At 36.9% G+C, this 233,772-nt stretch overlaps 13 protein-coding genes, 1 non-coding gene and 1 pseudogene across 20 annotated transcripts; 7 read left to right on the top strand and 8 right to left on the bottom strand.

Annotated features, from left to right (window-relative positions):
• The first annotated feature begins 16,377 nt into the window (after positions 1-16,377).
• On the top strand, positions 16,378-26,125 carry LOC137396781 (3-ketoacyl-CoA thiolase, mitochondrial-like). Its single transcript, XM_068083093.1, has 9 exons — positions 16,378-16,429; positions 16,575-16,741; positions 19,234-19,479; positions 19,906-20,042; positions 20,774-20,957; positions 22,525-22,627; positions 22,744-22,841; positions 23,236-23,390; positions 25,869-26,125. The coding sequence occupies exons 1-9, from the start codon at positions 16,414-16,416 to the stop codon at positions 25,948-25,950; spliced, it is 1,188 nt and encodes a 395-aa protein (XP_067939194.1). The 5' UTR covers positions 16,378-16,413; the 3' UTR covers positions 25,951-26,125.
• A 127-nt stretch (positions 26,126-26,252) lies between these two features.
• Positions 26,253-37,258, bottom strand: LOC137396791 (uncharacterized). Of its 2 annotated transcripts, none has more exons than XM_068083103.1 (8): positions 35,848-37,258; positions 35,647-35,750; positions 33,405-33,669; positions 31,941-32,049; positions 30,903-31,065; positions 29,803-29,900; positions 26,618-26,720; positions 26,253-26,393 (listed from the first exon to the last, which is right to left on the bottom strand). In XM_068083103.1, exons 1-5 carry the CDS (start codon positions 36,224-36,226, stop codon positions 31,056-31,058), a joined length of 867 nt encoding a protein of 288 aa, XP_067939204.1. In that variant the 5' UTR covers positions 36,227-37,258; the 3' UTR covers positions 26,253-26,393; positions 26,618-26,720; positions 29,803-29,900; positions 30,903-31,055. The 2 variants fall into 2 exon arrangements, with proteins under 2 accessions (XP_067939204.1, XP_067939210.1); XM_068083109.1 differs by having other exon boundaries at positions 33,405-33,666.
• A 3,239-nt stretch (positions 37,259-40,497) lies between these two features.
• Positions 40,498-41,459, bottom strand: LOC137404254 (uncharacterized; annotated as a pseudogene).
• A 7,760-nt stretch (positions 41,460-49,219) lies between these two features.
• On the bottom strand, positions 49,220-61,527 carry LOC137404282 (MOB kinase activator 2-like). Of its 3 annotated transcripts, none has more exons than XM_068090475.1 (6): positions 61,387-61,527; positions 56,480-56,670; positions 55,982-56,078; positions 53,667-53,791; positions 51,263-51,375; positions 49,220-49,988 (listed from the first exon to the last, which is right to left on the bottom strand). In XM_068090475.1, the coding sequence occupies exons 1-6, from the start codon at positions 61,401-61,403 to the stop codon at positions 49,833-49,835; spliced, it is 699 nt and encodes a 232-aa protein (XP_067946576.1). In that variant the 5' UTR covers positions 61,404-61,527; the 3' UTR covers positions 49,220-49,832. The 3 variants fall into 3 exon arrangements, with proteins under 3 accessions (XP_067946576.1, XP_067946569.1, XP_067946585.1); XM_068090468.1 differs by lacking the exon at positions 61,387-61,527 and adding an exon at positions 57,904-58,002; XM_068090484.1 differs by lacking the exon at positions 61,387-61,527 and adding an exon at positions 57,512-57,566.
• Positions 61,528-61,896: 369 nt separating this feature from the next.
• Positions 61,897-69,857, bottom strand: LOC137404498 (cyclin-dependent kinases regulatory subunit 1-like). Of its 2 annotated transcripts, none has more exons than XM_068090733.1 (4): positions 69,810-69,857; positions 68,692-68,813; positions 68,063-68,190; positions 61,897-62,147 (listed from the first exon to the last, which is right to left on the bottom strand). In XM_068090733.1, the coding sequence occupies exons 2-4, from the start codon at positions 68,754-68,756 to the stop codon at positions 62,104-62,106; spliced, it is 237 nt and encodes a 78-aa protein (XP_067946834.1). In that variant the 5' UTR covers positions 68,757-68,813; positions 69,810-69,857; the 3' UTR covers positions 61,897-62,103. The 2 variants fall into 2 exon arrangements, with proteins under 2 accessions (XP_067946834.1, XP_067946826.1); XM_068090725.1 differs by lacking the exon at positions 69,810-69,857 and adding an exon at positions 69,648-69,729.
• A 304-nt stretch (positions 69,858-70,161) lies between these two features.
• On the top strand, positions 70,162-102,841 carry LOC137395851 (myosin-IIIb-like). The gene is given in 29 exon segments (XM_068082260.1): positions 70,162-70,203; positions 70,777-70,899; positions 72,124-72,189; positions 73,436-73,574; positions 74,241-74,456; positions 75,992-76,139; positions 77,995-78,112; positions 78,580-78,697; positions 79,979-80,050; positions 82,455-82,593; positions 86,289-86,520; positions 87,155-87,319; positions 88,354-88,505; positions 89,898-90,002; positions 90,497-90,569; positions 93,123-93,328; positions 95,184-95,295; positions 95,531-95,785; positions 96,050-96,252; positions 97,357-97,594; positions 97,724-97,782; positions 99,616-99,724; positions 99,976-100,061; positions 100,177-100,324; positions 100,504-100,662; positions 100,949-101,153; positions 102,063-102,136; positions 102,258-102,354; positions 102,712-102,841. Coding segments are annotated over 28 exon segments (3,912 nt in total). The 5' UTR covers positions 70,162-70,203; positions 70,777-70,791; the 3' UTR covers positions 102,822-102,841.
• Trnal-caa (transfer RNA leucine (anticodon CAA)) lies at positions 73,902-74,016 on the top strand. Its single transcript has 2 exons — positions 73,902-73,939; positions 73,971-74,016. It is a non-coding gene; the product is annotated as a tRNA-Leu (tRNA).
• Positions 102,842-102,844: 3 nt separating the features above from the next.
• LOC137395867 (RCC1 and BTB domain-containing protein 1-like) lies at positions 102,845-119,323 on the bottom strand. Of its 2 annotated transcripts, XM_068082261.1 has the most exons (6): positions 119,282-119,323; positions 111,876-112,332; positions 111,632-111,782; positions 110,527-110,648; positions 109,913-110,116; positions 102,845-103,589 (listed from the first exon to the last, which is right to left on the bottom strand). In XM_068082261.1, the coding sequence occupies exons 2-6, from the start codon at positions 112,303-112,305 to the stop codon at positions 103,330-103,332; spliced, it is 1,167 nt and encodes a 388-aa protein (XP_067938362.1). In that variant the 5' UTR covers positions 112,306-112,332; positions 119,282-119,323; the 3' UTR covers positions 102,845-103,329. The 2 variants fall into 2 exon arrangements, with proteins under 2 accessions (XP_067938362.1, XP_067938363.1); XM_068082262.1 differs by lacking the exon at positions 119,282-119,323 and having other exon boundaries at positions 111,876-112,492.
• An 880-nt stretch (positions 119,324-120,203) lies between these two features.
• Positions 120,204-122,767, bottom strand: LOC137404637 (glycerol-3-phosphate phosphatase-like). Of its 2 annotated transcripts, XR_010979726.1 has the most exons (8): positions 122,680-122,767; positions 122,500-122,570; positions 122,272-122,364; positions 121,726-121,866; positions 121,297-121,510; positions 121,057-121,201; positions 120,802-120,937; positions 120,574-120,687 (listed from the first exon to the last, which is right to left on the bottom strand). XR_010979726.1 is itself a non-coding variant. In XM_068090868.1 (7 exons), exons 1-7 carry the CDS (start codon positions 122,747-122,749, stop codon positions 120,528-120,530), a joined length of 894 nt encoding a protein of 297 aa, XP_067946969.1. In that variant the 5' UTR covers positions 122,750-122,767; the 3' UTR covers positions 120,204-120,527. The 2 variants fall into 2 exon arrangements, 1 of the variants encoding a protein (XP_067946969.1); XM_068090868.1 differs by lacking the exon at positions 120,802-120,937 and having other exon boundaries at positions 120,204-120,687.
• Positions 122,768-131,422: 8,655 nt separating this feature from the next.
• On the top strand, positions 131,423-150,925 carry LOC137395894 (kinesin-like protein KIF19). The gene is made up of 21 exons (XM_068082263.1): positions 131,423-131,516; positions 131,661-131,805; positions 131,957-132,037; positions 132,160-132,270; positions 132,949-133,036; positions 133,366-133,502; positions 134,672-134,797; positions 134,893-135,030; positions 136,713-136,854; positions 138,135-138,328; positions 139,389-139,535; positions 140,956-141,147; positions 141,579-141,686; positions 141,835-141,930; positions 143,450-143,663; positions 144,688-144,812; positions 147,016-147,137; positions 147,571-148,195; positions 149,197-149,314; positions 149,517-149,582; positions 150,312-150,925. Exons 2-21 carry the CDS (start codon positions 131,773-131,775, stop codon positions 150,410-150,412), a joined length of 2,964 nt encoding a protein of 987 aa, XP_067938364.1. The 5' UTR covers positions 131,423-131,516; positions 131,661-131,772; the 3' UTR covers positions 150,413-150,925.
• An 11,086-nt stretch (positions 150,926-162,011) lies between these two features.
• LOC137386039 (uncharacterized) lies at positions 162,012-163,217 on the top strand. The gene has a single exon (XM_068072691.1). It carries the CDS (start codon positions 162,161-162,163, stop codon positions 163,049-163,051), a length of 891 nt encoding a protein of 296 aa, XP_067928792.1. The 5' UTR covers positions 162,012-162,160; the 3' UTR covers positions 163,052-163,217.
• A 151-nt stretch (positions 163,218-163,368) lies between these two features.
• LOC137386038 (AH receptor-interacting protein-like) lies at positions 163,369-173,404 on the bottom strand. Its single transcript, XM_068072689.1, has 6 exons — positions 173,300-173,404; positions 170,256-170,435; positions 169,890-170,058; positions 167,578-167,764; positions 167,250-167,392; positions 163,369-163,941 (listed from the first exon to the last, which is right to left on the bottom strand). The coding sequence occupies exons 1-6, from the start codon at positions 173,336-173,338 to the stop codon at positions 163,736-163,738; spliced, it is 924 nt and encodes a 307-aa protein (XP_067928790.1). The 5' UTR covers positions 173,339-173,404; the 3' UTR covers positions 163,369-163,735.
• A 14,459-nt stretch (positions 173,405-187,863) lies between these two features.
• LOC137403913 (protein BTG1-like) lies at positions 187,864-188,370 on the top strand. Its single transcript, XM_068090064.1, has one exon. It carries the CDS (start codon positions 187,864-187,866, stop codon positions 188,368-188,370), a length of 507 nt encoding a protein of 168 aa, XP_067946165.1.
• A 7,341-nt stretch (positions 188,371-195,711) lies between these two features.
• LOC137409846 (FERRY endosomal RAB5 effector complex subunit 3-like) lies at positions 195,712-212,346 on the top strand. The gene is made up of 11 exons (XM_068095595.1): positions 195,712-195,859; positions 195,975-196,120; positions 196,644-196,822; positions 197,109-197,214; positions 199,625-199,731; positions 204,158-204,352; positions 206,924-207,045; positions 208,010-208,182; positions 209,629-209,856; positions 210,067-210,192; positions 212,208-212,346. The coding sequence occupies exons 1-11, from the start codon at positions 195,715-195,717 to the stop codon at positions 212,289-212,291; spliced, it is 1,611 nt and encodes a 536-aa protein (XP_067951696.1). The 5' UTR covers positions 195,712-195,714; the 3' UTR covers positions 212,292-212,346.
• On the bottom strand, positions 212,341-219,895 carry LOC137409862 (protein disulfide-isomerase 2-like). The gene is made up of 9 exons (XM_068095596.1): positions 219,700-219,895; positions 217,851-218,179; positions 217,440-217,682; positions 216,757-216,993; positions 216,304-216,514; positions 215,236-215,414; positions 214,502-214,585; positions 212,717-212,783; positions 212,341-212,612 (listed from the first exon to the last, which is right to left on the bottom strand). Exons 1-8 carry the CDS (start codon positions 219,839-219,841, stop codon positions 212,754-212,756), a joined length of 1,455 nt encoding a protein of 484 aa, XP_067951697.1. The 5' UTR covers positions 219,842-219,895; the 3' UTR covers positions 212,341-212,612; positions 212,717-212,753.
• Between the last annotated feature and the right edge of the window lie 13,877 nt (positions 219,896-233,772).

The following is a 233,772-nucleotide window of genomic DNA, read 5'->3' as shown; positions in this document are numbered from 1 at the left end:
ATGTGTCTGTTTCAATGGGACTCCGGAAACTTACCTCACCAAAATATAAATATAACTTGTATGTAATTGGTGATCTTCCTTGACTGAATATTGTTTCTTATGTTTCAGCTCAAAGTATTTCTGAATATCACCTGATGAAATGTTTTTACATAAGTTTTTAGTTTTAATGATTAAAAAATATTTTGCTCCATATTCTGTTGACTAAAAAAAGGTTAAAGGTCATCTTTGCAAAAAATTTCATTTAGGGGCAACAAAAAATCAATCACAACTGAAAGATCTTTAGGACAATCTTGTCTGAAAACATAGAAATATCAATTACAAGTGATTTCTGTTGTAGGACAGAAGTCTTATTAACATGTCTCGCATAGTTTCTCACACGGAATACTTCCAAGTTTTTTTATCCTTTTCGTAAAGACAAAGCACTTGTTACCTGATGTCATTGTCTAGTGATGCTGTTAAGGATACATAATTGCCTCAGTAATTGTTACTTTTTAGACTTTGATATTATTTGACCCAATTATGACTGGCCAATATATTTCAGTGATTGGGAGGTCAAGCTCGCCACTGATTCGTCATTTCTAGTATGTAATTTATTTTTTTGTTTGCCTTTTTGACAATGTGTATATTCTTGTGGTAGGTCAATTTATATTAACAAATCCTACTTTGTCAGTGTGTGTGTGCGTATGTGTGTGTGCGTGCGCATATGTGTGTATGCGCATATGTGTGTGTGCGCATATGTGTGTGTGCGTGCCTGCGTGCGTATGTGTGTGTGTGTACGTGTGCGCGTATGTGTGTGTGCGCATATGTGTGTGTGCGTGCGTGCATGGGTGTGTTTGCGTGTGTGTGTGCGCGTGTGTGTGCGCGTGTGTGTGCGCGTGTGTGTGCGCGCGTGTGCTGGGTGCATATGTGTGCGTGTGCGTTAGACCGCGTGAACGTGATACATTTCTACATTTCTTTTCCAATTTTATCTAAACTTCTCCATGCCTTCTGCCAGAACCTTTTCCTTTCATCCAAACTTCCCACACATATGTTCCATGCTTTTCACCAGGTTGCCAAAAATAGTTGGTTTCAAAACTCTATCTGGTTGCTGAGAACCCGCTTCTTAAACACCCGCCTGATGGCTGTCTTATTGACAATGAAATAAATCATGGTCATCACCTTACTGCTAGTCATATAAATAAGCATATATGCGTTGTTATGCTCAATTTTCACCGAAGAAGTAATTGCATCAATTAGAACATTTATCTGGACTTAATAAAATCATAATATCAGTCAAATCTGGAAAATCGCAAAATAAGTTTTTGAACAGCTTCAGTCCGATTAACTCTAATGGCAGGTGATCCAGCAGCATGGAAACTAACTAATTACTGACCTAACTATTTCAAGATAGCGCAGGTAGGAAAGACAAGTCTAGGTGATAAGTGAATACTGCAAGGGTCAACTGACCAACATAATGTTTCATAACAAGGTTTTCTTCAATAAAAATATTTTTACACAAATAGTAAAATTTTGGTAAAATATCTTTATTGTTATTATTAAAGAATTTTATAAAAAGTATTTACCTGCATGAAGGTACTTGGTTGCGTTTCCGAATTAATTTTATTACAGTCTTTTATAATGCCAAGATCGGCGATTTAAGTACCACCAACAAATTTCTAACCACCGATTCAAGTAAAGCAGAACTCTTCTATGACAACATCTTCAAAAGCAAACACCTTAACATCAACTCTACATCAGACTCAGTCATCAGGGACTCGTTAGGGGCGCATGTGAACAAAAGAGTTGCAGAAAATTTGCAAAACGAACCTAGATTTCCACACTTGACCACACCAGTCACAATAGAAGAAATAATCAAGTCCACACAAAAAATTAAAACCAAAGGAAAAGGACCCGACTACGACGGCGTACACCCTTCAATGATAAAAAATGGAAGTTTCCAGTTTCAAATTACACTCAAAATCCTGTTTGATAGTATTCTTACCTCAAGCAAGTGGCCATTTTCCAACAATGTAGTAATTTTCTCGAGAAAGCCTGGGAAGAAAGATTACACCACAACAAACAACTATCGCCCAATCACAATAACATCTATATGTGGCAAAATTCTAGAAAGAATAATTGAGCACAGACTTAGAATTCTAACAGAGTCAGAAGGCTGGATACCAGAATACCAACACGGATTTCGTAAAAACAGACCTACCTCTACTTACCTATGTCCAATGTTGATAGAAATTCAACACAATCAAGCATCTAAACAAAAAGTTGCAAGCCTTTTTATCGACCTACAAAAAGCTTTTGACAGTGTATGGCACCAAGGAATGCTGTTCAGACTCGCTGAATTAGGAATAAATGGGTCCTTCCTTCAATTAATATCTAATTTCCTCACACGACGAACAATCAGAATTAAAGTTAACAACCATATATCACAGCCAAAACAATGCGAAATAGGACTGCTGCAAGGAAGCATCTTATCCCCTATACTTTTTATACTTTACACAAGAGACATGCTGAACTTATGGAATGGAACCCCGCTTCAATATGCGGATGATTGTTCAGTTATCTGCTCAAGACCAAATGAAGAACTACTATATGAAACAATGGAAAGCAACTGCATGAAGCTCACACACTGGCTAGAACAATGGCGGATGAAAGCAAACTGTTCCAAGTCAGATACTATTTGGTTCAACTGCAACCCAAGACAACTCCAAACCAGCGAAGAAAACATAACCATTACCAATTCTACTAAAGTTTTAGGTTTAAACCTAGACTCTAATTTAACATTCAACACACAAAGAGAAGAATCAAAAGCGATATTGGCCAAAAATGGAGACTGCTTCTCCCGTTCATCAACGCAGGATTAAAGCCATACTATTTTAAAAGAATACTAGAATCTACCATAATGCCGAAAGTGTTTTACAATAGTTTTATATGGGATCAAAAAGCTGATATCTCTCTCCATAGTTGTTTAAAAAACATACTAGGAGCAAAGACTAATCCCTCAACGGAAGCACTCCACCATATCACAAACATACCTACAGCTGAGTCTTTAAGCTCCAGAGACATATACACATACTGTAGAATGGCAATAGGACAAAGATATTTCGCAAAAACTTTGTTATCTACAAAAAGCAAACTTCAGAAAAAAATACATTTCCACATTGTAAGTTTAAATGGTAGAAACACAACTATAGCAGATATGTCAGCAAGTCATTTTAAAAGATCTACTATTCAAAACTCAACTCATAACAGGACAATGTTCCACTGGTTTATTAAAGGACCTAGAATCAGATCATCTGGAGAAAAACCCTATTCCACTTATATTACCAAGGAGACAAATATCAATTTTAACTGGGCTCTTCACAGGTCACACAATCTTACAATATCACTTATACAAACTCAATTTAACAAATACACCAACATGCACATGCCTGGATGAGGACGAAACAGTAGACCATTACCTATACAGATGCAGCAATTACACCAACCTAAGAAAGAAAATATTCCCTAACAATCACAACTATCAACACCTGCTAGAATTTGTACATGAAAGCGGCCGATTCAATTGAAAGCATAATTAACCCACTGCAGATAAACCATAGAAGTAAACATCGATGATACTTACCCAGACAGATGGTACAGACCATATTATAGTCATTCAATTATTAATAACAATCAATCTTGCCACAATCAATACTCATAGAGGATCTATTCTTCAGACCTAAACCCTTGTATATAGTACATATCAATCAATTTATCTTTGTATAAGTTATCCTGCATTACTTATTTGAAGTCATCCTCTCATGTAAATTTTCTTTTAACTTTTACACAAATAATCTCAAACTAAATATGAATTGTTCACTACTATCTTGCATTCAGGATTCTTTTACAGTTTCCGTTTTATTGAATAATATGCCTGCAAATAAAGGCTTTTTGTTATTTTGTTATCAGCAAAATAAAAGATTACTAACTAACTAACTTTATTACAGTCGATCTTCATATCAAGTGCCTATTTGTTTCAGTTTATGTATAAAATATTTGCATCTTGGTTTCATTTCATTGTCATTTTGTCAGCATAATTTGCATCGATGAATTTGTATCTCATGAAGATTGTGATGCAAAAAACTTTGGAACCTGCCTAAACAAATGACAGTATGTAAAAGAAGACAACTCTGAAAAGCTACTCACTGAATAAGAATAGTAAAAAAGGTAGAAGCATTGAACGATTTTTCATTACAAAATTAATGAGTGATAGCATAAAGGTGCTACAATCGGAAGACACCATTCACAAAAAAAAAACATAATGCTAAACAAATTGGGAGGGTCTAACATTACATTTGCAAAAATAGGCAAGAGCAAAGATGACAGATAGGAGTTTATGAACTGCAGCGAGTGAGTGAGCGAGCGAGTGATTGAGATAGTGAGAGAGTGAGTGAAGTGAAAGCAGCAGAAGGTAAGGACACAGCCTACATGTAAGTTGGCTGTGAGACTTGAAGTCTTAATAAAAATAACCTCACCTTAACCTGCTTTACAGATTAATGATATTACTTCTTGCAATTGGGATAGTAAGCTTCAAATTGAGACGAGTTATTTTCTATTTTGGCATAGAAGTTGACAGCAATGAAGCTCATGGAGAGGATGCAACGACAACCAACTCATCAAATGAGGTTTATGAGCAATTAATTGAAAATTTTTTGTTATAATGGTAATTGTGCACTCTTTGCAATTTTCTATAAGCCACGAAAATACAACTCTTCTTTTTTCCAATGATAAACCTTGACCTTGCAATATTAGCGCATCTGACGCCCCTGTTTGATTTTCTAATCAACTTTAAGGAACCACGTTTGCAATTGTGACCTTCAGTTAGTTCTAATACAACTTTTTTTCAAACATTTGCGAAGACCTTTTGTTTACAAACGTTGGAAAATATATGTGGTTCTCAGTTTAAGTATCAAAGTTACAAAGTCCGACTGAGCGGCTAGATAAGCTGTGCGGTTGCCGTCGCTTTAAACATACCTACGTGTATCTGCATATTTTTGCAAGTGTTTAGTTAGCTAGTTAGTATTAGTTGCATATTTTTGCAACGTACGACATTTGCCTGTTATAACAAGATGCTATATTTGAGAATAATGAACAAAAAATTATTCTGCATTAATTGAAACGTACAACCATTTAATTTAAATATGTCTTTGTACGCTAGTTTTTAAGCTACATGTATTGCTTTACCAAATTGAAGAAAAAATTCGCTTTAGTTGTATACATTCATATTATATGCAGTGCTTGCACTTACAATGACGATTTAAGCTGTAGCATACTTAATCGTCTGTTCAATTGCATGGTTATTAAGCTTAAAGCATGTAGAACCAGTTTCACTTAAATACATGAAAAAGCAAAGACGAATCGCTTATTAAAAATTTGACAATACGTGCAATTAGGACGTTCTCAAATACAAAACAAATGAGAAGTGGATGCTTATCATTAATCGTTAGGCTGTATTACTGAGTGTTATGTATGCTAAATGTGATTGAAATCTTCTGGTATTTCAGCATTTTATGGAAGCCTGGGAGATGTGCCGCATAACCGTAAATGAACACTGCAAGTGTGGGATATTATGTAAATATTCGAGGCTTCCTAGTGATTAGCCAATAACGCGGGAGCTGGCTTTCATGGAAAGCCAGGGCTTTAAAAAGCTAGCTTTTCACAGGAAAGCCAAGGGACTAACAGGTCTCGCTATATAAACTGGCATGAGTCAGATGCATGGCAGAAGCCTCAGTGGGAGAGCAAGTGAGCTGATTGTGTATAGTGCCGTGCTTCTACTGACAAGCAATCTGCGCTGTGTAGATCGTACTTGAGAGTTCATCGAGTAGCAGCGAGGCTGCTGATTTGGTTTGCCTACAGGTTGGCCGTAGGAACTGCTGTGAGATTTGTGACAGCATTCTGCTGTAGGTGTGTATTGCTGTGGTGGTGAAGGCAGTTGGCAAAGGGGAGGTTGGTGTGCCATCGTAGCAGTTTGGTGCTGCATGGCAACATCCTTTTTGTATTGCTGACAGCAAGCTTATACGTGTATGTTACGCTTGTTCTGCAGAAACTAAATAACTGTTGATAAACAAGCTGAGAATTAAATGACATTCATTTAATAAAGTACATTGTCATGAGCGCAGGTGTCCCTTAGCAGGATATTGCCGGGCCGTAGTCTACACACACAAAAAAACAACAAAGGTCCACGTAGTTTTGAGCAAAAACAAAAGTATCTACCCAAATATCTTACCAATCCAATGAGCAGCACACACAACCTAAACCAATTGACAGAGCCACTCATCATGTCAAAATGTTCCAAGTTTCAAGTCATGTCTTGCACAACTCACCTTATGGTTTCTCAAAACTTGTCCCAAAGTCCTTATCAATTTGAAACTGTCCAATTGCTGTTTTAGAAATGGTTGCCGCTAGCCTAGTCTAATGTCCTGATTCAACATCTCAGTAACTATCAGGGCATTGCGAAAAAAGCGAATCAAAAAGTTTGGAAGCACTCAGCAGTGTCCCGATAGTTACTGAGATGTTGAATCAGGACGTTAGGCTAGGCTAGCGGCGACCATTTCTAAAACAGAAATCGGACAGTCTCAAATTAATAAGGACTTGGGACAAGTTTTGAGAAACCATAAGGCGAGTTGTGCAAGACAAGACTTGAAACTTAGAATATTTTGACATGATGGGTGGCTCTGTCGATTGGTTTAGTTTGTGTGTGTGCTGCTCATCGGATTGGTGAGATATTTGGGTAGATACTTTTGTTTTTGCTCATAACTAGGTGGACCTTTGTTGTTTTTGTGTGTGTAGACTATGGCCCGGCTTCGGCAATATCCCGCTAAAGGACACCTGTGGTCATAAAAATCTGCCTCATTGCTCCATGTCAAGTTTCAAGTTGTCATGAACTGTCAACTTTTTTTGTGCAGCATCACCTTGTAGGCGAATTGTTCGTGCACATTAGTCTGTTCAATCTTTTGAATGTGATCATTTAGCCACCGCATGTTCATCAACCTACTGGGCTACAACAATTTTACCGTAGGTTTTCTTTAGACACTCAAAAACTCTCTCATATCTACTTTGCATCAAATGGAACAATTTGTATGCAGACCAACAAAATAATGCAAAATACATCTCAAAGGCTTTTGTAACATGAAGTTAACTACTTACTCACCAGATTTTTAAGTCTACTACTAGAATATGCAGCCTATTCTCATCAAGGTTTGACTTAATTCCGAGATGCGTCTCTAATGCTGTGGCTAATTCTTTTTGAGAAACGGAGAGAGGCTCAGTGTATATCATTTGCTTTTAACTTAAATATAAAATGTTCGCCATTTTCATTTATTTTCTAATCTGTGGGTTTCAGCACTGAATGAAATATTTTGAGTATAAAAAAATCTCAGCAGCCTCTCTGCATTCACATTGCTGATGAGTTTAAAAACCGCTCAACAACATTGGATTAATCAGCTCTTAGCAGCATAGGTTATGGAAAAAAACCTGAAAATGCATAGTTCATTAGGCTTTTCAATTTGGTAACATTAGCTTCTGTACAGGGCTACAACCTGAACTCTAAACGCTCTGTCAAGATTTTGTGTTTTGACGTAGTTGCTTAATTGCTTGTTAGTTTTGTTCAATATTTTTGGCTCTTGCGCTACTGTTTAACTTGAAGTAGTGTGTTATTGTTGCAAGTATTGTTGAACCATTTTCAGATGAAACAATGTTAACATCATGTTGTTAACAGGGTCTATGTAGAATCACCAGATTTCAGGCCATTTGAAGTACCAGTTTTTTATAACTGGCCAATGTATATGTATATTTGTCCCTGGCTCCAAACAACCACTATCTTGACCAGTCATTTAAAGGTTGACTTGCAACAAAATTCACATTAAAGTTATTTGGTATCAAAAGATTCACCATGTTTTACTCTGTTGTGTTGTAGGTGCCAAATATGTGGAAATGCGATTACAATCTCTTAAAAGCTCAAAAACAAAAAGCCACCGTAGATTGGAATCTCTTTATTTATCTGACATATTCATTACAGTTTGGTTATTGTCTTGTCAAGAGATGTTCTCACGTGAATTAAAAGGCCAATAAAAAGCTCAATATGAAACTTATCGTAGCACTAGCTTGTGACAAACACTTCGGGTTTTACCAAAGACCCCGTATCAAATATAGATGCTCGATACTTTACAGTTTTGTTTCGGCTTGGTCTAATTGTCTAGCCGTAATCTGATCATGTGACCCAATACTTCGCTTATAATTTTTGCAGCACTTTTCGATTATCACAGGTGACCAACAGGCTCGTCATGATTATCAGACAATGATATGTACTCCTTCGAGGTAAGGTTAAAAATTAAATGAATTTTTATGGTAAGTTATAAGATATGGCTGCTAAAAGTGACAGCATTACAACGACGATAGAATAGACGCGTAAGAACAATAGACATGGTTTTATTGAATGTGTGAAGTATATTTGTGAAAATATTTCGACGAATAAGGTTGCATGAAAGTGTATACAGAAACCATCTATCACAACTACGTCACATTTTAGCCATTTTGGAAAGAGAATCCAAACTATGGCGGTCTCGTGTGGCTGCGATTAACTGTTCGTTTTTGAGCTTTTAAGAGCTTGTAATCACATTCCCACATATGTTGCACCTACAACACAACAGAGTAAGACATGGTGAATCTTTTGATATCAAATAACTGTAATGTGAGTTTTGTTGCAAGTCAACCTTTAATGATATGAAAAAAGAGTTGTGCATTGTTGTCTGGAACAGCTGATCATTGAATTGACATGGCTTGAACATTACATGTAGAACGGTCGCGCAAAATTTTTCAGGTGTTCTATTGAATAAAGCTAAATCATTGTCATGGCAGAAAAAGAGCTACTTTCAATCTCATCTCTATTAATTATTTCTCACAACAAGCTTTCAAAGAGCATGTAGGCTTCAAAAAATTAATTTGCATGTATTTTAGGGATGCTTGGGTAGATTTGTCATTAAAGGTCAAATCTCGTGTTAGTTCGGCTAAACGCTGTCCCTACCTGCATGAATGTACCAATGAAATGTTTTGCGCAGCAAAGTAATATTACTCTGGAGATAGATTGTGATTTGTTGAAGCATTTAAAAAACTCAGACTAGCATTTTAGTCGAAACCTTGATAGTTTTTTTTAGCGTTGGCTAGATAAGCATGTACATTTTATCAGCAATAGCCATGGTTTCTCTCTAATAGCTCAAATGTCTGAAAAGGGTAGGTCTTAGAGCCACACAAGATATGGTAGAGTTTAGAGCTATGGATTATAGTGGCTAGTAATAAGTTACAGCATGTGTAGCTTTGGATGCATGGATGATCTTATAGGTATAGAGCAATTAGATTTGTATGAGTCTAAACTTTTACTAATGATCATTTATTCTAGCTTCAATTCATTTTTTCTCAAAAGCGTTAGATTAAGATATATCATTCATAAAAAGCTAAGGAAATATGCAACAATTGGTTTTTAATGGTATCATTTTTAATAGTCTGATTTTATATGTTACACACCCAAGTAATACTACGTCAGATGATTTAGCATGCCAAGCATAAACTCTGTTGATAAACTCTGTTGATAAACTCTGTTCAAGTCCATTTTAAAAGAAAGCACAAATAAGCGCAAAAAGATAACAGAATTGCTGTGAAACCTTATATTATTGTAAAACCTTTTATTTGTGAGAACCCTCATGGATGTAAATACTGTGTACCTGCTCTTTTGCAATATACTGTATATATGTACTAGTGTTCAGTTTAATAATTTTGTTATACGTGTATCTTGTTGAAAATGTTTGCAAAAGCGCTTGATGCTTGTTAGCTTTTCCTTATGCTTTTGCTGAATCTTTGTTTTTCTGACAGCTTTTTCTATTCACTATTTCTGTGATGAAATAGAATCAGTTGCTATTTTGCCATCTAAACCGAACACACATCGAAACCTAAACTTATAAGATGGCGTCGTAGTCAGTTGTACATTGACACATTTTTGCGGATCACAACTATTTCTGAGGACAAAGCAGCTGTTTTGATTGTTTTGCCGTATATTCAGCTACAAAATTGTGCTGTTCATTGGTCTAGCCTGGCTTTGCAACTTTAACCATGAGGGACTTCAAAGTTCCTGCTCCGAAATAAATGAACTTTTTTACACAACTCACCTGGCCGGAGTGGAGGCGAAGGTTCTTACGTTGTCGCAACACCTCTGGGCTGAATGAACGTAATGCACAACATCAGGTCGACATACTGTTATATTGCACGGTTGAGGAGGCCGAAAGTATCTTTGGTCAACTCACCATACGTCTCCCCTATGCAGCAGATGAAGCCAATAATATCAAGGCTGAGGATGCTAACAACACATTATTTGACTGGACAATTGAAGCTTTGGATAACTACTTCACACCTCAGTGTAATCGTCAGCACTATGTCTAACTGCTAGGTTCTAAAATCCAATTCTCTGATGAGAGTAATGAAGAGTTCATTTGACATGTACATGAACTGATTTCCAAGTGCAGTAACTGGGATGACAGACACAGACCGGACATGAACCCCACACGATTACTGACAGGCATGAAAGACAAGGAATTGAGCAGGGAATTTCAGTTGCTTGCAGACATGACAATTGAATATATAAAACAACAGATGCGTACAAAAGAAGTTTTTGCAAGAAACCAGCAGGCTGAACTTGAGGGTGTGCAATCAGTTTAACCAGTTCGCTCATACTCGCATAGCACAGAAGCAATCGAAGTTCCACAATGGCTAGTTCCGTGGTTACCGGTTGTTCATTCTGTGGTTATAATGACGCAAAGGGCAGTTGTCTAGCCTACAACAAGACTTGTAACCAATGTCGTGAAAAAAAGACATTTTAAATGGAAGTGGCCTAAACAGTACCAGGATGATACTCAGAAAGTGACACATATACATGCCAGTGAGAACACAAGCTCGTAGAATAACATGACTTTCTGTGTGAACACACTGGATAAAGCCAAGGTGACAGTTAACGATATTTTTCATGGGAATAAATGCCTTGCATCAGTGAACATTTTGATCAAGATGTGAAAGCAAAAGTGGATACCGGCTCTCAAGTTAGTACCATGTCCATTTTTCAGTTCACAAAACTTGATGGTAAGAAAGGTACGAGAGCTAAGACTAGATTGACTGTTTATGGTAACAAAGTAATCACTGTTATAGGCAAGGTCACGCTAGATGTTTCATTGTCAGATGGTAAGGTAGCAACAGTGACATTCTATGGTACCGATGATGAAAATCCAACGCTGCTTGGTATACCAGCCATAAAGGATTTAAGGGTTGTTGCTTGATGTGAGAGTTGTTGACCAGGTAAGTGAGGTTCTAGGAGGCAAGTTTTCTGACATATTTACAGGCCTTGGTAAGGTTGGTGACCCAGTAGCGTTAGAACTAAAACATGATGCAAAACTAAGAGCTGCTCTTCCATGAATTGTGCCAAATAGACTCAAAGAGAAGCTCAAGAGGGAGCTAGATAACTTACTCTAGTAAGGCGTGATTGTAAAAGATACAACACCATCACAGTGGTTGTCACCCTTGATGTAAGTGAACAAACCAACCAGTAAGTTGAGGTTAGTTTTGGTTCCACAATATTTAAATACCCAGCTAGGGAGAGCACAGTGTGTATACCTACTACAACTGAAACATTTTCGGACATGAGTGATTTAAAGTGTTTTACAACTAATGCCAAATTAAAGCTTCAAGTCATCAAAACTTGAGTTTTGTCAGCAATGCCACAGAGATATTTCATCAGCAGACCACATATCTTTTATCAAAGTCTGTGAATGATATAATCAGCCATGCTCCAAACAAAACCTTGCATGATCAGCATCCGAGACACTTTCTGGAAAGATGTAGGAAAATTGGTTTCACATTGAATCCAGAGAAAACAGTGATTTGTAAGGAGTGTATCATACCTTGGTCATGAGTTGTCAACAGAGGGTATTAAGCCGAGTCATTCTAAAGTAGAGGCAGTAAAAGAAATTATTGCTCCAGTTGACAAACAAGGTGTTCAAAGGTTTCTTGGTTTTGGGAACTATTTGGCAAATCTATTTCAAACCTGTGTAAGCAAGTGAAACCACTCCGAGATCTGCGTAAATAGAACGTACAGTTTGTTTGGGAGGACAGTCGCATTCAAAATTTAGGCCCTTATCGTACAGTATCGCTCAGTACAGATGCACCATCACATAGCCTGGGATCAGTCGTGCTTGAGGGTCGTAGACCTCTAGAATTTGCTGCCAAGTCCCTGACAAATTGTCAGTCAAGTAGTCAAATTGAAAAGGAATTGTTGGCAGCAGTATTTACATGGGAAATGTTCAAATATTAGTGCTGGTCAAAACAGTGTTGTAGAAACTGATCACCTTCCACTGATTGGTTTGATGTCAAAGGATATCAATCAGCTGTTCCCTCGGTTGGCCGCTGTGTGCATCAAGTTGTTGGCATACTCTATCAAACTAGTATACAAGCCTGGTGGTATATGTTGCTAGCAGACACTTTGAGTCGGTCTTGTCCAGGTGATGCAAGCAAGTTCGGTGATCATGGTGTGGACCCACTGATCTCTGTGTGGAATGTGGGTCATTTGCAGTGATGCGGTCATAAACAAGTACCAATGTGCTACTTCACAAGTTGAGGAATACCGGGTTTTCGTGAGGTACGTAAAACAGGATTAGCCGTCATAGAAAATGTGCGATGGCTAGGCCATACCGTATTAGAATCCGCGTAATCATCTGACTGTATTTGAGGGTGTTGTTTTGTGGTGATTGATTGATTATTCCTACACAGTTGAGAAATGAGGTGTTAAACCAGCTACGCATTAAGTGGTAACCAAAACCTTACAAAAAGCCACCCAATTGGTATTCTGGTCTGGAATTAGATGGCATATTGAGGACAGACAAATATCAGTTTTGCCAAACATGTCTCAAATCTGATCGCTTAGAAGTGAAGGAACCATTGATATCGCTTCTGGTTCCTAGGACACCTTTTAAGATGGTGGGCGTGGATCTCTTTCATCGAAATGGAAACTGTTACTTGTTGTTTGATTACTTAGCAAAGTGGCCTGTTGTAAAAATCTACCGAAGAACACCAGCAGCCATGTGATCATTAACTGCTTGTGAGAGATTTTTGCAGATTTACGTCATAGTTCGTCATATTTACGTCACTATGACTTGCGTCATAGTGTCAGATAATGGTCAACAATGTATCATTTGAGTATTTAAAAGGTTTTGTTCTGAGTTAAATATTTTACACCAGACAAGCTCACCTCTTCATCCGTTAGGTAGTGGTCAAACTGAGAGAACTATTGGCACGGTCAAATCAACGATGAAGAAATGCGTAGAAGTGAGCTCACATTGGTTGAGTGGTTTAGTAATACTGTGCAATACTTCAGTATTAAATGGTTAACCTTCGCCTGCAGAGCTACTACTGGGTAGGTTACTAAGGGATTCAATGTCTGTCTCAACTGAGATGTACAAGGTTAGCGGTTATGACTGGAACAGATAATGACCAAGTTGGGCTGTATTAAAAGCTCTGATAAGTATTATCATGGCCAACATGCAGGCGATAAAAAACCCCATCTTGAACAAGGCCAGTCAGTGTATTTCAGAGCTGGATCAGGTAGGTGAAATCCAGAAAAGGTAGTTGACTTGGCAGGAGACCGCAGTTATCTTTTATCGACTGGTTACTGCTTTGTAGGACACAACCGTAGAGACATTCGAGTTTCACAACTTCCGCCTATGTAGTTTCATAGTTCATTATTGGCTGAACAGTTCCCAAGCTCAGTTAATTAATAGTCACATAACTCTGTAGATTAAGACACGCACACTGGTCCACAGCAAGCTGAAACAAAACCTTTCATCGTTGAAAACACCCCGTCATCTGGTAAATCTGACAATGTAGTACACCCTGCATCCCCAACTCAGACTGTCTCTGATAGTACTAGGCCTATATATAGCCCTGATCCAGTCAAAATCACTAGCAGAGTTTTACCTTGTTGTAACAGAAAACCTCCATAACGATTTGATGAACATTTGATCTACAACTGAACAAAAAGCTTGGTAGCCAATGCTGGTAAAAAAGCTTTGTTTTTCACATCACAAGGCTGTTTTATTTTTCATCCCCTGAAAAGTGAGATGCTATAGTTTTTTAAATTTCATCTGGTTGAATTATTGTAAATTTGTCACATAGTTCGATGTTTGCTGTTCATTTTTATCTGATTAAAGTATTGTAGTTTTGTCACATGATTTTGTGTTTGTTAGTTGCTGTTTTTCTTTCACCCTTGGAAAATGAAATGTTATAGTCTTTATTATATCTAGTTGAAAATGTTAGCGAAAGCGCTGTGATGCTTCTTAGCTTTCCTTTATGCTTTTGCTGAATCGTTGGCTTTTCTGACAGCTTTTTTATTCACTATTTCTCTGTTAAAATAGAAGCATTTGTCATTCTGCCACACATCGAAACTTAAACTTATAACAATAGGTATATGAAAATTGTTATTATCACCCATATTGAAACCAGTTTGATTGTGGTGACTTCACATATAAAGTGAAGTAGAGTGACTAATTTAATTGCACTGCAACAAGGTTTTGTATGGTTTATAATAAAGTTAAAACCACAACTTCAAATCTGATCCAATCATATTCATCAGGTGCTAAATCCATACTAAATCTATGCAGTTGTACTGTAAATATCAGCTGATAGCTCACAGAAGAAAAGCTCAATATTTAAATGTGCTAACCTAATGCTATAAGTGTTTTCTTCTGTATCTGCATGCACTGATACCAACGCAATACCAAATATAACTACAAACTTATATAGGAGTGATGGACTATCCATGTCGTGGAACACTAAAGCAAATCGATTTAGTAAAGAAGGCAACATATAGAGTATTGTTAGAGAATAAGTTACGATCAAAGCAAACAAAAAACTCAATTTTTTAGATCTCACGCTAGACATAAGCACCAGGCAGTTTGAGCCTTTCATGAAGCGTAACAACAAAATAATGAAAATCAACAGAAACAGTAACCACACATTGGCGATCATTAAAAATATACTCGAAAGCATCATCAAAAAATTATCAAGTATTTTCTCAAATAAGATGATATTTGACAGTGTCGCTACTATACCTAAGCGGCACTAAAACAAAGTGGATATTAGTTTGTGCTAGATTATAAACCACAAAAGGAGAAGAAAACAGGCAAACACTTTGCAGAAACATTACTTGGCTTAACCCGCTGTACATGAGGATGAGGGTGAAAGAAGCTGTAACTGTGGAGCAGTGTGTGTGCCCCGTCGAAGGAGAATGTCTAGTTGAATCAGTCATATATCAGGATACCGTAAATACATAGCATAGCACACAAAAAACATATATAAATTTAACAGCATTCAAAAATAGATACAACAACCATATGAGCTTTTTCAGAAATGAAAATAAAAGGACTATTATGTTGTTAAGCCAATTCATGTAAAGCCTGAGAGATGAAGGAGAGACGTTCAATGTAACCTGGAAAGTTATTAAAAAGGCAAGACCATACTCCACAACTAATAAGTGATGCAAACTTTGCCTGGTTGAAAAGCATCTCATAATTTACAATAACTATTTTGGCACCCTCAACACTGGAAATGAGCCAATCAGTGCTTGCAAATACAGAAGAAAACACTTTTAGCACATTTAGTGTTCCACGACATATAGATAGTTCATCACTCCTACATTATATAAGTTTGTATTTATATTTGGTATTGCGTTGGTATCAGTGCATGCAAATACAGAAGAAAACACTTATTGCATTAGGTTAGCACATTTAAATATTGAGCTTTTCTTCTGGTAGCTATCAGCTGATATTTACAGTAAAACTGCATAGATTTAGTATGGTTTTAGCACCTGATGAGTAGGGTTAGATCAAATTTAAAGCTGATTTTAATTTTATTGTAGACGATACAAACAATGTTTTAGTGCAATAAAATCTAGCCACTCTATAACTTGTTTTATCACCCATGATATGTGTAAGCTCTTTTTGATTTATTACGGTAAATATATCTTGGCCCAAAAATGTACACTCATCATATCAGCAATGACCTGTAGCCATGACTTTATGGCCTGAGTTTACTCCACTTATCAAGTTTTAACTTATTGACAATCGATGCGCATTCTTTATTTTTTGCTCTAGAATAAACAATTTTTGATCATTTTAATTCAGTTTCCGCTGTCCTTGCTTTCTAGTGACAGCTTACAATAGTTACTTGGCAAATCACCCTAACCAATGTGGTTTGAAAAAGCCACATTCCGCAATATCTGTGTAATTTACCGTACATTTAGTGTGTCTGCTGTAGGAAAAGTGTACAGATACAGAACGACAACTCAACAGGATGTCTATGGCTAGAGGTACTTACTTTTTCATGTGATACTTTGCACTGAGAACAACTAATTGTGGATATATCGATTGTTGTTTTAGAGTTTTTAATAACAGTTGTGGTTGTATTGCTTTATTTGATGATATGCTCAATCCGATGCTATGTGCTTTGTGTAGGTATTTTCATTGTTGGTGCAAAACGAACCCCATTTGGAACCTTTGGTGGCAAGCTGAAGGATCATACAGCTACAGATCTTGCTGCCGCAGCCACTGCTGCTGCATTGAAGAGTGCAGGCATAGCTGCGGAGCAGGTTGACACAGCTGTCTGTGGCAATGTTTGCTCGGTGGGCTCCCTATCCTGCTCCCTAGTTCATCCTTGTCTCCAACTCCCATTTTCTCTCTGTTTCACCGCTCTCCGATTCTTTTGTTATTCTCTGTCTCATCTCTCTCTCCTACTCCCTGGTTCCTTCTGTATCATATTTCCTTCCAACTCCTTGGTTCCCCTCTGCATCATCTCTCTCTCTCCAACTTCTTGGTTCCTCTATGTATCATCTCTCTCCAACTCCTTGGTTTCCCCTCTGTATCATCTCTCTCTCTCCAACTTCTTGGTTCCCCTCTGTATTATCACTCTCTCCAACTCCCCAGTTCTTCCCTGTCTTATCTTTCTCTTCCAAATCATCCAATCATCTCTGTCTCTCAGTTTCTCAGATTATTTGTTTATTTGCTATGAAGAATAGCATCTGTGTTAGTCAGCCTGCTTTAGCATCAGGTTCCTTCAATACTGAACTTTCACAATGAATTTATTTACCGTACTTTTCGGACTATCAACCGCACCCCTATATAAGCCGTTTTTGCTTTATTTTCCAAAAAACGATAATAAAACAATACATAGGTCGTACCTTTGTATAGACCGCAGAACTAAGGGCGGTCCTTTTTAACACAGCAGCAACTGTGCTGTTTAAAACGGAACAGTGTCTAACGGCACTGTTTCGTATTAACTGACGCTTTTTAACCTAGTGTCTAACGGAACGGTATCGTTAGGCATTGTTTCGTATTTTCTTTCATCGCTCAAGGCGCATTAACCGTAGATTATGGTTAATGTGCCCTCGCGGTCAAAGAAAAAGCCGCAGAATAGCCGCACCGTTATATAAGCCGCATGGCTCAAATCATCAGAAAAAAGTAGCGGCTAGTAGTCCGAAAAGTACGGTACATAAACTGCTCTATCTCACTGTAAGCAACTTGGCTGTGTGTATTAGATGCTCTAGCTCAAAGTAAGAGGGTCCTACCATGTTTTATGACGATTTTGATGACCTGATGAGAGGAATAATTGAAAAGTGACAGACGAGACGACCATTTATCACTGTAGGTGGTGATGATTTTGTAATTAGGATTAATAACTGCCTTATAAGTTGTCCATAAATCAACACGATCAAACGAAACTTCACTAGTTTCGGTTTAAAGCATCTGGCTCAGCATTTATAGGCTAACAGGTAATTTATGTAAACAGCTATGAAATGCCACTATACACTGACAGCAAATCAGTTTCCAAGTCTGTGACTGACAGTGATTATTGAAGACAATCTCGGTCTATTTTCAGTACAGAAAGTGTAGCCCTAAAAAACCTAAGACGCTTGTCACTCTTCGCGGAGTAATCAGCAATGCTCCCAAACATCACTCATAAGTTTGTGAAGGTCGCTGGTTGAATCATGCTTTTGACCCGAGCCGTATAGCTTCAAACCGGAAACAAAAATGCTTGTTTCCAAACAAACCCGATCGACATACTGATCTCGAATAGACTTTTCTTACCTCGTGCTCAATATCTCACTTTTTTGCATCTACTTTACACTTGAAAAAAAAATTATTTGTAGTTTCTTGTAGAGAATTTTGTCTTCTTTCAAATGGTGTATATTGCAGCAATCAATTTCAGAGCGACTGCCAATAAGAGTAATTTTTGTTGGTTAATGTTGCGGCCTCTCCATTATAACTTACATAAAAAATAGTGAGCGTGGCCTGTTTGTTTGGAATAGAGCGAGCTCCCATATAGAGCTATACGGCTCTGCTTTTGACTAGCAGAAGTTCAAGCTGAGCAGGTTTCAGGTTTTCAACGCAACCCAGTGCCACCAGATTTAATATTTGTATCAAAATAACGAATGTGAAAAAAGAGGTTGTTTTGGTTATCTAAGGAAAACGGTGATGATTGTGACGGCAGTGATTTTAAAAGTGACGACTGTGATTTTAAAAGTGACTATTCTGACGACGACTTTGTATGGTAGGACCCCCAATAAGTATAGTTTGATCAAGCTATAAACCATACCTATTTTGAACCATGCTTGAAACTTCATAACAAGAGTTACTCATCAGAGGCCTGAATGTATGTTTCCAACAAGTGGTTTTGTATGCTTCTGTTAACCTTTTGCTTGCCAATAACTTGCTCGCTGTTATAAAACAGTGAACTGCAAGCTAACTTTTCTTACGCTGCTTTCAAAGATTTGACGGCAAAAATTGCTTCTCGGAATCATTGCATGTAGGTAACCACACCCTAACTATGCTGTTACGTGATGAGATGCAGTTGTTCATGCAGTTGTACCAACAGTAGTCATTGCAGATTATGGATATTGAGTGCTCAGATTAACATAATTTGTTGGTTAATTTAAAAGTGTGTATGTAGATTGGCATTCTGAAGGGAGACATCTTTCTTTCCCAATCCTAATCGTACGGCTTCCTACTTATAATAAATAAAATCTTCAGGTCATTATATCCTGTTCTATAGGTAGGAAGAGAAGGAAATAGAGATCGGATGTTATTATTAGTTGTCTTACTATTGGTTGCTTTGTAGACATCTGTGCATGGCCCGTACATTGCTCGACACATGGCACTCCAAGCTGGGGTGAAAATAGAAACACCCTGTTTGACTGTTAACAGACTTTGTGGCTCGGGTTTCCAGTCTATAGTGAACGGAGCACAGGAACTGCAGCTCAGCGAAAGTGAGATTGCTGTATGCGCTGGTGCAGAAAACATGAGCATGGCACCATATGCTCTCAGAGGTGCTAGATTTGGCACCAAATTAGGTGTTGATCTCAAAGTAAGTTGTATCATTGTTTCTCCGTGCATTGCACAACTTGCATTCTCAAAGTTTTACAACCTGTATACCCGCGTAATGCGTTATTGTAAACAGATGATTTTGGAGAAAATCTCAAAATGAAGCCTTACTAGGCGTTATGAGTTTAAGGTAGGTATTGTGACCACGTCTGAGAATGGAATGCTGGCGACTGAAATAATGATGGATGGAGAGAATATGAGAGTTCTTGATTCTTTTGAGTCGGAGTTGAAAAACTTGACTCATCAAAGACTAATATAAAAGATCTATGTAAATTTTATGTATTTTAATCGCCTCCCTGAGTGCAGTTTCTATTTTTATCACTGCTTAGCATGTACATGCACAATGTCAGATTTGTTTTCTCTTGACTATGTTGTAACCATGGAAACTGTTAGTTCACTTTACTTATAGCTTGAGGATTCACTGTGGGCTACACTTACAGACCATGGAATCAAAACTCCCATGGGAATGACTGCTGAAAACCTTGCAGAGAAATATAACATCAGTAGAGAGGAATGTGATAAATATGCATTGGCTTCTCAAGAGAGGTGATTCTGTGTTACGTGACTTTACTAGCTAGCTAGCTTTGTAATTTCGTAGCTAATAAATTGTATAACTTTTGTTATACAATTTATGTATCGGCCTGGTCTTTTCTTTTACAACTTTATAGGCCGTTATGTGCTGACTGATGAAAGGAGATTAGAGTATCCTAAGAACTCTCCTACCTCGATTCACTTAGAATTCACAAACCTCCTTTGTTACTAAGTTGGGTGAGCAATTCGCTGGAGCGATGTGGGTGGTAGTGTGCAGTTGCAGTTGGCCATCAACTATATGTGCAGTTGGTGCATAGAGCTTCCTGTGATGTATCACCTACAGTATACATGTATGTCCCATGGAAATAATACATCATTTTAACAGCAATGCTTAAGATGTCTCAGCAAATCTAAACATATATTCTTGAGTTAACATATCTCTGCACGTGGGAGAATATTTCTTCATATGTCAACATATCCTTTTGTGTGTCAACATATCCTTTCATGTGTCAACGTATCTCTTCATATGTCAATGTATCTCTTCATATGTCAATATATCTCTTCATACGTCAACCTATCTCTTCATATGTCAACATATCCTTTCATGTGTCAACATATCCTTTTATGTGTCAATATATCCTTTCATATGTCAATGTATCCTTTCATATGTCAACGTATCCCTTCATATGTCAACATATCTCTTTGTGTGTCAACATATAGCACAATTTCCATTTCCCATTTAATAGATGGAAACTAGCGAATGGTGAAGGGAGATTTGAACAGGAAATGGCTCCCATTATTCTCAAATCCAGAAAAGGCGAGGAGGAGTTTAAGGTTGACGAGCATCCAAAGACGACAACATTAGAAAGGATGAGCAAGCTTCCACCTGTCTTTAAAAAGGATGGCACTGTCAATGCAGGCAATGCATCTGTAAGTAGTTTAGAAGACACCTGCTTAGCTTGTCTATCAGGCAGTTGACAGGTGCTAGGAATCATCGTTCAGTCCGGTCATCAGAAGAGTACTTTGCATACGGAACATGTTTAGATAAATGTATATTTAACTTTCAGTAAAAAAGGTTGAACTTGAAATCTAGAGCGATATTAAAAAGGCCAAGAACATGTTAAATGCTATGAGAATACAGTCAAACATGGATAACTCGCCCACGGATAGCTCAAACACATGGTTAATTCGAACGGTTTCTTTGGTCCGTTCCCACGTAATGATAAATTGCTATAGATAACTCGAACTCAACACTGTTAACTCGAACTGTTTTTTGCCCAACGGCTACCGAAACGGTTGTTATCGCTTTAGAAAATCACTTTATTCCAAGCCATAGAGGTAAACCTCAACTTTTTGTAATTCATAAGCGTCGTTATTACCACCATCGGCAAAATATTTTTGTCAATGACTTTTCTAAAGGTTTGGTGAAATTTGATTTATACAAAACATCCGCTTAGCGATCACCCTTCGGAAGCGAGGTAAAGTGAGGTATTCTTTGCATAAACTTCAAGAAAAATCGACAAAATTGATCGTGAGTAAAACGCTCAAAAGAAAAAGATGTCTTTTCTTTTGAGCATTTCAACAACGATCAAGTTTTGCCAATGTCAATCTAAAAAACGTCCTGGCAATAACATCACCTCAAACAACGAACCAATCTCAAGTGATAGAAAAATCTCTATACTTCTTGGTAAAAACGTTTTAAACTTTACATTAGAAGCATTTAATTTGAAACAAGCTATTTGTGCTTTTGGTTTATATTATAGTTTGTATATGTACATGTATCTACTAATAAATAAGTAAATACATGGACTTGTGACAGTGCTCTGATAACTTGGACGCTCTGATAATTTGAACACTTTCGCTCGGTCCCGTGAAGTTCGAGTTATCCATGTTTGACTGTAGTTTTGTACTTGTTAAGATAACTGGGAGTTATCTTAAACTGTCATTTTAAATTAGCACACTAAGATTTTGTAATCTATACCATGTTATATGTATAGTTTTCATAATTAATAACAATCAACTGCACAGATATTTAATGGTTGACTTTGTACAGCATGGCTGATTATCATCTGTACAACACACTGTAACGATTGTATCTGTACAACACCCTAATGATTGTATCTGTGCAACACACTGTAATGATTGTCTTTGTATCGCTGTTTGTAGTAGTAACAGTGCCACATATACACACACTGTCATAGTGTATAGGTAGATACCAGGTGATCCTCTTCTTGTCATACCTGGTTCATGTATATTTGTTTTATTTATTCACCCCCTTTGTTCAACCTAGTCAAAAACAATAGCAAGCTCACATTGCTGTCGACTCTTTTCCAGTACCAGTGCTGCTGCCAACAAATGTATTAACAGAGATTTGATTTTTAAAACCCAATAAGGTATCTCCTAGCAAGCTCAGATTATGTCTCTACTAGACGTAGCAACGCATCCACTCGGCTGTCACTATATAGGCGGCAATAATGCGCTGTTTTTTCTACTACAGGGAATCTGTGATGGTGCGGGTTCTATTGTTCTGGCCAGTGAAGATGCTGTTAAAGCCCACAATCTCAAACCACTTGCAAGGCTTGTCAACTACCATGTGTCTGGTAACCTTTCAGTTTCATGAGTTGTTCTTTGCATGGTCAATTGGCTTGTCTGGTTTATTGCTCCGAAAAGAAGCGTTGACTGAGGGTTTCATATTTTTAATTGATACACTATACAGGATGTGATCCACACATTATGGGGATTGGCCCTGTTCCAGCAATTCGTCAGCTTCTCTCTAAGACAGGCTACCAGTTGAGCGATGTTGACATGGTAGAGGTGTGTGCTGCTACTTTCTTTTTGCCTGTTATCTAGATCTGTTTTTGTATGTATTTGCCAAAATGTTGCAGGCACATGTGCTAAATTTTTAGTATTCTCTTCTGTAAAAACATGCAATCCTGCTTGTTTTATGTAGTTTGTGGTTTATCCTTATTATGTCGGTTGAGACAAGTCATTAATACTTAGGTTTTTCTATTCTGAATACTTTGGAGTCGTTTCCTTGTTGTATCTTTGACCTCAATACATATACATATAAGATCATTAACATGATAACAAAACCTATGATTGGTTCATAACAGTATAGTTTTACATTCTAAGGAGGCAAGGTAATTATTGTTCTTAGATGTTACTGACACCATTGCATGCCTGGCTTTATTTCAGTATATCTGTTTAGATTAATGAAGCATTCGCCCCTCAGACTCTTGCCTGTATGAAAGAGCTTGGGCTAGAGCATGAGAAAACAAATGTGAACGGTGGAGCCATAGCCATGGGTCATCCAGTCGGTGCCTCCGGGAGTAGAATCACTGCTCACCTCTGCTATGAGCTGCAGTAAGTCTAAGTTTACAATCATAGTTTGTTTACAATCATTCAGTAAGACTCAAGTCGTTGCCCTTTGCGCAACATTATATTATATTTTAAAATCTTTTAAATCAAGTAGTTTTCTTCGCAACTATCTTACCTGTGCATCATACTAGTTCATAGCCATAGTTAATAGGTAATTTCTAGAATTACTGTTACTGTCGCCTGTTAGTATGCGGATAGTGTATGGTAGTGCTGGGAACAAGTAATAATACTCGTTGAACTCGCGGGTTTATCTTCTCTTGAGTCTCGGGTAATAGAAATTTTGAGCATTTCGATCTGGCGGGTTCGGGTTTTGGCACACGGATCCATCGAGTAGAGTGGACAAAAACTCGGTCTATTGCGCTCTAAGCACTGTCCTGTTAATGCTGCGAGCACGAATATCGGTTGATAAAAAATAGTAAAAATAATAAATGAACTGAATAAAAGTACAATTGCATTGAAAATTCTTAGATATGTCTGATGTTTGAAAATTTCAGACATAGGTAAAACCTGTACCAACAAACCCGATACCCGAAAAACCCGTTGGCCAAGAAGTACTCGTGCCAAGCACTTCCAGCTACCTGATAATCAAAAAACTCAAACGGAAGAGGGCGAGTCTAAACTCGTTGGCCAAGAAGTACTTGGCCAACTAGGGTTGTAATCTATGGTGTTAGCTAGTTATATACAAGATGTGCTTTTTTATACTAATGAAGCCATGCACCCTGATTGGTTCCCACACTGCAGCTGAACCGGCTAACACCAGAAGCTTCATTTGAGAAAAGCAAAAGAAGTAACTGAAGTCAAAAAGAATGCGATTAGAATTTCAGCCATGATCGATTTGGTTTGGCCACATGCTGCCAAAGCTGTATTTTGATTTGACAACTTATTATTTGTGAATATCATATTAGCTTTACTTTGCTACAAATAGGTGATTTTATTGTGATTCAGACTGCAACAAGTTGGAATACTCAGACAATAAGAGTGGAATAGCTAAAATGATGCCAATTTACTTAGTTCAGACCTGTGTGGCACCTTGCAAAATGGATTGCTTTCGTTGAGAAATGTGCGCTTTGAAAATTTTGGTTTGGGCAGCCACCACTGAGCCATCTTACACAGTAAATTAATAACATACCTGGTACCGTGGTATAAGGTTTGAAAGGTTTAACAGAGGCTGAGACTGACTTTTTATGACAATGTTTGAGAGACCGCAGCTTTAATGATAGGTAATTTACATGTAAAAGAGTTTTTTATAATCATTTTGTAAGCTTTAGGATTCCCTCAGAATGTGAGGCGTTTTGATTCCAATTGTGCATTCCTCACAATTTGAAGAAAATGCTTGTGGTTTTATATTGATCGGGGTATATAAGAGTACATAACAATTTGGTCACTTAGAGCGGATAAGCGCATGCGTCGAGATGCATCATTAAAATCTATGACACGAGATATAACAAATGCTTGCTATAGCAAATGCATTTTATGTACGTGAAGTGTTTAATTGGATTTGATCAATGATAGAGTAATTACTCTTTCAGTCACATCGCTGAAAGTGACATGCAGAGGACAACTCCATTCTGTAAACCTGCTTAGGATTAAATGAATGCTCATCGTATAACCCATTCCAAGACAATATTTTTTCAATTTTGCGTGTGCTCTTTTAGGGTAAATGCAGAGAATCTGCAAGTACCATTAGAGTGACCTACCTACTGACCACTTAGCTATATGCTTTACTAAAACTTCCACTTCAATAAGTGTAGATTTTTATTAAAGTGACTACAGCTCACAATGTTTTCAAACCCTCCATAACGAAAAGGCTAGGTCTCGTCTATTACCTGGTTACCATCTTTGAAAATGAAGACAATCATGTTTTTTTCAGAATGAGTTTTAAAATGTTGATATCTATCAAAAAGCAATTAGTGTATTATAAGAGTGTATATTTATTATTAGTAGTTGTGTGATGATGCAGTTTCTTTTAAAGTTATGGTATAAAGTTGATCAATCTTGTTACGTAATCTTGAAGAAATCTATTTTTTTATTTCTCAGTATATCCGCAATTGCTGGGAGGAATGGATGAATGAACATACTCATTGCCATGTTTTATTACTGAGGAAAGTTTACATTGCACCGTTCTGTTTTTATATGTTGATTTTTAGACAAAATATCACTCAATTTTACAATTCAAATCTATGCGTCATATATGATTTGCTGTATATTTTTCCATTTGGAGGTACCGTCCCAGATTTTCCATATTTTGTAGAATTTATCAGTAGATGTATGTAACAGGAAAGACTAAACCTTAGAAACAATGCGCAAAATAGTTTATTTTTAAATAATAAATTGGAAAAATATCTGGTTACACTAGTGATAATAAATTAAAATCAAAGACATATTGGTCATTGGTGGTCATATGCAGGCAGAAATTGCATATGTTGCTATGGTGACTGACACATGTACAACACCTACTTGCAGGCGCACGCAGAAACGATTAGCCATTGGCTCAGCTTGCATCGGTGGAGGACAAGGAATCGCCCTTCTCTTGGAAAGATGCTGAAGAGACAAGTGTTTTCACAATAACCTATTTTTCAGATTTACACTATGATTCCTTTCTTGATCAGATTAAATAAAATTTATCACAGTAAAATTCATAACTAGTAGAACAGTTTTAATCATAAAAGGCATTTCCGATCAGCCAACATGATCATCCATCACACTAATCTAAACATGATTAGAACTACATAAATAAAAAGGTAGTCTCAAGATGCTTTAGATAAGTCCCAGCTAGGATTAACTAACATGCATTAGGGTTACAGCTAAATGGTAGCTCCTGAGACCTTGCCATATTAGGCAATGGAGGCCACGGTGGCATAGGTTGCAGCGGAAATGGTCTCCTTTGGTAGTAGGAACTCGTGTATGGGAAAGGGTTTGGCGTAAGAGACAGAGGGCTGTAAGTATAAGGTCTCAGACGCCCGACATTTCGTCTGAACCTACTTTGGGCTACAATAGAGAACATGCAATTTCTAGAACGGATTCAATATAAAGAACAAATGTAAGCAAATGTTTACTGGATACACTAGAGATCTAATGATTTTACATGTACTCCAACTAGAGAATAGAAGATGGTTTGCGGACCCCATCAAACTGTCAAGGTGAGCTGCATGTTTGCGATAAATTTTAGCGAGAGAACAAAACTCCCTGATGAAGCTGTAATATGAGCTTACCAGACTGTGGTTGCCACATGGTTGACAGAGTTGGCTTAGGTAAAGATGGGTAGTCATCTTTAACAGATTTTTCCACTTCGTTCTTTGGCGCTACACTCACACCCTGCAGCATAATTTGTTAGCCAAGAAAACACAGTATCTCATCTGCTACTAGTTAAAATTATTAACTAGTTCTGGAAGCGAGAGCTACTAAGCTTGTACAATACACGCTCCTATAACACGACGTAAAAACTTCCATATACGTTTAACATGGTGTCAAGTCGATGGAAGTTCTCAAATTCAATTGGAATAATGAGTCTTGTAGTTAGCCTTAAAATATCGCTTTCTCACTTGCTGCACTTGGAGAGAAAATGACATATATCTCTATCATATATACATGCACTCTGGCAGTCCAGTTCACGGTGGGAAGGTGTTAAGTGTGTCGATAAGGCACAGAAAATCAGTAGCCACCCAATTGCCATTCAGAATTGGGGTGTTACAGTGTTGGTGGACCAATTTGAGTGTGGCAAGTTGGAGTATCGTCAAAAGCTATATTTTATCCTAACTTTGAACCCTGGAGATGAATAGAAGGGACAACTCTCTTATTATAGTCAAATTTGTTTTACTTCATTGTAGGTGTATAAAATATTTTTATTATTTTTCCTTTGCAGAATAAATTTTGCTGTCTAGAAAAAAATGAAATAATTGTAAATAGATCTTGGAGGTGTCCGCTCCCCTCAACTTATTGCACAATTACTGCAATCAAAGATCATATACCGAGTAAAAGCGATAAAAAGAAGAAAAGTTGTCGATACAAACCAATACTGCAGTAACATTACAGCTAATCTACAGTATATATATATTTCCCAAAGTATATCTGTCATTCTGCTATAGATATAGATAGAGCTATAGCGTACGCTGATTATTTTATCGATGCGGCCATGCGTTACGATGCCCCTGTTAGGAAATATTTTTTGTAAGGTTCAATCACTATATCTGGGGTCAAGGCCAATTCTTCTCACGCAAACAATTGTATTATCTTGATCAAGAATGGCCTCTACATTATCTCACCGTTTGGTCAGACAAAGACAGTCCGATATCTCACATTTACATTTGTACCAGTGTCGAGAGGTACCAGTATCGTCATATCATTAAAGTTTTGATGGATGGCTTCTGGTGGAACAGTAACCTTTTTTATACACACGCACTTCTATGCAAGAATTATCATCAATTCAACATGTTCAGGATTTTTATTTTGTTTCCTCAGTTCGTATTAATTGTATCATTACAGAATCATCTTCTATTGTAATCGTAGCAAAACAGGCTTAATTTAGCTATTACTTGCTAATTATTGGGGGTCCTCCCATGTTTTGTGACGATTCTGACGACCGGACGATAGGGATATTTAAAAAGTGACAGAGGAGACGACCATTTATCAATGTAGGAGACGAGGTGACGATGATTATGTAAGTAGGATTACTAAAGGTACAGCTACAAAATCACAAAAAACGCAGAATTAATCGGTCGAAATTCACAGAATTATTTGAGCTGTGCATTCCCACCAAGTTCGTTGACGAAACGCTTTTAACAGATTAAACAAATTATTAGCGAGCACGATTCTAGCAGCTTTAGCAATTAGTATAGTCCAAGACATGTATCGCGACACACAATAAAAGTACGAAAGCAATTCAACATAGAACACACGATGTAACTGTTTAAGTTGCACTATTGTTGGTGAGCGAGCACGACTTTAGCAAATTTTAAGATATATGTAGTCCGAGAACATAATGCGACACGCAAGAAAAATATTACAGAAATTCACCATAGTAAATACGATGCAACCGACTTGATTGCGCTAAAGATGGCAACATTTCCTACCACAAAACTTTTGCTGCTAAAAAGGAAATACAATTAAAAAATAAACAATTTGTAGCTATAGCGTCCAAACAATAAATGCATACAATAACGCAATCTAAGCAGTTGCATTGTGTGTACTATGTTGAATTGCACTTATACTTTTATTGTGTGTCATTATACGTCTCTTGGACTATACTAATTGCAAAAGCTGCTGGAATCGTGCTCGCTAGCATGATTCTAGCAGCGCAGAATAATTCTGTGTGTTTCAATCATTTCGTGATTTTGGTTAGAACCAACGAAAAATTTGTTACGTGTACCTTTACTAACTTATTAGTTGTCCATAAATCAACACGTTCAACCGAAACTTCACTAATTTTGGTTTGAAGCATCTGGCCCAGCATTTATAGACTGCCAAATAATTAAAGTAAACAGCAATGAAATGCCAGGACATTGACAGCAAATCCGTTTCCAAGTCTGTGACTGACAGTGATTATTAAAGACAATCTCGGTCTATTTTCAGTACAAGAAATGTAGCCCTAAAACCTAAGACGGCTGTCACTCTTCGTGGAGTAATCAGCAACGCTCCCAAACATCACTAATAAGTTTGTGAAGGTCGATGGTTGAGCCATGCTTGTGGTTAGCAGAAGTTCAAACTGAGCAAGTTTCAGGTTTTTAACGCAACCCAGCACCACCAGAATGGATATTTGTATTAAAATAACGAATGTGAAGAAAGAGGTTGTTTTGGTTACCAACTTGAAAAAGGTGACAGTGATTTTAAAAGTGACGACAGTGATTTTAAAAGTGACTATTCTGACGACAATTTTGTGTGGTAGGACCCCCATTATTTCACATTTACATATAAACCTTTTAAGTCTTTTTATTTCTTTTAATTTAGTTGTCCTGCACGAAACATTTTTCTCATGATATGAAGTTTAAAAGTTGTTTGACAAAGTTTGAAAACCTTTACAGTTGTTTTTATTTCCTCTCTTAATTTTTTTCAATTACACAAAACACGTTTCTCATGATATGTAGTTTGAAAGTTAGAATGGCAAATGTTGTTTATGTTAAATACAAACCAATTTTCTGATCAAAAACTTTTTTATTACTCGGGCAACGCCGGGTAGCACAGCTAGTAAATTATAGGTTGGGTCTAATTTTTACCTTTTTCAAGATCCAAATAGGTAAGCTTTGAAAGATATTGGAATGAATTAGACAATTTACATGTATTTTACGGTTTTTATAATGTAAAATCCCTACAACGAATACGCTCCCGGAACGGATTATTTATGTCGGAGAGTTTACTGTATTAGCAAAACACTAAAGAGTATAGTAAGCCTGAGAAGACAAACCTGGCTCAACATATTCGTGCTAACAGAAGCTGGATTTAGACTTGTAGAGGAAGGAAGACAACTGGAGTGGTCTCTAGTGCTCGGCAATCGGTGAAGACCTAAAACCATATGGCATGTCATATACAAATCTGTTCTATCTATATCAACACTGTTTAAAAAAAATTGACAATCTTTACAGTTGTTTTATTTTTTCTCTCAAATCATTTGAACTGCACAAAAAACGCTTTCTCATGATATGAAGTTTAAAAGTTAGAATGGTAAATGTTGTGTATGTTAAATAAAAGTAAATTTTCTATCCAAAGACTTTTTTATTACCTGGGCAATGCCATGCATTCAGTAGTAATAATATAAATTTGTATAATTTTCAAGAAACGAAAAAACAAATGTTAATATTTTATAACAAATGTTAGTTATTATCGCTGTGGCAATGCAGCTGATGATCAACGACGGCTAACTAAAAGATCTTATTACCAAATGTTTTTCTTTAATGCAAAACTTTTGTAGAACTTTGACTAAGATAGCCTAATATTAGTTACCAAAACCAATCTTATGACTAATGTAAGTATAGATGATTTGTTATTGGTACAAATATTTCAATTACGCGATGCTAAGGAATTCAAGTATATAAGTTCTGCTGTCTATCATTACGAGCATTGTCCAATGGACAGTAAGTTTATTACTACTAAATTTTGAATTTTTTCTCACCAATCTTTCTTAAATATCACAAAACAGCACATGCAGAATTTCCAACTTATAGTTGACAAAACTATCCATTAAAACATATCAAATAGGTTTTTCAGCAACTACACATCATATCTGCAGTGAAGTTATAGTATGACCAATTTAACTTGTGAGTCTAATGTACAATAGATAAACTGTTTATTAATTCTAAACTGTGTATCGACTGGCACATCCTGAGGCACATCAAATCGATTGCGTACTAAAACATGCTTGTGTAAACAGGTGCTTTGTACACCAACATTAGGTCAAACCAGATCATCTAGAAAACTAAAAGCACAAAACTCAAAACTTTTATTACAGAATAACTAAAAAAAGAACCATGACAAGAGTGTGTGAAGATATCAGAATGAATCACATACTTGAAACTCTGTCTTGCTGAGACCTGGCTTGAGAGGGCAAGGTCCACTCCCTCGGACTGCTACGCCTGTTTATTGTCCAGAAGCAGCCTTTGTTGCCGATTTTCTCATCACCAACCGCAATCTTTCTAAACCATTTCTGGTAGAGAGCATGCCTCACAGAACTCTAACGGTCAATAAAAACAACCGATAACCATTGATCAATGCTCCAACACCAAGAAAATAAATAAAAACGGTTGTCACTCCCTAATGAAGCCAACTTCTGATACCACAAAGTTCTGTAAAATTATGAACTTCAACAACAACTGAGTACGCAACGAGCAGATAAATTGTGTGCTAACATGTAACAGGTGACATCTCATATGAATCCAACAAAACAAACATCCTTTCACGTACCCTCCAGCTATTAGTGGACAGTTTATCCATAAATGCAAAGTATGGATATCGCAACCTGCGATGGGAACGCAAAATAGAAGATACAGTATGAAAAACAGTCTGTATCTACCAGCTGATGACCACTAGCAGGTGCTCATCCCAAAACAAAACTCATTACCTTTTAATAACAGTTGCCGATGCAGACATAAACAGAGAAACTATAAATCAAATCAAATAGTCTTACATTGTCCCACCATCAAAAACCATATAATCAAATAATTTAAATTAGGAGATTCCACAGAAGATTCTTGTGCAGAGCTGAAGGCTGTTAAATACATTTTATGTGTGTGGAAATTGACCTGCCTAAGGAACAAATATGAGATGGCCTATATACATGTACCATGTTGGTAAATGTGAAACAAAACGCACAATCCTAAACTTTCTAGTATGAAAAATGGATGAAACGAGCGAAACATCACACGAATTTTAGTAAGACAAATCATCTTTACTTGAAATGTACGTTGCAGATCTGGCAGTTTAAAATGTAGTATATCTGCAAAGAGTGCCATTCAGTATTATAGCAGTCAAAGGTGAGGCAAATTAAATTACTGGTTCTCTCTCTACGTCAACGTGTGTCTCACCAAGTTTTTGTAGAGACAAACTCACATAATATCAGTGTAAACTTGCTGAACCTGAAGTAGCTCATCTGGGCTTTCGTCTATAGCTCTGGCAACCAGCTCGACCAATTTTTCTTCAGGTTTTAAGAGTTGAGTGCCTGCAACATATGACATATTGCTTGCTGCAACATACAACATATCACTTGCCGCAACATGTGACATATTGCTTAGTGCAGCATACGACATATCATTTGCTGCAACATATGACATACCGCTTGCGACAACATTCGACGTATTGACTACTGCAGCATATGACATATGTCAGATATCATGATATCACATCATTTCTTGCTACAACACACAATATATACCATGATAGTGATATATCACATATCGCTTGCTGCAACATGTGGCATATCGCTTACTGCAGCATATAACATATCACTTGCCACAAAATACAACATATCACTTAGTGCAACATACGACATATCGCTTGCTGTAACATATAACATATCACTTATTGCAACATACAGCATATTGCTTGCTGCATCATACAACATATCGCTTATTGCAACATACGAAATATTGCTTGCAGCATCATACGACATATCACCTATTGCAACATGTGACATATTGCTTGCTGCATCATACGACATATCGCTTATTGCAACATACGACATGGTGCTTGCTGCATCATACGACATATCACTTATTGCAACATACGACATATTGCTTGCTGCAACATACGACATATCACTTATTGCAACATGTGACATATTGCTTGCTGCACCCTGCATGAAGATCATACACTATGAATTAGAAAGACATCCGAGTGTTGGTGAATCCACTCTATTATTTAGCAATTACACGAGATTATTGCTTTGATAATATAGAAACTCTCGCTAACTGATATTAGCGATGAGTATGGTGCTGACCCATTGACCATGCAGCCCCTGTACTAGCGACTAGCAAATACAAATGTACAGTCAGCCAAACCTTGTTTTTTAAAAGAGAAGTATGTCATGCAGACTATAAAACGGAAGTATGTCATGCAGACTATAATACAAAAGAATTCAGGAACCAGTAAAATACAGCTGGTATTCAAAATCAATTTAGATATCTATGCGTTAATTGAAACGGAACACCTCTGTTATGTTTCTCAATAACTTGAAGTTTATAGTGTGGTTATTTTAAGGTTTGAAAAACTGAGTCCTTCCAGTGTTTGAATGACAGTAGTAGTTTATTCATAACTTGAGATTAAACTGATGAGTACAGAATATGATTTCATTTATATAGTAATTTGTTAGCTTTATAGCTAGAAAAAACATAAGTATCAAAAAGCTTTATTGAATGATGAAAATATAGCCTCTAGCTTTTCAATAATAGAATAATCGATTTCTTTGCTTTCAAGTATCTCAACAACATTACAGTTAGTACTAACCAAGCCAATCTATCAAGAAACAGAAAATATCTTTATAAGCATGTACCACGAATATAATTGTATTTTATTTACCTATTGGTAGTTCTGTGCCTGGTTTATGGTCCCTGAGAAGTGGGTAACTGTGTGCATGCACTACATAGACAGGTTGCGGATTGACTGTACGAAGAGATGGCGAAATATCATTAGAAAACTCAAAGCCTTCCAGTTTATCCACTATTGGCGCATCATTAGGGGTAGACAACTCCTGTGTTGTTCCAGGTGCAAAACAATACTTAGGATCCGGTTTAACTTTACTAAGGAAGACGTTCGCCTTTCGTAAGATATCACATTCCTCCTGCTACAGTACACAGTATATATCATGATAGTAAGATGTCATATTCCTCCTGCTACAGTACACAGTATATACCATGATAGTAAGATATCACATTCCTCCTGCTACAGTACACAATATATACCATGATAGTAAGATATCACATTCTTCCTACTACAGTACACATTATTAACCATGATAGTAAGATATCATATTCCTCCTGCTACAGTACACAGTATATACCGTGATAGTAAGATATCACATTCCTCCTGGTACAGCACACAGTATATACCATAAGTATATCCCATATGTAAGGAGTTGCTACTGTAGGAATAAACATATCAGGTAATCTACACTTATTTATTTTATACAAAAGTATGAGGAAACATGCTCTATGTAAGGAGTTGTTACAGATACCACATGCGGTATGTAAGGAGTTGCTACAGATACCACATGCGGTATGTAAGGAGTTGCTACAGATACCACATGCGGTATGTAAGGAGTTGTTACAGATACCACATGCGGTATGTAAGGAGTTGCTACAGATACCACATGCGGTATGTAAGGAGTTGCTACAGATACCACATGCGGTATGTAAGGAGTTGTTACAGATACCACAACATATTCTTCAGTCTAGTCCTTATTATTAAGAGAGTATTTATGAGAAATTCAGTGTACTTAATATATCACTAGGTTTTTTTACATACAGTTTATGGTGTGAAGTAGTTTGAAATGTATAAAAATTAATCTTTTAATTTTGGAATGTAATATAAATATTATTCGCATTATATGCAATGAAAAAACAATTCGGAATTCGAACAACTCCCCTTTCAAGCAGCCTTCTGTACAAGACAGAGGTTCAAAGCTGAGGTTTAACTGTATTACTGATAGCAGCATCTGGAGAAGTTAATGACATACTTGAAGGGGACTTTACTCTATTTTAAGAGTTCAGTGGTTAATTAAAGAATGCTACAGCTTGCAGTGATATATAAAGTTAATACAGTGAAACACGGATAACTCAAACTTCAAGGGACCGAGCAAAAGTGTTCGAGTTATTAGAGCGTTCAAGTTATCAGGACAGTCATAAGTGCACGTATTTATCAGTAGATACATGTACATATACAAACTATATATCAATCAAAAGCATAGATTACTTGTTGCAAGTTAAAGGGTCTCTCGTGTGAAGTTTTAAATATTTTTAATCAAAAAGTATAGATATTTTTCTATTACTTGAGATTTGTTTGTTGCTTTAGGTGATGTGACTGCCAGGACGTTCTCAGATTAAAATTGGCAAAACTTGATCGCGGTTAAAACGTTAAGAAAAAATACATACGTATTTTTTTACCGAGCGTTTTAACCAAGATCAATTTTGCAGTAAATCAGTTATTACAAAACTGCTTTACTATTAAAAACCCATTATCAATTTTGCCGATATTACTTTAAAGTTATCCAAATTTCACCTCGCTTTTCTTGCTTTCGGAAGGCTTATCGCTAAGCAGATGTTTGGTAAAATTTGATTTTTGCAAACCTTTAGAAAAGTCGTTAATGAAAATATTTGCCGATGTTGGTAATAACAAGGCCTAAGAACTACTAAAAGTCGATGTTTATCTCTATGGCTTGGAATAAAGTGATATTCTAAAGCGATAGTAACAACCGTCTCGGTAACCGTTTGGAAAAAACTGTTCGAGTTAACGGAGTTTCGGTCGAGTTATCTAAAGCCATTTATCATTGCGTGGGAACGGACCAAGCAAATCCATTCGAGTTAACCATGTGTTCGATATATCCGAGGACGATTTATCCGAGTTTCACTGTATATCTCTATGTGTGCTATAAGGATAGAAGGAAAATCAATCTACTAATAGGAATTACCCTGCTAGAGCTGAATTACTGCTAGAGCTACTACATAATGATTACATATCGATTTGTGAAAACTATCAACTCCCTTGTAAATTCGAATTCTCAACACATTGCACCCTTTTTCTGTCTATCATTATAAACTTCTACCTCAGTAAATAGAATATACTCTGACAGTGCAGAATTCTCCAGCTTCCTTTTGATCGATATTCTTCTCTCTTTTATCAAGTCGATGCTGGCTGGTGTATTGGCAGCTACATGCAATACAATTAATAGCAAAATCGGAGTATACATATCATGACAATAATAAATTTCATGATATTAATTTAATTATTCTGGTATGACACTTACCCGAGCTTGAGCTAGCGGGTTGATGAACTATTGTATTGCTGATATCACCTAAAGGTGAAGGTTGTGATTTTTCTTCTGCGCAAACTGTACTGCCTACAAATTCAATATCATCATGCTGTCGAACAATCATGTCCTGCTTTCGTCTATGCTTTTTAGGCTTGGTGCTACAGCAGGATATTCCAGTACCATCAATGCTCTGATGAGGCATTTGAAACCTGCTGCTGTCATCAGATGTTTCCTGACTTGTTGGGTTTCCCAGCCAAGACATATACCCCATCGCTGCGGCAATGTCAGAGTCATCAAAAAGGTCCAATGGAATGACAGTGATGTTATCTATGGCAGAATCATCAGAATCTATTGGAGTAGCTGTTGTTTGCATGGTCACCTTGAGAAGACAGGCTTATCTGTTGCTGATCATATACATATCAGTCAAACTGCAAGATAAGCAATAGGTGGAAGGAAAATTATAGTGCAACGAGATAATCCCACGACTAAACGAGCGGAAGCGAAGTTTGAGAGTTTTTATGATAAATGCATGTGCACACAACTTACGAAAATTATTCATCAACATTGAGACGTACCCTTGAATCAAAATTTCATCAACAAATTTAACCAATCGTTTTGTAGATTAGTTAAAGTATAATAACGATACAAAATACATACAAACCTATTTAAATATGTTACCAAGTCTTTGTAAACCGTTGGTATTATCTTAAAACTTACCCATCTGATCGGATCATACACAAATAGACAGATTCATTTGGCCGAAAATCGTTATTAAAACTTGCTAAGCCTCACTTTTATCAAAGTTAAGACCCGAAATTGAAACGCCGAGCGACAGGGATAGAACGATTAAGTCGTGCGCAGTTCACGAAAAAAACGTGCACATTTTACCAGTCTATAGCATTGTCGAATTGCCGAAGGTTTCCGTCACTAACGTAGGAGTACTGAAATCGTTTCATCTTTGCCGATTTCAATGTATCTGACTTTTTAGAAACATTCGAGTACTTTGGTATTCTAACTGATGTCCAACGCAGTGTAAGTAAAGGAAATGACGATGAAATTTTTTCCAACGATTCTTATGAGATTACGATATTTAATTATAAGTTTGAATATTATTCTTGATACTTCTTGATATTGTTAGCAATGACGTTTAGAAATGTAAACAAAATTGTGCATTGGTTTTCTATTATTACTGTATTACTATTACTAAGTTTGGATATTCTTTTTGATGCTTCTTGATATTGTTAGCTATGACGTTTTTAAATGTAAACAAAATTGTTCATTGGTTTTCTATTATTACTGTATTACTACATTAACAATATTGGTTATTCTAATAATATCAGTGCATTTTACTTCTAATATTGCATTTCTCTATTGCAGGGCAGATATATAAACATATAATCTTTTCCTTTCATTATTGCTGTTTGTCATGACCAAAACTTTTTTAAATAGATTTTCTAAAAATCTATATAAATATCACTTCTTGATATTGTTAGCTATGACGTTTTGAAATGTAAACAAAATTGTGCATTGGTTTTATACTATTACTATATTAATATTATTGGTTATTCTAATAATATCAGTGCATTTTACTTCTAATATTGGCCAATAATGCATTTCTCCTATTGCTGGGGGAGAGATATAAACATATAATCTTTTCCTTTCATTATTGCTGTTTGTTGTATATAATAACACCCACACCCAGTACATCACAGCTACCATTGCAGTTATCCTATTGCACTGCAGTGCCATTTGACTGCTAATATTGCATTTCTCAACCATCAGTACCCTTTCTTTTTTCCAATATCACTTTGGTCGTGGGGTGTATGACAGTGGAATTTCTAGTAGATGTATTCTCATAGAGTATTCTCATAGAGTATTATCATAGAGTATTATCATAGAGTATTATCATAGAGTATTCTCATAGAGTATCTTCATACTCTCCTTAAAAACATTGTTTGCGTAACAATAAGTAACAATTGCTGCTTTATTATTTACAAATAATAAAGCAGCAATTATTTACAAATATTTATTACAAATATTTATTACAAATATTTCACTGTCAAACATTCATGAATTGATTTGTGTTATTTTAAGTGTGTCAGGGGAGGAGTGGTCATAGTACGGCTATTGAGACCAAAGAACTGTCAAGGAACAGACATCTACAAGGGACAAACGATAAAAAATATCCAAAACAGCCAATCAACAAACAACAGTAAAACAATCACTCGACAGAACAGAGCTGTTGCAACCACTTTAAAGTCAAAGACCAACTGCATGCTTAATCAACGCTAACAAACTAGCACATTGTGACAGCAACAGCCAACACAAAGAGTACAAAAACAGCAAAATAATCTCATTGTGTCAGAGTAACTGGCTTGAAACAAAAACTGGTGGGCATAGCTCTACCGACTGCGCATAGCTAGAAAATTTCACAACTATTTGTACTTTTCAACAGGTTACATAGTGTACACATTAATAATCGTAAGAAACAATTGTAAAGTATCCATTCATACACACATGTAGTATAAAAACCATGAAAGTTGAATAACTTAACTGAGTAGTACTAACTCTGTATGATCCAATTGAGACACATGAGTCTTTATGTATAATGCTAAACCTTTAGTGCTTTACATGTACAAGCTATCTCTATCAAGAAATCCCACTTTGTGATTGCATGTGTGTTGTGTCTGGTAGTTTCTGGTAGTCTGCGGAAACACTGCGTTTCCTCATGTTTTGACCGATTTTGTCCAAGCTTCAAACGCATATGCTCTGGTTGTAACTCTGATGGCACTCTGTTGTAACTCTGTTGACACTCTGTTGGCACTCTGTTGTAACTCTGTTGGCACTCTGTTGTAACTCTGTTGGCACTCTGTTCGATCCGCCAGGTTGTCAAAAATATTTAGTTTAAAAACTCTACCCGGTTACCAAGAACCAGCCACTTCAACATCCATCTGATTAAGTGGCTGGCGGTTTTTTGGCCAGCCATTTACTATGTATGATTTGATCATACTCCCTACTGACTAAGTTTGCACTGTATGGGCAGTAGTCACCGAGGTAAGCACTACTCAAAGCATCAGCAATAAACATCATGCTGCCAGGTTTGTGAATCATGTCATAATCATACAGTAGAGTTTGAAGACTCATTCTTTGGGACCTAGGTGTGAGGTCGTTCAACTCTTTCTTCTTGATGCCAAGCAATGATAAATGATCAGTTTCCACCATTATTTTCTGACCATAAATGTATTGGTGAAACCTAATTAACTTATATTGTATGGCTAGAATATCCTTTTTTATTTGTGCGTAAGCCTTTTGGGCACTAGTTAAGCTACAACCTGCAAACTCTACTGGTTGACCATTTTGCAGAATAGTTGCTCCTATACCATTTCATGAGCAACCAACACTTAGTGTTATTGGTTGATTAGGATCAAACATTTTGAGTAACTGGCCACTACTAAGTAATGATTTTAACTGTTCAAGTGACTTTTCTTGTTCAGTTCTCCAAGACCACTGAACATCTTTTTTTGTAAGATTCCTAAGGGTAGCTGTAACCTCAGCCAAATGGGGACAAAACTGTGGCCATGCCTAGCAACCTACGCAAATCCTCTCGGCACTTTGGCGTGGGCATATCAATAATAGCTTTGATTTTTGCTGGGTCAGGCCGTATTACCCCTTGTCCTATTATGTGCCCCACGTATTTGAGTTGTGACTGTTCAAATCTACAGTCTGTTAGATTGAGTTTGAGATTGACTTCTTTACATTTGGTCAACATTTTTCGAAGTATAGCATCATGCTTCGTTTTTGTAGGTGCATGAACTAGCAAATCATCCACAAACGTTTCTACCCCATCAATATCGGAAAATATTTCGCTGACAGTTCTATGGAAAACTTCCGGAGCTGAACTTATTACAAATGGTAGCCTAAAAAATCTGCACCTCTCAAAAGGAGTTGCAAATGTTGTAAGAAAACTGCTCTCACTGTCAAGTTCAAGTGGCAAAACCCCTGAGTTGCAACTAATGAAGAGAAAACCCTCGACTGTGATAATTTTGAAAATATCTCAGTAGCGGTTGGCAAAGCCAAGTGTTCTCGTCTAATACACCTATTTAGCTCGGTGGGGTAAGAAAACCGCGTAGTGATCCGTCAGGCTTCAACACATTCACAATGGGATAAACCCACTCAGTAAGCGTTTTAACCTTGGTTATTTTTACCTTTAGATTCCATTAAGTCAAAGGTGCTTTTTAATGAGTCTCTCAACCTAAATGGAACACTCTTGGGGCTCAGTGCTACTGGCTTGCTACCCTCTTTGATTGTCAAGGTATGCATGCTGGGTAATTTGCCCAATCCTTTAAAAATGCCGAATTGCCCAATCCTTTAAAATCAGATACAACAGAATTATTGGCTACAGCAAATGCGGTTTCTACTAAATTGATAGTGATACAAATACGGAGGCCTAAAAGGGTTGTCTCTCCTTGCTCAATAACTATACAATCATGTGAGGTAAAAGTGTGCCTGTATTCAAGTATGAGTGCTACTTTTCCTATTACCGTGAGTGCGTGTCCACTGAATGAAGTTTATGTTTGGCTATGTTTCTCTATTTCAGTGTTGCTAAGAATCAGGCTATCGTAAATTGCTTTGGGCATTACGTTGCTACAAAGTGTCTACTTTAATTCTGAGTTTGTTGCCCTCACAGTTAGCTGTTAAATACCATTCTTTAGTGTTTGACTGACCTTTTACTTTATGTAGCTTGCCTGAGTTAGTCAGAGTTGTCTCTCCTGTAGTACTTGCATACTTTGCTAAAATGTCCCTTATAGTGGCAACTTTTGCAGAATTTGTGTATGCTGAACATCTTCTAGCCGGGTGTGAATCATCACAATTTTTGCAGTTAGTTACCATCTTCTGTTGCTGACCACCATATGCTTGTTGACCATTCTGTTGAAGTGAGTTGCATGTCTGTTGCACATCTATGGTGTGTACCTGAACAACCGGTTGTATCTGTTGAGCATCTATGACGTGCGCCTTAGTAATTGACTCTGTATTTGACATCTTAAAGCCATTCATGTACTGCTTTGTTGCCTCATACCTTTGATAAACTTTGATGCACTTAGCTAAAGTAAGCTGCTCTGGTACGTTAAACAACTCACCTCTTACTGACTCTGATCTAATACCAAATAAAATTCTGTCTTTTAAAGCTTTATCGTTCTCTGCCTCATGAATGTTGCATGTTGTGATTAGGCTTCCGAGTGATGATAAAAACCTATCAAACGATTCATTTGTCTGTTGTACCCGGCTATAATACTTGTACTGTTCAAATTTCTCCTTGACTTTGGAAGCGAGGTCACTAGTAAATACATTTGTGACAGGTCTTATCTTTTTTTTTGTTGGTCGCTGATAAGTCAAATGTCCTAAACAGCTCCTGACCTTCGATTCCAAGGATTGTGAGTGGAGTAGCCACCTGTACACTCTCTTCTTTATTATTCTTTTTTGTTGCTGTCATATAAAAGTCAGTGCTCCAACTACGCTGTCCAAATCCTGCTAGCGTCACTTAGATTTTGAGCAGAGTTCCCTGCCAGGAAATTTAGAGGCGGTCTAAAAAAACCGCTATCAGCCATGTTCGCAAAGTTGCGCCCTCACTGTATGGTAGGTGTAGTTCTAACGTCCTGACACCATGTTAAATTGCTTGTAGTATGTATTATATATGAGATAAGTGAGAGTTCAGGATGTGTATGTGTGTATGTTTGACTGACTAAACAACTGACCACAAAATAGTAATATACAGAATAATAAATTAGCTATACAGAATAATACGGGATAATAAACTAGCTATACAGGAATATGACTTTAGCAGTATTAGTCACACAAATATAACAGATCTGTAGCAATTTGCATTGAAACTCTAAGTGTGCTGCGGGCTCTTTGATTGAAAAGGAAAAAAATGCTGGGCGACGTCAGGTTTGATGCTACTCAACGCTAGACTAAAGTTGCTTAGCCTCTTTTTACCCCTTTTACTGAACTTTAACTATTTACATTCATCCTGTAATTGTGGGTTATTTAAACACATTAGTCAGCAGCAAGGGCCAAACTTATACCACCAAACTAAAACGCATGGCCTTGAAACAACAAACAGTTGAGCGATTTGCAAATAGAAAAAAAGATGGGATATACAATGTACACCGTATCTTACCATTGATAGAGGAGAGCGCATCTATTGAAAACAGAGCTGCTGCAAATGTCTACAATCTTTCCAAACATTAAATCATCAAGTATACAACAGATCTGAAATGTTCCAGTAGGTGCAAATGTAACTTAACATTTTGAATACCAAAGGCAATAGCAAGTAGATCGTTGAGGGTTGAGAAAAACCTCATCAGCGACTTCCAGTGTTGGTTGGCTCAAAATTAGATTTTCTATAAAATGAAAAAGTAATTGGTACATGAAATTATGAACTGCTTTTACAGAGTTTATATTGCTGGTGATCAATTAGTGTACTAATACCCATGAATGCACAGAAAACCTAAAATATAACATATCTCGGATGTCTATACATTCTTTAACTTTCCGACAGAAGTTTTAGGTTGTTGGTCAATCAAGTGTCCATTCAATAGTCAAGGTTAAGTCTCAGCTATTATTTTGCGCGAGTGTTACCGGGAAATACCAACACTAACCCCGTAAGACCTTCATCTGCAAAGCCCATTTTAGTACTGTTAGTTTTACACTACAATTGTTGGTAGCACAAGTATAGCAAAGATGAGATGTTATGATAGTTTTATAATATAGAATAGGCTTGTTTCTTGCTTATCTGCTTACTTGTGAGTGAAAGAATAGGAATAGATTTCTTCATTCATTAGACTTTGTTTTAGTTCAACATTTTTTGCTGTTAATCTTTATAATAATAGGAGCAGTGTTCGTCTTTTCTTCCATTCGTCTGTCCAAAGCGACGTTTAAAGGTTGAGATGAATGATTGCTATCATGGGATTTAAACTCGTGATTTTCAGTTCAATAGAATATCACTCCAACACCTGCACTAACAAACCACCTTCTGCCCTTTCCGAATAATTATGCAGATAGTTAGTACCTGTGTTTATAGGCACATCTGACAACCCCTCACGGCATATCAGACTGCGAAGGTACTAGTATCATTAAAAAAGAAGGAACTGACAATTTGAAAATGCCTTTGTAATTTGACATAATTCAAATGAATATAGTCAAGAAATATTACACTTGATCCTGTACATAATAATTGCTTTTGGAACCTGGCGGTTTGTTCAGCTTGAATATCCCAATAAAACTAGCAAATAAAAAATAAAGAGCTATCAACACAAACAAAATCGTTATATCCATCGTTCAAAAAAACGGATTAAGTAGGTAATTAGTCATAGCATAGCCGTAACATCCAGAGCACCCTGTAAATTAACACTTTTGGAATTGATGTGGTCAGGCGGATTGTATCAAATATCTTTCATATTTCTTTCTACTGACATGTTTTAAAGTCTCAAAATTATTAAAAAGTGTGTAGCTAATATTTTTATGTCTAGCCAATCAAGAACTATCTAACAAATTGTAGAGTTCTGTTAACCAATGACGAAAAAAATTTACAAATAAGTATAACAGAATAAAAGCGTAATTTTAATGTGTAGCGCAAGGTATTTAAATTATTTTTGATAAATTCATTTACATACTCTCAAAGTTATGAATTGAGTAACATAAAGATTTGTTCAATAACTAACCTAGGAAACTAACATTTCCTCACATGGGTGACAGACTAAAATAGATTTACTAGTTTCATTACAACTCAGTCATGCAAAGTTAAGAACTAAAATATAACTCTTATTATTGGGCTAGTTTATCACGAATTACTTAAAATCTAACTGGCAATATTACTGCTGCTGCCTGTAACTGATATAACTTCAAGTATCAAATAATAATAAATATATATAGTATGGAATAACACCTTTATTTCATATTATGAATGCTCATTATACAAGTTTTAGTTTGTCGTAAAGATTTTTATAGATATATTCAAGGAGCTGGTAACAAGATGTTTCGAAGTGCTCATGGAACAGAATAGATTGTTTACCCTCACACAATAAGGTTTGTAACCATTAGCAGTAATAAAGCCTAGCAGTAATAAAATGAATGCATTTCGTTAAAATGAAGAGATGAGCAAAACCATATTTTTTCATGGAAACAGGAATGCAGTCAAGTAGGGGGTTACGGCAATTGTCAGTAATTATGTAAAAAAAGAAGCAGGAAAACAATTTCAGCTAAAATAGACTTGTTATAACTCATAAAGTGAAGAGGATTGCTAAAATCAAATTCTTTTGGTGTAAAGGATGGAGAAGGAAAGGCGCTAGAGAATGTCATATTTAGAGATCTTACTGGTTGCAAGCATGAAAACAGCAGAAGAACTATGCACAAGAAGCAAGATTACCAGAGTCATGGTACTAATGTTTTTAATGCGACATGTTTGTTCATCAAATTAGCATAGTTAAACATCACTTCTACTTCTACGCTAGACACAACACAAATAACAAAAGGCCTTGCTTTACATTTGTCAACTTTTAATAAATATACTGCTGCGTAAAGTAGTCAGGCATGGTACAAAGGCAGATATTCTAATGACAGCAATTTGAGTATGGGCTTTTGTAATCAAGAAAGTTTGGCAAGTTAGTAACAATAGCTGGCCGGAGATTAATATAGTTCAAACCTTAAGATTGATGTAAAGCCATTACTGATACTTGTGCAAGAGTTTACATGTACTACATGTATACCTGTCTAAATTTTATTTAAGTAGTTGAAAGTGTATGTGGCCAGTCCTTTCAAAATGTGTATTGAAAGCACTTTCACGCATTTCTTTATGTTACATGGATTTGAGAACTACAATGCGCGTCGGGTTGCGATAACCCTGTTATTTTTTTTTTGCCTTACGATGTAGAACACGATTTTTGCCCTTTACATAGGAAGCATTTTTTGCTTTACGAAGTCAACAAAATTTTAATTTGAAATTCCAATTTGGCAGTTAGTGTGCTGATTACATCGGAATAACAAATATGCTGACATGCTATTCGCGGAAATCCCTGTAACAACGAACAAAAGAGATATGAAGCTCGTGCTCTGATAGATAGAGAGCGGGATAGCTGCGTTCTGATTGTTGTTTTCAAAGGAACAAACATCTAGCTGTCCAATACTTTCAACAATGTCTTCTCACCTCAACTCTTCTTCCGCACTGCTGAACTAGTCGATAGTAGCGTTCAAACAATTTTTTGGCAGCGCAAAACTTTTACGTGCTGCATTCAGCACAAATGCAACGTAAAAGTTTTGCTTGCTAAACGTAGCCTTAGGCCCAAAACTTGTTAACCATCTTTCATATATATATATACAATGAAGTATTAAGACCACAATAAACAAGACCACAACTACTATTAGCCTGAGACAGTAATTATCTTTATGGTGTTGCTTTGAAATTTCATTTACTATTAAGAATTTAAACCGTTTGTATATATTTTCTTGGAAGTATCAAGACCGCGTTAAAAAGGAATTACTATTAGCCTGAGACCGTTATTGATTATTTTTATGGTTTTGCTTTCTAAATTTTAACGAAAAAAAGCAAAAAGCTTTGGAGTTAGGTAACGAGAGAATTGATTGTTATTAATGTAAGTGATTCATTATTAATACGCTTTTGTGGACACTTTTCTACTATTCACTTGTTATTATGGGTTTATAAGATCAAATATAGTCAAAGTGGCGGTCATATAGAGGTGGCGTTCAAATAAAGGTGGCATTTAAATAGAGGTTTTACGGTAATTTCTTTAGTTTATTTAATGGCAAACCCATTATAAGTAAATAATTAAAATTCTGAAGATGGAAACACTATTTTAGCAGCTTGGAGTCCTAGGGATTTAAGTCTTAATGGGTTAGCAGACAAAGCTTTTCAAATCATTGCCAGATTATGGAGTAAAACTAGAGATACAAATGCCAACTACCTGTATTTAAGTAAGAATTTTTTATCGCAATGATCTTTATTTAGCAATGTCTTGCGTTGCAAATAAATTCAATTAAACTTGGACCGACCATAAAATTACGGAAAAAGCTATAGTATATGACTCTGAGAATTTAGGGACTTGAGCTTGATGTTACACAAAAATACGTAAGATATAGATGCGATGTGCCACATCGCATGACTTTAAATAGCAAGCCACTTCATGTGATGTAAAATGTAGAGTAAAAGAAGATTGCCATACAAAACTAAGATCATTTTAGTTATGAAGTTAAAGCATGCTTAATGTGAGTGATTTGAAGCAAAAAATTACTTCTGCCACCAGAAAGTGTAGCTTATGTTACCAACAAATAACAACCGAAGAATCATACAATATTTGGTAGACCTTGAATTAAACTGTTAAATGAAGGCCTAACATCGTCAATGAGAATCAAAATGTATGGGTTGTTGATAGTGGGCAGAAGATTTGAAGTAGGTATTATTTGTTAGGTAATTACAGGCAGCTTTCACATCAATAAACAGTTATTTCTATACCACAGTTTGGGTTATGTAGTTGCATAGATGTATTGAATAGATAAAAATTTTATAGAAAGTTTATTGCAATGACTGCATACCCTCAGTGTGAATAGTCAGGCTAACAAATTATTACAATGGGTTTTTTATATTTGATATGTTAGAAAAAAACAGCAATAGAAAACAATTAATTATATCATCTGTAAACTGCCATTATCAACCAAACTTATACATATTTGCATTAAAGAAAGTGACTGCTCTCAACAAACACTGTGGTGCACATATTTATGCCTAAACATTTTATCCAAAAAAAATTGTTTTACTCTTTTTATATAAAAGTTGTATTTTCAATGGTTAATATTTTTTCTGCTTCAGTTTCAGGTAATGATTCATGCCTCAATCTAGGTTAGTATTTGGCTATTCTTTTCGACTCACTAAATTATTATTTAAAATATATAATACATTAAAAATATTAATTAAGATCACATTATTTGCTCGAGGTAAGTCCAAAATAAAACATTTTGGCGTGAACAGGTAAATCTGATGCGTCTTTATCTGTTTAAAATAACGGCGCCTACAGAGGTGTGTAAGCTGGAACAATGATATACAGACCCCCCCCCCGACATGGGGGAGGCTGTATATCATTGGTTGAAACAACATTAGTATTCATTTCCTGATTCACATCTACTTGAATCATATTGAAAACTGCAATAACAAGTCAGACCAGATCAGTATCACGTAGCTCCGTTGGCTGAACCAGCCAGTTATAAAAAAAAAACAGTTATAAGAAGTCATACGGATTTTAGGGAAATAATTACCAATCTAATTGAATCAGCAATCACGATAAAGACTACCACAAAGTTGCTACGATGCAAATTATTAGAGCTGATTTGTTTTTTTAAATCGATTTTTTGTGGAATTAGGTACTGGGTTTTACATGAAACAGTCAACTTGATTTTGTACCTAACAAGACCGCCACGTTAAATAACTGCAAGACACCTCATTAATACATAACACAACATCGGTTTCAAATTATAGCTGGAGTTGTACGTCGAACAGCTGACGCGTCCAGCGGTGCAGACAATGGCTCGTTACACTACACATTAAGCTGCGATTTTATTATCAAAATAAACGGGCGGGTGGTTGCGTGCAGTAGTAAGCACTCAGAACAAGGTTTAATTGGACACCCTCAAACCTCTCTAGTATGAAAAGACAACTTCTAGCATTCACATTGTCGTCGGCGAGCTGGTGTAAAGGGAATATAACTCTTTAAATATTATACACTGGTCTCATCACCAGACATACGTTGACAGAAAATGTAAGTAGTTGCTTCTATGTGAATACTGGCATAGTTCAAATACTTCAAAAACATTGCCAGTCGGGTTTTATTTTTATACTTTAATTTAGTTGCCAACTCCAACTGTTCGTAGTTTGTCAATGTAGAAGTGAACAAGTTGAATTCGTCTTGTGACATCTCTCTTTTGGTCTTTAACAAATCCCAGCGGCGAGCGGACGTCTCAGGTTTAACTTCAGATGTAAACCAATCGACTGTGAGTTTTTGTGAATCAGCGTGCAAAGCAATATCGTGACAATGTGCCCAGCACTGAGTCATCAAGAATTGTATTCGTTGGTGATAGGTCTCTGTAAGTTTCCGCAAACTTTGCAGAAGGTCATTAATGAACAGATGTTTGAAACAATGAGCATCAGAAAATATTTTTAAATATCCATTTTTGTTATCAATTCTGTTTCCATGTCCCCAAAATATAATAGTTAAGATGTTAAGTTCTTTGGCATCCAGCAGCAACTTTGCTCTGTCCATAAATTCCTTGCACTTGACTAACTTTTCTACTGTATGTGCTTTTTTTAAGCCGTGTTCAAATATAAATACTTCAATCTCAGCTGCAAAAGTAAAACCTAAAATCATCTACTTCAATCAACGGTACCACATTGAACAAAATTGGGTACTAAATTATTACAGGTGATGCAATGCTGAAATAACCTCACCCAATAATTGACTATCTTCAACCTCATTTTCTGATGAATACATATGAAGTATTTCATTGCGACCATTCCTTGTGAAATCCAGTTTCATTCCATAGGAAATAGGTTCTTTTTCCGCATTCATGTCTAAACAAATTAGTTTGGAAAGCTTACAAGAAACTGGTGAAGCTGCCAGAAAAAGTGACATATTTGGGCAACTCTTTTCTTTGTTATAGTCCTAAAAAGCTTTGAATTAGGCAAGATCGATGTGAGGTCAAGTCCTATAAAAACACATTTGTTACTAACAAAGAATATTGACTTTTAAAATTTATCTTTTAAAATCAAATGGTTTTGAAAGTACAACCCAGTACATCAGAAAGGATTTAGCAAAAATGCATCTTACGAACAACTATGCGATTCGACTCTTATGGTTAAAAGAACCTCCTTAACTAACTGTAGTCTTGTTCGTGTTCATTTGATAGTTTACTAACCATATTGGTCAAATGCGAATAAGATATAAATAGCAAATAATCCTGCACAGACCAACGTAACTAAATATCACTAGCAAGCGGTATGTTGTGAGGTGATAAGCCCTGCTATAGCATTATCAACTAGAAAATACCTGGAAGGTGTAATGCTTACCGATATACAGTGGCAGTGGCGGCCAGCTTATTCACTTGCTATACCTACACACAATGGCAGCATATCAAGTCAAACTAGCTTGCTAATAAGGAATATCGTAGGACTATTGAGAACTCCTGCATCCCATAATACTATTGGCAAACAGCTTTAAGCTCTGTTACATCACTATCGGTAACTTGTTCAAGGATACAGACTTGCCAAAGTGGCATGCAATTAGCTCTATGAAAAAGCCCATGAAGCATTGATCAAAAATAACAATATTTATTGCGCACAGAGAAATTATATAGAACTACAGAAAGATAGCAACCATTTTCAAAACCGTCGCACATAGACCATAGCACCACATAGCTCAGCTTCCAAGCAGTTGAATAATTTGAGAAAAAGAAAATTAGATGGCGGATGAATTAATTGAATTCCTAAGCATTTTATGCACAAAAATTAGATATGGGATTCGAGATTAATAATTAGAATTGATACTAAAAGGGATTGACAGTCCATCAAATAGGAAGGAACTTGATAACAAGACAGAAAAGATGGCAGGCATGGCGACAGACTACGAGTGCAGGGCGTTTTGATAAGAGGATTGATAAAGCGAGATTACACCAGACAGTGAGATTATGGAGAAGTGTCAAACACCCATGATATGTAGAAAGTGCTGCCAATGCTCAATATCAAGGAACTAAAATATCATAAACGAAAAAGTGTTGCCTTAGACTATTAAAACAGGCAAACATTTCAATGTCATAGCGCAGAACCAAGGATCACGAACGAGTATAACAATTAATTACAATCTTAACAAGCACCATATAGAAAAGACAGGTGTTATTGCCAACAATCAATGTATGATGTAATGCTACTCTTGCAGGTGATTCTCTTTGTTAGCCTCGGGTATCGCTTTTAAAGCGTGTACCAAGTCTGTCATTATTTCTGTCTCCTTCTCTTCTATGAGTTTGAAAGTCCAGTTAAACAGCATGAAATGTGCAAAGAAGGTGTTTAAATGTCCATGCAGCTGCAAAAGAGAATGTGGAATAGATAAATTTTGCTATGACACAGTTTAATTTGCAAAATTTAAGGGTGCTACAACTAGAGTTATCCTACTACAACCGTAGTTTTCTATCAGTATCTGAGACATTGGAAAACAGCAAAATGGTCAGTGCATCTGCAAACCCAAATCAAGACATGTTTATCGCTTTGATACCGGTATTTTATCAAATGTGTAGCAATAGTTTAATCAAAGCATACAGCATTATCACTTTGAACTTAGCCACACCAATAGCAGTCATCACTTGATAATAACAGATCTCGTGATTTTGTCAATCATTTAAAATAATGCAATCAAACTCAAAACTAATCGAGCACAAGGGCTTTGAGGATAAACAGCAAGTGTTGCAATAATAAACACTTGAATGATTTATCATTGTATAAGTAACGGAAAGTTTACAGATGGAGATTTTACAGCCTCAAATAGTTTATTATAAAAAGCACAGGCGATGATTGCCAGCAATTCGTATAACTGTGATTTCTACCAGCCATATAACATATAGCTCTTTCTTATCAATGATTACCAGTGATATTTATAAGCACTGCCACATGAGTATATCCAACTGAGAAGTATATCGACCCATATATTAGCAGTACCACATGACCATTTTCCACTGACAAATATATAGATTTGCGTATAATTAATTTAAGAAATATTGTTTGAGATTAGGGATTTTTTTTACTCTAATATAATATTATAGTGGCCAACAGCCAGAGTGTACAAATATCTCTCACAAACACTTGAATGGCATGTCAGCTTCCGTAGCAGCATGTTAACTGTATGCTATGGCTTCAAATGGTCGAGTGTGACTGGGTCTCACAACGAGTATTGTTTATATGTATATACTAGCTGTGCCTCTCGGCATTGCCCGTTATTAAAAATCAGCTTATTAACAATGAGAAGTGATGAGATTTGCTTACCACTTGCTGGCAGGCAACTCTCCAGCAAGTGGCAGGCCATTGCCAAGTGGCCTGGCACATTGCCAATGGAAAATTCAACTAACCTAGTTAGTAAGCTTCTGCTGACGCAATGTCATTGCCGGTAGGCAATGACATTGCGTCAGCATTGTTGCCCAACTAGGCTATTCTAATAATAGCTATAGCCGGAATGCAGACAGACATATGACACACGGACATACTTTGAGAAATATATATATATAGAAAAATATTTACATATAATATATTACATACATACACATATGTACATGCATATATTATGTGCGTATCTGGGCCTGAGCTCACCTGCAGACTGAGCATGCGAGGGTAGTGTGCGTAATATATATGTGCTAGGACTTGAAACATGTATTTGTGTATCTTCTGAACTATTGATATAAAGTTGGATGGAAACTCTTCTCCTAAAACAAATATCAACAACCATTTTTTATGTAATATTAGCCTATAAAAAGCATAGCAGAATAACCTGACACTCTCAAGATGTATTCATGTATCATTCATGAGTGAGATCATTACAACCTTGAAGACAAAAAGTACAGAGACAATCGTATCACAGTCTACGGCCAATGTTCAGATCAACTTATGGTCTACGAGTGGTTCACACGGAGACCGTGGCTAAACTAACTGGATAGGAGGCTACTGAATCGCTAAGTAAAAATGACGCCAGAATAAATACTGACTGCAGCTTGGGTAGTAAATACTTGCCACAACACGAAGCAATTTTTAGTGTCTTACTTTTAAAAATAACTTAAAAAAATATAGCAGTTTTGTACATCAGCCCATAAGAACACAGTTTCTTATTCATGTGGTTTTGTTTCATGTTATTTGAATGCTATGAAACAGGCTTCACGCCTTTCTTTTTATTTTTAAAATCAAGACGACTAACGCGAGAGGCAGCGACGAAGAAAAAAGGGCACCGACTAACTAGAACCAGCCATACCCGAATTACCTTCGGGCATGGCTGATTCTAACAAATGAGCTACTCATAAATTTCCCATGACCTGCATGAAGCATTGAGCTACCTTTTGGCAAATGTTGGGCGTCATGGGTGACATGCCTTACCATATTTCCTCTGACCATAAAGCAGTATTGATATTTTCAATATTTATTTTATCGACGGAAAATCCAACGCATCAAACGTGATTAATCAAACACTAAACTGTCACACATGACATGGCAAACCACCTGTGGTCGTCCATGTCTGGAATGAGCTGATGTCGGGCACATAACTATCAAGTGATAATTGCGCCTAGTTAGTAGTAGTTAGCTTACACAAAGTACGTTTAATAAAAAACGCACAAGAAAAGCAAAAAAGGTATTGTGACGAAACAATGCCTTCTATAGTCCTAAAAACTTGGATACCTTAGTCAGGTGACAAAAGGCCTGACCATGTAACAGCAATATTTAATCCTGATACAAGCTTGTTGTGGTAAAACATCACTTGGTAGGCTACACTGAATGACTTGTAACGGTATTTTCTACACAGCAGCGATGTTATGGTGTGAATATGCTAAGATAATTGGGGATGGTCCATTTTTCTTAACATAGCGATAAAATCTCAATTCACACGTTTCTATTCTAGCAGATTTCTGTGAGATCCTTGATGTTGTTGATAATATCAATATAATAATCAAAAGAAATAAAATATATCATAATAAAGAAGTTGCATAAACTAATTCTAGAATAGACTAGATCAAGGTTGCCTCATATCACGCCGAGTAATTTTTAATATAGGACGCTCAGTTTTTAGCAATATTATGACTTTGTAAACAAAAGGATTGAAGATTAAAACTAAACCAAAAATATGAAAAACTATGAAATAAAAGATATATATATATATATATATAAGCCAAGGTAGTTCAGACTTCACCTAGTCCAAGTTAGAGTAAGTTACAGCTTCTCTCTATCAACAGCTTTATTTCTAAACATAGACAACTCCAAACTTCCATTTCCGTGTCTCTATAGCAAAGTAACCATAAAGTCTTTTTATTGAAAACTTTTTTATAAAATCTTTAAAAAAACTGACAAAAAAATTTTCTTTACATTTTTCTCCAATGCTTTTATTTTATTTCCGTATGTAATTAATCGTATCCAATTGTTAATGTATACATTAGTACACATACATTAATACATGGATACATTAACACATTAATGTAGTTGGATACATTAATACATTAATGTATCCAACTACATGATGGATTACAAAAACTTGCAGTAACTTTTCAATGAATTCTGAAAGTTGTAATTGGATACATTAATGTATTCAATTTTAACTTTCAGAATTCATTGAAAAGTTACTGCAAGTTTTTGATCTACAGAACGAATTACATAAATTGCAATGTACTCTTATGAAAATACTCCATTTGCTCGGTTTAACGGCGACTAATCCATCCTATGTTATATTGATTGGTAGGTTAAAGGTCCTACAAGCAGCTTCAAAGAAAGATTTTTGCTTCTATTATTTCATATCATATTTCAGTCTCTAACTTTTCTAAATATAACTATGTATGCATTTAAGCTATTTCTCAACAAACATAAGAATAACTGTAAAATAAGACACACAATCCTCTACTGCGCACACATAAAGCTTCCGTGTCGGCTGGTCTTTGTGTCACAAACCCCACGGAACAGCCACTGAACGAAGCGGTTGTTTCATTACGGATATATAAAATGACTGGTAGATTTTACTCACCGTGTTTAGTAGGAAACACCGAATGATCGCTGACTGTTTTGTGTATGTATGTAGTCACGTAGTCGATATACTGTGCAGCTGAACATTTACATTTCTTCCCTTTATCGTCGATCCACATGTAGTTGCTGCAGAAGATAGATGAGTCAGTAGATAGGATAATACGAACGAGTAGTATACATTTGCACAGTCACCGTGCCACTCAGGCAAGTTCCTTTACACCATGCGTGACAGACACCGATTTCCCACATAAATTATGCCTAAACTGCCAGTCCTTCCTTTCTACATGGTGACTCGCGCCAATAGTTTCAAGTATTTATGGAAACGTATCTCACACTGTCCTTCCTGTAGAGGATGCAGAAACTATGGGTCAACAGTAAAATCAATATGCCCTCTATAACCTAAAATCCTATAACCGAAATCAGTCATTTAGTCTCCAACACATTTTCCACACCAGGGTATGGTGTTTTAAGTTCTAGAGGCTAATAACTATCCAGCTAGCAGCCTATCAAGGAATATATAGTTCATGGTTAATTCTATTATTAATAGACTATAAGAAAATAGAGTGTAAGGTGGTGGTATGACCGTGAGAGCGCAAGGTGGTATCAGGCTATAATAAATGGCCAAAGTAGATAACCTCCAAAGGACTTTAATCCAATGATTCACAAACCAACCTTCCTAGATGCTAAACTAAGATAAGATATATAATAATCGTGAAAATTCAAAAAACTCTATTTTAGAAAACACTTGTATAGAATACATGTACTCGTACAGTGTATTCTATACAAGCATAGTCTAAAATAATGAGGTTATTATACATGTATATATCAGGTGTAAGAGAGTTCACATGTGTTTAAAATGCATGTTTCCACGAGACGATGCAATGTCAAAGTGTCATTCCTCAATGAACCCTGCGAGTAAGAAGAATGATCTGTCAATGCTCTTTAGTTGTTCAACGCCTGAGGTACAACAAAGAACAGCGTTTATTCGTGTCTTTTCACAGATCTCTATGCAATCCCATCACCCTAATATACCGATGAACTCTTCCTGATCAAAGACACCAAAATTACACCGAGCAACAAATCAGTTTTCAGATATATACCACTTCTCCAACGAGTCATTGACACCATAAACATTACGCCTATGAACATTCACAAAGCTTAGCTTGTCGATGCACCATTGAACAATTGCTTCAATGACACAATAGAATGACTCCGAAAGATTGTTGACATCCAGAGAAGTTGCTCAAAATATCCTCAAGGCCACCTGCATGTAATTGGTAAAATATATTGCACGAAGCAATACAAAAAATAGGGCTATCATCGAAGAAAAGGTAAAATCAAAGAGCAGTAGCACGAGAACAAGATAATCATTTCAATCAATGTAAGTCCACGCTTAAAGATAACCTTTCTAGGAATTGTTAATCTTTTGAAGGGTTACTTAAAAGCACATTTCTAACTTTCAAACTTCAATATGGTTGCGTGCCAAACGTACGGACAATTGCAAAACTAAATAATTGCCAAACATTGCACTGTCGTTAGCGAATCAGGTGATTTATAGATTTTTCCTTACAGTGATTCTTCATTGAGTAGTGAGCAGCCAAGGGAAATCAAATTGAAATTTCGTGACATTAAGGTTGATTATATTAACTATACGAATGGATTGTCATAATCAAATCAGATATTAGTTACAACCTTCTAAAGTCAGAAGGAAAATATGAAGAGCATATACTTTTGTAACAAAAGCCACTTTGGAAGATCAAAAAGAGGGAGGTAAAGAACGAACCATCAAAGCATAGCAGGGCAGATTGATATGTTTAGGGTATGGACAAAACTGCACTACTAACACTTTTGAGGCACATCCGTCAGGCCGCTCTCGAAAAATTTTAACCTATCATAACAAACTCTCAAATGAGATAAAACTCAGGTCAATATGGCTGAGCGCCGACATTTGACAAAGAGTGTTCTGCAAAAGCTTCATAGGCTGCACAGCTCAAAAGTGCAACCTCACTATTTCCCCATGATACTTTGCATGTGCTCATCATTTTTAATAGTACTCAAGATGGCTGCCTATTGAGCAGTATTAAGCAGGTTGGAGATTACACGGAATTTCAATAAGCCTCATCTATTTTTAATTTTACTAGTTGTGCGCAAGTGTGCCGAACAAATACATTTTGTTTTGTGCGCACATTACCCCTGATAAAAGCAAAGTTGTCTGTCCATCAACAACTTTTCGAATGATTTATAGGCATTGCCGCTGTCGCACCTCCTTGAAACAGCTTCCTACAACCTAGAAGAAATATAACAATGAGTACTTACACATTTCCTGGGGCAGTCATGGTAGGGCAGGTGCTAAAACTGCAGTCTGGGCAGATGATACCGACTAACGAGTTGAGCTGCTCAAAGAAGGATATAGCTACAAAAAATAACAACAAGAGGTGTATATATGTTTTATCTCTAGTCGATCTTCTCGTGCGATGAGCAACCTTTATGGTACCATAACACTAGACATGCGCCTTATTAAAAGATAAAAACTTAAATTTAAGTGGTAAGTTTGTTCATAATGGCACGCGTGCACTCGAGAGTCTAGCATGTGAATAACCATGCAGGTTCTTTGAGTGTCAATTCCTTTGAGTACCATGAAGAACTGAATAGCCCTTGATAAAACAGTGAGTAATTGACAGCTGGTTGCAGAAGAGCGACCCATCCCCCATCCAACTGTCAGGTATAGCACTCAATCAACTGATCTGATGGATTCAAAATTGTAATTTGAGGAAAAATCTGAGAGCAGGCCTTTTGACAGTTATCACTACTCACTGTGCCAAGCAAACCACTCCTCCCGGGGGAAGCCATAGGGTAAGGAAACCAACTCATCGAGGCTCGTTGGTAAATCTAAGTTGGGGATATGATGATGTATTGTTTCTCTGGTGAAATGTTCTTCCAGATAAAGTTTGGATGGTCCAGTAGGTGATGGACTAGCGATATCCTTATCTTTCCGCTTTGTACGCCTTTTAAATAGTTAAGAAATATGGTCAAGGATTGTATACCGACAAATTGTATACTCTAGAATATACTATTAAAACAATTTTAATTAATATAATTAATATTTAACCCAGGTACGGTCGTTCTCAAGTCAAATGTGATGTCTAGTAGGCAATCAGAATGGGGACTCTCACCAGAGTCCTTCCATGTACGCATCAGCACTTTTGCGGTAACTATTATGACATGTAAAGACAAATGGATAGTTTTTAGGAGCCTCTGCATTTGAATGAACGGAGCAGAATAAAGCATAGGCTGAACGGAGCAGAATAAAGCATAGGCAATGAATAGCCACTTCAAACTTAAGCCGCTGCATCCGTTACGTAGCACAAACTGACACTTGTAGTAACACCATCGAACAGGTGCTCTTTGCTATCTTTTTTTATATAACCTTACATGCAAGACTACAAGCTTCATCCCTATGTGCGTCGCAGTAGCAAGACTCTATTACATTACATATATGTACCGCATGAATTTAACCTGTAACTTGTTATGTAATAAAAGAGAGACATACAAGAACAATAAATGTGCATCGGCCGAACCTATGTCTTGGTGTGGAGTGATATGAGCCACTGCTTATGACAATGGAATTACTCAGCATGGTTCATGGTTTACCTATGATCATAAAAATGAAGACAGCAAGCGATACTTGCAAGAAAGTAACTTTATAACATGAAATACAGCAGCAAAAGACATCCGATTTCTCCCGCAAAACTTGAATAAGAATTGGTGAATGGACCCACGATTTCTGCAGCTTGACTGCAGGTATGTTCGAATACTGAGAGCTAGTCAGAGTGTCTACTAACTTACCTCAACTTCATCTTAGCGGGTTAATGACAGCTTTGCTAAAGACGTGCGAGGCGGAGACGCGCTGTATTCTCACTAACACATATTATAAGACAATTACCTCAGGTGTATTCTATGAATCTATTTATTCACACCAATAAAAACGCACTACCTTGAGAAATGATCCAATCAGGTGCATCTTAATAGGACACGGTTGAGAACTATTACAGACTTTTAATAAATTCAAGCAGTGTTTAAAATTGATAGAGAGAGAGAGATCTGTCAATGACCAGTGAGAAATTAAAGACTTGCCTAAATCGCACGGTTAATAGTAAGTCTATAGTAATCTCCACATTATAATGACTTATAGACAGCATGGGGTTAGAATAGTGAGATATTTTGAGATGATGGCCTACCTTGGTTTCCAATAGTCTACCCAATCCCACATATCTGTATTCCACAAAAGTTCGATCGAGACCTTCCTAGTTTACCTCACATTTAGACAATGATTATCAGTTCTATGTTTTGTTATTAGAATCAATAGCTCATTGCAACCAATCAGGCGATATGGTCTGACCACGCGGGATTGAATCGTGTTAACGTTAGTCATGTAACTCGCTGGCTGGGACTGGTTAAAGCATACAGTGGGCTGGCCTTATCACTGAATGGGATAGCTTAGCCAAATGTTGATGGGCTATTGGTTGACAATGGCTCGCTCGACCCTGGATGTGAATGAGCAAGATTATGCATTCGCCTATTCTTAGGCTACTCTGAACTTTAGCCAAAAATAATATGGAGAGTTCCGGTGGTTGAAGTAGTGAGAGCCCCCGGAACATAATAATAATGCATACTATACATAGAATATTCTAAGCTAATTTAGACAGCCAAGTGTACAGAGACTAGTGAGAACTGTTACAGTAGCCTTCTACTTAATATCCTGTCTTTTGCAATAACACATTATTATGCTAGAAGATATTTAAAGGCAAATTTTGCTGTCAACTCTCTTGAGAAAATAACAATACATGTTTTCTTACCACTAACAGTTTTCACTCTAACTTGTAAAGTATGGGTTGTTTCCTTTTTATAAGGAACAGCCAACAGTGATACACTCATTTCTTTTCAAGAACTATCTATTAGTCAGCAAGATTATGGGCGGACATTAGTAATAAGAAATCAATTGACCACTGCTACCGAAGAGATTTCAGAAATTCTGTACTGCTTGTTCAACAATCCTAGATAAAACTGAGCTTAAATAGCATTTCAAAAGGTGCAAGAATGATGTAAGATATTTTGAAATGATAGTGAAAACAGAAGGAGCCGAATTCTTTAGCAATAGGCAGATAAAGAAACTCGGTGGTTAACAAAGAGCTAGCAATAATACATCCATTACTTTACTATATCTTTACTAAAGGCAAAGTTCTATAGAAATGATGTGTAAGTAAATTAGTGCAGCTGTTCTTGGAAGCACACGCAGACCAACGCAAAAATGGCTCCAAGAGCAAATCGCAGTGAACAAAAATGAAGTCATCAGCCATGATCGTTTTCACAAATGCACGTGCTGCTGTTACACATATTTTAATGTTAAAATAAGCAAAATTAATAGCAACCACTCTATTGAACAACAATCTCTTTCCGAACTGATTAAAAATTGTTTAAAAAGACGTAGATGAATAGTATATCAGGGTAATAACGGTACATTTCCATCTAATGTTGAGCTATTTATCATGTATCAGACGTGATGAGTAACATTTGCATATTAGCTGACTCTAGACAAAGGGTTTGATTTCATTGTTTGAGTTAATGACTATCACTCAATTTGCAGCCAACCATTATCTCGCTATCATACTGTGGGATGTGCATGTTGTTGGAAATATTTAATAGTAAAATCAATTGCGTAGATGAGCTTTTTTAATGACTACTAAACAACTCATCATATATATCCAGCTGCCAAGTTTTTTGGTGATTCTTGCAATATTCATACAACAAAACAACCAATTTCAGTTTAACCAGAACACTTGATAGCGATCTACTGTGTAGATCGTACTAAAAGTAGATTTGTAAATCAAGAGCTTACTAGGGTTTATAAATCATGCCAGGGTTGCTTCAGCTAGACCTGCTAGACAGTGTCAGGTCATCAGACATTCAAACTTGCAGACATGAGATACAACAATAGTTGATAATTTGGTGCCAGCTGATTTCTATCTCTCACTAGGCTGCTTTATATAATATCGCTTAACATTCCTGTTGTGAGCAATTATAGGCCAATGATGCAACTATGGCCATTGTGTGAGAGGAAATGGAAGACAGCGTAGGTTAATAATACGCAGTGGCGGCTTATTGATTGTTTTAATACTGATTGCATGTCGGTTAGTGCCAGTCAAGCAAATAAGCTACTAGCAGAATCCCTTTAGGTCTTATCACTAGCAGGAAGAGGAAAATGTAAATATGAGTCATTTGAAACAAAGGATAAGTACTGTAATTCAATGCACAAACCTCATAATTCCTGACATCTTAATTTATAAATGTTTAGCTAAGCAGAAAAGCATTGAAATGTCATAATATACAAGCTCATCTTATTCTGGCAACTTGAGAGTTGCAAATGTTTCAGAAAAAAGCTCTGGCTGTGTTGCAGAACCTTTACACCGTTGTCTATGTAGATATACCGTACCCAGAAACCTGATAGATGAATATGTAATATAGTACGAAAATAATTGATTTCTGAAATTGGGAGCAATACAATATACACCATAAGAAACTTAATTACCATCTTTACAGCCATTAGATTAAATTGCTAAAAAGGAAAATAAGTTATAAAAAAGGTATAATGACAAGACTTACGGTTACCGATATATCCATAAACACATAATATAGTTATGCTGAAAAAACATTTAAATAGCGATTTAGCAAATGCTTAGTATGAGAAAATAGTATCAGTAAATACTTACGGAAATGGTAGACAAACATGGTTCTCCATACAATTAAAAAATAAAGTGACTAACTGCGGACAACTATAGCACACAAATTGTGCATTCACTGCACTTATGTTAGCTGTGATGCAAGTTTCTTTCCAGTAACAAAACTTCTTGTTGTTACCGACTGACAGTAGCAAATCCAAATAGTTGGCGGATTATTTTACGTGCAAAACAGTATGATTGAGAAGTTGGTTTGTTGTTCAGCATAGTATTAGATATATGCAATTTTCGGTTTATAGACTAGAACTTTTTAAAAATTTATATTCCTAATAAAACTACAATAAAAGCAGCTCAAATACCTTTTATGTTTGATAGCTGGTCTAAATATTAGCAATTAAAAAGTCCTCTTTGTCTAAACTCCAAAGATATAAGCGTTCATTATCTATATAATATAAACAACAAAGCTAGTAAAGGTACTGAAATTCCCCTGCGCTAGCAATGGAGTTGTGTCGTCTTGTTGAACGTCTTTCAATGAGATTGGTTTTGGCCAAGTTGAAATAGATTGCAGCATTCAAATATTCGCATACGTTGTATTTTTCTACCACAATAGTTCATATTGCAACATAAAATTAAAATATGAATCTTTGCTGCAACTAAAATGCATAAAGTTACTGGGTTTTTCAATGCCTTTTACGACAATTGTAATCTTTTTATGCGACCATCCGCATTCATTCTTATTCAGCACCATGCAAATGCGATTTGATTTCATCATAGAACCTGTTGAGTGCGAACAATCGCGTTTCATTCGGCAAGGCATTGCAAGAACTTACTAAAATAGTAAACAGACTTAATTTGTCTAAGAGGAAAACCTAAATCGTTCAATTTTAATATCGTAACGCAGCAAATTTGAGGCTTCGTTGAGATTACTTGATAAATGTAAATTCACTCGATGCAAGTAATTTTAGATACTAACTACAATGGCCATACCCCATAAGCCAATCCATACTGTCACGAAAGTATTCTTCAAGCTTCTCCAGGTTGCAAAGTGTAATAAAGTTCCTAGTGGGACATACTCGTTCTATAGATCCTTTTTCTACAACAGCAAATAATCACGCAGTTTTTCTTTAGCCATAATTCGTAGACTGAGCTTCTTCGACATTCGCAAGAAAAACCGTTGTACAATATTGCTTGTCGTCAATAATTACGCGTGCCAAGTAATTATCTCGCGTACTTCAACTTAGGGATTATCTGTTCTCGCAAATGGATATCATGAGAAAATAACCCCCAAATATATATATATATACATGTACTTTCAACCCGCTGGATTATGCTAACCAAACTAGTCGGAATCACTTGTGGGACAGACCGATAATGGCAAGTGGCGATGTCACAGCACAATTCTTTTTTATTTCAATGATCTATCTAATACACATAATCTATTGTCTACAAAAACTGCTTAAAAGTTTTTCAATCATTGTGGTGTGATTTTTTTGGTTCTGTTGAATAATTTAGTTTATTCTGAACTACTATACGTATACTATGTACTCATAACATGTCAACAAGAGTGAAAATAATGATAACAAATAAATAATGAACAAACTTAACAAAAACCATACAAACATTAACAAAATGTTATAAAATAATGTCAGGTTCGGAAGTGTTATAGAAATGGCTTGTCCAGCTTACATCTATTTTATGTGAAATTCACTTTTGGGTCTTTGGACGTCTAAACAGCAACACAGATGGTTCTGAAATAGAAAAACAATTGCTGATTAATAATAATGCAAAACTAATAAAGATGCAGGTTTACTGTTCATTGCATAACATTATCTTTTCTACATGTACAACAGAGATACAAAAATCAGATAGTATTGGTATTAACTCGATGCATTGTACCTACACTATATTTCCCTTCATTTGCAAGGCGGCTAAATTTTGCAGTACGTTAACAGTTACGGCAATATCAAACACCATTACATATATACATGCACTTGAAAATCCTCATAGAACAACAACGACATAATATGTTTTGCAAACATATTTTGATTAATGGCTTACATAACCAGTTGAATGTACTTTATAAAACTTTTAGTTAAATTCCTAAATCGCTTTCGTTTTGAATGCAATATTTTTCAAGGAAAAAATGTAAAAAATTTCAGTAAACGTAGATGAGTTAATTTAGATTTCTCTCAGTACTATTCGTATATTCCTGAATTTTATTCTCCTATTTATTCCAATTATTCTGGTTTCATGCTGATTTTGACAGTGAACATTACACTGTTAAGGCGGAGCGCCATGGCCAAAGCCAGCGGGGCCAGTTCTATGAGCACTGGCATAGCCAGGCAAAGCCTCTGTCAGAAGACTCGGTCATTGGTGAGCCGAGAAGACAAAGAACGACCGCAAAAACAAAAAAATAACAGGGGCAGAGCTTATCGAGAGAAGAAATTTATATAAAGGACTGACGGATTGTTCATGTTGTGACATTCATGTACTATTATATATTCACTATTCTATATATTCTTTTGAATAAACACTTGGTGTGTTTGCCTTATTGGTCTTGTGAAAAGTAAAGGGCCGAGCAGAGTCGCTTACATTGGTGGCAGCGGTAAGATTGAGGATCTCAGCTCCATAAGACCAAACTTAAGGATGAGAGTCATCCCTGACCCCTGGTGGGTCGTGTTGCTAGAGCCAGCATCACCGTTCCCTGGCAGTTGGCAAGTACTTGCTCGAGTGACCTGTGAGGAGGAGCTTCCCTGATCTTGGTGAGCCATATGATGTCGAAGCAACACCACCCCCAACCTGGCGAGATTTTTCACAGAAGGAATGGATGGTCGACACTCGAGGAGTGTGGACAGAGGTACAGACCGGCTGGCGGAGGTCCTTGAGTGACTGATGAAAGTACCCTGGGCCCAGACCCCCAGTTGAAGGCACTTTAGTGCTCGAGATCCAGAGATGTCGAGTACTTTATCAGCCGGTTTCAAGAAGTGGCCAAGGCGAACGCTTGGACGGAAGGCACTAAGCTATTGCATCCTCGAGAGGCCTTGAAAGAGGAGGTAGAGGATTGTAGACAAGCCGACCGCGTAGAAGCTATCTGTGACACACTTCGAGCCCAGTTCGGCCTCTTCCTTAGGCAGGCTTGGGGCAAGCTGAGCACTTTTAGACGATACCTAGATACTTCCTTTCAAAAAGGCGCCTGTCAGGTGGAACGGCTAGTTCGAGTGACATACGATGACCTGCCAGCCGCGTACACAGCCGACATGGCCAGAGAGTTATTCTGTGTCTTGGTGAACCATGCCAGCTTACAGAGGCACCTCTTGACCGCACCGGCAGCTACACTGACAGACATCATACATGCAGGGACCAAGTTCCTACAAATCAAGCTGGAGGGCAGAGGGACAGCCAACATCGAGACAGTGGAGAAGGCTCCTGAGGAATGGACCGCTGTGGTTTAGGATCACATGGTCGGTCAATTGGCCCGGCTCATCCAACAGCTGAAACAGCAAGTGCAGCAACTGGAATAGGAGTCGACCTCGGGAGGAACAGGAAAGGAAACCCCTTCAGTGTTGGAGCTGTGGGGCCCTTGAGCATGTGTGATTGCAGTGATCCAAAAAGATGCCACACTAGGGAAACGGCAATAGTAGTGCCGACCACTAGTTGCACCAAGGCCCACAGACCATACCTCCCCTCCCCAACTGCTAAAAGAAATCAACTGGCCTTGTGTCGGAAGCCCGTCGCAATTGCCGGCCAGACCAAGCACCGCATGAGAAAGTTTTGCCAGGAAGAACTCCAACTGGTAACAAGATGGAGAGCCAAGACAGCGGAGGAGATTCCGGCCATGGCTTTCTAGAACTATTACCGGGCTTGACAGGACTGGGGCCCAGACCTCGGAAAAAGAGATGCGACATGCCAACATGCTTCTGAGATACGAACCACGCCAGATGACGCTGCCAAGAGTGCAGCCGAGGTCAGCTGAATGGACTCCTGCAGAAACAATGTCGAAAGCTAGTCTCCAAGGCCGGATTACCCCCTATCACTCTTTCAGCCAGGTCAAGTACTTCGAGAACCGGCCCCGAAATGTGGACACCCAAGGCTAGCCTGGGATCAAATAGGAGAACAACCGACCTGTACGCCATCGGAAGTCTGCCTTAACGGTGGTAGGACCGACCCGCTGTACACCTACCGGCTACACTTTGCAGGCCCATAAGAGCACTACCTTGACAGCGTCAGGAGTGCCTGGCCGCTGTAGTAGTACCGAGCCAGTCCGGACTAAGCCGCTGGGCCCGCCCCACTACTCGACCAGTCACTTCCTCCTCAAAAAGTTGAGGGGAATCCGAACAGTTTTGGATCAACACCGGCTGCACTACAAAATTTCTGAGCAAGCAGATGTTTGATAAGCTCCCTCAGGTCACCAGAGACCTGCTAAAAAAGTGACAGCCACGGGCTTATGGTACTCTGTTGCCTTTTTATGGAGTTGTACGGTTACCCATACTGCTTCAGGATAAAAAGACCAAGTTTTCTGTGGTGAGCTACATCAGCGAGGATGCCACTCCTATTGGCCCACCAGTGGGCCATGAAGTTCCAGCAGCCCGTGGTTTCCGTGAACTGCTGTCCTTTGATCTGAACGAATAGACATGGCCGGCTGCTGCTCAGTAAGGTCCAAGTGGTGCGCGACATGGTGGTGCCAGTCAGGGCCGAGTGGCTGTTCCATGTCGAGTGACTACCAAGAATTACTGCCCATTGGGAGTAATCGAGAGCTGTCCGGGCGGGCCGTCGCTGGCTACAAGCTTGAACCGGCCTAGGCCGAAAAAAAGCATAATGGTGCAACGCCTCAACCTCATGGACCAACCCCTCCAACTCCGAGCCAGCAGTACTGTAGACACATACACGAGAGCAGATGACCGACACATGGATGTCGAATCACTCCTCTCAGACTTGAGAGCCAAAACCTGCGGATACGTTGGATAGAAGGGTGCCAGCCCATCTGGAGGATCTTTATGCAATGGCCAGACACAAATGCACGGAGTCGGGACAGGCTGAGCGGCTGGCACGTTACCAGAGTACGTTCAGCACCAGTGACGGAGATGTAGGCTATCTCCGTGATTAAATCAATAACAATTAATTCGTTTGTTGTTTTTGCTCATATCAAAGTCTGTTTTCCAACTCTTACACACTATAAAGATAATTAGTAACTGTATCAGACTAATAGTAGTGAAAAAGGTTTTCGCAGTTACGATAGAATCTGTGCTACTACGTATTTGGGGGCTAAAATTTGAGACTAGTTTGAGTACACACAGTTTCTCTTTATTCGGGCAGCAGGTATATACAGAAGTGCACGGCGTAAAGGTTTTGCTCTGCTAAACATAGTTTGAACCTAATATCAACTAGCTCAGTTGTGCAGAAGAGGAGTTGGGGTCAGAAGACATCGTAGAAGGTATTGAACAGTTAGAAGAATACGAAATGGTTCCAAATGAAAACAACAATCAGAACGCAACTGGCCGAGCAAATTATATTAGTTTTTTAAAAATTACCTTTTATTTTTAAAAATTTGTTTGAATGTTTTATAAATAATTATGGTTTGTTTATGTCACTTATTCTTGAATATATATTTGTAGCATTTGATAGATTATTATTACTAATATATAACTTACAAATTTGCAGATTTATAGCATATTATTTGATAGCATCCTTGCGGTAATATGAACTCAGCTTACAATGGATCAACGCTCGTAGTTTCTGTTCTATTGCACATAAAAAGCCAGTTTTGGCTGCAAACTGTAGCAAACATATCAATGAGTGCAATGAGCTTTTATGCAACCTTGTTAAATACAGTTATAAAATGAAAATATGCCTTAAAATTTAAAATCAAATAAAAAATTTCAAGGTTCCAACAAAGTGTAATGCAGGCTTTAAGTTCCTCAGAGGTTAATTGCAAGCAATAGATACCAACTGGTAGAGACATGTATCAGTTTCCCAATGCATATTTATTTACAGATCTATGACAAGTTGGAAGTAAGTTAGCAGATTTCTTCCACCCAAAGGCTTAATGACACTCTGCTTAAAGGAGAGTGCAAACTATAGGCAACATTCGATTCGCCCATGAAAAAGCTGAACTTGTCTTTAAAAAATACAATGCTATCTTTTATTGTAATGCCACCTCCAATAAAGCGACACTCTGAGAGAAGGGTTGACATATAGAGCTCCACTCTGAGAGAAGGGTTGAAAATTAGAGTGCCATGGCATACAAAAGAAGGTTTTATGGTGTGTATAATAATGTGTAGAGAAAGCAATGTCATCAAGGGAGCACTAATGGGCCCATTACCTGCTCCATAGCTACAGCTCTGTGAAACTGATGTAAACTGTATCAATGAAAATACATTTGCCTTTAGCAAAGTAGGGAACAAAATATGAAAAAAAATTAGTTATTAAGTTGCCTAATTACAGAAAGTTGCTTCTTCAGCAGCAAATTCACCGGCATGTTTCCTGTACACTTGTAGTTCGTATCAGGGCAAAATTCCATATGAAGTAACGTCAACGAAAGTGCAATGGCACCAAATTAGACCTATTTACAATATGTTCCTCCTCTTCCCGTTGACATTAGTCACTCTATCTTTACACAGATAGTGCTGTACAACATACAGTATCAGCTAGCTTGTTGAAACCGCATAGTTACAGTAATAGTTACAATGAACTTGTTACACAATTTTTTGCCCTACGATGTAGAAAACAATGGTTTTTGGCCTATCCATACAAAATGTTTTTCGGCATACAATATCAACAGAATATTTTCTCAAAATTTAAATTTGGCAGTCAATGCGCTGATTACGTCGGAATAGCAAATATGCCAATACCAAAATTCCTTTAACAACGAATGAAAGAGATATGATGCTCGATCTCGCTCAGTTCGGCGTTATTAGTTACTGTGAAAACGAAACTGGAAACAGATAGTTGATAAATTTTAGCGATGAAAAAGTTGAAATCCGAAAAAATAGTTAAAAATGCATATTAAAACTTAGCTTCAAGTATGTGTTTAGTAAGCTAAATTCCTTCAAATTAAATTCAACGTTTATGTTATACGTCTGCCATATCGCACATAGTAACGTTACATTTTATTGCTAGATCATAACAATAATTACACTAAAGTTACTGTATGTAACTGTAGTTACTAAAGTTGACATATTAATTTGTTATTAACTTTTAATATGTCCAGTACGTATATAAAATTTTGATGACTTTTACCAAGGGGTGTCGGCATTAGATGATTACTATGAGTTTCTATATATCTCAATAAAAAAATTTGCCTTACGATGCCAACACTGGAATGAAGTAAAATCATATGGCAAGGGTCTACTGTGCTTGTAGTTGGAAAAAATTAAGGCTTTTGGTTGTGCAGTTCAGCTGCGATGGGAGAGCCATTAGCAAAACAAATAGATACTGTTATTGCAGAAGCAATGGACAGAAAGAAAATTATTCAAGTTCAGCAGTTCAAGAGCAGAAAATATCTCCAGTGCTGTAAAAATGATGGCGCAGTAGCTAAAAAATATTATCTTTTAAATTTTGCGAGAAGCAACATGTGTCTAGTCTTTTCTGCTCACTGACTGTACAGCGTAATGAGAATGAGGAAAAACACACACAGATGGTTCATGCTTACACAATAAAGCATTACCAGGTTTGTGATGCATGTAATGCATCCATCCAGGAGATTGCTGGACACCAAGGTTTCTCCATTCAGACTCATTCATGAGGTGGGTCTTTGGAACCAGTCGAGCTACATTCTTAGGCAACAGCACATGCCTGAAACATATAGCCTAAATATCCAGTATTCTCAATAGCCATAACAGTATGATCTGCTATATAGCTTAGTAAGCCTGAAGTTACCAGCATCTCTCATGCTACATGACGAAGTAAGCAGCAATATACATATACAAGGAATAATTTTAAGTTAACCAATAGTAAATTAACTATGAGAAAACAGAAAATAGAGTAGAACTTTTAGCAATACGAAGTTAAAGTTGTGATTTTATAGCAAAATAAGGCAGTAGTTAGGTGCCAATACTGACTAATATCATAATACCATCAGTTCTCTCTACGCAATCAAAATTAGTTATCTTTTACAATGTACACTTAATATATATGGCAAATAATCTTTTTTTGCAGTACAGACAATGCGCAACAAATACCTTCCACGTACATTCGACTTGACCCGGCAAAACTGATCAATTTTAATTGAAGACACGAATAAAAGAACACATGCAATAGAAGTAGAGAATATTATACATTTCCTTAACATCAGACCTATATTCATAGGTGTTGTCACTGTATCTTTCTGAGTAGGTGATCTGTGTAACATGGGTTGGCATGACTTTGCTTCAGATCTTTATCTTATCCAACGATGCACTTACAAAGATGGTATATATCTATAACGATAAAGCAAATTGCTAGTTCGTTTTTGTTCAAATGGAAGCAAAAGTTTGAACTACAAATACACTAAAGGACATATACTGCAAACAGAAGCTCCGATGGCGTGTTTGGATAGCGCACTGCACTTAGGCACAAACTGGATCAAAGCCTGTAGGTTGAACCCACTTATTTTTACAATATTATTATATGTACATTGTTAATTTTCAGATGCCATTTTTAGCACTTATGGCATGGAAAGGTAGCGAATGTGAGACTCACCTGGAGCAACTTGAAGTTTACAGATTTACATATTTTTATTAATGTATATTTGCAATGTAAAATTATGTCAAAATATCACCATCAGAGAATCTAGTACCACAGTTTTTTAAATTATATTGATACACATAATTTAAAAATACAAACCAATATTTATTTGAATTACGAGAAATTTATTGACAAAAAATAACATGCAGTATTTTAAAACTACACGATTTATTTTTAATTCCTGAGTAACATCAGGTATTTTGCTAGTAGAGCCCTATAATTATAACTAAAATATATTATTCAATTGTATTACGCATAGACAATGTAAATAACTGTTTTTTAAATATTTTTAAATATAAATTTTTATACCATACTGATATTATTTATGTTGTAGTCTCTCTAACAATTTATATTTTGTGAAAACAAAATTCATCATTCTCATTTATTATCAATTTGCTTGCTATGCCTCACTCAAAACTATTTCATCAAAAAAACCTGCGATTATTAACACACATGTATTTATGAAGCGCCGGTCAGTCTAGTCAAATTTCAATGAGACGCATCTCAAACGTATAGTATCAATTTACCTTAAACTTTGCAATTAAAATCAACAGCATCACGTTGACACATTTTAAAATCAAATAATTAATACATCAAAAACCTATACCGGTTATATACAAAGTATCTAAATAATCCGGTAGCTTTTAATTGCAAGGATAACAAAGGTGAAAGCGTTACCAGTGACTCACTGAAGCAAAAGACAGACGTTCCTCTAGCGTGGTACAAAAAGTAGTTAGATGGGTAATTTTATACACCCCATCAAAAAGTTTATCAAAACCTAGTTGTTAAGTCTATGAAAGCTAAAATAGACAGGTTTTATTGGTTAAAATTGTTTAATTACATCCTACATTGTAATCGTACGAAATAATAAAACTCAGCAGGCGTAAATGTTGCATTAAGATACTGTTTGAATCAACATTGCGGCATCGTTATAGTTTGAGGTTCTAAACATCAAACATCCATCAAACTGGCAACCGAAAAATCAACACATCCTAAACACTCCAAGGCTAGTGTAAAATTTCCCCGAGAACGGGCATGTGCCGATGGTAAATAGATGCTTATTCTGTCGGACGCGTTTGCAAGGTATTAGCATCTCAGCTACGATATTATTTTCAATTTGTTTTCGTTTTTTCAACAGTGACGCATATAAAGTGTGTGATATTTTAAAAACACTCATTTGTATTCACAATTTGATAACTACCGCTCACTTATCGTCGCCCTTACTGCTAGATGATTGTTCGTGTTAATTTGCATATACCGTGTATAAGGAATGTTCTGATAGATTGTGCCAGAAAGTAGTTTTTGGTGTTGTGTATCATTAAAAGTGTTTCTGTAATTAAACTAAATATTCATTTTGTTGCAGTACTGTTATGCCGTATTTATATACACTTTGCATATAACATCTGATACAAGTACATGTATAACTATTACACGACTATGTGGTGCATCGTTATTGTTGTTTAAAGTTATAATGTTAATATCAAGCGTTATATGCGTTGTGCATATTTGTATAGCTGTTGGAAAATTTGTTATTGGACAGTGGTTTTTGAAGTAGTACACTCAAAACATTTGACTCCAAGGCTGTGGTTATAAAAAGCTGCTATGAATTTACTGAAGATATAGAAGACTATTGAATTGCATTTATAACTTTGCTAGTTTAATGAGGAAAGTATGGAGGCTGGAATTGGAAGTGCAGATGATCTGGCAGCTTTAGCTAGACTTAATGAACAGACATTATTGATTGAACTGGAGATAAGATACAGAAATGGTCAGATATATGTAAGTTAATCTATTTGAAAATTTTTGCATGCTTTGCAACTCTTTTATTCTAATTACATATATATATAAACTAAACAGCTATTGGAGCTTTATGTAGCTTGTAGGCAATACATGTAGCTTAAAGGTTTTACATATAAAAAAGTTTTAACTATTCAAAGTCCAACTTCAAACCTCTTTGTAGCAAACTTTCTAAGATTACTTTATTAAGGGAAGACGTTTGTTGCATAACTGCTTTTTCAAGTTTGTAAGCGTTGGTTGGTTTTTCTTAGTCTGCAATAACTAAGAATTAATCCTATGCAAAAATGCTTTGAGCTCACAACACATACGCCTACTTATGCCTAGCAGCGTAAAAAGTTAATTTTCATCAGTGTCTGAAAGCTGCCTTTTGCAGCATTCCATTGGCCACAGTAGATTGCTGGAGGTTGTTGGGATGAAGATACGTAATTTTAAATGTGATTGATTTAATAAAGAGTTGCAAAATAAGTTTGCAATATAAACCATCCATTTTTCTTTTTGCAAAAATTTGAACCATACTGTTACTTACAATAATCTTTTTACTTGAATATCCAAATTTCTTATTTTAGTTAAGCTTGATTTTGTGGACTCTATTGTATTGATGATGCTTTACGCCTAGCAGTGCTTCATAAAAAACATGTCGTGCAATGAATAAGGTAAATGCAGAATTGGTGTAATGTGAGTTATCACTAAGAATAGCACGGATCAGATCGGATAAGTTTTATTTGAACAGATAAAATCATTACAGGATTGTTGACAATTGCTATAACATCTTGAGATCAGGTTACAGCAGTGTGGTTTTTAGAAAATAGCCATGCCACTGTTTGGTTACGCAGGTCCTCATTGTTTCATAACAGTATCAGTCGATATTACCAGTCTACTATATTATCAATACTAGTATGTGTAATAAGTATGTGTACATCTATTCTTTAATGTGGCAAGATGGCAGCATGCTCGGCTGGGAGGCTAAATATCTAGGTTTGACTCTTGTGTGGTACAATCTTTTTACATAACGCTGTTAGTGTAGTTCTAGACGGACATACACAACTTTTATTATAATAAAGATTTTGCTGCTGTTCTTAGAGAAAAAGATGAGCTGTAAATTTTCACTGAGGGCCGGCGGATTATAGTGTCACTATTCAACACTGACCTTTCAAGTCCTATTTCTGATTGCCCTGATCTTATAAGCAGTCATTATTCATATTGCAGACTTACATCGGGGACATTCTCATTGCGCTGAACCCCTTTGAGCATCTTCCTATATATGACAACAAGGTGAGAACTGAGTGATAAACATGTCGTTTTACTAGTTGTAGCTCGGGCGTTTTTTACCCGTGTATGTTACTCACTCTTCTAGCCCATATATCGCTGGTGCATACTACACACAATTTGTTAGACACTATTCAGTGTTCATCTCTCTTAATCTAAGCAAGTTTCAGACTATTCGCCACAAAATATTTTAAAGATTATAAATATTCAAAAGTGAAAGATTTGGAGGCTATCGAAATTTCCTATCACACCCGGCGTAGTCAGTAACCTAATCTATTTTAGAGGTTGTCTGCGTTTATTCTTGATCAGCCGTGCTCTGCTATGCTATTGTTTTCTTGTACAATGCGTGCAATATCAACACAATCATGTAATTGATACAATCTGTACACATATTCTCTAGTTATAGTATTTTTACCTAATACTATATCAAAGCCTTCCTAAGAAAAAGGGGCAGACCAGCTCGGGTGCCTTTTGTAAGTTCCCAATTTACCCTTATGAATTTGAAGGTGTTTAAAACTCGACGATTAGCGCGTAATGTGGATTTGTTGATAAACAGTTGATTTACCCATTGCCTCACAATATGTGTGTATTATGAGGCTATATTCTAAAGTGTAATAATCCTGGTTTCTATTGAGTGCGTTTATTGGATGCTTCTAGCTCCCCGTTTGTTGTATAGACGGTAAGGCTATAATAGACGCGCTGAGACTAAGAAACAAGGCAATGTCTGACTCTTCGCATGGTGATGACAGGAAGTAGATGAATTCCTGTCTTCACCAGTTTCCGACCGAGTTTCTGCTTTTTGACTTTTGTAAAAACGAGAAGGTGACATTTGTTCGATGTTTATAACCGTTTGAACTCATCTTAGGAATTACCCGCTTCTGTCTCTAGGACAATCTGAAAGCAGTTAATGTTAGTGAGGTATATATTGCTATGAGGCAGCCTATGGCAGCACTTTCGTCATACACTGTACAACAATGCGCTTATTTTACATAGAAGATGGCCTTATGTTCGAATTCTATTTCTGCTTCGGTTGCACCTTGTTTCAAGAGTCCATCTGGCCTTCCTCCAACTCATGGGATGGGTTGATCACTAGTAGCGATGTCGATACCATATGCATGCTGCCCCTAAGCACAATCACTCAGTCCTTCTATTCAGGCACCATGTGCTCCTAAAATAATATCTGCTTCCATCCTGCCTTCAATGCCAATTAGGTGTGTTCCAGTTTCATGTGCCCACTATATTCTCCGTGTAGCATTCAAGGCAGTACAGGGACATCAAGATACAGTCAAAGTTAAAGCCCCATGTGTTTGCCATAGCTGACCGAATGTACCACAACCTACTGGGTAACGGAGATCCTCAGTGCTGTATCGTCAGCGGAGAGTCAGGTTCAGGTGTGTTTTTTAGCTCTCGGGTTTTCCTCATAAATTTTCTGTAGCAACAAAACTTCAGCTCATAGCTGCTTTTTATTTATAATAGCATTTCAAATTTATTCTGTGCCACATGGATGCTTGTATTGAGCGATTCAACATGCATAGAAGCAACTTTATCTTTCAGCTAAATGCAAGGAGCCACCTCAACAGGATTACACACAACGCGATGTTGTGCTTTGGGCAAATCTATCTCCATAGACTAGAATTGCATATCTCGTATACGTGCGCGCGATATCAACTATCAACATATTGAATCATATAGGATGTATTTGCAAGCGTTATCATCGTGTCAGGATGGCCGAGTGGTCTAAGGCGCCAGACTCAAGACTCTGTCTTGCATTGTTTCAATGCTAAGCGTTCTGGTCCACGAATGTGGGCGTGGGTTCAAATCCCACTTCTGACAAAAGTTTTTTTTATTTTTGCGAGTTAGATTATATGCGCGCAATCATTATTTTTTAAGGCTTGATGGCTTTTAAACTTCATCATTCTTTTTCTATACGCTACACTGCCGTAGGTTAACCGATACAACTTAAAGACCAGTCTCTTGACCAAAATGACATTGCATTCTAAATCTTTGATATCTAAGCCCTGCATGTAAGTAATGCCAAAGATTTTGCTACATTGCAGGTAAAACAGAAACCACAAAGTTGCTGATTCGGCAACTTGTTCAGCAGTGCTCTCAGGTTACAGACGCACCAGGAACCAGCCTTCATGATGCTCTTATCGAGATTAATCCTTTGATGGAAGCATTTGGAAATGCTAAAACTACCATGAATGAAAACTCCAGTCGATTTGGAAAATATATTGAAATCTTTTTCACGGATGATGGTCAGATATCTGGAGGTGTGTTAAGATGTTATTTACTTTTACAGTTTTATATTCATTAACTCTTAGCCAGGTCATTATTGTACGCGCTCAAAATATTACTTCTTACTTGTTTTGAAGTGTCGCGAGATAATAGTAGTTAGTGTCCTAGCTAAGATACAAAAACAGTCTGTATGTTTGCGAGGACAAACCTGCTGTGATTTATAACCTAACGCTGTTCACTTGTGCTGCAATAATTAATAATGATCACAAGTTGATCACAACAACTAGGCATCCGATTTCTCTATTGTGACAAACCTAGTTGAACACTATAGGTTTATACGGAGTGATTGAACAAGTTGCGTCGCTGTTATAAGAGCAACTCAATAAAGCGCATGCTATCTAAACACAACTAGCCTATTTAAAGATATCCGTATTATTGATGTTATTTTTACTTTAGCAGAGAAAAACAATACAAATAGAGCAGCCGTAGCGAAAGTATAAGTTAGTGCTCTAGTAGCTCTCAGCTGTTCTAGTTAAAGTTTCATGAGGTGCTTACTGGTATTAGTATACAAAACACAGTGAGACTCCAGCTGTCGCATCATGACTCCATTTCCTGATCACTATGAAATGGCATCAACCCTCGACTTGGTTGTCAAGTTGTTCGCTGATTTGGATTATAATCATAGTTGGCATGACAAAATCAAATGATTTAAATCAATTTTTTTCGGAGAAAAAAATCATAATTTTTTTACATAATTTCACACGAGTTGGTATTTTTTGACAAACAATCTAGTTTTGGTGTGTGTAACAGACCTTTAAACACTCCTCTATCATGAATTAGCAAGTGCGATGGAGATACTTGACTGTATGTCTAGTACAATTCTATAGAAGGACTTTTGGAGTTCGGACCAATGAGTTTATTTAGTGAATCTCAATTTACGATCAATGGTGAGGTAACAATTGTAACTGGTACAGTTTTCCCTCACTACTCTGTTCAACAAATAGCATATGTACAGCATAATTTAGCTTGCAGATGCCTCATGCTAACATGGTTTTGGTTAGATTTTACCTGTTATAATTGATGTGTAAAAATGAACTTACCCAAAATGTTTGTATATTTTATCAGTAAGTGTCATTATTATTCTATCATTTGCGATTGTTTTTTATGTTTTTGGTGATCTTACTGCCAGGTTGTTTCAAAATTAAAATCGGCAAAGCTTGATCGCTGTTTAAACGCTAAACAAACAGTATGAGCGAAATGATGTCATTAGTTGTTATCATTGCGATAGTTTGTATCGACTAATGCATTCAAGTTACAGCAGTACACGCCTTATTAGTCTCTTTGCGACTATAGACGTCATAATCACACTTTCGCTTGATCTGGACGTTTCAACCACGATCGAGTTTTGTCAACTGTAATCTTGAAACATCCGAACCATCAGATCACCTTAAACATTAAAAACAATCGTAAATGATAAAAAAATACCGATCTTTTAATAATTTTTATTAAAAATTTGAGCAAGTTTGTCTTTTAACACGTATCAAGAGATCGCAACTCTCTATCACCTCAGGTCGAGTTAGCATCTTCCTCCTTGAGAAGACAAGGGTCACCTCCTACGGCAAGAATGAGCATAACTTTCACATCTTCCATCATCTGTTCGCTGGTCTCACAGACAAGCAGAAGAATCAGGTTCTGTTGGGCAGGCCTGACGAGTACAGGTAGCCGAGCCGTCTCCATGGTGATAGTGTAATGGGATAGGAATAGCGTGCGGTTGATGGTTCCCTTCATGTGTATTAAGTGGCTGTTGGATTGTAGCATATGTAAGGCGTATCGGTCAAGAGTACGGCTATGGTTTATGCTCTGTAACACATGATTATAGAACCTGACTTTGGTGTCTAGAGTTTTGTATATGGATATAGAGCATAGAGTATGTCTATGGTGTCTACAGTATTGTATATGGATATACAGTTTAGAGCATGTCTATGGTGTCTACAGTATTGTATATGGATATAGAGTATAGAGCATGTGTATGGTGTCTACAGTATTGTATCTGGATATAGAGCATAGAGCATGTCTATGGTGTCTACAGTATTGTATATGGATATAGAGTATAGAGCATGTCTATGGTGTCTAGAAGGTTGTATATAAACATACAGTGTGTTCATATACAATCCACATGACTTCATGACTACGGTGTCTAGAGTATTCTACAATAATGTCGAGCATTTGCGTTGCTATATATTTTGAGAAGTCAAAGCTGTCTTAAATACCTCCTAGTTACTGGTTTTGTCAGCTAATCACGAGCGAATGCCACAGCTGATCACTAGCGATTGTCACAACTGCGAAACAATATCTGAGCTTGTTCTGGAAGAAAGGAAGACAAAGATGTGTTCTCAACTGTCTCTATTATTACTTAATCTGACGCAGAAGCGATTGCATAGTCAGCAAAATCCTTTCATGAAGCGCATATTTTACTCTTGGGGCTAAGGTTTTCTTTCTCATGCAAGGGGAAGGGCTTAGTTCCTTGTCTATGAATTGTTACACTTTAGTTTGCCTAGCTAGACACTGTCAAACGTAAGCTCATGGCTTTCCCGACTAGTGCATTCCTGGCCATGCCACTAGTCAGGGAAACATTGCAAGGCACGAGACACTTATAAACTTTTAGAGAACTAACCGAAAGTCATAGAGCTACTCTGATTGTAAATCCATGTTTGATATCGGGATACATACAAAGTGTTGTAGGGTGTTACAATTGCATAAATTATGCCCAGAATATTAGTATTTGTTCTTCCACACATATGACAAACATTGTTTTTTTTTCCGTAACACTAACATACTACATAGAGTACGTCCCCTATCGTATGTTTCAGTCTGTGAGATTTATGTTACTTTAAATCACTATCCCAACTCCTTTCCAAGACTATTAGATTACCAATTTACCGATTACCATTTTCGTTCAACTCACTCAATAATTCCTGATTTCTGTCTTCTCATTTTTGTTCTTGCATTTTACAAAAAACATCATTTTTGTTGATTTATTATTTACAATACAAAGATGTACATACGTACATGTTATTTTTTAAAAATAACAATTTATTTTCGCTAACTTTTGGCCATCATTTTTTGTGATTTTTTAAACTGATTATGAATACAAATAGCGCATGGTCTTCAACAAAGTTACTTTATAAACAGCAACTGCGATACGCACCATTTTTCTTTTTTCACATTTAGCGGCCCGCCACTTTAGCCGTGTACTCAACAAGAGCTAGTTAGATGGCAGCTCACTTTAGAAGCACCCCAAAAATATTCATATAATTTGGTACATTCAGACGCTTGTTTCAATTTTACACGACAACCCTCCGTTGATTGCGTCATGTAACAACGGTCACTAAATAACAGGACTAAGGCAGTTTGGTGCTAATTGGTAAAAATGTCTCTTGGTATGACACATATTCAGCCACCATTTCCTGTGGTTTTCCTTCTCATAAAACCATCAGGTCTGCTTGTTTTGTTTTGATGGTGTCCATAGAGAGAGTGGTGCGCAAGTAAGGCTTTCTATTAAATCTTTGTTAGGGTGCTGAGATCCCAGGAGGGTGCTCCCATGTTTGAGAGCAAAGCTAATCATTTACACCATAAAGCCTCATTTATTCAGCTGCAGAAAATATTCACAGACATAGGCTTTACTCAAGAGGTGAGTGTCTGCTCTTAACCAATCACCAAGAGATGAGTGTCTGGTCTCAACCAATCACCAAGAGATGAGTGTCTGCTCTCAACCAATCACTAGCCTAATGAATATTGCAGCAACTAGTGATGCCCTGTGATGTGCGTATCAACACAATTATGCTCTCAAACTTTACACACAGTGCTTTTCATTTTCGTCTTATCATCAGTTCTAGCAAACTCTTTTTGAGTTCTGAAAAATTGATATCCTTTTAGTTCATCATGGACCATAAATGTGTGTAATTTACTGTTTACAATTAGTTTAAGCAGTTCGAAATGACATAAGTGGTTATCGTCCTCTATGGCAGCACAAATTATATATAGTATTAAAATGGCTTATATATAGTGCCACAAAAACAAAAAAAGTCAATAAATGAAAAATATATTCCCATGTGGTGCCATAAACTCACATACACAAATGGTTTGTATTGTTAACAGGACTCTCACACGATATTTGCATACTTGTCAGCCATCCTTCACCTTACCAACATACGGTTTGAACTTGACTCCGAGACTGATGGTGTCTTTATAGCGGATGAATATCCGTTGCTTGTCGGTAGGTTTTTTGTGATTCATTCTTGCGTTATGTGACATTATATATTTGTACCTCGTGGTCATATATGTGTATATACAGGTATTACTGAATGCCCGGCGGTGCATTGGAGTTAAAAAAACTTTTTGCACAGAAAATTTATTTTTAATTAACACTTACAACATTTACCATTCTAACTTTTAAATGAAAATGTTTGTTTATTTCTCTGTGTGCTATAATTTAATAAATTTATGCTATATATACGTAGCTTTATAGCATTTTGGGTAAGTCTGAGCACGTATTTCTTTTAAGTACACTGGCAGTCCCGAGCACCATTAACGATCGGAAGGTGTAATAAGTATGGTCACAATTATTCCATAGTATGGAAAAGTGGCCATGTGGTGTAGTGATTAGTGCATCTATCTACCAAAAAGGTGAATCAGAGTTCAATTCCAGTGCAAAGCGGTCTTTTCTTATGCTAGCAAGCGCTGAAAGTGTGGGTATTTTATGGCTATAACTGGACATACGACGAACAAACTATATACACATGTAGATAATCTTATAATGTGTGCTATCTTTATAGAAATAGGCTGGATGTACTAGCCGTAACTAGTAAGTAATAATGGTGGAAGTAACTAGTAAGCAATAATGGTGGAAGTCCACTATATAGTGTCAACCTGCTGACTTTTTGACTTATATTTTGGTATTATCTATGCGTTTCCATAAAACAGCGTCAACTTTCAGCTAAAATGATTTTCAGTTTTAAATTGTCAATAATAAAAAGTATACAAAATTGTGAAAATCTTTAGAGCGATAATCTAAAACTTGGGCTTAAAACTGAAAGGATGATGCAATGCTAACATATTTGAAAAATAAAATCTGCAAATTGGATCTGAAAGATTTTTTGGGTTTTCTAATTTTTAGCTAAGATCTACGTATTTCAAAACAAATCGTCGATTTTTACCGAAAGCGACTAACAGTTTTAAATGGAGCTGAGTAAAATGTATACAGAGCTGTGATAAATTTTAGGGGTAATAGATTGAAACTCGGGCTAAAAACTAAAAGGATATAATAACGCTAAGAGCATTGTTGAAAAATTAAAATCTACAAATTAAAGTTGAGAGATTCACAAAACAATTTGAAAAGATCCGCAGTTTGATTGAAAATCCACCATTTGACTGGTAAGGAGTGTTAGATATGAGTGGCTCAATCCCTGTTGATATAAGTAAACTAAAATATAACAGGCTGTTTAAAACTAGCCTGATAGAGGGCAGACGACCACTTTAGCCTTAGCATGTCTTGTAGCCACTGAGCTGCTGAGTATAGGAGCGGAGGAACTTGCAACTTCTCTCATCTCAAACATCAACTCTATTAGAGGTATGTATCATACCTGTCATACAGAGCCATGTTATGATATGGTCAGCAGTTTTCACCTGCAGATTAGTGTCTTGTGCTTTGCATTCACCTTAGAGTGGCTCTAGATGAAGTGAGACTGATTCTTTGCACGAAAAAGGCCTTAAACTGCCTAGCCCATGCAATGAAAGTATTGATTTCTCATCATCACACAGTAGTTAGTAACTGTACTGTGGGAGATCCTAATGTAAATTTGGAGACAAAAGAATTGAACACTCTTTTGTGGGTCATCTCGACCTCATGGTCATGCCTCACTGTGATTAGGTTTGCTAATTACCATCTTGATTATCAGACAGGAAACACAGGCTGCGTATAGGTATGCGTTACCTTTTTGCCGCTTGATTACATATCCTGCTGTTTGTTTCCGGATCATTCTAATTCTTTGCTTCTCAAAGTGTTATTGACTACAAAGTGTCTCTAAAAGTTTTCTATTCAGGCCAAGTGCATGTGCACTTTGGCTATGGAACCCCCAAATTTATGGTTTTGCCATGCTACTATCTAAATTTTTAGAAAATCGCTTATGATCTCAAGCTATCAGAACAGAAAAGGTTGAGAAAAGAACCTGTGCGAAAAGTGATTCTGTAGCTTGTAGTAGTTCAGGCCTGTGTAGTGTTTTTTGTTTGAATCTTATAAAGGTCCCAACATTCATATATTATTATGATCTTGATAACCACAGGCTAGCTTCTCTTTTTGTTAGGAAATTTGACTTTTACCTTTCTTTTTAGCCTACTTGGCTAAAAAAAGGCCATTTTTCTTTAACTTTGTTCATTGAGTTTTGATTTAGCTATTATACAAACAGAGACCTGCAGTTATAACTTTCCCCTAAGCAAAATTATCTTCCATTATCTGAGCAAATCTACGGTATTTATAAACTCTGTACAGCAGAGGAGCCTTTAATGTGTTTTTTTTTAAAGATTCTGGAAAATCACAGCTTTTTGTGAACTATATGCCAAATCAAGATCCAACTGTTTGAGGATAAGCTTGCAATGACCTAAATGCATTATATTATCTTTTAAAGTTTTGTTTTAGTAAACGTATAAATCTTTTGATATTTTTAAGCTCTTACCTAAAACATTTTAGTGAAAATGTCGACTGTGCTCTACCAGAAATCAATAATAGAGCTGTCTGTGACATCATAAAATGTTCTAATAAACATCGTATATCTTATGGTCAGCGAAAATGTTATGTAATATTTTATAGTGCAAAATTTTGTTTTGGTCAAATTAATTTGACAGTTTTCTAGTGGATTCACCGAGACTTTATTCTAGTGAGTTAATGGAACAATAAAGTAGTTCCCATTACAAGTGCCTGACAGCTACTAGAATGGCCTGAAGAACATAAAAATAATTGTAGGTCTATAAAATTGGCATAAACTAAGTTAAGAGCATTTGCCATGATCTACCCTCTCCCCTTCTTAACAATTTGTTATGAGCTTTTTAATGCTCTTCCAAATTAAAATATTCATCCAAGTACGGAACACATGATTCTACTTGTCTTGACTCGCCAGGCACTATCAACTGTCCTACAAACCTGTACCAACCTGTTTGAATATGCCTCACATGTTTTATATGATTAATGTTATTAATTGCTGTTGTGTTGTAGCGTATCGATAAACCAAAACTCAGAAACTGTAATAAATCGAGTTACTTTCAATTATCGGTTATTTAGTTTCGTAGCAATGCTCTTGGTCACTATCAAGGAAACGAGCTAGGTGCATACAAACATGTTGAGAGAGAGAGAGAGCAGCCTGAGGAATAGGGCTCACAGGGATATGCTTGAACCCTTGATTAGGCAATGTGCACTACACTTATTCTAAGGAGAAATGCTGATTCTATCAGTTGCAAAAAAGCCTTGTCAGTGACCCGTCTAGGATAATTGATACTATATAACAATATGGTTTTTTTGCGAGTGAGGACAATACGCCTTTGTATCTCACTCATAGGTCCTTTTGTTCAGGCTTCTCACAATTATGCAATGACAGGAATCAAATTGTGCATTTCGAGTTTGCTTCTTAGCAAATGGTTAAAACGCGTCAGCAATCCTTACGTAGCACTTTTTATTTTTATAGTGAGTGTGAGTCATTTATTTATATATAGATATCTAGTTTCTTGTTACAACTGGAATATATTTAATACACATAAATAATACATGTCTCAGGTTATTCAAGGCATCACACAGGATTGTTTGCGTAAATCTAATGAGATGGCTTGATTATAGGTTAAGGCTTGCTCATTATTCCCAAACCACACCCAGACATTTTTTAACTCGGAGATCTCCTGTTTTATTCCTTGCAGTCCCAAAACCGTTATAACCAGCCAAAAGTGGCTGTAGCATCTCAGGCTTGTCCAGCTTTTCATGTTTCCTGTAGGGGAAGAGATAGTGAGTCTCAAGAACTTGTCTCAGGCGGATGCCGGCAGAGATGCCCTCGCCAGATCTCTCTATTCTAGGCTATTCACTTGGATCGTCAACAAAATCAATGCAAGGCTCAAGCCCAGCAGTGAATCCGCGTGAGTTGAACGAGGAAGTTGATTGTTTTTCAAGCAATTGCAACTCTGCTTGCTTGTTACTTCAAATGTGAAGCTAATTTGATGTCTAGGCTATGGTGGGAGGTCAACTTATTTTTATAGTTTTGCAAAAGTGCTACGACAGTGTGCATAATGAAATGCAATAGTTGGCTAGCATTCACAGTTCAAATGCTGCTGTAGTTGATAATGCAGATGAAAGTGATGACAGTAGACAACTAGGCCAGATGAGCCTGCTGTAGCTAATTTATGTAATCTGGTACCACCTGTATATGGGCCAGGCTGATGGCGACTAAACAGTCAACTTCCATACAAATGGGGAAGGTGAACTGAACACCCTTACAGAACCAAATACAACATCTGTAAAGTACTGCGCTGTACCAGTGATGCACCGAGGCAGCATCTGGAGTGCGGGGATAAACAAACCTAACCATCGGCCAACTGCTGCAACCGGATAGAAATGCTTGCTTGTCTCGACCTGTTCTTGTCCGTTGAACACCATATCCTTCTTGTCATACTTGCCAAGTGGTTGAGAAAAAAGCGTGAGATTGACAGTAAATGTAGTAGTTGAATCTGAAGCCTAGATTTCTTTGTGAAGTTTCTTTTTTTCATTGATACCTACATTGGAGGCCCTTCCACGATTTTATTCAATGTTCAGGTACTCTACTATCAATGTGAGGTCATGGTCGTTTGCTAACGACATGTCACAGCTCTACGTATAATCTTTGTTTATTGATGAAAAACTGCAGAGTAAATCGTTAGCCATCAATGTTGCTAAATCTAAATAGCCCAGGTTTTATTGCAAACATGGTTTAATAGCGATCTGTTTCATTGTCGCTAACTTTGTATGATGATGCAAGCTCACAACTAGTAAACAAAGGGATAAGGACAAGTAAAAAAATTAAACCACTACTTTTATTGAAAAAGCTGGAGGAAAACGAGAGATTTGGTGCAAAAGGGAGACTGACTTAAAAAACTGGAGGGTCCTGGCCAAACCGGAAGACTTAGCAAGTATGCTTCTTGTCGAGAGAGGGAATCTAGTCTAGCGAAAGCCAGAACTTCAACATTCACATGCAGCTCTAGAACGCAACCGTAGATAGTTTTAGTCACCTTGACTGACAGCAAGAGATAGAGACAACTAGGAAACTGTTATTAGCTAAAGATATTATTGGAAAATTGCCCACCATTTTCCTGCCGCAAAAAAAACAAAAAAATGTATTCTATGTAATGGCAGCAAACCTAGATGGCAACTCGGATAGGCTTCGCCGCAATGCTCATGTAGTTCCGATTTTTTTCGTATTTATCTGCAGTAACAGAGGTGTTAAGTTAGCCTGAGGTCTTAAGTGTATATTATGATTGGGGGCGTTGACATTTCGTTAAGGGTTATGCCATGTTGCTAGTATTAGAACTAATGAATGCTCAAATTATACGATTCTACCTCAACTCTATTGCTCTGGTAGCAGCTGGCCTTTTGTCCAGTTTAAATAAGAGCGATAGTTACACAATTAGTGGTCAATATCAAAACTTTGCTTATAAAGACCCAAGGATCAGCTGCAGACGGAACTCCTGAGAGATATATCCTCGGCCTAGCCTTGCATGTCTTACAATCACGTTCATGTATTGCTCATCACCTCCTAAACGGCGTAATTAGAAAGAGTGAGATAATAGATAGTTTATGGAAAGCAAAGCATACGGAAAGGTTGCTAGGGGCTCCTTTGTTTATGACCTGCTGACTCACCCGGCTCATTGGAATTTGTATTTTCCTGCCACTTTACTGGTTCTGTGACTATACAGCTGGCTGGTTGAATCGAACCGCTTGGTTGGCATTATGGTTAGATAAAGGCATTAATCTGCCTACTTGATTCAGCAGACAAGTTCAGCAAGTCCTTCTGAAATAAACTACTTTGGTGATTGTGTGAGCTTCAGTAACAAAGAAATTGTTTTGAATAAAAAAACATCAACATAAACTGTCAAAAGTGACATGCCGAAAGATGTCTTTCATGGCTGCTACTTACTGTCTATTACTGAGTTATCATACAGCGATAGTGTAGCGACACACCCCCGCATGGCACTGCCATGTCATCATGGAAACAGTCGTGTCGCTCTCATTCTGTCGTGATTCAGTGTTGCTGTTTGGAAGCGAAACACCCGTGCGCTGCGCCATGTCTGTGCCACAAAAACAGCCTGAGCGACCAACAGCGTCAAACTTGTGCATGCGCATAGCCTTTGCTGTCCTGCTGTTTCATGTACAGACAAATGCATTGATATAAGGCATCGCGCAACCATTAGTCAACTATAGCGCACTTTGAAAACATGATCTGCTTGTCGACCCAGCGTAGCTCTTCGGTACTGGCACACCTAGGTGTCGGTACACTATCGCTGTATGGAGACTTAGTATATGTTACCTACAGCGGGTCAGATTTAGTCTTCAGTTTAGTCTCGGCTATGGCTAACTCGGGCTAAAAAGACAATCACATCTTTCTCTTTGCACCTATTCAGCCTCTACTCTAGTTCTACTCTCATTTTTCCTTTCATCTACTCAATTTTAAACTGGGTACACACTAGCTATTTTTGGAACAACTCGTATCAGTGTTTACTCATGTATACTCGCCATGTCTATACCTTGGAACGTCTACTCGTGACTACCCTAACTTATGAAATTTTCAGCTTACTATGTACAATTTAGGCAAATTTTCGAATATACACTCAAGGTAATTCCCAGCGCACGATGTTTATAGTTTCTCAAAACAACCCAAGCTGTCAGTACAGGACTGAATGCATAAATTAAAACGGAAAAGTATAAAAATGGTTTAAACACAAATAAGCTAATAACTTTAAACTTTACTTAAAGTAAGTTAGAGTAAGTTACTATCATAACCTCTGCCTTCACCTCGTCTGTTCCCTCCTCGCTACATTTACCTGTTTTACCTGTTATCTTGTATCGAATACTTTTTCATTAATTCATTGTCTAAATCTCTTTTATATAATGAATTCTTCTTCTTGTTATGTTTAACTAGTACGCTGGCAGTCTAGGTTGCCATGGAAGATAATCAGGTGTGCCAATAAAGCGCAGAGAATATGTATTTGTACAAATGTTCTGATATGGTAGAAGGTGGACAATTAGCTCAGGAATAAGAGTATCAGCTGCCAAGCCTGACATGATTATTATGACACAATATTATAAATGTTTTTGATGCAGTATATAAGGGTTTTAACGAAAGAAGCAGGTCCCGGAGCGAGTAAAATGTCCTTATGGTTTCAGTGTATATTTATTATCAGATAGAAGTTTGTCATGGTTAATTTCTATCTGATTGCTGTGCACATTTACAGTATATACGTTGTACCGATGAATTTCTAGCCAAGGTAAGTACATATATATATATATATATATATATATATATATATATATATATAGCATGATATATATATATAGCATATATATATATAGCATATATGCTATATATATATAGCATATATATGTCTGTAGCATGAGTATATATATATATATATATATATATATATATATATACATGTACATCAATTTGCTGCAGACCTAAGAGTTCTTCTACTCCCATGCATATATATATATAGCATATATGCTATATATATATAGCATATATATGTCTGTAGCATGAGTATATATATATATATATATATACATGTACATCAATTTGCTGCAGACCTAAGAGTTCTTCTACTCCCATCATTGGGTTGCTCGATATCGCTGGCTTTGAGAACTTTGCGAGCAACAGTCTGGAGCAGCTCTGCATAAATGTATCAAATGAACAGATGCAGCATTTCTTCAACCAGCACGTGTTTGCCTGGGAGAAGAGAGACCTTGAGGCTGAGGGAGTTAAGACCAGTCACATTTCCTTCACCAACAACTCTGAAATTCTATCGATGTTCATCGAGGTAGGTCTTTTCAATTACCGACATACAGTAGATGGACCTACAACGTAAATACTGCGTTCCGAAAACATTTATGTTATAGGGATTTTATGTTATATGAATGGTAGGATACATGTTAATTGCCTGATTGTAAATTGTCCCTTTGATCCTTGAAACAGAAAATACTAAAACTTAACTTTTTAATTTAATAAGTGTACAGCAATTGTGGTATTACTGGTTTGTATTGACAACTTTTCCTTGTTTTCTCATTACTTACTTTGCTTTAAGGTTCATGGTTACGGTAATTCTACGTTAAATTGAGGGGAGCACACACCTTCGATGCCAATTAAAATCAATTTTTCAAATGTCGCCATATCATATTTCGCCATATAATGTGACATTGCAAGTGCTAATTTGCAATGTTTTGGCACCTTGTGTCTATAGTTGTGCACTGTTTCCAATAACGTATTCTTCAGTGTCTATTTCCTCCTCTGCATACTGGACACATGCCAGAGCTCACAACACTCACCTCACCGCATGACTACTTCCTCCGCATACAGAACACATTATATATCAAAACTCGCCACACATCTACCGTAACACTGTGAGAAGAGCTGACACGCTTGCGCTCGCTATGATATGGTGTGATCTTTTATAGAAACCGATAGGATTATATGCTCTGGTGGATGAAGAGAGCAAATTTCCTCGGGCTACTTCTCACAGCTTGCTCGAGAAGATCAAAAAGCACTTAAACAAATATCCATATATTAAAAAGGAGAAGGGCAAGGAGCCAATGTTTAGCATACAGCATTACGCTGGTTGGGTACGTATGCCAGTGAGTCGCCAGGGTTGTGCAAGAATCATGCGATGCTATCAGAGCTTTGCCTTCCCCCTTCTACCACTATGTTTCTATGACTCATTTAATCAGCTAGTTTGTGTCATGCGCAACATGACATGACATGACAACATGGAAACAACAAAAATCTGCAAGTCACTCGAGTTTTGTTACTCGCAATCTTTTACCGAATGTTTCATGCTTGCGAAAGATGAAAGCAGCACTTGCGGATGATGCGCAAGGACATACCGTGCAAATTATTTCATTTTGAGCATTTTACACATTTCAATTGTTTTTTTTATTTGAGCAGTCCAGAATGCGCCGCTTTAATTTCTGGCATAAAAATCTTCATCTTTTTAACTATGTGCTGATATTAGTCCACAACATAGGAATGTCCATCGAAACGCTTATGACGTGGTAACTCAACGTGCACACAACTCCAAATCTGCATCGTACTCATCTGGGAAACATGATGTATGGTAATTTACGGAGTAGAGTTTCCCATCTTCATGACATCTCTTGTGCAATATAATAACATCACATGTCAGTACAAGAGCATGTGAATGTGAATCAAGCCTTCATGCACAGGGATCAATCATTATACGCTTAAATAGTGGAAAGTGAGGGGAGTTGCTCTTTGTAGGTGCATTTACAAAGAGCAACTCTTCCCTTATTTTCCACTAATTCACCTTCACATACCCTTGTACTGACATGTGATGTTATTGTATTGCACAAGAAATTTCATGAAGATGGGAAACTCTACTCCGTAAATTACCATACATCATGTTTCCCTGATGAGGACGATGCAGATTTGGAGTTGTGTGCACGTTGAGTTGCCATGCGATAAGTGTTTAAATGGATATTTCTATGTTGCAGATCAACATCGGTGCTTTGTTAAAAAAGGTAAAGATTTTTATGCCAGAGGTCATAGCGGTGCATTTGGAACTGCTCAAATCAAAATAAAGATGACTGAAGTGTGTAAAATGTCTATTGGTTGCTTATTAGTGCTGGTTGGTTTGCAGGTCAAGTACAGCGTAGTAGGAATGTTGGAGAAAAATCGTGACACTCTCAGTCAGAACATTGTTGATTGCTTCCAGAAGAGCGAGTCTGGTATGATCTATGAACTCTTCTCTTCACAGTTCTCACAGAACACAGACCTAGCAGTACAGTAAGTGTTTATAGCGAGTCGTCTAGTCTAATAATACAGTAGCTTATGCATTTATATATCAGTGCTACTTGGTTAGAGTCATGTGAGAAAGGAATTGTTTCTGAAACATTCTTGGAGTGAGCTGCCATTTAGGTGTACCACTATTGGGTTAGTCAGGTTACTCTATCTGAGAAAAGAAGTCTTTCCTTTTTGGTCTTTAAGGCAGTTTTGGTGATGACTGTCTGCCATTTTCGTTCGTACTCACGGTTGAAAGACTTAATTTCTGGCAGCTGTAAGAATTAGTAAAAATAGCGTTGCCACATTATCAAAATAACGTACAAGCTAATGGGTATCAAGCGCCTAGCTTACATTTGCAATCAGAATAACCCCGCCGCCATTTCTACGATTCAGCGAAAATTTATTAGTGGGCTTTCTCTTGTAGACATCTTTTATCTAGTGGCTCCGAGTGTTTCGTCTAACAACAGTAATAGTGGCCTCTTGCGCTACCATATCTTTCCACAGCGGGATCTTGCAATCTCATGGTTAACAAAAAATTAAGCTTGACAGTGTTTTAAGCCGGCATATTGGAGCCTATTACTAGTGGTGTATCAACAGGGGGACATAACTCCATACTTACCTATTTTACAATATGGTAGTGTTCATAAGTACGTATAGTTAGGTTTTGCTGCAGTGTATTATGCATAGAGTGCCTGCGGTAGGTGAATTTAGCATTAAACCTGGAGATGATTTTTGTATGTATAACACCGATGGTACAGGTAGTTCTAGCTTTTTAATAACAACTCAGACCTCTCTAGAGTATGCACATCATTATGAACATCATCAGTTGTGTTTATGTGATTCCAGACCTGCAGTTGATATACTCCTTGGCTATGTGACATGCATGGGATGTAAGCGTTAATATAGGCTCTATCTCTCCTTTCCTGCACCATGCGGCAGCCATTTCAAATAAAATTTAATTGTTTTTCATGAATTTAGTTCTTACACTTTAATTCAGTGGTTTTTAACCTGGATTGAACCCTAGAGGTTTGGATAGTCAGTCACGGGTTTCTCAAAGGCAACAGCAGAAGTCACACTGATTTGTAAGGTCATATCTTTATAGAAAAAGTATGTAGTTTGTTGTGACTTCATGCGTTGTATTGATCTTGTTCTTTGAACCCAGCGAGGTTACTGCACAGTTCATCTTGTCCAGGTTAATGTAAAACATATACTAATGTCTTGTATGTGAAAAAAATCATATTTTAATCTTTAATGAAGAAGGGTTCAGTGGAAGCGCATATGAAACTGGTGGAGTACAGTACGTCCAACATGGTTAAGAATCACTACTCTTATTGCTTTGATAAACTAATTAATTGCTTTGATAAACTTTCCGCCATTTTATTCCCCATTTGTTGATCGTAGGACTGTCCACCGAACTAAACGATCGATTCTGATGTGCAAGCAACCTCTCAGCATGGACAGAAGTAAAAGCTTGTCAAAATCAGCTGGAAGGAAACTGAAACAGCAGTAAGTAATAACATAATCGGCATGAAATATAATTCATGAACTTCCTGCTAGCCTTGTCAGGAGATTAAAATGAGCAACTCTGGTCGACCAGTGCCACAAGCTGTAAACTAAAAAATTGTTGCATAGAGAATGCAACTCTATTATACATTAAAGACCACACCATATAGGCTATGGTTTTTAAAGGTGAAAAACTATATATACCATTTGACTGGGTGATAGATTGCCTTGCTACGCAGTCTTATGCTGACATTAGTTAGGTTTTTTGCCATTATGAAATTGTGGGGTATTGATGCCTTAAGCGTAATGCATGATAATGTCATATGAGTAATGCATGGATGCATGGTGATATCATAAGAGTAATGCATAGTGATGTCATACATGTGATGCATGGTGATGTCAAAGTGTAATGCATAGTGATATCAAACATGTAATGCATGATGATGTCATACATGTAATGCATGGTGATGTCATCTGTGATGTTGCCATGTTTGCAGCATGAAGGGAGCGCTCAGAGAAGCTCAAGAAGATTTTCTAATCAAGCATCGTACTGCCGGATCTCAGTTTCAGGTTAGTATCTTTTACGAATTGGTACCTTGTGTCTATAGTTGTGCTAATAGGTGGTTACTAATCAGTGCACACTGAAGATTTAGCTGTAATTTTTATTAACTTATTACTCGTAGCATATATACTTGGACTTTAAAACTTGTCTCAAGTTGCCACTCAGTTGCGGAGCAAATTAAATATCTAGTTCTTCCATGTACATCTGTATGATCGTGCAAGCATTGTTCGACAACCGTATGCAGGTGGTTTGCAATTTTACAAGGTTAGTGCATGAACCATTCAGTTAAGACGGGTATTTGTTCACCTGTTTCTGATAAATCTATGTAACTGTGCTATCTATGATTTTCATGTGTAACAGCATATAAAAATATGTACCTTTAGCTTAGCAACCATCTCAGTGATCATTGCTATATGGTTTGTAGCAGATGCGTTAGACTTGTTACCTTGTTATTTGTCACAAATCTTACATATTTTAAACTATGAATGTTTTCTATTTCACTCTACGTTATATCTACTTCTTCCACTATTTTATTCCTTATCAACTACAATGTCGTAATGTTTACTTATCGCTGTAAACACATTCAGGTAAACGTCTTTTTTCTTCACCATCATGACAATAGAGCTATCTTTAGCTTAGTGAGACTCATGGAGTGATCATTTGCTTGCTAAAACTCTCATAGAGTTATCATTAGCTTAGTAGGACTCTCATAGAGTTATCATTGGCTCGATAAAAGTTTCATAGAGTTATCATTAGCTTAGTGAGACTCTCATAGAGTTATCTATGGCTTTATCAAACTTTCAGAGTTATCATCGGCTTGATAAGACTTCCATAGAGTTATGATTAGCTTGGTAAGACTCTCAGTAGCTGTCTACATACAAATATGTTTACATACTAGCGCCACTCTAGATGTATGTGCTTACATGAGATACACATGTCTGTGCAACTTGCATAGTGCTCAAAAAACAATCCGTTTACTTTGACAATTATGTGTTTTATTACTTCAGTTGATTTGAGAAAAGGCTGTGACTGAGCATTCTTCGTATATACACTTGAGTGCCCCTAGCTACAGTAGTTACATCAGGGGTACGTTGTGCTGGTATTTGTAGCCAACCAAGCATGCGAGCCAAGTTACTATATCATATTTCTGAATGGGTATTTATCGAAATTAATCTGCTAGTATGTCAAAGAGTGTTAAGGATATGTTGGCATGTAACACTTGTTGGCATACAAGTAGATAGCAAGTGGACGCTAGCTACATAGCAGTATGATAGAGATCTTCAAATGAGGCTACTATAATAGCCTAACTATTAATATAAAAGACTACTTGTACACACACCACCTTCTGTGATGCTTGTGTCAGCTCCAGCTAAGCATCTGGCAATATGTCCTCATGTTGACATGACCCAAAGTTTTATTTGCTTCATTATTCTGAGTTTGTTACTACCGCTTACAAAGATGAGTTAAATAAATTCCATATAAATATAAATGTTGAAACCAATGTTGAAACAACAAGAATACAAACACATAGCAAGTACAGTGTCCAATAGAAGATAACTCCAAAGAAACACACTATGCAGCTCAACATGCCAAACTTGAAAAAATTCGGCTCAAGTAGGTTGATAAGCTGAATGAAAAACAAACTAATGTTTGTTGTAGATATTCGTCAACACTGCAAGCTATTGGCTCATTCAACCTGCCAGCCAGTTTCATGATTACCATTTTTTTACTTGGATTCGGTCGAATCTGCGATTCATGACCTCAACTACTTGGTTTATGGATGCTTAAAGACATCATTCCATTCTCGGGCTAACTTGTGTTTCGTTAAGATATGCTTGTTTACATTATGTTGAAGCTCTGGAGAATATCTTAAACTGTGGTTCATACTTCTAGTACTCATATGTGGCCATGACTTTTCTCAATAATTAGCAAAATAAGTAGAAAGCATTAAATATCTGCTGACGGGGCCAGCTGACTAAAGAAATACAGTCATGATCACAAGTGTTCGCACCCCGAGAAAGTTAGCCTGTCCATTATAAGTTTATATATAGAAGCTTCGCATCAACTAAAATTCGTAAAGTATTTGAGTAAAATACACATTCTTCAATTCATCTGTGAAAGCTGAGATGGTGGCCTACGTTGCTAGCTACATACAAAGAAGACAATAAAACTTTAGGTAGACTTGTAATCTATACAAAATAATGTGATACATCGAGTGAATCTCTAAATTTGTTCAGTTTGGCACTGCTAACCCTTGTGAGTCTATGACAAGGGGTGACAATAATGGAATGATGCCGGTATGTAAGGTGCTCACTACGAAAAAAGGTTTTTATAATCAGACAAGTTTTCTCATTTTATTATTGTGCTTTTCGGACTTATTTTTCTTGTTTTTCATAAACTCTATTATATACTCTCCAGTTTCCTTTAGCCACCCGTTACATTGAACCATTAGTTTATCTGCCTTCTCCATGGTTGTGCGGATTGTTTTGTAATATTTGAGAGAAAACACACTATTATCTGAATGCTGCCGTCTAGTCCTGAGCGCTGTTGTTCTCTTGCAGGACTCATTAGCAGCTCTTACCAAGAGACTCATGGCGTGTCAGCCTCACTTCATCCGCTGCATCAAACCAAACAGTCTGCAGACAAGTAAGAGGTTTGAGCAAAAGTTGGTAGCGCAGCAGCTGAAGTACACGGGCATTCTCGAAACAGTACGCATCCGTCATGAAGGATTTCCTGTCCGACTTCCTTTTCACGTCTTCCTCGAAAGGTTTGGTGTATTGCAAGCATATTACACTGCACTTGCTTTAGTCGCTGTGTATAATGTTGTACAATTATTCTGCTATGAATAACATGTATAAAAGCTGATTTCATATACAGAAGACCACGAGCGCTGGCTACAGGCTCACTCCACTGTTGATATGGGAAGCAAGCTTAATAGCATAGCAAACAATCTAGATGCTAGGTCAAAAGCCAAAAGCTATGCTAGCGATGTTGGACAGGGAAAACCACCTTGCTAAATTGGCACCCATTACAACCAAGTTTTGACGTATGAGGCTAATTCGTTCCTTTATTTCCTTCTATGTCAAATACATCGTTCATTGGGTTATATATTCTTATAGAAATACATCGTATTCCGTTTGATTTGCACGAGAGCAAGAAATAATGATAAGTATATCAAGTAAATATTATACATTAAAGTGAATAAACTGTGAAACTTAAAAAACTTAAAATATATGTAAAAACTAATTCAATAAAGTAACAATAGTTAAAGATTATTTTTATTACCTTAGAGACAAGTGAAGGAAAGTGTAGGTTTGGCAATGTTTGGTCCAGTGGAAGAATGAATGATAGAAATCTGCCCTTTGATTTACTCTCACTACATATACTGTTAATTAAAGACAAACTCACACAAAATTTTGTAAATTTTTTCAAAAAGTATCGATATTTTTCTATCATTTGCGAATGTTTTGATGTTTGAGGTGATCTGATTGCCAGGATGTTTCTAGATTAAAATCGATAAACTTGATGGCGATTAAAACGCTCAGATAACAAAAAGATCGATTATGTCGTATATAATTGCAAATAGACCGACGGAATAGAGACGCATAATGCTTCAACTTGAATACAATCACCAGTATTAACTAGTGCAACGATAACGACTAGTGATGTCATTTCAGCTGTATTTTTATTGTGAGTGTTTTAATAACGATCAAGTTTTGTTGATTTTAATCTTAAAACATCCTGGCAATCAGATCACCTCAAACATCAAAAACAATCGCAAATGATAGAGAAAGACCGATACTTTCTGAAAAAATCTACAAAATTTTGTGTGAGCTTGTCTTTAATATACCATACTCAGTCGAGTATAAATCACACCCCATATATCGCATGAAAAATAATAGAAAACTTTTTGGCATCTTTTATTCATTATAATCACACCCTTACACCAATCTTGAACAAGTCTTTCTGAGATGGTATATTTGTGCTCTGCAGCGCAGTCTCCATGTTCTTTCGCGAATTCTACAATCTTGTGTTTAGAAATATGTTAAAGAAGCTGTAACGCCCAGCAAAAGTAGCAAAGGAAATGTTTGTTGACAGGTTTTAAATACTTGTAATGTAACATTATAGTCTCGTGCAAAGACAAGTTTTGACTAGATACATGTCGTATGTGTAATGGGAGGTAGGAAGCGATAGCAAGGAAATCATCAGAAATATTTATTCATGTATGGGTCGCACTTGATTTATTGGGCAGGATTCTGTTCCAAAAATTCTGCTCTTTGTACTTGAATAAATGCGGTAATTTATATATTCTTTATTATTTTTATGCTATATTTGTATTTTTTACCATCTTTTGGCTTTTAATTTACAGATTGTAATATTTCGAGAAAATTTTGGCGTTGAATGGTTCAAGTTATTTTAAAAGTTCAAACCAAAATTTGCTCTAATTCTAGGTCTCATTTCAAAAATTGGTATGTAGAGCTAATCAATCGGAAGTGGAGGTTTGACTGTGTTCGTTAGGTATGCCAACATGCACAATGCAATTTAACATTTGATCAGCTTGTAATGGCGATTGGTTTTTATAATTATTGTTATCATGAACTTGTTATGATTTTGCATTATAGATACCGCTTCATTAGCTTTCCACTAACTTCCATATTGTCTGCTGACTCTACCCAATGTTACACCATCTTGAGACAAGCTGGTCTCCATGAGTGGGAGCTTGGCACAAAGAAGGTTAGTGCCTTGTCTCCTATAACGTAACAGACACAGCTGTGACAAGCAAGGCTTTCAATGCTGAGTTGTTATGTATTATTTTTGATTAGCATCTTTTGCAATGATCTATATTATCTTTATAGCCTGAAGAAGTTTAATATAACGACATACAGAGTGCGTGTTAACCTTTATAAAGTTAATAAACTGCTTATTGCAGCTGCCAAAGTGTTACCAAGATGCTGCTGTGGTTTTGCAGGTCTTCCTTAAATACTGGCATCCTGAGCAGCTAAACCTGGTGCTGGACCAACAGGTGCGACAAGTTCTTATTGTTCAGAAGGTGGTAAGGGGCTTCCTAGGCAGACGCAGAGCGAAAAAGCTCAAGGAGATATTGCTAGTGAGGAAGCAGGCCCAGGCCAAATCTTTTCTCATGTCTATTTTTGAAAAGGGTCAGCTTATGTTTCATAGCCTGAGGGATCTGAACAATAATGACTTGAGACAACGCAAGCTGCGGGTAAGTTACACCTGCCCTTAGAAGCACTTAGTTTGCATCTGATGTTTTCAGCAGCCAAATTATGTTGAATTACTAATTGACTCGCATTGTGATGCAACCTTAGTATGGATCATTGCTCTCAAGTTAGGTAGTTTTGTAACTGTGAGGCTCTGCTATAGATTATTGATAAGCTTGTAAACCTCTAATGCGCATTAGCCTTAGATCAAATTCTTGAAGCATTAGCCTTAGATCAAATTCTTGAACAATGACTTTATACACCAACAGTTGGAAGAGGAGGCGAGGACAGCCCACGAGCACCAGTTGAGGGAACAGATGCTGGAGGAAAAGAAACGCAAACTTAAGTTAATAGAAGCTGAGAAGGAAAGGAAGGCTGCTGAACTTCGTCTCTACGAGGCCGCTCAGGAAGTGGAAAGACTAGCAAGAGCTAAAACTCTAATAACCACAGACAAAACACGCGACTCAACAAGGTGGGAGGAGCTCACACTACACTGGAATATGTAGAACATAATTTCACTTCATGCTTCTTTAGACAACTGGGAAAAAGGGATGCTAGTAATTTTTTAGCTAAAGATACTCCCTTTGTTAAAATAATGTTCGGTGATTGTTTGCAACTCTGCCCCCCCATCTTTCACGGCCTCAGTGGATTGCAGTTTTTTCATTAGCCACAGTTCTAACATGGATGGAGGGTATGAAGTCAACTTAGATTTGACAGTGCTTCAAATCGATAAAATAACAAGCTACTAGCCTTCTAGCCTCTTACATTAAAACTAGATTGGTGCAACTTAGATTGCTGGACTAGCTTGTTGTTTATTAAAGGCTACATAAGTGGAAGTTTTCATCAGAATCGCTTTGATCTCTTTGCTGCATGTTCCAATGAAAAAAATGAAATAACAAGCCAGTCTAGACTGTTGTTTTTAGGTAAGGTAAAAACAACCTGTTTTAGGTATGTTTTTGTTTTTAGGTATGTTTTTGTTTCTAGACTCTATCATGCATAACGATGAACCAACTATTCTAATTATAAGCTACATTTGTTGTTACACAAACTGATTCGCTGAACCACCTTGAACTAGCACATGTGAAAAATTGAGGGTTAGCGCTACTTCACGGTTTTTCACTTTTTTCGATCAGTTCGGGTCGGCATTAGCTATAACGCAAGGCATCACTGTATTTACTTACATAAAACATGTTTTTGGTGAGCAGTATGCATTCCAATAACTTTTAATTGCTTTATGAAATTGATTTATAAATAAAACTTGTGACTCTGTTGGAAAAACTTTTTTGTGGTCACATAACCATTTCAATACATAGCCTCAGCTACCCAACTGTGAGATAGAGAGCTTTTTCATGTGAAAACTATGATGAATGTTTGTCATTCGCTGACAAGCCTAAGGAATGAAGGTAAGTCCGTGTACAGAAGGCTACACAGATTGGTCTACAATGACAACTATTTCTACACCACTTACCCGCTGCAATAAAAACTTATACTCTATATAATACTGTTTTTAAAAGGGATTTGGAGTTTTCATCTCATGAACATAATTTGCGTTTTACTAGTTAGTTCATCTTTGCAGTGTTATCCAGCAAGAGCAGGCAATTCTTCATGCTCGTGATGATAAAAACACTTGGCGAAAGGCTCATGTGAACCATAAGGAGCATGTAAGAGATTTGAGACTGCGGCTCGAAGGCAAGGCAGCAGAGCAGCAGTCGCCACTAATGGGTCGGCGGCCCCGCGGTGTAAATGGAAAGGCCCCTAGTGACGTGAGAAACCAGTCAACACCTATCACACATAGTGCAGTCAAGTCTCCTGTGGTAAGACAGAACGCATGACTATACCTTGTTCAACCATTTTCCTTCAGCGTATTTTTGTCTATTAAACTTCAGCATAAAATTTGCTTGGTGCTATACGTGAAAGCTAGCTCACGAATGGATATGTTGTAGTTATCTCCCTTTGACCTGGGCAAACAACTTCTCACCAAGTCACCATACCAGGATACAAGGTAAATGCTTATTACTGAGGATAGGGTAGTTAGTTGTACGGGGCTGTTGTTATAGGCTTATGGTGAGTGTTTCAGTCTCTATTAACAAAGAACAGAGTATTACACCAGAATTTTAAAATATGATTCATTTCCATGTCTTCTCACAGCTAGTTGGTTTGGGATTTATTCTTGAAACTGCTATCAGTTGCTAAACTTCACTACTGTTTGACATGGAATCTTTTCATAGCTACTTATTTTTTAATATTGAGCAAGATTAGTGATACTCAATACATGGTATGCGTTTCAATAATCTAGTATCTCAGAAATGCAGTGTGATTGCTGAGATGAAGGCGTGTAATTTTTGTCTGTGAGCACTACTTGGGCACATCGTTGGTACATAAACCTTTTAGAAGTTTTCATTGCATTTAATTTAATCTTTGAGATTTCATTATACCATTATCCTACTAGATATATATACATGCTACGTTTACCACCTGGCATTCATTCATCATTCTACTTACCACCCTGTCATCAGGTACCATTCTATTTACCACCCTGTCATCAGGTACCATTATATTTACCACCCTGTCATCAGGTATCATTCTATTTACCACTCTGCCTTCAGGTACCAACCATTCTATTTACTACCTTGTCATCACACACCATTCTATTTACCAACCTGTCATCAAGTACCAACCATTCTATTTACCACCCTGTCATCACACACCATTTTATTTACCACTCTATCATCAGCACCATTCTATTTACCACTTTGCCATCAGGCACCATTCTATTTACCACCTTGTCATCAGGTACCATTCTATTTACCACTTCGCCATCAGGCACCATTCTATTTACCGCCTGTTCATCAGGTACCATTCTATTTACTACCTTGTCATCAGGTACCATTCTATTTACCACCCTGTCATCAGGCACCATTCTATTTACCACCCTGTCATCAAGCACCCCTTCTTACCTGCTCCTATGCTCTATATCATATAGATATTAAACATTTTCACCGCAGCCTCATCTTGTCATAATCTATATGCATCTTTCTCATAGGCTGCTTTTCCTTGACAGCTTTTCAACCAGCAAATTTATTAGAGACACTGTTTGTAGGATTCAGTACTTTGATACACACTAAAACATGTATACAAATACATGTGTATATACTGCACATTTATGTCTCCAAAACTCGGTTTTGTCAAATGTTTAATAATACACACACAGATACACATATACTGTAGGTATGCAATACAAATACAGGTATGCATATACTGTAGGTATGCCATACACATACAGATATACATATACTGTAGGTATGCCATACACACACAGATACACATACTCTGTAGATATACAATTTGCAGACACTTGTTATAAACTTCATCTCCCGTTTCCTAGTGTACTAAACCTCTGATCATCAGTCTATAAATGGGTCTAAGAGACTACTATTGTTATAGCGCTGACGCTGTGTCTCTGCACCTCATCATCAGTTACAGCAGGGTTTGTTTCATGGCTCCTTTTTTGCTACCTATTTCAACCAGTTGGTAGTGTTGGTCCTTCAATGTGTTAACCATCTCACAGCTTCATCTTGCAATAAAGAGTGAAAATCATGCTCAAACGGTTGAGCAATGCAGTAGGTAGTCGCATTAATTGTCCATCCTAAAAAAGGATCAAACACTTTGATAGTATTTTTGCCAATGAAGCCATAGCCTACAAGAATTGCGAAGCTGTTCACTACACCGGTTTCCCAACTGACAGGTGTGTTATATATTTATATACCGTAATAGAAGGCTGCGAAGCACACTTCTGTGTAAAATTACTTGTTATGGCATACTTTGCTATTTACAGCACTCCTAATGGTCACTCGCATCATGCTTATGAAAAAGGGAACAGCTCTCATTATGCCAGACAATACAGTTCCGGAAACCTTCGGATATCTAAAAGTGATCATTATGATGTGAGTTCTGCTTTTATAGAAACAGGTTTAGTCAGATCAGCTAGTTCTACTGGTAACCAGTAACCAGGGTAACTAGGGTTACTCTAACCAGGGTAAATGTATTTTAGCATTTAGCTTTTTATTTAATACTTTACTGTCTGTTATTTTATTTTGAACAGAAATGTTTTTGAAATTATGCAATACAAGAACCATAAAAAAGGCAACGGTTAGTCAATTTAGTTATTAGTAAATTATTTATCTTGTCTCAACAGGGACTGATTCAGGAGGCCTTACTAAATGGCATGGCAGGTCTAGACAAGTACTGGGCTAAGGTTGTCTATATGGAGAAGAGACAACGGTATGTCAGCATTCAAAATAAATCATTGTTTTCATAATTTGCTTTGAACAGTCACTCGCTGGTCTAGAACTTTCAAGAGTTTTTATGCGTCTGTTAACAAAATGACACCTTGCAGATGCGCCACATTTCTCCTCAGTGAGTCATGTGTTAGAATTGATGGTGCGTCTTCAACACAAAGCCCTCACTCACACATAGCCTTAAATTCTGTGGAGAACCCACTCAGAGATGAACGAGTAGCAAGAATGCGAGAACATGTGGGAAAGGTAATTAAGGCTGTAGTTATAGTGCACCAAGCCAAATACTATAAATTAATTGTACTGTTTTTTAGTTGTAAAAGAATTTTTAGTAATTGGAGACAATCAAACACGAAAAGATGTTTAAGTGATATAGGAGTGAAGACATATATTTCTGGAGTCACTTGCTTATGTTCACTATATTTCAGGGTGTCATACTTGAAGGGGATGGAGAAGGCAATGTGTTTGTTACAAGATGTGGAGTGAATGATGTAATAGTTCATGACCATCGGAGTCCTAGCCTTAGTTGCATTTCAGCAGATATAATCAAACAAAAAGGTGTCCTTCAACGAGATCACAGAGTCAAGGTTAGTGACCCCTTCAGTTTTAATATTATTTTTATTTTTTGTTTGATTTTCTTTTATGTGTTTGTATAAAGTGTTTTTACTGTTTTTTTAAATGGAATATAAATTATATTAAATATAGTTAGCTATCCTTTTGTCTAGCACATCAGTGTAATAGAGTTGCTACTATTACATGCTCAGCATATAACAACAAACATCGTCATTCCATACATTCTAGCCTGTGAACTAGTTTTCTGCTTGCGTTCTGTGACTTATTTTTATCTCCATCTTTTTAATCTTTTGCTTTCAGCTCTTCGATATGAAGGAATTCCGCAGTCACATTATACTCGAGCTCCACAGACAGGGCAGCAAAAAGCTTGATCTCAAAACATTGTATTCTCGCTGTTGTATAGTTTCACTGACATTTGTAAAATGCGCTGCCGAAGAAATGCAGGATCCTTGCTGGATTAACATAATTCACCTTGATGCCCTTCGCATGCTGCAGGACAGATCAGGTTAGTTACATATGGTTTGTAATGGTTTGTAGTTTGTTTTGCCGTTCACTCATGATTTCCATAAAGATTATATTTGTGTAGTAAGTTGTGAGAAGTTTGAGTTTCCCATCATTCATAAGTAGCCCTTGCTAAGGAAATTGATAATTTTGTTCATGTTCAGACAACTCCAAACCATGTAGAGTCACACTTGCAAACACTGTGCATTCGGATTGAAATGACAAGTTATATGAAACTGTAAATAGGATTGCCTTCCAATGTACCAAGGCTATAATTTGAATTTAATCAAAGTCTAAATATTTCAGTGATATTTCTTACTCCTTTCTTATTAAGCAACTCGTTGACACGAAGAAGTAGTGATGAGATGTTCAGTAAAGAACATACTTGATATATGGCATTTGTATAACTATTTTTGCTTCAAAACTTCTTTGCTTTATATTGTCCATGAGTGAGACTGTTTGAATCGGGCTATCGCAATGGGAATCCTTTTCAGCAGTTAATGTTTTCACTTCAACTTGGTGGAGGCATGGAACAGCAGCAATTCATTCCACGCTCTCAGAACAACTTTGATATAGTTACTGTGAGTGTGTAAAAACTGCATGTCAGAATACTAACACTGAAAAACAAACAATTGTAAATATTCAAAGAATCATGAGCTCCAAAGATATCCATTAAACGGATCCAAACAATTAAAATAATTAACTCCCATCATAAGTTAATCCACCGCATGTGTTTACTAGCCTTGTTTTAATTCAGCTTTCCATAATTCTAGTACATGTGTATCTTACTATATATATATGTCTTACGTATATCTAGTATATCTTACTATATATAGAGTATATATATATCATACGTAAATCTAGTATATCTTACTCAAGACAGTTTGATGCATATCTTAAAATCTTCTTGTAGTTCACGAGCGTTTGGAGAAAGAGTTACGTAAAATCATGAGCTCAAACATTGACCTATCTCAGATAAGCCAGCTGGTAAGTGACTCACCTACATGTATATCGCACTATCTTATTTCCTAAAACTCAACATATTCATTAGAATAAACAGTAAATTGAAACTACCCACACATAGAACAAAAAATATCCATTCTTGTAGCCCTCCTTTATCAAAATTCAGCCCAGAAGTGTTGATAAGAGCAGTAAAAGTCCAACAGGAAAGGAGTCAGCCTATACAGCAACGGAAAAAATATATGGTACGTTATTATCTTTTAGGAAGGTTCCGTTTGCCCACATACATTCCACACTGCATGGACTATACAGTGTACCTTATTACTTCTGGTACAAGCAGACATTAAGCTAGTGAATTGTGATGTATTTCTAGTCAGCCGCAGAGTAGTTTTAACAATGGTTCAACTTGTATCATCAACTACTATTATCAACTCTTAGCTCTCAACTTACAGTTGATGTTGATATCGCTTTAGTTTAGCCACTGCTATGATTTGCAACCTGTAACGGGACCAAGGCAAAGAAGTTTTCCGATATAAAATGTGGCATTCACCTGATTTTTCTTGTAGTAGCTCTTTATGACATGGATATGGCTACAATTTTAGCAACACCTGACGTCGTTTTGGATCGAGGGGCAAAGCTAGCAAAAGATATAACATTTCAAAAACATACACCAAGAGGATGGGTGAAACAGAAATATAGTCGGCCTGGATAGTTCTTCCTACAGAGAGGAGACAACACCTAAAGCTACTAGCACCACATCTCAGAGCTACAAGGAACCAAACTGTGATATCATATTTTTTTGTAATAATATACTGTTTCTACACCTTTTTAACCAACATACACTATATTCAGGCAAATTAACATGCAGGTGCTGGGCCAAAGTCATTATTGATTTAATTAATGTATGCATAATACTGTGAATTACTACTTGAATGCGGTAACAAATCCTATTTTTCCTGATAAGCTCTGCCATATTCCACCTACTCAAGTTTTATAACTAACAACCAAATCTTGTCATACCTCCCCTTACTCATCCATCAAAATGAAGCTTTTGTATATTTTTATTTTATTTTGGATATAACAACAAAAATAATATTTATTACTACAGTCAAATTAGAGCATGAAACAGATACATAAAACATGCAAATGTAATGTAAAATGAACCGGTCTATGCAAGATTTGCATAATTCAGACATGTAAGGAGCTCACTGAACACAACATTATATTCTGTCACTTTGCATGGCCAACAAGTGATCTGTTGGCAGTTTATGCTTGCATGAATCATCTACAGCCTCTTTAGAATCATCTGCGTTCGGGAGAGGTTGGGATACATACGCCAATGTGCACCATCCAGCACAAATTACATGTTTAAAGCATTTGTCCTCGTGTACAAGTCCTGGTGAGTCTTGAAGAGTCATGTTGCTGTCTGTTAGAAGTTGTCCATAACCATTCCAGCCCCAAGTGTATAATTTACCATCATCTAATAATAATAATAACAAGTAGTCATGGTAAGAAGCCGGCAGCACCCCAGTCAGACTTCTACATACATGTATTACCGCGTACATACATGTAATCCTGGAATTCAATTCATTCCAGGATTTGCGTGGTGTGTTAAAATCTTATATGTTGGATCAAGTATTTCTATAAAGATATACAGTACTATAATTCATTTATCATCGGTTTTAGGGCTGTAAAACGAATTAACTCCTTAATAAATACATACAGCAGTAATTACACACAGCGATGAAACAAATACATTACATGAACAAAATATAAATATATCACAATAAAATATAAAAATAAATTAATAAAACAGTAATAAATTATTAGAGGCTTGTATTTTTACTTTACCTTGGAGACTGGCGTACAAACGTGATGGAAGAAACAGGTTTGGAGTTGATGACTTGACATGTACTAACTAATGTTGATGGTGACTTAACATACACAAACTAATGTTGATGATGACTTAACATACACTAACTAATGTTGATGGTGACTTAACATACACTAACTAATGTTGATGGTGACTTAACATACACTAACTAATGTTGATAGTGACTTAACATACACTAACTAATGTTGATGATGACTTAACATACACTAACTAATGTTGATGGTGACTTAACATACACTAACTAATTTTGATGGTGACTTAACATACACTAACTAATGTTGATAGTGACTTAACATACACTAACTAATGTTGATGATGACTTAACATACACTAACTAATGTTGATGGTGACTTAAGATACACTAACTAATGTTGATGGTGACTTAACATACACTAATGTTGATGGTGACTTAACATACACTAACTAATGTTGATGATGACTTAACATACACTAACTAATGTTAATGGTAACTAACATACACATCTTAAAGGTTGACTTGCAACAAAATTCACATTACAGTTATTTTTTATCAAAAGGTTCACCATGTCTCACTCTGCTGTGCTGTATGTGCAAAATATGTGGAAATGTGATTACAAGCTCAAAAACAAACAGTTAATCGCAGCCACCACGAAAACGCCGTAGGTTGGAATCCCTTAATTTCGATGACGTACTCAAACATTGTGGTTATTGTTTTGACACGTGATGTTATCACGTGAATTGAAAGGCCAATAAAAGGCTTAATATAGAGCATCTCGTAGCACTAGTTCATGACAAACACTTCGGGTTTTACTGGAAAGCCCGTTTTAAATATAGATAGTCGCTACTTTACAGTTTCGTTTCAGCTTGGTCTAATCATCTAGTCGTAATCTGATCATGTGACCCATACTTCCAGCTAAACAGTGTGAACAATTTTTGCAGCATTTTTCGACTATCACAAGTGACCAACAGGCTCATGTTTATCAGAGGATGATATGCACTCCTTCGAGCTAAGGTTAAAAAATTGAATGAATTTTTACGGTTGGTTTTGATACATCAGTGCTCAAAGTAACAGCATTACAATGATGATGATGAAATATACGCGTGAGAACAATAGACATGGTTTTATTGAATGCGAGAAGTATATTTGTGAAAAATTTTCGACGAATGAGGTTGCATGAAAATGTAAACAAAAGCCATCTTGTTTAGCTACGCCCCATTTGAGCCGTTTTGGAAAGGAATTCCAATCTACGGCGTTTTTGTGATGACTGCAATTAACTGTTGGTTTTTGAGCTTGTAAGAGCTTGTAATCACATTTCCACATATTTTGCACCTACAACACAACAGAGTAAGACATGGTGAACCTTTTGATATCAAATAACTGTAATGTGAATTTTGTTGCAAGTCAACCTTTAACTGATTCATTTTAATATTATTTTGTTCTATTATAAAATTTTTCATCTCAAACCTCATCACTTCCTTTTATGTAACTGTGTGATGCTTTAAGAAACTTTCAATATCGTAGCTTGAAAATTACTTGAGGGCCCGAGTCAAATATTGGCTAGAATTTCACGTGATATGTTCAAAAATCAAAGAGTAAAGTGTGGTTCCCATATCGGCTGCAAGACACCGGTGGCAATCTTGCACAGCAAAACAATTGTGGCACTAGGCTCGGCGGTTTATGTTCATACAAAGCTGTGTCGCTGTGATCGTGTAAAAATGGCGCCTCGCCATGCTGTTTCGCAAGTGCCAAACTTTATCTGTACAGTGCATTTCGGGAAAATTATGCCTGCGGCTCCTTGCGAAACTTGAATTCTTGCGTTGACCGCCGCCAACTGCCAGCAGTCATTGAACTTAAAACCCCTGGAATGGCAATCATGTGACTTTTACGTTGATAGTGATACGTAACGTATACGCCATATTGGAGAGCTAATCGAATGCTAGTTCCGTTTGTAAACAAACGGTGAAAAATGACAGAAATGTACATAATGAATAGTTATTTTCCTGTTGGGTGTTAATGAAAACTCCTCCTACACATCGTTTAGAGTGCTCTGATAGAAGAAAACCTATTTATAACATATGGAGTGGGATATATCAAATGATGAGTAGATGTAAAATAGATTTTCGTGGACCATGTTATTCATACAAGCTGTTGTATTACAGATGCATAAACCCAGCAAATGATATATTCAGGCAAATAACAACTGTTCCATTATATTAAAATTTATGTTACATATGCATAAATGCATATGGAAAAACTTAGCACATGAAGTATTTCGATAAAAACAACACATAGGTATGCTGCCAAAACAGAAACTGTTTTCAAGGTTTAAGTGATAATAGCTTATGAATGTACGATATGTATAATACAGTATCTGTAAAAGATGGTATGAACTACTGCAACAACTAAACGGAAATTAAAAACAGTTGTAATAGAGGATAATCAAAATAATGCAAACAAGGAAATGCAGGAATTAGTGGATCAGATGATTAAACTTATACATACACGCAGGGTTGGCTCGGTTTAAACCAGCCTGAAAAAACCGGTTTTTATGTTTTTTCCATTATTTTTTGTCAAAAACATAATATTTTAAGCTCCTAGTGGTTCATGTGCGATAGAAATGCAATTATATGTAATTATCAGCTGTGGAAGTTTATTTAGGACACAGTAGTAAATTGATGGCAGAGCTCAAGTTGAAACTACATGAAATCCTAGCACAACAATGAATTAGTGAATTTCATTGTCAATTGGTTTTATCAAGTGATATGATGATCTCTTTACTGATGAAATATAAAAACCATGTGAAATCTAATCCAATCATCGTCTCTAATAATGAATGAATGCTTTCCCAAGTCTGGCCAGCGAGAAAGGATTACTTACAATTAGAAATTAAAACAATAAAATCCTTTTGGGCAAATGCTTTAAGTTTGCAAACTAATATTTCATTTATTGGGCACAAGCCAAAGTAGTTGGATTGTTAGAATTCAGTTTATTAAGTTTTTTGTGCTTTGAAAAGTTAAAGTTGTGCCTCAAATTTCCGAGGTGCCTGGCAAACAGGATCCCGCTTGGCAGTTTTTCACTCGAACTGCAAAAGGCAAAGGTTTGAAGGCAAAACGTAATAGGTGTGCTGTCGTAACGCAAGGTCACGCAGATAGGCTTAAAGCTCACGTAGCAAGATGTCAAACTGACAACACCAATTTAGACAGTGATGCTAATATTCAGGTGATAGAAGTTGAGTCATCTGCCACTGCTCCAAACAGTAGCAATGCATCTGCTATATGCTCTGCTCTATACTACCAAACGACTAATCACTTGGATTAAAGTCCCTACTTATACATAGAGCTGAATGTAAAATATTCACTTTATGTGATAAGATTTCTGCTCTGTATTTCATCGATCATGTTTGATTTAAGACTCATTCTAAAATTTCCATATGTTTTCTCTCTTTTTTCCCATAACAACTCCCACAGTACCATCTTTAACAAATGATTCCACATATGTATGTTCAATACTCAATCTTGCAGCTATAGTAGGTGATGTTAATTAAACTTAAAATTGCAAAAACCTTGGTGAAACTATAAATACCATAAAAACCGGTTTAAACCATAAAAACCGGTTTAAACCATAAAAACCGGTATAAACCAAAAAACCTGGTTTTTCCAACCCTGCATACACGTTACGGGAATTGAGTAAAAGGAGATTTGTATACTACTGAATATTGAGCCAAGGTGCATCAGAGTTTCTTAGAACTAAATCAGATTAGAAATAACAGCACAACAACAGCTACAGATGAATATATTACAGTGATTACATTGTTACTAGCCTTTAAAAAGTACTACTTTAGTATTGTATGCCACAAAGATGCACCTTGCAGTTTGAGTGTAGGATTTTAGCATAATGATGCTGTCAGAGATCATAAAACGACTGAATAAGGTTTTTCATCGATGCAGTGGTTGGATACGCCATCTGCTGTATCCGTAAGGTATTTCCCAAGGCATAACACATCACTAGATCTTACACTACTGATAAAATACACCACACAATGGAGTGGATCTGGTTTTGTATTAATACGAAAGTATTGATCTGCAACTAGCAGGATCCTGATGACACCGTCTGATGGACGCACCAATCCTCCATTGTTTTGTAGCTCGAGTAAAGTATAGAGATGTCGGTACTGGATACTTGACTTAGTGGTAACAAGCGACTGACGGCCAATGTCACAACAGCACTTTAGTTAGCTTTTGCACAATGTAGCCAGCTATATAGACTATACTGTTACCTATAACAGAAATTTGACATCTGAAATCATTGAGTTTCACAAACTGATCAACTTCTGGAGTAGCCTGTATGATGAGAATCTCGTTTTGAGCAGTAACATTACCTGTCTTACCAGCATCTGATTTTGCACCACATTTGCTGATAAATTTGCGAAAGGTAGCCTTAAACTGAGTATCAGTAGGATTATTATTCCAACCACCTAAACAAAAACATCAATTATAACAATTACATTAATCAACAAAAATGAATGTCTTATTCACATAAACATAGTACCCTTAATATACAACAATACAACTAATAAAATAAGCGAAAATAAAAGTGATTACAAGCTCTTGAAAGCTCAAAAACAAAAAGCCGCCATAGATTGGAATCTGTTTATTTATCTGACGTAGTCATTACAGTTTGATTGAACTACTTTAAGTTGAACAACCTTGCAGCACTGTGCTTGACAATATGGTTTTAAATTCAATCATTGAAAAGCATCATTCAACATTGAAAAATATTACCTTTAAATGACTTCAGTCGAACGTTTTAACCTGTTGTCAAAACATGGATCATTGAAATGTTCGTTGCAGATAAGTGCCCAAGGATCAGGCTTAAATTCACTCTTCTACGGTTGCGATACCATTGTAAATCGCGAGAGTTCTCAGTTGCTTTGTTTGGAAATCTAAAAATTAAAATGAAACTGTAGTAGTTAGTTAGCAACAGTAGTAATAACAATAGTATTATTACTCTTATCTCCTTACTGCTAGCTATATCCAGATACAACAATAAATAATATTATAGGCACTACAAATATTTTTTTCAAATATAAATATTTAGAAATAACCTAACGGTTTGTAGTTCCAAAATATTAATATAAAAAATTCCAAGTTTAAATAATAAAAAACCTTCGTTTTGAAGGAAGAACATTTCATTCACTAGCTTATAAATTTATCTAATCACCGACAAAATACAGTCAAACTCGTACACTCAGTAGTGACACTGATCAACTCTTACTCACCCAGTGACTAGTGTAGTAGAACTAACTAGTGGCAGTACTAACTAGTAGTAGCACAACTAGTAGTAGTCGTAGACTTTAGCAATAGTAATATAACTAGTAGTAGAAGTGACTCACTTGTGAAATGTCATGCCCTTTCCTTTGAATGTCCATTCTTGCGGTTTTTGCAGTTCATCGAATAGCAATAGCAGTGTGTTCCTACACCCTTTTCTCTCTTAGATAAATTATTACGTGTAATCTCAGTAGTCTGTTCCTTTGATTTAGCGGCGTATTCGTGATCTTCCATAGCTGTTAAATCTGAAATTAGATTTCTTTCTCACATTGAACACAATGAAATTAACTCAAACGGTAACTGAAAATGGCGTCGGCCGGATTTCCGTACTCGCGAATGACCTCTGCCATTCCAGGGGTTTTGAGTTCAATGCCAGCAGTACTTGGCGCGTAGGCTCTCATTTCACCACAGATAATTTTGCGATGCTTCAAACGGTGCTTGTGGCGTATTTGGAAACCAGGCTTAAGAAAGCAATCGTAAGTAAATGTCTGACTATATGTCCTTAATAATGCTGCAAATAAATAATTTGGTTTGTAAAAAGTGATTTAAGCACTTCAGTGTTATAAATATATAGACCTTGCCTCCTGCTATACCTTACCCACCTGTTAGTGCTGCAGAATGCCTTGAACCGCAACTCACATCGGTTAGTGTAATAGAGTCATCTTTTTCAAAGAGAAGTGAAGGATATGGCACTATACTTCGACCTTCATACGCACTTGACCTATTTAAACCGTGTTTGTCTTTGAGACAAGGTAAACCCACCTGCCCGCTTTCGTTCCATCCCCAGCTGTACAAGTCTCCGATATCTAAAACAATCGAATACTTATCCTACAACAAACATAAAAGATGCAGGCTTTTCTAAAGTGATCTAAATTAGTTACTAAAAAGATATTATTCTGTCAGCAAAAGCAGATGTTTATGAGACCTCAAGATACACTTTACTATAATAAGAGTTGTCTGTCCACCGCCACGTTTGGGGGTTGGGAAAACGATTGCATCATATGGGATTCAACTCTCAACTTTCAGCATGGCAGACTGACACTCCAACAACTGCGCCAATCAGCCACGTTCGTTACTTCCAGAATAATTGTACCTATAGTTATTACACCTGGAAATCTCTCACGACATACTAGACTTTCAGGTTACTAGTTTACATGATATGGAACATAAAATAATAATGAAATCACCATGACAGCATTGGAGCAAGTCCACCTACCGCTTATGACTATAGAATGCCAGCCTCCTGCTCTGACGCCTGTGGCATATATTCCTGATAATGCATCTACTAGTTTCGGGTCTTTCAGAGAGTCCAGAGAACCATGGCCCAACTGTCCTCGACTGAATAACACGAGACAGTAGACATGCGTAAAAATAGTTAATTAGTTCAAAATGCACAAAAAAATACTAACTGAATAGCTAAACAATGTGTTATCAGGCATTCTTACACTCATTATAGCTAATAGTCTGACTTTGGTCCTGGCTACAATGCATTTGAGCAGGCAATTCGAAATGAGAATTGTTTGAAATCTGAAATAATTTGTCCGTTGCAAATAATGTAAATATTCCTAATACTTGTTCCAGAAAAAACGTGAAATTTTAAGCATTGTTACATGCTCTGACATCATAAACGGTATTAGAAAGAGCGGGTAATATATATAGAGTACATCGAATTTCTCATAAACATTTAATCAATGGAAAGAGCTAGGCTGGAGAAAGTATTGCCGCATCTATAGCAGCTCACACTCCAGCCTTGTTTTTGCAGAATTTGTGAAACAGAAAAAGATATAAAATAGCTTATTTGTTTTATTCTAATAAAAAGAAAATCTTACATTAATACAGAATGCAGAAGACAAAATACCGTCAGCATTTTGTGAATCATAATGAAACCATCCGCATACAATGTTTGTTTGTTTTATTTCATCAAAAGATATGAAAACAGAAAAAACAACAAAAGAAATGAGGCCCAAACTGGGCAGTAGCATTGCTAGTCAAGGCGCTGGGCCACAAGTTAACAGCGAGCAGCCAGAAACTATTTAGTCACCGCTCAACAGGTACAGCTTGAGGGCACGTCTAAAAGTGGGCCCACTCACAACCCTACGCAGTTCATCAGGCAGAGCGTTCAGCAATGAAGGGTTATTTCAGCTTATCGCCAAAGGGTGGGGGTGTTCAATCTGAAATTTTGCATCCAAAGCAAACAAGTCTAGAATTTTTCGTTCAAACCAGTTTATTCAAGTTTTGAGACGTTCGAAGACCAAGGTTTAATTGTAGATTACAACGTAAAATGCGGACTAACCAAGTACAATAAAACTCAGTGAACAAACCTTCCACCACCAAATGTATAAACCTGGCCAAGGTTAGTCACTAATGCGATATGCTCCTTTCCACACGCCACCTGTCGAACCTTTCTGTTAGAAAATAAAACCTTCTCAGGTGAGTTACCAATGCTTGAGAGAGACCACAAAGAACCATCTTCTGCAATGTTATAGAAGGTACTGGTAAATACATCACAAGTCATAGGGTTTGCATATTAATACAAACAAGATTGACACATGAATGTGCTATTACCCGTGTGGAATATAAGGAGAGCATCAGTCGCTGACAATCCCATTATTGCTGACACACTTTGCACAGTCTCATGCTTGCTCTGACAATTTGGATGCAAGCAACGATGCTGAATAGTGCACCCTGATTGACCGCCAATGCAAACTAGGCAAACATGCTCTTTATAATATATGGCTGTCCATTTTCCAGACTCTTCTTTTGATTTGTTCTTTTGCAGAAGCAAACGATCACCGATGAAGCAGATATCTCCGGATGTAATGTCACCTTCCTTAACTTTCTGTATTAAAACTTGATCAGGACTGCTGGTAGATGTATCAGTATCAATGCTATGCAAATCTTGTAACAGTCCTTGCGATGCTCTTTCACATTCTGACAGATCAACGGTATAAAGTGCATCAGCCGGAAGACCACCATATAAGCAGGTCAAAGTCATTGTGAATAGTACTGCTAACTAGCATTCCTGCAAAGATTTATAAGCAAAAACAAGATAATTAAACTACGTTAACTCATGCTAAATATATAATTTTGTTAGTTTAACAGTTTAACATGTTACCAAAGCTCTGGTTAATTACAATACACAGAAAACTAGGGGTCACCAAAATCATTGTAATAATCAACGAATCAAGATTACAACTAGACAAAAGACTACAAGAGCTGCAACTCACAGCAAAGAAAGTGGTACGTTTGGCATAGCTCAGTTACAAAATTGATGCTATGTTACAAGAAAAAAAGGTACCAAATGGTCTCAGTCGTATGCATTCGAACTGTTACAATATGTAGAGCTGTGATCTAAGACCACATGCAATGACACTATTAAGTTGCCCCATCATCAAGATATACACATATAACGACTCTAACATAAGACAATTTCTCATGTGCAAAAAGCTATTAATCCACATCACAAATTGTTTAGTGAACAGTGGTTTGAATGTGTTCATTAGTGTACACAACAACATCAACTTCTCCGCGACTAAACTCACAAAATACTACATGTACTGTGCTAATACAAGAAAACATATGCAACATCACTAACCACAAATACTTATATCCATGACTTCAGAGATATATTTAGAAATCCATTGCTCAGTTATAGACATATCATGATAGATTATCAGGACAAGTTCTTATAAATAACTGGTAAGACTAGCGCGTATCTGTGCCATGTCTGATATGTATAACCACCTCACAAGACTCTCATAAAAGCGATCACTACCTTCACTCAACAGAGTATAGCTACCTAGTTCCAGCAAGCAAACTAACAGCGGCTAATCAATAATCAATGCTAGCAAAGATTCATTAAAAATATAAACACAAGTAAAACAACTCAATTTGAATCAACATGCTAAGCTACAATACCTTGACTTTCATCGCTACAAGATATTTTGAAATGAAATTACTAAAATATTTACAAAAAACTGGTTAATAAAAATGACATAGTCATAATCAATAGACCAAAAACTCATGATTTGACTTGGAACAAAAAATACCAAAATTCAAGAAGAAAATGTTAAAATTTTATCATTAATCAAAACTATGAAAAACATAAGTGCAGAAAGAGATCTCTTTTAACAAATTAGAAAATATTTTCAATTGTAACTTCTACAAGCAGTTTCCTATTTGTGATGAAGGCAGTGAGATAAAACAACATTGGGATCTCTTCTGAAGGTCCCACTAATGCGCTCTATCTAAAGTTCTAAAATTTTAAGCTCCAATACAATCGGAAACCAGCTTATTCAGCTATTATTTTCTACATATTTATCAGATTGTTGTGCGATATCTCTCATCAGTATCATTGAAAAGCGCAACAGGGCAAAACTTGTATTGAATGATGAAATACGCCATATGCAACACGAAAGCATAAAATTCTTATCATGTGACATTCAGTTAGGCGTAACTGAGTAAAGCATATCGGAACTATAAAAACTGAAGAGTTTAATTGGTGCCAGATTTTAAATTTTTATGCATTTGCTTTGCATAAAAGATACGTATGACATATCTTTATATGTCATACATAAAACGCAACAGATTTAATCTAAACACTCAACTCAAACATTGAATAAAGAAGCTTGCTACAAAATGAAAAGCAAAAGATGGTTGTTTGATGACTGGAGTCCTTGTAGCCAGAATTTGTCTCAACTTCACTCCTCATCTCACATAATAGTTTGTTCAGTGTTACCATTTATACAAATGACATTTCATCGTACCAAGATGCAAATACTAACTTTGATGTGGCTGATTTCTGAACTCCTACCGAAGCAGGGTACAAATGTTTATCACACTAAATACATTGCATTAGCAGTCAGGCATATCAGCATTTCTACAGCCTGAGATTTTTTTATGACACTTTGTTATATTTTATAATATAAATTTATGTTTTTATACAATCTATCCTATATGCTATAGTTATTTTTTGTGGTGTTTTATAATAATTAAGGTTTTGTGTCACTTTGACAATAAAAAAAGGCACTATTTTCTGGCACTTTTGACACCAAAACAATTAGAATACCATATTTCTACATTTACAATGTCCTGCAAGCAAATATGCTAAAATATTTTATTTTCTTCAATTGTTTGATTCAGATGTCCTGAGTAACAGAATATCACCGAATAGGATTGTTGTGTATTTGTCAACATCTCCCCACCCTCTCAAATCGCAAACAGTTCAAAGTACAATGTTTCTGTGGTATACTTTTTATTTTCAGGTAAATAGATCAGTTCTCATCTAGCAGTTACTCTGGTTCCCATCATGATATGTTTTGGTCTTGGGTAATCCCATTATATGATATAGAGGGAGTAATAGAGATACTTTTTTCCTGAATGATCTTTGTGAGGAAATGTCTTAGTTTTCCTTTTTTAAATGACCTCAGATTCATGACCTCTAGCTGTGGTAATGAAGATGAAATTTTCATTGATATAGTATAGTACAATATGCTCCATCATCTTACTGTAGTACTCATGTTTCTATTGCTTACGTAGTTTAATTGATTTCGAAAATCCATTCAAGATTTAGAAAACAAACAGCGGTCACAAGGTATATCAACTAGCATGTCTAAATTATTATGTATTTCCTATTATATCATTTTATGGTGAGTTTCACTATTATGCCTATGGTGATTTCTAAACACATAGATACAGCCTTGACACCCTAAAACCCTTAAAAAGTAGATCATCTTGATAATGACCACTTATAAAATACTATGTACTTTTCTGCGCATTATCCAGAGTTATTAATCCATTCCCCATGGTTGTCCCTTAAAGAGATTTTACCAAAATTTTTGCTTTTGTCTGCCCTAACGAATGTGTAAAAGGCTTGGGTGGTTGCCTTTTTACAGTTAATGATAGATGTAGGTAATGCCGTACATTTAAAGCATGTCTAATAGTTTTATTATTCTGCTTATATCTACATTGCTTGTTTTGGAGTTTCAGTTTGTATGTTGAACTATTAAGGTTCTAAAAGGTGTTGGAGGTTTATCTCTCTGTTAGGTACATGTTGGCTTTTGTTTGCAGGAGAATATTCTACAGAGAGACTTTACATTGTTCCTGAACCATTTATTTTGTGAACTCCAATTTCAAGTATTGCATTTCTATTTTAATGGCTTCCTCGTCAGCCTTTTTGTAAAATTTTAATTGTTTTCGGTTTCGGGAGAAACAACTTTACTGGTTATTTATGTTATATGAACACAAGGTAGTGGTCACCAAAGCGATGTTCTAATTCATTCATCAAGACTCGTTTGTTGCTACCAGGTCCAATGTGTTACTCTAAATGTTGGATATGATTGTGAAAAATGCTGAGATGAATGAATGTTGATGTTGAAAGATTAATGTTCCTGTAGTGTAGTGATGTTTTAATAATCTCTTTAGTTCAATTTATATCTGGGAAATAAATGCCACCCACAAAAAATATTGCACCTTTGAAAAACTTGCAAAATACAGTTATGTCATCTATGACAGACATGTGCTCAATATGAAAATGCAGCTTACAATAACAGCACTGACTGGCCACTTGCAAGTAGGTTCTGTGTTCAAGATGTTTTATATTGAATAAGTAATAGTTCTCCTGCACAACTATAATTGTTGCAAGCAATGAGACTGGTTGATCAATATGGCTTTTATCACGGGCTAGCCGGGTCACGCTTTAAGAAGGGGGCTATTTTTGCAAAGCTAGATATGTCGAAAGAGGAAAGAGAGGAGGATTTTCAGTTATACCAGACGTTAAAGAAAATCAGAGCAGAAAATTCTACAAATCGTTACAAAATAATCAAAAAAAAAATAGTGAAAGTAGACCAATAAGCCTTCTTTTAGCAAACGCAAGGTCAGTGAAGGGTAAACTGAATGAAATAGAAGTTTTAGCATCGGAATATGATATACTATGCATTACAGAGACACATATTGATTCGTCTTTCAATAATGAAATGATTTTGAGCTCATCGCAAAAGTGTATTTATAGATGTGATCGAGATTGCCATGGCGGAGGAGTTATGATTGCCCTTTCACCATGTATTAATCACCACCAGATCCACTTAGAGGGTACATATTTTCCAATAGAAGTAGTTTGTGTAAAAATAGAATGCGTTGATAGTGGCCTAGATTTGATAATTTTGTGCCTTTACATCCCACCGTCTTTTATCAGACAAACAATTGATCCACTTGACGATCTACTGGGACAAGTAGTGTCAAGATTTCCTAAATCTACTATATTTGTTTCAGGTGATTTTAACTTGCCTGACATAGACTGGATTATAGGTCAAGTTCGTTCTGGATCTCACAACAAAACACTTCACAAATCTTTTTTGAGCAGTCTGCTATCCCATCACCTGACCCAACTCGTGACTGAGCCTACACACCAACTTGGCAATACACTCGACCTAATCCTTACTAATAATGACAGCCTTTTTACAGATTTGAATGTGATCAATCCTGGACTAAGTGACCATTACATGGTAGGCATAAATATAAAAATCAGGGAATTTAGGCCAAATAGTAAGCATAATGATTCTTTTAAAATATACGCTAAGGCAAATTTTGAAGCTATCACTCTGGCTCTAGAGAAAACACTTTCTAAAGTGTCAAACGCTATTCAAAATGAAGAAAACATAAACACAACATGGCAAATCTTTGAAACGGACTTGAAAGAAGCAGTCAGTAACTATGTACCTAAATGCACAAAAAAGATCAGAAACAAAGACGAGCCCGTATGGTTTAATGATTCTGCCAGGAAATGTGTAAGATCGCAAAGAAAATTGTATGATAAATTCAAGAAAAGTGGCCTGGACACAGACCTACAACAGTACAAACAGGCTAGGCGCCAAAACAAAAAGCTCTTTAGGAAAATGGAATATGACCACTATGATAGAATATTATTCAAACCACTGAGTTTGGGAGATAGCAAGCCTTTCTATTCATTTTATAGAAGGAAAAGTGGGAAGAGCTGCCATGGCTCTGTTATTTTTAAGGGTAAATCAGCTTTTGAGACTTCAGAGATTTTTAACAAGTATTTTCAGAGTGTTTTTTCTGGGAGCAGTTCATACTCAGAGCCGCTTTGGGCTGAAGGGAACTGTCCGATTACAATTACTAGTGAGGGGGTGAGGAAATTGTTAATTGGTCTGAAGACCGGAAAGGCCCCAGGCCCTGACCAGCTGAGGAAAGAGGACCTCAGTCTTGATGTGGTGGTCACTAGTCAGATTTTAGCTCTTATCTTTCAACATTCTCTTAATACTGGCCAGCTGCCTGATATCTGGAAGGCGGCAAACGTAGTACCAATTTTTAAAAAAGGCTCGAGAGACAGCCCCAGTAATTTTAGACCAGTTTCACTTACATGTATTGCATGCAAACTTTTAGAACATATAGTACTAAGCAATATTAATCAGCATCTTAATGTAACGCTCAACCCAAACCAACATGGATTTAGACAGGGTCTCTCATGCACTACCCAACTTGTCACAACAGTAGATGACATTATGAAAATGGTGGATGGAAATGACTCGGTACACGCTGCAGTGTTGGATTTTTCGAAAGCTTTCGATCGAGTACCTCACGGTCTCTTAATTGAAAAGCTGTTATTTATTGGTATTGACTCAGCAGTAGTTAGATGGATAGCACATTTTTTAGCAGACCGAATGCAGAGAGTGGTTGTAGAGGGAGCAGCGTCTGGTTCTCTTGCAGTAACTTCTGGTGTTCCTCAGGGTTCCGTGCTGGGGCCCTCTCTTTTTCTAGTTTACATTAATGACATTTGTAGCATTATAAAGACATCGACAATAAGACTTTTTGCGGACGATGCCCTTCTTTATTGCCCGGTTAACAGCTTAGATAGTTCCCAAAAATTCCAGGAAGATTTGTTTTTGTTGGAAAGGTGGGCTGAGCATTGGGGTATGGTGTTTAACACTGATAAGTGTCAAATAGTCAGGTTTGGTAAGAACGGTCTTGATAGTTCTGTGGATTATTTTTTAGGAGGAATAGCGTTAGAGAATGTATCAGCTTTTAAATATCTTGGAGTTGAAATTACTAGTGATTTTAGTTGGGACTTGCAGATTGATTCGGTGACGGCAAAGGCTTCTCAGAGGTTGGGTATGATGAGGCATGTGCTTTTTAAGGCCCCCAGAAAGGTGAAGAGGGTTGCATACCTCACCTTGTGTAGACCTATAATGGAATATGCAGGTGAGGTATGGGACCCTCATTTAGTTAGGCAGATAACATCGTTGGAGAATGTGCAGCGAAGGGCTGTGCGTTTTATTTCAGATTTGAGGGGAAAACAGAGTGTTACGGAAGCAAGGCAGTTTTTAGATCTAGAGCTGTTGGAGGCAAGGCGTAAGAATGCTCGCATGACATTGATGCTAGAAATTTTAACAAATAGCAAGCACAGTTCTTTTGTTGATAGTTTTAAGCATTTACAAGATACAATTCATGATCATAATACAAGGTCAACAACTAACGGGGAACCCCCGCCATTGAGTCAAATTCGAGTTTTTATCAATATAGTTTTATGCCCAGGACTTCCCGCAACCTGCGAGGAAAGCCATGAAATTTTATCGAATTTTTGACAGACATTTTGAAGGCCTTCTTTTACCCGCGAGCGGGGTCTAAAGGCTCGAGTTTTACCTAGACCTAGACCTAGACGCACTCAAGAATTTTCGCCACGCACATACAAAACAAAAACAACTTTTTGTTTTTGTTTTGTATATGCGTTGTGAAAATCTTGCGTGACCCGGCTAGCCCGTGGCTTTTATTTTTCAAGCTCCACAAGCATGATAAGGCAGAGAATATTCTGATCAACCAGTCACATTGCTAGCAACAATTACAGTTGTGCATCAGTTCTATTACTTATTCAGTATAAGACAACTTACGACACTTGCAAGTGGCTCGTTAACGCTGACTGCCACAAAATTATATACAGTATTCGAAGTATAACATACTTAATCCGCCAAATTTATAACTCCTATTAAAACCGAACTACATAAATGCTATAAGGGCCTATAAGCATGTTCCAATCAATAGCCTTTAAACTGGAGCTACCGCACACCGAGGATAGGTGCGGCGGTTTTATCAAGTCACGTACCTAAATAAAGCTACCGCCTCACGTGGTGTTGCGCTTCAAAACGTAACGAACATTCGTGTTTTCCAAATGCAAGAATAATTTTTTGTGTGCGTCTTTATACTATACGGCTTGATCTACGTAACATATTAGAAGAACAACTCCGTAACAAAATAAAAGTGCCTTTGGAGCAGCAGTTAATTAAGCTAGTACACGTACGTATAGTTTAGAAGTTTTTTGTATATATTTTATATAGCTGTAAATAATGAGCACAAATTACGTATTCTTCAGCACAACCCACATTGCTAACCAGACCTGCCAACCCGAGAGCGGGGCAATGCGTGAGATTTGGTTTTGGGGCAATTGATATATCAATGATAGTATATATAAAATTGTGGAAATTGGGGCAAAAATCTCACGCATTTTCATTTTTCCTTTGGGGTGATTGCGTGAGTCTCACGCCCAATGCGTGAGAGTTGGCAGGTATGTTGCTAACATCAATGTACAATACGTAACACCAATGATATACAGCCCCCACATGATTGCTGTATAGCCCGGGCATGGCTCGCGTGGGGGATTGAGAGAGAGAGCCATGCCCAATCCCATCTCTCTCCCAATCCCCCACGAGAGCCATGCCCAGGCTAGGGGCTGTATATCATTGGTAATACTAACATATAATAGTACAGTGCAACATGCTAACCTAAAATCATCTGGGCCAATCTAGTTATAATGGCATTCCTGAACAATCTAAACTGTATAATGGCTCTTACTACTTAATAGCTCTGAAACTACAAAATGGTTAGTGAGACTAATAAAATCTGGGTTTATTTCTTTTGATTCTAATATGCATCAAGAATGAATAATTTGGCAACGCACATTGGCTGTAAGAAATAAAACGGCATGGAAATTTTTCAAAAATTCTTCAGCACAATTTGAGCTAAACAGATATATAACGCAAAGTTCTATGAAAGTGTTAATAGCAGGGCATTACACTTGAAACAGTGTTAAAATCATGCCAAACACTTGTAAAATAAAAAGACAGGAACTTAAAAACCACATACAAGCACCTGAAAAACCATATACAAAGGCTTGCAGAAAATATTCAAACACCTATGCAACTGTTTAATTCACCAAAGCTCCATCAAGTTCATCAGAGAGCTAGTATAATATGTAGGCTCTTCAGCACTGCCTTTGGCAGCTGATATATCATCAAGGGTAGCGACGCCTGTTAGTACAGCCATGGTCTTAAAGCCACAATGATTGCCAAATGCAATGTCTGTGTTCAGCCTATAAACACAAACACATCCATATATGAATTACAAATAAACCAAAAGGGAATACAAACTGCAATACCAATGATAATAGAGTGATCATAAAATACAACACGGCCAAAAGATTTACCTATCTTCAGTCAGAGGCTAAGAATGGGGCAACTCCTTATCTTGGTTAGTCTAGCAGTTAATTGACTGTTTAGCATTTTATTGTTAGCTCGAGTTCCACTTTTATTATGATCCAAGTTCCACAGGCAGTTTTAAACCTAGTAATGACAAGAGTGAATGAATATTTAGCCATATTCATGAATTAAAGGGAGTCAACCCGTTGTTTCTAGAATCTAGATGTTTTTAGTTTGCCTACAGAAATGCTAAGCATACACACCTGTCACCAACCATCATGGTTCTCTCATCATCAAACTTGCCGTGAGCTGCTTCCAGAATATTTTTTGCTAATATGTTAGGTTTTCCCACCACCACGGGTTCTCTGCCAGCACCAGTGCTGACAAAGTTTACTATCGAGCCGGTGCCTACAAATATATGAATTGATATAAATTTTTGATATTTACACACATATTAAAATGAACAATTATAAACTAATATAGGCTGAATTCCTTTTGGTTACCTGGCAACTTTATTTCCCCGAGGGTTGGAAAGCAACTGTCCATATTGCTAGCCACAAATACACATCCTGTTTTGTGCAAATAAGAGACTGCTTTAACGACCTTGACATAGTTTATGTATGGGTCAAACGCGACTGCCACCGCATTGACATCAGGATCCAACTCCATAGACAAATACGTTGAATAGCCCATTTCTGTAGCTCCGTATGTTTCTTCCTAAATTATGCAGAATGGAATGTAGAATTAGCCAGAGCAGCCATCATCCAGCAGATGAATGCTGAGCGGTTCTACTTATCTGAATACTAGTGAAATATATTTAAGCAGAGTATTGTTGAAATGACATTGCACTGTCAGAATAGATGATGACGTCCTATATGTTTGTTAAATTAGTTAATATGTGCGTTGCAGTTGAGTTTTATGCTGTAACTTACACCTGGTCCTATGAAGTCAATAGCTTTGGCAGTGAACTCACTGGCCACAGCCGCTCCACCAATCACATATACTTTTCCTTGAAAGTTAAGGAGCTCTTTGAAATATGCTGCTAAAAGCCAAGCTGTACAGACAATCTCATCCTACAACAGACAGGCTGGCTGTGCTAGTAAATTCGTAATTTTGTCTTCCAGTACATATACAGCCAGATAAAGATTTATGATCACCTCAACATACAAACTTTTCGATATATGATGTAAAATTTGAGCAGGCATTTGTCTTAACATTCAAACTAATTTCCAAAGTATGACGTTCTGAGTTTCTTGAAACATTGCACCCTTATAAATCAGTACATAAGTATACAGTTCTGTTTCACAAAATATGGCTCAATATGACAATGTTTATGGTTGCATGCGTAAAAGATTTCACTCAAATCAAATGCACATTACCACCTTTGGTTAGAAAAAAGATTTAAGCAAAATATCTTATGAGAGTAGGATCCGCTGACCTGTGCTGTTATGAGAGAAAATTATCAGTAGTTCACTTACTTCTGTGGCCTGAAAGCCAAGAGCTTTGCATCTTTCCGCGTACTGTTGTCTAGTCTTGGAGCTGTTGTTAGTGACAAAAAACACTCTTTTACCCTGTAATAGAGCTGTTAAGCGACAATAAAAATTATTATGAATACATATGTGCAGTCGTTTAACACAACATGTCATGGTAATACATCGCAATAACTCGCAGCAATCGGCTGCACGCATCCTCTTAGACAAACTTACCATTTGCCTCAGCAATGATAAAGTTTCAACGGCTCCAGTAATGGCCTTGCCATTAGCATCCCATAAGACTCCTAAAAATAATGTTATGACATGGCTGAAACGTGCAATGTTCAATACCTCTATTGCTCAAAGGCATAAGGCAATTATGTGAAACATGGAATAAAAGATAGCATAACATACCGTCGCAGTCAAAGAGAACTGTGTTAATATTTTTCAAGACTTGCAAGTCCTTCCCAGCACCGATATCCATTTGTCAAACTGAACTACTATAATAAACAATTGATAAGAACAGCTGTAAGACACACGTATATTCTCTCTGTATAAGCATACTCGCACATTCTTGATTATATGCTGTTTTTATGCCAATTCAGTTATGTACTGGAAAAAGGATTAGTTGAAATATTGATTAAAGATAAATCATGGATACTTTGTCTCTACAAATGACAATAGCCAGCCTGCATATCTGAACTAATTGAATTTTACGTACAGTCATATTTATAAAATTACTGAGGGCTGATGAATGTGTTATAAATGACTATCAGTTAAGTCTAGTGATGACCACAATTTCTTTCTTAAATAAGATAACCCGCAGGTGGGTGTTTGAAAAGGTGGATCTCAGAAACCAGACGGTTTTTTGAAACCAAGTAAAACGGGTGGAAGGCACTGAGGGCATGCATGTAAAATTTGGATGAACAGTTGGATGAACAGACAGTTGTTTTCTGATTTATTGACAATGCTAAAAATTGTTGCTAGGTATGCGGGATTTATTACTATAGATTTTTAACGCGTTTATCGTTTTGTTCTGTAGATTATTTTTATGTATCTTGTCAGCTGGTATTAACAATGAAAAATAAAAAGCTTTGTAAATGTTGATTAAATCATAATCTGTGCACATTACAAATTCCTAAACTACATGTATCCACATCTCTCAAAAACCTACAGTACATAGTTGCAACTAGTATTTCTAGTATTACTTTCTTATTACTTATTACTTTCTAGTATTACTAGTAAAAAAGTGATTTATCTTTAGTCAAACATAACGACTTCGTTTACTCATTACTAAAAATTGCTTTAGAATTTCCAAAGCATGATCATACTATTGCACGTCTACTGACATGAATTCATAGGTTGCCGTATTAATATAAACGTAACACCTTCAGAGCTGTTGTCTAACACAACAATTTAGAGTTAACAATGTGCAACATTGTTGACTATGGTTTAATCAATGTCATATTTTAATAAAATAACTATTATCGGAAATGTTTATTAATATAGTGTGAGCAGTTAACACGACATATAGTACAGCATAGACATTGAGTTGTCTCACTTCATTCAAAGAGAAAACAACTTCCATATTAACATAGAAGCAACAAATTAACTTTTGTTGAAAAAATGAGCCTGATAGCAATAATATTTTGTTTTATTCATTTTCATATTTAATGCTTCAATTGCATTGAAATCTCCATTTTGTTATATTAGCTTTTGTGCTTGTGTACTCACGTATTGCAGCTTACCACACTTCCACCCATCACCTCACATATCTTGGAACATTTTGCCTTATCCCAAACTCGCTCATTTTTGCATTTGCTTACAAGTTTCAAAATTCTGCAATCCCAGAATATTGGTATTTATTCTTCCACACATGACAAACATCGTTTTCTCTTTCGTGACATATACTACATCCACCATTGCATGTTTCAGTTTATGAACATCCTGTTATTACAACCTTCAATTCACTATCCTGATTGTTCCGCAATACTAATAGATTACCAACTTTCAAAATACATTTTTTCAACTAACTTGATATTTCTTGATTTCTGTGTGTTCATTTTTTTGGCATGCAATGAAAAGAACATCGTTTTATTGATGTTCAATGTTACAAATGTCAATAAAAGGTTATACATGCTTTGATAATTCCAAGTCTTTATTAGAACCTTATTGCAGTTGCGTGTAATGATATCGACTTGAAATGCTCATTTTTCAAATAAGGTTTAATCTTTATCACAGCTTTTCATAGATTATGAAGCTAAACAGATTTTTAGTGTAAAAGTTCATTTGCGAAAGAGTTGGAGCAGCCAGCCACAATGTTTGGAGTTTATTATATTTGTTTTGTAGTGGAAACGTATGCTGCTTTTAAGGATTTAACAAATTGTCAATGGTTTGTAAGCTTTTAGTGACATACTGGTGGCTTACAACTCTGCTTGTTTAGCAATTATCAGTCCCGTGCTGGACTTATAACGACTTGTTCCTTATTAAAGTCAAATTGGACATCTCATCCTACACAATGGGATTTGTAAAGAAATAAAAAAGGAGACCTACGTCTGAGTAATATAATCTACATCGACAGCTTACCGACACCCTTCCACACCAACAACCGACCAACACTCCACTGCCGGCGGACCTAGACAATAAGATAACATGACACACAGTAACTACTTGCACTTAAAACAACCATGCCTCCCCTGCAAATTACCTACACCCATACTATCACCCAGCACGCATGGAGCCCTGGACATGTCCAACAACTGACGCTGCTTCTATCTTTACTAAATTAAGAATGAAATGAACTAAAATTTAAAAACTTTCAGAAAACCTTACTGTTTTAGTTAAAGGTTGACTTGCAACAAAATTCACATTACAGTTATTTGGTATCAAAAGATTAGCCGTGTCTTACTCTGCTGTGATGTAGGTGCAAAATATGTACAAATGTGATTATAAGCTCTTAAAAGCTCAAAAACGAAAAGCCGCCGTAGATTGGAATTCGTTTATTTCTCTGACGTAACCATGACAGTTTGGATATTGTCTTGTCACGGGATGTTCTCACGTGAATTTAAAGGCCAATAAAAAGCTCTATATAAACTTATCGTAGCACTAGTTTATGACAAACACTTCGGGTTTTACCGAAGACCCCATATCAAATATAGATGCTCGCTACTTTACAGTTATTTGGCATCAAAAGATTCACCATGTCTTACTCTGTTGTGTTGTAGGTGCAAAATATGTATAAATGTGATTACAAGCTCTTAAAAGCTCAAAAACCATTACTAAAGCGCCGCAGGCTAGAATCCTTTTATTTTGCTGACGCACTCAAGCCAACTTGGTTATTGTTTTGACGCATTATGTTATCACGTGAATTGAAAGGCCAATAAAAGGCTCAATGTAAAACTTCTTGTAGCACTAGTTTATGACAAACACTTCGGGTTTCACTGAAGAGCCTTTACCAAATATAGATGCTCGCTAGTTTACAGTTTCGTTTCAGCTTGGTCTAATCGACTAGTCGTAATCTGATCATGTGACCCATACTTCCTGCTAAACAGCGCGAATAATTTCTGCAGCATTTTTCGATTTTCACAAGTGACCACCAGGCTCGTTATGTTCATCAGAGGATGATATGCAATCCTTCAAGCTAAGGTTAAAATATTAAAAAAAAGTTTACAATAGGTTTTGATATATCAGTGCTCAAAGTGACAGCATTACAATGATGATGAAATAGACGCGTACAGACAATAGACATGGTTTTATTGAACGCATGAAGTATATTTGTGAAAATATTCCGACGAATGAGGTTGTATGAAAGTGTAAACAGAAGCCGTCTTGTTCAGCTACGTCCCATTTGAGCCGCTTTAGAAAGGGATTCTAATCTACATCGTTTTCGTGACGGCTGCAATTAACTGTTCGTTTTTTTAGCTTTTAAGAGCTTGTAATCACAGTTCCACATATTTTGCACCTACAACACAGCAGAGTAAGACTTGGTGAATCTTTTGATACCAAGCAACTGTAACGTGAATTTTGTTGCAAGTAAACCTTTAAGCTTTACAAAAATATACTTATTTTTGCATGCATGCCTGCCCATCGTTGCAACATCTACACAGGAACATCTAGTTCAGCAAAGCCCCAAATGTTGCAACTAGAATCAACAAAAAGTCATTGTTTGAGACAATTATACACATACACTTGCAGAACCGCAGCAGATGTGACCGTCACCATTTTATAACCCTACATAGATAGAGATCTGAAGTGACAGCAAACAAGGATCCCATATAGACCTCCATGCCTCATCTACATAGCCACATCCCACATTGTACATAGCCGGAGATCCCATAAACAAGATGAGTATAACCTCATGAATCAAGACGTAGGAATCCTTAGCTCAGACACTCCTGTAACCTACTAGTTACCACTGCAACTATAAAAAAAGACAGACTAAACATAGATATATAAGATCACTAACTTTCGGCTATCACTCACTCCCTTTTGTCATGATATCAAGAATTATCACCTATTGTAAATTCATGCCACAAGTCACTCAACTGTTTATTTTGTGAAGGCATTCTGACCTATTAGTAAGTTTAATTATATTGTTATACATATACATCAGTATCATATTGTTTACTTGCTATTGCGCATTAATGCTTTTGGCTTAAAAGAGCTAGACAACGTACACTTAGACATGATAGAGAAGCTTTGATCTTGTTCGGTTTTGATATGCGAAATGCCGATTCAATTTTTGATGATAGTAGAAACACTGTATATGTAAAAGCAATGAAATTTGTAAAACTGAAGAATAAATGAAATTTAGTGCTGGTTGAAAGTTGGAGAACGCAGAAGTAAAGTGATTTTCTTTGCAAAGAATGATTTTGAATAATGAAAAGAATTTTCTTTGGCAGTTGCTGTTAATGGGTTGAGATTTAGTTTTAAGAATGGAACTGATACAAAAGATAAACATGGATTGGTAAAGATTAGGAGTAACTCTTTAAGCACTAAAACTCGCATGAGAATTGAAAAGTTTGGTACAGAGAGCAAAAGCTGATTTTATCAATAGAAAGGGGACTTTATATGATAATGAAATATTTAATAGCAATTTGTTGGGTTACACAAAACTTAGAAGCGATAAATGGTCCAGCACAGTCTAGAAACTTTAGCAAGCGTTGGCTAGAACCTGAAAGACAAATCAAATATGAAGATAAATTATTGCCTTCCACGTTTGAAAGCACCAGAAGCTATTGTTATGGCTGTGGTAACAAGTTCCACAAAGGTTGTTTGACCACAGGTGCACCACTATTACTCTACTTTTAAGAGTTACATGGTCTTTATTGCATAAAATACAGAAAGGTGTATCTCAATAACACCTTTATTATTGCCAAATTGATATGCCCTTTATTCAGATGAGATTTGTGCAATCAATGAGCTTGAAGATGCAGAGTTTGCTAAGATTTAAATGTAAGAGAAAAAAAACATTTACCTTTGATGTAAGATCTGGCATTTTTACAATTTATGAAAAAATTACTGAGCAAAGACTATGTTTAAAGCTGTGCCAACTAAATCAAGTCATACCGGAAGCTGACGGCAGAAAGTTTGAAGTATTTCGTGGTGTCAAAGTAGCTATGGAAAAGGCATGCAGGTCATTTAGTTATACTGGGTGTGTGCCTAATTCGTTTGGCCCACACACAGTAGTGAGATTTTTGCAGTCAAAAAGTTTGAAGATGCTGAGTTTACTTAGGTTTGTAAAAACTCACCACTGAAATGACTGGTTCTGACCAAAAAGGGGTAGAACGAATTTATTGCGTACCACAAAATAGAAGAATAAGATGCGCTGGCAGTGATTGGAAACACAATGTAAGGTTAAAACCAGCTTAAGTTTTATGAGAAGATAATCGAAGTATGAGAATTGGTAATACCTCCAGCGAGTTCAAACACTGGTTACAATAAGATGAATATGAGTTGTAAATTCTAATTTGCAGTGTGAAGCAGGGCACTCAGATGCTAAAGGAGTGGGTTGATTTTTAAGCATGACTGCTAAGGATGTCAAGGGATTCACCTTTACATTTCCTGTTTGCACAAAAGGAAAGTCATATGATAGTGGTGCTGGGTGATTAGAGTGTGGTGGTCATACATGCGGATCGAGCCTTAAATTGGTTGATTGTACTATTGCAAAAGGGAATGATGACCAGCTATGAGTTGAAATGAAAGTAGCTGCGGAGAAAACGAACAGAAAAGAATAATTGTCAATCATTCCATGTTTTGGAATCAGTGCAGCTGGTTTTATGTAAAAAAATTGGATGCTATCTGATTTATTTACGAAGTTTTTCAATGAAAGGAAAATAAAGTTTGTGTATAAAGAAGACACGTGTTGGTGTGAATTAAGATTGGCATCTTATGGTGATGAAGTAGAGTGAAATTTAAATTTAAGCTATCGAAGAGCTGTCCTCCTTTTTTTTCAAACTTGTGGAGGTTTGAAAATCGCTTTGAGCATTTCGTAAGTCGACTGGGAAAGTATAATCAAACAATTCAAAGTAGCTATGATCAGTCGCTAGATTATTTGGCTATGTGCAATTGCGTTTGAAAACATGTTGCTGCTGTTATTAATGCTATAATTACATGACTAATTTAGGCATGGCCATGCAAAGTGAAGTTTTGATGAGATGGGTAGATACCTGAGGACGAGATGTACTGGTCATTATAGCAATTGGTTGCGGTCATTATTGCAATTGGCTGGTGGTAACACCAGCAGTGCTGAAGTGTACTCGCTAGCACTTAATTGGGTAACGATGCCCACAGTGGTGTAAAGGCTGGTGACAACACCGGCGACGGCAGTGGTGTATTTGCTAGCGCAAGAATGAGAAGCGACATCAGCAGCAATGCCGATAAAGCCAAGGTTGTCCATGATTTAAGGGGTTTGAGGAGATTAAGGTCAAGAATTTTGAGGAGATCCCTTGGTAATGGACCGAATCCAATAATAGTTTAGTCACTTTTCGCACAGGTAGCAAATGTGGACTTTCATTGTAGAGAGATATGGTAAAGATACTTGCTATGCCTACAGTGTCAACCTTTGATGAGGCTAGTGTTTCAGGTGAGGATGGTCTCATGCATTTGAGTAAAACCTGGGCAGATAGCCTTTTTTAGTAGGTCACCGAGTTTGAGAAAGACGCTTAATTAGCAGAACTTTTCGCAGTTTCTGGTCAATAGTGAGTTTCAAAGAACATCAACCAAGATACATGTATGTTTAGTCATCTTTGTTCAACCTTGATAATTTGCAGACCTTTATGGCTTTATAAGGGTGCTAATGCGTTCAAGTATTGGTCGGTGTTTATTTGTTGGCTTGTGAAGCCTCGGTGTGGCATCAAATCAGTCAAACCGGCTTGAAAAAAACAGGCACATTACCAATTCTTAAAGCCAGATTGTGCGCGCAGTTCTACTGGATGATAGGAAGTACTAGGACTCTTGAGGTGAGGGATTGGTTACAGTTTAAGTAATGCTTGAAGCAAAATCCTATAAAAGGAATTAAAGAGGTTTGCAAAAGACATCGTTGTCAGTTTGCTCAAGTAGTAAGATACATGCACTTAATGATATACAGCCCCCCCACTTTGGGGGGCTGTATATCATCGACTTAATTAACAAGTATTGCAGAAATAATCTTGAGCACTGTACTGTAGCAAGTGACAGAAACGTTAGTTAATGTGAAGAGAGTCTGTTCATCGTTGCAAAAATTATTGCCATCGAATAGAGCAAGCTGCAACTTGAATGCAGATCTAGTTTATTGTAGATATGTTAAAGGGAAAGTAAACACAATTTACTGATGAAGGCCAAATTTTACCTATTTGTTTTGTGTAATTTACTGCGTTTAGCAAAATATAAATTATTTTTTACAGCAGATAAATACTCAATAAAATATTTCAAAAACAAAAAATGCCCGTGAATTCACATATAACTGAGTACAGAGTCTTTTTTCAATTGAATATTTTGCAAAAATCGGATAGATAACGCCATTGCGAAAATGAGTGTGAAACGGACTCGCCACTGGGAACACTGATTTGATAGACGCTACCGTGATAAGTGTTGATGTTGTTTACGTGCAAAAGATCTTGCTTCGTCGACAATAAAATGATTCGTTTTTCTATTCTTTTGAACTAAGGCTGCAGTAGTGCGTGTGCCTGATGATGTACAGCTAGCCTGGGCATGGCTCTCGTGGGGGATTGGGTCTCTCTCTCAATCTCCACGAGAGCCATGCCCAGGCTAATGTACAGCGGAGAAAAAATAACATACATGTAGCAGGAGTTGTCTACCTTTGTTGAAAGTTTTAGAAGCATACCTGCCAACTCTCACGCATTGGGGGTGAGACTCACGCAATGACCCCGAAGAAAAAATGGAAATGCGTGAGATTTTTGCCCCAATTTCCACAATTTTATATACCGGGTATACGATCATTGATACATCGATTGCCCCAAAACTAAATCTCACGCATTGCCCCACTCTTGGGTTGGCAGGCCTGTTTAGAAGTTGCCGGTATATGTAGCTGACTGGCATTTTCCCACACACATCTTGTGCATGGTCCACGCTCGCAAAGTATAAAACAATGCGTTATTGGTGTATTGTGTGAATCCAAGCACACAATAAAAACTGTATATTTCTTCAATTTGTTCTAATAACTCCATCAATGTCACTCTGTTTTATTAAATGTAGAGTTAAGCCGAGTTTTCAATGAACTGACAAATTGTAACAGGTAATCTGACACAATATCTCATTCGTTCAGTGTAAAACCAACGAAGGCGTACTGCTCGCGCAGAACGGGTACGACAAGGAGTCGCCATTCCTAAATACCTACAATATACACGTACATGTTCGAGTACGCGTTCGATAAATTTGTAAACATGGTTCACGACGTCAAGTTTACGCGGATTAACCCACGTGGGGAAGTTTTATTTCAGACGTTTACTTGTTGCCGCGTAACCGATATTTTTCCGCGAGAATGCAGATGTGTTGTTTAGATAACACATAAATTTTATTTGATAAAACTAGTTAAAAATAATTTAAAAAATACTATTCAAATAATACAAATTGCAAAATATGCACGCATACATTAAAAGTATTATAGTATTTAACATGCGCGTGAATATTGCGAAAACCGGGTTTCCTGTTGGTTAAATCTGATCTTAACCACATTCCATAAACTGAATATAAGCTGTTGGGAGATACTGTTTGAACAGCGTGCTCTCGCGTGAGGTTACGTACATATAGAGGTGAGTATTAGTGAAGATTATGTGTCACTCTGCTTGAATATGCGACTATTATGCTTGAATATTCTTGATTCTGAATACAACAATATTTTTTGTTAATATGTGTTTTCTATTTATAACCGGAGTACATTTTTTTTTCATTTGCAGAAATTTTGAAGAGTGATAGTGTTTCGCATGTATTCTCTTGCTTAGCTATATGGATGTGTGGAGGTAGACATGGTCAAAATATTCTTAATGTAACTACACTGATAAGTGGAAGATGAAGCCGCGGGGAGGAGAGCACCCACTTACCGTAAGCATTATTATTAAAATTTGGTTACAGATGTTTGCTAATTCTAGCAATAGACATAACGCATATTGCAGATTGAATCATTAGCTAAACATTGTTATAGAAGTAGGCAGTTTTACGTTCGTGATGTAAACTTCGCCCTTTAAATATTTAGGTGGCTGTTAGGGTACGGCCGATAACAGATCAGGAGAGAGCAGCTGGAGGAAATGAGGTTGCATTTCCTGTAGATAAACAGGTGAGAAATGAAAATAGAAAAATCAAACATTCTTGTAGATTTTGTCCGGTTAGAATAAAAATCGATAGTAGCTAATATATTTACTAGCATTTTATTTACACCTGTTTAATTCTCGATTTTAGATGGTGGTGCTGATGGATCCAACTGAAGACCCTGATGATATTCTTAGAGCGAATCGATCGCGAGAAAGAACCTATGTATTTGATCACACCTTTGGTGGCAATGATGACCAGGTATATATATATGATAAACATCTAATAATTGTCTAGACAAGCCGTTTCTAGTGTATGTTGTCAATTTGTCCGTTTGATCTTCAGTAGCACAGATAATAGTTTTGTTAGAATTTTCAAGCTCGGAAAGATATAGTGCATTACTATTAGAATCAGTTTGCCAACATTTGGAAGTAAGAAGCTGCAAAAAAAAACACTTGAAACTGTCACTTGAAATTGTATCTTGAAACTCTACAATTTGCCATTCTATTAATTAAATGGCCTAGTGAGTTGGAGTGAGCAGGTGAATATGGGTATAGAGTAATATGGTTGCTATACAGGCATTCTATTAGTGTTGGCAAATGTGAATACAAACAAAGACCTGTGTCATCATTCTCTTTCAACTAATTCAAGCGTCAATGTTCATTTATTCCGCATTCGAAGTGAATTATTGATAATCTATTGCAATAATAATTGCATGATTGTTGGAGTGTGCTACGGAGAAGAGGATGGTGAAACAGTTTATGCGAGACGATGTCAGCCTTTTCATCGCCAAAGCCTTAATTTATTTTGTGATTATGGTTATCATAGCGATCTATGCAGTAACTTATCTCTATGTTAACTTTAAGTAAACAAGCATAAAATTTATATTGTAAGACAGGAGAGGTGAGCAGCTGCTGTACCGGAAATATTTGTTTACAGGAAGTTGTCTACCAAGTCACAACTCGGTTTCTTATAGATCAGATCATAAATGGATACAATGGAACTGTATTTGCGTATGGCGCAACTGGTATGTTCTGCCTTAAGATTTTAATCCTGTAGTTGTGTCTTGTTGCAACAAATAGGTAGTGAAGACATGCTGCAAATGCTGATACGCTCAATCTATTGCTAACATAACCGTGGCTGCCACAATAAATCTGTTTAAAGTTTGTATTTGATGATTTTCTTTTATGGAATTGCGAATGGTTGTAGATGCTAACTTTTAACCTTTTGCTATCATGGCTGCCATGTTGTGCGCAGCCGTTAGTACCTGCACTCGATGAAGAACTTGTGTCAACTAATAGGATCTTCCAACCAATCTGTGCACAAAATCATTTAAATGTTTCATTGTTTTGGAAGGTGCTGGAAAAACTTACACAATGCTCGGAACTCCAGATAATCCTGGCATATATGCAAGAGCCCTCAATGATCTCTTTCTGTTAGTTGCTAAATACGAAGAGGAGAATGTCTACAATGTATCAATGTCTTATTTAGAGGTCAGTGTTGAATACAACTATCGCAACTTTTCCTGCTAAAACCATTATCAATGGGTGTTAACGATATAAACTGTATTGTTTGCAATCAACAATACATTAATTGCTGAGTTAATTATTTTTTGCAAACTTGCAAATTTTATCTACAGAGTGTGAGTCTCGGCGGAGAAACTAATTATCGATTTGAATGATAAGCTAAGTTGAGTTTTGCCAGCGTATCTGTCACTTGGTTACTAATGACCGCCGCGAATTCTGGTCTACTTCTGCTCAGCTCTTGTGTTATTTAGCAAGCATGTCAATCTCCCAGTTCCAGAGTTCAATAAGTTTGCTTTGTATTTTCGAGATGCACGTGAAGCCGATGTCATGTTTCTGATGTGGCTCAAGCTTGTCCGATGCTGTAGCAATTGCTCGAGTTTGTTTGGTCACTGAGCTCTTCAAAGTACCTCTTTGAGGTGCTCGGCTTTCCTATACTTTGTATCGTTGGGCTCGAGTTACGTTATTAATATGCTAAACAAATAACACTGGGCAAACAGTGGCCTCGCTTTGTACTGATAAATACATTGACACGGCCTGTTCTAAGATCATTTGAGATTCCCAGAGAATTTCTTCTGCAGCTCGCTAAAATCTTGAAAGTCTTGACTAATGAATACGCGAGCATGAGTAAGCCTCTTATTCTATTCGCTCAAAACAATGTGACTTAACAATAGTGTGTCTAGGTTTTATTATTTATTATTGTATTCATCCCGTCCTTCCTTGTTTTATTAATCTTTCGCCTGTCATTTTAATGACAATAACTTTGACATGTCAGCAACGGTGCATTGGCCATGTCAGCAGTGATAGACTGGCCGCTTTGGCAGCAAGGTGCTTGTCTTAATCATATTTGCGTCTACTTGAGTACTTTTATTCTTACACGGCTTTTATTATTAGAATTATCTTTAGATGCACTCTAGTTGCTGCTTGTTTTGAAGTAGTCGTTTCTGCTTATAAAGGTCTGCTCTTGATCATATGAATACATCGGTAATCTAAAGGAAACATTAAGCTGGGGTGGCATCTAATTCTGGTAGACTTTCGTAGGTGAAACTAACTTGAGTATTCGTGCAAGTGATGTTTTTTACACAGAAATAGAATTATGAAAATTGTTTGTCTAGACAATAAATGAGCCTTGATTTCAGATCTACAATGAGATGGTCCGAGACCTTTTGAATCCATCAGCCGGATATTTAGACATGAGAGAGGATGCAAAGGGTGGTGTACAAGTAGCCAACCTCTCGGAGACTACAACCACTTCTACTGAAGAGGTTAGTCATGTACTGCGCCGGTTGGAATCATGCTGCTAGACCTCTACACTCAGAGATATGGTCAAGTCGTTTATCATGGAGTATTTATCTTGTAGATTATGGAGCTGCTTCAGCGGGGAAACATGGAGAGAACTCAGGAGCCAACTAAGGCAAACCAGACGTCCTCTAGGTCACACGCAGTTCTTCAAGTCACAGTTAAGCAGAGGAGTCGCGCACGCGACATCCACTCACAGGTGAGAGCCTGGTTATCTTGGTACCGATATGTCACATATTGTCTCGTGCTTCTTTTGTTTATCGTGTATCTATGTACACTGTGTAAACAATTGCCTGGGATGTCTATGTAGATGTTTACTGTAGAATGTAAGGTTTGGCCTGTATATCACAACAATGTAGGTGCATGTGGGGTGTTAAGATTTTATGTATGTGTATATATATTATATATGTGTATATAATATATATGTATACTGCTCACGTAAATAATTATCAAAGGGATAATTACTTAAGTAAAGCTAATAAAGAGTACTCAACATAAAGTATGGAGCTAAGTCTATAAATAGTATAAAGAATAGTTTGCACTTAGCTTTTAGCTACCTTTTAGGATGCAGTCTTCTCTCTCATCAACATGAGGTTACGCAATACAGATTTGTAGTGAGCTTTAGCTGAGTATGTTTTCCTTTTATCTATATTATTATGTACATTATATATTTTAAAGGTCGACTTGCAACAAAATTCACATTACAGTTATTTGGTATCAAAAGATTAGCCGTGTCTTACTCTGCTGTGATGTAGGCGCAAAATATGTACAAATGTGATTACAAGCTCTTAAAAGCTCAAAAACCATTACTAAAGCGCCGCAGGCTAGAATCTTTTTATTTTGCTGACGTACTCAAGCCAACTTGGTTATACAACACGAAACCGCCTAAGATTGGAATCAATTTATTTCTCAGACGTAGTCAAACGATCTGGTTATTTTTTTGACAGGTGATGTTCTCACGTGAATTGAAAGGCCAATAAAAGGTTCAATATAAAACTTCCCCTAACACTAGTTGATGACAAACACTTCGGATTTTATCGAGGAGCCCGTATCAAATATAGATGCTCGCTACTTTACAGTTTTGTTTCGGCTTGGTCTAATCGTCTAGTTGTAATCTGATCATGTGACCACTTCCTGCCAAACGGCGCGAACAATTTCTGCAGATTTTTTCGACTATCACAGGTGACCAACAGGCTCATCATGTTTATCAGACAATGATGTGTACTCCTTCGAGCTAAGGTTAAAAAAGTAAACGATTTTTCACGATACGTTGTAAGATATCAGTGCTGAAAGTGACAGTATTACAATAATAATGAAATAGACGCTTAAGGACAATAGACATGGTTTTATTGAATGCGTGAAGTATATTTGTGAAAGCATTTCGACGAATGAGGTTGTATGAACGTGTAAACAGAAGCCATCTCGTTCAATTACGTCCCATTTGAGCCGTTTTGGAAAGAGGTTCTATTCTACGGCAGTTTTGTGATGACGGCGATTAAATGTTCGTTTTTGAGCTTTTAGGAGCTTGTAATCACATTTCCACATACTTTGCCCCTACAACACAGCAGAGTAAAACATGGTGAATCTTTTGATACCAAATAACTGTAACGTGAGTTTTGTTGCAAGTCAACCTTCAACAATAAAGTTTTGGCTAAAAGTCGGCAGAAAGTGCTCGATACTGAAGTAGAGCTTACTGTAAATTGTATATATGTTTATGTATACATGGATATGTATGCCTATATATGTGTATAAATGTACATATATATAAGGTAAGGAGCTTTATACTGTAATGTATTTCATATAATGGGTTGTCATAGTAGTATGTCGGCATACAGTGAATCTGTAGCTGAGTATTTGATAATAGAAATGAGATTGTTGTAGGTTAAGATAGGCCGTCTCTTTCTGGTTGACTTGGCTGGATCAGAGAGGGCAGCAAATACACAAAACCGGGGCAAAAGGATGGTGGAAGGTGCACACATAAACCGGTCACTGTTGGCCCTCGGCAACTGTATCACAGCCCTCAGTAAGTTTGAGCTTTGTGGTGTGCGAGTATTTCCTGAGGCAACTGCTCACTGTGAACTTTTTTGTGGTTCAATCTCATATGCAGCAGAGTTCGGTGGTCTTCTCTCCTGTATTTTATAAGATTGTTTGACTTGGTGTGCTAAACACTGTTGTACTGGCTGTGTGTTTGGCCCAAGTATGCTGACATGTGTTTGGCCCAAGTGCTGACATGTGTTCGGCCCAAGTATGTTGATTGTGTTTGGCTGTTGTGAATGTGTGACAAAGGTTGGCTGATAAGCGCTCTAAATGCAGCTCCTTTCCTCTCTGTTCCCTGCAGACATTCGCTCTTCTCTTGACCTATTATTTATAGCTCCAATAGGTTATTTATGATGTTGTGAGAATCTCCTGAGTGTTGGTGCTGCTAAAGTTTCTATGAATTATTGAACAGTTAATAATGGTCAGACCAAAGTCATATATTTGTACAGCTCTCAGAGGTTGAGCTACTCAATGTTATTAGTTCTAAGTATTTGGGAATGTGGTATGCCAGGGTTGCTCAGAATAGTGAGTGTTGTAGGTGAAAGCAATGATAAAGGTGCTAGGGTTGCTCAGAGGAATGAGTGTTGTAGGTGAAAGCAATGATAAAGGTGCTAGGGTTGCTCAGAGGAATGAGTGTTGTAGGTGAAAGCAATGATAAAGGTGCTAGGGTTGCCCAGAGGAATGAGTGTTGTAGGTGAAAGCAATGATAAAGGTGCTAGGGTTGCTCAGAGGAATGAGTGTTGTAGGTGAAAGCAATGATAAAGGTGCTAGGGTTGCTCAGAGGAATGAGTGTTGTAGGTGAAAGCAATGATAAAGGTGCTAGGGTTGCTCAGAGGAATGAGTGTTGTAGGTGAAAGCAATGATAAAGGTGCTAGGGTTGCTCAGAGGAATGAGTGTTGTAGGTGAAAGCAATGATAAAGGTGCTAGGGTTGCCCAGAGGAATGAGTGTTGTAGGTGAAAGCAATGATAAAGGTGCTAGGGTTGCTCAGAGGAATGAGTGTTGTAGGTGAAAGCAATGATAAAGGTGCTAGGGTTGCTCAGAATAGTGAGTGTTGTAGGTGAAAGCAATGATAAAGGTGCTAGGGTTGCTCAGAGGAATGAGTGTTGTAGGTGAAAGCAATGATAAAGGTGCTAGGGTTGCTCAGAGGAATGAGTGTTGTAGGTGAAAGCAATGATAAAGGTGCTAGGGTTGCTCAGAGGAATGAGTGTTGTAGGTGAAAGCAATGATAAAGGTGCTAGGGTTGTTCAGAGGAATGAGTGTTGTAGGTGAAAGCAATGATAAAGGTGCTAGGACCTACGTGAACTTTCGTGACAGCAAGCTGACTCGCCTGCTCAAGGAGGCTCTCGGAGGCAACTGTAAGACAGTGATGATAGCCCATATCGCACCTGCAAGTCTTCACTTTGAAGAGTCAAGGAATACTCTGCTTTATGCTGACCGAGCCAAGCGAATAAAAAATAAAGTTAGTTATGCCTTATTCAGTACGCGTCCTTGTGTTGATACGCAATTTCAGACCTATCATGGCCTGTGATGCGATTCCTTGTGTTGATACGTAATATCAGACCTATCATGGCCTGTGATGTGATTAACACCAGTATTAACATGAGATGCCTAGAATTCCTTTCATTTTTAATAAGATAGCCAGTAGGTGGGTGTTTAAGAGGCGGGTTTTCAGAAACTGGATAGATTTTTAAGACCAATTAATTTTAGTGACCTGGTAGAAGGCACAGAGCTTGTACGCGTATCAACTTTAGACGAAATCGGCCAAAATTGTGGAAACACATAGAGTTTATGGGAACGAGTCATCACACACAATGACAAAGTGTGATTTATTATTAGCAATTAGTGCAGTCTTTGGCTTGCTTAAAAACATGCTATACTCGCTTTAGATTATGTTCATGGTTACTTCATGTTTGACAATAATTAGTTTTTGACCATATTAGGCTACAAGCAACGACGGTGAGCACTTGATCTACACATGTAATTGGTAAAGCAGGACTGACTTCGAAATTTTGTCAAAGGCGCTTCGTGTTTCATTTAGATGCTTCTCTTGGTATTGACTAGCCACGTGAACACGTGAAAAGAAAATGGATAAAATCCAGCTGATGCCAAAGGTATTGGGAGCTAAGTCAAAAAGTCTGTCTTCCCAAATCTAGCTAATTGGGGTGACACAACATTCACCTCACATTTCTACTTGGTGTTTGAGCTAATGGACTCGGTTGCTCTTTTGTTTTTTATTGATTTTCTATTGGTTCTTTTGGTGCATAGCGATTGTCAAGTCCAGGGTTGTCTCGAATTCGCTCTGTACGTCTCTTTATTGTTCACGTGCATATTTCTCACCTGCAGTGGTTGCTACTCGATGTTATTTGCTGCGTGGTAAATAAGAGATTGTAACTGAATATATCACTTATCATTGACACTTGTCATCAACACTCGTCCTTGCTCTACGATTACAAGTATATTAGTTAGAAATTGTCATAGCTTTGTACAAGGGTTAAACTAAACTTTCAAGTTTCTTGCAGGTGCGTCGCAACGTAGAGGATGTCTCGTATCACATCGCTCAGTACACTCAGATAATATCAGAGTTGCGAGGAGAGATTGAGCGGCTGCGAGCCAAAGTATCCCAGTCGATAACACAACCCGCTAGCATACAGGCTGTACAAAACGAGGTGAGGCTCGTCACTTGATAAGGTTCCTCCAAAATTGCAACAACTTTTGTCCAGTGCACTATTTGTATGTGAGTGAAGTTGGGATCATGGCTTTTGTTTATCTACCTCAGTCTGTAGCCTAAAGTAATTAACTAAACTTCGACACACCTTAGAACTTTTGACAGTTTAATAGGGAGCATTACTTGATGATTGTAAGTATTTGTCTGGCAACTCGGCAACTCGAGAAATATTATTAACTACATGGCCTGCCAACTGTGTCTTGATTTTGATTTGATGAATTTAATGTTTTTAATTGAGCCTTATCTTAGTATTCTGAAATATGATGACTATCGTTGATCTGGCAATTCTTTAGTTACCAAACTGATTTTAATAGACATTTAACCTTGGCAGTAGATAATACGGCAAAAAGACATGCCAAGCATTCGTGGAAATACAAAATTGTTTTTTTCTCACATCAACTAGTCGGACTATTCAGTAGAGTTTACTAATAGTTTGTTAATATTATAGTATAGTAGGTAGAGTAGTTGTCAGCTGTAGTTAGTTGACTCAAGTAAGGTTATGTCTATATGAGGAGTAATCTATGTGAGTAGCAGATTGAAGTCTAATGAGGTATTAGAACAGCTGTAGATGCATTTGTAAGGAAAAAATCTGAATTATTGCTCAAACTTGTTGAACATAGCAATATAGTATGAATTCAATTCAACTATCTATATGTATATTTCTCAATGTTTGACTGTCTGTTTGTCCATGTATAGTGATAAAGTTTTAGGAATGAAAATATACAGCGCATTGGATTTATATTCAGAAGCTCCAGTTCTGCAGACAGGCATTTATCCAATACACCATGCTGGCCAACTGGCTATACTATGCAATAAATTGGACACATACAAGTACTTATTACACATGCCAATCTTTCATGGCTTCACACTCAATGCTGCAGCTAGTGTTATGCATGAAGCCATACCAGAAGAAAAATGTATGTTCTTACGTGAAGAAAGTTGCTTAAAGTCATATAGCCAACAAAACTATTACAATCAGTATAGAGCTGTAGTAGGCACTGCAGCTGATACGGTATGAATTACACAGAAATAAACACAGTACACAGAAATAAACAAAGCACTTTCATTTAAAAAATTAGAATGGTAAATTTTGTATATGTTAATTAAAAATAAATTTTCTGTGCAAAAACCTTTTTATTACCCGTGCAACGTCGGGCATTCAACTAGTAGAGCATAAGTCTAGCTTACACTGTCCACTTCAACTCCAAGTTAACTAGGATGTGGCGGATGGTTCTGTGCAAAAATGAGTTAGTTGCTCTCTTTGTATCCTATCTATCTTTGTTTTGCGTCCACTCATATTTGACCACTGGTTGGTTAGAGATGTCTTTGGTAGCAATGTTGATAAGTTACAATATTTATAGGTGCTAAGAACTGCCAATGATCAGGAGTTTTTCAAGTTGAAGGAGCAGCTCATGTTGACGTTCAAAGACCAAATCGTATTGCGTCGTAGTTTGATGGAGTTCAATAATGCTAGCGTAGATGCTTCCTTGGAGTGCAATCGTCTCACTCGTATTATATCTGCGTGGGAGAGCGAACAACTTAGAGCTAAAGAGGTATTTGTAGTCTTCTGCTCCCCAGTTTGAGTTTGAATCAGTTGTTTCGATGTCGATCAACAATGAGCACTCATTCAGTCTGACTTTACCCTAATATTTATTTCTTACTTGCTGTCGGGCACATTCTTGCATAACATTCAAGTTTTCCTTTTATTTGCTATTAGATGAACCCTGAAGTTTTTATCATCTCGCTATACAGTTCTCTAGTAACTAAATACCTTACTGATGCAATCTTTTGTTGATTTTCAAACCTTTGCAGAAAGTAATTTTCTAGGCAATATTGTCTAAAGTTCATTGGGCAAGCTCTGTACATGGACTTGACTATACATCATGCTGTGATTGTTGTAATCTTTGCCTAGTAAATAGTTCGTGTAGGTATTACCTGCTCATGTATGTTAACTGTATAAAATGCATGCTGACTGTTATTTTAGCTGCGCGGAGCTGGTGATAGAGAGCTGGAGAAACAACTCGATCTCGAGGGTTTGAGCTACAGCAGTGAGGAACCTGACTATGTCCGAGTTGCCCGATCAGAATTGAAGGTAACTTTTATAGTTTTATTAGCGCTTCATGGAATTTTCTATGTGTTTGTTATTGCTGCTGACTTTTTCTTTATTGATTATGTTGGACATCATGTATCAGTTTTAGCTTAGCTGGTATTACTGCAGCTGTTGTCTCATCCATCGACAGGTTCAGCTCAGCGAGAAAAAGAAATGTGACAAAGCAAAGTCGAACACAAGCAAAGAGCTGGAGATTACAAAACAAAAGACAGCAATATTAGAAGAGGTTTGTTCATTCTAGTCTCATGCTGTCAGAGTGCCTGTTAGTCTGATTGTCATTACTAGTAAGTACCCTGGCAGTATAGTGTGCCGTTGGTGAGAGATTGTCAGGTGTGCCTTGGAAATTATCCATAAATGGTTGTTGTTCGCACCATATATGTTATTTTTGTTTGCTTTTTCTGTCACAAAACACAGAGAATAAGTATAGCACAATTATTCTGAAATAATAGAAGGTAATCGATTAGCACAGGTGTTGGAATGTCGGTCTACTACGCTGAGTGTCATAAGTGGGAGTTCTGTACTAAACAACCTTTTTTGCAAAACTTTAACCCTGGCTTTGGATGGACAGACAGACATAGCTCTTATTATAGTAAAGATTCATAGCGTAGTCTTTAGCTGCTCAGTTTCTGTAGTGTTTAAAAAAACGAGCCAAATGCCCGCCGTTGCACGAGTAATAGAATGATTACCTCATGAATATGAGTAACCTACCTGGAAAGCTAAATCTTTATTAAAATCTTTACTAAAACAATATCCGCCTTTTGGGCCAGCTTAACTACCACTACACGTAACAATCAACAGTGCTAGTTATTAATCCCAAGCAAGTGCTTTAAGCATGAGTATCATAACCAATGTAATGACTATTTGCCCAATAAATCCTTGGCATTCCGTGTAGCCTAAGTTCGCCGCCACCTCTAGATCTGGAGGTCCCGGGATCAAATCCAGTGCTGTGAGGATTTTTCATTGCTAGATTTTAATCACTATAATTGGACACACGGTTGAACAAAAAGACAAACACCGAGATTTATGTATATAGTAGATTAGCTCTTCATTATAAATATCTTAGATGACTAAGATATAATTTATAAGGTATGAATAATGCTATTAGAGCATACCTGGCTATATGATAGAGTCTGCAGGTGAGTTTCTTGCTCTCCTGCAGGGAGTGCACTGTTGTTGGCATTCACACAGTGAACCCTCATTTATAGGAAGCCTCCTCTTTTGCTGCTTTGCGTATTTTTTATAATGCTTAATCATGATTTATAGTAACAGAAAAATAATTTAAAGTCAATTTAGATTAAAACTGAAACCTTAAAGCTGCTTACTTCTGAACATAAGTCATTGTTTACATCGTAAATCGATAGTAATAAATAACTGTGTTAAATGTGCTCGTCAGTTTATTAGACTGTGAACCTATTTTAGTTTTAGCAAGATCTTCAAATATAATTTATAAAAAATAGTTTCATTATTCTTCGGTGGATGCGGTAGTGAGTCTAACAGAACAGTTCAAAGGAACCGATCCTAATGATACACACTGATAGTATTATGTTTATATAATAATAAATTTGTGTTAAGTACATTTTATATAGTAATAAAGCTGGCTATTGCACAGATGTCACATATCATGGATTACAGTTTGAAAGTAACTCCCACAGTAATCGATTTTGACCGCATTTGAAATGATGATGAACAACGGTACACTGTATCGTGAGGAGTCAGTCTGTTTATGACTTTATTATCAACTGTAGAGCCTGCCCCGATATGTCTCTACTGAGCTTCAGAAGGAAATCCTTACCTTGTTGCTGAGAATTCATGAACTTGAGATTGAAAATATTGAGAACAAATCAGAGATATATGTGAGAGACAACTTCCTCTCTCATCATGATCGCGTTATCGCAGAATATCAGACCTACAGAAGCATGGCCGAAGAGATCATTTCGCAGCAACGCGAACTCATTTATGGTTAGTAGTACACTTCGCCATTACTAATTCTGCAGAAAATTAAGTGAGTCATGCTGGAAGATTAGTAGTACCCTGGTAAACTATATTAACTATATTAATAATTACCGTAACTACCTAACTGTATGGTTAACTATATTTTCTGAAAAAATTTTGTTGCAAAACTCAAATTATCCGCAGATTGATATCACACAATGTTATAATGTGTGTATGTTGGTTTCTGTCACTTGTTGACCCCTTTAACAGTCATTTGACTCCCTTTTGATGGACTAGTGCTGCCTTGTTTTTATAATATCTTTAATGGCATTATAAGCAGGTCTTGCAAGCTTGCCTTTGCAAAGTCGAATTTCAAGCTTATAATGCATCCATAAGACTTCAACTATTGTGGAAATACAATTAAATGTATTTCTCTCTATTGTAATGTACGTTTCAAGCTAGACTATTGAAAGTCTAGGTAAAGCCTATAATGAGCCATAGAATAGAGGAGGGAGGAGGGTTAGACTTGTAAACCTCTATTCTTCCAAAATACACAGCAATTTATTGCGACTGACTAAACCTTTTCTCAGCTGCCATATATTATATTATATTTTAATTATCTAAAAGCTGTTTACTCAAGTAATGATTCTCATAGAATCTGCTGTTGCCTATTCTTGCGCTTTGATTCGTGTGCTGCTCGCTGTGAATAGTCAAGGAGCTCCTAGGACGAGGAATGGCGCCTACTCCTTGTTTACCCAGAATATTGATCGCTTGCATCAATGCATTTATTTGCGGCGCTGATCTGTGCGACTCTTTGTTTCAAAATGAGCCAACTGATGCGACGAGGATGAGAGGAGGTTCGATATAATCAATTTGTTGTGAATTCTGTGCAGCACGCAACAACCTGTGCATGGCAAGTTCGATGAATAGGGAGCTCATGCAGCCACTTGGACAGGTTACTCAAGCAAATTGCCATTTTCATAAACATGATGACCTTGGTTTGTTGGTTACCACTGTTATCCTTTACCATATACATGTACTCGCGTTTCAGCATGCAAAGATTTAACAACTCCTCGAGAGCTCGAAGAACTTTATGATATCTATCTCCAATCCTCCCAGTCTCTACCTGGTATGGAAAACCCACTGGCCTATCGAAATTTTCTGCCCACGATTAAGGTACAGATAATTCATTTTATCTTTTTTCAACACCTGTAATTGTATTGTACCATTCTACCTGTGTTCGTGCATTGTTTATTCACGCAGTCCCGATGACTAACGTCTTGGTCAGAATCAGCAATGGTCTGTTAGCTAATAGAAATATATATATAATACTACCAAGTATGGCAATGTTCGGGATTTCTTTCATTCTCAACCCAAATTGTTTCACGCCAAAAATCCATGGGCACATTCGTTGAGTACAACTGTCCTTAATGCATGCAAAGACGGTTTCTCGAGCTTCTAATCAGATGGATTGTGGCACATTTATACAGAAATAATCAGATGGATTATGGCACATTTATACAGAAATAATCAGATGAATTGTGCCACATTTATACAGAAATAATCAGATGGATTGTGGCACATTTATACAGAAATAATCAGATGGATTATGGCACATTTATACAGAAATAATCAGATGAATTGTGCCACATTTATACAGAAATAATCAGATGGATTGTGGCACATTTATACAGAAATAATCAGATGGATTGTGGCACATTTATACAGAAATAATCAGATGGATTGTGGCACATTTATACAGAAATAATCAGATGGATTGTGGCACATGTATACAGAAATAATCAGATGGATTGTGGCACATTTATACAGAAATAATCAGATGGATTGTGGCACATGTATACAGAAATAATCAGATGGATTGTGGCACATTTATACAGAAAATGAAAGTGTCAAGATTTTCTATTGATCCTGGCATTGCCTGGATTGGGCTTGATTTAGCACATTATCTGAGCTGTATATCTAACATTGCACACTCAAGGCCTCGCATATGGATTATTGAGTAGACATTTTAAGATGAAAACCTCATTTTTAAAAACGCATATGTTGACATTTTCTCTGACAGCCGCGACTCATAAGTCATCAAAGAAAAAGCACTAATTTGCAAAAGGCAAGCTGACTCAGTACTGCTAACTCAGTATTGCTGACGCTGCTGGAGAGCTGGAATTATTAAAGAAATGAACAAAGATTGCGATGAATAGAAGGAAACTAGGCTAATAACTGAAAATAGTTTTGCGACGCAGATTGTTGAAAGACCTCAGCTCATCAGCTTAGTCTCCGGGTTGTCCTATCTACTTAATACATGTATCACATCATGAAGGCCAATAAGACAGATTTTTAATTGAATTCCAGTTTCTTGATGACATCTATTGATCAGGGGCATCTCTTAGTTTCCTTCCCATCTATCAAATACACTAAAGTTGAGACCAATGCAGAGAATACTCAGGCAAGCGAATGGTGTGGCCTGTAGCATCCTGTCAATTAATGAATTAATGATGTCAGACCGCTGCCAGCATTAAACTAGGCCATTGAATTCAAGCATTATGAATGAGAATTTATGTAGATGCACTTTTATGGCTGCAGAATAAACCTTGAATTTCAATTAGCAGGCGAAAAGCCTATTGTGAGCACAATAATCACAGAAGTTGATGGTCACTACTGTCATTGCTGTATAGCAGGTGTTCTTAAAGACTTGCTTTACGAGTCTTCTGGGTCAGAATGATAGTCCCTCGGCTCTTGCTCTCTCAGTCTCCCTCCATTAATATAAAAGTTCAACTAAACCTAATGCTATCTGTTACATTGGTGAGCAATGCTGCTCTGGTAGTACATGTAGTAGTGTTGTAGTACATGTAGTAGTAGCGTGGTAGTACATGTAGTAGCGTGGTAGTACATGTAGTAGTAGCGTGGTAGTACATGTTGTAGTGTGGTAGTACATGTTGTAGTAGCGTGGTAGTACATGTAGTAGTGTGGTAGTACATGTAGTAGTAGCGTGGTAGTACATGTAGTAGCGTGGTAGTACATGTAGTAGTAGCGTGGTAGTATATGTAGTAGTGTGGTAGTACATGTAGTAGCGTGGTAGTACATGTAGTAGTAGCGTGGTAGTATATGTAGTAGTGTGGTAGTACATGTAGTAGTGTGGTAGTACATGTAGTAGTGTGGTAGTACATGTTGTAGTAGTGTGGTAGTACATGTTGTAGTAGCGTGGTAGTACATATAGTAGTGTGGTTTCATCTTGATGGAATCACAGCAAATGCAGCTGCGTTGGTATTTATTGTTCTCGTTTTTATCCTTTTAGTGGTGTGGCTGCTGTAGCATTCATGCTCATCTGATGTATAGTCTAACTGGGCTTTTTCTCTTACAGAATGGCTCGACAACGAGTCTTATAGAAATGGGTGCTTCTATGGCCAACTTGGACAGACTAAGTACTCTGGCAGAGGAAGCTCCATCCGGGTTCTTCCGTCAGAAGGCCATAGAGCGTTCCACGTAAGTTTCTCACTTTCCCGCATAAACACAACCATTGATATTCTATGACCTGCACAATTTAGTGATGATATATATTACTAGATGTGATTTTGTGTAGAGCAAGCTTGAAGCTGTTGTCCACCACTCCATTGCTGGTAGTTAGTCATAGGTAGGCAGTGTTGCTGTGATTCTTCTTTCGCTCTTCTCTCGTTATAATTCATCACATGTCAGCAAGGCTCATCACTATTATTGGTTGGTTTGTGGACTCATATTCTTTAGAAAACAGAGAAAAATCTGTATTTTTGTGAAGTTGGATTTTGCGACTGTGAGTTTCAGCTTTGACATGTTTTAGTTTCTATGCTCTTACACCTTTCGAGAATAGTAAACCTGATTATTTGTGCTCATTGTTGTTTGCTTTTTTTGCTGTTGATAAAATGGAGTAATTGTTTTATAGCCCAGAAATAGAAGATCAATCGAAGGTATTCTCGGTAAGTCCAAGGTCATTAGGGGTCAAGGCTGTTAACAACCAACGACATCTGAGTGTCTCGCCTATGAAGGTTAAGCACAAGGAGGACACGATGTACACCCTCAGCATGAGAAGTAATAGTGTCGAATCGCTAGAAAAAAAAGATTCCTTGTCACCCGCTGATCTCACAAAGGCACTCGTACCCCCTAAGGTCAGCCAGGAGACAAGGGGCATAGCTGCTCTTGCAGCTGCTAAAAAACGGCGTCAACAGCAGGAAATAATGTCAAGTCGTCAAAACCTGCAGGACACGCCGTTTAATCAAACATTTATTTCTTATGACGATGGCGACAATGCTCTCACGTCCAGTCGTCTGGCCAACCATAACAGAGTATACGATTCTCGTTTCAATCTTAATGATGACTTGGAATCGTATGACAGTCAGATGGTTGATGCCAAAACAGACGGGAGCACACCAAAGGCAGGACAGAGGATTCCCCGAGCCAGCAAGCACCGTCATCAAGCACTGCTTCGGGTGCAGAACCAGAATCCCGGCGCCCCAGTTGGCAGCTCAAACTCCGACAGGCTTATCGACCCAACAGACACTCATTATAAGGTGAGCCTCTCAGGCTTGTACATCTATACCCACTATTGGACCTTTGTAAATTCTAGTGCTTGCTGAACTGTGTATAAAAACATTTTCATACAACGAACGTCGTCCCACTGAATAACTTTGTTTTGTCTTAAGTATTCCGGTACAAGGGTAGCAATACTAGGAATCACTATGTGAATCTATTTTATATATTTAACTGCATAGCAAAAAATAGATAAGATGTCTGTGAAGATATGCTAATGCCAATTTTAAAATAGGACTCGAGTCATTATTTTCTAACACTTGTTTTGGTAACTGCAGTTCCAGCCTGGCCTGCGCTACTGGCAGGTAGGCACTGTTTCTCTTTCTCAAATGTCCTCTATATATTGTGCTACTGATATTATCATTCCTTAGTCGAGTATTAGATCCTGAATATATTTGATGTCGTCCATTGTAATGATAACTCCCGATATCTCAAGTTTTTTATATACCAGTTAAGAGTCATTGTAAAACATTTGGCGCAGCTTACGATGATTAGTGAGTAGTCAATTACTAACATATAAAGCTTGAGAATGCAACTCGTAAGTTGGTGGAACTTTCGGCACTTCATTACTTTTCTACCTTTTAAATCTGAGAGTTAATATTCTTTACTTTACTTTGTTAGTTTCAGTGCCCTTTATCTTGCCTTTGTCGTGCTCCTCATAGTCTAGCTACGGTTGCCTCAGCCAGCGTCTCTTTTTTCTTCCAGTCTCATCTCCTTCTAGTTTTACTTTGCTCTTTGTTTACCTTTAACATCATAAGTAAATGTCTCTAGGATCAGACGGTCGGCAAAAGTGTTTTTATTTTATTCTCATCTTGTCACATTTGTAGCACAAATTGAAATTGTCATTTGCAAAAACCTTTGGAAAATTCTGCAGTAGACTTAAATCGCATTTAGCGTCTAAGCTGTTTGTTCACTATTACATGCCCTGATGTTATTGTGGAACATAATATGAACGATCAGATAGCCACGAATCCTGTTACAGGGAGTGAAAGTTGGGAGAAAGTCACAAGTCGTTGTCAGACCAAAGCAAGCAGCGTGGAAGTCATCGCAAGAGACCAGCCGAAGACAAGCTGTTGTTTCTAAGCCAAGAACGAACAAGAGTAAGTAGCAGTTCGTCATAAATATAGCATCACAAGTACTTAGCGTCTTACTTACCGTCTGGGTGTCTACTGCACTGGAAATTAGCAGCGTGACAGTATGCCATCTTGTACTGTATCGGATATTTGAGTATTACATCATTAAGTAGTGAGTTTGACTTGAATACTTGACTAGCTACATGACACGTATTCATTTCCTTTTTAGTTACCTCTCGCTATCTTAAGAGCTTTGGCACCGTCAATGAGAACACTTCCTACAAAGCAAAACCTGGTGAGTTTACTATAGTAATTCATTGCCTCATCCAGGACCATTTGCTAGCCATTTGTGTCACTCTAGCGATGGGCTTAGTGAATGACAGATCATCAAAGCCTCACATTTAATAATGGCTCGAATAATTTAATACTTTAATAAATTTTAATAATTTAATTTAATAATTTTAACATACCGATGTTATGTTAAAATTAGTTGGATGCTTTTCAGTTTTAAGTTTTCGCAACTTAAATACTTGAAATTCGTTATTCTGATTTAATTACATTCGGGATATAGCCTAGGATTTTTTTGATGGCTTTGACATTGACTCACAATGGTTTTACAATGTTTGGAGGCTTCGAATGAATGGTTCGGGCTTGGATTTATTACATAAAAGTTTGATAATTGAAGATATTTTTATTTATAGCAGCTTTGAACGGCTACTATTTCAAATCTCATTCGTCCTGCAAGTCTTTTATCTCGCCGTTAATATTTCTCACCGAAAGTTTACAATTATAGTAAAAAATCATTTGTTTTCATTTTTCAACATTTAGTTTTTATAATTTTAAATATCAATCGGTTACCTCCACAATGTATAAGATGATTAAGCCCTCACATAAAATCACAATGAAACTCTTCTGAAAAAGCCATTGATAAATCGAAACAATCTTGGCAGTAAACTGGTGAGATGTAATTTTATGATTGGCGATACAACTACTAGTTAAACTGTACACACATGTTCATTTTTAGTGACCGAAAGGCGTCAAGAAAAAGGGAACAAGACTCAGCCAACTATCCCATCTTACAACAAGGGAGACATAGCTGTTGCTGGCTTTGGCTTGCGCTACTAAGTCTAGTTATGACAAGGGAAGCTAACTCTTCGGTGGTTGTTTTACTAGTCATTGTCAACTCAGAGCAATATCTATGTTATTATGGGTAATACAAAGTATTTTTATATTAACAGCGCTCATTATAATTGTTATGCATGGCCTTATAACTTTTCATTATTCTTGATTTGCTCAGTTATTATTCGCATGTATATATGTAGATATATTTAAATTATTTAAGAGTTCTTATATACATAAAATTAAATTAGTATTTATTAGTATGACTCGTGGATAACTACTCTAAATGTTATGTCCATTTGAGACTTTTTCTGTTGCTTATCAGTTTGCTGTCATTGCGTAGCCTGGTCAGCATAGATATGTGTGTAAATACATAGAAGTTTATAAATATATTACGTTTTAAAATTAACTTCTACTATGAAAAAGCTTTTCTAAATGTATATACATGTACTGCATTTTTCTTCACATAAACTACTTGATATTTTGAATCGAGGTAAATTATCAGCATACTGATTGCCTTGCCAGTAAGCATTTGTTAGTTTGTATTTGTTCAGTTCAATATATTATTGTTGAACATGTAATAAACATGCTATAATGATCAACCTGCTGAGTCCAATCATTTTATAGCTTCTGCCATAATCATTTCTTACAAATAGTCGTTCAATGAGCATCCTTCCAGCTGGCATTTTTTTGCATCTCAAGTCCATATCAAAGCGATGTTAGTCTTCCCACAACCCTGTTTGTTCTGATATACTGCCGGAAACAGATGTTAAGTATGTGGCTTAATAAGCTGATCTTTTTGACTTTTCATTTAACTTATACTCTCTAATAGAAAATAAAAATGACCTTGACACATGAATGTTGTGCAATATTTACACTCTACAGTAAGCACCAGCTTTTAATACCTGCGAAAAAAATTGCTTTTGTAAATCTTGCAAACTAACTCGAGCAATAGTGTGTCTTTCTAACGCAGAATGTTGGTTGGGAGTGATATCCGAGTGTTTTATGGTAACCCTTGAGTTTCTACAATTGTTATAAAGAGACTTGCATATTGATGTTAGGCTATTAGACTTGCACTATTGATGTTAAACTGTTAGACATACACTATTGATGTTAGACTGTTAGACTTGAACTATTGATGTTAGACATGCACTATTGATGTTAGACTGTTAGACTTGAACTATTGATGTTAGACATGCACTATTGATGTTAGACTGTTAGACATGCACTATTGATGTTAGACTGTTAGACTTGCGCTATTGATGTTAGACTGTTAGACTTGCGCTATTGATGTTAGACTGTTAGACATGCACTATTGATGTTAGACTGTTAGACTTGCGCTATTGATGTTAGACTGTTAGACTTGCGCTATTGATGTTAGGCTGTTAGACTTGAACTATTGATGTTAGACATGCACTATTGATGTTAGACTGTTAGACTTGCACTATTGATGTTTGACTGTTAGACTTGCACTATTGATACCTACAAAAAATCTTTCAATGTTGCAAAGGAGAAGAAAAAAATTTGTTAGAATGAGAGTAAAGTGAGTATTGGCAATAAAATAATATTAAAATTTTTTCAACCATGAATATTTTTCAATATAGAGCCAGTCTGCTGAAATGCTAACATTTACTCCTGGAAGGATTGTCATTAGATTTGCATTCAGATAACAAACCATGGAGATGTTTACACCAACATTTCCTTGACATTGCTTGAGTTTTAATAAGGAAGGTTTCACTACAATAGAAGATGTTATGTCTAAAAGGAGTTATATTACCTTGTCAATTCTTTGATGTTGCAACCTTTTTAACTTCAAAAAGTAATTTACTAACATTTTTCAGCAGGCAAAGGTTTTTTACTGTTGCTAAGCAAAAGTTAGCTTTTGTTATACAAAAGCCGAACAGTCAAACTTTTAGGGAGATGAATTTTGATTATGTCAGAGTGTCAGTGATAGTTGGATTTTAATGTTGTTAATTACATACTTGAATGTTTTATTGTCAAGCAGTTTTTGTTGTTTTGCCTCACTGATGTAGAAATAGTACATTGTAGAAAATGTACATTACCTTGTCAACTTTATAACTTACAAGTGACATCTTGTTCAAGTTGTCTCCAATCCCAAATAATTGTTTTTATCATACCAGAAAAGTGTTGCTTTTCAGACCGTTGGTCAGTTTAGTTTTGCAGCAGACTGTAGCTAGTATCGTGTTATAAATCTGAACAAAAGGTTTTCCTGTGTGAACTATTTTTGCAAGTGATGTTGGACGCAGGCGGCTGCCCTTTGAAGGTTTGAAATAGTATATTTAAAAGTATGCTAAGCAAACATTTTTGCAGCAAAAGAAGATCCTGATTTAGTGAACTTTTTAAAAAGAAATCAAAGAATACCAGCCAGTATCCAGCATGCGTAAAACTCTACAAACAGCAACATATTGTCACGCATACGCTATACGTCGTAAAAAATTTAAACATGCTTGAGGTTTTTTCTTAGAAAGGAAGAAAGTTGCTCAAAAGTTTGCAGCTGTCTGAGTTGAACTGAAGCATGTCATGTCTGTAATGCTACATGTATGTATGTATGTATGTATATCCAAGTGTTAATAGATGAGTATTGACAGGGTTTGATTTAATGCCTTTAATGTTTGATAAAATATAAACTAACAAGTGTAAAAAACTGTTAAAGATGTTATAAATATGTTATTTTACCAAATTTGAAAAAAAACTTAGGGATGTACACTTTTATCTCATAACAATTTTTAAGTGATACACACACGCTCTTTCTCTCCCAAGTTTTGACAATGATTGTTTCATGTTTTAGACTTTATTGTTGACTTTTATGCAGCTCTGTTTTTTGCCTTTCTTACCACATGTTTGGGTTTAGCTCCCTCAACTTCATTAGTGATAGTCATTAACTGATAGTAGTTGGTAAGATATAAAGTAGCTTGATGAGAAATGTAGTTTAAAAGTTAGTATAAAACAAAGCTTTTTGGTGGACGCAGATTCATAACAGGCAGACAAGCTATTGATGGTACATAGGCTTACCTAATTGCTACAACCAAGTAATTTATAGTATACCAAGTAATATTATAGTCATATAGTAACCGTATGTTTGGTTTGCAATAACATTGTTATTCTAAGAGTTGTCTGTCTTCGCATTAATGATCCATGTTCGGAAACCTGTTTCTGAATAAATTGGCAGGATTTTATTTTTATACGCTCTCTATAGCAATATATAGCCTGTAGTCAGGTGTTCAACTCATATCGATGTGGTTCAATAAGCGTCGGAGTTAAAATTACCCAACTCGCTATCTATGTTAGAGCAAAGGATTACAGGAACCTAACTAAACGGCAAAACAACTAAACCTGTTTGATAGTGATACCTAACCTTCAAGTATTTAATTAACAGCACGCAAAATCAGATCATAACTGACGCTCTGACATAATAGAAATTCATCTCCCTAAAAATATGAGTGTTCGGCTTTTGTATAACCAAAGTAAACATTTGCTTGCCAACAGTAAAAAGATCGTTTTTCCTTCTGAAGATGTTAGCAAACCACTTTCTGAAGTTAAAAAGGTTGCAACATCAAAGCATGGGCAAATCCATCCAAAACCGGCAAAAGTTCCTTTCGGACTTTTCAAAATACTTCTTGCTACAATTCCAGGGATCTTCTTTGGTGCTACGTTAGCTAAGAATGGTGCTGCGTGGTTAGAAGAAAACGAGATCTTTATTCCAGATGACGACGATGATGACGACTAGCTATAACATGTATTTTATTACTCACAAGATTTTTTCAAAGTAAGTGGTATTACCCATTACTAATGCATGAGCTTTTATGTTTGCGTATTTTTTTCTGCGAATAAAGTTATATATTCCCAATGTGACGAACACAAAAGGTGCTCAAGTGTGTAATATAAACCGTATAGCTTATGGCCTTCTGAACATTGTTGATAGCTTCATTTACCTTATGTAGTGCTTTGTACCAGACCATTTTAAATTTATATTTGAATCAAATTTACAATGCATCATAACTTGATTTTATCATTTTACCGTAGGCATAAGGCTTGGCTGGAGCTCTCTTGTTTAGAGTATCTGGCTACTAGTGGGCTTTCAAGTTTTTTGCCATAAGATACCACACTAATTTGAATCTCATGTTACACAGTATTAAAGTTATGGTGAGGTCAGGTCGCAAAAGGACTAAAACATGGTTTTAGAATTTGTTTGGGTTTTGCAATAATATATGATGAATTGAGTGTCTTGAATGTGCTATTTCCCAGTTTTAAATAAAATTTAGATTTTTAGGTTAAGACATAGAAGATGTGCTGTGTCTTAATATAATTGTTAATTAGGTTAATATTTATTGCCCAAACTATTCCATCCAGATTTAAAAAATACTGCAAATAATATCCACAGATAACTTTGTCATTGGCCTTCAATGCCAAATGTAGAGATCTGAAATGAACACAAACTAAGGTAATCGATAAAATATCAATACCACCAAAATCTCGTCCAATATGACACCTTAGATCGGTTAATAATAGAAAATCTCGAGCAGATCTAACTCATGACCATTCAAGATTATCAATTCATATGACTTGGCATATTTTACTGCTACTGAAATAAATAGTGAAAAAATGAGTAATTTTCTTGTTTTTGAGCATCAAAGGATGATACACATGCAGGATGTGTATCATTCTGCATGTGATAGGTAGGTGCATAGATAGGTAGGTGCATAGGTAGGTCGTTTCTATGAGACATGTGACCTTTATACGTGAGAGAGGTGATACACATGCAGGATGTGTATCACCTTTCTCACTCTGTAATTAAATTTGGCACCAGGCTTGTGGTTTGTTTGTTGGCCAAAAGTTTCTCGGACAACTGCACTAGGCATTGCAGTAGATCATTTGAAAATTCATTTTAATTAGCACTTGAGTTTAAGATAATCTTGCTCTCTTACAATGAACTTTGAACTTGTGTATTTTACACCATCTCAATATTATTCTATCCATTTGTGTTGTTCAATCATTGAGACAGACTTATTCTGAGAAGTTATTGATCAATGCACCACTCTACCATGTTCTCACCAATGGGAGACACCAACACGCAATCGTCACCAATTTAGACTCGGACCAAACTAATGTTTCGGCCTCGCTAAAACAGCAAAAACCGTCTCAAGTTCAGAACCAGTAGAGTTGAAACTGCTTATCTAAGGAAACTTGACTGTCACGATTTCAAAGTTCTATCGCAATTGCTCATTTGCTCGTTTTATTGCTCGTTTGATTTTAGTCCTATCAGAAGGTAGTTAAAGTTTGCTAATCATATTGTTTCTGTAACAAGTGAGTCCCGTGACGTTTAGTCCTACAGTTCTCTCTACCAACTCAGCTCCTCCGTGGGCCACTCACTCACATAAGGAATCACTTGATCTAAGTTTCCAATTAAATATCCACCATCTTATCTTTGGTTTTTCAAATGACTGCAGTAAGTATCTAGTATACTTACATGTATGTTAGCATTAATAAATTAAGTAGAAACTAGAATAGGCCTACCACGTTGACCAGTATACTAAGCATGCCCAATAGTTACCTCTTTTGATAATTTCATAATAAAAAGATCTGATGACAACAGGTTGGTTTCCATAGTCAGTTGCAGTAGGTATTGCCTAACGCATGACGACTAGCAGTTCTTGGTTGTCATATCTTATGTTCAGGTGCAGGAGTAATGGGAATATAAACAGTACCTATACCAGCAATGGCAAAATAAGGTATTTGGAAAATTAATCTTAAAATCCAAGCAAAAGACCTTATTTATACTTGTAGTAGGCCTATTTATTAATATTGACTAACGCTTAGTACTTACCAGTGTTGTAGTTAGTGCTAACTGATAGTCATGAGTTAACTGGTCTGAAATTGTAACTAGTTGATAGTAACTATGCAAGTGATTGAATAGTCAAACATCTGCATTTGTACATGGATGACTATATAAGACGCTATATATTTATATATATAGTAATGCGTAAAGTGCAACAACCACAATGTGTTTTTCTGGATCTCTATATCCCTCATCTGTGTGCGTAAGATTTTCAGTTAAACTTGACTTGTGGGTAAAAACAGAACACTGTAGTAGCAATACTCCAACTCTGAGTTGCTTAGATATTTAATTTTTGTTGTATGTTTCAAGGTATAGCCATGGTTTAAAATCATATAAAAAGACTAATATTTTTCCTTCACAATGAACAGACTTTTTTTAAGAACAGGTTTTTGCATAAAAAGACTTGTTCCATTTTAAGATTTTTTGTTACTTGCCTAAGCGCACTTTTTATCATGGGAACATGAGACGACGATTACTTCATAATTTGTTACACTGTGGAAACCTGTTAATAAACCAAACTGTAGCAACGATAACATGACAAATCATGAGCATAGTGGTTCAAGCATCATTGTAAGATGTTGGGGATACCAGATTAACCAGAGCCCAACCAGATGAATGTGCAGGTTGATTCGCAGTTATCCTCTCAACATTTAAGATTAAATCTTTTACGTGTAATTCACAAGACAAACTAAATCTATATTCATAAATGTTAAAGTTGGTCATCGTCGTTTGTCATTCAGTGTCTGTTCAACTATATCGATTAAAATCTAGGTATTGAAGATCCGCTTCGCACTGGTTTTGAACTCACGAAGATTGCAACCACCAGTCGTGAAAACACACACCTAATCACAAGGCTAAGCTGTTTTTATCATTTCCCTCACTCTTACCATATATGTACTATGTAGCCTTGTCGCGATTGCACATACTAAATGCACACTTTTTATTATAATTGATATTACCTTTTGCATTTATTATTTTTTAAAAGCTATTTTTTTGCTGCCAATAGTTTTTTTAATTTGTAATTTTTAAATGTGCTTTTTCAATTGTGCAGTTACACCCCTATTTCCGGTTTTTCGTTAGGCTCAATTGCTAAATCTGTAAAGGATAAATAATTTTCACTTGGACAATTGTTTTATCTCGAGTAGGAATGGCCTCTACATTCTCTCTCCATTCGGTCAGACAAAGTACCAGACAAAAACAGTCCGATATCTCATTTTTATGTTTGTACCAGTATCGAGAAGTACCAGTATCGTTGTATTCGAAGGGTGGATGTATAGCTTTGGGTACAACAGTAACCTTTTTATACACACACTTCTATGTAGTCATTGTTATTATTAATTCAACATATTCATGATTTTTATTTTGTTTTCTCAGTTCGTGTTAATTGTATCATTGCCAAATCATTTTTCATTGTAATTGTAGCAAAACAGACTTTATTTAGCCATTACTTGCTAATTAATTCACTTTTACAGTTTATTTTTTTCATAATTTTTTTTACTTGCAAGGAACATTTTTTGCATGATATGAAGTTGGAAAGTTACAGTTATTTGACAAAGTTTAAAAACCTTTGCAGCTGTTTTATTTTTCTCCTAGTCTATTTAAACTGCGCAAAACAATTTTCTCATGATATGAAGTTTGAGAGTTAGAATGGTAACTGTTGTTAGATGTTAAATACAAATAAGTTTAATGTGCAAAGACTTTTTTACTACCTAGCAAGTAACTTATAAACTAGTTCATGTGCTATGTATTCAAAGCGAGTGGCATAGAAGGAACAATTACGGGATGCTAAAAGCGAACGCCAAAATACTTTTACCAATCAATTTGGAGTTGCCTTTGCTATGCACTAATAATATTCCACAGATTTCTCATTCTCATCCATCGTCAGGTCATAAATTGACTCCAATGGAGTTTATGGTTTAAGGTAATACCTTAATATTTATTATCAGCTTAGGTTTATTTTGGTCATGCTCATTTTTTGTAGTATGGTCAACTCTTCATATACAATGCCTAAAATTTGAATTTTCAGTTTGAACAAAGTTTTTATTCCACACATTAAGTATTTGTGCATGTCTAACCTTCTAAGTTCTTATAACTATTTGGGGTTTGTAAGTGAAAGTGAACAGGTTAAAATTTATACTAAAATATAAAATAATAAAATCTACAAGTTGAACTAGCTTGAAATTTCATGTAGTTTAAATTAACCGAGATATAGTCAGCATTTTTATCGTCTCTTCTTACATTGCTGAACCCACATTCCATTTGCGTGACACTAAGGTCAAGTGACCACACGAACTTCTTTTTATTGATTATTACTGTGTTAATTTAATTTTTACATATACATGTAGTTTAGTTATTTACACTTAGTTTTACACAGTTTTGTATAAAGCATTTTTTAGTTCTCCTACCTGGAGTACTAGTGGTCTCCTAGCTGGAGTATTAGTAGTCTCCTCGCTGGAGTACTAGTAGTCTCCTAGCTGTAGTACTAGTAGTCTCCTAGCTGTAGTACTAGTGGTCTTCTATCTGGAGTACTAGTGGTCTCCTAGCTGGAGTACTAGTGGTCTCCTAGCTGGAGTACTAGTGGTCTCCTATCTGGAGTACTAGTAGTCTCCTATTTGGAGTACTAGTGGTCTCCTATCTGGAGTACTAGTGGTCTCCTAGCTGGAGTACTAGTGGTCTCCTATCTGGAGTACTAGTGGTCTCCTATCTGGAGTACTAGTAGCCTCCTAGCTGGAGTACTAGTAGTCTCCTAGCTGGAGTACTAGTGGTCTCCTATCTGGAGTACTAGTAGTCTCCAGTGTTGTTACAGTTGAATTTTATTCTTACTATCATCAATATAAGCAAAGCAGACAAGTCGTTGCCATCTTTCACTATGCCATTATTTACCTATTTTCTTATACAATCCCCAAAAAGTGTTTTGTCAGAAATGGTATAGTACTTGGGGCTGCCTGGAATCACTCAGGTACAATTGTCACACATCTCATAGAAATGACCTATCTATGGACCTACCTACTTATGCACCCACCTATGCACCTACCTATCTATGGACCTACCTATCTATGGACCTACCTACTTATGCACCTACCTATGCACATTAAGGAACTGCTGAAACAGCAGCTAAGATTTTTGTCTCTGCTGAACCTTATCATGCAGTACAGTGGGTTGTTGTAAATACAGCTAAACCTTTACGTATGATCACTTCTATATGTAAATGTTCCAACATATGCTGTGAAATTTGAGCAGATATTTTTCTCATCAGCGGTATCAATTTCCTACATATGACGTTCAAAGTTTCTTTAAACATTCCAGTTCCGTAAGTGAAAGTGAAGAGGTCAGTGAAAATCCTAAATGAAAGGCGAGAAAATATAAAAATAATAAAAATAACGCAATATACAATAAAATATAAGGGTTGAGTCGGTTCAAACTTTACCCACTCAAGTTGGTATAAGTCACGCTGCGTATCTCTAGCTCAGAACTCGCCCTCTGCTGAAACATACACTTCCGTTACTAAGGTAAAGTAGCCACAAAACCCTTCAGTGTTGATTAATGCCTTTATTATTAAAAATTTAGTTTTTTCTATAGTTTCATATGTTTGATTGCTGTGTAATTAATCAACTCCAGTATTTATCAAGAAGTTATTGTAGATTGTTTGGCTGTGGAAGGAATAGTATTTGTATGAGAATATTTGTGTTAGTATATGATGGTTTTAACACCAGAAGCCAATCTGGATGAATAACCTAGAACTAAATCTTGTATGTAGAGATTTAACTGGATGCTTATATATGTAGTCAAATACAATGTTTATAGTAATACTAGCTGTGCTACCCGGCGTTGCCCGGGCATTAAAAAAGTCTGGACAGAAAATTGATTTGTATTTAACACATAACAACATTTACCATTCTAACTTTTAAACTACATATCATGAGAGAAGTGTTTTGTGTAGTTGAAATAAAATAAGAGAAAAATGTAAACAACTGTAAAGGTTTTAAAACTTTGTCAAACAACTGTAACTTTCAAGTTATTAGCCTGGCAGATTGCCAATGGGAAATTGCAGTAAGCTGTTAGACTTCTAATTACAGTACTCCATGACATTACGTCGGCATTGTTGTCCAGCTGCAGTTATTCTAACAATAGCTATAGCCGGAATGCAGACAGACATATGACATACGGACATACTTTGAGAAATATATATATAGATATGCTCTAATTATTTTAATAGCACGAATTTTGAATTTAGTACCTACAAGGGAGTTTTTTTTCTGAGACTTAGGCGAGAAGTAAGCCAGACTAAGTACTAGGCGAGTTGATAAAGGGGTTTAGTACCTGTGATTTGGCCGTCTTATTTATGATAATATATTTCATGAAAGGACAACTTCAGCTTTTTCAAACTCATTCATATATGAAAGTAACATGTCACAAGTTAGCCCTTGGTATTAGTGAATAGACTTCTGGTTTTTTGATCTAACAATCTTTTAGAAACAACATAATTTTTATGTCTTTATACTTACATGTAAAATCTTTATTTACTTATTGTGCTTTGCAATCGGCAAACATACCATAAATATTTTGTCATATTAAAAAATGACAGTCTCCTTACCTTGTTTTTTAGCGCAATTGTACTTTTGTCGGATCCTCTGTTGCGGTTTTTAGCACCTAGACATTCACTTGATAATGTTCTTGGTTGATCGCTGTCTCAAATGTGCATATGTATTGCTTCAATGCTATTGCAATGCTCTGTGTATATATATATATATATATATATATATATATATATATATATATATACACAAATATGTAGTGCAAAACTCGTCTTCAGACACCTGCAAGTACTTCTCTCACTAAACTTTTCTTCTTGATCTGTTCAACCTCCCTCTTTTGACCCTCCAACCTTGACTTTTTCGGCATGTCACCCTGATGTCATTTAGGCATAGTTCTATAGCATCAGCTGTCATGTAATTGAAAGTGTGTATGATACATATTATTGTTACTATTCTATATGTGAAAAGTGCTAGTCAAACATAGAATGTCAATAAAACCATTGTATTTATTTGATTTGTTACTTCAAAGGAAATGGAGATTGTAAAATAATTCTATGTACACGATATTAAATACTTCTGAACACACATCGATCCAATCACCAGCTTTTCATTCAGCTCATTGCCTAAATTCTAAAAAATGCTTTCAACTCTTCATTGCAAGACTCCATGCTTTCATACTTTCAACTAAAATTTCATTCGGTTTTTGTAATCAACTATGTTTAAGATGTCTGTTTGAAAGATCTTGAGCAGAACACAAGACAAACTTGAGGGACTTCCATTTTATCTGCCAGTGCAGAAGCTGTTAACTTGCCCAAAACTCAAATGTACTGTATATAAAAGAAAACTTTTGTTCCGTTTACCAAGGGGAGTAGGTTCACTTAGCAATTATGTCACAAATGGTACCCATGAGAATTTTAATTATTTATTCAACATTAAATAGGCTAGGTAATGCCGGAGTAGAACTAATAAAACTCGGTCGATATGTACCTATGTAGGCTGTGCGGGATATCATATACATGAAGGAGCTGGCTCTTTTTATACCGATTTTGACAGGTGACACTATAAACATTTCGCCGACTATAGCCTTAATGGTCACAATAGTTGCATTCACTTCTCTAGTATTTAGGCTATCGTAATCTAACTCCGGAGCTGTATTTTATTCATTGCTAGCACTTTATTTAAACTAATGCGCCGCGTGTTCTTTTCAGGTACTGGGTGTGTGTAAACAAGCATCAAAGGTAATGTATAATGATTGGCGAGCTGTAACCAGGCTGGTGTTGACTGGCTAGCATTTTATCACTGGATACTGACTGATTATACGTCTACCTTCTTTGTTGATATTAACTTCGTTCTTCCTCAAGCATGTCTCGAAGCCGAGCACCTCAAAATTCTGCCTCAAGTTGTCATCAACGGATATTTTCTGATCTACAGACAGTCTATCGAAAAATTATACAGACAAGTGGAACATCATGTTCATTCAGAGCCAAGGACAGCAGGAATTCTTCACGTTTGACACCTCAGCATATGCCTAGACATTCACTCAACTTGTCCAATTCTATGTTCAGCTCCAGGAGTCCCTCAGCTTGCAGTTCTGTAGAAGAAATAGTTATCCGACCGCTGCAGTTTCACGAAAGGTCAACCTATTCGCCGTGTCTTAGTCGATGCCAAACTAGTTCATCTTCCGGGGAATTTCACAGTCGACAAGGATCTCAACTAGATGGAAGTAGTGAAACGAATTTTAGGAGAACTCACTTCAACTCAGACTCTCCAGTAGTGTACAGCGATCAGAGCATTCGCTATGTTATGGAACAGGTATCTCTAGAGCAGGCCCGTCGACTTAAGTTTTTGTCTAATGTAAAGCAGCATAGAGTCGGCCAGTGTTACTTTGTTAATGGTTCTAAAATGCCTGTGAAAAAGCAAGCATATGAGCAGATGCAGCATGCCTTAAACCTTAATAATGACAAACGCAGCGGCAGCACTAGGACACGACTCTGTTCGCGGTTAAGGACTCCTGCTGCTAAATTTGATCGCCAACCACGTGTGAGTTCTTTGGAACCAGATCAGATACATGGCACATCTTTAAAGAGACCGTTTAGTTCTACTAGTACAGATGAGAACAGTGCTGTTGCCATACCATCTGCTTTCGGAGCAGAGGGTAGAGCAGAGCAGCTCTCTGCCGACAATCATAGCAATAGCACCATCGATACTCACAGTGAAGTTCTGGAACCTGCAGTTAACTCTATTGTGGCTTGATCAACTACTTAGCTCGGCTCGAGTTTTGTCTTGCAATAAAAGAAAGCACTTTGTCCATCCAGGTTAAATATCATTGTACTGTGTAAGTACTATTGTTTTTTTCATGTAATTATTTTGGTGTCGGTGTTGTCGTATAATAAGATAAAAAAATTGGTGGTCCTTCAAATATGGATGGTTCATTATAAATTTATTATTTGAATGTTTGAAGGGTAGTGCTGACAATGATAGGTAATCTAATATGCAGGCATCTCCTATGTACACAAATGCCTGCATCTCACCATAATCTTTACAACCTGGTTACCAACCACAGTGATTCATTGCACAATACCAGAAACGTGTACTATCCACTACCACCAAACTGTCTCACCAGCTGACATTAGGATTCAGATATACATGTACTTGATTGTAGAATTGTAGAATATATAAATAAATATTCAAATGACAAAAAGTTTAAAATGCTAAGCTGAAAGTCAACGCTAAGAACTCGATGAAAAGGCGCAACTGAACAAAACAGAGGCTTCTTGAAGGAGTCTTCAGCAACTTTTTGAACTGTGCTGATTGTTAATAGATGGCATGCAGCAACTAAGCGGGAATAATAGAGGCACCCTCAACATTTAATTCATTTAGCCCTAGCAGTAAAGCACAATGAGATTCGACTAGATTTGATTGCTAAGATACAGACAGCTACACAAATAACTTCCCAGCTAGCTTATTCTTGTCCTCTGCATCATGTACTTTAACTGCTTCTGACAGTAAGCTAAGTTCTTTCTTTACAGTGTTAGTCAATGTCTCATCAAGCTCACATACTCTGTGGTAGTCATCCTTAGCCTCTTCCACCCTCCAAACCCTTGCATTAGCCTTAGCTCTTCGGTAGAGAGCCTTTACATTATCTAAAAGGCAGATTTCAAATAAAAACTATAGACCTTAAAAAGTTTACATGGCGGTGGTGTATAAAAGGCTTGCTAACAAATTGTGGATAAGAACGATTCAAACATCCCTGAAACTCCCAATCGAGAGATCACATGTAATGAAATCATTACACAATCAATAAAATCTACTAGTGAGAGAAATTGGTAAGAGCAGGGACTGGCAAGCATCAATGCACTGCAACAATTTTAATAAATCAAAGACTTTATTAAGTTAATTGAGTGCAAATGAAAAATCATTAAAATAGAGGAAATATCAATATCGAGTTTTAGCAAGCACAATTATGCAATAGGAGATTCGGAAAAAGTGGTTGAACAGATATTCACCCAAGGAGGTAAGATGTCTGTTGCTAGGATACAAGGTGATGACATGAAAATAAAGAATTGTGCTCCTTTGTACACAAACAACAGCACTCCAACACAGATACATGTAGGTAAAAACACTCTTGTGTATATAAACAATCACAACTAGTATTTGATGATTGACCCATCGAGTAATATTAACCTGGCTAGATGTCATAAAGAACTGCATTTGGTAAACCAGAAACCAGAGTATCTTGAGGCATGGCCCAGTTACTATCTCATAAAAACACTCACTGCTGATGTAGCCTCTGTGCTAAAACTGTATAACAGACTGCTGTGTAGCATTTATGCTACAGAAGCTCATTAAAAATCCATTAAACTCAAAACTAATAGGATTTAGTTTATTTAATTTTTTAATAGAAACTAAATTATTGGCAGCGATGTTATAGTTAATTCTTTAAAATTATAGAAAGCCTATCAAATCTATCTATATTCGAACTGACTACTTCACAACATAAAAGAACAAAGATACCCGGTATTTTTAACTACAGCTTCAGCCTGTGAAAGCTAAGCGTAACTTACCAACTGGTACACTATATACTTTCCTTCTACTAACAGCTTAAATCTAATTTCTCTTCAGAGTATTTAATGGGAACCAAAATGAGCAACTTCAAATCTGCCAATTTGTTCTCCATCACTAGTAAAATTTGCTCATTTTCGGCTATGGTATCTTAATTTCAGATTAACTGATGTATATTTTTTTGGACAATATTTTAGTGTTTGAAAATTTTTTACTTTTTTTCCAGCAATCTGACAGTATGCTACAAAACTTCAAATTAATTTTTTCACAATTTCGGGTACTAAAAGTGAAAGCTGTAGTTCATGAAAATAACAGGTAAGTATGAAATTTCTTTGCAAATGACTCCTGTCAAATACATTAATACACTCAGTACTTGACCTATTAAATACAGGTCATATAGCATAATGGAAAATGTCAACATTAGAAATAATTAGTTGTAGTCATAGACAACAGGTAATCTGAGAGTTATTAACAAAATGGAATGATACATATGCATTTTATTGTTGTATAAATACGTTTGCAGATGCTAAGGGTTAAATTTCACACCATTCAAATTCTGATCATGATTTTGTAAATGAAGAACATATGACCCGCGTGAAAATAAAGGAAATGGGTGATGCTAATATATACAAAATTTGTAAAACTAAAGGAGCGAAAACAGTTGTTGCCAGAATTCAATACACAGCCATATTTAACAATACATATTCTAGATACATGTATTATAAGTGCATTGCCTTTTTAATTTAGCAGTGAGGTCACTGCAAGTTCGGATGCCCATTCCTGTCACTCCCAGTAGCCTTACTGGTAATTGAAACACAACAAGTTGCCCACAGGTCAGGCACTATAGACCACTAGTCCACATCTACTCCCATTCCCATTCGTTGTGACTGATTTCTATGGATGTCCAAAGACCGATTACACATGGTCCAATCACCAGTAAGGCTACTAGAAGGGACAGGAATGGGCATATAACCTCAAACTGCCCTCACTGATAAATAAAACCTATAAATTACTCTGCCCTCTGACAGTCAATCACCGAACTGAAATGGGCGAGAAATAAGTAAATCAGAAGGTAATTTTAGTAGATAGTAACAAAAAAGAACTATTACTAACTTCCAGCTGAGTGTTTTATATGACAGACAATTTTCACCTTAAAGCGAAACAGCCGTCAAGACAACTCACTTAAAAATAATTTTAAATGATATAGTTTAGAGCTAGAACAGTGTGAAAACAAACTTTGATTATTGTACAAAAATCCTTGTTCTATCTCAATAATTTTCAGTTGCAAGCTGTTCTTAAACCTGTTGTGTGCACGGGTGCACACAACAGGTTTAAAAACCTGCTGTGTGCACAACAGAAACTATTAAGTTTCTGTTGTGCTGAGGACTTTGCTCAGGCCAGGAAGGGTAGGTGTAGAGGGAATGATAGGTTAACCAAGGTTTAGTATTGGGGCTTCTGCTAGTTAGTTAAGCAGGAAAAAATCAAATCAATTGAGTTTGAACCCTTTTTGAAATGAAGCATTACAGTTTAACTTACCAATGCTCTCGAAAAAAGCACCATTGGAGGTTTGTGATTCATTAACCAGAGCAATGAAAATGTATTATGGTATTTTTAGGACTTAAAAACACTCTGCAAGTTTCTAGATGACTTTAAACCAATATGTTTTTATTTTGTTATTTTAGCCTCATATCTAAAATATATCAGTGATCAAAAACAAACACTTCACAATTGGCTGAAGAATGGCAAAACATATCTAACAAGACCTAGATTTCAACTTTTTCCTCTCTATTTAAGATAATACCTCATTCTGTAATCATCTTCATCTACATCTATATATATATTTCTCAAAGTCCGTATATCTGTCTGTTGGAAACCCGGCTATAGCTATTATTAGAACAGCTGAGCTGTACAACAATGCAGACAACAATGCAGAATGGTAAGTCATGGCTTACCTTCATTGGAAGCCTAACCTTATTAACTAGCTTGGTGGAGTTTTCCATTGGCAATATGCCAGGCTACTAGCTTGAAAGGTACAGTTGTTTGATAAAGTTTTAAAACCTTTACAGTTGTTTTTATTTCTCTCTTAATTTATTTCAACTACACAAAACACTTCTCTCATGATATGTAGTTTGAAAGTTAGAATGGTAAATGTTGTTATGTATTAAATACAAATCAATTTTCTGTCCAGACTTTTTTATTACCCGGGCAACGCCGAGTAGCACAGCTAATCTCCTTATACTTTAAAGACAAAAACATGTTAATTATTGAAGTTTTTGAAAGTTTAACGCAGGTATAAAATTTTAGACAGACTAAACAACAAAGATATTTTTATGTTTGTATGAGTATCGGCATACGATGAACAATGGCAATATGTGTTGATATCGGATACCTGGGCAGATTTTTAATACTTCAGTTGTATGTTGGATCACTTGATGCCAGTCACCCTTGAGAAGCTGGCACTGAGCGTAGTTCAACAGTAGAGGAACCTTTTGTTCATCCAGTAGTCTCTGCTCCTCACTTCCTGGTTTTTCTCTAAACGTATCAAGCGAATATAAAATCAAAGAACAGCGACTATTAACAAATGGTGAGGCGTAAGGCTAGCTCAGTTGGTAAACACGAAACAGTCATGTGAAGCTCAGATAGCCTAAGCACTTAGAATGTGCTAGCATAAACTGGGGATATCAATAGCAGTAAGCAAACAAAAATATGCAACTAACTGCATGTTAAGTCTTTCAAGGAGGCCTAAGGCTAGAGAATATTTAGCAGCAGCTTCCTCAAACTGTTTTTCTTTGTAAAGCAGGTTTCCTTCTTCCTTCAGTTTAGGCACTGCATCTGTCTTCTCTTCAGATGACATGGCCCACGCATCTTTCTCATAGTTTCCCGCGAGCTCGATATCCACGACCTCTAATCATTAACACAAAACAATTCTGCTATTAGAGTTGGTCTAAACGAGGGCTAACAACTCTTACTGAAGTACAAAGCATCACCTACCGGCTATTGCCCTTTAAATGATCATGATTAATTTATGAATGTTCTCTTCTATCACCATTGACAGAATATACATGTAGCATGGTTCATAACCATATTTACTATATTGTAAGTTTTCATTTGAATATGATGAACTTTTAAGAAGGTCGCTTATTGAACACTAATGGAAAGCCAATTTTAGATTGTGTGTCTCGACAGCAATTAAATCTAACACCAAGTAATTATCCAAGTCAAATAAATAATCAAATGTTTCTATAAAAATAGAATTTTTAAGTTGCTACCACCATGCGTTAATCCGGGTTCATGTTTCCAATGATCCCCATCCCATTACCTTAGAGCAGTGATAGTGAACTCGAGGCCACTCCAGATGCCTTCATAAACTTTAAAAACAAACTCAAACAATCTGAGAAAAACATCTCGTCAGAAAATAAAACCATCCTTTAGATTTCAGCCATTATGAGCAAAAGGTTGTTGAGTCTGTAATTTTACATATTTTAATTTTGTTCAAGTCTGACCTATTTTGCTCTTCATTGAAATTATCAAAAGATCTGTAGCTAAATTCAATGTTACATCTAAAGCTTGAAAATTCAGTGCTCTAGATGTTTTACTCAATGCCATGAGAGATTTGCCATAATCTTGTATTCTTTTTAGATATTACCTGAAACTGATGCACCGAGAGAAAAATCAATGATTGGTGTTGAACTTGTTTTGCAAGCCCATGTTGAGACATACTGTAAAACCTCTAATAGAGCGCCCACCCTTAAATTGAACACCACCTCCATTTGACCGCTACTTTGATATGAATTCTTTGATTTTACTAACCCATAATAGCCAATTGTAAGTAAAAAAGTGCTCACAAAACAAAACTAATAACAACTCGATTACATCAATAACAAGTAATTCTTTCATTGTTTCTGTTCGTAACGGGGTCCAAGTTCTAACTCAAAAGCTTTTCGGTTTTTGCGCTTAAACTTTGAAAGCAACACCATAAAAATAATTAGTAACTGTATCAGGCTAATAGTAGTTCCTTGTTTAATGAGGTCTCGATACTTTGAAGTATGTAAAAACAGTTTACATTTACGATGGTATATGAACGACTAGTTTTAGGCTGAAGTTGTTCTTAGCGCCCATGGGGCTAAAGTTTATCATGATTTGGGCGAAATAAAATGCGTAAAAGTTATGCTCTGCTCAAAAAATGTTTGGACGCTAATATTAACTAGTTCGTCAGTGCATAAAAAGTGAGGCTAGGAGACATTGTGGAAGGTATTGAACAACCCAGAAAAGAATGTTTCTTCTATCGAAAGCGATAATCAGAACGTAACTGGCCGAGCAAACGATGCAAATCGTTTTGTTTGACAAATGTAAATTTTAATTTCTGGGCGTATTCTAAGTATGGTTCGTTTGTTTCGCTTGTTCTTGAATATATATTTGTAGCATTTGATAGATTATCATTTTACAACTTATAAATTTGCAGACTTATAGCATATTATTTGAAAGCATCCTAGCGCTTATCTTATCTCGGCTTACAATGGATAGATGCTCATAACGCCTCTTCTGTTGCACATAAAAAGTCAGTTTTAGCTGCAACTGTAGCAAACATATCAATGAGTGCAATGAGCTTTTACGCAACGTTGTTAAATATTGTTATAACATAAAAATATGCCTTCAAATGCTTCACAAGGCATACTTATTTAGAGATCTCTGACAAGTTCAAGGTAAGTTAGCAGATCTGTTGCATCCAAAAGGGTTAATGTCCCTGCGCCCGAAGGAGAGTGCACAATATAGGCGACATTCGCTTCGCTCGTAAAAGGATTAAACTTATCTTCCCTAAATTCTGACGAGCTATTTGAAAAATGCAATGCCAGGCTCTATTTGAACGCCACCTCTATTTGACTGCTACTATAGGGGAAGGGTTGAAAAATATTGTGCCATAGCATTCAAATAGAGACTCTACAGTACTCCAAGTACAGAGACTGTGAATTATAGAGTTGTCTGCCCGTCTGAGCAGGGAGACAATAAACCACAGTGACAGACTACTTACCAAGAATGAATTCCAGAGGTTCTGGGTTGGCCATGAGTTTGTTAAGATCTTCGTAGCCGAGGACATTCTCTCCCATTGCAGTCATTGCACAAGAGTGTGTAGGAGCCACACCCTTACCAAGGAAAATGTCTCTGAGGCTTTTTGCCACCAGTGGATATGCGGCTGTAAGCTAGCAACAAACATTGAACTTACTGATGAATAAGGCAACCAATTAAAGAAAAGTTGGCAATAACATACACTGAACTTGGTACAGATGAATCCAGTGTGTATAATGCATTTTATCTTATCAGTGTGCCCAACATACACTCTCTGTACACAGCGCATTTTATAACGCTACAGCTTGTTGCTAGGAATACCAAAGCTTACCTTCTTATCCACTGTAAAAGAAGAAATTTCTCCAAGAGTCATTGTCTGTAAGCATTTCTCCCACGTCTCGTATTTAAACTTTTTACCAACGATTAATTCTAGAGGCTGAGAGTGTTTGCGACTATCGTCTATCACTTGTACCTCATCAGAAACTGTTCTCGTCACATAATGAAACTTGAACTACAACCAAACAACACAATCTATCCTACCATCTATCACTATCTAGCCTACCTATCTATTTATCTACTAGACAAATCCTTATTCAAGCCTGTTACATACACTAACACTTTAGCTTCATTAACAGCATTCTCTATATACAGTCAAACATGGATAACTCAAACTTCACAGGACCGAGCGAAAGTGTTTGAGTTATCAGAGCGTTCAAGTTATCAGAGCACTGTCACAAGTGCATGCATTTAACAGAAGATACACGTACATATACAAACTATGTATAAAGCAAAATTATAGATTGCTTGTTACAAGTTATAGGGCCCCTCATGTAAAGTTTCAAAAGTATTTATCTGGAAGTAAAGATGTTTTTCTATTACTTGAGATTTGTTTGTTGTTTTAGGTGATGTACTGCCATGAGGTTTTCAGATTAAAATTGGCAAAACTTAATCGTTGTCGAAACACTCAGAAAAAAATCCATCTTTTTCTTCTGAGCGTTTTAACAGGAATCAATTTTGCCAATATTAATCTTAAAACATCTTGGCAGTCACATCACCTAAAACTACAAACAAATCTTAGCTGACAGAAAAATATCTAAATTTTCGGATAATTTTTAAAACTTCACACGAGTAAACATTTACGACCAATCCAAAAACGCGTGCTTCACATCTGAGTAGTTGTTTCATTAAAAATACCTATCGAGTGTAGTCTGTGAAAAGGTGTGTTATCCTTATATATCCACATATAATCACTCTTACAATATGGATGTTGCATGTTGTGTCGATCTTTATTAAATTTTTATCATAATACTTTTTAACTAATAGCTAATACTTTTTAACGTTTTTAGTTTGGCCGTAACTTAACTGACGTGTTAGCGACCCCATTAATCAGGTTTTATACGGTCTCCTAATCGGTTCTATTATACGGTATGGGGGAAATATATGTACACTATATACCTATAGGGAGCACTTTACTCGCTAGGAAGGCAGAGTAGTTGTAGCTCCGCGATTAATGTAAATTCCTTCGGATTAAAACAAACCAAAATTTGTTTTAAGTTTGTTCCTTCGGCAAAATACTGTTTGAGTTAACCGTGTTAAGTTCGAGTTATCTAAAGCAATTTATCATTACGTAGGAACGGACCAAAGAATCCCTTCGAGTTAACAATGTGTTCGAAATATCCGTGGCCGAGTTATCCATGTTTGACTGTATTTATTTCTCTTGAGTTTGTGTGTCTTTCCAGCTATAACTATTAAAATCTTGGAATAAAGAATCCGTATCACAGAAGATTTTATCTTGGACCCTCCGGTTCACCAGTCCGCCGCCTCACCAATTCAGCCACACAAGCTGCATGCATTCAGTCGGTATATGCCGCTATGTGAGAGCAAATACGTTACCGCTTTCAGCCAGGACATAAAGTGATGGTGTAATGACACGGAGAGGGGTAGCCCTTATTAGTTAGCTTACTCAAATTATTCATTGGCAATGTGCTAGGCTAATAGCAAGTTGCAGGCAACTCTCATTACCTTTCATTGTTTATAAGCTGATTTTAATACACCGGGTAGCACAGCTAGTATATTAGGTTATATACTAGTATATATTTACTAGTAAGCTGGCAGTTCCGTGCACAGTGAGAGACCATCATGTGTAATACGTATGTGCACAATTATTCCACAATGCAGCAAGGTGGTCGAGTGGTGCACTTGGTAGTGTGCCTGGCTGCTAAGCCAAATATGTGAGTTAGATTCCCGTATGATGCATTTTTTTCCTAACCTTGAAGCGTGGTATCAGACAGACGGACATGGCTCTTGTAAAGATTGCAATGCGCATGCGATAACATTGGTTCACTTGGCACAAAATAAATCTGTAATAAATACTTGTCCTATAGATGTCAGAAGGATAATGACTAACGAGCTGTAAGCTGATTTGCAAACTTTGCTGTCAAATGTATCTGTACATATGGCTTTACAAAATATCAACATATAGTTCTTGATACTCATGAAATTGCTACATGTACTTACTAGGTGGAATGCATGGTGTTAAAAAACAGCTTATAAACAGTGACAGGTAATGTAGTTGCCTGCCACTTGCCATTAGCCCGGCACATTGCCAATGCCTAATTTGAGCAAATTAGTATCCTTATTGCTAAGCTTATTAATAAGAGCCGTGAGAGCAAGCTTTAGTGACCTTGCGTCGTAACGTAATGCAGTCGCTAAGCTATTTTAACCTAGATAACCACTCATATCAGCCAATGAATCCAATGCATCTCGCATAGCTCAATTGGTTAGCTTATTGCCTGGTGAAAGGGAGGTTCCAAGATGAAAACTTTTGCGATACAGATTCTTCATTCCAAGATTTTAGTAGCTATAGCTGAGTATAGCTAGACAGATGGACAGACACTGAGATTCACATACATGTATATAAATGTAAATGGTCGACAAGCCAAAAAGAGAATTCATGTCTTCTGCTAACACTTGCCACACAAAATTGTTCAACTTCATCGTTAGCCAAGGGTTATAACTTTAAAGGAACAAGTGTCGTTGCTAGCGATCTAGCATTGCACACATTGACTGCAAGTGAGCAGAACCACGTGTACTCGACTTGAACCATTCATAGGAGATTCGAACAAAGCTCTCTACGGTATGATACTGTGAAAATTTTAGAAAAAGATCTTAGTTACAGTCTGAAAAAAATTATAAACTCCTGAAGTAGCTTTGTTGTTCAGAGGCTGTTTTTAGCAATTATACCAAAATCCAACCATACGGTTTAACAAATAGATCAAACCATATCCCTAACCACCTGGAAGTTGTCCAAAAAACGAGTAGGTATTATGCTGGAAGCGTATAAGTAATGCCTAAAATAAGTATTAGAATAAGTACCTTTGTATCATTTGCATAGTTAATATGTCTGTCTTTCATTTGTATTGGCAATACACTTCGTCCACATTGAATGATGCGTTTCTTGATAAGCGGATCCTCGGTGGTCATGGCTGAAGGTGAGACAAAAGCATCACGTGTGAATAAATCAACAAATATTGAAAAGGTGCGATAGAGTACTGCTGGCACTATACAACAGACAGGTATTTAGGTAGCAATTGCAATTTTGGAGTTATCAGGCCTTACCAAGTGGCACACTAAAAACAATAAAGCAAACTTGTTGAATAGTTTTCAAGATCATGGCTTTTTGACTCAAAACTATGTATTGTAAAAAAATTAATACAACTTAAACATACAACATAACCTTATAAATCTATGCGACAAATTATTAGGGGAGACTGAATAACGGTTTTGGGCCTAACATGACCTAGGAGAATATATATAGAAATATGATTAGCTTGTTGCAGATTCTAGAATGTTCTGTATAAAAGAGAGAATTCGGACAACCACCGAGTCAGATGACGTTGTGATCTCCTGTATGTAAACAGATGCTGTAAGTCATAAGATCTTGCAGTAAATTGTCAGTGAATTGTCACTAAATTGGCTATTTTTGTTTTCCAAACTACATGTAGATGCATGTATATAATATATATATGTATATAACAGGGCTGTATTGTCCAAAGAAAAAGTGGTCAGGAGACTGTCAGTTAGTAGTTGCTGAAGACCGACTCGTACGTACATGCGGGGAGGGTCTGGGAGGGGAGCAGAAGCACCCTCCCAGAGAAGGGGGGTTGGGGGCCCTCCCCTGAGAAAATTTTGAGAATTAAGAGCAAAATTAGAGCATTCTAAAGTGTATATTGTATTATTTAAAGGCTGACTTGCGACAAAAATCACATTACAGTTATTTGGTATCAAAAGATTCACCATGTCTTACTCACTTGTGTTGTAGGTTCCAAATATGTGGAAAAGTGATTACAAGCTCTTAAAAGCTCAAAAACGAAAAGCCCCCTTAGATTGGAGTCTCTTTAGTTCTCTGACGTAGTCATGAAATTTGGTTATTGTCTTGTCACATGATGTTCTCACGTGAATTGAAAGGCCAATGAAAGGCCAAACTCTCAATATAAAACTTATCGTAGCACTAGTTTATGACAAACACTTTGGGTTTTACCGAAGACCCCGTATCAAATATAAATGCTCGCTACTTTACAGTGGTGTTTCGGTTTATTCTAATCGGCAAGTCGTAATCTGATCATGTGACCCAATACTTCGCAAATAATTTCTGCAGCACTTTTAGATTATCACAAGTGACCAACAGGCTCATCATGATTATCAGACAATGATATGTACTCCTTCAAGCTAAGGTTAAAAATTAAAAGAATTTTTACGGTAAGTTATAAGATATCACTGCTGAAAGTGACAGCAATACAATGACAATAAAACAAACTTATAAGAACAATAGACATGGTTTTATTGAATGCGTGAAGTATATTTTTGAAAATATTTCGACGAATAAAGTTGCATGAAAGTGTAAACAGAAACCATTTACTACAACTACGTCACATTTGAGCCGTTTTGGAAAGATAATCCAAACTACGGCGGTTTCGTGTGAGTGCGATTAACTGTTCGTTTTTGAGCTTTTAAGAGCATGTAATCACATTTTCACATATTTTGCATCTACAACACAACAGAGTAAAACATGGTGAATCTTTTCATATCAAATAACTGTAATGTGAATTTTGTTGCAAGTCAACCTTTAAGGTGGATATTCAGGTCCTCCCAAGTTGAGTCATTTTAAGTCTTGCAGAGAGAGCTACATGTAGCTACAGAATTATATGGTTTTGAGTTGTAACCATATATATGTATATCTACATTTATATTCCTAAATATACATAAATGTACATGTGTACATAGAAGATTAATTGTTATAGCTTGACACTTGTCTTTTAAAATTTAAATTTAAGTGCACCTGTTTCAGTTACATAAATAGGTTTAAATATTATATTACATGCACCAGGAAAAAACAACAAATAAATTACTTGGCCTGCTTAAAACTTACTATGTTTAAATTATGGCCACCTAAGAATACAGTGAGCAACAAACTTGGCCTGCAAACACAAACATACAAGTACATGTGTACATAGAAGATTGATTGTTGTAGCTTGACACTGGTCTTTTAAAAAGCTCTTCTTCTGGCAATGTGTCCATGGCAGAAATATTTTACAACTGATTCTGTATCTATTTCATCATCTTTATATATGTGTAACATTAGATGATTATTTAGACAGCCTGCCCCATGGTGTTCTTCATCAATCTTTGGATTCGCTTCAATGCAGAAAAGTATCTCTCGCCTAATGCATTGGTGGCAGGCAAAACAATACTAGATTAGTGAGCCTCTCCATTTCATCACCAGTTGCTAGAGCGCAACGTTGCGTTAGAGCGCTAGGTAATTAGTTGTTGGAAATTCCAAGTGAATGAGCTTAGACTGAAAATCTTACTAATTAGCCGCCGAAGATCACTAAAAGGTTGGGGCTACTCAGCTGCCCAACCGCCTCAGGGAATACGGGCCTGTGAATTTTAGTGTCACGTAGTGACTTCCACGATGTATGCTATGCCGATTTAGCAATTTCCGACATTTTAACAGAAGAAAAGTGCTCCGGATGGTTCCGGAGTCTCCTAATAGGACAATACAGTACTGGTATATAATACATATATATAATGAAACTAAGACAGCAATGTTACAATAAAATTGTCAAATTATTTTATGTAACTTCACAAGAAAAACTGCTAGTTGGAGTATGTCAAAAAAACTTGCAGTGACATAGATTGCACATTGACATTGCAGCTTGATCATATATATTTATTATAAGATAGAAAAACTGTTGAGCTTTTTTACTTGGAAACTGAAACAATTATTTACAATATGCACCTACGGGATTAGTGATAGCAGATGGGTAGAACTTGAGAGACTGTCTTGAAATAAATGCTGCTATGAATTCCACACTCTTTGTAAATGCGAAAAGTTGCAATGTTGAGTATCGTGACATTGGGGCTAATTTTATGGTCAATTAGTTGTTATCTACTGTGTACGGTAAAGAGTTTCTGTAAACCATTTGTGTGACACAGAAAGAATCTCCAAGGAAACCTTGCAACGATGTATCAGTTAAAGTTTTGTTGGTGATCAAGCGATATTAGGTTTTATAAGATTGTTCAGAGATAGAATCAACATAATTATACCTTTTTCCCTTTCCTATTAAATGAAGCTAAATTTACGCTATAGATCTATTGTTCGAGAGAAAGAAATAATAGTCAAACTCGAACAAAACAGCTTGCTTTATCATTGGCTATATTATGAAGTCAGCTATATCAGCCAAAAAAGTTTTGGTGAGGCGTGACTGCCTAAATAAGACTAATGTTTCGTCTTTGGTTTTATTGGATGTTTGTTTTTGAGAACTAGACATCAATAATGCATGCATTTTAAGAAACAAAAATTCTCTCACACCTGTTTAGTCGTGGTTTATTGCATCATAGAATGATTGGCATTATCAGTCTAAACATTACTAAGCACTGCCTGCTATTCGTAAGGTCATTATCTGTATTTCCCTTTGGCAAAATTTTTTATAAAACGATCCAATCATACGATCAACTTATTCTTGGCTCATTTTGGCCAGCATAGACTTGAAAGAGTATGCATGCATTTCAGATATAAGATGTAGCAGGTTTTCACACATAGCTTAGTTATGGGACAGAAAGCAATGATATTTGAAAACATTTCATAACTATTTAAAATTGTTTAGTGATGGTTTTTATTGCGCCACTCTGTAAGAGCCGATAACCCCAAAATCACACTTGCCATTTAAAAACTGAAAAACTCATTTATTGGATCAAGTATTTCATTGCGTAGTTTAATACCTAGCCAAAACGTAACCTTCTCGGTCAAATAGAATTCAGACAAACTACCCAGCCTGTTATCAACTTGTTCTATACATTGATATGTATTTGCAGCTTAAGAAAATATAGGGAAATTGCCAGTAGACATGGCAATATCAAACCATTTTTTACTGTCTTATTCATGAAAATGGTTTTACTGTCCATTTCATAAATTCGCAAAGCTCAACTTACAAATGAAACAATGAATAAAAAAGGTGGGAGGGCATCACCGTGTTTGATTTCAGAGAGGTTTGGCCAGTATTTGAGGCACCAAGTGCACTCAGTTAGCAAAGAGTAGAAAAAATAAGTGATGTAACAGATCATTAAAATGAAAAATGATGAAGCACCTACACTAGAGGACAATGTGTACAAAAGACAAGCGTAAGCCAAAAAAACATTGACTATGATTCCCCATATATTTGTATACATCGGTGACATAACTTCTACCACATATTTTATTGATATGCACATGTAGTAGAAAAAGTACTTATTCTGGACACAAGTTTTTTAATTTGTTTTGAAACAATAATTGTAAGTTTCAGGTATTTGTTGTGATTTATGTATATGAAAACATGAAGCAAGCCAACCAACAGTAACAGATAACATTTGCATATTTTTTAGTAACTCCAAGAACTATGTCACTTTACATAAAGGAAAAGAATGGTATAGATTTGTTTGAGCTATATCATTAGCAATGAAGTGATAGCAGCTAGAGATAGTGATTTGAATCGTAAGTTCGTAAGGGAATACTATGGTTAACACAGCTATTTCAACAGCAGTAGGTTTTCACAAAATCATTACAAAGCAGAATATCTTATTTGTACATCGCCAATACACATTTCTCAAGTCTGATAAGGCTGGTGGACATATAAGTATATATATTTCCAAATCCTGATTTTAATTCATTTTTACTTGCTTGTATTAGAACAAAAGTTCTTTTATTATACAGTCCAACCTCTACATACAACATCAATCCATTATAATATGTTCTTTTTATGGCGAACCAGTTGTAGGTTAAAAGAATACACTTATAAAACTACATTTTTTTTCGTTCAATTTATTTCACAGCTCCAAATTTAATGATAAACACTTTAGGTAACTGTATACGAAAAAATGCATTGTATAAAACTAAGCAAAAAGCTAAATGAAAGTTCAATTATATGTAGGAAACTACATTTATAAATAAATAACAGATAAAAAGTGGTTTGTATTGGCACTTTGCCTTGACAGTAAAAATAGGCAACTGGAAGTGTGACCTTGGAAATACAGGAGACAGACCACATAGGTAGGGATGGTGATAAAGAAATAAAGCAAGTCCAACTAAGACTACGTAGCCTTTCAATCAATATAGCTTGTTTATATTTTTTGTTTTAATGTTTAATAGTTTTTCGTTTTATTTTTCATTATAATGTCCAACCTCCCCACATTCACAGATTACAGGTTTTCTTCTCCTCCCATCACATTCACTTTCTAACTCAAGATTATTAATGAGCGGTTCGGTGAATTTACATTTTATGTTAAACTTTTTAAAAACAGTGCTTTTTTTCATTACCTATCTTACCTCTATTACCTATTTTTTTACTATTACCTTTCCTACTACAATTTTGAGATTTTCTAAAAAAGGGGTGTGAAGTACAGTTTCATATTCCTTGAACAACATAGAATCAAAGTATATGAAGGGGAACCATATAAATGTAGCGACTTACAAAAATCTTTGAGAAACTTTAGACACGTCAGAAACTGCTTTGACTGCAGTCAATTATTTGCTAACATTTTATGTATATTGAAAGATTCATGATCCAAGTGATTGTAAATTGTGGTTTGTTGGCATTATTATTGTTCATAGAAAACATACCTCTTATATTCTTTCCATTACTTCTTCCTCTGACATTACATACCTCTTATTGACCCTATTGGTACGGCCTAATGTACACACAGATGTCACTACGACCCTAAATGTAAAGACCGCCCTAAATGTTTCAACTAAATACAAAACAAAAAACACCATTTGTAGACTGCAAACAGACATTATACTACTGATAAGGCAAGCAGATATATATGCAGAAAAATGAATATATATATACGTATATATATTCATTTACAATATAGAATATGAGAGTATATATAATACGACAGTATATATAACATGTATATTATAAATATAATATATCATATTTATAATATGAGAGTATATATATATATTCATTTAAAATATATATACTTTCATAATTATATTCTTTAATTTCTCCTCATTTGTATCAAAAAAAATTTCTATTATACTGTTACTATTATACTATTAGCGAATAGATTTCCTGCATTTCATGAACACTACTGGAATCAGAGACTGTACTGGATACACCGATGACAGTTAATAACAATGAGTGGCCTATTTTACTGAGGCATTGTGACAATTATATTGCCTTAACTAGCTGAACTAGGCTACTGACAGTCTTCCCACAATATTCCCACCTGTATGCTTGAGCTAGCCATAACTTATGCATCCACTACGAGTAGGCTTGTGCCATCACCAACGGGTATCAAATAATATCCTAGTTGAGTTTTGGTATCAATAAAATTGATTTGTTGCAATAACATTCCTTCTGCTCTGTTTCTTGGTTGATAGACTATATATATAGTATTTATACAAAATGGTGAAACAAATCAGACATTTCACTTTTTATTTCATTATCCTCATCGTACCTTTCAACGAAAATGAAGAATGGGAAGGAGTGCGAGTGCACAATTTATGCTCACTCCTAATTAGTGTTCTACTCATAGAAGCAGTGGGCACGGAAGCACTTAATAAGTGCTCACATTTTTGGGATCAAATTTTTATGTGTTACAGTCATATTTCAAGAACTTAATTTTTTGCATTGTAAAATATCAAAAAAATTCTGCTAGCAGCATAATTCCCAGACTGTCCGCTGATTCCCATTTACTAATTTATTCTATCATTCAGGCACATTTAATTTGCATCTTACTTTCACCTTTCACCAGTGAAATTACGCTCATCGCCATTTGCTATTCATCAGTTTAGCTTGATACAGATAGCACTAGTTAGCCAGAATTAATCTGCATTGCGTCTGGTTTATAGTAAAAGTTAGCCTTTTCACAGTTCTAGTTAGTCAGCACTGTTTCTGGAAAGTTGTTGGAAGAATAAATGAGCTTTTAGACTTTTAGTAAATAAAAACTACACATAGGCAGTAGGTAGTGATTATAAAGGTTAGTTACAAAGCAATAGGTAGCCAGCATCACTAAATTTACTGTAAAAATTACAATAATTAGGCTTCTATGCCCTTGTGAACATGTCAGCTGCACAATATTCTTATACTGCGCATCCAAGCCAGACTCAGCTATAACTTATTCAAGCAGTCTATGGCAACTAAGTTTTAAAAATCAGCAACATTACCGGAATAATAAACCATTGTTATGTATTTGTATAAACCGGATGTTGTTTATTATAGTTTGGATTGACTCGCTATGAGTCTCGTTCCGGGGTTCTGAAAAAGCATGGAAACTAACAAGACCGTAATCTATCGTTGAGTTTGCTTTTAACCAAAATATAAACCTATGTTAATTATTGCATAACATCGCATGGTAGCAGCGATGGTTTACAGATAAATGTAACAATGGTTGATCCAGTAGAGCCAGCAGAAGCGCCTCAACAACCAGTTGTAGTACAAAATACTGTAAATAATGCTAGACCTATTCCGAGGGTAGATCCACCTGCCGAGCTAGTATTGAGTGGTGATCGTGAATCAAACTTTAAAACATTCAAGAGCAGATGGAATGCTTTAGGGGTTACCTAGGTTACATGAAGAAACTGATGAGTATCAACAAGCTTTGTTGATATACACAGCCGGCTCAGAAGCAGCTAGTGTTATCGAATCTTCTGCTTTGTATGTCACAGATCAAAGCTGTGAAGCAATTCTGAAGATTTTAGAGCAATTTTGTGTAGGTGAACGCAACATTATACATGAACGCTACAAGTTCAACACTAGAGCACAATTACCTGGAGAGACTTTTGATTCATATTATGCCGAGTTGAGAGCACTTACAAGTAAATGTAGCTTTACGTATCTGGCTTTACGTACCTGGTGGATTGTTGGAATGCACGGGTTGGGATAAATGGACATGAAACATTGTTCAAGTTAGACACAGGTGCTGATGGCACTACTATAGTAAGTGACACAGAGCCATGGATCAAGCATATCGAGCTATGTAAAACTGATGTTGTTCTACATGGACCTGGAGGTAACCGGTTAGAAATATTAGGAACTTTCGAAGCTAAGATGTCTTACCAGAGTAAGATACATGTGGAGACTGCTTATGTACTGAAGAATCAGGCAGCCTCACTACTCAGTAGAAATGCATGCTCAAGACTAGGACTTGTGACTTGTCACATGAATGAAGCTGCCAAGCTTTCAAACTTGAGAGAAGCTAGCCCAATTGTTAACGAGTTTCCTAAATTGTTTTCGGGACTGGGTTTACTGAAAGGTTATACATATAAAATTTCTCTTAAAGATGGCAGCAAACCCACTTGTATATACACACCTAGAAATATTCCACATCCTTTGCGAGAGAAAGCTAAAACACAGTTACAGGAGATGGTCAACCAAGGTGTGATATCACCAGTAACTGAGGCTACGGAATGGTGTAGTGGGTTGGTCACTGTCGTTAAACCGTCTGGAGGGGTGAGAATCTGTGTAGATCTCACTGGGTTAAACGACACAGTACGAAGAGAAATCCATCCAATGGCTACCGTGAACGAGAGTTTGAGTCAGCTTGGGGACAGTAAAATATTTAGTATACTAGATGCTAATAGCAGGTTTTGGCAAGTTAAGTTGGATGAGGAATCACGGAAACTCAACATTCTTGTCACCCTTTGGTAGATACAGATTTAATAGACTACCATTTGGAGTGGCCAGTGCTCTTGAGATATTCCAGAGAGCGATGTCAAGAGTCTTAGAGGGAATACCAGGAGTGATTTGCCACATGGATGACGTTCTGATACATGGGGTTGACCTTAAAACTCATGACAAGGTGTTATATTTATGAAGTTCTAGAAAGACTACTTGCATCAGGACTCACTGAATATCAAGAAATGTGAATTCAGAAAAGATCTGTTGAATTTTCTGGGACACATTATTGACAGCCATGGCGTTAAGCCAGACCCAGCTAAAGTTACTGCCATTACAGAATATCCTGCACCAACCAACAAAACAGTTGCGCAGATTGAATGGCATGTTGAACGAAATAGCTAAGTTTGTACCTCAACTGGCAACTCTCAATGCATCTATGAGAGAGTTGTTAAAGGAGAATCGAGAATGGTTATGAGGTCCCGACCAGGAGAGGGCTTTCACCGAGATTAAAGAAATGCTCGCTTCGTCTAAGACAATGGCTCATTACAGTCCTAAGCTGCCTACTATTATAGGTACAGACGCTAGCAATGTGGGACTGGAAGCTACCTTGTACCAGATTCAGGCTGATGGTACAAGACGCCCAGTTATTAATGCTTCTCGCTCACTATCAGACAGAGAAACGGCACGCTACCATTGAGAAAGAGGCATTAGGAGCGGTATGGGCATGTAACAGTTTTGACCAGTTTGTTCGAGAGATGACATTCACCTTGGAAACTGATCATAAACCACTGGTCCCTATCATGACAAATAAAGACCTCGATCAGGTACCACCTAGAATTCTGCGTATGAGGCTTCGGCTGATGCGTTATGCTCCCAAGGTTGAATATGTACCAGGGAAAAGGCAATTGTCTAGCGGATGCTCTTTCAAGAGCACCTGTAGACACTTACAAAAGTAGAGACATTCTATTGGTTGAGGAAATGGAGATTGCCACAAGGGCAATCAACCAGCCAGGCAGTAGAGGTGGTGAAGTTAGCTCAGGAGAAAGATGAGATATGTAGAGAGGTTGTTCAATGTTGCCAGGATGGCTGGCCTACATACAAAACAGATGCATACACAGCTATACATCCTTACTGGGGAGTAAAGGAACATCTCACAGTGATGAATGGAGTCCTTCTGTATGACAGCAGGATTGTTGTACCTACCAGCGAGAGACTAAGTATCTTAGACAGAATTCACCAGGCTCATCAGGGCATTGTAAAATGTAGACTGAGAGCTAGGAGATTTGTATGGTGGCCTAGAATGTCCACACAAATTCAGGAGATGGTTCAGAGTTGCCGTGTTTGCAAACTGAACTCTGATACACCCATAGAACCTTTGTGCCCCTCCACCTTGCCTGAGAGACCATGGGAAAGGCTTGGAGCCGACCTGTTTGAATTCCAGAAGTCTCACTATCTACTTATTGTTGATTAATACAGCAGATGGATTGAAGTTAAAAAACTGCCTTCACTTACCTCAATTGACACCATTGCATTGAGGCATTCAAACCTGTGTTTGCTACACATGGCATTGACGAAGTGCTGATATCGGACAATGGCCCACAATTTTCATCTGGAGAATTTCAGAAGTTTGTACAAGACTATGGATTTATACATATGACTAGTTCTCCACGTTACCCAAGAGCTAATGGAGAGGCGGAGAGAGCGGTGGGGACTGTCAAACGAATGTGGAAAACATCAGATCCTCATTTGAGCTTACTGACATATAGAGCTACTCTAGTACATACTCCCCTTGAGAATGGGTATACTCCTTCAGAACTTCTGATGAGAAGACTTATCCAAACTACACTACCAATTCTTACTGATAGCTTGCTGCAGAAAGTTACTGCGAGAAGCCAAAGTGAGGATTCTGAAAAGGAGAAGAGACAGTATGCAAAAGGCGTCCATGATCAGAATCCAGCCAAGGAGCTACCAGAACTATATTTACGAGACAATGTATATATTAGAGATATGCAAAGAGAAGGTACTGTGATAAAAATGGTAGCACCAAGGTCTTACTCAATTCAGACTGAAAATGGGGTTATAAGACGTGAGAGAAGTGCCTTGATAGATGTATAACCAGAAGCCAAGACTCCACAACAGAACTGGAGTGAGGAACTCTTCGCAGAAGGCCACGGTCAATGTCAGACCACCCAAAGGCTAGTCGAGTTCCTCGCTCTCCTGACACCACTGGTGATGCAGAGGGCAGGACAACTTGGTGCAGTCCACACGCCAGTACTAGTGAGTGCCGGGGGTGCAAGCCAGATGTCGCAAAAGGCCCTGTAGCCAGGCATACTGATTTGGACCATGGGTATGGTAGACCGCAGAGGTCGAAGAGGAAGCCTTTATACTTGGAGGACTATGATACTAGCGGATAAAAGACAAAGCTAATATTAACTATCTGAACTCTAACTAAATAGATACTCTTTGTTTGACAATCCTTCTGAAAAGGGAGATGTTATGTATTTGTATAAACCGGATGTTGTTTATTATAGTTTTGATTGAAAAAGCATGGAAACTAACAAGACCGCAATCTATTGTTGAGTTTGCTTTTAACCAAAATAAAAACCTATGTTAATAATTGCATAACATCACAACCATCAGCATTGCAAAGCGTAGTTTTTCAATTAACAGTCAATTTTAACTTGTTAACTCATTAAACAACAGACAAGTATTTGAAATTTAGCCCAATTATAAATTACTGGAACGCCGTTGGCTTAATTTAAACTCTGCAACAATTTGTAATTAATTTAGCATAGCAAAAATATATTAAAATGTACTTCAACATGTCAAATATTCAGCAACTGCAAAACAACATCATTGATCTTCTATTCTATGTTTTAAACGTAAATGACAACTGCTTATTTTAACGGAATAGTCGTTACTTACTTACTTTCCAATTGATCCTAAGCGCCAGTTCAAGGCATATAGGGTATATTAATCTGTATCACCGTGTATTAACTGAGGTGTGAGTAAAGTGAATCATAGTATAGTTGTTTGCATAAAATGAGGGTAATAAAGTGGTAAAAACTATATATACTATACTAACTAAACTATATATCGTTAAACAAAAGCAGTGATAAAAAATTACTAGCCATCGAATCAGAACGGCCATCACTTTGCTAAGACACTTAATTGAAACTTTGATTTCACTGGTATCAGCTACTGGTCAATCAGATTAAAGCAATGTACACTAGCTGCTGGTATTTTATTTGCCTGCGCAACCTTATTAGAAAGGCGTTACCTTATACCAACCATTTAACAACACAATACCTTTACCAACTGATGCAACTTTCTACATAACAACAGTTTATCACAGGTAACTTCTAAAATAATCAACAAAATTAACTTGGCCAAGTAGCGGTCTCTCCCCCTAAACATACATGTACTTGTACGTACTGTATATGTACAATAGCGGGCATAACGAATGCGATTATCCATCCTTGACCTTAATAAATTCTAGAGCTAACGTACGGTTTAACCGGTGTCGTATATGGACAGCAGTGTCCCTATAGGACACTGGGTCTAACGAGATACAGTATCGTGAAGGCGCCAAAATTTAGTAGTTTGTTGGAGTAGGAGTAGTTAGTTTGGAGTTGTTCACTTGCTAAAAGTTGGCTCACCATAAATCCTGCGGAAAGACAAATCTTCTATGACTATTTGGGACGATTCTCTGGGGTTGTCGCTTTTGTTTAGTTGACAATAAAGATGCTATGAGCCTCATATCACGCATAGCTTTAAAGCTGCGTATCTGTAAGCCTCAACTGCAAATAGCTTTGTCCATGAGCAATAGAGAAAAGAGTAGCAGTGCAACAAGAAGGAGAGTGTCAGAATATGTATGGAGTTGGGTAACAGTTAAGTGAAATAGTCTTTCAGCCTAGGATCCTTTCATGATTTAGTGAAAACATTTGGAGTAATGAGTGGCCATGCTGCAAAAACTCAATGCAATGCTACGCTCAATGTTGAATAAGAATGCTGTGAATCAATAAATCTCAATCGTGTTGTGAAAAATATGACATGGCGTAGCTAGCAACCAGAAAATACATTAAAATATTGTATGTTTTAACTTATTTTTGTTTTAAATATGAACAAATGTATATTGCATCAATGATATAAACCCGCATGGGGGGGAGTTGGAAAGGGGGTTTATATTATTGATCGAATTGAACTCAACCACTTTAACAAATCATTACTGAAAAAGCTCAGCTGTTGTTTTTCTACAAACTGAAATGTAAATCAACTCAGGTAGCTGTTTGATGGCTAACATTTGAATGTCCCAATTTTATCCTTGACTTCAATTTTCACATTCATTATAGCTCAAATGCAAATGTGTACAAGTGGAGAGCTAACAGCGATCTCATACTAATCTGCAATAAACTCTGAAAAGAGTCTAAATAAACATAAGAGTGGTTATAGTATAAAATCTATGTTACACAGTAACAGATTACGCCTAAAAACTTGCATATTTTCAAATGTACCTCTAAAATAGGCTTAAAGAGTTAACTTTAAACTATGGAGTAACAGAAGCACTGGCCTGCCATTTCTCTTGCAATGACCATGCACTCAGGCCTTTATTTCTAAAAACTTTTGCAATGTATTGGGCAACCTTACCAATGTTTTTAAACGTAACTTTCAACGTTTTATAAATAAGCATATTTTTGCATTCAACTGGTGCCCAGTGACAACAATGATATACAGCCCTTCTGTATATCATTGTGACAAGACTTCGGACACCTTTTTGTAAATCTTATTTGTATTTATAAGCTAAGATAAACTCAAATAGAGCTGCTTCAAGCATTTGCTTTTGGCTATTGGCAATATTTAATGTGATTATTTGCTATCATTTTGTCTGATTTTTGCTGAAGTTATCATAACAAATAAGTAATCTCACCAAACTGTTACTGTAATATTTGTAATAAAACGTGACGTTTAAATAACATTTAAACAATTTATAACAAGGAGTAGTCTTATCTCTTCCTAGAGAATTCGTGAAAGGTCTTGAACTTTCACGAACAGCGATCATTCGGTGATTGGATAGTTTATATGGGTCATTCAATACGTCACGCTCGGCTGCTATTTACGTTAGTACGGCTATCGCTACGAAAGCTTTTTGAGGTACTCTCATGACGAGTTCACTTACCAAGCAAACTTCGAACGGGAAGGTGGGAAGCACTATCAGCTAACGGAATAGCTTGTAAACTTAGATAAATGGTAAGTCTTGATAACGATGTATACTAATTGAAAACTCAAACAGGTTTTCGAAAGCATATGTAACTAGTTGTCTTTTAAAACGATTGAATAGCAAGTTACCGATTTCTGCTTTCTCGAGGGTTTGGAAGATCAATTGCCTCCAGATATCACCTTATAATCAATTAACCTAGTCATAGAGAAGCGAGTTTTCCTTTTGTGATGTGTGCGTGCGCACTTAGTTGATCCAATTTATTTGTTCCCTGATTTTGTTGGTGACCGTTGGCGTGGTTTGATCAGTAACGTTCGCGATTAGCGCAACATTCTCAAACATTACTGCTGCCATATGACTTCAAATGAGCTTTAGTGTTAGACATTGTCTATAGTGATGCTGCTCTTGGTCGAAAATGAGGTTGTTGCAATTAATTATGCATTAGTTCATGTGTATATATTCACGTTTTATGTAGACTACAAATGTGAGATGTGTATTAGGAAAAACCCTGGTATAGGTTGTTTCATGCAGTTTTTACAAGTATTAGCTCTATTTGTAGCACGATGCGGGAAGAGGTGAATGCTGCTGTTGGGTTTTTGACAAAGCTTATGAGAAGCAAATTGAACAAAGAATGTGTTGAGCAGTTCCAATGTACGTTGAAGGCGCTTCTACAGAACCATTATCAAGACCATTGGTTTCCAGAACTACCTCACAGGGGATCAGGCTACAGATGTATTCGTATTAATGCTCAGGTTATGGATCCTATTGTGGATGTTGCTGTTAAAGAAAGTGGTATAGCTACTGATTGCTCAGTTGGTCTATTCCCTGATGAGCTGACCATGTGGATTGACCCTAGTGATGTGTCATATAGAATTGGAGAAAGTGGAAGTATTGGACAAATTGAGTTGCGATCTGGTGATCAAAGTCAAAAACGATCACCATCAATTTTGGAAAGCAGAAAAATTTTACCATCATGCAAGGAGCAGTTCACGAGAGGAATTAGTCATGCTACTCAAGGGTATTCAATCAACACTCTTGGGCTCCGACCATATGCGGCTTTCGCATCCTAATGCTTCAACTATTTTCCTCCTGTTGATCTCTGCCATGTAATGTGCAATTTTTGCTGTCTTTATTTATGGTACTACTATTTAAACCAAATTCTGTAGCATAACCTGTTTCAATGTGCCAATCAAATGCATGTTACACTGCTGAGTGATGACCAAACATACTATAGGGAAGTCTTCTCTTTTGTTATTCTTTTTCCTGCCATTTTTCTAAGAAACTGACTTCAAATCCATGAGGAGATGGTGTAGTTTTGGTCACTAGAGTTGGCCATATAAAACAGTGCTTTGTATATCATTGTTAGAATATGTACCATAAAGCTGTAAAGTGTACATTGCGTAATGACTGTATATTGGAATCAAAATATTTTTCTACATTTTTAGTTTGTTAAATGTTATGACAATAATAATCAGCCCAAGGTAGACGTGTGTTCTCATTCTTGCTATGTCTGTGAATGTGATTTAAGATCCAACGTTTTAGACAACAGGAATATGTATTATGGCTTTGTTCCATGGCCTGAAGTACATAACAATTGAATCCGACTATTAGTTAAAGAATTGCTTCTTGAAGTTTCGGTGAAGCGTGTAGTATTATCAAGACGATTAAAAATAAGTTCAGTTGAAGACATTCAACCACATCATGGCTTGAAGGCCCTTTCAAAACCGCTATGTGACCTTTAGGCACCCACTTTACAAGATTGTGCAAAATATACTGCTTGAATGATTGATGAAATAATTCCCATATACAATTGCATCACCCACACGAATGCTATCCACATGAAATATATATGTCCATAACAATGCTACATGCACCAGCCATGAAAAAGCTGGTGATATTAACATCATCATCTCCAGATGCTGGATTTTTTATGCAGTATTGTAAATCCAGTGAACAACCTTTTGAACACGAGCAATGCTATTGCACTGCTAGGCAAATGCTAATTGGAATGCCACTGTTATACATGTAAGTATATTTATAGCTCTTCGGGATATAGTTAATAGAGTGTAAACACCATATACCGTATGTAAAGGTTTTCTGATACCCCAGATATGTTACCTGTCTTCATGTTTGCATTTTTTAATTAGTTTTTGTATTGTTACATAAAAACATAGAAGAGAGTGTTCCCACCAGTTCGGAGATAAACAATGATTGTGTAAAAGGTACTTGGCACAACAGGCTGCAAAGCTGCCAACTTAAGTTTTGAATGCAACTTCAATAAAGTTCTTACAATAATGTATGAGTAGTTCATGGCAATGAGTCACTCAATCCCATCCAAAAATAATGAAGTTTGAATAAGTGAGACATAGAAACCAAGAGTCTGCAGAGACTGCAATTACTTTTCCAATGTGCGATAATTAAACATCAGTCGCACTAAATAGTATCATATCGGTCAATCCAACTAGGTGAATGTTGTACAAATTGAGTTACTACACATTTTATTTCAAAAACATTTATTAAGATGAAAAATCCCATCTAAAAATTAATATTTTATCAACTTTATTATCACTTATTAGAAAATGCATTTTCGTTGAAAAAGAGGAGTGGCATTATTATTTAAACATACATATATAAAACGTGAGTTACCAAGTGCGTTTAAGCTGATTTTAATTTTCAAGTCTACTTATAATAGAAATGATTTCACATCGATCAAATGGCAGAGTGATTTGATTTGAGGCAAAACTACATACTTTACGATACACTTGAATTACTTGGTAAAATAATTGATCTTAATTATGCCTATGAATACACTACATATATATATAGATAGTATATATATATAGTGTATTTATAGGCATTAATTAAAGTCATCAAGGTATGTATTCATATAAACTATATAAAAATATAGTTTATATTTATATCTATATATAAACTATATTTTATTTTTGTCCCTAATTGTGTTGCAAGACACTTGAGATTATGGATCATCGCAGATTATTTAGCAGCCATCACTTATGTGTACACCGACTATGATTATTACATTTATTGTACATATGTATATGAGCAATCTTTATTGTGGTAATCAATAGTCATATTTTACAATATGTTTTCCAAAAGGTACCACGGCTTACATCAACATAAGCTTGTTATAACAACTTCAAGTAGCTTACTTTGATACAGTTCCATCAATTTTCAAATAATGCTCACAGTATCAGACCATCTATAAGTGGTAGATTACTATGCATCAACCAGCAACTTTAATAAAACTCTTTATCAATATTGGAGTAAAACAAGTATCGATGTTGTTTTCTAGCTTCAATACAAAACATGTTACGACAATAAAATGTGCTAGAAATTGAAAAAGTCAAACCACCAATATTATAAACATGTACGTGAAAGCACAAATGCAGGGAGGCTCGGTTCAACAATAGTAGAAATGGTTTTAGTGTGTACAGCAGTTTAATAGCTCTTATTTAAAAAAAATCGCATTGGTAAAACGGGTCGAGAATACATACGGTAATGCAAAATAAAATACTTGTAGTTGGTTTGTGAAGAAAACAGGTTAGAAAGGTTAGGCTCAAAAAGTATCGATATTTTTGAGTTAATTTACGACTAACCAGTTTTAGTTTTAATCATACGCGGACTATTTCCGGAACGTAACTGAAACTGCCCACATTTTTTTTTATTGGAGTTCGTGTTTTAAAATGTTTTGCATATACCTATTGCATATGTAATTATGTACCAGTATCTGCTTTAATTAAAATGGTGTTTTTAAAGAGAAAAAACGAAGATTATGTTGAGTTATGTTTCAATAAATCAAGAATAATCTGCATTTTTTGGAAATGCTGTTACCGGTTTTTTCATCAAACTAGATGTTACATAAAAATGTTTGAATCGCGTTCCTTAGCCAAATTAAACTTCTTTGTCTACTCTAGCTCTTTGACAGTTCTTAGAGGTTTAATCGTTTGAGTTTGTTTTAAGCATTTTCAAAAATATAACTACGCAATTTGACAGCTTGATTAATAAGTCATCATTATCGTCAAGTAAAGCAAATATGACCATTGAACTATCCGGCTCTACCTCATAAGTACATCGAGCAAAATTATGTCACAAGGTCGCTTTGAAATGTAAATGTAAAAAAATTGATTGTAAGCTCAATAGGCTTCTACCAATGATATACAGCCCCCATTTGGGCTGTATATCATTGCTTCTACACTGTTTTGCAGATCTCTATAATCTGCCTCTCAACGCGCAATATATTTTGCGGAAAGGCTTTACAAATTCAGAAAGCGTTGATTTGCTTATTACAATAATGGCTCTGACATTAAGGGAATTATAAAATTTTGTTTGTGTTGAATCGAAAATTAAAAAAGTGCTGTCTCTTTGTAGAACTTCAGTTGTAGCATTAAATAGGTAGTATCTTATACCAGCTAAGCTTCATTATTTTTGTCAAAATATTTAAAAAATGGTTGGAGCTAGAATTATTGTTCGTATATGCATAAATGATGCTTTTTTATATAAATAAATGCGTCACATGATTAATTGTTTATATCCAAAGCTCTTGAGTTCATTGCAGCAAAGAGAGACGCCACATCTTCTTGAATTATTAGAGTTTCAGGCCTAAAATGTATAATTAGCTCAATTATGAAAGATTATACTTCATAGCAGCAATGATATACAGCCCCCCAAGGATAGCCGACGGCTATCATGTGGGTGAGGCTTAATGATCGAGCTCTGTTGGGATGAACCCGAACACGGCACCTGAACAAATAAATATGCTGAATAAAGCCCCTTGTAAATTTACAAATATTATGAACTATAGTGGTTATTTTACTGATCTGTTGAATTCATTTTGTTGTCAAATAAATATAGTATCCCAATATTGTCACTGTTATGATCAGCCAGTTGCCATTCACAAGCATTCGTGATATTAATAGTCACAATCGTGAAATAGCCCAAGTTCGGTTTTATATTTATATTTTGAGTATGAAAACTACACTGCACAGCTTTGCCTGCTGTCCCATCATATTGACCAGGTACAATAAGATGGGATAGGTACACTGTGACAACGATGAAAGACATTGTCATTTTATATTAGGGGTGGCAAAATATTAATCCAAAACTAGGAAAAAAGGCCGTTGTTCGGGTAATTTTGGGTAAATTATATTCAACATTAAGCATATACTGTGACCTTTACCAATTTCAAAATTAGTAAAAGTAGGTAATTTGAAATGTTTTATTTTGCATGGATCCATTATTTTGGTTAGTTATTACCCTTACATTGTAGAAATTCAAGGTTTGTTATTGTGAACCGCGGGGTTTACTGACTGAATGAGCTTATGAAACGATAACAGCGAGTCGTGTTTTCCAAAACCTAACAAGGCAACGCGACCGCCCGCGAGAATTGTGTTAGCTGCAAAACCCAGGCTAGCACAATCCTAACAGAGAACGATCATTAAACCCCGCCCATATGATAGCCGTCGCCTATCCTTGGGGGGCTGTATATCATTGATAGCAGTAAATGATTCAATTTTGGCAGGTGGTTCCCTATTGCTGTGTGACGAGCATAATTGCGCATTTGTATTTGTACACATTTGTGTCTACATATGAATTAAAAGATTTGCAACAGAATAACTGTTAATGCCAATGATCAATAGTTGAGTGCAAAACCAAGTTTAAAGATTTATATTTGGTAAAGCTTGCATCTCAATGTATTGACTTATAGGTCAATTCGTAGGTTTGCTTAAATACAATCTGATTTCTAGAATGTCGGTAAGAAAAGCAGGCATTCTAGGGGTATCATTAAATTGTTCATAGCTTATGTAAATCTGTAAAAGTTTTTATTTAACACGTTTTAACCAAATTATTGGATAATTTACTTTATTTGTTTCGATTGTTCTAATTTGACAGTGTATCTATTTAATTAATAGTCTATTTTATGAAGTAGCAAGTGTAACTATTATAACAAGTGCTCTTTGTTTGCATGTTTGGACATTCTCTTACAACCTATTATGCAAGTGTTAAAACTTTATATTGTTTTTGGTATCCAACTTTTGATGGTCTACTACAGCTCTAATGGTGATAGTCCATTTAGATGTAATTGTATTTAAGTTAATGTTAGTACACTAGTACCTTGAGATACGAGCCACTTGAGATATGAATTTTTTGGAATCCGAGCCCAAATTTGAACTTAATCTTTGGCTGAAATTTGAGCTGATTGCTGAAACACAAGCTTAGCTCACACGGCAGTTAGCGAAAAGACAAGAGCTTTCGGTTCAGACTTATCGCTAGGTTATATTGAAATATCTTTCACGATTGGTTAGTGTTCAAGGAGCTTTATTTGTTCATCATGCCGTAGTCGATTCCATATTTAGTGAAATTTTGTGTGACTATTAACGACATTTTTAACGATGATGTTAACAAGTATTTAACGACATTTGCTTGATGCATTTGTATTATCCTATACAGCAGTCACATGCAAATCAAATTCATTTGTCTTAGAGATACGAACACAGTATTCATTTTTTATTGTATTATTACCTGGTTTTTGTTTTAGATTTTTAGTTGTGAGATTGTTTCACATTCAAATGTATTCTGCTGTGTAGTATATATAACAATATTATGCATGGGGTGGGTTAGGAGTATTTTGAAGGGTTGAAACAGATTGAATCTATTTCCTTAATTTTAAATGGGAAATAATTGTTTGAATTTCTAGCTCTTCAAACTCTGAGCCTGGGTCTAAACGAATTAATCTCATATCTCAAGGTACATGTACTACTGTTTATGTGTTCAGTCATTCTGGGGATGTATGATACACAAATTTAGCACCTTTTAGATCTGTTCCATATTTCCATTCAACATCAATAAATGAGGAAATGATCCTTTGGCAATACTCTATTTTGTATTTTTATTCAATAACTTAGTGAGTAACAAACTTCATAGCATTTAAAATGTACTAAACTCTGGATTAGATGTCCTTGACAAAGTTTTTTATCTAATTTTCTGTAATATTGAGCATTGAAGTGCTAACAAAATTTACAATGTGAAGTTTTTGGCTAGCAGTGTTGATATACAATATAGGTAGGGTTGCTGAGGGGACTTGGTGGTACAAAGGTTCTAAGGGTTTTCAACAAAGGTTCTAAGTTTTAGTGTATTACTAGCAGTAGGGCCGGCGATGCCTGGGATCTCTGTTATATTTAATCAGGTAACCCACAGGTAGATGTTCAAGAGGCTAGTTCTCAGTAACCAGACAGAATTTTGAATTCAAATATTTTCCAAGACCCGAAGAATGCCATGAACTAATGCATTTGATGTTTGGATAACATCATCCAAGCGATGGGGAAACGCAGCATTCATACAAGCTAGTAGACGTAAGACACATGTTCATACATTGAAAAAGTGCAATTTATTAATAGTATAAAAATAAAATATTAAATAAAATAGTATAAAAATCATCCACACTACTGCTTCATTATGGGACGTACGTTTTTTGTCATTTGTTGGTGGCATTGAAAATTGTTGCCAGGTAGGCTTCATAATTATTAAAAAATTGTTGTTAGTCGCCGTTATTAATGTAGATTATTGTTGTGAACATTGGTGGTACCTATTAACAGAAAAGTAAAGTACAGTGGGCCCCTGTCATACGACGTTAATTCGTTCCGATGTTGGCATCATAAGTCGAACATGTCATATGAAGGGTTATAGAAACCCATAGTAACATGGTACAAAACATCAAAATTTTATGTACATGCCATGCCATACATATTATACATTGAAAACAAAATAGTATATTAACCTTAGTTACTATAGTTACCTACAGTAAATTAGTATATTTAGTGTTTATGATCTGCAATAAAATATAACATTACGATGTACATTACATGCTATATGGAGCTGCTTTTTTGAGACAGCCGTATAACATAAACTTTAAATTTAATTTAAATGAATTTAACTTACTAAACACACACTTAAACTTGAAAATAAGTTTTAGTATGTATTTTTCTAAACTTTAATTTTATCATCGTTTTAATCTTTTTTACCTGTTTCTGGTTTTGTTTTCACTGTAACTTATAACGAATAATGCGGAACTGACAGAGAGCAAGCATTGTATCTCTTTTAAGCGTTGTGGGAGGAATTTCGCAGAACAGCATATTGGCATCTTCGTTATTCCGACTTATACAGCACACAGACCACTAAATTTGAATTTTGAGAGACATTCTTGTTGATGTCGTATGGCCAAAAAGTCGTATGGAAACGACGGAAACCATTGTGTTCCCTTCGTAAGGCGAAAAACCGTAAAACAGGGACATTGTAACCCTGGGGTGCACTGTATCAGAAAGGCCCAATGGTTGTCTGGCATTCGTGTTTAATAAAGTGAGCAGTTATATATATGTTGATGAACTATATTGCAGGTAATGACTGTCTTTGAATATGAGTTCAGCTGTAAGGGACAATGCTCCCGTCTTGAAGTGGATGTTCCAATCCCATTGTCGACCACTACTGATGACTTCTGTGAACGTTTATCCATTGCACACCAGTTGCCATGTTTTGTCTTACCTAGTAGGTATTGTGTTTGAGCTCAGTACCACTAGAGCTATACCTTGTGAATTGTGATTACCTCTCAACATATCACTGATGACAAGAGTATTCATTCTTGTGTGTATTATGTCTGCAGCCTTGAAAGCCGCATTTACCGAGTTTGTTGTCGCTGCTGAGCGGAAGTTTCAGAGTGACAGAGCTCGCCGCGCAGTGGAGGGACTGAGAAAGGGTCTGACAGATAGGCAGGAGATATGTAACCGGTGGAGTCAAGCATTTCACAAGGTAAGTTCATTCCCGCTGGCTGTCGACAGGACAAGAAATAAACTTGATTATTAGAACAGTTGCCACAGGCGAGTAAAGGGTACCTCGCTAGCTACGCCTCAGGATGCTACTAATACCGGATTCCTTTGTTTGAGGGATCAATCATGGTTAGCAATGTGACTGGTTAACCAAAGTAATGTTTCACAATTCAGTTGTTAGGCTGGGATCAATGTCAAGCGAATCACACAGGCGCTAATAAATCATTGAATGACGTTTAAAAAGAGATGGCGTGACAAAGCGTAGGAACGGCTTGTTTATATTCCAGCTACTTTTGATAGACTTCCAAGCTAATAATTGTTGTTGATGTCGCAATGGGAAATACCTGCCTTACCAAATAGCCTCAAAACTACCCACTGGAGGATCCTTCCTTCCTGTCAATAGATTTACCACATCTACAGGTTATTATCGATGACTAGAGCATGAGAGTCATTATATCTAACCTTGAAGAATAGTGGGCTGCAGTTGAGTGTCTGATTTATTGCAGCAAGTGAAGGCATACTCGATTGAAAGCCAAGCTGTAGACACGAGCTTCTCAGCGCTCTACAAGAAACTCATACACTCTCCTTCCCTAACAAGCATACTGAATGTTGAGCACGCTTTTGCCATGGCCGTGCAGGAAGTCATTCGAGATAGGGACAGGACTTTAGCCGAGCTTGAGCGTAGGTAAGCTAGCCGAGCTTGAGCGTAGGTAAGCTAGCCGAGCTTGAGCGTAGGTAAGCTAGCCTCGCTCAGCAGTGAACAACTATAGTGAAGTGATAAGTAAGAAGACTGGTTGTCATGGGTAACTTCGTTCATCCTGAACGCATCCAGAAAGGAACGTTGCTCATTAAAAGCTTTGTGTAGGGTGGACGATGAAATGTTGCTATAGCAGTCTGTCATGAACATATTAACATATGCCTATCAAAATTTGAACAGGCTATTGTAATAGGTGTAAAACTGAATATTACAGGCAGAGGGTAGAGATGGATGAGGTCCTATCAGGTGGAATTGGTAGCAGGCCGTTCACAGACACTCAAATCAGCAACCTGGCGCAGTTGCATATCGAGAGGCTAGAGGTATGCCTTCCTTTTTTGTTAAAGCCTCCTTTTTCATCCCCCAATCAACACATGTTCTTCATTCTATCGCTTAATCAACACATGCTCTTTAATTCATTACAAAACTCCAGTTTTTAACCCTTTTGCCTTTCATCTGCTTCTTTATATGCTTGTATCGTTATTACCTGTGCGCGTTATTCACACACAGCTGGTATGATATTTTTATTTAGTAACATCCTTTCTAGTTCTCTGCTAATGAATCTCCGTGAAAGTGCTCACACTCATGCAGAGAACGTGCTCACACTCACGCGTGTTCAAATGATTAGTGAGATTGAGTGAAAAAGGATCGGTGTTTAATTTAGGGTCCGGTAACCTCGTAAGCTGTCAGTCTCATCTCCCAATCATATCACGTCCAATAACCTCCATCCACCTGCTAAGCCTGTCATATCTGAAAAACTAGAAATATAGTCAGCTGTTTGTTTGTCATTCTGCGCGCCTATGTTCCAGCGCTACAGCAACAAAGAAGAGCAGCATTGACTAGTCCTCTTATTTTCTTCAACTAGTGTGCGCCGATGAGTATATGCTGTCTATTCATTGCCCTATCTATAGGGCCATTACCTTTTCATCTAATAACCTCTTTAGTAGGTTTCTCATGAGCTTCCCTCGAGGCAGAAGAGGCACTGGTTGTTCACTGACCTGCAATAGCCCCAGGCACTGACCAGTTATACCTCTATAGTAAAATGTGTCTTTTTGGCAAATCATTTCTTTGCTAGCTATGAATTATCTTTAGCAGGTCTATCTGGCTATTACTGGATAAAATAATATGTGATTTGACTGTCAACTCTCATCTTTCTCCCACTTGTTTTGCCCAGCATCCACCCTCAGTATGGATGAGATAGCTCTATGATACTAACAGCATTGTGTACACAGCTGTTAGCCAGTACCAATAGAATGTGACCGTGATAAAGTCCTTTACTGATTAGTAGCCCCCCTAGTAGCATTGTTCACACTACCATGAGAGCATAGCCATTTGCCTCGCTCACTGACATTTCTAAATGGCAAGGTCTTACCACACTTTCGCAATGATTAACTTCAGACAGCCCCGGAAATCATACTCTGAATGTCTTAATATAACATCTGATGAATATGTGGTTTACATTTCTAGCCTTTTATTAGCCATAATTCGTTGTGTGGGATAATTTGGTCTAGCAACATATGTCCTCTTGGTGATATACGTGATGCACGGCTCCTTTCTCACAGTAGTAGGTAGATATGTAGGTACACTCTGTCACTTAATCATTCTCTATAGTGTAACTATTACTAACAAGAGAGATGTGGGACCTGTTATTGTTCTATTTGTGTGTGAATGTTTGTGAAGTATGCCCATGTTTACCTGCGTACTGCCTGTTTTTCATAAGGCTATATCCATTGTGCAAGAGGTGAGGATAGCCAGCCCACAACTCAGGATACAGTTTCTATATATAGAGGTTGATGTAATGCCAGCCGCTAACCAATGCCAAGCCAGCGCTCAGTGTTTATCGGGAATCGCTGACCTATATAATGACGTAGACATATTTGATATTCTTTCAAGGCTCGAGTGCGTTTGTTATTTGTGGCGGATATAACCTTCTTCGCTTATTATTGCTCAGCCGCTATGCGCCCAATCACGTACGCAACTGGCGATTGCGCAATTACAAGCAATGTTTTATTCTATGACAAATCATTTGTCTCTCACTGGTGTTTCGTCTGAATTGACTGATAGTGAATTTGTATGGGCACTCTTACTTAAACTCACGAGACTAATATTCACACATCTCGCCGTGAATCATACATGGCTGTTGACAGCTATGAGCTAACATATATGGTTTCAGAGAATGGGCGAGAAAAGGAGTATTTTATTTGGATTTGGTACCTCAGTAATAGTCATTTTATCAGCCGATATTACATTCACATCATTAGTGTCGTATCAGACTAATTGTCAAGGTAACAAAGTATTCCTGATAGTCTGCGGAACTTTGATTTCGAAGTCTTCACACAGCCTGGTATATATCTGATAATCTCCTAGTCTTTCTTGCTGGCCATTCAGCGCTGAATATTTCTGATGAACAACACTGTAAAGCTAGTTAGGTATGCCTATGTTGTCCGCCGATTCAATTGTCTCCTAGTACCAGTTGGTGTTTCCTATTCGCACCATCAATTTGTAAGCTTCAGTAAGTAGAGACATTTGCCTGCAATGTAACAATGTGGCCCAGTCATGATTCCTGCTCCCAATTAGTCAGTTACCAGTAACGGCCTACTGATAGTAACTTGATAGTACCTTGTGCCTCAATATATATTCACCGAGGAAATATTTGAAGGCTCGTAGGAAACTCATCGCAACTGATCTTATAATGCCTGCTTTCCTTGACTATACAAGCAGCTTTGTGTCTAGTTCCAGACAAACCATTGGGAAGAAGAGCTTGCCAAAACTAAGAGAGATCAGAAGATACAATATTTGGACTGGTTGAGGTCAATAGATGAAGACCCTCAAAAGAGCGCGTAAGTTAATATTGGGTTTTGTGCCACGACCCGCACTCTTTTCTAGCCCTCATCCACTGCCCACTATATCTAGTCTTTGAAAGCCATCTATCACTTCCAACAGAGAGATCAGTCTTTTAAGGCATTGTTGGTGATTGACTCCATCAGCCATTAACGATGCCATGATGCCACAGGAATGGAATGACAGCCCATGTAGATGAAATGGCCAGACGAGCTGAGAAAATGGCTACCACTGGGCATGCAGTGAGACCCTGTGATCAGTAACTGGTTCACCTTCAGTCATCCCATGACTCATGGAATCTATTGACTTTTGAGCTTTAAGCTTTCAGCGCTCTATGACTCACCAACGTTATAGATTTTTTTAGCCGTCACCCTGCGCTTGCTATGAAATATGGCGGCTTAATCGATAGAGACCACTCAGGTGCCAAATCATTGAGGTAACTTTCTGGAGCCTATTAGCACATTTTTAATGCCTTAGCTCTTAGTTTGGGTAAAGAGGTTTATGGAAGTTGTGGAAGCGAGGTAGCTAAGACTATCAGGCTCTCTTTCCACATGTATCGCCCTCTTGACAATCAGCTGAAGCTAGGTGTGTCCTCTGTCAAATGGATGAGGTTTGATAGATGAGCATAGCTTAGACAGGCAGTACCCTGCCCTGGCTAGCTCTCATCTCATATCTTAGTATTTATATTGGTGTCACACTTTGGCCAATGGAGCCTCGGCAACTCTATAGCAACCAAATACAAAACAATCGATTGCAAGTTGCTGGTATAAACTTATGACAATGGGGGCTCACGGGTCACTCCAGCCAATGATTTGAGGTTATGTCCCCTTGTGAGTGATGCCAAGACTGTTTGTTATGTCAACATCTAGGTACTGCGCATATGCTACCGGTATATATATATATATAGCCAAATGCGCCATCCCTACTGCCCCAGTCGGAGAATGATTCCATTTAACCCATCTGTCCGTCCTCCATAAGCCGAAGTGCAGTTGAAGATAAAAACAGTATCATGTCAACCATTTTGACATTATCAGGCATGAACCCAGTCTGCCAAAACATAACTAAAAATGCACATATTTAATCATTCCTAGTTGCTCATTTCCCTGGTTTGTCGACATGTGTCGGCATGCCCACTTACCTTTTTCTCTTTTAACCCGTATTGCCATATGCAAATATCAAATGCGTAATATTCAGATTTTAACTGGTTTTCATTATGCTTTGTTACGCATTTGCATAACTAAAAAGTCTGGCTAATACGCAGGAGTGCCGTACGCATAAGGCCGTGTCAGGACTCAAGCTAGCTAATGTATCATCGCTTGGCTAGGTGCTTATAATACCTGTACGCCCACAGCAGTACTAGCTGCTGATAAATGAACATTTGTCAACATGCTCGTATCCGGTTCTTTTATTATCCATCAAAATATGTTTTTTTTCAGTTTGCTATTGTCAATAGGCGCTATTGTCAATATGTGCAGTCTAGGGGATGTTTAAAAGTTCAAGGACACAATTCTGATTTTTTACTAACGCTTGTTGGGTTCAGTGGTTTGGACTTGGCCTATGTACCTAGTGAGTTATATTTAGACATTGTTCATGGCCAAACTTTGTCACTCTTATCGTCGGTCTTGTTAAACCATAAAATTGTGATATTTGTCACTTAGTCCGTGATCCTTCATAGCGTCAACATTTATCAACCAGCTCCGTAACATCTTGTTCTTAGTGTTGATAATTTCCAAAGTAGGCTAATACCTGTCACAGTCGTACCAGAGCAAGGTCAAGGTCATTTGTATGAATTACATTATTTTCGTCTTGTTTAAGGTCATTTTATTATATGAAATATTTAATCATGGTGTTTATTGTCTCCCAGCTATACAACTACTATTTAGTGATCAGAGATGGCCTGTATTGGACATTATGAGAGTTGTGAGACAGTGGGTTAAGCCTTGGCTAATGCGTACATATTTTCAGGGATTTCCTAGTGACGTGCTCTCGTGAAAGGGTCGTTGTGGATTAGGGAGATACATAGGGAGCTCTCAACCTAATACTTGAATATACCAGATTAGAAGTAATCGGGGATTAGTTGAACCTCTTTCACAATGTAATTGGAGGTAACTGGTTAAACTTGAAATATCCGCCACTTTCCATAGCAGTTCGAGTTGTTTAGGCTTCTTATTTACATTGTAAACAAGTGCCTTTCTTAGTAAAATGCCTTCAAAGGATAGTAATGACACGCATAGCTCCAAGCTTGACTGTCAATAAAGACCAGCTGTGCCTTCTGACAATGTTTTTGTGCGTTGCCAGAGACAATAAGATGGTGATTGATTGTTGACATTGTATCCAAGCTTTTCACCCTTTCTGTCATCTGCATCCATTTGTCTATTGAATTGCGTATATGTGCATTCTTTTGTGATTGTTTTGCTTCAGTTATCAACGTGGATCTAACGCCACTCAGGGCAGATGTGCCTGCTACGCTTTCTATTGGCAGCGCTTGTTGACGTTGCATAGTTATGACTACTTTTGTTTTCAAAGCTTTTTGTTTGAGCTCACCGTGTTTCCTTCGTTGGCCAGGCCTTGTTTTATCTTCCCTTTTATTGCATGTCCGGTTCTGATCAAGGCTTTTTGCAAAAGTTATTCCAGCACGGTTTCCATGATGCTGAGACAGTTTTATATTCTTCTTCCGTCTGCTCTAATGGTACCAGCATGGTTCCTAGCCCCACTCTTGCATTATACGTTGACTATAATCCTTTTCCTCTAGCGTAAGGCCTATATGACTAGTCAAGTTGCCTCTGACTCTGATGATGGTTGACTAGCTTGACCTCGGCTGGCTCACTATAAGCCATCTACTAGCTAGATATCTGGAGTGATCGACTAACTAATTTGTCTCTAGTGCTGAATAATCATTTTCGCTCTAACATGTACTATGCTTCCATAAGGTGATAGCATAGCGGCACTCCGCCATATGGTACTGCAGTACCATGACAGAAACAGCCGTGTCGCTCTTAGTTTATCGTGTTTCAGTATTGCTGTATGGAAGCGAAACACCCTCGTGATACGCCATCGTCGTGCCATGAAAATAGCTTTAGTGACCAATGGCGTCACACTTGTGCGCGCGCATACGTCCTGCTTTTCTGCTGCTACATAGCTTTATTTTTATTTGTCCTTGGCTTCTTGAAGACGCAACTTTAACATAAGGCATCGCACAAGCATTGCTCTGCCATAGCGCCCTATGATAACACGATCTGCTTGTCAGCCCACTGTAACGCTTAGGCCCTGGCGTACCTCGGTGTCGCTATAGGCCCTGGCGTACCTCGGTGTCGCTATAGGCCCTGGCGTACCTCGGTGTCGCTAAACTATCGCTGTATGCAAACTTACTCATTGTTACAAATCAACTGACCGATGTCAGTTGCTCGCGGGCTAGATGTCTAGCTCTCATTGAGCCACTGTTCATGACCCAGATTTCATCGCTAAAAAGTTGATCGATGCAATAGAAGATTAAAAATATAACCATAAGCTGACATCCCGTCATCAAAGGTCGGTAGAAATTGGGTCGATACGATTGTCCGATGCAAATTGAAAGATGGGTCCTGTTGAGTATTGCTCAAGGAAAAAGTCAGTTCCAAAAACTCGATTCAGTAGTTTTTGAAAAGTATTCATGGTATTGGAAAGCAAGAAATATTGGTTATTAGAAAAATTACCTAATATTTTCTATAGAAGAAAAACTAACATATAAAAGAACAAATTAAAAACAAATATTTTTCTAATTTTGTAAGTCAAGCGGCCTTGCCTACCTTGTCATGACTATAGCATCATGACTATGATTACAACTTCGGCATTCGTCCACGTTTGGAGCTGATTAAAATTGTTGATCTTGTGAAACGCATGGACCAAACAGTTACATGTTTTGCCAAAAGTGAAGATGGACCAAATTTTTGTTATGAAGTTTTTGACCCTGCTTTGTTCTTCTAAATGCCATCCTGCTCTGGCATTTCCCCGATTTGTTGAGGCCAACTAGTGCGGTTGCTAGACAACGGAAGTGGCTCAGTCAGCTGTTTCACATCAAAATAACGCATCAAACGTTTTCAAAACATTTGCCTGCCAATAACTCTAATTTATCTACCAATTGTCAAAATATTTTGTCATGATCAGTTTGGTGTACCTTGGCCAATTACACTCAATTCAATCACAAACTAGTGGTTATGCTATGCATAGGCTGCTTCACAATGCAAACTTATAACGCCCACAACCAGGGTCAGCTATCGTTTCAGTATCAACTATCTGAAGCGCAATACTAATTTTGCCTCCAGCTGTTGTTTGGTTCGGGCAGTGATTGACGTGGAGGCAGGGATTGAGTTAACCTGCACTGCTTGTAGCATGTGTCGACATGGTTTTGCCTCACTGCCATCAATGCCAAAGCTGGCTATGTTGTAGAATGAAAGCCCGGTCCTTGTCCCAGACAGCATCTAACGCGTATGAAGAAGGAGAGAGGCATGTGGAGCGTCCTGACGAGAGGCTTGAGGAGAGTTTTACTATCCACCTAGGGGCCCAGCTCAAGACGACTCACAACTTGCGGCTCCTCTCGGCTCACATACTCGACCTCTGCCGTCACACTGCCAACTTCGTGAGGTGAGGTTACTTAGAGGTCAATGCACCATCTTAAAGGCATTATAATAATTGAGTTTACTCGCTCCAGTTGATTAGGTAGGTAACTTATTGACAGAAATCAAATTAAATATGAATCGACACCCGTTGACTATTCAGGCCAGTTTGTGTCATGTTGACGAAACGTCAGTTTTAGAATTTGCACTTGCATTTTATCTTATGCGTGATTTGCTTAGTAGAGGTTTATTCTGTAAATTTTATTGCTCACGCTTGCGAACTACCTACTGCCAATTTCTAGAAAGAAACTGCTGGGAAAATCCAGTTTTAGTTGGTTGCGAGACAGCTTTCTACCAAAACTCCAAGGTGACTCATAGAAAAGCTTGCAGTTCCTCTCCCTGCGCTGTCACAAATGCCTATGTAAATATAGCTTTGCAAGAAGAGGCTAGGTACTAGCAACTCGTATCACGGTTGATTAGGCTCGTAGTCAGAGGCGTCAGTCTCCTCTTTGTTCTACCAGCTCGGCACTGTTTGCGGCTAACCGCATGATGTATTCAAGGGTTAATCTTACTTATTATTTCTACTGAGTGCTTAGCCAGAGCATTCTGCGGTTTGTTATTGTACCGTACTTCCCCTTCGTCGTACTCTTTGTTATTGTACTGTATATCCTCTTGCTGAACACCTTTGTTGATCTTCTGGTGTGTCACCATCCTTGGAATTCTGGATCTTGTTTTCATGCATACTTTGCCCATCACCCCACATCCTGGTCTTTGCCCTATAAACAGATTTTTTGTCCTAGTCTACTGCAATGTAGTAGATTAGCTGGCAGAATGATCTCATTAAACAGTCATATTGACTTGCTCAACTGGCTGAGCCTTTTTATAATCTAATTCCTTTTTTCTAGACACTCAATGTCGTCTCCTAGTTATTTATACCAGAGTTGAAACGACATTCGTAATCTAGCGTCTCATCCACCTGCCATCCGTGTATGCGGCGATCACTGTACAGTAGCCGGCCAATGTTTCACACTGATGCCGGCAGCTATACTCTCTGCACACACTTCCATCACTGTTTCTGGCAATTTGGTTTGAAACTCTTGGATTACTCAGTCTCATTGGTTAATTCTGTTAGCAGTTAGCGCTTGTGGTAGTTTAGAAAATGATCAGTAATGGCAAGCCTGTCATAGCATTAATAGTAAAAACATAAAATAATGGTTTAAGTTAGCCTCAAACTCCTTTCTATATTCTTGGTGCTGGAACTAGTGAAAATAACGATTTTGAATCAAGTACCCTGAAGAAAACACTGACAGGCCTGTTTAAACATGTCTGTCCTCGTATATCAAATAATTGCTTCCCATCTCTGTTTCCCCTTGTATGTTTTACCAGGTAGTTTCCGCAGCCGTTCATTTACTATGAGAATACTTCCTGTTCGAGTCGTATCATTCCTTTAATTCGCCAAAACTTTGGGGTGTCTTACTAAAGTTGTTTGGGTTTAAACTGACAGTATTCTACTTGGCTGTGATATAATGAAGAGGTTAATCTGGAAGAGCTAAAATGTTCGCTCCCCTATGTTGTTGATTAAACCCATTTTTTCTCCCACCCCTTTCGCTGTAGTACTCCGAACCCCTGCTTGAAAGGTTGAATGGGGCGACACATTCTTTGGTGTCTTTGGTTACTATAGCTAACTGTCGCTCATCTGGCAGTAGCCTACTTAGTGTCATAATATCTTTGGGTATGTTATGGTCTTTTAATTGGTTCGAGACTTGCTGCGAGTGTGTTTGGGTTTTCAGTATAAATCAATTTATACTAGACTAGTGACACGCAGCGGGATACGCTCCTCTATAATATCTATTTCCACCGTAAGCTTGAGCAGCCATTAGACTCGCATAGCTTTTTTATCGTTGCTCGTTATTCTCTTTTAGTAATTGTGATTGAGCTGGCTTGTCTAGGTGCGGCAGTCGCAAACACAATGGCGCCCGTCTATATGTATATTCATCGCTCTTGGTCAGCCATTGTTTCTTTAGTGCCTATTAATCAACAGTAGGCAATCAATTTTCTGTTATATTCGAACCAAAATAACATTCTAGAGAATTCAATAACTGATTCAATTTGGTGCAATGAGTTAATCATGTTATATGTGCCATATGTGCCCAGCTGGTAAGGAAAGCTTCTATTTTGTTGAGACTGTTGCCCAATGATAGGGCGCCTCACAGCAGCGCTGTTAAATCCTTCAAGGTTACCTGGATACATCGCTTGAGTGCATTAAGTCAAGGTAAATTGGAGCGAGCTGTTAAGAGCTTCATCTTATCATTATGCCCTAACTAGCTCAATGTACATGCATAAGTAGAGAAGCTCTATAAGCACTATAAGCAAGACCTCTACAAAATATTTTCCAACATCTTATGACTACTAGCTCCACTTTAGGTCTGTGGAGCCCATTACATGTTTCTCCATTCTGCTGGTTTATGAAGAGTGGGCTATATGTTTGAATCTCAAATGCGCCTGATTCCATCTTAATTGGTTTACGGCCTTCAGACAAACCCAATATCTTCCATTGCATAGGAGATGTAAAAATAGGCTGATGTCATAATTATTGTAGTGGACAAGTAGTTGCGGAGCCTCAGCGTCTCCAGACCGCCCTCTCACTCTACTCACAGAAACTCTGTGGGATGGTACTTCTTGTTGATGACCGCCTCAACTCATATTCCGGTATCAAAAAAGGTAATCTCCTAGTTTTGTTATCCATGTGAGCATCTATATCACTCTTTGTCACAATAGGAGTTGTTTATCAGCTAAATTGAGAAGATAACTCCTAGATAATATTTAGCGTGGTTCCTTGTAATTGTAAAGACTGATTGTCCCATTGAACTGAATGGCTGTCAAAGGCTGTTGGTACTAGGGCTGAGTATAATAATCTCATGCTATGTAGTACTGTAAATAGTAGCAAAGGATTACTAACAAGGGAGAGAGGGAGGGTAGTAACCTGAGCTTATTCTATTGTATTGACAGTTGTAAATTCCCAGCACACTTGTCAACAAATGCCAGTCCTGTGTCAACAACCACTGAGGGCTTATTGTTTGGCACTTTAATTGCATTCAATTTAGAGCTTAGTATCCTTCATTCCAAGCTTTCACCTCTAATTGTCAACAAAGAGATTGCACTAGTTAGCTGGTCTAGAGTGTGTTATGGTGCTAGGGAAAGTCTTGTATACCGTGAACTTACAGCCATAGGTGAACACGCACTAGCTCTGCATATAACTTTACTGAATATGTATTACATCTGCTACTAGACATCATATTGATTGTTTATCAAATATGGCTGGTTGAATTCTCACACGGAAATAATAACTGCATCATTGTTATTTCTTAGCTAAGCAGCCATCTTAGTAAATTTCTTCACAATAATCCGAAGGATTTTGTGATAATACTAGCTTAATTATTCTCTCTGGAAGACAATTTGATGTGTTATACAGGTTCATTGCCCAATATTGCCCGATTCAGCTCTACATCTACTTATGTTAATGTGACCCTCTTCATCCTTAATTCCTATGCAACCTCCTGGTTCGACATACACGATAGCTTGTTACCGTGGCGCCTACAAATTTATGCTCAGGCGGCTGCAATGCTACGCGATTAAGTCTGTAGATCGCTATTACCTGCTGTCTGCTTTGAAATCTATGTTACAGAGTTTGCAGAAGTTTGTGCCCAGTCCACCGACTTTCACTTTCCAGATCTTCCAAAACAGTTGGAGCAAATAGAGACCGAAGTGCTGCGGCATAATGAGACGAAACCTAGGTCTTTGCCAGGAGATACAAGCAGTGTAAAAAGTGGCTCTAGTGAGTCAAGTGTTGATTCGCAGGTAAGTTTAGGTAGATTGTTTGCTAGACTATTCAATTTTGGCAAAAAGGAAGTGCTGGGTCTCATGCGGTGGTTGTCCTCTCAACTATTTCTTGAAATTTCAATCGAATACAATAGCCGCTCCTATTATAACGTATATCTCCTATTACCTCAATTCCACATAAAGTAAAGCAATTTGTCAAATTTTTGCTATGATTACCTGAAAAATTCCATATAACGTAGTGTCAAGTCCGAGAAGTTGTCAAATTCAATTTGAATAACAATAATATTGCATCTAACTTTGAAATGTCGCTGTCTCTCTTTCGCCGCCTCTGTGATGAAAAAAAAACATGCGTATAGCGTTATCTCTGTTATATATAGAAGTTTCATGACATTCTAGTTCGAATTGATAGATCGTCAGATGTGTCGACAAAACAGAGAGAATAAGTAGCTTTGCAGTCTTTCAGAAATATTGAAGGTGATCGAATGGTGCAGGTGTTATAGCGTCGGTCTACCAATCTGCATGTCATGAGTTGGAGTATTATCAAAAGCTGTGTCTTATCCTAACCTCGACCCTTAGCAACAGATAGACAACGGACAGGTAGACACCGCTATAGTAAAAATACATTTTTGTTTTACTTTATTGTAGACGTATAATTTATTTGTTATTAATTTTCCTTCGCAGACCTTGCTGGCTAGAAAATATAAAACAATCTTTGTAAATGGACGTCAACAGTGTGCGCTCTTTTTAACTTATGGTAAAATTATTGCAATCATGTACTTTAAACCGAGTGAAAGTAATAAGAAAAAAGGAGGAAAGTTGTCAATGCAAATTAAGTGACAGCCAATTTACAATTGTACGACAAGACAGCTGTAGTACAATTGGTTGTACAGCTGGCTTGTTGGCCAGCTTTGTTTTCATTTTGTTGGCTGTACAACAACCTGTCGTACAGCCAACAAATTATAAAGTTAAGTCAAGTTTTTCTGTATTGTATTGCCAAAGGGCGAGTTTGGAAAAGTCTTGGAACGAATTAGGCAATTCACATGTAGGCCTATTTTATTGTATCCCTATCAGATAAATGTTCCTGGAACGGATTATTTATGTTGTAAGAGCGTCTACTGTATGTAGATTCAAAAGTTTTTGCAATAAATATCTCTTTATGAAGGGCTGGAGATTACCAGTGAAAATGGTTGAGTCTCATCATTATGGTTTTGTTGTGGCACCTCATTGCTGTTTCTGTTTAATTAGCATCCATTGTCAAACTTGCAGTCTTTGCCTGACAGATGTCTGATAAAACAGGTTTACCTTCATGCAAGACTTCTGTCTTTTGGTACCTATTCTAGAATTGTGCGCAAAGTCCATCATCTGTTAGCGTTCATTGTTTTTCACCTACATGAATTGTTTGGTTGCGCAACGCTGTTGCGCTGTTGACAAAATTTTGGTTTGTAGGAGAAAATGTATTTGTAGGAGAAAAAAAGCAGGCCAAGCATCGGAACATTTTATGTGACGAAACATTCAAATTTGTCTGAAGTGCATGCAGTGTTCCACCTGGTTACGGATGAAACCCTGCTTCTAGGAGACATAAATTCGAGGCACCCTGTCATCCTCGGACTGCGTAATGTGCTTAAAACCTGTTTCAAACATGGCATTGTCAATCTCACCATTCCTTTGCTTCTCACACTGGAAATGACTGAGGTAATTATCTTACATCGCTTTTACGAGAGCAGACAAATCTCTTTGTTACTGAATGAAGGAATGCCTTGCCTCACGTAGTAATTGCCTTTGTCTAATGCCCAGACAAGAATAAGTATCCAGTCACATTGCTACGACTACCTAACTATCTTATGCTACTTCGTTCTACTGCAGAACTGTATGCAAAAAGTTGTTAGTTTATTTCCTTTGAAGGAGATGACGATTCCTTGGTGCTTGAAAAGAGCCGAGTTAATTTTTAAGTGTGTAAAAGGTTTCATGATGGAAATGTCAACATGGGCAGAGTCGGAATCAAGAACCATACAATTTATTGTTCCCAAGGTTAGCTCTGTTGCTTATGTTTGCCTTTTCTCCATAACTTTGATAAGTGGTACGCTTTTGGTGAAACAATTTTCTCACTAATGAATAAAGGCAACAATTGTGTGGGATATATTTTTAGTAGATAATCATTTAAAAATTCTTCAATTAACTGCACAATGAGAAACAATTGTTTTGAATTCATCTCGTTTCGAGAATACATCTAGGTGAAGAGTATTTCTATCAAAATTGTTTTAGCAGCCGTGCAAGTGACCATCTGTGTTAATTTTGGCTCAATGGTAAACCAGATGTTTCATTTTGAAAGCTGGTAAGTGAACGCAAGTTATGGAAAAAGAGACAGGGTGTCTTGCACTTTCAAGTCGTTAAATCAATTTTTTATATAAAATGATATGCAGTCATACCTCGACATGCAAGCGCAATGCTATTCAAAGTCAAGCTTGCATGCCAATTCTCTATATAAATTTTGAAAATGAACTAAATAAAAATTAATCCATGCCCATCCTCTGGATAACCCACCCAGAAGCTGGACATTACAACAGAAAAGCATGTCTTCAAATGTTACAATTCACCACCTATAGGCACATAGTAACTAATACATATCTAATGGTTATACAGTGAAATAGAATGTAACATTATGTACAGTACAATATGGAGCTCTTACCTTAAACCATAACTGTCACGTACAAATTTTATCGTATTTTTTAACTCAGCCACGCTGATTCCGATTTTGTACTCAAAATAAAGATTGGTCCATTAACCTTCAGTCATTTAGACTTTTTTAAAGCGTTTCAATATCCATTTCGAAAACAACACAATCGGCATTACAAGCTCCGCCCATGAATATGTGACGAAACCTAGCTTTTTCAGGAACGAAAGTTAGGAATGTTTAGTCCGATTTAGAATAATAGAGATGGGTGTCTTAAAACCCATTATTATCTAAATCCAGCCTGTAAAATAATTTTAGTTTTTTATGAAAGGTATATAAACTATTTAAAATTTCTCGTAGCTTGTTACATGATGTTTAAATGGGCTGAACACCGAGAAAAATGAGCTCAAAAAGCGCGGTTTTATCACAAGCTAGCGTTGTTATCGCGCTTTTTTAAATATGCAATGCTTATCTACCTTTCAGAAAAGACTGATATTGTTTTTAAGGCTGAATTTAGATATTAATGGATTTTAAAACACCCATCTCTATTAATCTAAATCGGTCTTAACATCCCTACGTAACTTCTGTTCCTAAAAAGCTAGGTTACGTCACGTATATATAGGTGGAGCTTGTTGTGCCGATTGTGTTGTTTTCGAGACCGATATTAAAACGCTGTAAAAAAGCCTTCATTACTCTGAAAGTTAGTGGACTAATCTTTATTTTGAGTACAAAATCGGAATCAGCGTGTCTGATTTACCTAGTAAATACGATAAAAGTTGTACATGACAGTTATGGTTTAAAGACAGACAGTAGCTGCTAACGGCTGTGTTAGAGACTTGACATAAGATGTTCAGCGCACCACACTTTTATGACGGGAACGTAACAACTTTGAAACCATTTCAATGAATTTAGTTTACTACTAACCACACTTGATAATATGCTTTAATACCACACTGAGTAACTCACTTGGTTTAAACTATTTTATTGATATTCCCGCTTGGCTGTTTTTGCCTCATTTTCACATTGTTTTTAGCTGGCATTTCTAAAACTTATCTAATGAGAAAGGCTCAGGCTCACCAATGCTGTTCTCATGAGTGGCCCCTCACATTCTTGGCTACCTAGTGGCTGCATCAATAACAGTTTCATACGCTCGCATCTCAAAATTTAAAAAATTTACTCCAACAATTTCTTGCACGTTAAGACACTCACATGTCGAGGTATGACTAAACTGAATACTTCGTTCAATATGGAAATGTTCTTCGTTAGCCGAACAACTTGAGAATAGCACCGTAAGTGCTTTTTGGGGTAGCAAATGAAGTGGTACGTTGTATAGCGCAAATGCTCATTTTGAATTACATGTATCTGCTTACAGGGTCTCTCGGTTGATACATTCCAAATGTTGAGCAATATGCTACCTGGCATATTTCGTCAGTCAAACCCTATTGTTGGAAGGTGATTTGGTAAATCATGTTAAGAAGATTAAGACACATGTTAAGACTTGGTGCTATTTTGTAACATTTTTATTGTTGTTTATCTATTTTTAAACATTCAATGGCTAATCCATATTATGTACATGTCACAAAATACAGAAGTGCAAGTGCTTTCAAAAAGTTTTTTCCAAAAAAACCTAAAAAACATTTAGCACCATTAGTCTAGCAATTAACGAACAGCAAAGAGCTATGCATGAAAACTTAGATTTGTCCTGGTATATTGTCGTTGGATTAGCCATGGCCACGGTAGCGGATGTGTAAATCAGTTGAGGTGTCTACAATGTCATCTACAAAAGAAACCCAAACCTGAAGTGAGAGTATTTATGATCCATCCTGCTGTTCAATTAAAAACAAATTATTGTAATTTAACCAGGTATGAGGTGAAAATTACCTGTGATAAAATAGTCATGTCAGATCCATAGTGTCTTTTACAGCTCGTCGCGAGGAGCATCATCCTCCTACAAATAAATATTCACACGCATGATTAATTTAGAATCTTTGATTGAAGGTCAAATATGTAGCATAATTGGGTGTGTAGTTTGGTGATTTACTGTTGTTAGAAAGTGTGTACATTAGATAAAGTTTTTTATGCGGTCTGGCCTTAATTGTTCAAAGAGCGATCTGTTTGAATTTCAAAATGATTTTAACTCATTCGCACCCGACGAATTTCTAGGCGATTAGCCCCAGAAACCGCTTGTTTTTCAGAAAAATGTCGTAATTCAAATTACTACTACAGGAGACAGAGTTGAGATAATTTATTCAATCAAATTTCAAAAGAACCAACCAAGTCTCCTCTTTCAAAATATATTACATTCATATAAACACCTTGTATCCCTTTTATGTAGATTCGTGCTTCAAAGAAGGTAGTTTCAGGACATTTCCAATTTTGAAAAAATTGTCATTTGATGAAACAAAGTTAGATTTGCACCATAAAAATTACAAAATATACAAAGTTTGACTGAAATTACTCATTTATTACAGACAATACATATTTATGATTATTATTTATACATATGCAGTTAGTCATGAACATGAAAATTCTGAAACTCTAACTTCGAACTTTTCCTCACGAGCATCATCCTTCAAACAAAATCATAGCAAATCTATATGCCAATATAACTCAAATAAAACATCATGAAAATGTTTCAAATAATAAAAATATGTTCAATAACTCTGTTCTTGACTTTTTAGACTTTGTAGACAGCTCTAAGAATCAATATGATCCTATCGAAACTGAAAGATAACGTTAGTCCGACTACGGCTGGCAGCGTGAAGAGTGCATTTTTATTCGAGCATAACGATTCAAATTGGCAAAAGTAAAAGCTAATAAAAACTTTGAAACACTAAAAATAATGTTTTGATTGGATTTATGCAGTCTTTCAATGTCTTACCACTTCTGAATCTGCATATTTACCTCTGGAGTTGAAAAAAAATTATCACGAACGATAAAATTTCAAGTCGGCACGATGATTTCCGGTTTTGGTAGAAACTGAGATGGGTGTATTAATTTGCTTATAACTTTCGCTGGAGACGTCATAGAGGAATATTTTAAAGTTTGTCTGATTGGCCAGAAATTTTTCTTTCTAACTAATCACAAATATTCTTTTATATTTGAAAAATAACGATGCAAGGAGTTGGCAAATTTCAGACGCGAGTTAACTCGCGTTGGGTGCATAGCAACGTTATAAATATGCGAGTTAACTCGCGCCTGGGTGCGAATGATTTTAAACATTACAATAATGATAATTACTTTTGATTATTTTACAGCTCATACTGTATACTAAAACAAGCAAGTACTGTGTATTAGTAAACTAGATTTGTCATACACACGATATTGATAACGAAAATGTATTGTCACGTCAGTAAAAAGTCACACCCCACCCCCAGAGTTGAGTGTTAGAGGAAAAGTATAGAGATAGCTTGTATGTGTTGCTCTAATACAATAATACACTAACATGTGATGCATAATAGAATACAATCGGCATTTCAGAAACCTCAATGCGCTGTCAGTGTACAACTATCGACTACCAAAGACAACAAGAGTGTGAGTTGGCAATAGATCAGAATAATAAAGTTCTCTATTGTTTTGTCAGAGTTCACATTGTTGATGCAGAGCTCGTCTGTATATTGTCAATGCCTGATTTACGACTTACTACAACTGAGTAGTAGAACTTACGCTTTCTGATTTGTCTGTCTTTCCACCATTGTTCAAGAATTTTTCAAATGCTTCTAATGTCCTATCGCCTTCATAGTCAACTATCTGCAAAAACGGGAAGCAGTCAACTGAGAACACAGCATTGGCCAAGAAAGTGTGTGAAGACACGCTACAGCATTACAAAATTCTAACAATAGGTTAAAATGAACAACATTCGAACTCACCATGGATGTTACATATCGCATGGCAGGATGCGACCTACTTGCCATTTCGTATCTTGTCAATGTATTATAAAGAATGTAAATTGGCTATTTTTATAGTAATTTGTGGGATAGGCTACCATATTGCATGAATATTCATAAATATCAAAATGTGACTATAGATTTAAACAACTACAATGTATTTTAACAGCCAGCAATATTACCATGACTCTACTTCTAGAAACGGCTTGTTATGTGTTGAGTTTTAAAAAATCTCATCCCATTCACGCCAAACGAAATTCATCCCATTCTGACAAAGTATGTGATCTTTGCTTTTTCTAGCTAGCAAAAGTTACTCCAGTGTAACAATTTTCAAGCCTTGCACCTTGAACTAAGCTAAACTTGTACATTAAACTACGCTAGCACATTGCTGTACGCGAGAACCTTGAAAAAATTTACCTGATTCATCATTGAAAAACAAGCTAGCGAAATCAACTTACACTTCAAGGATATATGCTATCCACAAGTGTCATTGATAGGTAAATTAATACTAACCTCATCACTACCTGCAGGAAAGAATTTTATGGTTGGAAAACTCTGTACTTTCACATCATCAAGCTCATTAGCTGTAGAATCCATCTTAGCAATTACTATATTTTCATGACTAGCAAACTTTTCGCCGAGCTCATCCCAAATAGGAGCTAGTTGTTTGCAGTGACCACACCATGGTGCATCTATAAACGTAAAATAATTCATCTGCTGTTGCAACAGAGTATGACACAAGTGACATTTACCTAGAACGCGTATGAATGTTTTACATGGCTGTGGAAGTCATAGTTGCAAAAAAAGTAAAAGGAAAATCACTTTTTCAATTAATGCAAAAAATTACAGAAAAACATCCCATTCTAGCTTGAGCTAATCAAACCAACCAAACATCTTTCAATTCTTTAAAAAGCTTGAACTGTTTTTTAGTTATGGTGAGAAGTACGTGCAAACCATGTAACCAACAAAGCCTTAAAAAGTGGAAGGGAAGAAGCTGAATGTTATTATAGATAAATGTATAAGCTTGAATACACACAATTCATATGTGAATTTAAAATTTATGCAGTCTAAGTTAATCTAGTGTCATAACTCGGTCACCTTCTCTACTCACACATAGGACTACTGTATCAATATACTCTATCTAACATAAAGGCAATATGATAAAAACTTTTTGATTGATGATTAATTTAGGTTTGTTTAATGCATTTGTCTTAACAGTGTAAAAGTACCTATCATTAGGTTTTTGGGCTGCCGCAAAACAAATAGTGTATTATAAAAATATTTGCTCCAACAAAATAAGTATCAAAACAAATTAATCTAGCATGTAAAAGTTGGATTGTACTCTTGTATGGACCAGTTAAAAACACAAGGAACAAAACAGGCTCACCTGATGTGAATTAACTTCAATCGCGTTGCTGGAACTGACGAAACTTGCTAAATACTTCATGAAGAAATTTGAGCAACTAAAGTTTTTGTCCCAAAACTATTTAGCACACAGATGTCTGCACATCAATTTTCAACTAAGGGAATTTTAAATAAGTTAATTAACAATCGAAAACTAAATTGTATAATCATACTTACAAAACTCGACTAGAACATTTTTGTCCTTGTTTCTAGCGACCTCATCAAAGTTCTTCCCTACAAGAACTTTAACAGGTTTGGCATCCCAGTCCTCGGGTACTTCTTCAGTCATGAGGAAAGGTTTAAGTGAACCATCGAGGTATGAAGCAACAAATGCTCCCATAGCCTCCTCCGTTAGATCTGAGCTTGGTGGCTTGAACTTGCTCATATCCTACAAGGCAAGCATCGGTGTACACAGTTAATTTGTGTCAAAAATAAATGCCGATGAGATGAGTGAATTAAAATGTGGTTACTAAACATACACAGACTAGGTAGGTGATGTCGTGTTTCATTAGCACCCATCACAGATATGTAAAACAAAATATTAAATTTATAGTATACTTATAACGAGCTTCATGCTTATAAAACATCTTTCAACTTCAAGCGTGAAGATCAAACACTGAGCTTGCTTACATCGCCAAGGCTGATGAGTCTGTATGTAGGAGTGTCACTCTCTGTGATTCCAAAGAATTCCAGGATGCGCAGGTTGTCTTCGACGTCTGTGTTGATGAAAACAAAGAGCAATTTGCCTTTGTGTTCAACAGCAACCTTTCGGAGTTGCTCGACCGCAGCCTCATATGCATCAGATGCCTTGCTGAGGAACAATAGAAAGTGGGACTTGATCTCTCCTCCAAATACTTTAGGGGCATTCTGCAACATGGAAAACTGGTAATAACATACCTCAATCGAGCTATTCCTGCTTAAGGTACCCCCCATCATAGCCACTCTCAGTTTGTAACGTGTATTAAAATGCTACATACTATACGTTTGAACATAATCACAGATATATTACATCAGACAGCAGAAAAACGATCGTTCATGGCAACCATTGTCAAGTGAAGTCTGTGCGAATCTTAGCAAATACCAATTCACAACTGCATGACAAAGTGGGCAAATCCAAACCTAAACGAACTACTACCGCGACTAGTTTGTCTAACCTAAATTGAAAGGCTAGATTTCAATATCAACAAAGCAAATATTAAGATGGAGTAAAGTGATACTGCTATCTAAGCCTGACACAATGAAGGCTGATGGTCTTACCTTATAAACAAACAAAATTGATTTCACAAACTAAAGACCGGTAATAGAGTACTTACATCTTGAGTAAATTCAATAACCAAAGGTAACTGATTGGCAGCAACAAACTCGGCAACAGATTCAGCAGTAATTCCTTCACTAAGGTCATTTCTCTTGTCATCGAATTGCTTGAATACGACAACTGTGTCCTTATCGACGTTGTTGGAATCAAACAATGATTGTTCTGAAGTAATTCCAAAGGGAATAGCATCATTAGCAGATGCTGCTTCTAAAAATGCTTTGGCCTCTGTTGACTCTTGGTCCTAAATTAAACCAAAGATTAAACATAGTTCTCAGGATCCTGCAATTGACAATTGAAATCTTTTTAAAACAATAATTCGAGAATGTTGCAAGTAAGCCTACCAAATTTAAAAGTAATGAACAGAATAAATGAGAGGATCAGCTAATGATTTAGCTACAGCACATTTTACCTTGAAAAATCCTACAACTGCCACTTCTTCAGTCATGAGCTTGTCGAGGTCTTCCTGTCCTGCTACAGCAACAGCTGGAGGACCTGTCTTCTTTAGAAGCCATGTAACTATGTCAGCAGCTTGACGACCACCACCGTATTCAGAGTCTTTACCATTTTTAAAAAATTTGAGAGTTGGGTAACCACGAACACCATATTTTTCTCCCAGCGATGATTCAACTGTGGCATCAACCTTAGCCAATTTGATTTCGGAACCGGATTCAGCGAGTTGAGTAGCAGCTTTAGCATATTCCGGTGCCAAAGCTTTACAGTGGCCACACCAAGGAGCATCTACAAATGGTTAACAAATAGTCAACTGTTCTAATCACATGTCTATTCAGCATTGTCACAGCACGCCACATCATAGTTGAGGAAAGGAATGATCATCTTCCACTAATAGATTTAATGCCAAAAATATGACAATTGAAACCAATTCTAGTATGCTTGTGGTACAAGGAAAAATCTTTGAACCCGCTAAATGTCAAATTGCTGAAGTGAATACCAGCTACACTAATTGGGCAAAATACAAGCTCCCTCGAACCTCCTGAATATATATTATATTAGCAAGATAGATTCTGGAGTCAGCTAACCAACTGATGGGATCAAAAGGTTGCGTAGATTAAAATACAGACCCAATAACTTAAGCCGGAATTGAAGCTTTCCAATAAACCACACAGAGAAAAGGAACGTGCTTATTAAAGAAGTACAATGCTGGAAAGCTTTTTCATTCAATATGGTTCGGTACATGTTTACAAATATACACCATTTAAAATATAAAAAGGATGATCTATGGAACAGATAGGTTACTTTTAAATGTGTTTGTTTTCACTTATTAGAAGACAAAACTGGCATTTTTTCAGCTTTTCTTGAAATATTATTACTTTGTCATAGTTCTGATGTTACACAGATTTCTCATCCCGTCTGTAATATTCACAACACACTTCAGTATTATTATAAATTTATTATACATGTAGATGCAAATAGGAAAAATAAAATGTCAAAAAGCAAACTCCCTGTAAAACTCTGCTGGGTATAGCTAATATATCCACTAACTCTCCACTCATCATTTTCTCTTGTTCATTTTTACATCAACATCACAATATGAGCCCGATTACAAACCTATCAATTACTAACCAAAGTAGCAGCCTTCCCCGTGCTATTCTAATTAGCTTCCCCGTGCTATTCTAATTAGCTTTCTTTATAAAGATCACCTGGCCTCAAGTGGCCAAAAAACTAATACTGTAGTTTTGATTTATGTTTGTTCCAGCTGTACTGGACATCCTTATCTTATTGGTCTGATGTATTCAGGGAACAGCTTGTTTGAGATTGAATCATTTGTGTTTGATAAGTGCTCATTGTACGTAGACAACTACTTAACGAAGATTCAATAAAAAAACTGACTATTCATACGCAAAAACTCTGCAATTACATATAGCGCAGAACAGACCACTCAGAGTAATGTCAAAACATCAGTGTCAAAAATGTAATACGATCATGCAAAATTTAATACTCTATTACAACATAGTAAGATAATTTTATAAACTCATCAAGATATCAAACTAGAGATAACAGTCGATAAATGGTCATAAATTTTAAATATCTATACATGTCTATCATTATTGCTACTAAAATGGCGTCTTAAAGGGTTTGGTTACAATTCTTTGGACCACCGATTAAACGTCACAGCTATTTGGCATATTATTAACACCATCAAAACGGCAAACCCAATAATTATAAATATATTCATTGTTTTAGAAGCCGCTTCTTCTCGCCTTATGGAGACGGTGGTAATAATAAGTTACAACACTTACAAAACTCTACAAGAACGTAGTCGTTGTCAGCAACCGCAGATTCGAAGTTCGCTGTAGTAAGCACTAAAACACCTTCCTCTACGGCAATTTCAGCCACTGTTAAGGCACAGAGCCCAGACAAAACGAGAAAAAATGTTTTCATCGTGACCTCCTGCTACAAACTTTCTTTGCTGAATGAATGACCGACACTAAAAGAAAGTTGAGTAACGTGGCATTGATTAATCCGTGTAACAAAAAACAGTTTATGGAATACATTTCGTTTTATTTGTAGAAAACTGTCATTATTGGCGCGCAGGCTAAGCATAAACGATTTGTTGGCAAATTTATGGATACGAGTGAGTGCTCTATCTCCATCAGTGGCTCGTGTTCATTTCCAATTGGCCCATCAGAAATAGTGATGAACTTCTTAAGAAATTGTCTTCTCTTCTTTCTTCATAATGTTTTTGATAAGCATCACGTTGCCACCAAAGCTACTCAACAAGAGAGTTACTTGTTCATAGAAACGCCAACACGCATGTGTCGTACCTTGTTATGAATAGACTCCCATCATAGATTGGCAAGATCTAAGCTGCAAGTCGACAATTATCCGGAGAATATTACTTCTTGTATTGCTTCCGGGTCATGACTCGTAGAAAATTAATAAGCTTGACTTAAACCCCAGCATTGATTAAGATTATTAAATTAATTAATAAATGAATTTGTAAACATCAATTGGCAAAACGTAATTTTACTCTTTGATCTGTTAAAGCCTCTTATTCTTTGATCAACATAAGTACGGATGTATGAAAATTTCTACTAGTTTTAGTAAAAGCTAGCTATAGCCTTTAGCACCAACTACCAACTATTTGGAACAAAGGGATTTAAAAACAACTTATCAAATAATCATAAACCATCACACTGCTTATGTGCCGAATAAACAACAACACTTGCCAAAGTAATTAACTAAAAGTAAATATTTTTTTTAAAAAACACTAATGTAAAAGGATTTCAACATTAATGAACAACACATAGAAAAATTGTTCATCACAAAACGTCAAGAAGTCAATTGCAGTTTTAACACTAAAGAAACTGAGTTCACCAAACTGCTGACTACTTCACACTCTTTGACCTTGTTTATTTGAAGCTGCGCTGTGTCTACAGGTTGTATGAAACTAGGCTAGTACATCAAGCGTTGGCCTTCCTTACACATGTTGGTGTTATTTGTTATGTTTGTCCTTGACATCAAAGGTCGTTCTAGGCGCGAGTGAAGTAGAATAACTGCGAGTAAAACTATGTACAGTTCTTCTAGTCTGCCTCTAGCCACTGAAGATCCAAACACAATAATACCACATATTAAATATATACAATCACCAAATTTTCCACAGAGGAAAAGCCTCGTCGGCAGTTTATCACATGCTTATATAGTTCTGTAGCCGTCCACATGATCGATTGCTATTATTGCAGTTACGTAACCTGTTGCAGCTACCATTGCAGTTCTCCTATTGCACTGCAACGCCATTTGACTGCTAATATTGCATTTCTCAACCGGCAGTACCCTTTCTTTTTCCATTATCACTTTGGTCGATAATAGGTCCACATACTTGCGGTGTGACCTCTCAATACAAGACTGGCATACGTAATCTACCAAAGCTACCATCGCAGTTCTCCTATTGCAATGCAGTGCCATTTGACTGCTAATATTATATTTTTTAACTGGCAGTACCCTTTCTTTTTCCATTATCACTTTGGTCGATAATAGGTCCACATACTTGCAGTGTGACCTCTCAATACAAGACTGGCATACGTAACCTAAGTTACTGCACTACGAACGGGCATGAGGCAGGCGCACGCATGTACAACATGCCATTTCTTTTCAAGTTTGTTAAACAGTCGTCACGCCAAACACAACCAACAAGAACGAAATCTGAACACATTTAAGGAAGATACGTTTCAAATAAAAGGAACGTACCTTTTATTTGCGAATGTTCCTTTGGGATGTATTGGAACTCTTCCTTACACATAAACTGGTTTTCCTAGTTCAGGAATCGTCACCGAGGCTATCCGGCGTCCATCAGATTTTCATTCATGACCTTATCGAAACTCATCATCACCTAAAAACTGGTACTCACGGTTCAAGAGTTAACCTCCTCCACCAGCATCAGTGTCCATGCTTGGATCTCCCTGTTCCTCATCACTTGTAGTGTCACAACTGCCACTGCTACAACCTGTAAATTTAGCCTCGCTGGAGCTTGGCCCCGTAGGCAGTCGTGAGAGAGGAAGCCTCTCTCATTAGCTTGAGAGTCCCTGTGAACTGGCACTATGTCCAGTTCACCACCACTGGCAGTCACAGGCATCTCCTAATCCTTCTGCGAAGTGTCCACAACTGGCTCAACCAACTCTACTTTGTTAGCCTGAACCAATCCTTAATTAGACTAATTTCCGGGTCATTGGTTTCATCGGCCTCACTGACGTTGCCGCCAGTGCCACTCACAGTCTTACTGCCTCCGAGAACCTCAGTTGCAGCAGCCTTACTAGTTGGCACATCATGATGCTTACCCGTGTTGCCACTTGCACTTGCCGGTTCGCCTCTAGTGTCCTTACCTCTGACCGCTGTGCCCGACACTTGGGTAAGCTTGCGCAAGCTAACCAAGGCATCGTACATACTTATGATCCGTCGCAACCTGTCGACGAAGGTTGTCTTCTTCTTACTGGAGCTTGACCAAAGCTCTGTCGGAGGTGGCTCAGGCCTCCTTTCTCCTGTTGATGTCAGCTCGCTTGACATCAACCTTTTCCTGGGACATAAAATCAGACTTTATGTCATCGAGGGAAATCTGAACCTTATCAACAACAGGTCGCCTTACCTTAGAACTGTCCACTGCAGCCACGTAGCTGATGCTACGGTTGACTACTTTGGGCTTAGGCCAAGGCCTCGTCAGAGCTGGTGCTGGCTCTCCTCTCTTCGAACAGCTTCCTTCCTGTCCGAGTACAAGAGACTCCTTCAGAGAGGCACTGGGTCATCAGGTGTCAGACTTCGCCACAGTAGCTGCAGACTAAAACCACGCACTCTTTCGACCAGTGCCCCTTACCGCCACACTTTCTACAATAGTTGCTAGGGTAATCAATTGCATAGTGATCCCTAGAATAACCACAAAACTAGCAAAACATTCTACCTCCCTTGCCATAAATATGTCTGGCCTTTTCCTTAGACTTCTCAGTCTCCTTGCTGGCTTGGTCGGTACCCTTATCTGGCTGGCTTCTGTGACCGTCTGCTCCATCCCGTCTTCAGGCAGATCCCTGTCTCCGGGTCTTCCTCCACCAGAGACAACAGACATCAGTAAATATAATAATTGAATAAACTATCTGAAACCATAATATACAGGCATAAGTGTTAGTCAGGATACAGGCATAGTCAGGATTGTGATTGCATCTCACTTGTCTACCACTCCTTGTAACCACCACCACCAACATTTTGACTGGTTAAGCCAGCTAGAGTGGTTAGGGGAGGTGCCACATTCCCGCTTTGTTTTACCGATTCTTTAATTAGGGTTGGTAGGTCTTCCATATCATCACTCTCTATACTCTCCTTTTCAGGGTGAAGTACAAAGAGGTGTTCCCTCTTATCAGGAGAGTTATCCTCTCTCAGTATAACACTTTTCGTCCTTGGGTCTGTAGGTGCTCTATCAAAGACCGACTTATCTGGGCTCAAGTCTACTTAAAGGTTGACTTGCAATAAAATTCACATTGCAGTTATTTGGTATCAAAAGATTCACCATGTCTTACTCTGTTGTGTTATAGGTGCCAAATATGTGGAAATGTGATTACAAGCTCTTAAAAGCTCAAAAACGAAAAGCCGCTGTAGATTGGAATCTCTTTATTTCGATGACGTAGTCACGAAATTTGGTTATTGTCTTGTCACGTGATGTTCTCACATGAATTGAAAGGCCAATAAAAAGCTCAATATGAAACTTATCGTAGCACTAGTTTATGACAAACACTTCAGGTTTTACCGAGGACCCCGTATCAAATATAGATGTTCGCTACTTTACAGTTTTGTTTCGGCATTATTCAATCGTCAAGTCGTAATCTAATCATGTGACCCAATACTTCGCAAATAATTTCTGCAGCACTTTTCGATTATCACAAGTGACCAACAGGCTCGTCATGATTACCAGACAATGATATGTACTCCTTCAAGCTAAGGCTAAAAAATTAAACGAATTTTTACGGTAAGTTATAAGATATTACTGCTAAAAGTGACAGCATTACGATGACGATAAAATAGGCGCATAAGAACAATAGACATACTTTTATTGAATGAGTGAAGTATATTTGTGAAAATATTTCGACGAATAAGGTTGCATGAAAGTGTAAACAGAAACCATCTCTCACAACTACATCACATTTGAGCCGTTTTGGAAAGGGAATCCAAGCTACGGCGATCTTGTGTGGCTGTGATTTTCTGTTCGTTTTTGAGCTTTTAAGAGCTTGTAATCACCTTTCCACATATTTTGCACCTACAACACAACAGAGTAAGACATGGTGAATCTTTTCGTATCAAATAACTGTAATGTGAATTTTGTTGCAAGTCAACCTTTAACAAAGAAGCTCTATATTTCTTATCCCAATTATGCTTAAAATTCTTCATACGAGAATTCTCTAATTCCTCAAACTGGCCATAATTGATGTCACTCTCATAAAGTATACCCAATTTAGACCTTACCACCCTACCAAACATAAGCTCACTAGGGGTGAATCTAGATGGCAATGGAGTAGTACGATAAGCTGTTAACGCTGCATATTTATCAGTAGTTTTTTTTCCATAAAGACTTAGCAGTTTTTACAGCCCTTTCTGCCATACCATTAGAACAAGAGTATCTAGAATTGCTAGTGACCAAGGTAAACCCCTGATCCTCAGCAAACTTCCTAAATTCTTTGCTATCAAAGCATCTTCCATTATCTGACCTAACTATGTTAGGTATGCCGAACCGAGAAAATAATTCTCTCATAACAGTAATTATTGCTCTAGGTGCTTGTGAGGCCACAGGTATTGCCTCTTTTCACTTGGAGTAATGGTCAACTGTCACTATGAAAAAACTGTTGTCTAGAATGAACAGGTATGAACCAATAACTTCCCATGGCCTGAAAGGTAATGTTGACTCATGCATAGGCGGATGTTTTATTTGCGAATGCATAATATAAACATTACACCTAATAAAATTTTCAATATCACCAGAACAACCCGGCCACCAAAAGTGGCGTTGGGCTCTCCTACGGCATTTAGTGAAACCTTGGTGTCCCTCATGACATAACTCTAGGTATTAAGGTCTCAAAGACTTGGGTATATATATCCGATAATTATACAACAACATGCCTCCATATATACTTGAACTATTTTTAGCTGTGTGTAACATTTCACCTTGTAAACGGCCATGTTTATCTGGCCATTCGTTTATCAAATATTTCATACACTGGCTACCACACTCGTCATTAACCATAGTGCTCACCACGGCCTCCTCCCTCACATCGGCATGTGTGCTGGAAGAGACTATGTTATGCACATAAGCTTGTATCGAGCCACACTTAGACTTATGAGTTCCACCACGTGTATCGCTGTTTGGGCAACTCAACGAATCAGCTAAATACATATCCTTGCCTGCTGTATGAAAAAATATTGTAATCATACCGCATTAACTTTAACTTCGACCCTTTGTACTTTCGCCGGCAAGCAGGAGAGATTTTTTCACCTAGATTCGAGATCAAAGGTTTGGGGTCTGACTCTATTTCAAATTTCTGTCCCACTAGGTAGTAATCAAACTTTTCACAAGCTCATGTAATCGCTAAGGCTTTCTTTTCAAAGCATACCTAGTTTCCGTTTCTGACATTTTCCGTGATGCATACTCAGCTGGTTACCATTCATTTTCACCAGCTAGTTGCAATAAAACAGCTCAAGAGCATTTTTACTGACATCTGCAGACACCCGGTGTTTAGCTATTAGATCAAATGTACATATAACTGGTTTTTTAAACATTTCTTTTTTAACGTCTTCAAAAGCCTGTTGTTGATCAAGCCCCCAATACCATTCAGATTTACAACCTGAAACTTCATAAATAGGAGTACAAAGTTCAGCTAATTTTCTGCTAAACTTAATTAGATATTTAATCATACCAGTGAAATGCCTCGCTTCAGTTTCATTTGAAGAGAGTAATATGTTAACTATAGCTTCTCTTTTACCAGGATCTGGCTTGATAGTATTACCACTAACCACATGTTCAAGAAATCTTACTGCCAATAAACCAAATTCACATTTTACCTTTCTCAACGTCATTCCAGAGCTTTTTATTCTTTCCAAAACTCTGCTGAGTCTCACCCAATGTTGTGATGGATCAGAACCATACACTAATATGTCATCCATTAAACAGATAATGCCTTTTAATCCATCCAATATTTTTTCCTTTTTAAAAAGGTTCTGGAGCTAAGGTAATTCCAAAAGGCATTCGCCTAAAGCAAAACCGTCCTCCACGGTGTTACAAACGTGGTCAATAATTTATTTTTAGGGTCTAATTTCACCTGCCAAAAACAGAGTTGGCAGCAAGTTTAGAAAACATTGTGCCTTTAGACAACTTACATAACATATCTGAGATCTTAGGTAAAGGGTAAATTTCCCTCTTAATTCCTTTATTTACATTAGTTAAATCCACACATTCTGATTTTCCGACCAGCTTTCGGGGCTATTGTTAGGTCCGAACACCAATCAGTAGGTATTTCTATTTCTACTTTTTCTATAACCTTATCATTGAGCATTTTATCAAGCTCTCTCTTAGCCTGAGATCTTAACCCAGCTGCACTTGATCTTGGGGAATACAACCTGAGGGGTTCTGCGTCACTTCTCAGGGTGATGGACAACATACCAGGCATAGTACCCAATCCTTCAAACATTTTAGAAATTTCCCTAATAGGATCAAAATTATCCGTGCACATACCATTAATGACAGCGAGTAAATTAAGATTTTCAAGTTCTGTCATTCCTAAAGGATTGCAACTAGAACCTTCCAATACATATAGAGGAGCATCAGTAGTGCGCTATGAGCTCTTTATAGTTATTTTACTGAATGAACCCTAGGACTTTTAGACTTGATCCATCAGTGCCATTAAAGATGTAGTTGCGTCAAAAAAGTCAATTAGGACCCATAAAAGGCTAAAACATCAGCTACAATTTGATGCCATTTTTGTCTTTGTAGACCAACCCTGTCCAGAGATATATGCGTTTGAATGAGGCCCTCTTTTAAAAAGCTCACGTTCCAGCGGGTGCCTATTTCGTGACGTCACAAGCAAGGTATCTGAAACGAAACCACGAGCAATAAATATGAGGTCGATTCGTTAGCCAATCATGCGTGCGAAATTTTTATATAGGCCGTAATAAATGTTATCACTCGTAAAACGCGTTGTCTGTGATCTCGAAGATTCTCCTAATTAGAGAATTCATTCTCAACGCGTTTCAACAATTACTAAGTTATACATAGTTTTAAAAGGCTTCAAGTTTGAGCGACCGCTACTCAGAGTTATCTGAGCAACTTTTAGTGAAAGATTAGAGTAGACAGCCTATGGCCAAAGCTGACAGGCGTCAGCAGCGTTTTGCTGCAGAAGAAGACAGAATGGAGGTAAATTAACTTAGAGTCTTCTATACTTTAGTAAATGTAATATTTTTTATAGTCATAAATACATATACTAATTAATAAAATGATAATTCTTTGCTATCTCCAATTATCGTTTCATAGCTTATCTGCCGTTTTACCTAGCTATAATATTTTTTTCGAATTTTCTTTGGTAAATTAGAGTCATGATTACAAATTATTTTCACTCGTAGGAAGTGGGTAAAATCGATTGATCATTGCAAATCTTTAATTTCCAGAACCAAAGCTTCGAATCGTTGGCTTGGCGTACTTGTGCCTTTATTAAATGTTTATTCGTTTTTAAAATTACACTCGCAATCTATTTAACTCCCAATTTGGAAGCTGTCAATAGATACGCTTTAGAATGACATATCTATGAATGACATATTTATTGCATCTACTTTGTTTACATTTACTTGTTTTACTGATTACAGAATGTTTATGTCGTCCCACCAGCCGAAGAAGCTTTGTCAGTGTGGAAACTGCCATAAAGGAGAAAGCGAGACTTGAATGCGTGCTGGATGATGTTTTGTTTGAGTTTGTTGCAGTAGATGAATTTGTCTTATTGTATCAGCTAATACTATGTGAGTGGCCACGACTTGATGAATATTTTTAACAAAAGCTTTATGCCGAGATGAAAATATTTTTGCTTGTAAAAATTATATAATAAAATAATATTGTTGAAGATAATGCAAAACATGATTTGCAGAATATTGTAGTGAATCGGATATGGTATATGGGTGTCCGCAGAACTGGAGAATGTGAGTTCAAATCCAGTTTGCAGCAGACTTCTCATCCTTAAAACTCTATCCCTGTCTATATTCTTTTCAAAGAGGTGGCTTGCTTATTTCACTTATTTAGTATTCGGTAAGAATACTACTAGTAAGAAACTAGTACGTAGGCAATAGGTAATAGGCGACATAATGTGGGCCGGGCTTATGGCAGGCTGTATATCGTTTGTATGGGTAGCTGCAGAACTGTGCTGATACAAAGACCGCGTTCTACATAAGTGACTTGACAGAATTACCGTAGACCGGTAGAATTGGTAGTCGGTACCCAAATGTTTACACAACATTTGGAGAAAGTGAGTAGAACAAATTTTCAATTTTCGTTATTTGAGGCCTTTGAAACATTCATAATAATGCATCTGTAGCAGGATTTAAAATTTTATTTTAGCCAACATGAGCAAATACAAAATAAGATATATGCCAATAGAGCCGCGTAAGACTAGACTTTTATCGCAAATAGCCGATGTGAATACGAGAGATAGAGACAGGTTGCCAAACGCGTGACATCATTTTGGGCAAGTCTGGGCACGTTTTGGTGGCCTTAGCGTTTTTACGGCGATCAGATTTTTTCGGTTTTAATCTTCAAATATATTGGGAATGCGATCGCGTAACACAACAAACAACATATCAACTGATAGAGAAAAAAAATGCTTTCTTTTAAGATCAACTTAAATTTGACGCAACTACATCTTTAAGGTGCCGATCTGGCTCTTTCCAATTCAAACCAAGTTTACTTGATGTCTTAACAGTCAAAATAGCAACAGTACCAATATCAATTGTTAAATCAACTTCACTACTGTTTACCTTCAAGGTCCTAACTCTTTTATTATCTAGTCACTTACGATCTACAGATGAAAACCGTACACTTCTACTTGAGTAGTTAGAACATGTACTTTTTCACAGGAGTAATATGTTAGTCTCTCTATCCTGTCTATCAGCGCTTTTGCCCCTGCTCCGATTACTTTCCCTACTACTACTTCTGTTGTAGCGGTGTCTATATTCACTTTTCCGAGTATTCTCGGTGCCATTTTTCTTACAGTCAATAGTAATAGGACCTTTCTTATTGCATACAGAGCATCTAGTCGCAGGGCAACTACATAGCCTGTGATCTCTACTACCACAGTTGCAACATTCATCATCACTCTTAGGTGACCATCCATCCTTAGACTTAACCCGCCAACTGCGGTCATACCTATCACCACTAGAGTCTCTTGAAGACCTGCTAGACTCTCTATACCTGCTCTTACGATCATACCTAGGAGACTCATAACCAGAATTTCTACTTTCTTTCCCAGAGTATTTATTCTTAGACCATTCATCGTAATAACTGTTACGTTGCCTTTGTGAAATTCTGTTAATTTCAACATATTTGCAAGCACTTGAATTACAACTTAAATAACGACTTACTTCTCTTACTTTAAATTTATTTTTAGGAGCTTTTCTCAAAGTTTCTGAAATGCTAACTTTGCTAGCTTTACATCTAGCACCTTCCAATATGGCTTCCGATCCTCGAGCAGGTTTTCTGGCCATCAAATTATCCGTTATTTTTTTCCAATTCAACTCCATTTGTTGCATTGATTGCCTTTGTAGAGAACCTTCTCGCAAGCCATTAACAGCTATTGCAAAAGCAAATTCTTTCCTTTCATCTTCATTAAGGCCAAAATTAATATTTCTACTGAGTTTTTCAACAAGCAAATAATTGCTTTCCTTTTCACCGGCTGTTTGTGAAAAAGTAACAAATTTCAACCATGTCAATACCATTTCAACAGTACCATAAATAGTAACTAAATGGGCCATAGCATCCTCATAGGTAACAGAGCGTAGAGCATCTCTACCATTGCTACCTATTGCACGTAATGCCATAATTGACGCATAACAAAAACCAACACGGACACTACACAAGTGTTAAAAGCCCCACCAAAATTTCACTTAGCACCACTACGCTGTAAACACTAAATCACAGAAAGCACAGAAACCACACACGAAACACTTACCACGAGGTATAGTACGTGTAAAACACCAAAGACCACACGAACACAGCACAAACACGAATCGCTTTTAATAAACAAGCAGCGGCGATCCTGCCGACTGCGCCATCTTAAATATATACACTCACCAAATGTTCTACAGGGGAAAGCCTCATCTGCAGTTTGTCACATGCTTATATAGTTCCATAACCGTTTATGCACAAACACCACACATGTTTGTGCATAATTTTTTTTGTCAAAAATGTGTGAAAATCAGGCTTGAGGCTTATGCTCAAAAACCATTCCAATACCAATACATACTTCTGATCTTTTCACATTGTGTTATTATGCTTAATACTAATATTGAACACTTTATCCATCAATAACCAATACTCAATACCAATATTCATTAATTTATCAACCAATATCCATTACACAATACCAATATCCAATATTCAACCCCAATATCCGATACATGTACTGTATCTGACAGTATTCAATACTCACTATCCAATACTATATCTTACAATATCCAATACTGAATTTTAATATCTATTACTATATGCAACAATATTCAATACATGTACTGCGAATTGCCTACTGTAATTTGCTGCACATTTACTCCCATGATGCATTACCTGAATCCCAGCAATTCATGCATACTGTAACATTTTTCATAACTTTAAATTGTATGTGTAGTGCAACTGCGCATTGAGGTGAAATTGACACTCTGGAATGACTGAAACTGCTGGCTTTCCAAGCATCTATACTGTCTTGTAATGAATTGTCTGATGCTGTAGTTAGAAAGCTCATTAACTTTCGCTGTAACTCTCATATCATTTCGGAATAGGCAATCAGGCATTATCACCATTCTGATCAATGAAGTTGGGTCTTATACTTATAACTTATAAGTATAATCAAACCACAATAGATTTTAATTTAAACCATATAGAATCTTGCGAATTGTAATCAACTGGCTTGCCCACTCTTATTCCAGTTTGAGCAGCATTTACCTGTTGCAATAATTTGTTTTTTGGTTGCCTCGTAGTCGACTCGGTACTTGATTCTATGAGTTTTCATAAAAACGTGCCATGCAGGTATGTACAGTGTAATGCAAAAGTTCCTACTGTATCTAGCTTTGCAAAATTTGCACCAGCAACACACTGACTGTATCCAGCACTGCATACTTAGCAGTAGGCAATAACTCTACTACACCGATGCTACTTACTGCACATTAATAATGGTTGTACTGCACGCATACTGCGCAGTAGTGAAAGTACGCAATACAATTATACTGCATGGACGTGAGGTGCTTACTACTTCACTGCTAATGCAACTACATAGACATGTAGACAAAAATTTACTGCCTCTGCAATGTATTTTACATCTGGAAATTATGCACATTTATGGCTTTTTCATAGTGGCCACAACCCTGTTGGCAACACCAATATCCAATGAATTTTCTAATATTCGATAGTATTGTATAGGATAGTGGTCGTCCAATACTAATGGACAATAGTATTGTTCATTAGTATTGCCCAATACTATTGTCCGATACTAATGAACACTAGTATTGGTCCCAAGTCTGGTAGTAATGCACCATGCATGTTGACCTTCAAAGTAGCACATAGAACCCTTGTTGGCCTCATCTACTGTGACTAGTTGGTAGATTTGTCTGCAATTTTAGAATACTTGCTTTTCAAATAGGAGACACTTATGTTTCTTTCTAAAACCAGGGCTAAACGTTAGAGAAAAGAATGAATTTGGATCAAAACGGAATAGAATTACTTGTTATATTTTCAGAAAACTACTTGACCTTGGCCAATAATTTACAAAGAGTGATTAAATTTCTAATTAAACCAGTGACAGCTTTCACCATCATCACAGCAGTCAGTCAACATTACAAGGACTTTTATTTGGGTCTAATCCAGCTTCTCTTACATGTTCTGTATAGTATTGCACCCGCATGACAATTTTGAATAATTTATCATTTGTGAGTATAATAACTAGGAATTGAAATGAGTTGTACTGCACGTGCGAAAATAAATGCTTCATTCCTTGAACTTTATTGAAAAGTGCAGTTAAAAATATTTTATAAAAACAGTAAATATAATAGTATAGCCAAATTCTGACAGCTCACAGCTATTTGTCACGGTGAAGTCGAGCCTTCCTAAACTAATACCTTTGTGCATTGATGTCACCTTTTGCGGGTTCCTTCAACTTTAAATAAACATTGTAGCAGACAACGGAGTACAATATGCTTATTCTCGTTCGTCTTTTTCTGTGCATATCGACAACCTCAACCATTTATTCCTTTCAAAACTTCAAAAATGATGCTATATGTAACGGGTTGGCTTCAACTTAAGACGAGTTGTCTCTCAATATTAGGAGATAACTATGACACAAGTAAAAATAAATCGTTTTATTACGAAAATGTTAATATTTAAATAATTTCTTGTGTTATAATTTTTACTCATAGTTTTGATACAACAAAGGCTTCTCATTTTGTGTACAATAATTTAATGTTTACATTATATGCCACAGTAGAGCATAGCAGAAACTGTCTTACTGTATTGTACCATAGGCTGTTGATACTATAGCAGGAGGTTGGAGACATTATCAAATAGAATGTAATTCAAACCAAAATTGAAATAAAATAACTCGTCAACTTGAAAATCAAATAACGAAGTCAAATTCAAAGCGATAAACTGCTTGCAGCTGAAACATGATTGGTAGCAGTGGCTGCAACAAATTAGCCACTGTAGTTGTTTTAGGTCCTTTCTTCCGAGTGTGCTAAAATCGCTCAAACACAACTAAATCACTACACTTTGCTATACTACTTTGGGTAAAAATATTTACCTGCACGCTGAAGTTTTACCTAACACCTGTTTGTGTTATATGATAAATTTATAACAAAAACATCATCCGGCTTACAATGAAAAGGTGAAAATAGGTTATTCTATGATCAACTATGCTTCATATATACACCATGTTTATGGATTTGCCTTCATGTATTGGAACCTCAAGGTCCCATCACAAACATTGTCTAATTTACAATACAAACACATAACAGCAGTCTGAATTGCTGTTCCAATACACAGCACTCAAGATTACACGCTCTACTAAAGCTCTTGCTTCTGTTTAATGTTAGCTTCCATTAAGCCATCCAATCACCTTAGACAGCGCTAAGGTATCTGGCAAGAACAATGCAGTGATGAAAAAGCACAAGGTTTTGAAATCCCTTCGCAACCCATTTTCAAAGGCTTCATTAAACATACAAACATTTAGTAGGGAGCTGCGCTCTCCATGTTATTACCGCTATCATCCGATTAGTACATGGGATGATTACTAGGTCAGCTGTCACTTGTAGTTATGCTGTCAATATGGAATTTTGATCAACCGCTTCTTTCTTCACCACCGATTCTGATTCTTTCTTCACCACCGTGATCTCAACCCTTTGACAACATTAGTATAAATGGAAATTCATGTTTGTAAATCAATTCGTAGATGCAGGCAGGCCTATGATGAGGTTAGCAGTTGTTATCAGCAAGTTCATTCCGGTTTACATGTCACATTGACAGAATATTCAGTCACTGATGAATTACAATGTGTGAGATTTGACTAGATATTTTATGCAAGCGGTCTTACTAGCCAATCTGACCTCGACAG

Source organism: Watersipora subatra, chromosome 1 (assembly GCF_963576615.1).
Source record: "Watersipora subatra chromosome 1, tzWatSuba1.1, whole genome shotgun sequence".
In the NCBI taxonomy this organism is placed as follows: Eukaryota; Metazoa; Bryozoa; class Gymnolaemata; order Cheilostomatida; family Watersiporidae; genus Watersipora; species Watersipora subatra.
This window is presented reverse-complemented; position numbering and strand designations above follow the sequence as displayed.

Excerpts from the sequence above, each read along its gene's own strand:
- LOC137396781 (XM_068083093.1), top strand. Across the intron at positions 16,742-19,233 it reads TCTGTGGCAATGTTTGCTCG|ACATCTGTGCATGGCCCGTA; the intron begins GTGGGCTCCCTA and ends GTTGCTTTGTAG. Across the intron at positions 20,043-20,773 it reads GCATTGGCTTCTCAAGAGAG|ATGGAAACTAGCGAATGGTG; the intron begins GTGATTCTGTGT and ends CCCATTTAATAG.
- LOC137396791 (XM_068083103.1), bottom strand. The coding sequence starts at position 36,226 with ATGCAAACAACAGCTACTCCAATAGATTCTGATGATTCTGCCATAGAT. Across the intron at positions 35,751-35,847 it reads ACCCGCTAGCTCAAGCTCGG|CTGCCAATACACCAGCCAGC; the intron begins GTAAGTGTCATA and ends TATTGCATGTAG. Across the intron at positions 33,670-35,646 it reads AGTATATTCTATTTACTGAG|CAGGAGGAATGTGATATCTT; the intron begins GTAGAAGTTTAT and ends TGTGTACTGTAG.
- LOC137404282 (XM_068090468.1), bottom strand. The coding sequence starts at position 57,935 with ATGTGGGATTGGGTAGACTATTGGAAACCAAG. Across the intron at positions 53,792-55,981 it reads ATGACTGCCCCAGGAAATGT|CAACTACATGTGGATCGACG; the intron begins GTAAGTACTCAT and ends TATCTTCTGCAG. Across the intron at positions 51,376-53,666 it reads GGTGTTTCCTACTAAACACG|GAGAAGAGTTTCCATCCAAC; the intron begins GTGAGTAAAATC and ends TATTTGTTTTAG.
- LOC137404498 (XM_068090733.1), bottom strand. The coding sequence starts at position 68,756 with ATGCCAACCCATGTTACACAGATCACCTACTCAGAAAGATACAGTGAC. Across the intron at positions 68,191-68,691 it reads GACAACACCTATGAATATAG|GCATGTGCTGTTGCCTAAGA; the intron begins GTCTGATGTTAA and ends TATATGTTTCAG. Across the intron at positions 62,148-68,062 it reads TTACATGCATCACAAACCTG|AACCATCTGTGTTGCTGTTT; the intron begins GTAATGCTTTAT and ends TTTCTATTTCAG.
- LOC137395867 (XM_068082261.1), bottom strand. The coding sequence starts at position 112,305 with ATGACTTTGACCTGCTTATATGGTGGTCTTCCGGCTGATGCACTTTAT. Across the intron at positions 111,783-111,875 it reads TCTCCTTATATTCCACACGG|AAGATGGTTCTTTGTGGTCT; the intron begins GTAATAGCACAT and ends ATAACATTGCAG. Across the intron at positions 110,649-111,631 it reads TATACATTTGGTGGTGGAAG|TCGAGGACAGTTGGGCCATG; the intron begins GTTTGTTCACTG and ends CGTGTTATTCAG.
- LOC137404637 (XM_068090868.1), bottom strand. The coding sequence starts at position 122,749 with ATGGATATCGGTGCTGGGAAGGACTTGCAAGTCTTGAAAAATATTAAC. Across the intron at positions 121,867-122,271 it reads TTGGCTTTCAGGCCACAGAA|GATGAGATTGTCTGTACAGC; the intron begins GTAAGTGAACTA and ends TGTCTGTTGTAG. Across the intron at positions 121,202-121,296 it reads CGGGGAAATAAAGTTGCCAG|GCACCGGCTCGATAGTAAAC; the intron begins GTAACCAAAAGG and ends ATATATTTGTAG.
- LOC137395894 (XM_068082263.1), top strand. The coding sequence starts at position 131,773 with ATGAAGCCGCGGGGAGGAGAGCACCCACTTACC. Across the intron at positions 132,038-132,159 it reads CATTTCCTGTAGATAAACAG|ATGGTGGTGCTGATGGATCC; the intron begins GTGAGAAATGAA and ends TCTCGATTTTAG. Across the intron at positions 147,138-147,570 it reads AAGGCCATAGAGCGTTCCAC|CCCAGAAATAGAAGATCAAT; the intron begins GTAAGTTTCTCA and ends ATTGTTTTATAG.
- LOC137386039 (XM_068072691.1), top strand. The coding sequence starts at position 162,161 with ATGTCTCGAAGCCGAGCACCTCAAAATTCTGCCTCAAGTTGTCATCAA.
- LOC137386038 (XM_068072689.1), bottom strand. The coding sequence starts at position 173,338 with ATGAAAGACAGACATATTAACTATGCAAATGATACAAAG. Across the intron at positions 167,393-167,577 it reads CTTGAAAGACTTAACATGCA|AGAAAAACCAGGAAGTGAGG; the intron begins GTTAGTTGCATA and ends TGATACGTTTAG. Across the intron at positions 163,942-167,249 it reads AGTATTAAAAATCTGCCCAG|ATAATGTAAAGGCTCTCTAC; the intron begins GTATCCGATATC and ends TCTGCCTTTTAG.
- LOC137403913 (XM_068090064.1), top strand. The coding sequence starts at position 187,864 with ATGCGGGAAGAGGTGAATGCTGCTGTTGGGTTTTTGACAAAGCTTATG.
- LOC137409846 (XM_068095595.1), top strand. The coding sequence starts at position 195,715 with ATGACTGTCTTTGAATATGAGTTCAGCTGTAAGGGACAATGCTCCCGT. Across the intron at positions 196,121-196,643 it reads GGAGTCAAGCATTTCACAAG|CAAGTGAAGGCATACTCGAT; the intron begins GTAAGTTCATTC and ends GATTTATTGCAG. Across the intron at positions 210,193-212,207 it reads TACAATTTATTGTTCCCAAG|GGTCTCTCGGTTGATACATT; the intron begins GTTAGCTCTGTT and ends ATCTGCTTACAG.
- LOC137409862 (XM_068095596.1), bottom strand. The coding sequence starts at position 219,841 with ATGAAAACATTTTTTCTCGTTTTGTCTGGGCTCTGTGCCTTAACAGTG. Across the intron at positions 217,683-217,850 it reads CAGTTGTAGGATTTTTCAAG|GACCAAGAGTCAACAGAGGC; the intron begins GTAAAATGTGCT and ends GGTTTAATTTAG. Across the intron at positions 215,415-216,303 it reads AAATGTTCTAGTCGAGTTTT|ATGCACCATGGTGTGGTCAC; the intron begins GTAAGTATGATT and ends TTACGTTTATAG.